Raw genomic sequence first — 286118 nt, forward strand, 5'->3', positions numbered from 1 at the left:
GACATGGTCAGTTCTACGACCACAGTTGCTTGACCAGGCCTACTGCACCATAGCATCTGACTGGATAGGACTCCTAGCACACAGCAGAGACAAAACCAGCTTTAAAAAACCATCAGAAAGCCTAGAGCAAGGTCCTTGTGGGAGCGAACTAGGAAATAACAATGAATTCATTTTCAGCAGCTGTAGCCGCACTTTGAATATTTTTAGCCATACGATTCAACCAGCTTCAAAACTTGCCCATAAGAGCCCTCCACCAGAGTCAGGAATTGTAACTAGCACCCAGACTCCAGCTTGTAATGGAATGTGAGAGCCAGAAAAGCTGTTGCTTGGGCAAGATAAATTAGGAAAAGGAGAAACCGAAGCAGTTTTCAGTGGTGACGTGTAGAATTTAGCCCAGTGGGACAGATACGGTTTTTTTTTTGGAGGGGAGGGGGGTTTGGGTGCAGGTAGGGGCTCCCTGTGAGAGATTCACAACCAAGCACCAAACCTGAAATTGTGTGATAGGGCTCTTGGGAGAAAGAGGTTTCTCCTGCTTTGTTAGCGGAATTATCAGTAGCAGGGAGTTGACTGCTTGCCAATTGACCATTCTTCTAGCCCAGCACCAGAAGTTGTCCATGGTTACCAACGGTTGTGAGCTTTCACTCCTCCATTGCTATGGCTGCATCAAACTCTCTAGGAATTTGAGGCAGCAGCAGAAACCCAGGGGAAGCAGGAGGAAATGAAATGCAGGGTAGAGCTGTCAGGGTACATGGGCAGAAGCTTCCAGAAGAGAAGAGACGTCTGGAGCATTGGAGGGTACTGCTCGAGGGATGAGTTCCAGCGGAAGGGAAGCACAGCCATCAGGAGAGCCCACATTTTGTGGTGCTAAAGAGGAGTGGCACCTAAAATAATCTGCAGGATGACTGGAGAAGTGAGGCAGGGATAACTGATGAAAGCAAGGCCACTGCCACCTACAAGAAAAGAGTGAGCCAGCAGTAGCCACAAATATACCTAATAACATTTCTCAAGGGGAGCTAGAGGCTAGTACACGTCACCAGATATTATTATTTCCAAAGCACATTTAATTCTTCCTGGGAGGGTTTTTTTTTTACCCCGTCCCTCCTCAAATGCATTAATACTTTTTTATTTAAATATATCAGCAACCCAGCATTTCTGAGCATCCTTATAAATGCCAATCCCGTATGCAAGCGCAATGGAAGCGCAAACATTAGGGAAAGGAAATACGCCCATTTCAACATTACAAAGGAGTTATTTAAATTATGAAAATTTCATTTGCACCAATTTTTATATTTGTCGATTCATAAAGTGTTATTCATATTTTACCATATTTCTTTTATTATATGGATTTATGTCAGAACTACTCTTAATTCTGGCTGCAATGAGAAAAATATATGGATGGATATAATTCTATCAGCTTAAGAAAATCCATCTGGATGAAAATGGGTCCATGATTCTATTACCGGGTGCTCTTTAGAATCAAGCTGAAAGTATTCTTTCAGGCACTAAGCAGAAGGAGAAATTGCATGATAAAAGCACTATACTCTGCAAATACGACAGAGTCTGGAGTACACAGTAAAAGCCAGTATTTTTACTTTAGTGAATGCAGGATACAAATATTTTACAACAACTTCTAGCATTTTCTTAACCATTTGATAAAAAGTTCACTAGAATATTTATTGTATAATGAAGAAAAACAACACATTCAGGGAAAAATTGAGATTAACTTATTTTTTTCTTAAAAGATTCGTCTCAAGGATGGCAACAAAGTCCAGCTTGTGCCGCCAAACGGCTTATCATCATTAAACCGTGAACAGCTTCTTGTGTGAACTGTTGACTACAAACATTTACCAAATACATAAATCTCTTTTAAAAAAGCCATTTTAAATATAGCAAAGCAGTGTTCTCTTGCACAGCAAAGTGAAGAAAGTTTCTACTAAGAAGTAACTGTTTACATTTATAAGTCTTTCTTTCACATTCTAATTTAACTTCTTCCCACGATCAACTGCTAGGAGTTATTATGTTCCTTATTTACTATATATTTCTTGTGCGCATAATAATTCAGAAAAGTTTTTGATGCATTAGTGTCCTTTACAATAAAAGGAAATGCTAAAGCATTTTTCTCCAACAAACCCCTGATTTTATATATATATATATATTTAAATACTATTAGTTAGAGCTCAAAGATGATTTGTCATTTTAGCAGGTACAACTCTCGTGAATCAATACCAGCCAAGTAGGTTCACACTAGATTTGATCTATCTGCAACCCTACCTTGAACTGCATTTATTAAATTTACTTAATAAAAAATGCTATATTGATTTTTTAATTGCTGAAATGTTCTCCTGTGCTGTGTCCTTTCTTCTACAAAACACTTTTACATCTCCTAAAAAAAAAAAAAAAAAGTATGTTCCCCTATGATTTTCAAAAACTTACACGATTAGTGTTATTAAAAATCTGAGTTCCCCTATGATTTTCATGGTGTGGAGTTCTTCCACAGATAGACAGGATGTTGTTGCAGAGGCTTATCTACTGGATTCCATTACAGGGCTATGGGCAACCGGTTAACAGTCTGATCCTCAATTCCTAAGAATTGCACAAGTTTTACATTAGTCAGTTGGTGTGATTTAAATACAAACTCCAAACCTTATGTAACATTGTTTTAGAAAACAGTAATAGTACTGCTTACAAACCTGCATAGAAATAAAGACTATTTGACATACAGTCAGCAAAGCCATCTCATAAGGCACACAAGAAAATAGACAGTAAATGTGAATGCAGAACTCCCACTCAAATGTACAGCAAAGTTCATATACGTGCATAAATAACAAAAAAAAAAGCACATAACTTTTCAAAGCATTAAAGGTTCCATGAAACAGTAAGTGAACTAAAATACTTTGGAAATGCAGTTTTCATTTGAAAATTGAAATCCTCTGTAGGCTCTTCTGTTGCAGTGACTACTCTAGTTTCAATTTACTAAATGTAGATTAATTTGAAAGGAAGTCAAAGTTTGCCTCAAATGTTTTAAAAAGTTCTGTAATTTTAAGTTACACTGATAACACAACAGATTTAGTCTTGAAATCCACCTGTAGTACATTTGTTCTTGGATCATTCCGTGTACAAGCAGATGTCAAGGAGATGGCTGTACACACTGGATTTCCATTTCTACCTCATGTTTTTTTTAATTATAGCATCAACTGAGTGACGTTACTAGAAAATTTCCTTAAAAAGTGTTGAATGCCCAAGAGAAAAATGTTTCAATAAATATATAGAATTAACTTCAAAGAGTTTTGTGTGACACATAAAACAACTTCAATTTTTCCCAAAATTAGAGTGGCTAGTAGTTAGATTTATGTTTCTTAAAAGTCTACATTTTATTTTGTTCGTAGTGAGGAGGGATATAATAATATAGCATAATTAGGCATAAGGATGACAAGAGAAGTAGTAGGGATTTGAAAGCACACAGAGTTTTAACTCAAAACATAAGTTAAGCACATACTTACTAAAGCAGAGCGAATTGTGTCAGATTTTTGGCCCCCCATTAGCAACTTACTCTGTACAGATCCAGTTTTAAGTAAATCTTTGCCAAAGTTCAATAGATTAGCAATAGCAATATCAGTTTAAAAGCAGAGATTATGGTACTCCTAACATCCCTGAATGATGGGAGAATTTGCTGCTGTATTGGAGCCAGATCTTGCAAACCCTTACTCTTGCATTAGTGAGCCTCCTTGCATGAGAAAGCTAAAGTTCTGATCCTGCAATTCTACTAACCAGATACATAGCATGTTGGGCATTTGGATTTCTTGCTCAATTTTTTTGAATGTTAGAAGGAGACATGAGAGGATTTATTTCCAAAGCAAATGTTTTGTCCCAAACCACTTACCACTTACAAAACCTTTTGTGCTCATCTGATACGTGTTATCATTTCCCTAACATAAGTAATTAGGTCAAGTTTTTCCACTGAATATTTTCTCACAAGAGGCAGTTTTAAAATAATGCCTTAAAATGTGTTTTAACAGATTTTTAATATTTATGTGGGATGAACTTAACACCGGATTTTTGTTGTTGTTTTTTTTTGCCACTTTGCTATTTATATACATATATATAAAATGTATAATGAAGCTTAACCATACAGCACAGAGATTACATTTTAACGGCACACATTCACCACCAGTGAAGGGGACAACCCCTTTATACATCCTCTGAAAAATCTGGATAATAATATTAATAATAATTAAAATCCAAAGAAAGTACAGTATATTTAACAAAATAGTAAATATTAAACAGTGAATACTCTACTTAATAAGGACCTCGCCTTTTTTCAAGTTGGCGTCAATCCACAAAAATATACTTTTTAATCTGGTGAACGTACAATACGTAGGTACTTACACCAAAGGTGGTATATTTAAGATGCTATATACACAAAGAGTTTGGCTCAAATTTTAATTTACATATAGAATAATAAGTGTTCATGGCTTATTTTTCCCCCAACGTTCTGCCTGCAAGTTTTTTTTTCCCTCTTCTGAAAGCAAAAAACTAGAAAGTCAAAATAACAAGATAAAACTATACTCTACAAAAAGCTACATCATACAGCTTTGGCTTATATAAATAATTCATAGCAGAATGTGTCCAAAAGTACTGTATATAACTTTTATATATAGTCTTCAATTCATACGGGTATTGTTTTCTTTAATATAAAATATACATGAGCTAATCCGTTTCTTTCTATATTTTTCAAAGATAGAACGTAAAAAGAAACTTTTCAAACATATTCCAATTATAACTTAATATATTAATTTTATTTTGTTAATGCTCTATTTTCTAGGCTATTTTCTGAATATTTCATGCGAGTTCTCTCTGTCTTCTCTCTCTCTCACTTTTTTTTTTTTAATTAAGAACCACTTCTTTGACCCAATACATTTTTTTGCACGTGCAAAACAGGTTTTTATACCTTCAGCCCTTCGCCATGCACTCTCTGCAACAGAGACCCATGCCAGGTTGGGTAATATAAAGGACATTTTATGTACAGTATTGCTTTCTTTTTCCTGCTTTTCTACTGCTCTGCTGCTACAAAGCATTGTTTCTTAACTACAAGTAACCATACGGCTTTAATAAAACACATGGGGACATTACTACAGGGGAGCCCTCTTGGTTTCTGCAATCTAGTGTGGCAGGATTATAGATGGGTACAATGTTTCTTTGCAGAACAGGTTATATTATTAGAACAGCATGTCCAGGTAAGTGCCAGACTAGACCAATACCTATAGGATTGTTTTGTTATATTTTTACCATGGGACATCTGCAGCTATACAAAGAGTTTGTAGTAAGTGCCTGATGATTTTGTATATGCTACATACACTCGCACATATATATATACACATGTGAAGATATATATATGCATGTATGTATATACATATAAATATATTTATTTCATGTCCTTATTTATATATTTAGATATGTCAGGACAGTTCACTGTGATAACACAAAACAGAAGTGGCAATGCTGAAAGTTTATGTTGCCCATGTGTCCACCCTCATTCGTTTCACTGATGGGCTCTCTCTATCTTCTGTATTTGGTGGTCTTCCCAACCCAACAGGTGAATGGAAATCATTTCTTGGGTCCTCCCGATCACTGCCATCATAAGAACTGCTGGAACTACTGAGACTGTCAACAGGGGAACGGCCCATTTCCTGCCGGGATTGCTGCTGCTGCTGGGGAGGAAACCCAGATGGAGTCACACGGTCCCGTGGAGGTGAAATTGGTTCGGACTTTATGTTGATGTTTTGGTTGGTATTAATGGATAAATTTGAACCCTGAGATAACTGGCCTCCAGCACTGGGGAAATGAAAAAAAAAATGTTACAATTGATATTTATATTTAAATATTAAGTGTTGTGAAATCTTGTAGCCCATACTCAAACTGAATCCAAGCTAAACACAGACATAAAAAACATTGATTGAATGCTTAGTGTAAGACTCAAAGCTGAAAATTGTGAATTAAAGGTGTCCCAAATCCTGAACTAATTCACAGAGAGCTGGTATTTATTACATACCTTATTGTTCAGGAAGCCCCAGATGAAGCATAACCAATTAGATTAAAGTGTCTTTTAGCAGGAAGAAATGGATAAAATTTTAGATACAATTGTTTCATTAGTGCTGTGCTCTTCCATGGAACTTGAGTGTCCAACTACTCTGTGGTTTGTTCTTACATATTTTACTTGTGTTTAAAGGAATTAAGACAAATAGAAATGTTTAATTTTTTGAAATGTGTGTCAAGCTTTCAGGTAGGTGTTTTCTTGGTAATGTTTGCAGAGTGGTGACGTTTGTCAGCATTATTACTTACACAGAACCAGCACTGTGTTACATACTGAACAGACAAATTGGAAGGCAATGTACCCTCCCCCCCCCCTTTTTTTTTTTTAAATAACTACAGTAATTTCACAACCAGTGAGCTGACTGGCAAACACATGAAGAATGCACATACGTGTGCATTGAGGGAGAAATTGAAGTAGAATCTTATTGAATAGTGTCAAATGCAGAATTATTCATTTGTAATCAAAGTAGCAGATGTTCCCAGTCGGGTGTGGTAAGTTAACATTACAGATCCACTTACACAAGAGAGCTAAGGGCTGCTTGCCCTAGATGGTGCTGTTGCCAGGCAGATACCTGTCCTAAAGACAGCATTCCTGGGGAGTTAAAGCCCTGCAGGGCAGACAGGTCTGCACTAGTCAAGGAGTAATCTGAAAAAGAAGAAAAATAGTTTATACTGTGTTCAGTTGTAAGAACCAATGTTTTAGCTCCCTGTTCAAATCAGCTACAGGCTGATTATGCAAAAGGATCCAAAAGGGCAGACCCTTTCATTTGTGTGGTGTTCCACTGACATCACAAGGGTCTGCTCACACAGATCCCTTTGCAGGATCATGGCCTCAGAATGCTCTCTCTTCTCAACCCTGCTTCCAACTCCTAGTTGCTATTGCTTGATTTGGGTTTATTTACACCAATAAATATGACAATACAAGTATTTCATCCAACAGGTCTTCTCCTAGGCATATCAAAGAAAATGTTCATTACTGTGCTGGTTTTACCGTGTACATTTCTGAATATTTTGCTCTTTCCAGAAACTTCTAAATAAAATACAAAAGTGGGCATTAAGACAGGCCACTAAACCAACTGAAATAATTTAATATAATAAATCTGGCACAAGAGAAAACCTGTCTTGTGTTCAACCCTCGACACAGTGGGAGAGCCAGATTCTTTCCTCCGATCCAGCCCCTCTGCTCTGCTCAGTATATGACCAGCTGAGAATTCCTCCAAGAGAGGCGACATCCCAACTGGTATAACCAGCTCCTGTGCCACACTGCCTTCTGCCACTGGTGTAGGGGGCTTGGCTGGATCACTACTGTGTTCTAGCAATTCTAAACTGGTAAAGTGTCTCATGGAGATCAATGCATGCTAGCATAGGTCAGAGCAGCCTCTAGGCTGCTCTAACCTATACTGGAGCAGGAGTTGTGCAAAGCAGATAATCAGGGAACCTAGTACCATCTTCCTGAGGGCTTCTCCCCTTCTCCTGGGCCAAGTGGATGTTGGCCCAGAAAATAATCAAATCCTGTAATAGCTACTTTACAAAACTGCTATGAAAATGTACCATCTAAGGGAAAAAATGTACTCACCTGCTTTTATCACAGTGATGGTGATAATGTAAAAGCTTTTTTTTAAAAAAGCTAGTTCAGCAAAAAAGCAAAAAAAAAAATCTCAAATCACAACATTCATCTCCTATGGCATAAGGAAATATTTGCAAGACATATCTAAAGCTCTAAAAGCATCGCTGGCAGTCTATAACGGATCAAACTCCTTTTCCACCATAATTCAGTTTCATTCTTATATTCACGTGGTATATAACTGATGACTTCGAGCCTAAAAACTAAATTATTCTTTTTATATATAGCAAGAATGTGTCATGCAGTTGGATACAGTTTTTATATGCTGATTGAGAGGAACACTGTACAGTTTTAATCAACAATTCAATTATTGGCTTTTTTTTTTTTGCCAGGATATAATGCTTAGATAGTTCTCGCTGCTCATTCACACATAGGAAGTTATTTTCAGTTCATCATTATCACTTATGCTTTCCTTTCAGGTTTTAAAAGAGAAAGCTGCAAACACTTCTCTGCTCTTAATCACTTTGCAATACAGTTTCCTTAATATAATTTCTGATCTCTTGTGAATGACACAAAATGTCAGGAAGAAAAAAGTTACTTTGCATTGCCACAAGAGATTAACTAACAATTTACTTAAGCGGCATCTTTCTGGCGACGTACAAAACAGATTTATACATTGACACCTGTCTGAAATGACAGTCAGTTTCTATTTATAGTTCAATTTCTCATGAGATCTTTTCTAGGACTACACAGTCTAGTGTGACTATTTGGAGCTGCTCTGTAATAATTTATGAATACTGTATGTGCTGCTTGCCTGATTGCTGGAAAGCTATTTACTGTATGCATATACTGAATTAATTCAGTAAGCGTCTGTCTACATGCAGACAAGGAGCAGGCCAATAGCCCAGACAACAGCAAACACCAAGGGCTACTGAATTTAGTTGCTACTCCCGATCCCTGCTGAGTCCCCCAACCATTTTCACCAGGCTCAAAAAATTCAAGAGAAAAGGATTTAGGCCTGGAGTTGAACACACTCAGAGAGAGTGAGAATGAAGGAGAACCCATAAATTAGACTTACTGGGGTCCCTCCTCATGAAGATAGTTAGACAGACATGCACGTAGACTTTTTATTGTTTTAAACCCCTTTTCTATTAGGCTTTGTTCCTGCTGTTAAGGGGCACAGTATTCAGTGCTAGTCACAGCTTCTGCAGGTACCTGAACCCAGTCAGACCTGTTGGGGTTAACACCGTGTTACTGTGGGCATCCTGTTGCCCAGGATCTACTCTAAAAGTGGGAGAGCCATGGGACTCCACCCTAGTGAGTTAAAGACACAAGGCCTCATACCTAAGGGGGTGCACTCAGAGAGGCCAGAAACGAGGTCCGAGCAGCAGCCCTGTAACTATGATTTGTAGATCAAGTGGGCTACGGATTTTGACTCTAGAGCCCGCACTAACGGTCTGTCAGTTAAGGACTTGTCCCTTCAGGGTGCAACAGCTGATACACTGTATATGCCTTGGAAGATGTAAATCATACAAGCACTGCACAATCTGTCTCTCTTAAATCCAGGCCTGAGTATCTCTTATACAGTAAAAGTACACCCAAACGTTGTCATCTATAAACACGACCATATTCAGAAAACGCTTAGAAGTAGTACTTTTCTGATTGTAAATTCTAGAGACATTCTGTATTGGATTTATAGCTGTATGTGATTAATACCCAACCGGTGGTGAAAGGGTATGCTTGTCTGTGCAGGTACTTATACCATACCCTTCAATAGGGTATTAGATTGCTATTTGCAGACAGATAAAGGAAAAGGTGGCTGGATTTTATTATTGTGGGTCCTATATTGGACAAAACGAGATACAGATTTAAACATGTAATAGCTATCTTCCACGATACTATTGTTACATTAATGTTCTGTGAAATGTGGAGGTATTCCATGTTGTAGCTTTAAAAATCTCATCTTCTGAGGCAGAGTGAAATTTCAGCTACCATTGCTGCCAAAGTTCCAACTGTATGAGTCTGGACATATTCTCAAGGTATAATACTGCTCAACAAAAGCAACAAGAAATCCAAGTTAGCTAACTAGAAATAGCTCTTTTGCACACAGGTTGATCTCTAAGCTCTTTCTGCACAGGAAGTTAGACTTGATCTGCAGCCATGATCTTAGGGGCTGAATTGTGAAGACACCAATTTGTAAGGATTGTTCAGCTACATAAACTGTGGAACACACTGTGAATATGACCCTCCTTCCCTTTGTCTCTTCAGAGAAAGAAATAGGTTTAACTCCATGCTGTATCTAAAAGGTAAGGAGGAGAGCCATCACCATCTGTCCCATCCATGTCACCAAAGGACATTACAATCTCTTCAGACCTCTGAAACTTCTTTCTCAACAACTTTCTCCTTCACACCCAGAAGCATCACTAAATGCCACGAGATACAAATCTGAAAGCAGCATCTGGATTCTAGAAAAATGTGCACTGACAATCTCCAAGTACTTCCTGATTTAAAAGGATTCACATTTGTATTAATCTTTTGTTAGATTTCCAGTCCGTTGCACTGGAATTGATGCAATTCGTACATGCTCAAAGGTGCTGGTAGGTAAAGAATAACGTGCTACATGAGTCAAGAGCTCCAAATGTCTCACACAGTAGAAATCTTAAACACGGTATGCCCTACATCAGTGTTTCCCAAACTTGGGACGCCGCTTGTGTAGGGAAAGCTCCTGGTGGGGCGGGACGGTTTGTTTACCTACCGCGTCTGCAGGTTCGGCCGATCGCAGCTCCCAGTGGCTGCGGTTCGCTGCTTCAGGCCAATGGGAGCTGCTGGAAGCGGCACGGGCTGAGGGATGTACTGGCCACCACTTCCAGCATCTCCCACTGGCCTGGAGCAGCGATCCGCGGCCAGTGGGAGCTGCAATCAGCCGAACCTGCGGATGCGGCAGGTAAACAAAACGGCCTGGCCTGCCCCCACCAGGTGCTTTTCCTACACAAGCGGCATCCCAAGTTTGGGAAACGCTGCCCTACATTATTGTAGTGAAAGCCTAGTGTTGGTTGGGGAGTTACCAGAGATGCAGGCATACCGACCAACCAAGAGGACACTACGTGAAAGGATCTAAATGCCGCTGATGTGCTTGGAGTGGCGGGGGAGGATACACCACCTCTCAAGATTTTAAGCTGTAGCCTTCTGAGGGGGCATTTCTGCATAGCCCGGACATTGGACCTGGGGTTTTAAGGTCTCAGAAACAGGGCCCTTCTGTTGGCTTACAAAGCAGCATATCCCTAGTTGGATTACATCTTTTAACATCTTTAAAAAGGACATAACCCTAGCCCTGCTGTATAAAAGGAAGTTTGCTCAGGCTGCGAATCACTTCAATGGCAACTCTCAACATGCAGAGCCAGGGAGACTGTTGTGATGAGATCCTTTTATGAGGTACAGGAGAAGGCAGTTTGATAGCCGAACAAACTAAACAGCTATTTGTGCATTTCTTTTCCCTTAATTGCCAGTTTTTCATCACAATGACTCTGCAAAGCACCTCATTAGCACTGAAATCTGTCTGCCTGGATAAGAATGTCAATTTCTGGAGAATTTTTCACACACTGATAAAGCCAGAGTCCTCTTACAAGAGTAAAGAGAATCTCTTCTTTTTGACAGCTTTATTCCTCTTATCCATTGAATTCAATCTCCAGTCAGCAAGATATATTTGCACTCAATAAAACTCAAAGAAGTTAGACCTCTAACAAGCTGGGACTGGAATAAAAGTAAATGTTTGAGATGGGTGTGCTGCTCTGCGTCCATGGATCCCCAGAGGGATTTCTTTAACATCAGAGTCTGGGATGAAAACTTGTAGGAAAATAAACTGAAATTGCAAAGAAACAATATTTATGATAATGCATAGTAACATCTTATGCTTCAGTCATAAGGTGACTGATGACAAGGATCAGGAAAGAACTCTGTTCCCTCCACCATGTATATAACTGCACATTTAGGTAGGTGCACTGTCATTTTATTTACCGTGCCTAAATAGTCAGATATCTGCTACTGCTAAAGGCAGGAAGCCTGGTTTTATAAACCAATGGTCTGATTTGATATGGAAAAGCTATGCTGATACAGAGAATGTTCGTACAATGAAGGAAGTTTTACTATAGAACATGAGGTTCCTTTAAAGCTTAGGTCTTTTTGTAGCAATTGTCACAGAGGGCAAGAATAGAATTGCTGTGTTTGTGAGATGTGTTTGCTCTGTTCAAGCGTGGCTCTGTACCAAGCGTGGCTACTCTAACTGAGCTTCTGAGGAACTGATAGCTTGAGATACCATCCTCATGCAACATCCACATCCAGCAAGATTATACCAGTTTAAGGTTTAAGAACAAAATTTTCCAGTTAGAAATAAGTTACGGATGGTACAAGTACCACATCTATCAATAACCATCTTTTTCTTCCCCTCAGAAATATTATATCCATTTCACATTAAACACTTACATATCCCACACAAGAAAACTAAGGTGAAGTTCAGGTTGTAGGCACATGATATTGGTTTGAATGCATACTACTTTTCAAACACAGGTACATTAAAAACATTACAAAACCAGAAAATTCAGAGTTAAGATTATATTACCACAACAAGCCACAGAACACAAGAGACGTATCAAACAAAGCAGTGCTAATTATTTATCATACTCATTTGACTGTATGTTTCATCCCCATCCTCTATTCTTTGTCTATATCTTCTAACTGTTAAGGCCTTCAGGGTAGGGATTGTCTCTCTCTGTTTGTACAGTGCTTAAAACCTTTAAGGCACTGCCATAATATAAATATGTACTACTACTACTAACAAAAACAGAGTCACTTTCAAGTTACAACTCCTGAGTGAGCCAAAACAGACTAAGCACTTCAAAGCAGGGATTGTTTTGTTGTGTCATCTGTATGAACCCTGAGCATCAACTATATTAACAGAAAAAGGCTGTGGAAAAAAAGACAACAGTTGCATTTATATAGACAGAAGCGGGATACTAATACAACTCAAGGACTGTGCTGAAGTTGTAATTTGCAAACAAGGGGATTTAAAAAACAAAAAAAGGATGGCCAAAACTGTGTCAAAATTTAGCCTTAGTTGGAAGAGTAATAATGAAGGAATGACCTATTCCAACCGTGACACCTTGTGGGACTCATTTAAAACAGGGATTTGGGGAACATGGACTCCTGAGGGTTTCCTTGGGAAAGGCTGAAAGGCCTTTGCTTTGCTCCAGAAGTTCCATCCTTTATTGGTAAACCTCAAGGGAACTCAGAGATCTCCAGACCTCAAACCACTAGTAAGGACACTGGATCATCTATGTATGTTTCCGTATCAGTAACACTTCTCACAAGCTAAAGGCTAATTTTCAGCTAATAAGAAAGAGTCCTCACCTAAAGTAAATATTCAAGTAAGATAAAGGGTCTAAAACATGTAAACCTTCTGAGATTCCGAATCATGAAAGCCTTAGCTGCACCTATCAGGTAAATGGTAAGTTAAAAAGAAAAAAATGACACTTACCAGTGTTGTAGGCGGTAGGCATGGCTGAGTACACCAGTCCCTGAGGAGGCAAGCTTGGAGTTGTCACAGACACCACAGGGGTAGCAAGAGGCTGGGTAGACTGAGAACTGCTTATCCTTTGGGTATTCTGTAAATGATTAAACACAAAAAAACATGTCTTGTGGAAGTCAATTACAACAACGAATAGAATGTGTTAATGTAAAAGTAACATTCAATTACAACGTGTCCCTTTTCACATTATTTTGGGGATGAGAACAGTATCTCCTTTTTTCATGGTTGTGGATTTTCTTCTACAAAACATTTAAAGGGCCAAACCCTAATTTTGTTTTAGACTAATTTAAAGGAGCATAATTAATGCATTAGACTTGCGGGTATATTCTCTTGTTGTGCATGCAGCTTTCATTAATGTCAATCTGAACAATGTGGTAACACTTAGAGGAAAATGCACTCCTTTAGAGTGTACAATTTTCAAAAGCCCCTGTCCGGAGTGATCTAGGAGGATAAGTCCCATTTTCAAAAGAGTCTTACACTTAGTCCCATTGACTTTTGGTTGACTACTAAGTGCCTAAGCCACATCTGAAAATGGGACTTTCAGGCGCTTTTGAAAATTTACCGTAGGGCTCCCACTGTTGCTTGCACAGGTGTGGTTGCACCGGTCCTAAAAGCAACAGTGGGAGAGTTCCCTTAAATCTTCAATGTTGCCAAGACCTTAATGGTAGAATAATATTGTGGTTTCCCTGGTTTTGGGAACTGAAAGTTTACTCATTAGATCGCACATATATTTCAAAACACATGCCTTTCGTGTTAACAAAAAACGGTTGTGCCTTCTGATATGAAAATTAGTTAAGCTCAAAACTGTAGAAGCTCTGACTATCCTGCCATTTGTGAGTGAATAACTCCTATGGCCATCTTAATAATACTCTATATGCCAGTCTTGAGCTAAAATTGGTGACGAACATCTAATTTGGATTAAGCAGTTAAAAACTATTTGCCATACTAAACATTTGATACAAAAGGCTTTACTTAAACATTCTGATGGATGCCTTTTAGAAAACAAGGCCACTCCATCACTGGCATGCCATATTCTTTACCAAGGAAGCCTTAATTTTTTTTTAATTGCCAAGTCAACACAGATTGGATGTGACAAGAACAGGCCATGTTGTTGTTTCTCTTTTTAAAGAAGATTTATTCCTAACTTTTCCTAAGGAATTTTAACACCCTTCTCCTTGCCATCATGTACTCAATTTTAAATGGAATATGTAAGATTAACAGACCTAAGTTTTAGCTTTTTTAAAGAAAAATAAGTAATACTCCCAGACTTAAAAATTATATATATTTATTTGATCCCAGAACAGCAGCTTCACAACTTCTTAGCTGAAGCAACTGCCAACAACAAAACTACCACCCCTTCTTTGTTTTCTTCTGATCAAGGGTGGCATATGGGTATTTCACTATCCCTGATTCTCTGATTTTCTTCTCCGCTCTGTTCTTGAGAGAACACATATTATAGAAATATACATGATTCTTGTTCTCACGAGAATGAAACACAGAGGCAGTGCTGTGTTTATGCAACTCTGCAGATCAAAACCAAGAGGACTGATTTGAGGGCTACCAACCTGGTAATTGTAGCTTGACAGCTTAAAAAGAGTCCAAGACATGCTATAGCTACCATTTAAAAATGTACTATATTCTTCTACTAGCCATTCTTATTACTTTAAACACAGGGAAAGCTTACAGTCCAAGGGCGTTATGTTAATGCTTCAGAATTTACAGTATCTGATCAAACTCTGGGGTTCTTGTGTGATGTTAAAAAGATAAAGAAAAGGTGGCATTCAAAGATGAAATTATACCATTAGTAGTGATGATGGAGACTGAATGTATAGGTTATATAATAGTGGATACTCAATGTATGAAATCATTGCTGGCATAGCATTTTGCCAGCCCAGTAAGAAGGATCAAACTTGTCTCCTGTTCCAAAAACCTTTTCTTCCTCCATTGATTGTAGGAACAACTTTGTTCAAATATGTTTAATTCATGTGCGAGGAATGCCTATTTTGTCTGAATCTTAGAGAGAGCTTGACTAAGAGTCTAGTAACTACTACTCGAGGGATTATGTTGGTGTCTGTGTTAAGCAGGGACATACTGTAGGTTCAGGATGGAATTTTCAAAAGCACTTAAGTGACTTAAGGGCAAAACCCATTTATTTTCACTGAGATTTGTGTTTGTAAGTCACTTAAGTGCTTTTGAAAATCCCACTCTGTTACAGTAAGAAACTGGGTTTTACCTTTTATGAAGATATGTTATTAGACCAGATTTGTGTGTCTGTAGAAAATAGACCTTTTCCCAGAGGTTTCTTGGATAACAACCTGTAAAGTTGGGACTACTACATAATGGAAAAGTTAGAGACATCTACTAGAAAACTATCCAGGTTCCAGGGATATCCCCAGGGAAGTTTTGGGGGGTATTTGGGGCTATTTTCAGAGCAATTTATACCTGGGTATTTGATTTGGGTGTGTGATTTGGAAATATAAGATTGCTGACAAATTTTACTTTTTGTCTGAGTTATGGATTCCAAGCTTTACAGACAGACACTCATAAAATTTTTCAGAACCTTATTTTTGGATGGGGATAATTTGTTAGAGATAATGAAAGGAGAGTGTTATAGTTATATTAGTCTATAAACTAGGGTCTCTAGCCCTTCTGCCTTCCATCTAGTAAATGTGTTCAATTCTGGTAATGTAGAATTTCATGTTTGCTGCTAGGATATGGAACTGTATTTCAGAACACATTATAATCCATATAATGAATAAAGTAGCATTCCCAGGGTCCTTTATTTGCTAATTTAAAGTGTCTTGTTTGAGGAAGATTTTGCTTTTTCCAGTTGGTTGAGTAGGATTATATAGGCATGTCGAATTTTTATAACCACTAGAGGGCAAGCACTTCCTACATTATTCATATTCCAGAATACTACATCTAGATTCCAAACAATTTATATTAGAAGAACATGGCAATTCTAACAGTTAAAGAACATAAACACATCTATAATGAAAGTGAGTAAGACTTACAATCATATATATAAAAAATGACCTGATTAACTATTTTATGGATTAAATTTAATCCCATATTTCTTTGTATTGAAAAACAGATGCTTTCCTACAACATTGAGAAAAAAATGTAACAAATGAAATAGCTGTTAATTAAAACATTTACACTCCTCCTGTAACCACCAAAATTTTTGGATAGCTTCAAGTATTAATTTTCAAAAGTAATTTTTTCCAACTAACTCAAATTTAGGAAAACAATATAGGTAAAGTATCATCCAACAGCATGCATTCACCAACTTAAAATATAAAGAAACTACTGCAATTTTCATGCTTTCATGCAATTAGAGCCTCATATTAGCAACAAGTCCATGTGCAAATAAATCAAAGCATAGGTGTATAAAGATCTTGAAGCTGATCTACAATTGTAATCTGATGCAGAAAATTCTGCAATTATTGTTGTGCTATAACACCTAAAACATTTGCATATTGCTTGGAAAAATAATCTAGAACTCTCATGAGTCAAGTTATTTTTAGTCTTATACTTATTTTCCACAGTGAACACCAAAAGATATCATGTTTTCTGAAAAACAGCAATTTCCTTTCAAAAACAGAACATCTTTTCAGTTGAAAGGGGTAAAATAATTAGTTTGCAATTTCATATTCCTTGTGGTAAACAGGGAACCCTCCTTTGTGGTTTGATCATCTCGTAAAGCATGAAATATATCCAACTCTGTAAAAAGGTGACCTCACCAGCAATGATGTAATCTCCGTGAAAGGAGGAGAAACAACACACAGCGTGTGTTACAATTTGAGGAACTTCAGGAGTGAAGTAATTTTCTAAAAATATTTCAATAATTTTGGGGACTATAAAAGGCATTTAACACTCGACCCCATCAGAACAAGTACCCTGTGAGCATGGACAGTTACTGAGTAAGGCTCTGTTCCAATGTTCCCTCTAAGAAAAACGGTTTCATAAAAACAAATTTATAAATGGAGAATGCTAGACTTTGGCTGTATTTGCACTTTGCAATTTTTGTGGGTTTTTTTATTTGGATAAAACAAGTACATTTCTCTGCCACAAAGGGAACATTGGTATAACTGAGACCACGTAGTATGACTTAAGCTTTCTTCACTCATCAAGCAGGAACCCAAACTCACCAACTCCAATTCATCCTCCTCCGACTGTATTCAGCAAACAAGAGGGATAATACAGTTACTAAGAAAAGCATTGCTTTCAAAAATAAAATAAGTCATGTTTGTGCTTCAGGATTTATTTATTGGTTTGTTAATATTTTGAATTTATTGTGCTATTATGTAAACACTGTTACAAAGTACGTGATTATATACTTACTATACACACTTTGGGTCAATTAATAAAAAGAGTGTTTTGATGCAGGAATAAATACTGTGGCAAAAGTTATGTTCACAACTACAAAAAGTTGTTTACAGATGCTCTGAAAATTAGCATTGGCTGACCTAGCAAGAGCAAGGGCACAAGTATTCACAGACATCATATATGGACACAGGTGCACATCTGTTCTATTATGGTTGAACTGATCAGATGAAAGTCAACTGCATAAGCACGTATTTTTAGTGCACCAATCACCATGACATCTAGGCATCTCTACTCTTTACTTCTCTCCCTTCTCCGAGAGAGAGAGAGAGAGAGAGAATGAATGAATGAATTTAAGGGGAGAACATTAAAATTGCTTTTTAAAATATTTCCCCCGTATTCATTTTTCAAAATAATTTAAAGCACAAGTTTCACATTAAGATTTAGCAACATATTTCTTTATGAATGTGCTCTGTAATTTGTGCATTTTTAGAAAAACCTCAAACATTTTAATAAAGGTGTTAAACTTCTTTAATTAGGACTCTGGCTACTTACATTGATTTTGCGTGATTTAGCTCTACCATCAATAGCAAAAGTAAACACTTGTGGAATCTTAAACATAAATAAGTAAATATGTATAAAGAATGCTTATACTGTTTACATCCTATGCTCCTTTTGGCTACTTCCATATGGGGAGGATTCATAAACTGAATATATGTACCGTATATACTCGTTCATTAGCACGTTCATTTATAAGCCAACCCCAAAATGGATAGGTAAAAATAGCAAAAACTGAATGACCCTTTCATAAGCTGACCCTATATTTCAGGGGTTGGAAAACTTTGGCTCCCGGTCCGTCAGGTAGGCCACTGGCGGGTCAGGACGTTTTGTTTACCTGGGTCGTCTGCAGGCATGAAGCCCCTCAGCTCCCTGTGGCCGCGGTTCGCCGTTCCCAGACAATGGGAGCTGCGGGAAGTGGTGCTCCACAAGGAGCTGAGGGGCTCCATGCCTGCAGACGCTCCAGGTAAACAAAACTACAACGTATTAGATCAGGGATCGGCAACTTTTGGCACGTGGCTCACCAGGGTAAGCACCCTGGCAGGCCGGGCCGGTTTGTTTACCTGCCGCGTCCGCAGGTACGGCCGATCGCGGCACCCACTGGCCGCGGTTCGCTGCTCCAGGCCAATGGGGGCTGCGGGAAGCAGCGCAGGCTGAGGGATGTGCTGGCTGCCGCTTCCCGCTGCTCCCATTGGCCTGCAGCGGCGAACCGCAGCCAGTGGGTGCCACGATCGGCCGTACCTGCGGACGTGGCAGGTAAGCAAACCGGCCCGGCCTGCCAGGGTGCTTACCCTGGCGGGCTGTGTGCCAAAGGTTGCCGATACGTGTATTAGATATTCAATTCAATGATTCCATAGAGTTTAAAACCATCAAATTTTGGTGTAGACCCGTTTATAAGCCGACCCCCGCTCTTTGATGCGTCACTTTTTTACCAAAAATATTCGGCTTATGAACGAGTATATACGGTACTTAAATGATTATGAGTTTGCACATAAAATATAGAGACTGATATCAATGACTTCAGCCACACAAGGTTGAAGTAGAAGCTGGATAAGACTTCCAGAGAGAGCCGTGCCAACCTCAATACCCTCTGCTATATCTAGAGGTAGGTTGAACAAACATTGCTGATGTGCTGAAAGGCATAGTGGCTTTGTGAGATGCACAAACGATGAGACCACCATTCATTCTTGTGTCCTCATTCAAGATTTTAACTCCAAATATGGGGAGTGAATGGCTATTGTACTAACACGGTAAACCAAATGAAGGTTCCTCCCACATAATCATTTTTTCTGAGCCACATGTCACAACTCACCAACACTGCAACCTGGGAGAACCGGACAGAACTCTACATTGAGTTCCCTCAACACAGCTCAGTAATCAGCAAAAGTTGCCATTGCTGAGTGGTACAATAAACTCTTCCCTCAATCCCTAAAAACCAAACCACTAAAACCCTCAGTCCTAGCAACGGAGGCAGATTGCAATCAGGACAAGAAATCAAACCAAAGTCTCCAATATAGCAATGTAAATAACCCAATGTAGGTCAGCTCATTATTCTGTATTTATTAATCCAATGAAAGTAAGAATATCTTCTCCCTCTTTTTTGCGAATACTGTCCAAGATGGCAATCTGCACTTGAGTTGTGTTCTTTTATCAGTCAAGTCTCCTACTACAGGGGTGTTTCTAAGGTGCCATCTCCATAATGCCTGAGATGCCATAGTTTCGCTTTCAGCAGCGCTCCTTTTGCACCCCTTGGGCATACTGTATATTGTATACTATAGAATGAATGGCCCAACTTACCAATGGAGGCATCATGCCCTTGCTGGAAGGCGGGATGACAACACGAAGGTCTGGTTTGCGATTGTTCATTCCAAGATTACCTCCTCCGGGTGGAGGCGGAGACTTTGTAGGCATAACTTTGCCTAATCCATTCCCACCACCAGTGGTTCCTAGCAGGCTTGGTGAAGCTCGAGAGTTAATAAATCCATTTCCTAAAGTAGGAAATATAAAGAAATGCACCTTAAGACTGAGCACAAGCAGTGTAAATCCATAGTGCAAATGTACAAACTCCACCTTATTTTTAGACAAAAGTTTCAGTTGCAAATATTTGACAAGAGTCTAACCCTTTTAGGAATAATTAAGCTACATCCTACATTGTAGAACGGAAAAAGCAAAGTATCTTTCACCAAAAGATCAATATGTAACGCTGGTGTCACCTCAGGGTGTGTTGTGGCAGCTTAAACGCTGAGGAGTGCACTCTGTCAGGAAAGTGTGTTAAAACCATCTGTTCATTAATTTAGCCTTTGAAGTTCCTCTAGGCTGCTGTAGCAACAAAACAGTATCTAACAAATGGTCCTACACACACACACACCCCACCCACACACCCCACAGGCAGAACATGAATTACAGTGTGCTGTTGCTTATAAGGATTTTTAAAAAACAGCCTACAAACTCTTTTGAGATTCTTTCGTAAAAATAAACAAGTGTACCTTAAACTGCATAAAAGACATTTTCAGTATCTCAATTAACAAGCCTTTAAATTGTAACTCTATGTTTTTCCAATTTGCCCGTCACCTTTGAAAATACATTATTTTAGCAGAGAACACTTTCTGGTAAGATGATATGAATCTGATAAGGTACTTTTATACAGCATTTCTCCAACAAGGAAGATGAGGAGAAACTTGAAACAAGTCTATTTCCTTAACATCCACCTCAGCCTACACACACACACACACACACACTCTCTCTCTCTCTCGTCACCACTAGACTATGTATAGGTCATTGCCTATGAGGTGCTGACTGTTCCCACTGAGGTCAATGAGAATGTAGAGTGATCAGTATCACAAAGGATTCAGACCTTCAGTTATATTCAAACAAGTCAGTGAAACAAGTAATACCAAATTTTGAGACAACTAACAGCAGAAGCATTTCTAATTGTTTTCCTTTAACATTCATCAACAAACCAGCCAAGTGCCTATCATGCTAATTGCAATATATTTTTCAGGCAACTTTTTTGAAGATTTCATCAGAACAATTTTGCCAAATTTATAGCAATGGTCCTCAGAAAACACAGATTTTATTCAGCCATTAATGAAAAAATATATTAAGCTGAAAATGAGAGAAATTTACAACAGGGGAAGCGAACTGTGTGGTTCACTCTACAGAACCAGTATATGTATAAATAAATACAATTCATAATAAATTATGTTTATACTAACATTCCAGTTCTGAAAGTGCTCTTTATAGTCACAATTCTGTGGCAGGTCTATTACCCAAAAGTTTACTGTGTGTGAAATTTTCTTTTCATAGCCTGCAGCACCTTACTGGCATGAATATTATACTATCATTATAATTTGAATAGGCCCCTGTGCCCAATTCCATTTTATTACAGTAAGTACATGTTAATTTAAAGGCATTTAAAATAAGAAAATTGATAGTTTCACATTCCTTTCTCTTAAGCAAAACTCCAAATGCCTATGAAGAACAATGAAGTGTATTAACAGGACAGCATGACACAACGTCTAAGTGATTGACAGTGATGCATTATACAGTAAACGTGTACAGTATGCTAGCAATTTTATTTAACAGTGGAAAAACAACAGGCTCTTATATATGAATGGTAATCAAATGTCCTTAAAATTTATATAATCTTAATAAGATACCTTATCGATAACCTTTTTTTTCAAAAGGGTGTGTGAAACTTTATGAAATTATTTTTAAATAAAATAAATACAATATCGCTGGAACTTGGAAATCCAAGCATAGAAACCATACACATCCAGACACGTGCATAAATGGGCAGTGAAGCTACAAAACTGAGTAGCACAAACTGTGGCCCTCTCACCTTTTTGGTGGATTTCTTACTGTGCCAAGAGTCTATGACTGGAACTGTACCAGCCTCTTACATTCCTCATGTATCACAAGCCTACGGAGGGTCCAAAGGACTTCTCTCCCAAAATGGCTATGGGTGTGGCACGAAAAAATAGTTTGTGGGGAAAAAATCGATTTTTCAGCTAAACACTTAAAACAGAAAAGATTTCCACTAAAAAAATTTAAAAAATGGTTTTTGAGGAATAAAATTGAAAAAAAAAAATTGTTTGGCTACAAATGCATTGAAATAAATTTCAAAACCCCCTTTTTTGGCTCAATAATCAAAAGTAATTTAATATAATATTCAGCCATCTTTCCACAAAGGTTGTGGGGGATTGTGAGAAAAGTCTGACTCTCTCTTCCCATGGGATGAACAACCACTATTGTACCGCTTCACCAGGGAGACCAGGGAAGGAAAACAGCCTTTTTTCTCCACTAGGTTAACAAAGACCATTTGTAGGCTTCTCCTGCAAGTGCGGCTGGGGTGATGAAACAGAAATTGTGGAAATTAGGATGGTTTTTGGAGGAGTGGGGCAATATTTTAGGTAAGTCTATGGATTTGTAGTAGATATTGGGTAAAGTTGGTGGAGGGTTTTGTTGGAAGTGAGGAAGGGGTCTAAAACTGGATATGGCTATAGGTTTGGTTGCTTGGGGAAGAATGGAGGCGAGTTTTTTGTAGTTGGACAGGGACGAATTGTTGTGGTTGTTGCAAGGTCTGAGTGAGGTGAATCCAAACACAGTTTGTATGTGAAATTACTATAGGGAGTGGCTGGCTAATGGTCACTTTAACTGGTTAGGGACACTGGAAGGAAGCAGGAAATGGCAGATACTGTGAATGTGAAGGAGACGTGGGATGCAATCCTGGTGCTTAAGTGAGAAGTAATCATGGCTAAGTAAGGGTCCTTAAAGGAAAACAAGAAATGGAGTTGTCATAACTATAAAGGGAAAGGTAACAGCTGTCCTGTGTACAGTACTATAAAATCCCTCCTGGCCAGAGATTCCAAAATCCTTTTCCCTGTAAAGGGTTAAGAAGCTCAGGTAACCTGGCTGGCATCTGACCCAAAGGACCAATAAGGGGACAAGATACTTTCAAATCTTGGCGGGGGGGTGGGGTGTCTTTTTGTTTGTGCTCTTTGTTTGGGAGTCGTTCGCTCTTGGGACTGAGAGGGACCAGACATCAATCCAGGTTCTCCACATCTTTCTCAACAAGTCTCTCCTATTTCAAACTTGTAAGTAAATAGCCAGGCAAGGCGTCTTAGTTTTACTTTGTTTTCTCAACTTGTAAATGTACCTTTTACTAGAGTGTTTATCTTTGTTTGCTGTACTTTGAACCTGAGACTAGAGGGGGGTCCTCTGAGCTCTTTAAGTTTGATTACCCTGTAAGGTTAATTTCCATACTGATTTTACAGAGATGATTTTTACCTTTTTCTTTAATTAAAAGCCTTCTTTTTAAGAACCTGATTGATTTTTCCTTGTTTTAAGATCCAAGGGGTTTGGATCTGTATTCACCAGGGAATTGGTGAAGGTCTCTCAAGGCTACCCAGGGAAGGGAATTAGCTTTGGGATGGTGGCAGCGGACCAGACCTAAGCTGGTAGTTAAGCTTAGAAGTTTTCATGCAGGCCCCCACATTTGTACCCTAAAGTTCAGAGTGGGGATACAGCCTTGACAGGAGTCTTGGTGAAAGTTTTAAGCATGCTTGAAATTAGGAAACATGCAATGTGGTAATGTTAAAACTCACTGACAATACCTGATATTTATGAATCAAAAGACATATATATGAGCATTATAGACATGTAGGTACACACACAAAGCATGCATCTATATTTTATGCTATATACACACACAGTCACATCTCTGAATACACAGGTGATGTAAAACTAATTCACATTTAAAGTAAGTGGGGAAAAGCACTTCAGTTTCCAGAGTAGGACATGAACAGAAATATTATTTAACATTTATATTACAATAGCACTCAAGGTCCCAATCAAAATCAGTGCCCCACTGTGCTAGGTGTTGTACAAGCAAATGAAGACGTGGGCCTTCTCTAAAGTGTTTACAATCCCAGGTCCCAACTCTGCAAATGCTTCAAGCAAGTGTATCTTTGCACCTGCACAGAATCCCAATGACTTCTATGGGGATCTGCCCACACAGAGTGGCTGGCAGGAACTGGGTCTAAGAATACATACAAACAGTGGAGGAACAAGGATACAATCAAGTATGTATAATATTTATACAAATATATACCTCTGCAATCAAAAAATATATTAAGTGTAAACTACCTCTGTGTGCCCCGTCAAACCAGTTGGCTGATTTCTTTCTGCTGTGGCACGAAATCTATGACTACCAGAAAACAGAGTGCCCAATGGGTGAAACTGACGTAGATGAGCGGCAGGTATATCAGGGGACCAATTCCATATATTCTAGCAGAATCTATGCAAACCCAGCATAACCCAACGAAGGAGGGAGGGTGATTAGAGGTGTGGCACGCCGACAGTCAGAACACCAGTGCAGGAATGCAAAGAGGTTGCGGTTCTTGACTCCAGCCAGTGGTTAAAACAGCAACAGCAGAGGAGTCACAGAATTGCTTTGTGTTTTGCCTAGTGGTCAAGGGATGGACTTAGCATAATACAGGGGACTGTGCAAATTTAATCTTTGTGCCATGTGTGCATGAAAGAGAAATTTCACACAGTAATATAAGATTAATTGGGAGTACAATTAAACAGATTTGAAAACAGATTCAATTTTAGTCTTCTAAAGGGTTAATCCTGAAGAAAAATGATTTGACAACAGTGTGATTTTGACATGACAGTACCCTTTTAATGGTACATGGAACTATAAATACGACCTTTGTGTCTCAGGCCATTTTACTTGCAGATAATTATATCAGCATACTACACATTCAAACAGCTCCTTGTTATATTGTAGCTTGTGTTTATTATATATTAACTAGCAGTGTTTTATCACACATTAATATTTTCAATTTAACATTTGATATGGGATGCTTCAAATGTCTGTGATCCTTTTGAATCTCTATTTAGAGTGATCAACACTATCGTTGTAAACAATGGGCTTTTGTATTATTCATCCATTTTCCTTTTCGTGTATAGTATAGTTTAGTCTATTTTATGAGGCCATTTCCTGCACTCAGTTTTCAACTGTTTTGGTAGCTCATGTGTTAAATCTGGACTGTTTCTTCTTCCACACCCAATACAGTCATTTCCTGTAGCCCTTATTACAAGACTCTGCCAGTCCTTTAGAGAAGATTTTAGGCTTCTAATGGTGCTGTCAAAAACAACAAACCCTTTACCACTGCATTCTCTGTGGAGTATCTCACTCAGCAGTGGGGTAGACAGATTCAAAGCACTTTGCCATTTTAAATGCAAAACATAAAAATGTTTAGAAGCGTATTTTGTTTAGGGAGGGGAAAAAGCAACAGAATACCATCACATGTAATACATGCATTGATCTGTCTGTATCAAACAGACTCCACTGATAAATGTTTTGTGTGCTTGTTATAAATAACATGTAAAGAGTGCAAAAGTGACATTAGTTAAAGATCCTGTATCAGAGTTGCGAAAGTATTTTAGAACAGATATTCCTAATTTTTAATTTAGGAAAAACATTCATTTGTTGTTAAGAATCCAACAAGCTGCTCTATTAGATATAGTACAACGTAACCCAAGAAAATCAAATGGTAAGTAAGGAGTGAAAGGGGAGCTAAAAGCAATATTTCTTTGCACAAGATCAGCAGCCAGAAACAGATAATGATTACAGGATGATGTAACTGTCTGGCAGTTTGCCAAACTGAAGCTTTAGTAACCCTATATGTTCCATTTATTATTTTGTATAAGGAAAACTGCATTGTTTCCTTCCCATCCACAAAAGACCTTTTCAAATCCAATAATTTATTTTTTAATGGATGATGAAGTTAAAAATGAAAATGGTGGGGGGGGGAAAAAAAGATTTAGAGCTACAATAGTTTATTTCCACTGGGGCAGTTTTATTAAATTTTCATTTATCTCAACTCAGACTACTATAGTACTTTCAAAATACCGCAAAAGTAACAGACCATTATTACCAGTGCATGTTACCCTGCTTTTTTGGACAGGAAACAGGTTTTAATTTAGAGGTACTTGCTGTACTAACACTAAATGCTCAAAATTCCTATTCAACAACGGTGTACACAAATTCCTTCAGAAACTTAATACAGACTAATCTCATTTATTGTCCTACAAGATCCAAGCATTGTCCAAGATTCATTTAAATCGGTGAGGCTCATATTTCACTACATAAATCACATCAGCTGAAACAATGAACACACGTGGCTGAAAAGTACTCTATGTTCTGATTACTACTCTAAGCATAAATTATAGTCTTTGATGTCATTAATCTTTTATTGTGGTTCGGCTTCAGAGAAATGGACTTGTTGTATATGGCTTGGAGAAGTTAATCACAGGCAATCCGCTAAACAATACAAGATAAGATAATCATATACACATTTTTATACCTCAAACAAATATGACATACCATTGTCCATATCCTAAAAAAAGCAGTCGACATACGTGAATTTAAAAAATATCCACATTAAATCAACTAACCCAAAATAGTGCTGTAGCAAAAAGATATTTCAATATTTTTATACAAGTAATAAATATTCTGGTAGAAAAAGCTTAAGTATCAAAAACAAGAAAATTACTAAAATCAGCACTTGTCAATGTCATCAATGTGGCCATTTCAAATAAAGACAGTTCCAGTAAGGTAATGAAAGTAATTAAAACACACACACACCCCACCACCACTTCTTACCCCCTTGAAGAAAAACATTGCAGGGATGGCAGACAGAAGCTGTAGTCATAGGAGTGGTACAAATTTCAGCTCTCATCAAGAGGGAAATATCTATACTTATATTTCACTGCTTTTAAGAAGTGTATGCTTTCCTCCATTTGTGGAATAGTGGTATTAGGACAACTCAAAGTGGAAATAAATATACTTTGTATTATCACTGACACTTAAATACTGGTGATTAGAGAAAGTATAGCTCTAATCATACCATTAAGACACACCTCTGCCATTAGTGGAAGTGTATGAAAAAATAATTTAGGAAGGACTTACATCTTTAAAGACAAGATTTTCAAAAATAATGATGGGATCTTCAGAAATGCCCAAGTAACTTAAGGAAGTAAGTCCCATTGGCTTTGAAAGTCAAGGGGATTTGTGCTTCTTAGTAAAGTTAAACAAATAAGAGACCTGATTTTCTAGAGCAGGGATTGGCAACCTCTGGCACGCGGCTCACCAGGGTAAGCACCCTGGCGGGCCGGGCCAGTTTATTTACCTGCTGACATGCAGATTCGGCCGATCGCAGCCCCCACTGGCCACAGTTCGCCATCCCAGGCCAATAGGGGCTGCGGGAAGCGGCGCTGGAGAGGAATGTGCTGGCCGTGGCTTCCCCATCGCCCCTATTGGCCTGGGACAGCAAACTGTGGCCAGTGGGGGCCGCGATCGGCCGAACCTGCCGCGTCAGCAGGTAAATAAACTGGCCCGGCCCGCTAGGGTGCTTACCCTGGCGAGCCGTGTGCCAGAGGTTGTCGACCCCTGTTCTAGAGCAGTGGTTCTCAAAGCCAGTCCGCAGCTTGTTCAGGGAAAGCCCCCTGGGGCTGGGGCAGCGAACCGCAGCCAGTGGGAGCCGCGATCGGCCAAACCTGCGGACGCGGCTGGTAAACAAACCGGCCTGGCCCACCAGGGGGCTTTCCTTGAACAAGCGGAGGACCGACTTTGAGAACCACTGTTCTAGAGTGCTGAATACCCAGCAACTCCCATTTTTTAAAATCTTGGTGTTACAGCTGTATGGTAAGATGAGAGGCTGCACTTTCAGAACCATTTTATATTTAAATGAAACTTCTGGGAGAGACAAAAACCCACCATTCAGAAAGCCACAACAATAACAACAACAAAAAACACTTATAACTTTTATTTTTCTGACAGCTTTCAAATCTGAATGCTATCAGCCTAAGAGTGGAGCAGAGAAATTAGAGGCTGAAAACGTCTGTTACATCATCTGTCCAAACCCTTTCAAAGCCTGGCTTTTCACTACAGCAAATTGAAATGCTTTATTTGGTCTCAAGTAGGGCTCCTAGTTTTCCATGTACTTCCTTTATTTTACTGACACACCACTATTAGATTTACATTGGAACCCTATTAAACACAGGACAAGTTCACGGTCATCTCAAACATTTGCCACATTTGCATAGCAAATGTGAACTGCACTTCCTTTTTCTTTTAATTTCTTTTAACCTCACCATGGCATCTGGTGACATTTTGTTCTTTGCCCATGAGAAGTAAAGACTTGCAGTTTCTAGCCATCACAAGCACTGGAATTGGGTCACCAACACATTTTACACTGTTTGAATTAGTTTGCACCTAATGAACACAGTCTGCTAGCTGCCAACTTTTTCTCTGAAACGGAAACTCCACAACAGGAAGAAAAAAAGAAGCCAAACTTAACATACATTTTTAAGCAGCTATAATCTGCCAAATGAAAATGTTTTCACTAAAAGGTACACCAGCAACATGTCTCTGCCAAAATACATTTCTATTACTCTTCAATGTTGAAAATGGCTGAACCATTTTTTCTGAGACTTTTAAAAAAAACTTGCCCCAGCCTGTATTAAATTTTCATATGAAATGCAGAACTTTGACAAAATTCTGAGCGACTGAAAGCAGCCCTCTAAAATGAAAATGCTTGTTCAACCTTACCTACAACTATTACTGTATGCTCCACCTACAATCAGTCTTACAAAATGGTTGTGAAATTTGCCAGCCCAGAAACATCTAATTTGCCAATCCTTACCATGGTGATAGTTTTACTCGCCATTAAAAAAAAAAAGCTGCTGTCCATGCAGGGCCGGCTCCAGGGTTTTTGCTGCCCCAAGAAGGGGAAAAAACAAACAAACAAACAAAAAAAGCCGTGATCGCGATCAGCTCTACCGCCGCCGCTTCAGTCTTCGGCGGCAATTTGGCGGCTGGTCCTTCGCTCTGAGACGGAGCGAGGGACCTGCCGCTGAACTGCCGCCGAAGAGCCGGACGTGCCGCCCCTCTCCGTTGGCCTCCCCAAGTACCTACTTGCTGGGCTGGTGCCTGGAGCCTGCTCTGTGTCCATGGACAAACAGAATATTAGAAAGCTATTGTATATCTGCATCTTTTTTTCTCTGAGGTTGGCAGATTGCTTGTTGAAGCAATCCACATCAACTTCATTGAAGTCACACAGGATGGGAGGGGAAAATGTGTTTGGGATAAATGTGCAGCTCTTTTCTGGATCTTCCTTGCCTTTAGTTGAACTGAGCCCTAAGTGAGCCAGGATAAGGTATCAGCTTTTACCCACAATCACCTTCAAGGGTTTTCATAATTGGATAAGAATATATAAAATGATGGTTTATCTGTAAGGCTTGGCGGGATTCAATTTTTATTTTTTACAATTTTGATGGATATTTATGTTTATTTTTAAGCCTTTTTTCTATTTAAATTTTCACAGTTGTGCAAAACTATTGATTTTAAGGATTTTTTCCTATTTTTATTAGCACCCATCCACTGCTCTTGGTGCCGATCCCATAAATGAAAAGTCACAAAATAAACCAAGGCCTGTCAATAAATCTCTCTCTCTCAGCCCTCCCTATCCCTCAACAGCCTTAAAGAAGGGGGAAAAGGCTAAGCTTTTTGGAAAGCTTTCATCAATAACTGTTTAGAAAAAATATGACCAATAATCATTACAAATTGTTTTAATTAGCTGACATTAACAACTTGTCACAGTTCATACCTTAGTTACAGTGGCCCAAGCTTCAACTGGAAAGTTAGCCAACAGAGTGAACCTGCTTATGCGCTGGCCACTTTGTGTGTTTGTTGCTGGGCTACAATTAAGAGCTCTGGGACAAAGAGGGTTAATTTACGCCAGCCACTCCATTTCAAAAGGTATATAGCAAGTCATAGCAGGGTATTGTGTACTAATGGCTCAGTGATATGGCATCATCTGAATGTTTCTGAAGTTCTGCTGGAGATACATTTTGCAAATCCCCCACCAACACAAGAGTTGTACAGTCATCATTTAGTTTCAACTGTCATTTGAGTGAAAAACTTCTGAGCAATGGGGGGTTATATTCTGGAAAATAAAGATGATGACCACCATAATTTGTTACCATACACCAGCTCCTTAAAATGTTTACTTTAGGATCCAATCAGAAAACACTAAGTCATTAAGAATGTTCATGAAGTTCATGTAGGTATAGGCAATACTTTAACGCAGTATATTGTTTTCACTTAAGGGCAATTTCTAATTCACATCTGTAGTATCTATAACACTCAAGAAGTGGTACCTATAATAGGATATGGCCCTTAGTTTCATAGCTATGCTTCACTGTTTTTTTGCTGAGTGCATGAATGAAGCTTAGAAACTTGAGGCCTAATTTGGGAGAAAAGGACTGAATCTAGTCCTAACAACATAGGACTGTTTATAAGTAGGTCCTTTTCTTAATAAGCTGATCTCTGAAACACAGGAGAAAATCACTATCTGGGATCCCATCATGTCTAATGATAACCTTGCTCTTCATTTCCCCCCTAAATTAAAAGGTTTCTTTCTTAGAATTTTTTTCTTAGAATTAAAAGGTTTTCATAGAATTTCTTGAGCTTCTGGGTGCATGAAGGAAACATTTGTTGCATGTGGCCCAAGGTGGAGGCAGAGGGGAGAGTCAAACCAGCACTTTTACCCTACTAATTTAAGCACTACTCATTTATAAACTTCTTGAGCTCTGATTTTTATCTGGGAAGATCTTTTTTCCCAGTTGCCAGATTATTATTTGGCCATTACTTATGTGAGTATCTCCAGTGGTTTCTCTGATGGATAACTCTTGCTATGTTCTATTTCTGGGGCTGACCAAGTATATTCCCGAATTGGTCCTCAGCCACCAAATCAATATCTTGAGATGGAAGAAACACCAGGGAGCCAGATGATTGGTATTTATGTTGCCTTCCTGTAATATGATAGAATGGAACCTGGATGTCTCCATGCCATTACTGCATAAATCTGAAATCTGTGTTATATTTTATGCAAGTAAGAAACTCTTATGAATGTAAGACATCACTACAGTATTGTTGTTAAAATACTAATTTGGGGCACTCTGGTTTAAAGGAGCTCCACAGTATCATAAAAATGTAGGGATGAAAGGGAATTCAAGAGGTCATCTAGCCTAGCCCATCCCACTGTGCTGAGGCAGAATTAAGTATACCTATATCATCCCTTATAGATGTTTGTCTAATCTGTTCTTAAAAACCTCCAACAACAAGGATTCCACAACCTCCTGTATTTTACTATCCTTATAGTTAGAAAGTTTTTCCTAATATCTAACCTAAATCTTTCTTGCTGCAAAGTTAATCTGATTACTTTTAGTCCCACATTCTGTGGATATGGCGAACAATTGATCACCGTCCTCTTTATAACCACCCTTAACCTATTGAAGATTGTTTTCCTCCTGGGTCTTTTTTTCTCAAGATTCAACATGCCCAGCTTTTTTAAGCTTTCCTCATACGGCAGATTTTTTAAATTCCTAATAATTTTTGTTGTCCTCCTCTGGACTCTCACCCATTTTTTCACATCTTAAAGTATGGTGCCCAAAACTGGACACAGTACTTCAGCTGAGACCTCACCAGAACGAAGTATAGTGGAACAATTACCTCCCAGGTCTTACATACGGCACTCCTGTTAATACATCCCAGAATGACATTTGCCTTTTTTGCAACAGCATCACGCTGTGGATTCATTCAATTTTTGATCCACTATTACCCCATTTTTTTCTGCAGTACCACTACCTAACCAGTTATTCCCTATTTTTTATCTGTGCAAGATATACTGTATATACTCGTTCATTAGCTCGTTCGTTTATAAACCGACGCCCCAAGATGGTTTGGTAAAAATAGCAAAAACTCTATGACCCTTCATAAGCCGACCCTATATTTCAGGGGTTGCAAACTTTGGCTCCCGGCCCGTGAGGGTAAGCCGCTGGTGGGTCGGGACATTTTGTTTACTTGGAGCGTCTGCAGGCATGGAGCCCCTCAGCTCCCAGTGTCTGCGGTTTGCCGTTCCCAGCCAATGGGAGCTGCAGGAAGTGACTGATGCGACAAACACTGACGGCTTTACTGACTTGTATTTGTTGTCTTTCGACATTTGCGGAGCACGCAGACGAATTCCAGTTCTAATGACAATGTACCCATTTTGTCGACATTCAACATTCGACATTCAACAACCCAATTACTGAGATCTTTCTGTAGCTCAGGAAATGAAGCGCACCACAATGGACATTTTTTTCTTGCTTCTTAGCATGTCTTTTAGTCTTTTATTTTTTCGCCATTCTCTTACTTGCTTCTCATTGATACAGAATACACAAGAAGTGGCACAATTATTGTTTGCTTTTACATATTCAACAACTAAGTTTGAATGCTGCATGATAAGACAACCTTTTTCTTTTGATTTCACCATTGTTCATTTTAAATACTAGTATGAAAATAGATTATCGTAGTTATAGATTTTGTAGGACTTTATATAGGAACGTCACTTGCTTTATCACTGTCAAATTATTATTGATCTTTGTTTATTTCAAAGCAGCCCTGTAGATGGCATGTCTGTAGGGATAACAGGCTAATTTCAATTTTATTAAAGATTGCATCGATTCTGCACGTTATATTTTCATATTGGCTCGAGACTTATGTGGTCCATTGGTAGAAATGCACGAAGAGATCAAATTACACAGTAGCGGACTGACACCAGTGCTATGGTACTATCGTTCATTGCATTTTTCTGATTAGTTTGTAAGGCATAGCATTTTGTGAAATGCATGGGTCAAATGTCATGCAGATCTGTGGCACTGCTCTTTTAGTATTCCTTTCAACCCAATCTAGTCCACTAAACAAAACGTTTGCAGCTTTAAAAGGCTGCAGTATTGACATCAATAAATGGGTCAGCAATCTTTGGCTCCCAGCCTGTCAGGATGTTTTGTTTACTTGGAGTGTCTGCAGGCATGGAGCACCTCAGCTCCCTGTGGCCGTGGTTCGCCGTTCCCAGCCAATGGGCGTGCCACTTCCCACAGCTCCCACTGGCTGGGAATGGCGAACTGCAGCCACAGGGGCTCCATGCCTGCAGACGGTCAAGGTAAACAAAACGACAATGTATTAGATATCAATTACAATGATATTCTATAAAGACATGTAAAGTATTACCGTATATACTCGTTCATAAGCCTAATTTTTTGGTAAAAAAGTGACGCATCAAAGAGCGGGGGTTGGCTTATAAACGGGTCTACACCAAAATCTGATGATTTTAATCTCTATGGAATCATTGAATTGAATATCTAATACATTGTCGTTTTGTTTACCTTGACCGTCTGCAGGCATGGAACCACAGCTCCCTGTGGCTGCAGTTTGCCGTTCCCAGCCAATGGGAGCTGTGGGAAGTGGCGCGCCCATTGGCTGGGAACGGCGAACTACGGCCAAAGGGAGCTGGGGGGCTCCATACCTGCAGACGGTCAAGGTAAACAAAATGACAATATCTTAGATTTTAAACTCTATGGAATCATTGAATTGAATATCATAATAGCATAAACTATGACCAACATCAATGGCAGCTTTGTGGCGATTTGAAGGTTGTTGCTCTCTTGCTTGGTCTGCAGACTGGATACACAAAGTACTGCTGTTTTCTCTGCGAATGGGATAGTCGTGCAAGAGATTCCCACTACATCAAGAAAGATTGGCCATTCCGACAATCATTGGAGCCTGGGAGGAAAAGTGTTCAGCATCCACCACTTATTGAATCAAGGAAGATTTTGTTACCACCCTTACACATCAAGCTGGGTCTGATGAAGAACTTTGTCAAGGCCATTGACAAAACACAAGCAGCTTTCAAGTACCTCCGTGGAAAATTTCCAAGGTTAAATGAAGCTAAGATAAAGGAAGGTGTCTTTGTTGGTCCTCAGATTCGTGAACTTCTTCGAGATGATGCATTTGACCATGCACTGCGTGGCAAGGAAAAGACGGCACGGAAAGCCTTCCAGTTAGTGGCAATAAATTTTCTCGGAAACAACAAGGCAGACAACTACAGGTTGTTGGTGGAAAACCTCCTCAAGGCATACAAAAGCCTTCGTTGCAACATGTCGCTAAAGATACATTTTTGCACTCTCATCTAGATTTTTTTCCACGGAACTGCGGAGCAGTGAGCGACGAGCACGGCGAGCGATTTCACCAGGACATTGCAACAATGGAGAAACGCTATCAGGGCAAATGGAGCCCATCAATGCTTGCACACTATTGCTGGACAGTGACAAGAGATGCTCCATTTAATGAATACAAGAGACAAGCCAAGAAGCGCCGAGTAGACACTAAATAGGACTAAACTATGTACATAATAGTTTTTTGCCTTTTGTTTCATAATAAATTTTATTTATATAACCCTTTTGCTGATTTTTAAAGTGTTACATAAACAGGACAGGTGAAATGTTATCATGTAAAGCAACCATAAACACATGAAAAGACCTAGATTTACAATTTATGATTAAAACTCTACTATCTACACAATATACATAGACATAAAATGTAAAAACTTAAATATCTTCGAAACAGTAGCCTATCAGTTGTTTTGTCATATTTGAATTCAGCACATCAAAATACATAATAAATAGCACATTTTATCTCTGAAGCAGACTACGTCTCAAAAATTGTAGACCAGTGTTTTTTAAGATCATTCCGAATTCTAATCCTGTCATTCCAACCCCTTCCAGCTTGGCGTTATCTGAAAATTTTACAGAAGTGTACTCTCTGCTCCATCATCAAAGTCATTAATGAAAATATTTAACAGCACTGGAACTGACCACTGTGGTACCCCACTTGATATGTCCTCCCAGTTTTACAGCAAACCATTGATAACTACTCTGAGCATGTTTCTTCAACCATCATTTGCCCACCTTATATTAATTTCATCTAGATCTAGTTTGCTTATGAGAATGTCATGTGGGACTGTGTCAACAGCCATATTAAAGTCAAGCTATAACCATATCTACTGCTTCCCCCCATCCAATAGGCCAGTTACTGTGTCAAAGAAGGAAATTAAGTTGGTTTGGCATGATTTACTCTTGACAAATCCACGTTGGCTATTACTTATCACCTTACTATCCTCTAAAATCTTACAAATTGATTGTTTAATAATTTGTTCCAATATCTTTCCAGGTACTGAAGCTAGGCTGATGGGTTCCTTAAGTTCCATGAGAATTTATGCTTAGCAAAATATTTATGGTTTCAGTGCGAGATCTTGAAAGGGGTGGGATGAGAGGGAGGAAAGAAACATGAAAGCAAAAGCAGCAAACACTACTGTGAAACTCATGGCCATAAAAATGGAAATACTATTAATTACCTGGAATGGGAAAATAAAGGAAGTTAAACATACAGTTTACAATATAGTAAAGTGAAAAATGCAATTTACAGATTGAAAAGGCTAGTGGTTTTTTTTTTTTTTTAATATATAAAGGAAAGATGACCGATCAATCCATCAGCTTACTTCTGTTCTGATTCAAAGACACTCACTTTTTTTTTTTTTAAACTAGTCCGAATCAGAAATCACTCATAAGTGAATGCACACTCAAGAAACAAAGTTCAAATAAACCATGGTACTCTACTTACCCACTGGACTGGTACCAGCTCCATTTGGCACTGTGAGATCTGCCGTACCCAAAATACCACCTAACAATTAACAAAATCAAAGATAAAGCTGATCAATTTTCATTAGTACATGTACTGTACTAATGTAATGTACTGTATCACATTAAAACATTTCATAACAATAAGCAGCAGCATAAGAGGAGACGGGAGAACTGGCTGCTCCGTGAGGAGGAAACTGGCTGCTGATCACCTCGGTCAGTAGACAGTGCTCCACCCTGGTCCCCTATCCATAGGGATCAAGAACTGGTATGCTGTACTGGCAATAGGAGGTGAAGAGCAGATACCAATGGCTGATGAGGAGCTGCCATTCACCCCAAAGCTAGGAAGCTCACTGCCACTGCACCCGAGGAGATGTACTGTGATGGTGGACAGGGACTCCCTTTGAGGGAATACAGGCATCCATCTGCCGATCTGACATGATGTCCCGGGAGTTGTGCATCTGGAGCCCTCATCTGAGAAGTTACGGAAAGTTGCAGATGCTCATACATCCTTCTGATCACTACCCTATGCAGCTCATCCATGTGGACACTAATGATACTGCCAGGTCTGACCCTGAGCAGATCAGCAGTGACTGCAGGGCTCTAGGAGTGAGGGAGGAGTCAGAGTCAGGGGTGCAGGATGTGTTCTTGTCCATTCTCCTGATTGAGGGTAAGGGCCCAGGCAGAGGGACATCCTGGAGATGAATGCATGGCTATGCAGATGGTGTCTACAAGAGGATTTTGGCTTCTTCAACCACGGGATGCTGTTCCGGGAAGAAGGTCCGCTAGGAAGAAATGGGGTCCACCTGACCAAGAAGGAGAAGAGCATCTTTGTGTATCGACTTGCCAACTTAGTGAAGAGGGCTTTAAATGAGGGCAAGTGACAAAAGCCCACAGGTAAGAATAAAAACAGATGACCTTAACGGGGGAGAGGGAGGCATGGACAATTACAATAGGGTCAAAGGAGCAACAAAAGGAAATCAGTGGGGGAAATCTGATCAACATTTTAGATGTCTGTGCACAAATACAAGGAGTATGGGGAATAAACAGGAAGAACTGGAAGTATTAGTACATAAGCTAAATTCTGATTTAACTGGCATCACAGAGACTTTGGGGGATAAATTTCATGACTGGAATTTTTTTTTTACAGAGGTATAGCTTGTTCAGAAAAGACATTTGGGAAAAAAGGGAGGATGGGTTGCATTGTACATAAAAGATGTATACAGCTGTTCTGAGGTCCAGAAGGAGGTTGGAGACAGACCAGTTGAGAGTCTCTTGGTAAAAATAAAAAATTTAAAAATAGAGGTGATGTCATGGTGGGGGGTCTGCTGTAGACCACCAAACCAGGAAGAGGAGATGGATTGGACATTTCTAAAACAATTAATAGAAATATCCAAAACAAAAGATGTTGTAGTAATGGGGGACTTTAGCTATCCAGCCATCTGTTGGGAAAATAATTCAGCAAAAGACAAAATTTCCAAAAAGTTTTTGGAATGTACTGGGGACAAAAAAAAAACACCCGTTACTCACCTTCTCATAACTGTTGTTCTTCAAGATGTGTTATTCATGTATATTCCAATCAGGTGTGCATGCCGCATGCACAGTCGTCGGAAAATTTTCCCTTACCAGCTCCCTTCAGGTTGGCTGTGAGCCCGCTGGAGTGGCGCCTTCATAGCGCTCAATATACGACCCTGCCGACCCGACCCCCCTTCAGTTCCTTCTTGCCATCTACTCTGACAGAGGGGAAGGAGGGTGGGTATTGGAATGGACGTGAACAAGACATCTCGAAGAACAACAGTTATGAGAAGGTAAGTAACTGTTTTTAATTCTTCGAATGCTTGTTCATGACGATTCCAATCAGGTGACTCCCAAGCTCTACCCCAGAGATAGGGTCGGAGTTAAGGAATGCCGAATGCTGCATCATCTCTGGCGTGTTGGGTGATAGCACAGCAAGAGGTAAAAGTATGCACTGATGACCAAGTTGCAGCCCTGTAGATCTCTGGTATTGGGACCTGGGCCAGCAACACAGCTGACCAAGCTTGTGCCCTTGTGGAATGTGCTGTAAGAGTTGCAGCTGGGACCTTGGCTATTTGTAACGTGTGCGGATGCAGGATGTGATCCAGGAAGATATTCTTTGAGATGAGACTGGGAGTCCTTTCATCCCGTCTGCTACTGCCATGAACAGTTGGTTCGACTTCCTGAACGGTTTCATGCGCTTGATGTAGAATGCTAGTGCTCTCCGAACATCCAGTGAGTGCAGCCTCTGCTCTTGGGTATTGGTGTGAGGCTTAGGATAGAAGACGGGTAGAAAAATGTCTTGACCAGTGTGGAATTGTGACACTACTTTGGGAAGGAAGGCTGGGTGAGGCCTGAGCTGCACCTTGTCCTTGTGAAAGACCGTATAGGGTGGGCTGGAGGTCAGCCCCTTTAATTTGGACACCCGTCCAGCTGATGTGATGGCGACCATGAAGGATACCTTCCACGACAAATAGAGCAGGGAGCAAGTTGCCAGCGGTTCAAGGGGGGCCCCTGTGAGCTTGCAGAGGATGAGGTTAAGGTCCCATGAGGGAACCGGTTGTCTAATCTGTGGGTATATGCTTTTCAAGCCCTTGAGGAAATGTCCTACCATGGGGTTAGCGAACACAGAGTGTCCAGATGCTCCCAGATGGAAGGCTGAGATAGCATCAAGGTGCACCTTGACGGATGATGTTGCTAGGCCCTGCTGTTTGAGATGCAGAAGCTACTCCAGGATGAGTGGTATAGATGCCTGGAGTGGAGTATCATTGTTGACAGGGCCACGCTGGGGCCAGCAGAATCACCTCTGCTTTGTCCCTGCAGATCTTGAGCAGCACCTTGTGTATGAGTGGGACCAGTGGGAAGACATACATGAGGCAGTCTCCCCAGAGTAGCAGAAATGCATCCGTGATTGAACCCGGGCTGCATTTCTGGAAGGAGTAGAACACTAGGCATTTCCTATTGCTCTGGGTGGCGAATAGGTCGACCTGGAGAAATCCCCACCTTTGGAAGATGGGATGAAGAACATCTGGACAGAGGGACCATTTGTGGTTGCAGAATGATCTGCTAGCTTGTGCTGCGCTCCTGGGAGATCATTCACCTGAAGGCGTCCTGAGTGGGCTATGCAGAACTCCCCTAGTTGGAGGAATAGGACATAGGGGGGAGGAATGGGCTCCACCCTGATTGCTGATGTAAAATGTAGCAGTGGTGTTGTCCATCATCACTGCCACACTTTGACCTTGCAGCCGGGACTGGAAAGTCTGGCATGCCAGTCGCACTGCTCTGAGCTCCCCGATATTGATATGAAGGTGGAGTTCGTCCTGCGACCACAGGCCCCGTGTTCGGAGATCTCCCAGATGTGACACGTCCATTAGTAGAGACAAGGAAGGCAGTAGGCTGTTGAAGGTGACACCTTCGCATACCATCTGAGGGTTGAGCCACCAATGTAGAAACTCTAGTGTGTGTCCTGGAACCGTCACTACTGAGTTCAGCCTGTCGCGCCACGGGCGGTATATCTGGGCGAGCCACACTTGAAGGGGTCTGAGCGTCATTCTGGCATACCTGACTACTTAAGTGCAGGCTGCCATGTGTCCAAGGAGACTCAGGCATCCCCTGGTGGTAGTGGTCAGGTACTGCCTGAGGCTTTGAATAACGTCTGGAAATGGGTCTCTAGCAGGGATGTCCTTGCCTGTACTGAGTCCAGCACCGCTCCAATTAATTCTATTCTTTGGGACAGTGATAAGGTTGACTTGTTCACTTCGAGGAGTCCCCCCAATCTCTCGAACTTGGACCTGACCAATCATACGTGAGACTTTATCTGCTCCCTGGTACGGCCCCTGAGCAGCCGGTAGTCCAGGTATGGGTATACCTGCACTTGCCTCCTCCGGAGGAAGGATGCTATGACCGATATGCAGTTGGTGAATACTTGGGGGGCTGTAGACAGACCAAATGGGAAGACCGTGAACTGATAGTGTTTGTGGTTGACCACAAACTGGAGAAAACGTCTGTGCACAGGCCAAATGGCTATGTGAAAGTACGCATCTTTCACATACGCGTACCAGTCTCCTGGATCCAGGAAAGGGATAATAGTGCTCAGGGAGGCCATGCAGAACTTCAACTTCATCATGAACTTGTTGAGTTCTCGCAGGGCAAAGATGGGTCTGAGGCCCCTCTTTGTCTTGGGGATTAGGAAATAGCGGGAGAAGAATCCCTTCCCTTTAGATCCTGAGGAACCTCCTCCGCTGCTCCCATGGCGAGGAGTGCCTGCACCTCCTGGATAAAGAGTTGCTCATGAGAAGGGTCCCTGAAGAGGGATGGGGAAGGAGGGTGGGAGGTAGGGAAGGAGCAGAATTGGAGAGAATATCCCATTTCTACTGTGCGAAGGACACAGCAGTCTGATGTTATTTGGGACCATGCACGGTAAAAGTGGGACAGACGATTCAGAAAGCATGTCTATCTAGTGGATAGACATGTGCGCTGTCCTCGGGCGTCCCTTCAAAAGGCCTGTTTAGATCCTAATGAAGGTCTGGACTGGCCTTGGGCTTTCCCCGAGGTGGGGTTGGAAGGTTTGCATCTGCCGTTCCTGCCCCTTCGCCTATAGAAATCCTGCCTCGGCCAAGGAGGATATGGGCGCTATTGTTGCAGTTGGGGCTTGAAGTGCTTGCGTTGGGTTGCTGGCGTGTGCATTCCCAACAATTTCATTGTCGCCCTGGAATCTTCCAAGCTATGCAGCTTGGAGTCTGTCTGTTCGGAGAACAGCCCCGCGCCCTCAAAGGGGAGGTCCTGCAGGGTTTATTGTAACTCCGGGGGTAGTCTGGACACCTAAAGCCATGATGTCTTCTTTATGGCTATGCCTGAGAAGGTATGGGCATCTGAGTCCACAGAGTCTAGGGATGCCTGCAGCAAAGTCCGTGCCACCGCCTTCCCTTCCTCGACAGTGGGGAGAACTCAGACCTAGAGTCTGGAGGAATTAGCTCTTTTACTAGAGAGCATGCCCCAAGTGCAAAAACAGATATTTGCAGCCTGTGGAAGGGACCAAGTATTTTCGTTCCACATCCCTGGCGGTCGGTGGAATCGAGGCCGGTGTCTGCCACAGATTCCTGATGTTGGTCTGAATGGTCTTGATCAATGGCAGAGCTACCCGCGATGGACCTTCGGGAGTAAGAATGTCCATCGTGAGGTCCTCAGCCTCGATCACCTCCTCTGCTTGCAACCCCATGTTGCGGGCAATCCGCCTCAGAAGGCCCTGATGTGCCCTATGGTCAGTCATTGGAGGGCCCGAAGCTGAAGCTCTTGCCACTTCCTCGTCAGGGGATGAGGATGAGGTGGCTGGAGGAGGTAATGGGTCCTCCTGTACCTTCGGCTCCCTGACCTCCTCTTGGACAACGTCTGCCCCTGTGGCGGCCATAGCTGAGACGACTGTAGTCTGAGCCTGTGGCTGGTCCTGTGCTGGAGTAGCCTCGGCAGTGGCCTGAGGCTGAGGGGGCAGCTGGGACTAGGTGGCCTCGGATCCCCAAGGTGTAGGCCTGTCCCTGGCAGAGTAGGGCGGTTGGTGTGCCGACGCAGCTGACCATGAAGCCCCTGAAAGGGAGCCCTGGGGCTGATGGTAAGCCCAGGGAGTCAAAAGAACCATTGTGCAGGGGGCTGCCAGTGCAGCTGCCAGAGTGGCTGTGCCTCCCTATGTCACCTGTGCGACCTATGCTGACTATGCCTGGATATTATGAGTCACCGTCAGAGTCCAAGGAAGTGGACCCTGAACGTGATAACCAAGGTGGAGCTGAGGAGCCCTGCACAGGAAACTGGTGCCGAGCCGAAGAGGCAGGAGACCGGTGCCGTAGATCGGCGAGTATCCGGTGCTGGCAATCAAGGACACAATGTTGGTGCTGACTTGGTGCCGGTGATCGGTGCCAGTCCACCCTTGGTGCCGGAGAGGGGGAGCGTCTCGGCGGTGATGGAGATGCTCTGACTGAGCACGGTGCCGGACAGCGGTGCCACGGCGATTGCGACTGTAAGAGGTGCCGCGGATGGTGTTGAGCCAGGGACTGTGAGCGCCGCATCATGGCCGGTTTACCTCTAGATGGTACCGTACGTATCAGTACAGGAGGTTTGTCCCTCAGAGCTGGGGGCTGTGAAGCCATCAGTTCAATAAGGTCTCTGGCAGCTTCAAAAGCGTCCAGGGTGGAAGGTGGCTCAAACTCCTTCACCCAGCACTGCCCTTGCGGCAAGACACAGTGTGCTGGACTCAACAGTCCCTTCCGGGAAGCCGAAGTTAACGGCAGAGACTTGTGTTGTTTAGGCATCAATTCCGTTCTGAAGTGCGCCTGTGCATCTCCTGACAGTCCCATGGCTTTCCTAGCCAGTGAGCACTCTCTATCAGCCTTCTTATGGCACTTGTGCGGCACCAGCAAGGTGGAGCAGTGCCGGGGCACTGTCCCTGGCTGCGGTGCCGGGGAGCACCAGTGCCAAGGGTCTCTTAAACTAGAGTAATTACTCGGCACCGTGTCGCACACCGATGCCGGAGCGCTCCATACTGATGCACTCAGTGCCAAGTCCTGGCGGTCCGCAAGTGAGAACTGTTCCAATGGCCATTACGGACGGTAAGAAGGAACTGAAGGGGAGTCGGGTCGGCAGGATTATATATTAAGCACCATGCCACTCCAGGGGGCTCCACAGCCGACCCGACGGGAGCTGCTAAGGGAAAACTTTCCAACGACCATGCACGTGGCATGCGCACACCTGATTGGAATTGACGTGAACAAGCACTCAAAGAAGAATTTTTGTTCCAGAAAGTAGAGGAAATAACGAGGTGGACAACAATTTTAAACTTGATTCTGACCAACAGGTAGGAATTGGTAGCGAATCTGAAGATGAAAGGCAATTTGGGTGACAGTGATCATGAAACAGTTTGGAATGATATGATGAAATAATATATTTCATGATTCTATGGAAAGGAAGGAGTGAGAGCAGCAGAATAAGGACAATGGACTTCAAAAAAGCAGACTTTAACAAACTCAAAGAATTGGTAGGTAAGGTCCCTTGGGAAGAAAATCTAAAAAAAGTTCAGGAGAGCTGGCAGTTCCTCAAAGAGACTATAATACAGACAACTGCCAAACTATTCTGATGGAAAGATGGGGAAAATAGGAAAAGGCCAATATAGCTATAATATCAGTTCTTTAATGACCTGAAAATCAAAAAGGAATCTGGTAAATATGGAAATATGGACAAATTGATAAGGAGTACAAAAGACCAACAGAAGTACGGGACAAAATTTTTAGGCACCTGGAGGATAATAAGGTTATAAGGAATAGTCAGCATGGATTTGTCAAGAACAAATCATGCCAAACCAACTTAACTGTGATAGCATTACTCATGTACTGGATAAGGGGGAAGCAGTAGACGTGATGTACCTTGATTTTCGTAAGGCTTTTGACACAATCCCGCATGACATTTTCATAAGCAAATTAGGGAAATGTGGTCTAGATGAAATTACTATAAGGTGGCTGCACAACTGGTTGAAATACTATACTCAAAGAGTAGTTCTCAATGGTTTGCTGTCAAATTGTGAGGGCACATCAAGTGGGATCCCACAGGGGTCAGTCCTGGGTCTGATACTATTCAGTATTTTCATTGATGACTTGGATAATGGAGTAGAGAATATGCTTATAAAATTGGCAGATGACACCAACCTGGAAAGGGTTGCAAGCACCGTGGAGGACAGGTTTAAAAATCAAGATGATCTTGACAAATTGGAGAATTGGCCTGAACTCAACAGAACAAAATCCAATAAAGACAAGTGCAAAGTACACTGCACATAGGAAGGAAAAATAAAGTGCACAACTACAAAATGGGGAATAATTGTCTAGGTGGTAGTACTGTTGAAAAGGATCTGGAGGTTATATTGGACCACAAACTGAATGAGAGCAGTCATTGAGATTCAGCTACAAAAAGGCTGAAATGATTCTGGGGTGTATTAACAGTATGTAAGCCACAGGAGGTAATTGTCCCTCTCTACTTGGCACTAGTGGGGCCCCAGCTGGAGTACTGTGTCCCATTATGGGAACTACAATTTAGGAAAGATATGGACAAACTGGAAAGAGTCCAGAGGAGAGCAACAAAAATGTTAAAAACTTTAGAAAACCTGATTTAAGAGGAAAAGTTTAAAAAAAAAGGGGGCATATTTAGTCTTGAGAAAAGAAGACGGGGGAGAGGGGGGCCTAAAAACAGTCTTCCAATACACTAAGGGCTGTTATAAAGAGGATAGTGATCAATTGTTCTCCATGTCCACTGAAGATAGGACAAGAAGTAATGGGCTTAATCTTCAGCAAGGGTGATTTAGGTTAGGCATTAAGAAAACCTTTCTAACTCGAAGGGTAGTTAAGCTCTGGAATAGGCTTCCAAGGGAGGTCACAGAATCCTCATCATTGGAAGCTTTTACAAACAAGTTGGATAAACACCTGTCAGGGATAGTCTACATTTACTTGGTCCTGCCACAGTGCAGGGGGCCGGACTTGATGACTTCTCGAGGTCCTTCCAGTCCTACATTTTTATGATTTTATCCATTCAAGAAATCACAATTACAGCATACAGTTTTGCTAGTTTTTCATAATGTAAGCTTTATGGGAATTGAAGGGGAATAAAGAAGAAATGTAGCACTACTGAAGTCTTACCTGCATTGCCAGTACTTGGCGGTCTCTGAGGGGCTCCGGGTGATACATTTCGATGTAACGTGGCCTGAGGTGGGGAGAGCATGGTCGTGTCTGTTAATGATGAACTGGCTGCCAGTGATGGGGATACAAGGGAACTCCCTGGGTTACTGTAGGTTAAAGTATTGGGGTTGGACACTGGAACCGTAACAGACATTGAAAAGTTCTGGGGAGGCAAGCCAGGCTGAAAACAAAAACAAGAACATATTAATATTGCACAGTAATGTTTGTCAAGGCTATAATATTGAGATAAAGTCAGATTAATTATGTTAGTTTAGTAATTTTGTATCACGGTAAAAATGCACACTTATAAAACATCCACTCTGAAGAGACTGTTATTGTGATCTACAGTACTTTAGTTAAAGATACATTTCAATAAGGTCATTTATCAATGTCAGGTATATTAAGAGCTACAGTTTGTAAACATTAGACTGGAGATATTTTATTGATATTCATCCATTAACTTTAATCAGAAGTATGCCATTATTTAACATTTGATTCCCGATACCAGAAAGCCAGTTGATAAGCTATACATTTTAATAATCAATGAATCTGCTGCATCCTCAAAATGTAAGAATACATAAACATGCACAGTATAAAACAAAACTGAGTCAGTCATGAGACAAAAGAAAAAAGTTAGTAATGGTATATTTTTTCTGATAATATTGACATTGAAATTAAAGTATTACTATTGTTATCTATCTATAAAAACCCACAAATACTTTTTACAGACTAGAAAATTAAGAAGTGAAGTAGGTTTATTCCAAAATTGATTAGCTGATTTTTCATCTGTGTATGGGTATCAGAGTAATACATTCTATAGTATACAGAACTATTTACCTGAATACTAATGAATTTCTGTAAATTAGTTATATGTTAGAGTGCTAATTATTTGAATATAGAAATTTTGATTGAATCTTTATTTCTTAGTTACATACATACTCAATATGAAAACATTTAATACCCAATAAGCTTTAGAAAATACAAGGATTATAACCAAATTTTTTGAAATCATAATTTTATATAATTAAGAATTATAATGATCTGTTAAGAAGGCACTCTCCATATGTAAACATCCATCCAATAAGCTGCATTATTGATATTTTATTTTTACATGCAGGCCACTTCAAAGAACTTTTTAATATCTGACAAATTATTTATTTTTGCACTAAATTTTTAAACATACACTACAAATTTTTAAGCAGCACAAGGCAACACCTTCAACAATTCCAAAAATGTAACAAAGGCAATGAATAGTAATATCCTTGTACGTGTTTCTTTCTACGTAGAACAGGGTTTCTCAAACAAGGGTCGCCGCTTGTGTAGGGAAAGCCCCTGGCGGGCTGGGCCGGTTTGTTTACCTGCCCTGTCCACAGGTCCAGTCGATCGCGGCTCCCACTGGCCGCAGATCGCTGCTCTGGGCCAATGGGGGCTTTCCAGCAGCCCCCACTGGCCTGGAGCAGCGATCTGTGGGAGCCTCAATCAGCTGGACCTGCAGACGGGGCAGGTAAACAAACTGGCCTGGCCCGCCAGGGGCTTTCCTTACACAAGTGGCAACCCTTGTTTGAGAAATCCTGACGTAGAAGCACCCAGTGATAGCAATTTTATTGCTACAATGAAAACCCACATTTCACGCTGCCAGCCCATTTAGTGGGCAGGCTTTTAGATATGACCAACTACTCCATGCTATCTGTCTTTCCTCTCCTTTGACAGCAGTCAGCACAAAGTCTTTCATAAAGGCTAGGGGACTATTTTTTGTTATATGATCCACGGGTATGGAAATAAAACCATAACAGTTATAAATTAACCATATGTAAATAAACGTAGGGAGCTCTAAAGTTTACAATTTTAATCAGTCATTCTAATTATGGGAACTTTTTCAGACTGGAATTCATGGCACACAGTAGAGCCAGAGAAATTGACCTGAAAAGCTAATGTTTCTATAAGAGGCGGCAGCTTAGAGACTATACTGGAAGACTGTGACTACTTGTGAGAACTCAGACCTAGAGAAGATGCCCTGACACACCACTTCTCGATATCTAAAGTTTCAAGTTGATTTAAAGAACTACCATTAGGATTCTGGTTCAAAGACACAACAATGGCCACTGATGTAAACCCTAGAGAGGATTCTTCAAACTGGCAATGAGGGACAAAAGATATTGCCTGTGTACAAATATAGAGAGCCTAATGAAAGAACTAATGCTGAGTATCAAAGACTGACAGTACACAGTTAACCCAGAGTGATGTGGATTAACAAAGGAATTATTTCCATTACTGGAGAGTTGGTTGGGGACTATAGTCAGCTCTTGTATATTAAATCACTCAGTTTCCATGTAGATTTTAAGAGGAACCTAACCAGTCCACTTTTTAATTGCCACAAGAAATCCAATGATGTACAACTCAAAAGATATAGCAGAGCTTCAAAATTACTTTCATTAGGAGGCAATATTTTTCTTTGGCATATTCTTCAATTTCTGATTTATTCTATAAAGCAAAATTAATTTACTTTTAAAAAGGAATTAATATGACCCCCAACCCACCAAACACACCAATAAATTACAACAGTGGCACCTAAACGTCTTGAACCATGAGACCCCCTAATTCCTCTCCAAGACCGATGCTCCAGTAAACCAGTCCATGACCCCTAGAACAATCGTATTTCTATGTATACAAAATTGTGAAGCGCAGTAGGCAGTCTGGTTGGTGCTAATGTGAGGACTCAGGCCCCGGCCAGGTTTGCTTTTGGATTTGATAGCTGTAAAATGGCATGTGGGAGGTCTTCTGACCCTACAAGATATTGGGTAAAAATTTCAAGAAGTGGCTATGTGGTTTAGGTGCCTAAGTCTATTATCAAAAGTGACTTAGGCACTTGAGGATGAGATTTTCAGAAGGTATTTAGGTGCCTAAAGATGTAGATGGGCAGCTAATGAGATTTTAATGGGGGTCAGGTGCCTTACTGCTTAGGTACTTTTCAAAATCCCACTAGGCACCTATTACTTCTTTAATCACCTAAATACCTTTGGGGAAAAAAAATCACACCTTTAGGAGCCTATGTGCTTACATCACTTTTGAAAACAGGACTTCGTCTTTTAAGTCAGATGCTTTTGAAGATATTACCAATTGACTAATTTACTACAGGGAGAACAAATTCTCTGTATAAGGGCATCTTCCCAGGAAATATTTTTAAGCTGTTTGTCATTTGTTGTAACCTTGTTCCATTGCAGAGGGTTAAAAAAATAAAAATCTCTCTATATAAGTTATCTTACATCTCAGGATAAGAGTCCATCCTAGCTTTACAAAAAAAAGAAAAATGTTTTAGGCAGCATCTAGAAAGGGGGGTGGGTTCCTGAGAGTCATAAACAGGTATGAAACTTCAGGAGCACAGGAGGGGAGCTACAGACCCCCTGGGAAGTTTAAGAACTCCTAGTTTACATGATAGTTTCACATAACTTTCAGAATTTCTCTCACATACACGCATATGCATACATAATGAATAGTTATTTCTGCTTCATAAACAATTAAACCATCTTATCTTTACTGTGCTATTCAATGGTAAGCAAAACATTGTGAAAGTTCTCATGCACATGATAAAAACACAAGCCGTTCTTTAGTACTCACTGCGACTTTATGATTCCGCATCATATTATCAAACTCTTCATTAATTTTTTTATATTTTTCTTCTGTATGTGGCGTGAGCACATATGAAGTGTCAGGGTCCGGGCTGTCACACCCTCTGTGTTCCTTCTTGTTCAGAGCCTAAATAATGAAGTTAATAAAAAGAATCAACAAATAAAAAGTAGAGGTAAAATAAAAGTACTTACAGGGCCTCGCTTGAAAATAAAATCACTATCTTCATTTAGTTTGCTGTATCTGTCCTCCGATAGTGGACTGTGCTCAAAGTAATCGTCAGCATCAGGGCTCTCACAACCATTAAGGCCTTTTTTTCTTAAAGTCTGAAATACAATTGGAAAATTCACACACAAATAATACTAACTTGCCAAGACTTTTTGTAAGCTGAATCATATTCAGAGCCACTGAAACTATATAAAACTGTCAGAAACGCACCTCACTTTAAGAGACAAGCTAGGCCTTTCAAAATAAGTAGCTCCACAGGGCACCACGATGGAAGGTGCATTTTGAGGCATAGCCTCTCCCAGCTCCGATCTCATGGGTAACTATAACCCAGGGATTGGCAATCTTTGGCCAATCGCAGCTCCCACTGGCCGCGGTTCGCCGTCCCAGGCCAATGGGGGCTGCGGGAAGCGGCGGCCAACACATCCCTCGGCCTGTGCAGCTTCCCGCAGCCCCCATTGGCCTGGAGCGGTGAACCACGGCCAGCGGGAGCCACGATTGGCCGAACCTGCGGATGCGGCAGGTAAACAAACCAGCCCGGACCGCCAGGGTGCTTACCCTGGCGGACTGCATGCCAAAGGTTGCCAATCGCTGCTATAACCTAGCATTACTTTGGCCCCCAGGAATTCCATGACCAGCATTTCTTTTAGCTATCTGCTGATGTAATCAAGCAGTTTGACATATACAACTAACATTGAAGGCTACAGCAAGAGGTTAGAATTGTTAGTGGTAATAAAAAAATGTACTTCCCATATTAGCATAAGAATTCAGTGCAGCGGCTTTCTTCCTTTCTTTTTTTAAATAGTGTACTCTGTAAGGAGGATGTTATGCCAAAATAAATTACTGGCCTTGTATTAATAAAACATCAATGTTGGCTTCCCAAATTTTCTATTCTCACTAGAAAACAGTAAAATTAACTGTGTAGAATATAGTGAGTAAAATTTCCAAATGAATGCATTATTGAATGGTTTTAACAACATATGTAACAATTTGCCTGATTAGTTAAGGCACATACTTTCCTGGACTTCAGTCACTTAGCATACAACATGAAAAAAAGGACTGCATAGAACATGACAATCCAAGAAGAACAATGCTCAAAATGCAACTGTTTTTATTTTGCAAACCCTTTCTAAGACACTGCAGTTTTCCAAATGTAAGCTTTTTTCACGTGCATATCTTCTGCGGTGACTTAATTTTAATGCGATTGCTTTGTTGGGACTTTTCCTGTTTACTAAATATGGACCTGCTTCAACATCCCCTTAATGTACACGTCTCCCCACTACACAGCTATGAAATCAGCTACCAAAAGACAGGTTTTTGAACTTCAGGTCTCTTGCCTTTAAGATCTTGAAAAGTATATTCATATTCTTTAATGCTTATTTTTCCTTGGTATTATAAGTTCAGAAAATCCACATAGCAAGCAAGCTCATGTTTTTGTTTGTTTTAAATAGAATCTCAAAGTTCTCCACCTCTAGGAAGAGCTTATTGTTAAAAGAAAATTTGTCAGTGAAATGTAATCATAAACATTTAAATGTCAGAAGTGTGAGAGAGAACAGTGGTGCAGAGAGAATCTTCATTTGGACAGACAACGTATCTTTATCCAACTTGTCTTGGTCTTAAAAATAAAAACCCAACCCCACAGAATTAAAATCAGAGCTACCTGTCATTTCATGTACCATAGAGGAATTGCATTCTCAAGGCTTCCTAAGCAACCTGAAAGGTATTTGGTTCTGTCACCGTTTGAATTTCCATTTAACAATTGACAGTGAATCTACTTTTAGAAGAAGAATCTCAGTACAATTATTTGTTAGTTTTTTTTTAAATGTTATCTTTTTTCTGATTAATAAAAGTATATATCAATTCTTGATCAAACAGAATAAGGTGCCCAGATCTAATGGTGATAGGATCTACATTAGCAGCTTGGTAAGCAGACAAACTGTACAATTATCTGCAATCGAATTTCTTCAGAGAAATGTTCAGCTTATGCTATCAATAAAGCTAGAAAATTGTGTACCGATTGCATGTCCACTAAAAATAAACAATTTTACTTAGTATTTTGTTAGTAAGCAACCGATTGCTTAATTTCACTTCCTAATGGTAAGGCAATACTTTACAAAATTCAATTATGCAATATGAGATTCTCAAAGATCACAGGTCATCATTGGCGAGATATAATTCCTTCTCAAATTACTTGGCATGTGCTGTGTATCCCACACACACTGTCTGGAACTCCCACAAAAATTTAATCACTAAATCAGCATATGGGGGGAAACAGGTGTAGCTTTTTCTAACACCTGTCACAGCATTGATCTCTGCTGGTCTAACCAATCAGGTGGACACTTACATGGACTTAGCCATACAAGGACCTGCTGTTTAGGACTCTGAAGGTCGGAGACTGTTATCCCTCCCAACCCTTCTCAACAAGTTCAGGCTGTCAGTCCTCTACACTTTGGTATCAGCAGGGAAAATGTTAACACTGTATAATCTGGATTACATTTAACCTTTATAATCTATAAATAGAATTTGAATAGGTTACGTCTGTACATGGATCCGAATATACAAACTGTGCCCAGTCACTCCTTTAGGAGCAGCAGTAAAACATGTTATAGTGAAGCAGTATTAAATATGTAAGTAAATTAGAAAAAGACAGCCTGCAAGAAATGTACAGTGGATATCTGTGTGAACTCCAGCCTACATTTTATACTCTATATTATTTAAATATTGTGAGAGTTTTGATTTTTATAATATTTAAAATTGTTTTGCCAAATGTTTTATAGTAATTACACTTAAAATCTAGGAATCTCATAAGTGTCTCTCTCAGAATGCCCAAATAATCAGTACAGCTTAAGTGGAAACTTCAAAATTTAACTCTCAAAATGCATACCCACCAGTGCTGTCCACCAACACTGAAGTTTAGAAATTAAACAAACTATTAACGTAAAGTGTACATATATTTAGCCTAATATAAGAATGTATTCACCCTTTTTTCAATCGTCACTTTTTATTCTGATAGTAATGGGGTTAACCCTGCCTTGACTCATGAGGAAGTAAAATGCCTCAGTATCTCCACTTTAAGATTCTGGAAACCTTCACTCCAGATGGTGTTCCTGTCATTGTTAGAGAACTTAAAGTTATGGTTCACTATTACAGATAAATCCAAGTCTGTGTTTGATATCCAAAGCTCTGTTTCTTTATCACCAAAACATGAACTGTCACTTTGAGGACCTAACTGACATAAAAAGACTGTCTACTTTATCACTATCCAGTAGCATAATAGTAAAAAAAGTTTCTCCTGTATGGCTGGTACTAACAAGTGGAATGCTGTAATCTGTTAACAAGGCCAGGCGAGGCCTGTGGGAGACAGGCCAGCCTCAGTTTTCTCACAGGCTACAAAGTTAGACATGATAACAGGCTCTCGCTCAATAAAAAACACAAAGGTCATGACTACTGGGAATCAAGCTGTGTGTATGCAGGAAAGAAAAATTCCATAAACAAGTGCTGGCTCCACCCTCCATATTTTCTATGCTACAAGTTATTACTTCGACACTGAATGTAAGTAAGTGATCCTCCCAAAATTCTTTCCCAGATACGATCGCGAAGACTGAGAAATGTGTAGATCCCTGAAAATAAAGCATGTTAAGAAAAAAAATCAAAGAAGACCAAATAATCTTTAGGTAGCATATAGAGATGGGGTCACACACAGAATGTGTGTATGATACTAAACATAAAATCTTAAAGTTTTTGCAGTTCACGATAACTAGAACAAAAGAGTACTACTTATACTGGTATTTTTGTACACACAATTAAAAATTCTTATTAGAGGGAAAGGAAACATTTCATTTCATGTTCTGTAATGGAATGTTTAAGCATCATAAGGAAAGAATACTAACTCCTATTTTCTGGATTATTTCAGGAGTATATCTGGTCCTTGCAATAAATCTGTAGTATTTTCATTTTCTTTGTTGGTTCCCAGACAAAGATTTCTGAAAACCTTTTCTGATGGTTGTTTCCTAATCCACTATGTTGAGCTCCAATAAATATGTGTTTGTAGCTTGGATGTTACTCTGGATCATTTATTAGTTGATTAGATCAGAGAACTACAAGATTCTTGTCATAAGAAATTCACCATGTGTATTTAGAAGAAACCATAGCAGGTGTGGAACCTGTATATACATTAAAATTTAGTGAAAACAATAGCTTAATTGTGTTACAAATAAAGACATTGTACAAATGCCCCAGCAAGCTGTGATAAATGCTGATAACAGAGTGACTCACAAGTTTTAAAATGGCTTTGTTCCACCATGTAAAAATAAAATATGTAACTAAATGACTGATGGTTTTGTGTTGATTTTCGTGTAATGACTGGTATGAGGAAACACCATATGAGGATGTTAATGATGGATTAACCATAAAAGGTTCAAAAGTTATGTTTAGACAGCAGTACAAATGTTCCAATATTTTGCTGAACCTTTCTCCAACATTTTACTGTAAGCAAAATGCTTTTGATACTTGCTAGATAGAACACCTTGGTCAATTCCCCTACCAGAAATACACAACACGGATAGCATCAGTGCTCACTCCATGCCTTGCAACTTGCCAAAACTCTAATCTGGAGGGTTTCTAACCGTTATAAAAATGTAATTGTGTTCTGGAACTACTGACCTGATTTCAATCGGTAACATACATGCAGAGGCTGTGGGTTTGTAATTCCTAGAATCTAGTCCCTAGAACCATCAATTCCCTCCAACCTGAGCTCTGGGATCATCTCCTTCCATCTCCCATTCAGACCTTTCCACCATCCCTTTAAACTCTATCCTCACAAACCCTTGCCCCAACTCCAGGCCTCCTCCTCTTCCAAAGATGTGTGACATCCTCACTGTTACTACCCATCACAGTTGCTGGCAGATTTATAACATCTGCAGTGTCCACAACCTCTTTTTAAATCTTGCACTCTGAAGCTTTTCCAGATACACAAAAATTCACTTGTGCTGTTTCCAAAGCAAAATCTCTGAAGTTCACAAAATGAGAAAAGCAACGACTAGTCCCCACAATTAGAGGATGCAAGCCCAATAATGAATCAAATGAGTGGCGAGGAGAGGAACACTGGGACCCTGTCAAATCGCAGAGGCACACATTTTTAGTGCTTTGTCCAGTCCATTTTTAATGTTTCATTTGATGAGACTTTCCCTACTTTCCCTGTGAGATTTATTTTTACATATGGACAGCTATGATAAAAGAAAGTTAAGGTGCAGAGTCAATCATCCAGAAGTTAAGAATTCCAGGATTAAGGTTGCCTGCACATACCTCATCACTGCCTTGCCCTACATCACATCCTATTTTCTAGATTACTTTAGGACTATATCTAGTCCTTACAATAAATCTGTACTATTTTTATTTTCATTTTTCTTCTAAGTTTCCAGCCAAAAGATTGAGGCTCCAAGTGCATGGTCAAATAAGAGAGATAGAAATTAATTCCTCTTGGCTCAGTAACATGATGCTTCTGTCTGCACAACTCAAAATTACATTGGCATTCCTGCAACCATATTGCATTGCATATCTATTTTACTGTCTACTATCACTAACACTTTCTGTACTACAATGTCACATTTCTCTCATTGAATGAGTGTACTTCAAAATTATTTTTGATTTTATTGTATAGCTCCATTTTTCTTGATTAACCTCATTATGTTACTTTCCACAGTTTTGTGCTTTTTAATAGCTCTATGTCTGATAATATTTCTTCTCTGTCCACAGTGGTGCTCATGACTCCTCCAGCTACAGGATTAATTGCATTTGTCATTAAAAAAAAACCTGTTTACCGCACCTTTGAGATAATTATGATGTTAATCAGGACCAACCCTAATAACAATACCTGTTTAATATACTAACCAGGCAACATTACCCCCATAACTCAATGAAAGAAAATCTTTTTTCTACGTTAGTAATCAAAAATGTTACATTCTGGCCTAAGCAAAAAATGTGTGTTTTAAATAGAACTAAAAGCAGGCCACAAATGCTTGTAAACCTACAGGACAATGAATGATGCATTTAATTTTGCAACTTCTGTATGACTGCCAAGACTAGAAGCTTCACTGAAATATATAAACAGTGTTTATACAAAAAATTAAATTAGAACACAATAAAATAAACTAGATAAGTAACCAAAGTACTGCTTTCACAACAGTTACGTACCACCCTTGCAATTGAAGACCTTGACTTCTCAAAAGATGAGGTCTGTGATCCCTTAGTCAACCAACATCTAAAAATAAACATGCTTTCCCCCAACCAGACAGACAAGAACATATACCAGTGGTCGACAACGTTTGGTAAGCACCTTGAGGGATGTGCTGGCCGCCGCTTCTCGCCGCCCCCATTGGCCCGGGATGGCGAACCGCAGCCAGTGGGGGCTGCAATCGGCCGAACCTGCCGCGTCAGCAGGTAAATAAAACTGGCCCGACCCGCCAGGGTGCCGAACGTTGCCAACCCGACATATACTAAACAAGTCCTGAATACTCAACTCAGTATTCTAAAATAAAAGATGTATTTTCCACATTTTAATTTTTTCTCAATTTCTAGCAGTACTGTAATAGTAAAAAAAAAGTTTAGTATGTAAATTATTTACCATATATTGTCCAGAATATCAAGGTATCAAATAATTCTAGGTAAAGTGATGAAATACAAAGAAGTTTGGTAATGATTACATTCTTTGATCCAATATTACAGTATGTGGAAGAAAAGTTCTCTCTAGGATTAACTAACGGATACAGTGTTTTATAAAGAAATTAACAGGTCCAAAATAATAATACCAGGATTGGCCATTTGTACAATGATCCTTTATATTCCACTGTAGATAGAGCTATTCATCAATCTTAGATGCAGGAAGGTATACTGCTTGAAAGCTTATCATTACCCCTGCTGTATGCCACTGTCTAGCAAAAGAGTTTCATGTTCTAAAAGCTGGAACATTTCCAATATCTGGCAAATTTTAACCTGTATCTCTGGCTTTCCAAGGATTAACGCTAGCTGTCAAATTCCACTGAGATACAATAAAGACTGCACTCAGGATTCAAACCTCTGTTTCTAAAAGTAAAGCATACTGACAGTTTTATAGTAGATACTGTATGCAACTTAACTATTAGCTTGAAGCACTTTTGTTATGAAACATACATCAATGTAAGAGAGATCCACAAACAACTGGCCGCGGTTCGCCATTCCAGGCCAATGGGGGCTGTGGGAAGCAGCACGGGCCGAGGGATGTGTAATACAGTAGTATTATAATATGATGTACTGCTTTTACATACTTGTTATAGATTAGCGGCTTCTCTTAGATAACTGACCTCTTCCCAATTGTACAGGAGAAAAGGGCATTTTTCATCTCCAATATAGCAAATGCATTAAACGTGAAGAGTACAACAGGTAATTTGTTAGGTGTTGTAATTTGATGTTACCCAGTCTAACACTAACTAAATGCTGCAATGCCCAGAAGATTAAAAAGGGGCACCATTTTTTTCTTTTTAGAAGCAGAGATCTAGACAGTTACTATCAAGAAGAAAATGTATAAATATTGACACTAATACATCCCTGTTAAGTAGCTGCTCCACACGTATTATTGTTATTAAAGTTAATGGGAAAACCAAAGATGGAGCATCTACAGAGAGGTTGTTTATGAAATAGTTCATTTTAACTGACATGTATCAGAAATTGAATGATGGTTTAAATGCATAGGGTAAGTTCAACTCCCAGCTCAGTCACAGACTTGCTGTGTGACTTCAAGTAAGTCCCTGAAATCTACTGTGTGCCCCAGTTCAGAGTTAAACTAAGAAATGCTCTCATACTAAATGTGAGATTGAAATTGTAGAGAGGAAAGCTGTTCCAGTGGTTAGAGCTATGGCCTACACTCAGGAGACCCAGATTTAATTAACCACTCTGCCATAGATTTTCTGAGTGACGCTGGGAAAGGCACGGCTCAGTTTCCTATATGTGACATGGGGAACATAAGAATGGTCATACTGGGTCAGACCAATGGCCCATCTAGCCCAGTATCTTGTCTTCTGACAATGGCCATTGCCAGGTGCTTCAGAGGGAATGAATAGAACAGGTAATCATCGAGTGATCCAGCCTGTTGTCCACTTCCAGCTTCTGGCAAGAAGAGTCCATGGACACCCACAGCATAGGGCTGCATCCCTCACCATCTGGCTAATAGCCATTGACGGACCTATCCTCCAGGAAGTTATCTAATTCTTTTTTGAACCCGGTTATAGTTTTGGCCTTCACAACATCCCTGACAACAAGTTTCACAGGTCAACTGTGCGTTGTGTGAAGAAGTACTTCCTTTTGTTTGTTTTAAACCTGCTACCCGTTAATTTCATTGGGTGACCCCTGGTTTTTGTGTTATGTAAATAACACTTCCTTATTCACTTTCTCCACACCAGTTATGATTTTATAGACCTCTATCATATCCCTTTTTACTCCTCTTTTCCAAGCTGAAAAATCCCAGTGTTTTTCTCTCTCTCCATATGGAAGCTGTTCCATAGCCTTAAGTCATTTTGTTATCCTTTTCTGTACCTTTTCCAATTCTAAAATATTGCAGTATTCAAGCTGTGAGTGTACCATGGATTTATATAGTGGCATTATGATATTTTCTGTCTTAGTATGTATTCCTTTTCCGAACAGTTAGCTTTTTTGACAGCCAGTACATATTGATCAGATGTTTTCAGAGAAATAACAATGACTAAGATCTCTTTCTTGAGTGGTAACAGCTAATTTAGACTCATCATTTTGTATGCATGGTTGGTATTATGTTTTCCAATGTTCTTTACTTTGCATTTATCAACACTGAATTTTATCTGTCATTTTGTTGCCCAGTCATGCAGTTTTGTGAAATCCCTTTAACTCTTCGCAGTCAGCTTTGGACTTAACTATCTTGAGTAATTTTGTATAATCTGCAAATTTTGCCCACCTCATTGTTCACCCCTTTTTCCAGATCATTCATGAATATGTTGAACAGCACTGGTCCCAGTACAGATCCCTGGACAACACCATTATTTACCTCTCCTCATTTTGAAAATTGACTATTTATTCCTATTTTTTGTTTTCTTTTAACCAGCTACTGATCCCGAGAGGATCTTCCCTCTTACCCCATGACTGCTTACTTTGCTTAAGAGCCTTTGGAGAGGGACCTTGTCAAAGGCTTTCTGAAAATCCAAGTACACTATATCTACCGGATCACCCCTGTCCACGTTTGCTGACCCCCTCAAAGAATTCTAATAGATTGGTGAGGCATGAATTCTCTTTAAAAAGCCATATTGACTCTTCTCCAGCAAATCATGTACATTTATATGTCTGATAATTCTGTGCTTTACTACACCTCTACCCAGATATAACGCGATCCGATATAATACGGTAAAGCAGTGCTCGGGGGGGTGGGGGGGGAGTGGGCTGTGCCCTGGTGGATCAAAGCAAGTTCGATATAACGCAGTTTCACCTATAACGCTGTAAGATTTTTTGGCTCCCAAGGACAGCGTTATATAGAGGTATAGGTGTATAATTTAAACCAATTTGCCTGGTACTGAAGCTAGACTTACCCAGCCTATAATTGCCAGGATCACCTCTGGAGCCTTTTTTAAAATTGGTGTCACATTACCTATCCTCTAGTCATCTGGTACAGAAGTTAGTACATACCACAGTTAGTAGCTCTGCAATTTCACATTGGAGTTACTTCAGAACTCTTGAGTGAATCCCATTTGGTCCTGATTTATTATTTTTTAATGTAGCTATCTGTTCCAAAACTGTCACCTCAATCTGGGACTGTTCCTCTGATTTGTCACCTAAAAAGAATGGCTCAGGTTTAAGAATGTCCCTCACATCCTCTGCAGTGAAGACTGATGCAAAGAATTCATTTAGCGTCTCCGCAACAGCCTTAACTTCCTTGAGTGCTTCTTGAGCACCTCGATCCAATGGCCCCACTGATCGTTTGGCAGACTTCCTGCTTCTGATACACTTAATTTTTTTCCTGTTAGTTTTTGAGTCTTTGGCTAGTTGTTCTTTAGATTTTTTTTTTTGACTACTTTTCACTTCACTTGCCAGAGTTTATGTTCCTTTCTATTTTCCTCAGTAGGAGGTAACTTCCAATTTTTAAAGGATGGCTTTTTGCCTCTACCTGCTTCTTTTACTTGGCTGTTTAGGCCCGGTGACACTTTTTTGGTCCTCTTATTGTGTTTTTAATTTGGGATTACATTTTATTTGATCCCAATACTTTCTTACCTCACAGGGGCGTTATGTGGATAAATACATTGAAGATTGTGCAGCACTCAGATGCTAAGGTGATAGGGGCCAGACTTGCAGAGAGAAATACCTGCCACTCAAACTGTCTAGTTTCTCTCGTTTGGCCTTCATTGATTAAAGTAAATTTTCTTCACAAAAAATGGTTTAGTCTTTTATGAGGTCTATGGTCTTCCATAAGAGAAGTAATCAGAAAAAGAGGTTTATCGTATCAAACATGACTTATCCGGGTTGCCATGAATTAGACACCCAAAGAGGTCCTTACAGACGTTTCAGTACTAAGTGCCTATCTTGTAATTTCTAGATAGCTGTGCAAATCTGCTCCTTGCATAAACTTCTGATTCTTTGCTCAGTGACCAGTCTAAAATAATAATATAGGATAACTTTCCAGCCAGGCTGAAGGCCTGGCCTCCATTTTCCCCACAGCAGGCACAATTTCTTTCTGCAAAATGTGCAGGCATATTTTGCATCCTCAAATGAATTCTGTATGAAACTCCAAGTTACTTGCCCTTTTACATACCTTATTGTGAATGTAAGCGTGTCTACACAGCAAAGACAACCTGCGGCTGGCCTGTGCCGGCCGACTTGGGTTTGCAGGGTTCGGGCTGTTTCATTGCTGTGTTGACTTCTGGGTTCAGGTTGGAGCCCTACCACCTTGCAGGATCCCAGAGCCTGTACTCCAGCCCGAGCCCTAAGTCTATACAGCAATGAAACCACCCCACAGCCCTAACCCCAGGAGCCCACGTTGACTGGCATGAGCCAGCTACGGGTGTCTAGTTGATGTGTAGACATACCCTAACAGTACACTTATCATTCAATCCAACAAAATACGTAACACAGAAATTCACAGGGACTGAATGTAATGGCCACAAAACAGGAGACTCCAAGTTAACAGGTGAAAAAACGCAGTTAATTCAGTATAGGACATTTCTTGAGCATCAGTGGATCTCATCAGCACTCCATGCCATCAATTCACCCGCATGTTTTTTCATCCCCAGGATAGCCTTATACCTAAACCATTCTGCATCAAATCTTAGAATCCAAGGACAGGAAGGGACCTTGAGAAGTCAGCTAGTCTAGTCCCCTGCACTCATGGCAGGGGTAAGTATTATGTAGACCATCCCTGACAGGTGTTTGTCTAACCTGCTCTTAAAAATCTGCAATGATGGAGATTCCAACCCCTCCCTGGGCAATTTATTCCAGTGCTTAACCACCTTGACAGTTAGTAAGTTTTTCCTAATGTCCAATTTAAACTGTCCTTGCTGCAATGTAAGCCCTTTGCTTCTTGTCCTGTCATCAGAGGTTGCTTCTTGTCCTATTCTCCTCCTTGTAACAACTTTTATGTTCTTGAAAACTTATGTCCCCACTCAGACTTCTCTTCTCCAGTCTAAACAAACCCAACTTTTTCAATCTTCCCTTATAGGTCATGTTTTCTAGACCTTTAAATCCTTTTTATTGCTCTTCTCTGGACTTTCTCCAATTTGTCCAATTAAAGTCAAGATATACCACATCTACCACTTCCCGAAGGCTTATTACCCTGTCAAAGAAAGCTATTATGTTGGTCTGACACGATTTGTTCTTGACAAATCCATGCTGACTGTTACTTATCACCTTATTATCTTCTAAGTGTTTGCAAATTGATTAATTATTTGCTCCATTATTTTTCTGGGTACTGAAGTTAAGTTGACTGATCTGTAATTCCCCGGGTTGTCCTTATTTCCCTTTTTATAGATGGATACTATATTTACCCTTTTCCAGTCCTCTGGAATCTCTCCTGTCTTCCATGACTTTTTGAAAATAATCGCTAATGGCTCAGATACTTCTTCAGTCAGCTCCTTGAGTATTCTAGGATTTATTTCATCAGGCCCAGATGACTTGAAGACATCTAGCTTGTCTAAGCAATTTTTATCTTGTTCTTCCCCTATTTTAGCCTCTGATCCTACCTCATTTTCACTGGCATTCACTACATTAGACGTCCAATAGCTACTAATCAATTGCTACTTATAAAGAAGTGCAATTCACTAAAAAGATCTGAAAGAAGAGAGTCTCATTAAAACTCAGGGTTGCGGGGTTGGGTTTTTTTGTTTTTGTTTTTAGCGATACACACAAGTCTCAGATTACCAGAAAAAAATCTCAATACAAAGTTTCCTTTCATAGCCAAATCCTATTCCCAATTTGGCCACTGACTCATTAGCCATAGGAACAAGTTAACAACCTCAACTTTCCTGTCAATAAAATGGAGATAATACTGAGCTTCGTAAAGCACTTTGAGATTTCCCAGATGAAAACTATTACAAAGAGGCAATAGCACAAACTTTTCAGAAACTAATTTGGGAAACACGATTTGTCTAAACAATTTGAGTCTTTTCTAAGTAAAGCCCCCTTGTGCATAGATTTTAAATAAAGTTCGATCTACAATGCAGACACTTCGGTTTTTCCACTAGGTTTCACAATACCATGTTAAGCCAATGATTAACAAGTTAGTTTATTTATCTTGCTATTCTTCTAATAAGGCTGAACCAATGTCTATCAATGAAATAGCCACAATTCAAACAAGTTTCTTTTAGCAGCAACCAAGTAACAGGCAGGTTTGGCTCAACTCTCATTGAAATTCATTAAACAAGGTGCTGTACGTTCTAATATCTGACAAGTGCACTATTTCAATGCCTGAAATAGATCTTCTGCAATTAACACTTTGAATAATGAGCTTTTCAATGATGCACTACTGGATATAAACTTAGCTACAAGGTCATATTTGCCAAGATTTGAACTGTAAATAATCAAGACAACAAGAGCAGAACCTTTTAAACTCCATAAAAATATCATTAACTTTAGTGGGGTAGAGAAAATAAAAAACTAAAAATAGGAAATTTTCCTCCTAAACTAAAATTTCTTACTTCCTATTAGAGATAAATTGGTAAATATGACAATGTTGGTTAAATGTTAATTTTTAAATTGAAATTTATCAATAGTTTTGGATGATAAATGTAACTGATAATTCATATATTAACAGCCTGTCATTATGAATAAATTCAAACTCCCATATACAGTAATTACATTATTGGATTCTGCAAGAATGGCAGGGCAGGAAAAAAGATCTGATTTAATATAGCTACAAGAAAAATGACACCTGCATCGGACTTTTGACCACTGGAATGTATCTATTCTACTTCTTAGATATTATTCGCAATGATTTAAAGATGACATCGCAAGCGAATAGTGCAACCAGTTATTCTGGGGATTAATGGCACAATCTCCACCTGCCAAAAAAGTATGAAGGGTGGCATATAAAACTGAGAATGTTTCAAATTGCATTCGGAAATTCAATAGCATTGCCTATATTAGAACCAAATGACATCTAAACAAGGAATGCTAAGCAAGGAATATTTAAAGATGATCCTTTTCTTCCTTTAAGTAAACATTAATAGGATTAATGGTGCATCTATACAAGGCTTTTTGATGATTAAGTGGAAGCTTTCACCTTATCTCAAAGTGTGCATAAAAAAAGGGATGCCAATGCACACTTCATGCACGCTGAAAATTCTTTTACAAAGGTCAGTATTATGAACTCGGCTCAGATCACAATAGAAAGAGGACTGTTGGTAAGCAGACTGTTGGTGGATAGAAACAGTTTTCCATATCACAATAATTACCACCACAATTGGCCCCTTTTGTGTAAGTCTATGCATGGAAACTGAACTACACTTCTACCTCCAGAAATGGACCCTGGAGGAAAGAAAGAAAAAAAAAAAAAAAAAAAAAAGTTGAGGCATGTTTCAGGATGGTGCCTAGAAGCTTGCACCACCATTGCTCGGTCTCTAACCACTCAATGGGTAGAAGAATTACTGAATCATAGAAACTAGTGATTAGGATGACCAGACAGCAAATGTGAAAAATCGGGACAGGGGGTGAGGGGTAATAGGAGCCTATATAAGAAAAAGACCCAAAAATTGGGACTGTCCCTATAAAATTGGGACATCTGATCACCCTACCAGTGATGGAAAAAAGACATACCAGACATGTAGCTAATTCAAGACTGTTTTCTAATTGTAAATATATTAGTGCAGATTTACAACCCCGGTTTGTCATTCAATTAGTAATATTAGTTCTTTTTTCCTCCCTTCATAAGTTAAGCTATGCAACCCTTTAACCGTTTTAGTAACTCTTTTCTGAACATTCACCAGTTTTCTAATCTCTGATAATGACATGGCTGCAACTGACAGAAACGTTCCAACTGTGGTTGCACCAAAGCCCTAACAGAGGGGGACTATTAACTCCCTGTTTTGGATGGTAAATTTCTGAGTAGGAGGTCAAAAACTGCATTGATATCTTTTGCAGCTATACAACATTCCACAATTTGTCAATATGGCAACTTGCACTGCTCTAGAGCCATTCAGTTTTTTTTGTATAAAATTAGATGTATAGCTTTTATTGAAAATAACTAATACATTATCTGAAAATACTTTGGGGTCTCAATTGTGGTGAAACTGGGTGTGAATATTGAGAATGGGCCCTGAGAGAGTTGAGTTAACAGCACATCTTGAGTACATAGTGAGGCCAAAGGCTCCCTAAAAAGGTCAGTAGAAAAAAAGACAGCTACTGTGATTCTTCAAGATGTACTATTCATATGGATTCCATGTCCCACTCTCCCTTCCCACTACTACAAAGTCCTGCTTATCTGGAATTCTGTATTGATGAAAGAACTGAGGAATGGTTGGGCTCACTTTGCCATTTCTACCCCTCAGGGTTATGGAAGGGACAAAACATTCAGGATGCAAATGTGACCCCTCAAATGACACCACTGGCCAAAAGAATCCAATCTTGGATGCATGTGCAGCAAGAGCGGAATCCACATAGACAATCATTCAAAGTAGCCCTGGTTATTCTTTATTTATGAATGATAAAAAAAATGTCTGGGTTGAATGGGTCAGTTTAAAAGCATGTTTCAATTCAGCATTTTTGAGAAATACCAGATAAATAGGATACTATGGTCTACTTATTTTTAATATATATCATTTGCTTTTAAACACAAGTGGATTCCACTCGTCAGCTACAATAGCCATGGACAAGGATCATGAGTTCCACACTAAACCATGCATTATATGACTGTTTATAGGCCATCATCTAAGTAAAGTCTGGGCTAAAAATATTAAACCCTCATTTGAGAAGTTGCAGAAATAAATCTTCCTTTAAGATGTCCAGTCATACATCTAATAAGCCAGGTGACATCCTAGCACATAAAATGTAAAAGAAAATTAATGTAATTCAATTCAATTATTTCATTACAGAAAAAAAAAAACTAGTTTTATCCTGGTAATGTTTCATTTTCAACCTAAATGATGATTAAAATGTACATGTTTAAGCAACTGGGTGTTATTCCAAATGATTTATGCATCCTGAAAGGAACTGTACATAACTCACTTGTCATACTCCTTAATCAAGAGTATGACGAGTACATGACAAAACAATGTAGCCAATCCTGTACACTATACTATTTTGTAATCTGAAATGTTAAACAATAACTTGGTTGGATCAGTAAAAAAAAATCTGGTACAATGCCAGTTTTAATTTAACCTTTTCCTCAAATACTGCAGTTTGTGATTTGTTTTCCATCTACTCAGGACTAAGTGATTAACAGACTTAAAAAGATTATTCAAATTTGGACCTAAAAGCAAGTAATATCAAGTAGACTTTTCATACTGGAACGTTAAATTATGATGAAATTATATAAAATTTAATTCATAGCACGATAGCAGGAATTTTCTGTAGTCAAATATGCAAGTGGTAAGAGTATTCATGACACAAACATCGTCTTAAAAATAAAATCCTCTAGCAGTAATGGAAACAGATTTTGCTCTGGCTGTTATGAATGTTCAATATTTTGCATTATTCCAATTAAGATTACTTCTAGTACATTGTAAAGGAGAGCACAATACAGTGAAAATGAAGGGTGTTTAAATGGTTTTGTAATTAGATTTTAAAACATTCTTCAGATTTAAGAGGTATAAATAGCTCACACCTTTACTAGCTAATAACGGTTATATGTTTAATGTGATCTTCATGAAAATGCTACGTCAGCTACAAGGATAGCATGAGCCAATAATTTGAAACCATAATAATTAAAAGTAATTTAAAATTAACTAATAATTGCAGAACGTTCCTTGCAGTTAGCGATTCCCCTTATGGAGTAAACTACCCCTTAGTGTTCCATTTAACAGGGACTTGCCCCACACCAGCATGGAATTTGGTATACTTTAAAAAATGGTGTCTGTTAAGGTCTCAAATATTCAAAATTTTAAGATCTGGACCAGATCTCTGGAAATTTGCCAAGTATACATCAAGCAATAAATACTTAAGGTAGGGATGGGAACCAAAACCAGATATTCAGCAAATTATTTGAGAAAAAAAGAGTATCATTTGTATTCAGAAAAATGTGCAGAAAGATTGGTCCTGTGACATTGATCACAAGGGTCAAAAAACAGTGTTAACCAAGGTCTAGGGTTTTGTACATAGAGACCTCAGCCTGCTTAGTACCATGGCAAACACACCATTAAAAATCCTTTCCCCCTTTTATTAAAGATAAAGAAAAGAAGGAAAACAGTTAAATATTTGAAATGTAAAGTATTAAATAAAGTTTTCATTTTAACATCCCTTGTTCCCCTTCTCCATAGCTAGAGAGAATTTTTAGAAGGAAAACCCCTTTGTTTGACAGTCTCTTAGCTAGTATTGAAGATGGCAATAACTGTCTTTTTTGGGAAAAGAGAAGAAGTTAGTTGAAATGGGTTGCAGCTGCTGTTGTTGCTGCTATTAAAATCTGATTCCATTTTATCCCAGGTGGTGTTTAGGATTCAGCTGGACCTGGTAGAGATGGTGATGTTATCTGGGTCCCCCTCTCTCTGGCCTGGTCTGGTCAGAATATTTTGCAACAAAAGTTCAGGATCCCAGGAGATGGTGGGGGTGGCAGCGATGACGGCGAAGCTTGCTTAAGTAGCCTCCATCTGTTATTTCCCCCCCCTCCCAAGTTTCTTTCTTTAAGGACCCCAAAAAGGGTATAGTGGGTAGAACAGCCCCTCCCCTCATTTTGGCCACCAACTAGGCCTAGTTTCTGACACACCAATTTGATTCATTAATTTCCAGACCCACATTTTCTTGTTTACCAAGCATGATCTCAAAACAGTCCTTGAGTTATATCAGTACGCCTTTTTGTTTGGACTAATTCCTTTTTTTTTTTTTTTTCAGTTTATAGCACTCTTCATTAAAAATAACTTGACCTACTTTTCGTGGTTAATTCATAAACAGCCAAAAGTTATAGGTAAGGCTATGATTTAGACATGGGTATTTTTAATAAAAGAGTCACGGACAGGTCACAGGCAATAAACAAAAATTGCCGGCATAGGCACCGGCTTCCTCCACGCCCGGGAGACGCTCAACACCGTCCCTTGGCCCGCGCCGCTTCCAGCAGCTCCCATTGGCCTGGAGCAGCGAACCGCGGACAGTGGGAGCCGCGATCGGCCGGACCTGCGGACGGGGCAGGTAAACAAACCAGCCCGGCCCGCCAGGGGCTTTTCCTACACAAGTGGCGACCCAAGTTTGGGAAACACTGATTTAGAGGAACAGAACTTATCCTATTCTAAATGACGTAGCAGCAGATGTTGTTAATTCATTCTCCAGCAGTCATTCTTCCCTCTGAAAGTTTGTTTCTGCTTCCAGTAACAAGTTCGAGTAACAAGCTAAGGAAGCTGAAGATAAGGTGCAAATCAATGTAATCCCAACTACTATATAAAATATTCCACATCCTGCAGAGCAGGATACAATTCAAAGACAAACTTGACATTTTTGCTTTTAAATTAGAAATAGTATTTTAAACCAGAGGGGTGGAATGAATATCTATCTAGGCACACAGATGTGCCCTCAAAAGCAGTCAAAATGTGCATGAACTATAAGAAAAAGCAGCTTCATTCCTTTAAAATCAAGTAAATGTGAAAATTCTGTTTTCTTTAAATTGAAGACAAAAATACAAACATTAGCTTCATGTCAAAGGTGCAGTTACTCTATCTTTGTTATCTCTACAAAACATTAGTCCAGATGCTGGTTAGGACAAGCAGAAACTGTAGCTTCAGATTATCTGGAGGCAAATAAATTAAAATGTGATTTGTCCAAACATGAAACAACAACATGAAAAGAGAATGCTGTATTTTTCATCAGCCTAGAGCTGTTTTTTTAAAATCTATTCTACTTTTGGCAATTCTCCATATATCAGACATCAGGTAATACAAAATGACATTATCTAACTGGCAACAAAGAAACTTTTTTCTAACGGTGTCAGCTTTCCTAAAATCACGAATGATCTGTGTCATTTTTAAAAAACATGTCAACGTTACTTAGTCATCACAATGCCAAAAGAAACAATTTGCGCAATGCCAACACAAAATGAAGATGCTATCTGCATGTTTTACTTTTAAAGTGGATAAATACAACAACATGATTTTATGGGAAGATCTGAAAGTTAATAAAAGACCTTAGTTCATATTTAAGAACATCATGAATGAACTGTCTTTCAGGCTCTGGATATTTGTAAATGTAAGACAACCTATTCACAAACACAAAAGAGATGTAATTTCTCTTTTTCCAAAATATTTTTAAGTTTTGTCATTATGAAAATATTTTCACCTTTCTTGGAAACTATTTCCCCTCCTCTAACCTCATATGGGAAAAAATGTTTCGTGATCTGGGATTTTATTGCAATAGACATCATTGGAAAAAAATAAAAATTAAACAAAACAAAAACAGGAGAGTATTGAATCTACAAGCTACTTCCCACTGAATTATGTTCTAAAGTCCTCTTTGATTTGGTCTAGTTTTGTCTCATTCCAGGTAAACATCTCTTGGCATACCGATTACGGACAGCTGGTCCATAATCGCCAACATATATTGCAAATATTTGCACCAAAGTGGATCTGTTCAATCTCAAAAAAAAAATTTTTTTTAATCTTGCACACAACTACTTTTGCATAATTCTTTAGTGAATTGAGACAGATTGGGCTTCTCTCCAAGTTAATCAGAAAGCCTTCATGCTTCCAGGGCAACATACCCATAGATTCACTAAGTGTTTGTCACTTCATTCTTGCTTCTGATAACTATTGACACTATACTTTCTCAAAAGGGTGCTAAAAAGTAAGAATTATGATTGTATCAACATTAATTAATATTTTATTCTCAGTTATGTAATTATGTTTTCTACAATTTGATGCAAAAGTTTTTGCAAAGCTTCCTTCTCAACATTTTCACCTTTTTCTTTCTTTCTTTCATACATAGAATCATAGAATATCAGGGTTGGAAGGGATCTCAGGAGGTGATCTAGTCCAACCCCCTGCTCAAAGCAGGACCAATTCTCAACTAAATCATCCCACCCAGGGCTTTGTCAAGCCTGACCTTAAAAACCTCTAAGGAAGGAGGTTCCACCACCTCCCTAGGTAACACATTCCAGTGCTTCACCACCCTCCTAGTGAAAAAGTTTTTCCTAATATCCAACCTAAACCTCCCCCACTGCAAATTGAGACCATTGCTCCTCGTTCTGTCATCTGGTACCACTTAGAACAGTCTAGATCCATCCTCTTTGGAACCCCCTTTCAAGTAGTTGAAAGCAGCTATCAAATCCCCCCCCATTCTTCTCTTCTGCAGACTAAACAATCCCAGTTCCCTCAGCCTCTCCTCATAAGTCATGTGCTCCAGACCCCTAATCATTTTTGTTGCCCTCCGCTGGACTCTTTCCAATATTTCCACATCCTTCTTGTAGTGTGGGGCCCAAAACTGGACACAGTACTCCAGATGCGGCCTCACCAATGTCAAATAGAGGGGAATGATCACGTCCCTCGATCTGCTGGCAATGCCCCTACTTATACAGCCCAAAATGCCGTTAGCCTTCTTGGCAACAAGGGCACACTGTTGACTCATATCCAGCTTCTCGTCCACTGTAACCCGTAGGTCCTTTTCTGCAGAACTGCTTCCTAGCCATTCGGTCCCTAGTCTGTAACAGTGAATGGGATTCTTCCGTCCTAAGTGCAGGACAACCCCAAATTGTATCGAATTTTGTAATTTTTCCTTTGGATTATTCTTCAGCAGTTATTCACTTAAAAGACAGTAGTCTTCTTAACATTAAAAAAGGTAACAAACCAATATATGATTATTATACACCTCTTAAAAATTACTTTTATATTCTGCAAAAATAATTTGATGTAGTCGTTTTTCCCCCCAATATTATCCATACATCCAATATTACCAAGTAGTTCCGTTTAGGACAACCTATAACTGAGTGTAAGGTGTAGCTATATCAGCGGGAGAGGCTCTCCCACCAACACAGAACTGTCTACACCAGCGATTAGGTTAGTATAACTACGTCACTTAGGGGTGTGGATTTTTCACACCACTGAGCGATGTAGTTATACCAGGGGTCGGCAACCTCTGGCACACGGCTCGCCAGGTTAAGGACCCTGGCAGGCCGGGCCAGTTTGTTTACCTGCCGCATCGGCAGGTTCGGCCAATCGCGGCTCCCGCTAGCCGCGGTTTGGCCGTCCCAGGCCAACCGGGGCTACGGGAACCAGCGCAGGTGAGGGATGTGCTGGCCACGGCTTCCCGCCGCCCCCATTGGCCTGGGACGGCGAACCGCGGCCAGTGGGAGCCATGATCAGCCGAACCTGCCGACATGGCAGTTAAACAAACTGGCCCGGCCGGCCAGGGTAAGCACCCTGGCGAGCCGGGTGCCAGATGTTGCCGACCCCTGAGTTATACCAATGGGTCTGTAGTGTAGACCTACACTATAAATCTTTTGAATATTAATTTGCTAAATAAATTGCAATAGTTCAGTGTTCTAAACTCTACAGCTATATAACTGTTTGCAATGTTGTTGTAGCCATGTTGGTCCCAGGATATTAAAAAAGAGATCGTATTTCTTATTGTTAGTATTACCTCACCCACTTTGTCTCAGCTATACTATAGACTAACTTACATGATCAGATTTACTGGTATAACCAATGAGAAAAGTGTTAAAAAAGGAAACAAATGTAAGGCCCCAGATTGCAAGCTGTTTCTTACCATTATTTTAAAGACTCAAAACTATTCTTGATCAACTTCTGTGCCAAACAGATACATTAGTTCAGAGGTTCTCAAACTTCATTGCACTGCGACCCCCTTTTGACAACAAAAGTTACATGACCCCAGGAGGGGCGGGGGGGGAAGCTATGGGCCTGGGGGGGAGAAGCTGAAGCCCAAGGGCTTCAGCCCCAGGAAGGGGGCCTGTAACCTGAACCCCGCAACCCAGGGCTGAAGCCCTCGGGCTTCAGCCCTGGACCCCAGCAAGTCTAAGCCAGCCTTGGTGACCCCATTAAAATGGGTCCCGACCCACTTTGGGTCCTGACCCACAGTTTGAGAACCGCTGCATTAGTCAAATATAATTTCTACAACATTACACATAATATTCTATGTTTTATTTGCCTGGTGTTCTCCAAAACACTGTGTCAGGTCAACATGGAGATTTTGCTTGATAGTGCAAAACAAAAACAAAAACAAAAACAAAAACAAAAACAAACAACAAAAGAGTCTGCAACTGTAGAAATGTAACCTGAAATATTTACATACTGTATTTCAGGAATTTTTTCAGTGGCACAGTGTTCCAGCAATGACAAAAAATAGGGGTCAACAACATAGTTCTGGTATCTATAGACAGGTGATGTGGACTTCCCCATTGCTGCTGCCACCTCTTGGTACCCGCATTTTTTTCCCCAGAAGAGAAAAGTGCTTCTTGACTATGATTTACAAAAAGGGAATGTTTCTGTAACATCTATTTTTCTCCCCTTTACTTATATTACTTCCTCCCTACTTGTGATTTTTTTCTCCCTTTCTCTTCCTCCCTGGCTGCTCAGCCTCCTGTCACTCCCATTCTTCAGCCCTTCTGTTTTATGCTAGTGTTTTTAAGAATTAATATGTCAGAGCTTGGTGGAATAACAATATTTGATAGGTCTACATGACGTGCTCAAGGGAGATACACATCATAATACTAAAAGGAATCTGGATTGAGTACCCATGGTGCAATCCCAGAGTAGAAAGCACTTAGAATCATAGGATTGGAAGGTGCCCTCTAGTCCAGCCTCCTGCATTCAAGGAAGGACTAAGTATTATCTAGACCATCCCTGACAGGTCATTGTCTAACCTGCTGTTAAAAATCTCAGATGATGAAGATTCCACAAGCAGCATAGGCAATTTATTCTAGTGCTTAACACCTTGACAGTTAGGAAGTTTTTCCTTATGTCCAGACTAAACCTCCCTTGCTTCAATTTAAGGCCATTGCTTCTTATCCTATCCTCAGGGGTTAATGAGAACAATTTTTTCCCCTCCTCCTTGTAACGTGTGCATAAGCTATACAGCATAAATCAGCCGTCAAAAAAGGAAGCTACTGATATATTCCTTATAGCTCTAAATTATAAACAATAGTCTTTTATATAACAAAATATGCTTTAAGTACAAAGCCAAGAACTCCCCACCTACATAAATATGCACCTACTGTGCAAAACATTTCATTGCAGAGATACCAACTACGTTAGTGAAGTAAAAAAATGACACTCTCAGCTTGTAAAGCTATTTAAAAATACACTCTTGTCCAACTTTGGCAGCACGCACGAAGATCTACTTTCAGAGAAAAATAAATTTCAACAGATAAAATTAGTCAACACCACTGAATTTATTAGTTTTATGGCTATTTAACAACTATGAGTAAATCATGAGGATAACAGAAAATGTGAACTGACTCCCAATCCACAGAATCTCAGTGAAATCAAGGGGCTATAAATCAAAGAATTTGGCCACTATGTACAACGAAGATGCTACAAATTACCGCATGACATGAATTCCATTCTGAGTATATATATGTAGGAATTCATCACAGCTACAGTGCACCCTGGAAGAAACTTGCAACTAAAGAAAGGTGTTTACAAATATGAAGAATATGAAAAGAACTTTTAGAGGGCTCCCCTTTCAGGCATTAGTTTTCTTTCCATTTCTGATTGAAGCTGCATTTTCATACTATTAAAAAAAAAAAAAAAACTAAAAATTGACTCTTAGGCCTTCTTTTTGAAATACTGTGAGGCTTCTCTTCTGAAACATTTCACTGGCTGGTTCAAGCCTTATCACCTTTTATGCAGATTTCATTAGTTGACATGAGCTATCACTCGTTCTCTGACTCCTTGTTTCATTTACCTCTCACCTCACGTAGCATCTCTGAATAGATATGATGGAAAACCTATTGCTTGGCACACACAAAACAAGACTGGACATAACCAGTAAGTATTCAAAAGAGGGAACAATCCAACACTGGAAGGGAAACAGGACTAGCGTACTCAAGGTCTTTTCCATTTTCTGATTTATTTATTTTTTTTGGCAGAGATTACATTATTTTTGAAAATGTAGGGTTTTTAAATATTTGTCTACACAAATATTTAGTTTACGGCAAGCAGAGGAGTGAATTTACCCCACACTAGCCTGCGGCAGACTAACTCTCCCCATAGATCCTGATGACACATTAATGGATCATTAATGCACTTGTGTCTACTCCTGTTTCAAAGAGGACTAGACCAAAGTGCATTAACAAACTATTAATGCACTTCAGAGCTTGGTCCACAGAGTCAGTCCACAGCAGGCTGGGTGGGGCAGATTTACATCCTAGCTTGCCATGAACTAACTGTTCAGAGTTTTTTCCATCAACTTCACCCAAATGCAAAAAGACTATGGAGTTATTTCAAGTACCCTCAAAATATGGCAAAAACATACTATCATTACATAAAAAGGTAAAGAACTTAATTTCAGTGAGTGTGTTGGTTACCTGTATCCAGGGACAAAAATCATAACAAAACAAAACAAAAAGAGGCTGGTAAAAACAGGAACACTACACCTAGCTTTTTCCCTAGCTTTCGGCTTGTAACCTTAGTGTTTCCACACCAACTCCTCTGTTCTCTACAGTGTTACACTTGTCCTCAGGCACACTTCATCTAGCTGTGGAGGTACATCTGCTTGTTTATGCTGCAGGCTTTGCATGTGCAGATGAGATCTGCATACTGCACTCAAAAGCCATGACCTTACAAACAAGTCTTTTAGTGCACATGCTGTTTTTCATCGTAAGAGAATAAATACTCGTAGTTCTTGATAATCGAAGCATGACCCAACGTAAAATGTATACTTCTCTTTCTACACACAGTGACAAAGTTCCTCCTCTATCTTGGTGGGTCCTGCACTTATTGGCGGATTTTCTTGCCTCAGAGATTCACCATGTGGGTTGGGAACAGCCCAGAGACCTTCCCCTCTGGAAGAACCCACAGTCCAAGTCAATTGGGAGGTTTGGGGGGAACCCGGGCCCGCCCTCTACTCCAGGTTCCAGCCCAGGGCCCTGTGGACTGCAACTGTCTATAGTGCCTCCTGTAACAGCTGCATGACAGCTACAACTCCCTGGGCTACTTCCCCATGGCCTCCTCCAAACACCTTCCTTATTCTCACCACAGGACCTTCCTCCTGGTGTCTGATAACGCTTGTGCTCCTCAGTCCTCCAGCAGCACACCCTCTCACTCTCAGCTCCTTGCGTCTCTTGCTCCCAGCTCCTCACACTCGCACCACAAACTGAAGTGAGCTCCTTTTAAAACCCAGGTGCCCTGATTAGCCTGCCTTACTTGATTCTAGCAGCTTCTTCTTAATTGGCTCCAGGTGTCCTAATTAGCGTGCCTGCCTTAACTGGTTCTAGCAGGTTCCTGATTACTCTAGTGCAGCCCCTGCTCTGGTCACTCAGGGAACAGAAAACTACTCATCCAGTGACCAGTATATTTGCCCTCTACCAGACTCCTGTACCCCACTGGTCTGGGTCCATCACAATACTAAATATTAGATTCAGAGCAGTGGCTTGTTTGCACTGTTTTAGGAAATTGCATACATATGCACATCAGCTTGCTTCCAGTTAGCATAACAGTAAAATATATCTATTTTTCTCCCTTCAGCAACAGCAATGGAAATCCACAAGATAGAAATAATACATGGACGCAAACCTACTATCAAAAAAATCATTAATGCCATGCAAAATCATCACAGGAAAAGCATTTCCCATTACATAAGAGCTAAGATAATTTACACAAACATCAAGATCACCTTGATTTATTTCAAACCAGGAAACAATGGTCCTGTGATCATTATTCTAGTATAGCAACATTGTATAAATTAAACCAGGGGTCGACAACCTTTGGCCCGTGGCTCGCCAGGGTAAGCACACTGGGGGGCCGGAATGGTTTGTTTACCTGCTGCGTCCGCAGGTTTGGCCGATCGCGGCTCCCATTGGCCGTGGTTCGCCGCTCCAGGCCAATGGGGGCGGCGAGAAGCAGCGGCCAGCACATCCCTCAGCCCGCGCCGCTTCCTGCCGCCCCCATTGGCCTGGGACAGCGAACCACGGCCAGCGGGAGACGTGATCGGACAAACCTGCGGACGCAGCAGGTAAATAAACCATCCTGGCCCCCCAGCGTGCTTACCCTGGCGAGCCACGTGCCAAAGGTTGTCGACCCCTGAATTAAACTATATCAATTAATGTAGATATACATTTTTGTGATAGAGATTATTGTACTTTTTCCACAGTTATTAAACATCCATGCAGAATGTCCAAGATAAACAGATCTACTGTGTACTTCAGAGTAAAGAAGAAGAAAACAAGGAAACACGACATGGGACCAATTAAGCACTGAAGATGGAGCAAAGATTAAAGATTAACTAGACATGTCCCAAAACCTAAACCAGGGGTCGGCAACCTACGGCACGCGAGCCGATTTTGAGTGGCACGCTGCCTGCCCACTGAGAGGAGGAGGAGGAGGAGGAGGGGCCGGAAAGCACCACGCTGGGTGAAGAAGCGGGGGAGGAGGGAAGCTTGGCTGCCGCAGGACCAAGCTTCTGCCTCCTGCCCCTGCCAGGGAAAGCGGTGGGGGGGGGGGGTTCCGGCCCCCCGCCCCACTCAGCCCCCCCACCCACTGCTCTCCCCTGCGAGGGCAGGAGGCAGAAGCTTGGTCCTGTGGCAGCCACGCTCCCCGCCCCCGTTTCTTCCCACAGCGTGGTGCATTCCGGCCCCTCCTCCTCCCCCCTCTCCCTGCCGGCGACGGAGCAGCGCAGAGAAAGCCAAGCGGCAGCGTGCTCACTGCTCCATAGAGGAGGCAGAGAGAGGTAGGGATGGGCTTGGGGGAAGAGGGTGGAACAGGGCATATCCCTCCCAGCCCCCTGCCATGAGCCGCTCAGGGCAGGGGGCTGGGAGCACCCCCACGAGCCGAGCACCCCAGCCTTCTGCCCTGCACCTCCCCACCCCAACACATCCCTCTGCCCTGCACCCCCACAGCCCCAGCCCTCTGCCCTGACCTCGAGTTGCCCCAACACCCAGCCTTCTGCCCTGCATCTCCACACACACCCCAGCCCTCTGCCCTGAACCCCCCCACACACCCAGCCTTGTGCCCTGCACCTCCACATACACCTCAGCCCTCTGCCCTGAACCCCCCCACACACCCAGCCTTGGGCCCTGCACCTCCACACACACCCCAGCCCTCTGCCCTGCACCCCCCCACACACCCCCAGCCCTGTGCCCTGCACCCCCCCACACCCCCAGTCCTCTGCCCTGCACCTCCCGCAACACCCAGCCCTCTGCCCTGCACCTCCACACACCCAACCTTGTGCTCTACACCTCCACACACATCCCAGCCCTCTGCCCTGATCCTCCCCACACACACACCCAGCCTTCTGCCCTGCACCCCCACACACCCCCAGCCCTCTGCCCTGACCTCCCCCCAACACCCAGCCCTCTGCCCTGACCTCGAGTCGCCCCGCTCAGCCCACTGCCGGCCTAGGTGAACAGAACCCCAGGCTGGAAGTGGGCTGAGCAGGCTGGCGGCATAAGATCAGCATTTTAATTTAATTTTAAAGGAAGCTTCTTAAACATTTTGAAAACATTGTTTACTTTACATACAATAGTTTAGTTATATAATATAGACTTATAGAGAGAGACCTTCTAAAAAACGTTAACATGTATTACCGGCACGGGAAACCTTAAATTAAAGTGAATATATGAAGACTCGGCACACCACTTCTGAAAGGTTGCCTATCCCTGACCTAAAGAAATACTATACCTTAGTTTTTAATTAGGCTAATGAAGAGCTTAGCCATAAGGGAAACTGTATGAAAAAAAGAATTTGTGGGATTTCACAGAAGATATTCCATTTTTTTTATGAGACTAGAAAACAATATTATCATATGCTTTTATATAAAGATTTTTTTTCCTTTAGGTGAAGCCATAAGTATTCCAAGGCTGGAGATTGGATAAAGAAACAAAGCTTACTTTCCCTTTTCCCATATGTGGCAGTGGCAAAAGCCACCCATAAATTAATAGAAGTTTTACAACTCAGTTGTAATACCATTCAAGTGAGACCGCTGAGCACAAGAATAATTTTTAGTGCAAGTCAGTGGTTTCACCCTGGGCAGCTTCAGCATGAAACAGCTCCAGGTGGTTGGAGGTATGGTGGTTGCAGCTACAGGTGATCACCAGTGTCATTCCATTTGCAACACTAGGAGCAAACCAACAACTAATAATGGGAAACTATGTTCCCAGAACTCTTCTTTTCCTTAGCCAGTCAATGATTGGCTCCCATGAAACAGGAAACTGCTATATGAAAATCACTACAGAGGCAGAACTCCATAGTCCTGAGCAGAGAGAAGTCAGTGACTACTTTCAAGCCTCCTATGTTCTATTCTTATTCTCTCTCTAAGCTGTTGCCCAGTGAGTGTCTGTTGTCACAGTCTAGACACACCAGTTAATCTGTTCCTATCAGTAGAACTCCACTGGGCAGGGAAGGGAAAGGGCAAAGAGAGACTCAAAGGGAGGGGGAAGATAAATGGGGAGAGAAGGCCATGGGAAAGAGCTAGTAGAGAAGTCAAGAATTTGGGGATAAGCACATTGTTAGAGACTAAGGAGGAGGAGGGAAGTGAAAAGAAAAACTAATGAGAGAAGAGAAAGATGAAGAAAAAAGGGTAGATGAAAATACAGAGGGAGAAAGGACAAAAACAGGTGAGCCATGGCAATTTGCCATGAGTACGGCTATGTTTTAGTCACAGAGGTCGCGGAAGTCACGGAATCCATGACTTTCAGTGACCTCCAAGACTTCAGTCTGCGGTGGTCGGAAGCTGCAGGGTCCCCTGCCACCCACAGGGGCAGGAGCTGCAGGGTACCTCACCTCTGAAGGCCCCTGGAGCTCCAAGCCACCACGGGCAGCAGGGGAACCCCCAAAGCTGCTGCAAGCAACAGAGAACCCCACAGCTCCCGGCAGGGGTGGGGGAGAGGAACCCGCCCAGCTCCCAGCCACCGCGGACAGGGAGACCCCCCCAGCTCCACGGGTAGTGGAGGATCCCCGGAGCTGCAGGCAGCAGGGATATCCCGCAGCCCTCAGCTGCTGCCCGCAACTCCTAGCCCCTGCACAGCTGCCCCGGTTCAAGTGGTGTGGGGACCCACAGATCCCCATTTTGTCAGGGATATTTTTAGTAAAAGTCATGGACAGGTCATGGCATCCGTGTATTTTTCTTTTTTGCCCGTGACCTGTCCATGACTTTTACTAAAAATATCCATGATAAAATGTTAGCCTTAGCCATGAGCACTAGGGAATGGCATAGGGATCTATGCCCAGCTATTAAACAAAAATTCCTAGTTCTCAGTTCAGAAATCAATGTTCTTCTTCCAATTATTTTATGTATAACCTTCCGGCAGTGCAAGAAGATGCTCTCTGCTTAATTTTAGTTTGTTCTGGGTAACAGTTCTTCCAAGTCCTGAACTCAGGTGTTTGCAACTGTAAGAGGAGAAGAAAGTGCCTGTTTTTAATCTATTTTAGGCAAATCATTCAACAGGTCACTAGACAGAAGATTTTCTTACTGGTTCTGAGTACATACAAGGCTGAAAAGCAAGTTGGTGTTGGACTGGTTGGCTCCCTCCCCCAGTACTGAGACTGAACTGCATTACCAACAATGCAAGGGGATAAGGCTGATCCCGAGGTCATTCTAAGCCACAGCAAATATAATTCATGATTCCTTACGCACCAAACTCAAGTAGGCAACTGAATTTGTCAAGTGTTAACTTAATTATATATTAATATATAAATAAAACTGCAGAACATGTAATTGTGTATATGCAATTATAATTTAATATGTATAAAACAGAACTGATTTATATGAAATTATATTCTTTTATATTAAACTCATTATGAAATGTTTCCCAGTTCTTCTTAAATAACCATCTCAGTATCCAGTTTGAGCGAGATTTTTGGTTACAACTCTGCTTCTGGTGAAGGGACAGTTAGGAGAACCACACTATTCATTTCATGTCTTTCTTTGAAATGACTGTACATCACCTCAAAATGCTTGAAAGTCAACATAATTTCATCTCTTTCGTGACACTACAGTATAAACAAATGGTGATAAGCCTTGTAGGATATAAGGGCAGTTTCACCTCTTGAATGTGGAGGAGCACGAAGAACTAGAGTTTGCCATTTGGTACTAAAGCAGACGTATGAACTAACCACTTAGACACTGCATTTCAAAAAGATCAAATTTCAGATCAGTAGCCTGTAAGATACCTAACAGAGCACTGGTACCCTTTGGCCTTGAAAAATGTTAATACAGTGACTTCAAAGCAATGAATTACTCATACCACATTCCACAACAGGTTAGGTCAATTACTGTAGAATTTTCAAAAGCACACAACTGATGTAGGAGCCTAAGCTCCAATTTCAAAAGTGACAATCCTTAGGTGCGTTTCTGTTGTAGCCGTGTTGGTCTCATGATATTAGAGACACGGGAATGAGGTAATATCTTTTACTGGACCAACTTCTGTTGGTGAGAGAGACACTTCTGAGCTTACACAGAACTTGGTCCAATAAAAAAAATATTACCTCACCCACCTAGTCTCTAACTCTTAGGAGCCAAAGTCCATGGGACTTAGCCTCCTAAGCATCTATGTCACTTTTGAAATTGGGACATAAAGCTTGTCTACAAAGTGAGATAATGCACTCTACCAGGATTAGATTTCTAAAGTGTACTAACGTGCTACATATTACTTAGTCAGTGTAGACCCTGCTGGCGTGTGCTAAAGGTTCTCTACTGCAGTGGTTCTCAAAGCCGGTCCGCCGCTTGTTCAGGGAAAGCCCTTGGCAGGCCGGGCTGGTTTATTTACCTGCCGCGTCCGCAGGTGCGGCCGATCGCGGCTCCCACAGGCTGCAATTTGCCGCTCCAGGCCAACGGGGGCTGCGGGAAGGGTGGCCAGCACATCCCTTGGCCCGCCCCACTTCCCGCAGCCCCCATTGGTCTGGAGCGGCAAACCGCGGCCAGTGGGAGCCGCGATCGGCAGGTAAACAGATCAGCCCAGCCTGCCAGGGGCTTTCCCTGAACAAGCAGCGAACCAGCTTTGAGAACCGCTGCTCTACTGCACAGAACTAGAGTAAAGTGCGCTATGGAACTTTTAGTGCACACCAGCAGGATCTACACTGACCAAGTAATGAGCAGCACGTTAGTGTGCTTCAGAAACGACACCCAAGAAGAATGCATTACTGCACTGTGTAGACATTCCCTTAGAGGCTTTTGAAAAAACATTGCCTGAATCACTAGATCTTATCTCCAAAAAACACTACTTTTTTTTTGTAAACTGTCTTTTATACAAAAATCCATCATAGCCAATAACAAATTTCTAGGCATCAAATACTGAAAAATCACCTTAAAAAAAGATATTCAGAGGTTATTTGCCAACATCACAGAGTAGCCAGACGGGTGACAATTGTTCTCTTTTCACCTGTTTTACTTGGGAGAGAAACAGCTTTCAGATCCATTGGACTAAAGCAGTGTTTCCCAAACTTGGGACGCTGCTTGTGTAGGGAAAGCCCTTGGTGGGCCGGGCCGGTTTGTTTACGTGCCACGGACGCAGGTCCAGCCGATTGCAGCTCCCAGTGGCCGCGGCTCACTGCTCCAGGCCAATGGGAGCTGCTGGAAGAGGTGGCCAGTACATCCCTCGGCCCGCGCCGCTTCCAGCAGCTCCTATTGGCCTGGAGCAGCGAACCGCAGCCAGTGGGAGCCGCGATCGGCTGGACCTGCGGACGGGGCTGGTAAACAAACCGGCCCGGCCCGCCAGGGGCTTTCCATACACAAGCGGCGTCCCAAGTTTGGGAAACACTGGACTAAAGGATTTTGGATACTTTGGTAGCTAACCAGATTCCTGACGGCAGTTCACCTCTCCTTTGTTAAACTGAATTAGCAAACATTTCATCTTCAGTTCGAACACTAATTTAATACTGTGATAACAGAGTTTCAATTGTTTGTAGAAAATTAAATTAAAGATAAATTACAGTGACAAAGTGGCAGATTTAAGATATGAAAATTCAAAATTAAGGCTTTCACTTTGTCTCTTGCAATAACAAAAAACAGTATTGTAGGTAAGGAACTATATACTTTTACTTCAGTTGTGCAAGTTATTGCAGAACATATGACTTACAGATAGCGAAGGTTTAACTATGAAATTCTTGGCTTTTGTCTTTTTCAATCAGGCCAGCAACATCAAAAATAAAACAATGGCATTTGTGAGTATTTTTATTTTTTTTGGACAGGATAGAAGAGAACAAATAATTTTCACTATGGTCCATATATAGTCTGGTAATCTTCCTGATCAGACAAAATGCAAACAGTAATATGATTCTTTCACAGACATAATAGAGGTTTCTTAAAAAGTGCTTAGACCATTGTTTTCATAATGAAAATGAACATAACCATATTTAGAAGCATAATATACCATTTCGGTGACAAGTTCAAGAGCTGCCTTCAAACTTCAGCTCCTCAAGGATAGGTTTGGTTTCTGATTAAAAGGATGTACTATTTACCGTTCCTTTGCACTCAACAGTGGCTGGTTACCAAGTTGCCCTACAAAAGATCAGTTGGGCAATCCTAATAACTCTCACACTACAAGAACAACGTGACACCCAATTAAATTTAAAGGCAACAAATATAAAGCTGAAAAAAATGTTTTTTAAAAAAACACACACTATATGCAGGATTAAACCATGGAACTCATTACCACAAGATTACTGCACAATAGCAGGGGCAGCTATGAATGAGGTGGAATAAAGGTCATTTAGGAATGGGAGATGTTGGTGAAAGATTGAACTCTTGGGGCATGGACTGTCTTTTTGTGTGTGTTTCTACAGTGCCTAACATAACAGGATCCTGGTCCATGGTGCTACGGTAATACAGTAATAAATAATAATTCCCCAGGATCTCTCACTTGGAGCTGCTAATATCTGAACTGCCTTGGAATGGCTAACAACCTTTTGTGAAATATATTCTGTATTTTTTAGGGGGAAAAGAAGATGAAGCACTAAGTTAATGGCATAAGAAAAAAAACTGTTAGAATACCAAGATGCATCTGAAAATCATAAACATAAAAAGGCGTTTAAGATTATATGAACTTTCCCTCAATTAAGCATTTTATACATTAAAGTTAAGAGAAAAGAGGCTCATCCTTTTATTTAAAGTTTAACCTTGTGGATTTAGACCACAGTTACATGTCCCCAGAGCTCCCACTCAATTCCAGGAGAATTTACTCAAACATTATGTTAGTGAGCATGGTATAAATAGCTAGATACAGTAACTGGAATACAAAAAGGGACCTCTGAAATAGAACAAGCAGGATATTTATTTCTGTATATCCTGAGTATTTTTTACAGCCTTCCAGGAACAAATCTCATCCAAATCAAGGCTGAAGTTGAGCAATTATTTGTATGTTGGCAGGCAAAACTATCCCACCCTTCCCTCACCTGAAAAAATTTCTGTTAATTGTCTAAGTAGCAACACCCAAGAGAGGTGCACTGTAATTTTAGGGGATGAATTCAATGCGTCTCAGATCCCATGTTAAGAATGCAGCACTAGCTGATTTTAAAAAGCCAGGCATTCCCCCCTCCTGCCCCCCCCCGCCACCAATGTTTTCCCTGTGAACGGAGCATGAAATTCTACACTGTCCTGAGAGACTTTTCATAACAGAACTGAATATTAAACTACATAATATAACTTTTTTAATCTATTTTTTAATCAGGAATGGATCTCTAGGGAAAGAGGTCAGCCTACCTTACCTACCTCTGATGATCTTGATAATCCATCAATATGGATAATATCAGTTTTACTGGCCAGACGGGAGGAAGCAATTACGAGATATTTGTGTGAGCAACAGGAAACAGAGATGGATATAACTGCATAGGGATGCATGCAGTCCTAGGGGTGAAAAACTCTTGAAAGGATATACATTTGCAAGAGGACCCCTCAACTCGGTTTCTTTTAATTTTGCTAAAAGTGCGTCCAGGAAGGGTTCAGAAGATATCCTTTTAGAGAGATTCAGAGTCCAGAGGGGCTGATCTAAAGAGGCTGAGGGCTGTGTTTCGTGTAGGGTAGTGTTGTGTATAGAGGACAAGGAAAAGTTCCTAAAAAATTAACTAATCTAGCTCTGATAATCTAAGAACTACATAAAAGACACTAATGGTCTGTAGCACAGACGCAGACACAATAAGAGGCTCCTTGTATGTTTTCTGCAACAATAAAACTAAGGATTACATTTTCTTACCCCCTGCTTGTAATTATATCGACTGTGTGCATACTTTATTTGTGTTAACCCAAAGATGTAATAACTGTTTCCTCAAACCTATCCAATAAGGTTTGTATTGTCAGTATCAATGAATTATAAAGATCATCATACAAGTCTGGTAGATTGACATCTTTCCCTTGCTGACCAACTGAGATATAAGACTGACTCCTGAAATTTTTCAAATTTTTCTTAAAAGAAAATATGAAGAGCTTGTTTACTACCTAATTTTTTGCTACAATGAATTCTGTTTGGAGATGGATCATAAACAGGACTAACTTCTTAATAATCTTGTGGGTTTACAACAGAGTCCATCAATGGAGCCAAATTATCTATATTAATCAGCATTCCAAAACTGTCTCCAATAGGCGAATAATGCGTAAATTTTGGCTAGAACACTGGCGCTTCAAATTTCAAATGAAGCGCAGACCAAATCTCATCAGGTCTGCTGGTAGCTAATGGCCACTGTGCAGCAGTGTTTGGGATCCTCACTCTTCCTTTTTTAAAAGCTTGAACCTCTTATAACAGACCCCTTAAGGGATTGAATCCAGCACCTCTGACTCTAAAAGCATGAGCCTCTAGCGCTTGACCTAATGGACTGAGTCCATTAGCTTGGAGGCAGCAGCCAAATCAAGTCTCCATATATGGTCTAGCCACTAGAGGGGGACAGAGAGAAATGCTGTTCGCATGTGTTACAAGACAACACTATTAAACTTCACTTACAAATTTATTATACACATTTAACCATTACTTCCTCAATGAATGAGACCCAATTTTATTTAAATTGTAACATTTATGTTTGTCAATATATTGTTTCCAAGGACACTGGATTCAATTTTTTTACCTAACTTGTTCTCATTGTTTGAGGATCTTTCTTTCTCATTAGACATTTTAAATATATAATCCTATTTTAAAAGATTAACGCTATAGAAAGTTTGCAGGGAAAAATAATAAAAATGACAGTTATTTAAAATGTAAGAAAAATGTCTTTAAAGGTACAGTAATACTAAGACTACTATAAACCTACAGGAGTGGAATGCGGAGAACCTTTATATTTTTCACATTGTGAACAAACAAGGGGACCAGGTTCCTCAACATTCTGATTGTTTTTATCCTCTCTTTTGGAACATAACAGGAAAAATACTGAAAGACTAAAAAAGTACAAAAATAGTTTTAATACAAATTAAATAATTTATCAGTACATTTTGCCATAAAAATAGATTTAAGGCACTTCAATAATAAAACACATAGTTGTGTAACAGATAAGACAACAGACCAAATTCTGCTCAGTTACACTTGTGCAATCTTTTGAAAGTAGTGCAGTTACAAGTGAAGCTATGCAGAACTTAGCCCATTAATATCAAGGAAAGATTTGCTAGCTTTTATAAGAATTCAGCCACGCTATGGAAAGGCTACAATTGAAAGGAGAATCCATAGTTTCTATTACTATTTAGTTTAGACATTCAACCAGAAAGTGGGAATTGATGAGTTCTCATAGTAGTTGTACTTTAACTATTAACACAGAAGCAAACAAATATTTGTTAGTAAATATTCACATTATTGCATTACTGTGGAAACGGTCATTCTTTTCACCACCAAATGGGACATTAGCTAGAACTGAGAAATATAGAATAATTGAAAAATAGCAAATCATATTTTACGACCACTGTTTTTAAAATGCTTAGTCAAAAATATTTTACTTAACATACTTTAAACAGCCCTCTACTGCTTTACACTTTGCCAAAACAAATATTAGGAAGTTAAGAAAATTGATCGTCTTTTCAAATTGTTACCTCAACGATATCCGAGTTGGTTCTGCTCTCATGGGGTTCATTGTATTCTGTGTATTTGAGTAGAACTTTGTCCATATCAGTGCTGGCATACTGAAAGAGTTTGTTAGAGCTGTTAAAAATGATGAGTGCTATTTCACAGTCACAGAGCACACTAAGTTCGTATGCCTTCTTCATTAATCCAAATTTCCTCTTCGTAAAGGTCACCTACACAAGAAAGAAGAGTGGAGGTTTTTCAAATAACAGAACAAAATTTTGAATGACTATAATTAACACACAAAAATGGAGTGTCAATTGAGAGCTGGCACTTTAAACTACCAGTAACAAGACAAGACATCTACTATAACATGCAGGCAAGTTTAATGTTCACTGTGAATTCTCATTTCTCCTACTCAAATACACAGTCACGACATTAACACAGTGTTATACAAGTGAAACAGAAGTTGGTGGGAACAGTATCTTCTACAAAAAAATATAACTATCAAGAGCCAAACTCTATGAATTGTAATAAATAACATTAGTTAGAACTGCTAAATGGATCTGTCCCCAGAAACAGTGGAGCCGAGATATATTGAGAGGGTCATATTTGGTGAGCTCTTTATAACTGATCCATGCAGTGACATTATCCACTTACCCTTCATTGTCACTGAAAATTAAGATTTTAATTAGGGCTATCGATTAATTGCACGATTAACTCAAAAAAATTAACTGCGATTAAAATGAAAAGTAATTCTTTTTACCAGCTGCTTTTTTGTTTTGTTTTATTTTTTAATCCTGAGTAGCAAGTGTCATCTGTCTCATCCTCTTTTTAACTCTTGGTAGAGTTAAACAGACTGATAACTTTAAGGCTAGAAACATGAAAAAAAAAAAAGATGACAAATTTCACCACTAAAATCTTAATGCGTGTCATACAAGACTATTTAGGAAATATTAAAAACTGTCAAACATAGGTTTCCACATGTTTTTGATTTGGATACATTTTCTAGGACAATTTTCAGTGAAGTATCTCTGAACATCTCTAAGCATCATTTTTAGTGGATGAGAACAAGTAAAAATTCTCCTCCAACCATGCTGAAAATGTATACCAGCAAAATAAAAAAAACAAACATATTTAAACAATGAGGCATACATTCTCAAAGTTGTGTTCTGAGATTTAGTTGCATGATCCCTATTGACTTCAGCTTTGGGTAGGTATATAGATGCCTGATTCCTGCTGAAGGGAAGGGGAGTACAGAAAACAAAAGAAACATTAAAGTAACATAACACCTTTCTCTCCTTAAAGCTGAACCTTGTTAACCAAAATACCTAGCTTTCTTTATTTTCAGTTTTAGGCTACTTGAAGAATATATTTTTCATCAGTGGAAATTCATTGCTCACTTTCTCTTATGGTTTACCGAAAAAATTGAAGGAAATGTGTTAAAAAAAGCAAGATTTACCAAGTCTACCAAGTGCTCTGAAGAAATACTCCCACACTATATCATATTCCTCAGTACATAACATAAGACCAGCCATCCTGGGTCAGACCACTGGTCCACCTACCCCAGTATCCTGTCTCTGACAGTGGCCAATGCCATATGCTTCAGAGGGAATGAACAGAACAGTGCAATTTTGAGTAATCCATTCTCGATTAGGGTACCTCACAGCTATAGCCTGCACTAGTTGATGGTTATCAATTATCATATACTTTTGCCATGTTAAGAGTTTACAGACTCCACTTTGTACCTATAAATTGCTAAGTTTCAACTAGCAGTCTGTCACAGGGTAGCTGGCTGGAAGGTCAAAAACATGAAACACTATCCAATACTTTTGGTTTGCCAATGTTAATTGAAGCCTCAATCCTAGATTAATACAAATTCAGCTTGCCAACCCATACTCATTCTCCCTAAATCAGTTCCCACATTCTGAACATTGTAATGGACTTGCCCTCAGACCACCACTTGAAGATGAAGCAGTTACACCAAGGTAGATTTTTTTTTTTTAAACCTAATGGACAGATCTGCCAAAAGTAATTTAACTCAGTGTAGAGTATTTTACCAAATGAAATGTTATCATGTACCATTTATTACTCAGGCACCTGAAATTTTAGCTAAAATTCAGAAACAACAAACAGAACTTCTGGCCTTCCAAATGATAGCATGATCAAGTACTCCACACAAACAATTGCTGGAGAATGAAGCTACTCTCCAAATAATTTTGTAATTTAAAATAAAATGTATTTCATTCAAATTAGATCACTCAAAGAATACAAGATTAAGTATTTCAAACAGCAGTTGGCTTCATGTGAATTTACTTCAGAAAGACATTTTTCTTTTCGGATGTTCCAGAAGAAATTAGGCACAATTATAAAATCTTTGCTTATATATTTTACACAAGCTTGCCCTTCGCTTTTAAAGTGAGGCAATTCTGCTCTTGAGAAGTCTGGTCATTTCCCTCCCCCACAATCTCAGTGAAAAATAAAAGTATGTTCAAATCCCCAAACACATGAACAAGAAAGAAGGACACCTAAACATCTCACTTATTACAAGCCAATAAGGAAGCTAAGAATGCTGGGTAAAATTTTCAAAAGTGCCTAAAGCCCGTTTAAAAAAAAGTAACGTAAGAATTTTAGGGTTTTAGGATATTAAGTGCCTCAATCACTTCTGATAATGGGCTTTAGAAACTTTTACCCTCTCAACACTGCAGCCCCTTATTGCAATACCGGTATACTAAGCCAATTTTGGGAATTACTTCATATTCCTGAACCAAAGACACAAATTGTGAAAATGCAATAGGCATTTTTACAAAAGTGAAACAACTAATTTATAGATTATGCATACTCAACTACCAATATGATGACATACATCAGAAAAAAAAATCTTACTTACATATTACATATCAGAGATGCTGCTGAATTGTGATTTGAATGAGTGACTGCAGAGTTGTAATGATTTTACTCTGAAATGGCCTCCCTTTTGCAGTGGCCCAAAAGCCTTGGTCAAGTCATCTAGCTGCTCTTCCACCTTATTTTCCCTCATCTGTAACAGAGATAACTGACTACCTTACACGAGTGTTGTGATTCATAGATTTTAAGGTCAGAAAGGACCACTGGGCTCATCTAGTTTGTTCTGTGGAACACAGACCAGAGGACTTCTCTGAATTAATTCCTGTTTGAACTAGAGCAGACCTTTTAGAAAAACAATCAGTATTATACATACATACACATTGTCAGACAAAAAACTATGGTTACCATGTGACACCATGCAATAACCAAGAGTATGATTAATGTGATTTAGTATTAGTGGTCTATTAAATTAAATTTTTTAAACAAACATTTAATTTTTTCTTCTTACTCACCACCCCAATGGTGTCACTACCAGGAAAAATTAATGTCGTCATGGTGTTCAACTATGCATTCCGAAATCTTAATATGTTTGGCTTTCTTTTTGAAGTTTGACCATAATACCAAATTTCCTGGGTTTATAATGTCTGGTTTCAGAATAACTACAACTTACCTTTAGCTTTTTACCCCATATTACTACTTTCAATTTAACTGCATCAAAATATGGTGTGCCTGTAAATTTTTCAATAAGGTAACATTTCAGAAGTGAACACTAAAAAAAACCCATGAGGATATTATCAGATGATCTTTCCAATTATATGAAGTTATGAAGTATGAACTGTGACAAAGTTCCTCCTCTATCTTGGTGGGTCCTGCGCTTATTGGTGGATTTTCTTGCCTCAGAGATTCACCATGTGGGTTGGGGAACAGCCTAGAGACCTTCCCCTCTGGAAGAACCCACAGTCAGGTCAATTGGGAGGTTTGGGGGGGAACCCGGCCTGCCCTCTACTCCGGGTTCCAGCCCAGGGCCCTGTGGACTGCAACTGTCTATAGTGCCTCCTGTAACAGCTGCATGACAGCTACAACTCCCTGGGCTACTTCCCCATGGCCCCCTCAAACACCTTCCTTATTCTCACCACAGGACCTTCCTCCTGGTGTCTGATAACGCTTGTGCTCCTCAGTCCTCCAGCACCACACCCTCTCACTCTCAGCTCCTTGCGTCTCTTGCTCCCAGCTCCTCACACTCGCACCACAAACTGAAGTGAGCGCCTTTTTAAAACCCAGGTGCCCTGATTAGCCTGTCTTAATTGATTCTAGAAGCTCCTTCTAAATTGGCTCCAGGTGTCCTAATTAGCCTGCCTGTCTTAACTGGTTCTAGCAGGTTCCTGATTACTCTAGTGCAGCCCCTGCTCTGGTCACTCAGGGAACAGAAAACTACTCATCCAGTAACCAGTATATTTGCCCTCTACCAGACTCCTGTACCCCACTGGTCTGGGTCCGTCACAGAACTTTAAATCATTTGTACTTGAATTTTTATGGCCAAATTCATTTGTATGCTCTGGCAGCTTTATGCCACTCTGGAGCAGCACAACACATCCAGAGCATACTGTCCAGTTAAGCTGCTTTCATAGCAACTTTGCTTCTTCAAAGCGGTCAGACTGTATGGAACAATTTTCCCCTCCCCCATGTCCTCCCAATTCCCACTGCCTCTTGTATCTTCCTGCATTCCTCTGAACACACCCCAGAATCCATCTCCCTTCTACACGCCACACTTCTCCATCAATTGTGACCCCATGTGCTGTCTGGAGACAGAGAGGAACACTAGGAAGATGTGAAATACACCAGTCATTTTAACCAAGGGGAAGCTGTGGCCTCAGTCACACTGTGATCAATGGGAGATGGCAGCATTTTGAAAGAGTCCATAGAATTCTCTGAGGTATTATACTATTCTTCAGCATTTGCTGAAGGAGAAACTTTCAGTTATGAATAATGGGGGGAAATTACCATGAATTCCAACTAAGCATTTTAACAATGTAGCCTAGGCACAAGACTTCAGAGAGTTAACTATAAAGGGAAATTTGAAGAGTTTATTTTACAATCTCTGGGGATAAAAACAAGTCTGACACCAAGTACTACATATCTTAAAGGACCCATTTTTTAGTTAATTTTAACAAACTAACAAATTTACTTTTAAATCCTCAAGAAATTCATTCTACACGCAGAGTAAGTATTTTGAGGAGGACAATGTGCTGTACATTTCATACATAGCAACAGTTTCAATTCTTGCTTTAAGTACAAAACTCAACTCAACTTTAATTACGGAGTTGCACTGGCATTGCCATTTTACAAATTCATAAGCCACTACACCTTATGTTTAACAGCTGTCAGAATATAAATATTGACATGTTAAAAATAAAAACATGTTTTCCTTGGCTCCTAGGGTTGGTTTGTTTTTAAATTATTGGTATCTACATTTCATATTGAGCAAGCCTGTGTAAAACAAATTATTTGGAGTGACAAATTTGAGTTTTCGGTGGAAGCTGAGTGAAGAAATTGTATCAACACACCCTCTACATCAAGATATTTTTCCATGAGTAAAGCTCTGTTAGTGCTGCCCCTTTGCTGCCAACTACACTGTAAAATACATTCCGTACTCTCGATATCTCCTGGTGGGAGGTAACATTAAAGGAAACAGACAGACATCAGATCTACACAGAACACTGCCAATAGCCATTTTATTAAAACAATATATATACACTTCATTAAAATGGCTGTTGGCAACATAACCCAGTGTCTACAGTTTCCTATAAAGCTATGAAATAAAGTGTTCATGTCCATCTGAAAATCCATTGCAACATATGTCAAATAAAGTCTCTGCAGAGGGCTTATGAATTTTGGAAAGCTATTCTTATTGTAGCTGCAGATGTTAGCAAGCTACGTGAAATGGAATATACAAGTCAATGAACTTACTGTGGCTGACTTATATATTCAAACAGACAATGATAAAAGCAGGGCTTTGGAGCTGTGCTCCGGCTCCGCTCCAGCTCCAGGCAAAAACCTGCAGTTCCACTGCTCCGAGCTGCTCTGCGCTCCAGGCTCCGCTCCAAAGCCCTGGATAAAAGCTGGAATTATTACTCATTGTACCTGCATGTTTTTTCTAGATGAAAGATGTAGCAGCCTAACATTTGTTAAGACTACTAAAGTACTGTCTGTGAGGTAAGAGTTCTAACCAACTAGAGTCTTCCTTCCATTTCACCATGTTATTGCAGCATGTCTAATGATTAGAACACAAGCCTTTGGGTCAGACTTCCCTGGAACCCAATTTTTGCTTTTCCAATGAATTGAACTTGTTCCCCAGTTTTCCTCATCTGAAAGATGGGTGCAACTCCAGCCCCAGAAGGCAAGGGTAACATTGAAGTTTAAATGTTTGAGAATGTTTGGCTATCATTAGATTAAGGGAATATATACAAAAATAGTATTCCACTGGTTTTATTTAATTGCACCTCCTTGTATAGACATAATAATGCACCAAGCCTGATTTGGAACCTCAAAACAGCTGCTTAATTATTCTTTAAAATGAAGCAATAGAAGGAAATGAACAAGGGAGGTGGAAAGAAATAGATACACAACAGAAAGTGAAACAAAATGAAAGGAAGGAAAGGGTAGTGACAACAACACATGTTTCTGAATGATTCTGTATAAGAATTACTTTTGGAAAGCTTTAGAATAACAAAATTACAGGAAACTACTTACATTAGTAAACAATTTTCACTATTTTAAATAGAGAACAATTTTAACACTCAAATGCGTTGTACCGGATAATACCTTGTCTTTATTCCCCTCTTCCCAAAATGAAGTTTTTGATGCATTTGGATATTTTTTGGGGGGGAGGGGTTGTTTTTTGTTTTGTTTTTTTAAAGGTCATGCAAGATACACCTTGCAAAACAGTAATAGCCTGCAAATTAGGTAAGCATCAATTAGAAGTTATGACCTAGTCATTCTTCCTAGATCACTAAATTTAATGTGATCCAGATAACATAATTTACAATTAGGAGAATAATTATAATGGCACCAGGCAGGACTGCTATAGGTTGAGAGTGAATTGTTTTTCCCATTAGAACCCCTGATTTTTCTAGGCTCATCTTAGTTTTAAATTGCATCATGATGAAATTTCACAAACTATTAGATAAATTATATTTTTAAAACTGAAAATTGGTTCAAGTTCTTCAAATATGTGTGTCATACAATAGTAATTAAATATTAATGGCGGCACTTATCATAAAAACCAAGCAGCTTTATGGGTGGTGCAGCTCCATTTTGTATACAGTAAGATTAATGTAAATTAAGGTTGTCATAATAGGTTTTTTCCATCTATTACAAATTTTGTTTTGTTTTAAATGCTGTGCATACTGTACTTTTTCTAACTATCATAATGATGGCAATTGTTCCCAATAGGACACAGATGACAACCAATGAGCTCATGAAAATAGTACTACTTTAACACAACAGTGAGTAACCTTGATCTAGATTTTCACTATTTCAAGATGATACTAAGAGTTATTTCTAATACAGAATGTCTTGAAGTGATTTAAAATACTAACATGAGCACAGAGACCACATTTAAAACAATGTCAACAAAATGGCAAAAGAACGTTCCATTTAAATGTATGAAAATGAAGATAAAATATCAGAATAAAATTAGTCCATTCAAACTTAAATATTGTGACATGGTCAAATTTTTAGTAGGGCTCTAGAAATATATCCTTGTTCATAGGCAAATCCTGCATTCAACAAGAACTTGCAAATGGCCAGTTAGACACACAATCACCCAATTTTTGCACTGCAAAGTTTCCTAGTATCCAGATATTAATATACACATCTGTTTCTGTATAAAACACTTTAATGTTCTTAACATATTTGGGGTAATTTCTTTGGATTTTAAAGGCCCAGGAAGCCAGAAGTATTTTCTAATCAGATTCAGCCTCGCTGTGGAAAGGTTACATTGGAGAAATGTTTAGTTCACTAATGTCTATGCCAGGGGTCAGCAATGTTTGGCACATGGCTCACCAGGGTAAGCACCCTGGCAGGCCAGGCCAGTTTATTTACCTGCTGACGCGGCAGGTTCGGCCGATCGCGGCCCCCACTGGCCACGGTTCGCCGTCCCGGGCCAACGGAGGTGGCGGGAAGCCGCGGCCGGCACATCCCTCGCCCACGCCGCTTCCCACCACCCCCGTTGGCCCGGGACGGCGAACCGCGGCCAGTGGGGGCCGCGATCGGCCGAACCTGCCGCGTCAGCAGGTAAATAAACTGGCCCGGCCCGCCAGGTGCTTACCCTGGCGAGCCACGTGCTGAACGTTGCCGACCCCTGCCTTAACCGATAGTTTTCCTTTGCTATTTGATGTCTCAAGGTTAGAAATCTATTAAAAGGCTGTTAAGTTTAATTTTCTTTTTATGCATTTTTTAGATGGAATAAAACTTAAAGCTACACTAAGATAAATATAATGCATGTGATCTTAATTCTACTAATCCAATGTTTAATTTTTACACATACTTATTTGAATGTGTATTTCCAAATCACACACATTTAGATGAACAATTATTTGAAAGGTGTTTAGTATAAGCAAACAGGGTGGGGGTAAAATCAGACTTATCCAAAAAGATATACTGTGTGGAGAATTAGACAAAATAGTTTTAAGATCTGTTTTACAAGATTTATGCCTAGCTACAGAAAAATAGAATACTGAGCACCACCCATAAATCTATCCTATTGAAGCACTAGACAGTTTCAGTGTCATTCCCAGGAAATGCTACTTATCCAGCCAGGATCTCTTTAGTCTGGGGGGAAAAAATAAAAAAATTGCCCTGAAAAAAACAGAACAAGTTTTAGACAGAGCTCAAGGGCTTCCTGCTTCTAGATCAGGGCAAAAATACTCCAAGAACAGTCTTCTGGTATTCCAGCACCTCCACTTTCAGCCAGAACAAAGCTGTTCTTGGAATAGGGGAGGAAGAGGCGAGGGAGTAGAGAATGCCACATTAAACTTCCCAAAAGCGGTATGGCAGAGTCTTGAAGGGAAGGAGGCAGGGATACTTCCATGCACATAGGCCCGCTCTTGACATGCAAAAAGAGTGAGCTTTTCAATTGTGTTAACTCAACTGAGTTACAGGCAGTCCTCAGACTTACAACACAATTGGGGCCTTAAAATTGCGTCATAAGTCGGAACGTCGGAACTCCGAACCGCAATCTACTCCACTGTGGGATCAAGCATCATAAACTCGAAACCTATAGTCATAAGTCGAATCAGGATGTCATTGTAGAAGCATCGTAAGTGCCATTCATCGTAATTCGAATGTCATAAAGTCGAGGACTGCCTGTATTTTAACTCAACTGATGAAAAGCCTTGGTAAAATACAGCATAACAACACTGGAAGCTGTTTTACCTGACTGTGTTGTAGTAGAGGTTCCCCCCAGTTCTAAAGTCTAATTAAATTGTCAGATGGTTCTCCTCTATCCAGTAATTTATTGACATATTCAAAGATTTCTAGTAGATGAGACAGGATGTTTCTCTACAAAAACCATGCTAGTTGGATTCTTATCACATCATGATTTTCCAACTGTTTTATTATTGTATTTTTAAATAATCATTTCAACCCATGTACCAGGTACAGATGTAAGACTTATTGGTCTGTAATTCTTCAGATTACCCTACAGCCTTTTTTAATATAGGCATAACTTTTGCTACCTCCCAGTTCTCCAATACAGTAGCTGTTTTTAATAAGATATTGTACAGTTTTGCTAGGAGTTCAACTACTTCATAATTAAGCTCTTCCAGAATGATGGAATTTACAGTTCCTGGCCCAGTGACACTACTTTTTTTAAAAGTATCATTTGTTCCAGTACCTCCTCTTCTGACACTGCAAAGATGATTACCAGGAAAACAGCAGGTCTGTATCTTTCTGCTGTTACTCTTTGTCAGACAGCAGACAAGCTCAACAGGGTTTGGGAATATTTGCATTGCCTTGAGAGGCTATGTGGCTCGGTAGATAAATTCCCACATGTCACCTTGGGCAAGTCACTTCACCTTTGTTTATCTTCTCACACACTACCTTCTCAACTTAAATTATCAACTCTTCAAGGTAAACACCATTTCTTACTATGTGCTGGTACAATGCCTAGCACTCTAGGCCAGGATTTCTCAAACTGGGGTCGCCGCTTGTGTAGCGAAAGCCCCTGGCGGCCCAGGCCGGTTTGTTTACCTGCCCCGTCCGCAGATCCGGCTGATCGCGGCTCCCACTGGCTGCAGTTCGCTGCTCCCAGGGCAAAGGGGGCTGCTGGAAGCAGCGCGGGCCAAGGGACATACTGGCCACTGCTTCCAGCAGCCCCCATTGGCCCGGAGCAGCGATCTGTGGCCAGTGGGAGCCGCGATCGGCCGGACCTGCGGACGGGTCAGGTAAACAAACTGGCCCGGCCCGCCAGGGGCTTTCCCTACACAAGCGGCGACCCCAGTTTGAGAAACCCTACTCTAGGCACTGTTGTCATGCAAATAATAGGTAAAGATTCAACTTGTAATAACAAATCTGAAATGCCAGAATACTAATTCCTTACTTTTAAGTGTCCTTTTAAAAAAGTGATCTGTTTTTCTGATGTTTACAAACCATAAATATTCCACAAAACATGTTCATACTTTCTTAACGCAGGAAGGTTAACAGGTTCTTCAAAGTGATTCCAGTATTGATTAGTGAAGAGGTTTGATAACAAAAGTAACGTTTAGTTTGATATCTAATTTACTGCACTTTATTCTCTTCAGCTTAATGAATATAAATGCCTTATCTGCTTACACGAGCTAGAAGACTTCTTAATCACTACAATGAGCATCTCATGTTAATTATAATCCCCCAGAGTAATAGTTAGTTTGTATATTCTGTTTTGAGCTCAGTTATAAACCTATATAAAAAGAAACACTTCTGAAGAGACAAAGGATTTTCTCCTCTGTGAAGTTATAAAACCAGGCCAGGTAAGTAAAGCACTACTATGCTCTATTCATGTTTCTAATGCATTAAACAGCTACATCAGAATTTAATATGCATGTTCATGAATGATTTGCTAGCTAGTTATGATAGAGAAAGAACACAAACATGGCAGTTAACTACTGCACTACACTCTCAGGTTACAGCAAAATGAGTCCTACATTCCTTCATTATTTAGGTCAAAGAAATAGCTTACTCAGAACCCACATTCATATATACCGTATATTCTATGTTTCATATGGCACACTGATATGAGATGGAATTCGATGTAGGTGAACTGAGTTGCCTGACTACAAGAGTTACTTTAGCATGGAGCATGTGGAAAAAGGAGAAATCAAGTCAGAGTCTAGCCTTGCACCAAAGCCTAAGACATTTTCCTAGTCACTAGAACAAATAGCATTAGAGCCAACTGAAGAGGCCAGCCAAAAGATCAGCCAAGAAATTAGTCCGAGAGTCAGAGCTTAGCCATCTATATTTAGCATCAACAAAGGCAAACATACAAGTGGCTAATGTTTGGAACATAAGCAATACAAGAAAGCAGGAGCCAACTAGTCTCCCATGTAACAATAAATCTTAGATTGCATTGCTTTTGAGGTAAAGAATCTAGAAAAGCATTAGGACTGAGAGTATGGTTTATTCATGGTTATATAAGAAGCAAGGTTGGTTGGCACAAATTTGATAGCAAGAACTGAGACATAAGTTAACTTAAAACTCCTCTAGGATTTCAAAGTTGAACAAAATGAAAATGAACAACCAGAAGTACTTTAATATGTGTACTTAAGTGATTTATCTACATCTAAACATACAATAGTTGTGTGATTGCAGCTAATCAAACACAACCTTTGGCTTTTGTTCAAGTTCAGATGGTACCTTCCTTGCTATTTATGGTCAGTGTAATTTATTCGTAACATTTACGTCTAGGACTATCCAAAAAAGTTTACAAGAATCCTAGATGAACCCCCCAAAAATTAGAATAGTTAAAAAAAAAAACGCTAGTGTAACTGTGAATGAGCGTGTGTGTTCTCCCCACTTACCACCCACCCATTAGACAGAACTCCATTTGGGTTGGGGAAAATACCACACGTGGTAGGAGTACCACAATAGAGAACCTAAACTGAAGTGTTTAACTGGAACACACTATGCAACAAGTTGTACCAATCATAGTATGAACAAGAATTTTCAGCTTCAGTTTTATAGTGTTGTATCTGTAGTAGTGTTAGGCTGATTTATGAAACTGCAATTTCTTAAGGATCTCCAGGGTAGTGACAGGGTGAGGAGGGGACTAGAGTTGAAACCGGATATCACCTTAGGGCTCATCTACATGAGAATTTTTGTTCCATTATACCAGTATAATTATACCATTATAGCTAAGTCATTATAGTTATATTGGTAAAAAAATCTCTGTGTGGACAATCTTATTCCAAAATAAATGTGGCTTTTTCAGTTTAGCTTAAAGCACCTGCAGAAAGTGACAAAATTAACCGGGAAAAGTCCCTTTCATACCAGACTAAGAATGTCCATGTGGGAGTTACACCTGTAAAATTACAGCAGTTAAAATTCACAACTTACATTATACGAGTATAAGTTTCCCATGCAGGCACACTGTAAGGGTTGCCTAACAGGCCTACTCACTCTTCCCCAGGTTCAGAACCTACTGCCTACCTAGAAGTCTATCATACTGGTTCAGACCAGTGATCCATCTAATACAGTATTCAAAAGAGGTGCCAGAAATCCTGCAGGCATATAGCTATGGTAATTCTGGATATTCCTGTTATTCATACAAATGTCTAATCCCCTTTTGAATCCCACTTTTCCTCAATGACATGCTGTGGCAATTAATTCCACAGGCTAACTGTACATGGAAAAAGAATTCTTTATCAATCTTCTATTTGCCACTTTTTCAATTTCACTGAATGCTTCCATGTTCTTTTATTATACAAAAGTGTGAATCGAAGTAACTAATCTATTTTCACTATACCATTCTCAGAATGAAAGCACACACAGTTCAACATACTTTTACTTGTAGTCATGCCTTTTTCACCCTTCAATTTTTGAGGAAATTATCCCCTGTGGAGTTGTTTACTTCAGAGACACAACTTGCAATCATATGCATGTAAGCAGGGATCAGCACAATATCTAAAATCATAGTTGATGATTGGATACATTTGTTTCACCTACAGGCAGCATATCCTTTCTGAATTCGTGTAATAAGGAGACAATTAACTGTAGCTACAAGATAACTAACTACAAGGGTTGCTCTTTCAACAAAATAGCAGTAGCATAAAGAAAACAGATTTTTCCAAACATCTTCAAACCAGTCTATCAGCATACGAGTCTCAGTGTATCATTTTAGGAAGACTGTTAGTTATACAGCAATTGTAAAACAAATTGACAACTATTTCTTGCCAAATAAATATTGCAATTATCTAAAGTCAAACATTAATATTAATTTGTATTCTGGTAATGCCTTCTATGTGCTTTCCACAGACACAGAAAGACAATGCCCACGGTCCAGAAAAAAAACTTATATTACTTGGGTGAAAACCCATGTGCAACTTTTCCACTCCCATTTTTAAAAGAATTTATCATGAACTTGTTCATGTGGAAGCTTTGTTTCTCACCTGTCTGTTCCGTTCGTCCATTATTCTTGTGATTTGTATTTTCTTCCTCCCCATTTTCACTCTCTCCTTTTCTTTCCCTTTTTACAATCCAAAAACACACTAAATCCAAGAATTCTCACTCTTCAATATATTAACACATGGTACACGGTTCTTTTCCACTGTTTCGTCTTCCACCCGATGAAAAGGTTGCTGCTTCTTGTTACAAAAACCTAAAATAAAAAGAAATACTGAAATAATTTTGTGCCTTCTATATTTTCAAAGTTACAGACAATTTCACATCAAAAACTGTGTTTGCACATTCAAAGCAATTCTTGTAAAGATGAACCAACTCATCTTTCTCTTATCAGACATCCTGTCCATTACTATCATACCAAGCAAAAGCAAGTGATGACTGTAAATTAAGCATTTGAGCTGTTTCACAGAACCTATGGCCAAGAGTCAAGTGATCAGTGATTCTGGGTCCTCCACTTAGACATGTTTAAAAAAGGACTGACTTTCAGAGGGTGCTCAACACTCTCTGAAAAAAAATGAGCCCCTTTTTCAAGGTGTCTCCAGTTGAGCAGTCAAAAACTGGGGCACCCAAAAAATTCACTTCTGAGAATCATCATCTAGGGTTTGGGGAAATTTAACTTTTTTTATTTTTAAAGGTATCTTTTTCAAATATTTGGCCACAAACATGATAACCCTTTAAGTTATGCTCTTTGTAAAATTTATATAACCATAGTGCAGAGATCGGCAATCTTTGGCACACAGCCCGCCAGGGTAAGCACCCTGGCTGGCCGGGCCGGTTTGTTTACCTGCCGCATCCGCAGGTTCGGCTGATCACAGCTCCCACTGGCTGCAGTTCGCAGCTCAGGCCAATGGGGGCTGCGGGAAGCGGCGTGGGCTGAGGGAACATGCTGGCTACCGCTTCCCACAGCCCCCATTGGCCTAGAATGGCGAACCGTGGCCAGTGGGAGCCGCGATCGGCCAAACCCGTGGACACAGCAGGTAAACGAACGGGCCCAGCCCGCCTGGGTGCTCACTCTGGCAGACTGCGTGCCAAAGATTGCCAATCCCTGGCATAGTGTCTTGCTTAAGGTTGTTTGGTGTTATTTCACCTTTTGAACAAGCAGTCAATCTGAAAAATAAATTTTCCATCATTATTCAAGCTCTGACTGTTGGAAACAAAATGTAAGGTTACTTTTTTAGCCTCAATTAATTTCAAAATTCAAATCATGTCTCTTGCAACATTATTGTTTAGAGCTCCTCAGCATACATAAACACAGGCTCTGCATTTCAAAGAGCTTATATTTGAACCACAACTAATAATATATAGAATCAAAATACATAGGCAAGAAATCATATCCAACTTGCTGGTAAGGTGGTCAGCTAGGGAAGGATTAAGAATAGGTACTCTGCTGCAGAAATTATTTTGCCAAAATATGTTGTCAAATATAGGGAAAGATTAAAACAATTAGGTAAGAATTGGAGCGATAGATTAAAATACTCAGATACTACAAGGATGAGTATACCTAAAGAAAAAATTTAAAAAGATAAAATGCAGTAATAAAAATATAAAATGAAAAAAGGCTTAAAAATAAAAATTGAAATAGAAGGACTAAGATTGATATTAAACTACTAAGGCAAATAGCTAAGGACTAAAGCCACTTGTTTTTATTTAGATTGTTACTTCTTCGGGACGGGGCTATTGTATGCCTTTGAAGCACTATCATGCTTTGAGTGCCATATAAAAATAAATCATTTTTGGTATCTTCATCCACCAATACAATTTAATTTCCCCAAAGGATTATTTCACAAGTTTGGAGATGCTGATGAATAGGTGAGAAAATCTCAAGGTTATGTTCACTACAGTAACTTGCAACTTTTCACACATCTACTAACAAGCCAATTACCAACAACAAATCCTCATGTTTAGAAAGATTTGCAGTGGATGCACACAAAACTGAAAGGGCGACAAAGTCAGACACTTAAATATTTTACTATCACACATGAACAAATGATTTATTTTTTAAGGACCAAAGCATTACAAATAGACAATTACCTAAGTCTTGGAAAACCATGCATTAATACTGTAAACTTTGGAAGATGCTTCTCCCCCAACCCTCCCATTATCAACTAAACTGTAGGATAATATAAGACAAAGTAACAGGAGACCAGTGGAAAACAGATTTAACTTCTCCAATATTAATTGTGTACTACAATGTATTACCCAACTTGTTGTTTGCAGTGTCTTTGTAATCATGTTGGCCCTAGGATATCAGAGACACAAGATGGATGAGGTAATATCTTTTATTGGACCATCTTCTGTCGGTGAAAGAGACAAGCTTTCAAGCTACACAGATCTGAAGAAGAGCTCTGCGTCTCTTTCACCAGCAGAAAGTGGTCCAATAAAAGATATTACCTTACTCACCTTGTCTCTCCGATACCCAGCTTGTGTAATTCAGAACAAAAAACTTGAACTTGGGTACAACTCATATTCTGAAGACCTGGATACGTATGACAAAGAAAGGGGTCAAAATAGTCGTAGTATTGGGTTTGTAACCTTCTCCAACCTTCCAATCCAAAATACCTTTTGAAATTGACTCCTACATATATTTTAAGAGGACTGTCACAAATACCCTATTCTTTTAGCCACGTGTAGAAAATGGTGCAACCATGCCACAAACCATCTCACAGTTAATAAGTAGTGACAGAAAGAGGCGATTAGTCACAGACTGCACTTCACTATGTATTCACCCTGTGCAGAGTATAGAATCATGACATTCTGATGCTGACACAGCTTAAATAGGGGATGGGGGAATATCACAAGAGCACAAGATGTCATTTTATATTTATTTGACATCAATGACGTCTCCCTTGTTAGAATATCACTGAATGCCCAAAAGACATGGAAGACAATTTATAATTAGCACAAAGAGACACAAAGACCATGTTGGCCCATTGCTTAAGAGGATAAAACAGAATCTCCCTGTATGCTATGGGTTAATTATATTTCAAATAATCAAACTGTGGAATATCTATAAATTTGCATCACTGTCACATATTCTGTACTGCACTTTAAGAAAACAGTATTTTCTTCCAAAGAACTGCTGCTGAAGACAACTCACTAAAATCACAGTTGTGACCATAAAGTCACTTTGGTATATTCCTGTATCGTGAAAAGCTTCTCCCTCCCATGCCATGAACAAAAATTTGGCCCAAGTAATAATACTGAAGTTAAGTTAGCAGACACATTTCCATAATGTGGAAATTAAGGGTGCGGGAGGTGCTGCAGCACCCCAAGGTTTTATGCGGGGTCCCGGCAGCCAGCTCCAGCCTTGGCCCCCTTACCCCTGTCCCGGCCCCTCCCCCACATTCCAGAGACACAGCCCTACTCCTGGCCCCAGTTGGGGGGCAAACAGGGGTAAGAGGGCTGGCTTTCAGCACCCCCACTATTAAAAATGTTCCAGCACCACTGCACATATCTATGGTCAGAGAGCACATTATATTTCAAACAGAGTAAAAATGAAATTAACATCAAAATCCCAGGAATTTCAAAGTTAAGGTTGCATTGCCACAAGTCATAGAACCACACCCTAGCAACTACTACTACCTCGCCTCTGTAGAAAGGCAACACAAGTGAAATTTCACACTGACATGAATATCAAGCATTCCATAAAATAAAATGGTCAGTGTAAGCAAAGAAGAAAAACTGCAGTATTTTCTGCTTCAACAAGAGAATATTACGTTTGCAACTCTAGTGGGACAAAATTAATATTAGAATAGTTTTTTGAGTATGATCTCATGTGAAACTGATCTTAATTCTGAGTCTCCTAGCTTTCTACTTTTCTTGTTTTAATTTAACATTTTTAAAAACAATGTACACTAAAAACACTAATATCTTCACTTGACGACCAACACAACTGGTTGCTAAGCAGTCTTAAAATATAGTGTGCCATAGGCAAAAAATCTCTGTAAGTCACATGTTCTCACTAATTTTGCAATTGTTTTCTAAATGCTGGAGAGATGTATCACTCTAAAACTAACTAATGAAATCTGTGCTATTTAGAAAGAGGATTTTAATGATTCAGCAAAATCAAACTACGCCCATACTGCTGCCTATTTAAACAAAAAACTGTGAAGACCGAGGTCAAAATTAGATAAGTTTAACAAAATTCTTATTTCAAAATTATTGTCCTTGTTTTTCTTGTATTTCTTCCTTTCCGTTTTCTCTGAACCTGTACCATCATGATTCCAGATTATACTTGTCAATGTACAACTCCAATATCCCAGTTTACTATAATGTACCACATTACACACAAAGAACAAATAAGACAACTTCAGATGATTTGCACAACTCAAGGTTCATAAAAACAGTCATTTATGTGGAAATGATCTTATGGAAAAAAGTGTTTTAAGAATCTCAAAAATGAACTAATTTTGTAGTTTAAAATATACTTGCACACTACAAAATATTAAATATTCTTAAAGCAAAAAGGTAGAAGAGGCAAAATATAAGATGCATTTTTGTTTTAGAAAGTTAAGAGAAAGTAAAGAAAATTATGTAGTGAATGTTCTCTACTATTCAAGCATGGGGAAGGGAAGCCAAAACTTTTGAGTTCTATTCCAAATTCCTCAAAGCATTTCCTGTGTGACTCTTAAGCAAATGACCGCCTTTCTGCACCTCAGTAAAACAGGAAGCTACCTCACAAGTATGTAGAAGCTTAATATTTATTAAAAAATGTTGAAATCTTTCAGTGAAAGGTAATATAAAAGTTATCAGTTTGTACGGACTGTCCCGGTTAATAGAGAGTTTAATGAAGTAATGCACCGTGATAATGGTCAGCACTTTAGTAAAGCCTGAAGCTATAAAATACCCAATATTGTACCTCTGTGGCACAATGTATGTCTACACTATGAAGACTACACGAGCATAGCCCCATAGTAAAGACTCAGCCTACACCAACCAGAAGGAGTTTTTCTGTCAGTGTAGGAACGTCACCTTCCTGAATGAAGCTATGTCAATGGAAGCCCTTTTCTGTCGACAAACCTATGTCTACATTGGGGTTTTTTTCACTGTATCTACATTGGTCAGGGGTGTGAGGTTTACTTCAAACCCCAGATTGATGTAGTTATGCCAATATAACCTTTCAGTTTAGATCAGCCACAGTCTCCCTCAAAAGACTTCCTTTATGTGCTAAGACTGTAATTCAAAAATTTTAAGTGTCAAGTCAAAAAGTGGTTTGAACAGGGTGTAACTAAAAAAAAGTTACGATTTTGCTCAAGTACAAAAAATTCACTTTTGGACTGAGACCACGTATGAAACATTTGAATCTGAAAGGATATTTTTTTAAACACAGACACATTTATACATATTACTTGGCCACGTAGTTCCAAAAATGGAAAAAAACTGAGGTAATTTGTTATTTAATTTGCTGGCAAACTCACCATTGATGGTGACAGGTTTCAGTTTCTGAATTGATGTGTTACACAATGATTATTAAATGTAATTACCTAACATGTTAAAAAATGTGATATGTTCCTATGTAGGTACTCCTGTAAGGACCAGATCAGCACTATATTAACTTATTTTCACTTTAAGGCAATTATGGAGGAGAAAATGAAAATGGTCAAGAGTTAAGATATTTTAGTTTTTAAAAAATCATTTTTAGAAGTATTTTCTAAATTCAGGTCATTTTTATTAGTTAAACATATTTTCAGAATTTTCTATATTATATAAAAACAATAATTCTCCTTATAGTAATGTGCAATTAAGGGAAATCTCTTTCGGGTAATGTTAGAAAAGAATAATGGAATGAATGTTTTTCTACCAGTGTACACAAGACAATTATATTGAGAAGACTAAGCCTAGTGCCCAGGCATCCAAAGCCAATTGGATCCATGCTGGAATGGAACTCTGGAGTGCTCACAAAGTCCCGTATTTCAGATTCTTCAGTGCAGGCTGAAATTTGGCTACACTTTCCCCACTGCTTTACAGAAGATCTTTCAAGTAAGCCAGAGCTAGTGAAGGAGATTTGCTTCAAAAATGTTTTAGTGAATGCTGACTAGAGCCTTGCGTGGGATTATTTTTTAATCCAGCTCCCGCTATTATGGCAACGGGTCCTGCAGGAGCTGTGGGATCCCAGTCCTGCACTATATTAGTCCTGTGAAGGGCTCTACTATGAGCAAATAAGATACAAGGTCATACTGCAGCCTAGTCAGGCACACACTGCTATTCCAAGAATAAAGAGCCAATATTGGAGAAATCCATATAGAGAATGTAAATAAAGTGTATTTTCATCTCTATAGCATGTTTTTTCCATTACTAGAATTTATCTTTAAATGTTTTATGCTTCATTTTGGCCCCACTTATGGCAATAAATTCAGCTTTTGATGATATTTAAACAAGTCTCAACAGGTTTTATGTGAAGTTGTATTCTCTCTAGCCTATAATTTACAGTCCATCTCAGAAAACCTGTTTAGGAAATGAATGGAGTCAGTAAGTTGAGAAAGTAGACCAAGGAAAAAATGAACCAATTACAGATGTTGGGCCAGATTCTAATCTTAGATTGGGATAAACCCTCAGTCCCACTGCTGTCATCAGTTCTGCCAAAACACTTGCACCATGTGATAAGAATAAGAGAGCAACAAGAATGATAGGTTTCAGAGTAGCAGCCGTGTTAGTCTGTATCTGCAAAAGGAACAGGAGTACTTGTGGCACCTTAGAGACTAACAAATTTATTTGAACATAAGCTTTCGTGGGCTATAGCCCATGTCATCAGATGCATAGAATGGAACATATAGTAAGAAATATATATACACATACAGAGAACATGAAAAGGTGGATTCCAGTTCAGGTGACATGATCACATGTCACTGTAAGACTTCATTACCCACTTGCCAGCACACACGTATACAGGAAGACTTACAGGCAAAACAGAGCCATGTGCAGTCAATTCAAGAATGATAAAAGGTCTGAAAAATGTGTCTTACACTGAAAGACTATAGAAGCTCATTCTATTTAATTTATTCCAGAACTGGTTAAGAACTGGCTTTATCATAGTCTACATGGGAGAAGAGATTTCTGAGAGTAGACAGCTCTTTAATCTAGCAGAAAAAGGAATAGTGAAATCCAATGGCTGGAAGCTGAAGTCAGACAAATTCAGACAAGAATTAAGGTGCAAATATTTAAGTGAGGGTAATTTAGCCATTGGGACAACAGGATGCAGTGGATTTGCCATTACTTCAAGACTGGATACCTTAAAAAAAATTATATATATATATATTTTCATTCTATAGCGAAAAACAGAAGTTATGGGCTTCATGCACTATTACTGGGGAGGTTCTTTAGTCTGTGTTATGCAGGATGTCAGACTAAATAACTAGAATAACCCCTTCTGGCCTTAAAATCTATGAACACCTATGTGGCCTTTTGGCACAAAGACTCTTATGAGATCCTAACCTTTTCTACTTGTTCTGTGGTTGTTTTTTGGCTCATAACTGTTTGGTACAAATTAAGTTTCAATTAAATAAGTTTATACTTTGGTTAAATGAGAGTCAGCCATGAGAGATGATCACCACCACCTGAGATTATCACTGTCCTGAAAAAGTACAGTTCTTCCAACCAGAAGGACCAGCACCTAAAGAAAAAATTAGTTTCCTTTAAAGGGATCTAGCAAAGCAGCCTGTTAATTTTTATTCAGTTCTGAATATTCTTAGAAACAATGGGCACTTAAGAGACATGGGGTTAAAATTTGGGCAAGACACATGCATATATACTTAAGGTTTTGGCAAAAACACATGTAGTTTTACTGAGGAAGCAAAATGATCATGCAAAACAGAAGTTGAAACCTTGCAACCCACACTGAAGGATTCTTCTTTCTGTGGTCACATTTAATGCATGCAAAACAGATTAAGCTACGTACAAGTGTTCCTCCAAACAATTTTTTTTATCCCCATAATTGTTTATTTGCACCCATGATTAACACATCTGGGCACATTACAGAAATTGTAGAAGTGAACAACCTGCCAATAATTGGAGAAAAAAAAATCAAACCCATCCAGACCCCAAGACTACAACCTAGTGACAGGATTGGCTCTGGAACCAAATTGAGGGGAAAAACAAAGTGAACAAATGGCTTTTGCAACAGGACTTAAAACCCCTATCAGATTCAGACTATCGTTGAACTGTAGGGGGCAAATTATGCAGTTGAGTTTCCCGCATTTGGGGAAATGGCAGGGGTCAGCACACCCGCAGTGCAATGGATGAGCCTCACCCTGGAAAAACCACCTTCATGGGAGATCATGTAGTCTTCCCCTGCCAGGTAAGTATAACTCTTGTAGTTACAAAAACTTGCTCTGAATGTGCCCCAAGGCAGTGCTATTGTCTGAAGTCTATAGACAGCTTCAATACCTCTAGAGAGATTATTTGTTGCTTAAGACCTACATTCTGGACCCAGGCATAACCCAGCTAACTGGGCTCCACACTAGATGTTCCTCAGAGTCTGGGAGCAAGAAATCCTTCCTTTAGACCACTGCATATCAGCAGAGACACTCTATGGGTTCTACTTATGCTGTACGGGTCAAGTCGCCTCCCCATCATTTTCTCTACCACTATGCGGTGAAGAATGTCCCAAGATCCGCATGCCCCGTCACCAAATCCCTTCTATACAGCAGAGCAGGGAACCATCACAAAGTGAGCTGTACAGATGATGTGAGCATGCTTGCATAATCTGCCCCAATTGTGCTCCACTTCATCCACCAGAAAAACACTGGTTCTACTACAAGAGAACAGTTACAGAGAATGGAACAGAACTAATCCAAGACTGGTGTGAACTGCCTATACTCACCTCAGTGGAAATTAAAACTATGCTACTCATTTACCATAATCTCTCAATAATTTCCAGAGGTTTTGATTGGCCCATCTCAAAACAAACCTCCATACACTTAAGAGCACTGGCAAGTGAACAAAAGAAAAAAATTCTGGCTCTTGACATTCTGGATGATGAGTCAACAATTCATTGATGGTATTTTCCTCTATCTTAAAAGGGTAGAATATTCTTAGTAAACATCCAAAAAAGACTATTTTCAAGTAATTATCCTTTTCTGAAATTATTCTGAAGTAGTCCAATATTTTCAGGCTCATTGAGACACTGTGGTTTGATGGCATATAAAATACCTTCGATGTTATCTGATTAAAACAGCACTAAGCAAATGGATCACTTGGAATTCTCCTCTTTCAGTGGTCTTCATATTTCAATACAGTCACTTCAGTGAAGCACTGGCTTTAATTACTACTAACCTGGATCTCAGCATTTTTCCATCTTAACTTCTTGTGTTTATTATGCATATTTTTCTACCCTGTCCCCTTCATCTTTTGGGTAAAAACTTGCATGTAGAAAGGGACCAACACTCAGTATCTGACTATACTGTATATCAGGTCAAAAAAGCATTGTACACTAAAATTACAATACCTATTTTGTGCCAAATTCTCAAATGATGTAATCAGAATAGCTCCACAGACATATATGGAACTGAGTCAGATACCACAAGCTGAGGATCTTTAATCACACAAAAAATGGGACATTCAAAATTAAAAGCTTACACAGCAACTAACTCTGCCCCCTTCCATATATGATTTATATATCTATTTAGATAGCCCAATGTATAACACTATATTTAGCTGGATATATGTGCAATTCACATTAGAAAGGATGTGGACCTTACTTATATATTTTGCCAGATAGCAATTCGCTTCCAAGGGTTGTGTGATCAAGGAACAAAAACCCTCTTGCAATGAATATGCACACGGAGCAAAATTAAAGTTTCTATAAAAACTTTAACAATGCATTTCCCCAGTTTTCTGGATTAAGTTCTCAGCCTGAATATTCCACTGACAATTTGTTCTCATATAACATTTCCGGGAGGGGAGGGATGGGAAGGGGGAGAATATGACAGAGGAATGAAGGAGGAAAGATGGAAAACAGGATTTAGTTGCAGGCTAGCATGAAAAGTTCACAAGGAGCAAGCAAATCCATGTTTAGATTTGTGTTTGCTAGTATAATTTCAGATGCTGGTATGCAATACCTCAGTAGTCAGAAAAGTGTGTATAACCAAAAGGATAATGTTATTCTTTCTTCCCCCTTGCATGGTAATACATATATAGAGCAAAAGACTAAATTCTAACTGTACTGCAAATCCTAAGCAAAGTTCATTTAGGTTAAGTTGCTGTATTTAACAAACGCAAAATACACATGCTACCTCGTTAGAACATTATCCCTGAGATGATCCAGTTGTGTTTAGCATAGCCAAGAGGTGTCTCTCAAGAAGGCTGTTACATTATAATGAATTAATGAAACTGGGAGCCAAAGTGCCATCTGTAGCCTATTAATGTTGCAAGAGAGCCTTCTACAGATGGACTACACTACACTTAAAAAGGTACATAAAACCACAAATCTAACAAGTTAACAATGAGCGTAATTAAAAGAACAACCAACATTCTTGGCATAAGGATTAAAGCTTGTGGAAAAGATCAAGTCTCTCTTTTAAAATGTTGTTGTTTTTAGTTTTATTGATTGTGCTTCAGCTCCACTGTAGTACGTACCACATAACCAATTCTCCAATTACGGCAAGCACACAGTGTTTCAGTTATTCCAAAATGAATACAGAGCATGACTGGCAAATTGGGCACAAAAACTATGGAGATATGAGCTCTAGACATAGATATATACATCAAAGGTATTTGAGTATGGGTAACTATCTGCATCTGTTGATTTTGTTCAAGTTACAAGGAAACTGTAGTGGTGAAAAAATAAGCAACAGGGACAGAATCTTTAAGGAAAATTAGCAAGTTAAAATAAAAGCACAGGAAATTGTATTAGCATACCGCCTCAGTAAGCTAACTTTTTCTGGTACACAGGTGCAGGACTTCCTAAGAACAAGTGGAGATGTGAAATTTTTGTCAGGTGACTTATTGCCAGCAGTTAACCGGAAGTTCAAACAACAAGAGTAAAACCACCCATTCGGTATTGTCTAAATTATGCATACTGTTGAGATTGTGTATTGCAGTTTACCAAGGTTAATACACTCATGAATTGACGCTCTTGTAATCATAAAAGTTCAAAGTAGATTTCAAGGGCTACATATTTTGGGGGCAAAAAAACTACTCCTTAAAAAAACCACCAACCACAGTAATCCAAACAGCTTACTTGAAAATGTATTCAGAGCCTGGTTAAATGACAACAAGACAGTCATACTATTTAGATGTGAATTCTATAAACCAACAGACAAAACAACATAATGCTGAAACAGTCTTCACGCCACAGTGAGACATTTAGCAAACCATGAAGACGCCTACAGGTTCCTAACAAAAGATTAGTGGTAAGATTTTTCTTCTGTGGCTACGTTAACCACTGTACCAAACTCAATTTCTTCTTTTAAAATCTAGATGCTCATGCCGGAGCTCAAACCTCAAAACAATGAATGGAAAAACAAAAAATGTCACGACATTGAAAAGTCTAGACTTAATAGAAAATAAGACAAAAATGTGACTAGAGGAATGGAGATTTAATTCCAACTGCTTTTTTTCTTGTCTTTTACATTTTTAGTCATTTAATAGCTAAGTAAAATGCATACCATTTCTGCTATATTTATACATTTTTATTGTTTTGTATCTACTATGTACAAACTCATGGACATTGTCTGCTCATAGAACCTTATAATCTACAGCTAGATAGACAAGTAGATTAGAAGTGGAACAACTACGGACAATTTACATATAAGTCAACTAAACTCAGCCTGAACAATATAGCAGGAGTAAGTTTTGAGAGGGACTTAATATGGCAAGAATGGGGGGTCATGTTGATGAGTTTAGGGAGTTACTTCTATGCAGAGCAGTTCAAAAAGCTTCTAAATGTATTTATACTAACGCTGTTGCATTGCCAAGAGTTATTTCTTAAATAACTCAAAAGCATTAAACAATATTTCTAATTAAAATTACAGTTAAAAAAAGATGGTTAATACTTAAAATAATCTGGGCAAAAGCTGTGTCTTCCTTGGTGTCTTATATAGCAACAACCACACCCACGCGTCTGACGAAGTGGGTATTCACCCACGAAAGCTTATGCTCCAATACATCTGTTAGTCTATAAGGTGCCACAGGACTTTTTGTTGCTTTTAACCACACCCTAAGTGCTCTACTTAAAATGACACTGACATTCAGGCCGTCATTAGCACTTCACTTGCAAGATCTAGAATGAATTTCCAGCTCCCATTTATTCTTTCATCTGGACTTGGTCAGTGATCTATTGCAGCACTCCAATCTTTCCTTCAAAGTTGAACATAAAACGTTAGCGTCCTTTTCTGCCTTAGCATGTTTGAACGAAATTTTTAGAAAGTAAAATAACATTCTCAACTTTTTATTTCAACTTTTTTCCTCACTTTGAAGTTGTATGAGAAAAGTCTCTCTGAGCAAGTCATGTAAATGAAATGCAGGAGGAACATGCAAATTATATATCCATTTTACAAACTTTAGCTTTAATACAAATGGAAAAACCACTGTATAATCTTTTATATGGGAAAACCTTGACTGATAGGATTCAATTATTTGTTTTAAAATTACTACATTTATCACATATGAGATCACTTTGACCCAGAGTTCAATCTACTTAAAAACAAAGATATAAATTACTACAATTTACTAAAAGTACTAAACGCTAGAAACAGTTTGACAAATAGCAACTTTATTTAACCTAACAAGGTAATGTGAATTAAAAATAAGTTGTGTGTTTGTCATTTACAAATAAAGGGTTTGTTTCAATATCAAACATTTTCATAGCATGGTATTATTTAATACACAAATGGATTAAATACACCCACCACTCATGATTTTTAAAAGCAATTTTCTAAAACAGAGGAGCAATCAACATGCTCCAATCAGGTCAAACCAATAAGTAATGGAATTATCTTATTACTTAAAACCTATACATCTGAAAGATGACTAAAAGACTAATAAACGGATTAGAAACCATGTAGCATAGAGTGATGAAAGGCTGGTTGGAGTGACCACAGGCCAGCATCTGCAAGACCTGGCAGAGGGAAAACAAGACGCCACAGGCTAGCAGCATTTCTAAGACCATTGTTTTTGATGATTTAACTGACTTGTTTATGACAGGTTTCAGAGTAGCAGTAACATGACTTGTTTATGTTACTAAATGACATTTGGGTGTTGCAACATGGTGTAAAACTTTTCAGTTTGCTTGTATTATGCAGAAACCAATTTTGACAGTTCGTATAGATCTGATATATTTTATGTATACAAACAAACATCAGAAAGAAAACGGATTGAATAACCTCTGTTAAAAATCAGAGGGGTAGCCGTGTTAGTCTGAATCTGTAAAAAGCAACAGAGGGTCCTTTGGCACCTTTAAGACTAACAGAAGTATTGGAGCATAAGCTTTCGTGGGTGAATGCCCACTTCATCAGACGCAAGATGCCCACTTCATCAGACTTCTGTTAGTCTTAAAGGTGCCACAGGACCCTCTGTTGCTCTGTTAAAAAGAAAGTCTCCATTTCTGTCTAAAGTGTAAGTACTTAGTTACATTTAGAAACCTGGCCTCAGTTAAGCAATGTATTACAATTTTTTCCCCTAAAATTTATGGGGGGAAAGTTTCTGATCTGTCTAGCTCAATATACTGAAATTTATACACAATTGAAAGTTTTACTCAGTAAGATATTATTTTAAAGTAAGTTTTTAATTCCAAATACAATATGCTTGCATGTTTCTAAAGATTGGAGGCAGGCCTCTGATTAAACTCAAAACTGCTTTTAACCACCTTTAGAATGAACTGCGTAGCAGGAGCATAACCAATTTGATTTTAATGAGAATGAATTAAAATACACAATGATTTGTAACGTGAATATGTTTATAGCCAGAACGTAACTATATATGATATACTTTTTCCTTTCTTAAAGGATGCATTCTATAAATGTGTCTCTTTCAAACAATTACGTTTTATAGTAACAGGCATCAATTTAATATTGTTGTGGGTTTTGTGTCTACAAAAATAATTTTATTCAAACTTCATGTAGAAGTTAATAAAAATTCTGAATAAAAGATAGGTGAATATGATATTCCCTTTTAAAGTGGACTCTTCTTCCCAGAAAATGTAATTAAGTATCTCGGAACATCTCAACTTCCAACAAACATTTTTTCTCTTCATGACAAGTGGATGTCCGATCGTTAGAGCACAGGTCTGGAAACCAGAACTCTTCGATATATCTTACAACTCCAATTTCCCATGTGCCATTAAGCAAGTCATTTCAACCCATCCATAAAAATGGGGATACCTAAATTGCAGTAGACTTGTAATGTGTTTTGAGATCTTCATATAAAAACTGCTCTGAAAGTGCAAACTATGGGCTCAATCATACAAATACTTACATATGCTTAACTATACTACTGTGAACAGTCTCACTGATTTCAATAGTATTATTTATGGTAGTAAACTTAAGTACATGCATATTTACAGAATGGGGGCCTATGAGATTACCCATTATTGAACTGATTTCTGTAACATCAGTTTAAATATCCATCTTTGCATCGATAACTAGGGATATTCCTATTAACAATACTGCAAGAGATGCTTCTAATTTCCGTCTGTTTAATTTCATCATTTAGAAGCAATATTATTCTTATGAACTTATTTGAGATGCAACTCTTAACTAGCCTCTTTTATTGCACCCACTAGGGTATACCGTATACAGTGACATATTTTATTTAAAATATTTGTTTTGCTATGGACAACCTCAATTTTAAAATGATTTAAACAATAATTTATTTCACTATAACAGAAAGAAACAAAGTAACTTCAACTCTCGTTTTGCTAAATATAGTTACAGGTGAATATCTGAAATTCTTCTGTACTCTTGATTGTAACCTCTAATACACCCCCGCAAAGTTAAGGGAAAGGAGAAAAAACATGGGGAATACATATTAACAGTTTAAAACAGCTAGCTGAAGAAGAGAAAAATAGACAAGCATCTTATTTTTCTGAAAAAAAAAATCTCTAAAGGTTTATTTTAAAATTTTGCAAATTAAAGAAGTTCTTAGACCCTAAGGGGGGAAAAAAAAGGGGTGACTTGTTTTTGCACGGAAATTCAGAAAAAAAAATCCAAGGATAGTTAGCCATTATCACTTTTTACATTATTAACAAAACTTCACCATCATTAAAGAGTTCTTACAAAATTCTTTCTGCTAAAAGTCTACACATCTTGGCATTCAAGAACATTACAATTAACTTTCATAAACTTTCTCTTGATTACATGAAACAAATGAATCTTCCAGATGATAGTTCTAATGAGAGAAGAGCACTTTATTTTTGGTCTAATAAGTCCATCAAAGAAACTGAGCATAGAGTATGATTCCATACCAGCTTTAATCTCCATTTTAAGGAGACCTGTCACATTATTTTAAATTATATTTCAGGCCCAAGAGAACAGTCTGTATAACTACTACGCTAATCTTAAGTGTATATTATGTGGAAAAAGAATAGCTACTTACCCTACAGTAACTGGGTTTTTGAGACAATGTGGAGAAGATGTAGATGTACACTGTAGATGTGTATGTACTTCAGGTGAGAGAGTTCAGATTTTTTTTGAATAGCAAAATCCATCAGAACTGTGCATGCACTCAGTGTCTCCTCCTGCTCCCTACTGAGAGCATGGGAATGGCTGTGAACCTTCCTCAATTCCCTCACCATTTGAAGCCCATGGTAGTTGAGACCTCTTGAAAGCAGGGATAGAGAATGGGTTGGCGTGGGATCCACAGGGATAACATTTCAAAGAACTACAGTTACTGTTTGTTCTTTGAGTATGTGTCAGTGTGGATCCCACTGTAGATGAGTAAACAGCATCCCCTCAGGATGATGAGAATGAGGAATTTCAGCTGCATCAACTGAACAGAAGTTGAAGTACTGTTCTTCCAAATTTGGCATCTGCTCTTGCCACTAAATCCAACACAATGCTTGACAAAAGTGAGCAAATTACACCACATTCTCACCTTGAAGATCTTGGAAACTGGCACATTTCTGAAACAGGCTGACTATATCACTTGAATTCTGGTGGAGTGAACCTTGATGTTTGGTGTGACAGATACACTAGCCAACTGACTGCAAAGCAAAATACAGAGGATATTGAAATGGCTAACACAATGTAAGAAGATGCCTTGAACTTGGATATAGCAATAAATATATGGGGCAATAGGCTGAACAATTACGTAATAAAGCAAAGTCCTGGATACATGTAATTTCTTTCCTCCTTGTGCAGAGTGTGGCTGTAGGAAGACAACAGGCAGCTTGACTGACTGGTTCAGGTGAAATTCTGAGACCACCTTAGGAACCTTAACGCACCGTAGGAATAAAACTCGGGTGAGGTTGCAACAGTCTTGTTCCTATGGAATGTTGTCAATCATAGGCACCTGAAGCACACTCACTCTTCAGGCCGCTGTAATAACCACTAGGAACACTGTATTCGGAGGGAGGTGGTACAGGGGGCAGTTTGACAGAGGTTTGAATGGAAGCTCCAAAGGTCTCAGAAGAAATAGATTGAGGTCCCAGGCAGGGACCTCTGACTAGTGGGTGTATAACAGCTCTTTAAGCAACTTTGATACTATAAGGTGAGAGAAGACCAAACATAATTGTACAGGTGGATGGCAAGTTGAAATCACCGTGAAGTGGACCTTAATAGAGCTGAATAAGAGGCCAGCCTGTTTTAAATGCAATATGTAGACAAGGATCTGTAGCAATGAGGCCTGGACCAGTCCAGACCATGATGGGCTGTCCGTATCAAGAACTTCTCCATTCAGATGAATATGTTAGTCTGATACAGAGCAGAAAAGCATCTATCAGAATTTTCTGGACCTGCAGGAAGCAATCTCCATCTGTGGCACTCAACCAGCCAACAACCATGCCATCAGGTTCACTGACTTCAAGTCTGGATGGAGTATCTGGCTGGCCATGGTGTTGTGAGATCAGGTCTGGACACTGTAGGGAGAAGTAGTAGTTCCATTGGCCAAAAGGTGCCTTGGCCAGTATGGAGCTACGAGAACGATCAAAGACTTGTCACATGATTTTGGAAATCATCTTGGGGAATCAGTGGAAAGGCATACGAGAGGCCTTGAGACCACTGCAAGGAAGGTGTCCAGTAATGAGCCCAGACTTACACCATCTCTGGAACAAGAGTTCAAGCCCTTGGCATTGACACTGGAGGCAAACATGTCTATTACTGGGGTCCCCCAAAGTAGGAATATCAGCTTTATGATGGATTTCCACAATGACCATTCCTGAGAAGTAACTGACTACTTAGGAAATCCACCAGGTTTTTGCTGACATCCAAGAGGTGAAGAGCCATCAGAGGTCATCCTGTGTTGGTGACACCATGTCCAGAGCCTGATGGCTCCCAGACAGAGGAGAGAGAAATAAGCAAGAAGGTGCACACTTATGTAGATGACATCTCTGTGATGCACATAAGACTCCGCACTATAGTTTTGAAGAACAGGTAGGAATACTATGCCAGGTGGCCTGAGAGCTCTGAGCTCCACAACATTGATGTGGAGCCCTATGTCCTCTTACATTTGTAGATAGTCCAAGTGGGGTCCCCAACCTGAACCTGATCCACCCATAATTAAAATTCTTTATCAGGGATGGAGTAGAGAATGGAACCCCTCCACACACATTTCCAAAATTCTTCCAGCAGCTAAATTGTGTGGCAACACGTGGTAGGATCATTACCTTCTTGTTCACCTGCTTCATTGCTGGGGAACAGATTGAACTGAGTCAGAGTTGGAGTGGTTGTAGGTGAAGTCTGGCAAGTGGTGTCACATATACACACACCAACATATGGACAAGGAACTCCAGAAACATCCATACAGTCTTACTCTGATTTGATTCTATCCTGCAAACCAATGACTGCCGTAAGAACCTGTTTTCAGGGAGGTATGCTCTTGCCAAACCAGATTTGATCAGGACTCCCATAAACTCTATTGCTGTAATGGGATTAGAGTATTTTTTGTAGTTCACTAATAGACCCAGATGAAAGAACAGGAAGAAGGCAAATTTCAGGTGTACTGCAGCCTCCTGTTGGGAATTGCCCTTAATCAGACAATCACTGGTGCAATGGTAAACATGAATGCCTTTTTCTTCTGAGGTGTGTTGCTACCACTGCTAGGCATTTTGTGAAGACTCACTGTGCTGTGGAGAGTTCATATGGCAGTACCTTGTATTGGTAATGGTTGGGTCCCACTGTGAATCTTAGGTACTCCTTATAGGTCAGATAGAAGGATATAGGGAAGTACGCATCTTGCAAGTAGTGAGACACAAATTAATCTTCAGCCTGGAAAGATGGAATGACAGAGGTTAAGTATTACCATCCTGAATCTGAAGCAAAATATGTATTTGTTCAGTCTCCTCAGGTCTAGGATATGACCAAGACCCCCTTTCCTTTTCTGGAGAAAGTAGTAAGGAGTAGAAGGCTCTTCCTCTATTCTTCATTCCCACAGTATCTCTTCTACAGCTCTCAGATAAAGCAATGAGGTCACTTCCATTTATTTTACAGGCTCTTGTGAGACGAGTCCCTGAAAAGGGATGGGAAAGAAGGGCAGGTAGGTGGAATGGAAGTCTAAAGGGTAGCCATGGATAATGATATCTAATGCTCCTTTGCTGGTTGTGATAGCAACCCAGGCCTGATGGAATGAAGCAAGGTGATTCCTGAAGAATGGGCTTTAGATGGGCTCTGCTGTGGCACTTGATACTCTATCAAATCTGCTGCCTCTGAGAAGGAGCTGGGTGAACCAAGGACGCAGAAGAGGGTGTATCCTGGAGTACCTAGCAGTCTTCTGCTGCTGATAGTCTGGCTTTAGGTCTGGGAATAAGGTATCTTCTGCTCTAGCTGGGGTTGATAGAAGACGTTCAGCAGGGAAATAGCACGTAAATCCCAAAGGACCTTAACATGGCCCTTGAATTCTTGAAGGATTGGAGCACTTCTTTTGTACTCTGGCTGAAGAGCTCCATTCCCTGAAAAATCAAGTCCTTTATTGTGGCCTCTACTTCATGTGATATGCCAGATGCCTGCAGCCACAAGGCTTGTCATGGCAATGGCCATCAACTTTGCAGCCGGATCACAGCACCCATGCCACCTGCAGTGATGTTTTCATGACAGCTGCCCCCTTCCCTGATGATGTTTTTCATTTCATCCCTGCCATCCTGCTGAACTTTTGCAAGTGGGTTACTCTCTCTCACAAGAAGTAACTGTACTTGGTAGTTCACCACCCAAAGCTACAAAGAGTCTTTTGAACACACAAGTCTAACTTCTTTGGGTCTCTTGTCCTTAGAAGTCAGAGTCCAATAAGGGCACTCCTCTTGTGCTACAGAGACAATGTAGAACTCTGGGCTTGGGTGGGAATACAAGTTTTCAAAAGCTTTCAGCAGCACCCAATGCCTTTTCTCTAATTATTTGGAGGAGGAAGGAAATAGTGGCTGGGGTTTGCAGTAGCCCTTCGGTTTGGTTCTAGGATCCCTTCATTAATCGGGAGAGTGATTCTGACTGATGACATTGAACTCAGAATATCAAATGAGACTTATCCTGTACAAAAGGAGTCTCAATGTTCAGGGTCTCCGCAATTCAGGACATGATGTCCTGGAAGGCTTTAAAGCAGAGGTCCCCAAACTGTGGGGCACGCTCCCCTAGGGGGGCATGGAGGAACATTCTGGGGGGTGCCGCTGCGGCCCGGGCCAATCCTCCCAGAGGGGCAGGAAGGGAGCACCACCCAGCCCTGTACTAGGGGACCCCAACCTTGGCCCCACCCCCAGCCATGGCCCCAGTCTTGGCCCCCTTACCCCGGTCCAGGTCCCCCCCTCCTGGGGCTGCGGCCCTGCTCCCGGCCCCAGCTCTGGGGAGTGGGGAGGTGAGCACAGGGGGGGCATAAGGTAAAAAGTTTGGAGACCACTATTTTAAAGTCATCTCTTGATGGCTGGAGGGTGGGTGCTGGTGATGCTGCTTTGCCTTGTGATAAGGAGTATTTCTTAGGGAAGATGGGGGGGGGATCATTGTCCCTCTATTATCTCCTGTTCTGCTGTGGCTAGTCTAGCCAACAAAGCGACCAGGAAGTGTGATTGTTTCTTTTTTCTGGCCATGTGGGAAGGTGATCTGCTCCTTGACACATGGAAGTACTGTCCCCAGTAAGGCCAGTATGGACAAGTTGGTATATTGTATGGGTATTGGCCAGGTTGTGGCTAGCTGCCCTAGTGCCATTCATTGCTCCATGCTCATTGGGTTGACACTCTGAAGTGGGGCTCCCTGACAACCTCATTGGGTTCTTTATTCAATGGCAAGGGAGAGGGTTCCCCCCTTGACGCCAGAGAGGAGGGAAGGAGGAATACATCTTTCTGAAGCGCAGCATCAAGGGATTGTACAGAATTCATAACAGGTCCATGCTGGCTGCTTCTGTGATACTGGGGGTGATATGGATGCCTCTTAGACATGGGCATCAGTATCAAATTCAGTGTCTGGCTTCTTGTTATGCCTGATTTCTTAGCTGCTTTGTCCTTATAGTGCTGCCCAGTCTCTCTCTCTCTCTCTCTGGGAGTTCCCCTTGGTCTCAAAGGTACACTTATACTCACAATGGCTACAAGAATCAGTATCCCATTTACAGACAGGCACAGGTGCCAGCTTTAGTGCCTGAGTTGGGGCAATCAGGAGAGGAGCTGGCATGGTCAGAGCCAGAACTACCAGCACCAAAGCTGTGTCTAGGCACTGGAGACTTTGCAGATATTGAAATGGTCAGTATAATCAGTGCTGACTCTGGCAATGTCATCTTTGTGTTCTTTCCACTGCCCAATCCTGGAGTGTGAAGAGTGCTCAAAGAAGCGCTGATTGATGCTAGCTTACCTGGCCTCACTCTGGTTGTAACCAATGACTGAGTCTGAAGTGACCCACATGGACTGCTCAAGTAGATGTAAATTGAACTGCATGTCCCTGAACTTGTGGGTCCTAGCAGTGAAGGACCTGCACACAGACAACTTACCTGGGAATGTGGCTCTCTCTTAGGCAGAAGAGGCTTCTGCTGTGTCCATCCCTGAGGGAGGTGATCAGTCCATTGCAGGACAGGCATGGTTTGAACCCTGAGGGTTTGGACTTCATCAGAAGGTGGGACAGTTGACGCAAAGTGCTTCACCCCACTATACCAGAAGGGGTGGAGGGCGCAGAGTGGGAATGTCAACTGATTTTTTTCTTCCTTCTTTGGAACTTCCCTTAGAGAAAGAGTGTGAAGACAGAAATCACCAAACGTGAAACAACCAATCTAAGATCTTTGATGTTTTCGCTGGGCCTCATCTTGTTGCAACAGGTGGTAAGAAAGAACTAAGGAACGGTCACAGACGTTCCACCTTTTAAGCTTTCACATGGGAGGCACAGGGCACATCAACAACCCCAAAGGACACTGCAATTCAAAAAAAGTCGGATATCTGATAAGTTTTGTTTTAAATTTCCTAAATTACCATAGTCTACTTTAGTAATAAGTGCCATTTGAGTCAACCTGAAAAAACAAATTGGATGATAATTTAGCAGAAGTGAAGATACCACATGGCATTACAGGCACACAAAGTGTAAGAAAAAAATTATATTTACGCACATGCATGCAGGAAAAGTGATTTCTATACACTAAAATCCAGACTTCAATTGTATTTTACAGTGTATTTTATCTACTCCATCCATATCTTTAAACCCCAAGCTTTCTGATAACATATGAACATGTAGCTAGAAGATGAATCACAGCGAATTACAAAATACAGAGTTTCTATACAAACACACAGTAAGAATCTTCTCAGAGCTATCTCCCCCCTTATGTCCTCTGGCCTGCAATAAAGCTCAACTGTTGTGAATATGTTTTGAAATAAAGAATGAGACACTGCGGACTGCTCCTGGCCTGGAGGAGACTGCACTCCCTTCTCTCTTCTACATGCTGGTTTGAAGAACTATAGCAGCTGAAGCAATGAATGATGACGGGTAGCCGGCAACAGCTGAGATACCAATGCCCCAGTCTTCAATTTCACCTGCATCAGCAAAGACAGAGCCTAGAAGGGACAGTATGACTAGGGCATGACATGTTCAGCTGCTTTATTACTGCTGTCACTATTTTTTGGTATTAAAAAAAAAAAGTTTCCCTCTCCCTCCACAAAATATGCAGATCCTTTGAATATACTGTATTTACTTTGAAATATTGGGCTAACCCTCTTCAATTATCTACAGTTAAAATGCAGGCATTGCCATTCAGCACAGACGCATAACAAAATTTAACTCCAGCTACATAACTTAGTGCAAGAAACTGTTCTTATCCATCCCATCCCTTCCCTTTATAGTGTTACGTAGCTCTGCCCACTCTCCCCATTACCTTAGAAGTTTTGTATTACTGGACTAAGCTAACACAATTTAGATGCATCATACAAAGCCTACTACTGGGAAACACTCATACAGAATGGAGCTAAATCAGGTTCCTCTGCACATTGCTCACCCATGCCAGAATGGCTTTGGTAAAATATTAATTGTTGCAGCAGGTGTTCTAGATGAAGCTTCCCAGAGCTTCCTAACTCGCATGTCCTACTTCAGGGATATCTTTCTTTACATACATACACTTTAGGAAGGATGATTTTTTTTAAAGTTTTTTTTTTTTTTTTACTGCAATCAGCTATGGCCAAGTACACCATAAGAGTACTTGCACACATTCAGTCAATGTAGCATTCCAAAATGTTGTTCATACTTTTATTGTGAAGAATCTTTCATGTCAAATTAATTGAGACAAATGCTATGATTTGGCTATATTAATTGGAAAAAATAAATCTAAACCTCATCCTAAATACTTTGATAACAACCATGCTCCTCAGGATTAAAGTGTGCCTGGGACTCGTGGGATACATCTTGCAGTGATGTTCCAAAAGAACAGGATGTGTAAAATTTCTGAGGACCTAAAGAAAAGGGACAATATATTCAGTTCTATTTTGGTAGGTGGAAGAAGATGAAAAGAGACCATGAGAACCCCTGAAAGAAGACTTCTAAGAATTGCTGTTAAACAAGGACCCAAAGAACTATTCAATCTGTACTTGTCTTTAAGAGATCCGAATAGAAAGCAACTGTCTGCGTAAGGTTACTTAGAACCAGGAATGCTTACTTATGGAGGAGGAGGGAGAAAAACCTACTGGCCTTGCAACCTTCTAGAAAAGTTGAGAGGCTCTAACACAGCTGAAGAATTTGATGAAGACAGGATCCTTTCTGAAGGTAGAAGAAACTTAATGGAGCTTATTATTGACTTATAAATGCAGCATTTGCATCCTTCAACTCATTACAAACCAATGCCATGAAAAATGCAGGCAGAAAACTCAATGGCTTACCATGGAACTGGGAGGGATATAGGCAGTGGAGCTACAAAATAACATGGAGCACCAAAATCTGACAACTCTGACTTGCAAATAGTTCAGTGGGAAAATCCCCCACCCAATCTCAATGGAAAAGGAGGGGCAGAGAAAGAGAAAGTTATGTTGGTCAGAGTGGCAGGGGAATGAAGAGCCCAAAAGAGAGGGGGAGAGCACATGCCTGAAAATGTCAGGGCTGGGCCCTAACTCCTCCTTGGGCACTCCACTTCCCATTGGTAAAGTGTGGGGGGAACAGGAGAGTTGGTTGGCCAGCGTGCCTCCCTCCCCCGCATCAATCTAAACCCTTCCCAGGCTTGGTTCTTTGGTTGCTCACAATTTGCTGCCAGTTTCCACTGCAGATATAGGCTAAAAAGGCCAGCTCCCAGCAGTAAATGAGACCCAGGATTTCACTGATCTTTGAGACTGTAGCAAAAAGGACCTTCAGCTAGAGGTCCCTTTTCTGGAAACCTTTACCTCCCCTCTTGCAAGAACAGAGGATTCATTAGAGCTGAGTTCAAGGGGCAGACTAAGGAGAGTCTACCATGAGTTGTATGGTGGAAGCCTTGTAACCTTGACTACACCTAGTTAAATGCCTGGTATGAGACACACAAGGCCAGGGGGGGGAAGGGGAGTTGGAGGAGGGCATATAGCACTCCTCCCAAGTGTTAATAAAGTTGCAGTTTGATACTTAAATCCATCCCTGTGTCTCTCTTCATTAATCTGCATGTTGTGATCAAATACAAGTAGAACCCTGCTACTGTACGCCAAATGGTGTGATCACAGGAGAGTGCTGATATAATCATCAGGTTTTTAAACCTGTTACCGATTGACAAAACTTTTTCCACAGCACAAGTGATTTAAAAACCACAGATAAAATATGATGTCACTTCTGACCAGGGGCGCCGGAACAAGAGAAGGCCAGGGTCCTCCCACTTTTTACTGTCTGTAAGGGCATGCAACTGGGAGAAGGGGTGGAGAGAAGTGAGCAGGGGGTAGACTCGGGGGGAAGAGGCAGTGTGGGAGAAGAGTCTCAGGGCAAGGGGCAGCACAGGGGACCACAGTTCAGGCGCCTATGGCCCCCCTACTCACTCTTAGAGCACTTCTGCCACTCCTGATTCTCACTATTACTCAGTAAACTGGTTAACACTTGTAAATTGGTCAGTACGGTATTCACAGTGGAGTTTTGGTAAATTTGAGATATATAAACCTTTAATCTTATTACATTTCTTTGAAAGCAGAAAATGTACATAACATTTCTCTCTGCAGAGTATCAAATAAAATTGTGATTAGTTAGAACTGCAGGAGACATGTAATTGGCACTTACAAAAAATTTAAAGTGTAAAAGAAAAAGAAACACTGGCAACTATGGCTGTCAATCTCAGTTACCTCAAGCAATTAATTCAAAACAATTAATTGCAGTTTTAATCACATTGTTAATAATAGAATAACAATTTAAATGTATTATAAATATTTTGGGTGTATTTGAAAATGTAGAAAAACACAATACAAAGCATACAGTGCTAATTTTATATTATTTTTATTACAAATATTTGCACTGTAAAAAAGATAAACAAAAGAAATAGGATTTTTCAATTTGCCTCATACAAGTACTGTAGTGCAATCTCTATTGTGAAAGTGCAATTTACAAATGTAGATTTTGCACTCAAAAACAAAACAATGTAAAACTTTAGAGCTTACAAGTCCAATGTTTAGCACAGGGATCAGCAACCTTTGGCACGCGGCCCGTCAGGGTAAGCCCCTGGCAGGCCAAGAGAGTTTGTTTACCTGCAGCATCCACGGGTTTGGCCGATCGCAGCTCCCACTGGCCGCAGTTTGCTGTCCCAGGCTAATGGGGGCTGTGGGAAGCGGCACGGGCTGAGGGATGTGCTGGCCACCGCTTCCCGCAGCCCCCATTGGCCTGGCATGGCGAACCGCGGCCAGTGGGAGCTGCGATCGACCAAACCTGCGGACGCTGCAGGTAAACAAACCGGCCCGGCCAGCCAGTGGCTTTCCCTGACGAGCCACGTGCCAAAGGTTGCCGATTCCTGGTTTAGCATATCTGGCACATAAATGCCTTGCAACGCCAGTTACAATAGTGCCATGTGAACACCAGCACTCACTTTCAGGTGACATTATAAATAAGAAGCAGGCAGCATTTATATCCTGTATATGTAAACAAACTTGTTGTCTTAGCGATTGGCTGAACAAGAATTAGGACTGAGTGGGCTTGTAGGCGCTAAAGTTTTACACTTTTATTTTTGAGTGCAGTTATGTAAAAAAAATTCTACATCTGTAAATTGCACTTTCAGGATTAAGAGATTGCACTATAGTACTTGTATGAGGAACTGAAAAATACTATTTCTTTTGTTTATCTTTTTTACAGTGCAAATATTTGTAATAAAAAATAATAAAGGGAGCACTGTACACTTTTATTCTGTGTTGTACCTGAAATCAATATATTTGAAAATGTAGAAACATCCAAAAATATTTAAATAAATGGTATTCTATTATTTTTAACAGGGAGACAAAAACTGATATTTTTAAATCTCACAATTAATTTTTTTAATAATTTGACAACTCTATTGGCAACACAAAAGTCTAGCCACTCATCACAACTGTATCAAGAGTCTCATGATATTTGTAGCTTTTCTTAAATATCCAGATGCTAGAATGGTGTTGAGATTCTCAGGTTTCATTTAAAAAAAATGAAAAAAAGTTTTTAGCCCCGATGCCTGGGGGCAGGGGGCATGTAATTTGAGGGCATGTCACACTAGTATGTCACACCCACATGGACCCTCCTGGCATGCACTAAAATGTTTCATAGTGCACATTAATGTAGCATTGTGAAAGGGGACTACATTAATGCATGCTAGGAAACATTTTAGTGTTTGCCAGGAGGGTTCATGTGGGCCAATTAGGGTGTGACATATTACTGCTAACTAAAATTTAGAACCCTCTGGTACAGACTACAGCACTGTGTATGTAGATAAGCCCGAAGAGGAAAGTCTATCTAATTTAGCTTTTAGTGAAGTGTAAGATTAGATTAGACTAAATAGGCACATCACCTGTTTGTTATTTTACAGTCCCTTCTTCTCTAATGCTTTGTGCCAATTAAATAACATATTTAAGTAAGGTTTTGGTCAATATCACCGGTCACATAAGGTATGTGCCTGAAACCCCACTCAGTTCTGTGGGTGATAAGTGGATTGTACACACAACACCGTGTACTTGGGTCCTCGTCTAGGAATGGAGGAATTGCAAGATTTCACCCTCAAGTCAGGTGAGAACAAGAGGCCCAACTCCTGTTTTGCGTGCCTTGAGACAGACCAGAAAGGTGGGAGAGGTGCAGATGGGCCCGCAACTATTGCACTTATAGAATATACTCCCAATTAGTTCACTGAGAAGCTGTCAAATTATTCCTTAATCATTCTGCAGTGATGAATACTAGTTTGGTGTTATCTAAGAACCCAATGTCCCTTGAACCAAGATGTACAGCAGGGGTCGGCAACGTTTGGCACACGGCTCGCCAGGGTAAGCACCCTGGCGGGCTGGGCCACTTTATTTACCTGCTGACGTGGCAGGTTCAGCCGATCGCGGCTCCCACTGGCCGCGGTTCGCCGTCCCGGGCCAATGGGGCGGCGAGAAGCGGCGCGGGCAAGGGATGTGCTGGCTGCGGCTTCCCGATGCCCCCATTGGCCCAGGACGGCAAACCGCGGCCAGTGGGGGCTGCGATTGGCCGAACCTGCCACGTCAGCAGGTAAATAAACTGGCCCAGCCCGCCAGGGTGCTTACCCTGGGGAGCCGCATACCAAACGTTGCCGACCCCTGATGTACAGTATCTCACCTTTACCTTACAAAATGAAGAAAACTAATTCTATGTTCTAATTCTAGCAATTTTATTTTAGTAATTATGTTTGTTACCTAATTTTTTCTTTATTTAAAACCTACATTCCTGGATATGCTGACTACAACTTTTTTTACCTCTAAAACTAAGTATTCACATCAACATTACAACTTCTCTTCTTCATAAGAATTTAGTTGCAGAGAAAAACCTTAATACAAATAGAATACAATTTTCTCACAAATAATCCTTTGCAGAGATTATGCAGTGCCCCTGCACCCACCAAAAAAAAAAAAAATGCATAGATTTTCCATCAGAGTGAAACATTTGTCAGTAATTACTACATAAACAGAAGCAGAATGTGTGCCTGTGTATAGCATTTCTTGTCACTTCCTCACAGAATGATGACACTATTAGACCAGATAAGGTATCTTATTTGCCAAGTATTAACACAGAAGGGGAAGTCTTTGCTGGTAAGTGGTGGGGAAACTATGAATATAACTCGTATATTACACCAAAGAAAGTCAGTGCTTAAAGAGGTCTAAAAAGTGGGAGGGTCTATAACTCCCATATCTGCCTATTCCCCTGCCCAGCAAATTAATTCTGTCCCTGAAGCCTCAAACCAATCCTATCCCCCCAAACAATTTCACCCCCTCCAGCCTTATTGTTACTCCTAATGTTCTTCACATCTGTCTCCCAGGTCTGGGGAGGCTGCAACAGGGTCCCCTGTCCCTTTTCCCAGGCCAGGTGCAGCAGGATGGAAGAGGGGGCAGATAAGCAGCAGAGGAGACATTTTGTCATTCACCGGCTGGAAGGGGGAATATAGCCAGCCTGAACTGCTGGGATTTTTCTGCAGCCACCCCCCAGCAACCTGGCTCATTTTTTAATAGTTCTATTACCCAGGTCCACAATTCAGCACACTTTAAGCACTGAAGAGAGTGGAGTAGTGTTGTGACTGACTTTTAATTCAATAAAGAACATGGATTGTAACATGAATGCTGCAGTGCTTTGAGAATAAATTTATAGGAAAACCATAAAGATGCTTACTATTTTTATTATTTTAGGATGCTTAATAACTTGATTTAGTTTAAAAGTTGTGGATTTTTTAAGCCAAACAGTCAGGGAGCAATCAAATAGTATCATCCTATTATTATTAATTTGATGAGGTTTTAAAAATAAATGTTATGGCGTCATAAACCTAGGTCATATTTGTACTTGCAGATACATATGTAGCCTGTGCTCAAGATTTTTTTGCTGCTGTTCTTACTGGTGGTTGGTTGTTTCTGGCACAAGAACACAGGAACCAGGCCTTTTAAAAAAAACAACCAAAGATTTCCCCACCCTATTTCAAGAACTGAGATTCAACTCTGCACGTCTCTATACAACATAACTGTCACAAATGCAGAGCACCCAACTGAACAATAATTTGTTCCATATTTTGTCCGGAACAACCTGACCAGTTACAAGCTGAATAATCACTATTTGTTGAGCAATAAAACTTTTATGTTAGTATTTTGATCATTTCAAAACTTATCCATCTTGACAAACGCTGTGAGGAAAGTCTTAGATTTTGATCTGCTATAAACTGCATTAAAATACAGAAAACAATGCATCAGAAGATTGCAATGCATGGCACTCAACCCCATCCAAAACCTTATTGTCACTTTAAAAGGCAAATAATTTTATAAACCAATGGATTCTTCTTTTTGCAAAGGGAAAATACTGTCAATAGTTGGCAAGGAAGCTAGTCTGATCCAAAGTAACTGAAGCAGTACAGTGACTTTGAGGGGTAAAAAGCTTTCAATGCACAGCATGCTAGGTTTTTCAAGATAAAATTCAAGTGTGCCAAACAACTGATATCGCCTCGGTAGAAATGCCAGATTTTTCATGCCATCTGATCCAATACAAATTTAAATAGTTCACTCCAGTAAAATTTAGCTTCGACATTGTCAATATTTAACATTAACTAAAATGAAAAATTATGCAAATGGACAAAGCACATTACCACCATTAAATGCCAACTGATAAAAATTTAAATATTTCCAGCAGTCATTTGTAACATTTCTGGATGATTAAAAAGGAAATGCTTGATAACTCTAGATGTTATGAATGGTTTTTCAATAGCCATCAACTTTGACACTTGCCATTAGACTTTATCAACAATACTTATTTTAGACTGTGTGTGAAAATTTAACACCTGTACAACCCTAACAGAACTGAGACTTAGATTAAATAAGAATTACATAGATGTAACTGCACCTAGATGCTTGATTTTATATATTATATCTACATATATAGTAAGAGCAGATGGTGTGATAAAAATAGTGTTTTCCAGCAGTTTTGGAAGTCTGAATATGTGTCAAATTTTGGAATATACACTTTCAGTACACAATATGCCCAGTGTAGTAGTAAGGAGAAATGATAAAATTCAGTTCTGTAGCCAGTTCAGGATGCAAAAATCTGTAGTTTTATCTGTGCTTGCTTTATTGTTCTTGTCATAACTATAAACGGAAGGGTAACAGCTGTCCTGTGTACAGTACTATAAAATCCCTCCTGGCCAGAGACCCCAAAATCCTTTTCCCTGTAAAGGGTTAAGAAGCTCAGGTAACCTGGCTGGCATCTGACCTAAAGGACCAATAAGGGGACAAGATACTTTCAAATCTTGGGGGGGGGGGAGGGGGGGGAAGGCTTTTGTTTGTGTTCTTTGTTTGGGAGAGTGTTCGTTCTCGGGACTGAGAGGGACCAGACATCAATCCAGGTTCTCCACATCTTTCTAAACAAGTCTCTCCTATTTCAAACTTAGCCAGACAAGGCGTCTTAGTTTTCCTTTGTTTTCTCAACTTGTAAATGTACCTTTTACTAAAGTGTTTATCTTTGTTTGCTGTACTTTGAACCTAAGACTAGAGGGGAGTCCTCTGAGCTCTTTAAGTTTGATTACCCTGTAAGGTTAATTTCCATACTGATTTTACAGAGATGATTTTTACCTTTTTCTTTAATTAAAAGTCTTCTTTTTAAGAACCTGATTGATTTTTCCTTGTTTTAAGAACCAAGGGGTTTGGATCTTGATTCACCAGGAGTTGGTGAGAGGAAGGAGGGGAATGGTTAATTTCTCCTTGTTTTAGATCCAAGGGGGTTGGATCTGTATTCACCAGGAGTTGGTGGGAGGAAGGAGGGGAATGGTTAATTTTCCCTTGTTTTAGATCCAAGGGGATTGGATCTGTATTCACCAGGAGTTGGTGGGAGGAAGGAGGGGGGATGGTTAATTTCTCCTTGTTTTAGATCCAAGGGGTTTGGATCTGTATTCACCAGGGAATTGGTGAAGGTTTTTCAAGGCTTCCCAGAGAGGGAATCCATTGAAATGGTGGCAGCGGAACCAGAGCTAAGCTGGTAGTTAAGCTTAGGAGTTTTCATGCAGGCCCCTACATTTGTACCCTAAAGTTCAAAGTGGGGATACAGCCTTGACAGTTCTCATGAATAAAGTGCAAATGAAGCAATTTAAAACAGGTTAAGTATACACACACAGTGCCTTTTTCAAGCTCAGTTGACAAGACTTTCCAGCTCCCTCTTCCTTTAAGGATAACTCTAAAACCCCGAGAGGCAGTTCTGTTACAAAACTCCAGCATCAACATGAGAGAAGGGCAACTAAGTGGATCATCATCCATTTTGAATCCCAAATTAATGCAGCCAGAAATATTTACGTAGCAAACAAAGTAGGGAAAGGAAAACAGCCGAGGCGAAAATAAAGCGTGCACTCTGTTCAGCCTGCTAGTCTTTCAAAGTAGTAGCAATATAATATAAAAAGTCCTCAATTTTCTGGGGCATGGGGCATTTTAGGCCTCTCTGTCACAAGCTATATGGGAAAATAAATAGAGTTATTACAGAAACAAGGTGTATAAGGCAATATCTTTTATTGGACCAACTTCTGTTGGAGAGAGAAACAGGCTTTTGAGCCACACAGAGCTCTCTTTCTGCTTGTCTTTCACCAACAAAAGTTGGTCCAATAAAAGATATTGCCTCACCCACCTTCTCTCTCTAATATCCTATGACCAATATGGCTACAACATCACTGTAATAGGATTACTACAAAGTAGGTCTTTTTACATGTAACTTGAACACTATTCCAGAAGTAGTCAATGAAACATTTTATTGATTCTTAATGAACATTTGCATATCACATTCCATTTTTCCCCTACCAGACCACTGCCTCATTCAGTATGCAAACTGGTTGTTAATGAGTCAGGGTTGTGTACTGAAATGAGGCTTAGGTGAAGAGGAATACCATATTTACTGTAGAATCTGGATGGTGTTTTATAGTGAGGCAGTATAAAGAATTGCAGTGGTATAATATATGGGGCCAAACACTGAAGGATAAATACTAAAAAGTTGCCTCCATCAGAACATCACACAAACTACATGTTGAGTGAGGCGGCAGACTGGCAAAAAAACCCAAAACACAACCCCAAACCTTACATGAAGGGACTATTATTGTTCACTGTTATCTGAATCTTTGACTGTTGCCTACGTTGTCCCATCTCTGGAAAGGATTCCGCCTCCCGCTCCAGCAGCATATGGGAGTCATAATCAGCCTTCAAGAAACAGGGAAGAATCGCCCGTTTCACTACATGCATTCTGACCTGAATATATAGTCAGCACTAGGGAGGCTACTGCAACTTACAGCTGCTGTTCTAAGTTACATCAGGGACTGTTTTGGTCTCTGGGACAGCCCAGAAGAGTCTTAAAGCAAACTTGAGATACCCTCCATCACACTGGGCCGTACCTTCTGTAATGTCCTTCCAGGGTGTGCACTGCACTACCAACCAAATCTGAAAATGATTACAGTAGGCTTGTATACACAAAATGTTCCAATGGACAATATTTTCTTTATATATAGAATGGAAGTATAATAAGGAAAGCGACTTTTGGAATGTCCCCACCTCGTAACAGGTAGACTGCCACTTTATTTTTTTTATATAGACACACACACACACACACACACACACAGCACAAGACGTTCAATCCTAGGCTGCTACTCACAGACAAGAAGGCTGCATGCTGATTCCCATGTTGGGGTACATTAAAAGCAACTAAATATCAAGGCCCTAAAACTGAAACACACCTCAAATCGCAACACAGAAAAATTCCTAATGAAGATTTTTTTATAATGATTCACAAACAAAACTGGACTTTGAATGAAAAAGGCATTTGTAAACCCATGTTTAAAGAAGATAAGAAATGTTGACATTAAAGACTCGTGTTTTCCATAACTCCCCCCCACAAATAGATTAAGTGGGAGGATAATATACATTGAATAAGATACTGAAATATAAAAAAAGGATTGATACATGATAAGATTAAAAGCTTTGTTAGTTATATTTTAATGATCTATGATTATGGATAATGGAGTATACACAAAGTGGCACTTAGGCCAAGGCCTTGCCTAACCTGAGTGTGTTTTTGCCAATTTGTCTTGTATATAAAATTGCCAAATTGTTTAAAATAACACTATTGCTGGCAAAACAGGTTATACGTCGTGTTGGAAGATGTAAGTAAGAGGTACACAAACATGTAATAATATATAAAAAACAAAAATCTTTTTTGGGAAGGCTCAGGAACAGGGTGACACAGAATAACATGACCCAAAAGCTGCAAAACCAGCAGGAAAAATGCAAAAGTTGGGTAACTGAAACTTGCACATGCGTAATATATGTATTACCTGACACCAAAAGGATTGATGTGTTAAAAGCCAATTGGATAAAGATTAAGTAATTTGTAGTATGACTTTTATATATTTCTATAAGTGAACAGAGCCCAAATCAGAGACACCAAACCAGAAACTGAAGTACAAGACTGAAGGATCAGACCAGGAGATCAACAGACCATGAAGAAGTATACGAAAATTTCCCAGGGCCCCAGAATGTGGTAACTTGGGTCCCTATCAATTGCATCTTGTCTGTTATTTGTCTGGCATAAATATATGTTCAGACACGATAACTGAAATAAAGGCAAAAATTGATTAAGCCTAAAATGGTGGATTTGTGATCCAGTTCCCCAATTTTAACCCAACACCCATCTACTCAGTATTATCAGAAGACTACCAAGGTTATTTCTGGAAGAGCTAATAGGGCCAGGTTTTGGAACTGAAATTATTATATGGAGTATAAATCAAATGGAAGTGGAGGTGTTGAACTAAATTTTAGGCAACGAATAACAAATTAAATATGCAAAGAAAAGTTGGAATTTGTTTACTTTTTAGGTTTACTGGCTATTGTTAAATTTGTGATCATCTAAATATAAAGAGTTGTCATGGTTACTTTTCACCTGTTTTATAATCATGCATTTTAAAGCAGAAAATTGTTGTAAGTAATACATAAGATACCTACAATATGCTTAAACAAAGGAACATAGTTAAAAAAGTGCTAGGTGCAGAGTGGGCTGTAGATTATCATTTCTTTTACAGGAATACCTCAAATAGTTTTTCAGTACTCTTCTGATGAAGATAAGAACAAAAGCTAAAACAGGAATTCACAACTTTAAACCACACGAGAGCATGTGATCAGACATACCCTCCTAAAGATGCAGGTGCACTGCCAGCTACATAGGTCTCGCTATTGAATTTAAAGTCATAACTAAAGTAGCTTACGTGTTATGCTTGCAAGTTTTTTGAGGAACTGAGCTAAGACAGATGGCTTTGATAACATTTATTAAGAGTTACTATCCATTAAAAAGAAAGAATTGTGTCTCATTTAGCTACTATAATTAAGCAAGGTGTGTTTCCTAACCACCCATGAAACTTAAAATTGGACAAAACCCAAAAGGTGCTTTGTCCACATGGATCCCACTAATAGCACACATGGTTCTACGTACGTATGTTTGAAGTCTTTTAGCCAGCAGTGTGTGTTGGGGCTGCACATGTGTTCCACATGTCCTTGCGCCCTTTCATCTCAGACCCTAAGAGGAAGTGCAGGCCCATCCACTATTCAGGATCTCTCACAAATTCAGGAACCCCATATGTATTGGAGGACTCTGAAGTAGCAGAGAAAGAGTAATGGTCATGGGATCCACACAAAGCATCTCCAAGTCTGGTGTTGTTTGGGGTTTTGGTTTTTGTTTGCGTTTTTTGTACTGTATTGACTACATGCATCTGAAAAAGTGGGTTTCTTACCCACGAACGCGTTTGCCCAAATAAATCCATTAGTATTTAAGTTGCCACCAGACTCCTCATTGTTTTTGTGGATACAGACTAACACGGTTACCCCTCCAATACTTTTGTATTGTCCATGTGTAGCCCACTGGTGGTGACCAGCAAGCAATTCCCAGACCTGAAAGGAGGAGGGTCTGAGAAGTCCTAGCTAAATATATTGTCTAGCCACTCATGAACTTGGCATCTAACCTAGATTCCAGGTCCAGTAAGTAATGTTTTGAAAATGTACCAACAGAGCTCCTTATAATAGCTCAGCAGGTTTCTTGAATAAAGTGTTCTTAAAATAAGTGGATGAAGCCACTTCACATATAGTAGAATGGGCTTCACTACCCACAAGAGGGGAAGTCACTAGTCTGCAACAATATGATCCATCTGGTGCAGGGACTTGGGGTTCGGGTGTCCTTGGCTGGGAGAGAGAAGGTCTGGGATGATCAGGAGAAGGATCCAAAAAGTGTCTCAGACTGGCATAACCCGTCTATGAACCAGAAATGTCTCACCCAAGAGGGCACTATGAGGATAACTGTGGCTGCATCTCATCTGATCTTCATTATCATTACTCTGGGGATCAGAGGAACTAGACAGAAGGCATACAATAGGTCTCATGATACCCCCAAGGGGCAGGAGAGGAAGGGAGAACACACACACACACACACACACAAGGGAGTTGGGGTCCATAATCAGGGATTTGTGTGGAACTCTTGACCCATCCGTCAAATCTGCTGCTTATTGGTGGGTATGCAGAGTAAACAGAAGAGAAGCTTTTTCTATAGGAAAACTAGGGTTTTTTAACAGGTTCAGTAGAGCAATATGGTCTCTGCTGTGGCTTTTGGCACGACTGGCCTTGGGACCTGAAGAGTGTTCATCTGGTAGCTGAAGTGCAAAGCCCTAAGGAACAAAATGTAACCCTAGAGAGCGATGGGCATCATCTGTCTTCATGCTGAAGCTTTCTGGCCCCTCCCATGGTAGGTCCTCTATTGTGGCTCGCAGCTCCTTTGAAGTGCCTGAAGAGTACAGCCAGGAAAAGCATTTCATTGTCACAGCTAAAGCAACCGATCCAGCTGTTATATCTGAGGCACCACTTCTGCCTGAAGAGAGTGAATGGCTTTGAACTATCCCTCCGTCATGATTTCCTTCAGTTCTACTCTGTAGTCCGGAGAGAGTTCGTTAAGGAGGATAGACAGTCCCAAATGAGGAAGACTGGTACCTGTAAATCACTCTTGGAACAATACTCCTGCCTGTCTCAAAGCAACAACTGAAGGGGGCTGACTTAGTTTCAGACACTGTGCTCAACTATGAAGGAACTCCCCACGGAGGCAGAGGTCCTCACACCGGTGCTGGATGTTGGGATTCAGGGGCTGAGTCGCAAATTGCTGATGCACTTTGGAACTTAAGTGATACGGTGGAGGTACAGATATGTTGCAAAGACTCCAGATTTTCAGCCTAGTTCAGCAGCTCTAAGAGTGGCATCAAGTGGACTGGATGTTTCTTGTAGCCCTCCAACAGGAGGATATGTAATTGCAATATAGCTTTGTGGAAGAGTGTTAGAGACTTTTTATACAGACAACAACTAGGCAAACAGCTTGGTATCACCCATTTAACCAGGACTAGTGTTTTAACCAAGCTACCAAGTTGTGTTACAACTCTGTAATGAAATGCTAACTGAACTCCAAACAAGCACAGAGATAAGATACATGGGAAAGACACAAGAAAAGACGCTTCCAAATCCAGCAATTAAAGCTCTAAGCACAGTGGGAACAGAACTACAAGCACAATTTAACATTTGTTTCTAGGAAGGTTCTAGCACAGTTTCCTGACCAGCATGAACAGAGACCCTATGACTAATAAGTATATTATAAAAAAAAAACTACCTTGAAGAGGAAGGAAGCCGACAGCCTGGTTTGGTTAGCACATTTTTAAGAAAAATCTCCGCACTGCTCAAGGCAAGCATGTTAGAACATTGCTATCTATACTGTACAAAGTAGGCCTTTTCTACAGCACACACATTGTCATAACTTTCTCCCTGTCACTAACACCAGTGCAACACTGCTAGCTGCTATAAATGGAAGAGTGCTAGCATAAAAGGTGGTGCTGGCAACCGATGGCATTTTAAACCACTATCATCTGAATGGAGCATAGGGTATAGTAGTAAGAATACCAGTGTGTAATCTACACTATTCCAGTGTTACCATTATACCATTGCTGTTGCAATCGTGAGACAATTTCACAAAAATCTCAGAGTAAGCACTGTCCATGGAGTAAGGAAAAGGAAGTTTAAATTGAGGGTTAAACTGTTATAAAGATATGCACTGACTTCAGATGAAAGTTCGGCCTCATCTAAACTGGTCTTACAATAGAAGTTAGCCATTAGGCTTTAAACTGCAACTGAATCAGGTTCCAGAACTAGATGAAGCAGTATGATTTAGCAATTTTTTCAAGTTCCATTCCGTGAGGCCTGGTGAACATCTGAGTAAATTTTTGAGAAATTTCTCACTGTTGTCATCACCAGTTCAGCATCACCAACATTAGCAATGTTGAAAACCCTATGGAGGCTGGATTCTGGCCACCAGTATTTTAAGTTTCATGTTATCTAAACCAGTGCTTCTCAAAGCCGGTCCACCACTTATCCAGGGAAAGCCCCTGGCAGTCCGGGCCCGTTTGTTTACCTGCCCCGTGCGCAGGTTCGGCTGATCGCGACTCCCACTGGCCGCGGTTTGCCGCTCCCGGCCAATGGGGGCTGCGGGAAGGGCGGCCAGCACATCCCTCGGCCAGCGCCACTTCCCGCAGCCCCCATTGGCCTGGAGCGGCGAACCGCAGCCAGTGGGAGCCGCGATCGGCAGGTAAACAAACCGGCCCGGACTGCCAGGGGTTTTCCCTGAACAAGCGGCGGACCGGCTTTGAGAAGCAATGATCTAAACCCACTCAGAAGTAGTTTAGTTGATACTAGGGCTTTGTCTACACTAGAAAGGATTCCCAGTATAGATAAACTATACAGATTTTAAATAAGTCCATTGCCAGTATAGTTTATACCAGTTCTGGGAACAAAATAAGCTACACAGGCAAAAGTACTTGGCCAGTGCAACTAGGGTTTTCACCAGCATAGCTGAATTGGTTAGGAATGTAATTGTTTTCATACTCCTAACGGACATAGCTATGTCAAAACTTTGATGTACAAACCAGGCCCAGGGCTCCAACTGTCATTGGTTACTGTGATTAAATATTTAGAGTCTCCCTAGTGTAGGCAAGAGCTTAGAAGAAGATTTCACATGAATAGCGTTTAAACACTGTTCCTTACTACTCACTTTCCAGAGCAGAAGAGGATACACAATAGCTATTCTTGACAAGTGAGCAGAAGTTTATAAAGTGTCACAAAACAGTACAGAAGCCGGGGAAGGGATTATTTTAAATGGTGATTTAAAAATCTAAAATTATAATTTGATGCCTGGATGCTTTTCTATAGGCAACGCAAAGCCCTACATATATAAATACTGCATTTTAATCTCTTTTGAAGCATCACATTTGTAAATGCTACACAACTACCAAAAGAAATAACTACACCTCTACCCCAATATAACGCTGTCCTTGGGAGCCAAAAAATCTTACCGCGTTATAGGTGAAACCGCGTTATATCGAACCTGCTTTGATCCGCCGGAGTGCGCAGGCCGCCCCCCCCCCCCCCCGCCCCCCCGGAGCACTGCTTTACCGCGCTATATCCGAATTCGTGTTATATCGGGGTAGAGGTGTATTACAAATTTCCATTTTATTCCATAATGGAAAGCTGTACTCTAACTTGATTTCAGAAGATTCAGTATTTATTATTGATTTCTTAATTTCATATTTTCTGCAAATGAAGCTTTGAATCACTTGAAAATAACGCCAAATACAATGGATAGGTACAAATAAACCCCTTCTAACACATTGATGTTGGCAAGTAACCTCTAATTTTTTCTGTGAAGTAAAATAAGCAAACTATTTTTGTCTAGATTCTTTTAACTGACAGAAAAAGCAGCAATGCAAATACAGTTGCTTACAAACTGAGCCTGACGTATAAAATGCATTGTTGTCTAATGCAGTGATTTTCAAACTTTTTTTCTGGCAACCCAGTTGAAGAAAATTGTCGATGCCCGTGACCCAACGGAGTTGGGGATGAGGGGTTTGGGGTGTGGGAGAGGGCTCAGGAATGGGGCAGAGGGTTGGGGTGGGGGGGGGGGGGGAGGGCTGCAGGCTGGGGCCAGGAATGAGGGATTCAGGGTGTGGGAGGGGACTCTGGGCTGGGGCAGGGGTGCGGAAGGGGATTGGGGTCTGGGAGAGGGTCAGTACTCTGGGCTGGGGGTGCAGACTCTGGGGTGGGGCCAGGGAAGAAGGGGTTGGGATGCAAGAAGGGCCTCTGGGTTTGGGGTAGTCTCAGGGCTGGGCAGGGGATTGGGACGCAGGGTTGGGGTGCAGACTTACCTCTGGCAGCTCCCGGTCAGCAGCGCAGAGGCAGGCTTCCCACCTGTCCAGTCACCGTGGACCGTGCTGCGCCCTGGAAGTGGCCAGCAGCAGGTCCGGCTCCTAGGCGGAGGTATGCAAGCAGCTCCACGCCTCTCACCCGCAGGCACCAACCTCCCCTCCCAACTACCATTGGCCAGGAACCAGCCAATGGGAGTGCAGAGTCGGTGCTCGGGCAGCGCGCAGAGCACCATGGCTCCCCTGGCTATGAGCCGGACCTGCTGCTGGCCGCTCCCGGGGCACAACGTGGTGTCATAACAGGTAGGGACTACTAGTTTTTACTGGCCGGCCGCCAGAGTCCCTTGGTGCTGAGTAAGGCAACTCAGTGCCTTGCATTCCGCGACACGCACTGGGTCATGACCTAAACTTTGAAGGACCACTAGACCAGTGGTTCAAGTACAGGACTAGAAACACGAGCTCACAAGTTTAGCTGTGACTGCTATTTACTCATGCAATCTTGGTCTAGACATTAATTTTGTGTCAGCTTCAAAGTCCAAGTTATGAAATAATACTTTCCTAGGTTCAATGACTGCTGTAAGGATTAGGGGTTGTAACGTTTTATCTTCAAATACTTTCGGGTTTTGTTTGTTTTGAATTAAAACCCTACTATTTAGTGCAGAAATAGTATATCATTTATCTTATGTTTACTACAAACAACAGAAAGACAATCAAGTCAGTATTTTGATTGCAATGTCTGCAAAGAAGCAAATGGAGAGAGTCAACTGCCAATTCCTTCTTCTACCTAAAAGACTTCAAAGCTTTGTAAATGCTTTTGGAAGCTTCTTCCTGATTGTCTTGCCAAAATGCATACTGGCAAATCAGCTAGACATGTTACAGTTTCCTCTGTGTGAAACAGGCTTTTAGGAGTCATATGTCCTCCACTTGACATACGTAAGCCATTCTAAAAGCCATTTTGAACCTCTCTACTACTCAAAAAGTAGCTGCTGTATGTTACAAAGACACAGTTCATAATTAATTTAAGAGATTCTAGTGGCATCCTTAAGCTTTAAGAGAACAAATTCATCTATTTCTTAATGTGCAATGCAGATTTAAGACAACTTATTTGAATTAAAAACACAGCATTAATAGCTATATAACATCATTAGATTTTAAAGTACATCAGTAACACTATATACACAAACGTAAAGAAATCGATTAGTATGAGAGAGAGAAATAGTTGTAAGATTGAGGCAGAACTTCTCAACACAATAATAAAGAACTCTCTTGGCAGCCAACCAATTTCCAAAGACAAGCTACAGGAGGAATTTACGAGAGAAAGCTGCAGCTATGGAAAGATGTTAAGTAGAGTTATTCATCTTCATCTTCAAAGATTTAATTCCTAGAAAGTTATAGATCAGTAAAAAAAAAAAAAAAAAAATCCTGAGTTTTCCTGGATGTTATTTTTCAAACAACAAAAATAAGCCCCAGAAGACTATAAGGATACACATACCTCTGTACAATTTATCACATAGTTTCTATCTATCCTCCATCCTAACATTATTCTGTAGGAAAATTGAGCTCAGAAGTAAGATTGAGCAATATAATGTTTTTTTCTGAACAGTAAATGCATTTGAGATTTCCTCATCTCTTTCTAAAAGATAACTTCACATAAATAAACACTAGTTTATTACTAAAAATGTGAGGGGAGATTAACTTCTTCCCAAAATTCCAACCAATTAATACTTCCTGAACTATAACTAGCATTTTTATTTGTTGAGGTACTACAATGGACAGCACCTTCTCTCGGAGAACAGTAGCAGCCTATGACCGTAGATCCAATGTATAATGTCTACTGAACATGTAAACATTTGACCAAGTGGCTGCTTGCTTCATACAAAGAGATTATAGAGACTCTTTCACCAAAGAATGTGTATGCCAATCTGGTGACGTATACTCTAATTCTCTCTGGAAATTAGAAAGTCCTTTTTCCTGTAGGTTTCTATGATGTATGATAAACTATTGGGCAAGAAAGTTGCTTTTCGTACCACTCAAAAGGAAAAGGATGAATAAAAATGTATGTTACATTTAATAAAGTAGTATCTTGAGTCTAGTTTATAGCATCTTCTCTCTTTCGCCCTTATATTTTAGCAAGGTATAACAGGAGAATATTGCCTTGAATGCTGTAAAATACAGAAAGAATTATTCTTGTAATTAAATGCTTGATATGTTCAGAGTATTCTTTGTATGAAACACAGAATTTCTCTTCTAGAGGTAATGCTCCAATATCTACTAACAGATCAGATTAAGATAATAGTTTAAGAGACTTCACTGGCATAATTGGTTTAAGATCAAGCAGAAGAGACCATTAAGAATTAAAAACAGTGGAGTAAGGACAAGAGAGAAATGTGACCTCAACTTCCCAAAAAGGCCACTGAGATCATAAATTTAGAAGATTCTTCAACTGGTAGCAAGATAGTTTTATAGTTCAGACAGCGACTCCAGAATTACAGAACTAGGAAAAACTGAATAGCCTACAAAACCAATCAAGAAGAAAGTATTGAGGAGAACCTATTCATTAACAGCTTTGCTTCCTCAAAAATCACTAAGAAAATTAGTCATTCAAACCTTGGTATTAATAAGACAATGCATCAAGAGCCACTGTAAGTCTTCAAGGATTGGCTACTGGATGTTATCTTCATGAATGCAATACTGGAGACCATAAAAGGAGACACAGGAAGTCTTCAGGGAAATGCAGATGCAAAGATTATTCCTTAGTCCGCAAAAGTCAATTTGCTGTGCAAAATGTGTTCTTGTAGTTTATACGATAATCTTCTCAGAGAGACAGATGAAGAAAAGCAAGTTAAAATTGCTAAAAAAGCATCACATGAGAACAAGCCAGCATCTGCAGGCACACTGAAGTGTTTCCATAGAAAAATACGTAGTAACCAATATATACAAGTAATCAAAAGGCAAGGAGATAACATTTTAAAGTTTGAACTGGCCAATAAATTATGAGAAGCAGCTACAGAAAGTTGAATAATAAACTAAGGGCGAAAACAAAAAACCTGAAGAAAATGGATATGAATCTTACTGATTTTGCTGGGGAAAGTTTAAAACCTTAAGATTTTGGGGACATACTATTAATAGCAATAGCTGTTTCTCAGGATTTAAGAAGATCCTGCATGGCTAGACAGATATCAGGCATTTTGGCTGTTTGATACAAAGAATAATTTTATTCCTTTTTGCAAGTGCATAAAATAAAATCCCTGCTCCCAGCTCCAAAACTACATATTACAGTGATAAACTTGGCATTCTGATGTGGGGAACGTAGCAGGTTGTAGGAAGCAGCCATTATAAGCCACTGAACTACTACGGTGCAAGAACTACATAGGTGAGGGGAAATTCTCAATATGGACACTGCAGACTGTAGCAGGGTGGCCTTCCACAATTGCTCCTTATGGGCCACCATCTCTCCCCAGCAACCCTAAGCAGGGCACTGATAATGAATTCAAACTATAGTCCCAAAGGAAACATAAAATGGAAGGGTCTTTTGCCCTACTTAGGCTACCCTTCCACCCTACTCTCTTGTAGAGTGCCTGACCCTCCAGACTTTCTCCCTGGAGGCCACACTCCAACCCAAGCACTGACCCTGAGGGGTTCCTCTCTGGATTCTTTCCCCCTTCCCGCCGTACAGGCTGGATTCTTCTTCCCAGTCTACCTCCAGGCCATCTGCCTGGGGTTTGGTCCTGTCCAGGATTTACCACAGGAGCCTCCTTCTCTCCTGCCATCCTTTTCCTTCAGGGAGAATCACAGAAGGCAACACCCCTCACCAACTGAGCACTACCAGTCCTTTACGGAAGTCACCTGACTTCTTCCCAAGTGGGTCTGATAACTGACCTAAGTAATTTGATCCCTAGATAACGAAAGTCAACTGGGGAGGGTACCTGATCCATTATAGGCCAGGCTGAGCCTGATTCTCCTTAAAGGAACTGCCAGCCTGTGACAGAGACATAACACCGGGCACAAAAACTGCTAACAGATTCTCTCCTGGGGGAAGCATGTATATTTAATGTAATTAAATACATCTACTATTTAATTCACTTTGAACACATTCTCATAAATAAATAGATATGTTGTGCACAACAAAAAGCTGCCAATACACAACCAATTTAAACACTTTTGCCAGCACTTCCAGTTATGACATTTAAACCTAACCAATACAAACACACCAAAAACAAGCTCAATTAACACTGAACTGGCTGTAATAGGAGTATGAATCCAGTCACCCTATATTTGTGATTTTACTTCATGATTTTTCACCATTTTGATCCAATTAACTGTGACACCTTTCTTCACAAGAAGATTTAAGAGTAGAAATCTGGCTCCTCAATTTTAAATGCTACAAGAGAAGGAGCAAATTCAACATGTTCAACCAATCACCTTTGAACTTTTTGTTCCTATTTATTATGCACTTAGCCTTTGACATTTGCATTTTGGACTAGGCACATTAACTAAGTAAAGGAAGAGCACTATAGTGTCTCCAAACCACTATTCAATACTGGACTTGTATGGTTAATTATATCAAGCCAGATTTTTTTCTGGTGTCTGACAGCGGTCAGCTACTTGTAATGTGCTGAATCCCTTTGATTCCTCCTTCAATTGCTCTTGTAAGTTTAATGCCTCTTTGTAGTGTCCCTGGCTAAACAAAACCTATGCCAGTTGTGAGCAATTTTGTGTTCTGTGCAGATTTCAAACTATTATGGCAGTTGGACCTAAAACATAGAAACACAGTCTAAGGTATAGCACAACATTAATGCAAACTACGCACCTTTTAAAGCATATCAGCAGGGTCTATATGGGGCAAAGCTCACCATGTTAGAGCACTTTACAATTCACACCCCTCTTGAGCACTATGCCACACTGTGTAGACAAGCTCTACAAGTTCCATCAAGCATCACTGGGAAGCTGGAGCATTTTTCAATCGGCTAACCTTGAAGCTGATGATAGCTCTGGAAGAATTTTTGTACTTCCAGAGTGTGCTTTATTCCATTTCCTTAGCAAGCGTCATACTTCATTGTCATACTTTACACTTAGACAGGAAATAAAGTTTTCAAAAGCACTAGACGTCCCATTCTCAAACGAAACAGCAACACTTGGGAGCCTAAATCACTTAGGTGCTTTTGAAAACTATATCCAGCATCTTCAATCACTTAAACACAATATTTTAATACATATATAATCAACAGCATTAAGTAAGAGCTATATGCTTATGGAAATCATTGGGTCATTTCCCATTTTTGACCAACCAAAACGGATTTTAGTTCAAGATAATTCTTTTCGTTTGTCCTTTAATCTTCCTCCTTTTTATTCATTTGCAGCATATAATAACACAGACCTGCACCTTTAGGTCTTGAGGAGTATATCCATGGCAAAGTGATTCAATGATTTCCCATTTGCAGGATCACACTCAATGTAGTATTCTTTCAATACAATAGTTTCAGTTGATGGAAAATCTGATCTTGAAGAATCCAAATACATTGATTTATGCACATCTGAGCTGAGCACAAATGCTTTCTATTGCTACTTAACTTTTGACAATATTTACATTCTAACGTAAGAGGATTACTTTATCATTACTTCAGTTGTAAGTAATGGAACCATTTCCCACCACTTCTTTCATCTTCTGGCATACTGAGTCAGATAAATAAATACACTGAAATTTGGTCATCACTACATACTAATCCTCCATTTGTAATTTCACTGCTGCTATTCAGATCAATAGCTTTCACATTTACTAGTTAGAATGAGAACCAACCTCTCAAGACTGAAAATTATGATTTAATAGCAACCTTTTAAATTATATGCCTTGCACACTATCCAGAAGCTTTAGATTCTAATAAATCAAGCCCCCAAAACAGTTTGCAACTACATCCATACCCCTTCTCCACATCCAGTGACAGCTGATTTCACCTACAAGCCATACCCCACTCAGAGATTTCACCCATTCTCCTTCCCCTCTAAGCATATATGCCAGGGGTCGGCAACGTTCGGCACGCGGCTCGCCAGGGTAAGCACCCTGGCGGGTCGGGCCAGTTTTATTTACCTGCTGACGCGGCAGGTTCGGCCGATCGCAGCCCCCACTGGCCGTGGTTCGCCGTCCCGGGCCAATGGGGGCGGCGAGAAGCCGCGACCAGCACATCGCTCACCCGCACCGCTTCTCACCGCCCCCATTGGCCCGGGACGGCGAACCGTGGCCAGTGGGGGCCGCGATCAGCCAAACCTGCCGCGTCAGCAGGTAAATAAAACTGGCCCGGCCCGCCAGGGGAGCCGCGTGCCGAACGTTGCCGACCCCTATGCCAGTCATTTGGTACAGAGGTTGATTCAAGTGATAGATTACATACCAGTTATTAGTTCTGCAGTTTCATATTTGAGTTCCTTCAGAACTCTTGAGTGAATCCCATTTGATCCTTATTACTGATTTAGTAGTTCATTACTGTTTAATTTACTTGAATTTAATTTATAACCCTCTGTTGACATCTCAATTTGGGACAGTTCCTCAGATTTTTTTTGTCCCCTAAAAAGAATGGCTCAGATGTGGGAGACTCCTTCAGCTCCTCAGCAGTGTAGACCAATGCAAAGAATTCATTTAGATTTTCTGCAATGCCCTTTTCTTCCTTGAGTGCTCCTTTAGCACTTTGATTGTCCTGTGGCCCCACTAATTTTTTGGCAGGTTTTCTGCTTCTGAAGTTCTTAATTTTTTTTTATATTTGTTTTTGGTAGCAGCTCTTCAAATTCTTTTTTGGCCTGCCTAATTATACTTTTACAATTGAATAGGCTAGCTAAAATGCTGCTGAGGTATACTTAAACTGAAATGGTGCTTAAAATATTTCCCATATTTATGCAGAATGTATTAAGCCTCCAAAAGTGTCAATCCCTTCTGTGGTATAGCTGAAACCACCTACTCATATTTTAGACTTTTTCCCTTAAGTTTTTTTTTTAAATTTGGTCTTTGATGTTTTTTGGAACTTGCTTGATTTTTTAACAATACACTCTTTTTCCAAAGTTAATTCTCTAACTTCCTGAACTGTCTTACTTATTGCCAGTGTTATTTGGGGAAAGCAACCTAAGTGTATTTTAAGTGGCTGTTCAGATATAACTGTATAACAAACTCCTAGTGTGTAGTGTAGCAATCTTATTCCTCCAGTTACTATGTATTCTGTAGAAAATAAAGTAATGTATAACTCCCATTTTTTATGAGCGTGAGCTACTGGTTGGTCCCCTTGCAATGGTTTTTGAGAAAAATAATTGCTCCTATCTTGAATTTTTCCAGTTAAGCCAGAGACGACATCTCTTCTTTTAACACGCATTCTTTCATGTTGCTTCTTAGGTGAGTTGAATGGAAGATATTTCTTGCGTCCTAAGGAACTTCTCAATAACACATTGATGCTTTTGTGTTCAAGAACATAAGTCTCTAAAAATACCTATTTTGTTCATGTGTATTTGTTAAAGGTTGATAATATAGTAGGAAAACCTAAGTACTGTAGAGCAGCATGCTTTCATTTTCAATTCAAACTTAAAGGCACTTGAAACTTTGTTAGAGAAATATTCTAGGTTCTGAAGAATTACGTACGGGAAAGTGTATTCTTGGTTTTGACCAGTTGAACTGTTCACATTTTTTTTTTTTAAATTTGAAACTGCATTGGCAAGTTTGACATAAGAGGCTTATTAGTTGTGCTTTTCCCAGGGTACAGGTCTGTCTCATCTTACGCTGGGGTTACGTTCCACAGTCAGCGCCTAAAGCGAAAATCGCGTATAGTCAAAATTACATTGAGTGTAATGGCGGGCGGAATCACCCACACTACAGAAACAGTATTTAAATTGTTATTTTTCTCTTTTTGTTTTTGCCGACTGCGTAAAGCTGAAATCGCAAATGTTAAATGCGCCTAAGATGCGACAGACCTGTACATACAACTAACAGCCATCTTATATCTTCACCAAAACTTTATTAACACACTCCTGTTCATATGGTTCTGATCTACAGTGAAACTGACCAGAGTCTTACTAATTGCAGTATTCTCTTTGGGAAACCTATGAATAGCTTTGCTGCTGCTGTTTGTTTGCAAAGTGGAGAGGACAGCAATGAACTGGTGTTCTATTTGGTTAATGGCTCAGAAGTTATCTTTGCTTTCATATGGGGTAGAAAGTTTATATTACAGCCTAAATTCTGCAGAAACTGATACCCATATTTGTCAGCAAATGCCTCTGGTGAGATGGGAGAATATCTCTCACAGCACAATGGAACCCCCCACCACCACCACCACCACCACAGGTGGTTTTAACTGTGTAGTGGGACCTGGAATACATAGTTGGTGTTGTTTTTTTCTTTTGAAGTTAGACACACTAAATTCTGATTTTTTTCACACTACCCTCCTCCCCCACATGGATAGCCCCACCTAGTAGGCTGTCAGTTTTTGAACTTCTATTTCACTGGAATATTTACAAGTTTTTGAACAGAGAAACATGAGACTCATTTAAATAGGAAGACTTCAACTATTTTAACAAATTGAAAGGGAAGTGATGGAAAACTTCAATATTTTTGTTATGCCTATTAGAGAGCAATCAAGTAGTAGAACTGCATAGATCAGGGGTCGGCAACGTTCGGCACCCTGGCGGGCCGGGCCAGTTATATTTACCTGCTGACGCGGCAGGTTCGGCCGATCGCGGCCCCCACTGGCCGCGGTTCGCCGTCCCGGGCCAATGGGGGCGGCGAGAAGCTGCGCGGGCGAGCGATGTGCTGGCCGCGGCTTCTCGCCGCCCCCATTGGCCCGGGACGGCGAACCGCGGCCAGTGGGGGCCGCGATCGGCCGAACCTGCCGCGTCAGCAGGTAAATAAAACTGGCCCGGCCCGCCAGGGTGCTTACCCTGGCGAGCCGCGTGCCGAACGTTGCCGACCCCTGGACTGGCAGATAGCTAATATGATGCTGATTTTTAAAAAAAATGCTCCAGAGGTGATCTTGGCAATTACAGGCCAGTAAGTCTAACTTCACTACCAGGCAAACTGGTTGAAACTATAGTAAAGAACAGAATTATCAGACACATAGATGAACATGATATGTTGGGGAAGAGTCAACACAGCTTTTGTAAAGGGAAATTATGCCTCTCCAATCTATTAAAGATTCTTTGAGGGGGTAAAAAAAATCTGAGCAAGTATGATCCAGTGGATATAGAGTACCTAGACTTTCAGAAATCCTCTGACAAGGTCCCTCACCAAAGGCTTTAAGCAAAATAAGCAGTCATGTGATAAGAGGGAAGGCCCTTGCACGAATAAGTAAAAAGATAGGAAACAACCGACAGGATAAAATGGTCAGTTTTCATAGTGGAGAGAGAGGTAAATAGCAGGATCTCCCAAGGATATATACTGGGACCACTGGTGTTAAACGTATTAATAAACGATCTGGGGAAGGGGCAAACAGTGAGATGGCAAAGTTTCCAGATGATAGAAAAATTACTCAAGATAGTTAAGCTCAAAGCAGACTGTGAAGAGTTAAAAAGGGATCTTACAAAACTGGGTGACTGGGCAACAAAATGATGGATGAACTTGAATGTTGATAAAAGCAAACATAATCCCAACTATACATAACAAAATAATGGAGTCTAAATGAGCTGTTACCACTCAAGAAAGATCTTGGAGTCACTGTGGATAGTTCTTTCAAAACATCCACTCAATGTGCAGCAGAAAAGCAAACAATGTTAGGCACCATTTGGAAAGGGATAGATAAGACAGAAAATATCATAATGTCACTATATAAATCCATGGTACAACCACACTTTGAATACTGAATGCAGTTCTGGTTGCCCCATCTCAAAAAAGATATATTAGAATTGGAAAAAGTACAGAGTTAGGCAACAAAAATGATTAAGGCAATAGAACAGCTTCCATCTGAGGAGAGATTAAAAAGTCTGGGACTGGTCAGCTTGGAAAAGAGACAACTAAGGAGGGATATGATAGAGGTCTATAAAATCACGAATGATGCGAATAAGGAAATGTTATTTATCCCTTCACATAACACAAGAACCAGAGGTCACCTAATGAAATTAATAGGCAGCAGGTTTAAAACAAACAAAAGGAAGTACTTTTTCACATAACGCACAGTCAACCTGTGGAACTCATTGCCAGGGGATGTTGTAAAAGGCAAAAGTATAACAGGGTTCAAAATATATATATATATAAGTTCCTGGAGGATAAGTTAATTGATGGCTATTAGCCAAGATGGTCAGGGATGCAAACTCATGCTCTGGATGTCCCTAAACATCTCACTGCTAGAAGCTGGTTCTGGATGACAGGGTATGGATCACTGAATACATTTCCCTGTTCTCTCTCTCTGGAGCATTTGGCACCAGTCACCATCAGAAGACGGGGTATTGGGCTAGATGGACCATTGGTTTGACCCTGAATGGCTATTTTTATGTTCTTAAATTAGTAATTCCATTAGCCCCTTCAGTACCATTTAACATATACTATAAAACCGGAAAGGAAAGAAGATGGAGAAGAACCTTGTGTACTTTTTCTGATTATTTGACCAAAGCCAAACTAACCACTGAATGTACCTAATCTGAACAGCATGCAGCAAAATTCCCACTACTCAGCATGAGTGTAGATTCTAATATACTTTGTTCTATCTCTTGATTTGTTTCATTCAGAAAAAAACAACTAATAAATATATGTAGGAACAAAAGGTCAACAATTTGTTTTGTAAAGATCATTCAACTGTATCTGTACACGTGCATTCGTACATCCACTTCCCCAAACAAAACAAAGTACAGAGCATTAACCTGAACTTTGAATACTCTTGCTTTTGTCACTGTCACAACCTACATATTAAAAACTTTATTTAAATGTGCTGGTTGTATATTTTGCCTATTTGTTCGTATGCAATATGGCTGTCATTCTACGTAAGTCACACCAGAAGTGCTTTTTCCTCCCCCCAGGAACAGCTATAGTTTCACTGTAACCTCAACACAAAGAAGCTGCATTTCCTCCCTCTGCCACCACCACCGCTGCACAAAAGAGTGAGAAGGAAATTTGAGCATTGTGCCCCCTCTTCAAGGAATGCTCCTGAGGAAACTCAGAACCACCATTTATTAAACACAGTTGATAACTGGTTCTTTAAAGAGCTTTAACATATTGGAACTATTCTGTAGCACCCAAAACGAGATAGGTGCTTTCCAAACAAAAAACAACAAAACCATAGATGACTTGTCAACTACTAGCAAAAGTTGTTGTTTTTTTTAAAGTCTTACATTGTACAGTTTCTGTAAGAAATTAAAATATTCTCAAAAAAACAAAAACAAAAAACCAAGTTTGTTTTCCTGATAAAATGGACACATACTATGTACAGTTTTTCAGTTTTAATGAAGGTGCATGTTTAGCACCCAGGTGAAACACACAAGCTATACTGCACAGCACACACATGACCATTATGGGCTGGCGCTGTCTACAGAAGCAAAAAGATTAACTGTATTCCAGACTAGTTTAAGTTAATATGGTTATGCAACAAACAGTATTACACTAAACTATTCTTACAATAGTTAGCGCATTCCCCAGCCCCTCCAGATGTGTTTTATAATGTATGGCGTGACTGGGACAAGGCAAGGTAGTATGGCATGATTCCTGACACTGTTTACACTGATTTACATGGCATTATTGGTTTGGAATCTCCACTTAAGTTGTTAGCATCACCCTGTGTGTAGTGGGACTACTCTATGTGTTGTGGGACTACCCGGGAATCCTGACTAACACTGTGGTACATTTAAGACTAACAGAAGTATTGGGAGCATAAGCTTTCGTGGGTAAGAACCTCACTTCTTCAGATGCAAGGCTCTGTTGCTTTTTACAGATTCTGACTAACACGGCTACCCCTCTGATACTGTGGTACAGTAAACCTGTAAAAGCGCTGAGGTTGTCACTAACTGGTTTAAGTTAAATCCTATGGAAAGACTAAGGATATGTCTGCATTTGAGCGGAAAGGTGATATTCCCAGCTCGGGTAGATGTAAGGTGCTAGCTCAGCTTGAGCGAACACCTAAAAATAGCAGTATATCCAGAGTGGCATGGCCACTAGCCGCCCAAGTATATACCCAGCGGGCCAGGCAGGATTGTACTTGGGGCTGCTAACCTAAGTGATCACCCATGCCCGAGCACACACAATGCTATTTTTAGGTGCTAGCTTGAGCAGATCAAGCGCAGATACATCTATACAAGCCGGGAATCACATCTAGCTCAAAACATAGATGCAACCTAAGCCTGCACCATCATTCAAATAAGGTTTCTAAACAAGTTCTAAGACTTGTGCTGTCACAAACTGATTTGGCGACTTCTAATATAACAAACATTATTTTCTTCAAAACTATTAGTTGCAAAATGGCCAACGCCCTAGTACTGCCATGTCAATCCTATGAAACATTTCACCTAAAGCCTTCATTAGCATCACAGAATCATCGAAAAGTAGGGCTGGAAGGGACCTTGATAGGTCATATAGTGCAGTCCCCTACTGTATTACTAGACCATCCCCGACGGCTCTTTGTCTAACCTGTTCTTAAAAACCTCCAATGATGGAGATTCCACAACCTCCCTACATAATTTGCTCCAGTGTTTAAACTTCCTGACTATAAGGACATTTTAATGTCTAACCTAAATCATAATGAATCAATTTATTTCACCCTTTCCTTTCTAGGCATAGGAAATGGTATTGTGTGATTATAGAGCTGTGAGGTTTAATATTTGTATGCACTTTAAGACTCTTGGATGAAAGATTATATATAAACAGGTGGCTAAATATTCATGAAGATTTAAATACACATTTAAAGCATCCAGAGAAATAAAGCTAAAGCATGATTATATTAAAGACTTCTATGCTTCTATTGTAATTATACAGTTAGTGAATACTCTCGTCAGAAATGGAATAACAGAAGTCAGAAATGACCTGGATAATCTATTTTATCTCCCTGCCAGTGCAGGACTGTTCTCTATATTAAATTTTCCCTCTATTTTTGCCTTGTTATGTCCAATTCCATCCCATCCTCATACTAAACTATTCTTCTCCATTGTTGGACTTATGCCTTTTCACCTCACCTTCATCTCCATTTAATCAAGTGCATATTTGTCTCTTTTATTCTTTCCATAAGTCACTTCCTTCTATCCCTCTGATCAGCATGCTGCTTTCCTCTTAAATCCTAACTTATAAATCTTTCCAGTAACCCTGACCTGAATACAAGACACTTATTTCTCCAACTGTATAAAATTAATATAATCCCTAAATATCAATAATGTTTTGTTTTCTTACACTATCAGTTTCCCTATTTAGGGTTCAGTAATTTTGACAAATATTTTAATATTCAGCATTTTTAAAATATTTATCCCACCAGATATTGTGCAATTTAGTAACTAAAGAAATTCTGAAGTCGTGCATTACAAAAAGAAACACCTATAATATTTCTCAATTGGTACATTGTCTAGACAGTATAATTCTGCACGTGTTATAGTGACTAAATAAAACTAGCAGAATTTTAACTGGGAAAATATCCACATTTCTCAGCCAGACACAGAAGAAACAGGATTTTGTTGTTGGGTTTTGGGGGCTTTGTTTATTTGATCTTTGATTTTTGGACAAGTCGCTGATCAATAATAAGTTTTCCAATCTTGCATATCCTATTTAAAATCAGACTTATTAAAAGACATATCACAGACTGTTTTCAAGATCATTGCTCTGCCACCTTCTGTAAAAGTTAAGTATCTGCCAAAACTTCATCAATGAAAAAATACACACACTTAGATGACAAAACACTATACCTAGATTCTAGAAGTGCTCATATATAATAATACCCTACTGAAGGGTTTCGGAAGCTTACAGATCACTTGTACTATTACAAAATAATACTAAAATAAAATATAAATGTTATGCTACAAAATATACATAATACCTGTTTTCATGCCAAAACCAGATTTCTGTTTCTGATACTATTTCTCTCCCATTGTCTCAGAATTACTCCTCTGCTACCACTATCTACTTCCTCACACCCTTTACTTCCCATCTCATATCTTTCTTAAACAATGAGAAGATATGACCACTTATTTTGGCAAGATAGATCCCCAAGGATTGTGGGATTCACTGGTTTTGCCATTAGCCGCAAAAGCAGCCTCCCTTCTAACTTCTCCCTTTCTGAAGACAATTTCAATTTATACCATTTGCACACCTTCACTGCCATATGTTCTCAACAGCACCCTTTCCTTCACCACCTTCCTCGCCAGCAGGCACATCTCAAAAGCAGATAAAATGTATTGGAAAGTTTAGTTTCATAAACTAACCCCAGAAAAAACTTAGGGGACTTGCTGTTACTCATTCAGAAAGAGTATGGTCTCCTTCCTACCTTTTTTCATCACTTCTGGACAAAACTGATTAATACAATGCTGTTTGCACAGACAACTGTACTCACATCTCTTCTTTCTCGGAGCTAACACACACATGAACAAAAACGAGATCCGCCCCTCTTAAAAAAAAATATCAAAACATTGGCCTTCTTTCACCGTAGAACTGTCTGAACAACTCCTCTTTCAACCCCCGCTTCCAGAAAATCCTCACTTCTCTGACAGCATCTGATACACTCTTCTTCTGGACAAAAACCCTCTCCCACCTTTGTGCGGTGCTGTTGACCCAGTGAGGCTTCTACCCTTCCAGGTAACAAACGAGCCGGTCAAAAGGTGTCGTGCCCGACTCCCCCCACCCCACACGGGGAAGTTCGCCACTAGAGAAATACAATTCGACCGCAGAGCTCCCTGCCTGCCATCATGTCCCCGCACCCACGCCCCTCCTCCCCTCTCTGACACCCAGCCCCCGAACGGGCTGCACCGGCCTGCTCCATCTTCTCCGCAGGGCAGCAGGGACAGGAAGTTCCCGAGAGGCCCATCAGTGAGAACAACTCGCCCACCCGGGCGACCCCCCCTCTCTCTCTCTCACACCCGCACACTTTGGATCCCCGCTCCTTACTCGCCACCCACCCCCCGGGCTCCTGCCCCTCTTCGCCCCCGCCCCTCCCCGGAGCAGCCTCCCTCTCCCGCAGGGTGTCTCCCGCACACTGAGCCCATGACAGCTGCCCCCCGCCGCGGGGCGGGCTGTCAGCGCGGGGTCCCTTCCTCTCGCCCGCCCCGGCCCCGGGGCAACCTGCGTAACCCCGCGCCTCTGCCCTCAGCCTCTCCCGCGACCCCGCTTCCTCACTGCCCCGCCCCGGCCCGGCAGCCGCCCCCTGCCCGCCAGCTTGGCCGCCCGCTCACTCACCCGTCCGTCCGCCGCCCCCCTGCACCCCGCTTCTGCCGCTGCCTCCTCCTCGCTCAGGCTTCTCGGGAGACACTGACACCGGCGCACGGATACCCGCTGGGCGCTATTTTGGGGAAACAAGGCACAGGCGGAGCCGGAACTAGTTTTTCTGTCACTCTCTTCTCAGCCTCCACGGAACGACCTGTGGTATCCTTCCGCGCCCCTGTCCTGACGGCTACCGCTGGGATACAGCCGGCCGCTCAGCAGGCAGGGAGGTGGGGTACTGGGGAAGTCCTATAATCTATCTCAGGCAGAGGGGACTGACCGGGCCCTAGCGACACAGGTAGCAACAGAGGATTATTTTGTATGGGCACAGGGAGCGGCGGGGTGTATGATCTTTACACCCGACCCAATCCGAACAGAACCGGAAGCTGATAGGCAGCGGGACAGAGTGACTGGAAGAACAGTCCAATCAGAGAGAGGAAGGGGGTCGGGAAGAGTAAAGTGCCAGTCAACCGGAGAGCAGCTGGTGCGTGGGGAAGTTATGGAACGCGGAGTTCTTGAATGACAGGAATAAACACCCAATCAAAGACAGAGAACGGGACGCACCAACCAATCAAAACTGAGTACTGTGCAGCTGGCTTGGAAGGAGGCCTTGGCGGTGGCTAAAGCCCTTATAGAGAAGCGCATGCGCACAAAGGACCCTTCGTCTTCTCTGTCGCTCTTACTTTAAAGCAAGTGACGCATGTACGTGCGGTCCGTCTCCCATGCAACAAGAGGCGCATGCGCAAGCAGCCCCCTCAGGGCTGGGTTTGTTCCCTTGTTTGCTTGCCCCTTTAGGCGCTAGCTGTGTGGGGAGCCGGCCACGCCTCCTTCCCCTCAGCCCAGCACCCACACAGCCCGTCTCCAATCACACTGCCCCTGGTGTACCCCCGCATCTGGTCACGCCCCTCACCCAACTCTGTCCAACCTGAGCCCTCCCTCATCTGACCACGCCCCCTCTAGGGCTGCCAACTGTCTACGGGCACACAAACCAGCACCCTTGCCCCGCCCCCTGCCCCGCCCCACTCCATCCTCCCCTCTGTCGCTCGCTCTCCCCACCCTCGCTCACTTAGGGCCAGGGGCTGGGCGGGGCAGGGAGTGAGGGCTCGGGCTGGGGCCGCAGGCTCTGGGGGGGGGGGGGGCTGGGGATTTGGGGTGCAGGAGGGTGCTCTAGGGTAGGATTGAGAGGTTCGGAGGGCAAGGAGTTGGGGCAGCAAGGGGCTCCGGGCAGCACTTACCTCAAGCAGCTCATGGACGCAGCAGCACGTCCTCCCTCCAGCTCCTAGGTGGAGGTGCAGCCAGGCGGCTCTGCGCACTGCCCTGTCCCAGGTGCTGCCCCCACAACTTCCAGTGGCTGCTGTTCCCGGCCAATGGGAGCTGCAGGGGCAGTGATTGGGGCAGGGGGAGCATGTGGAGCCCCCTGGCTGCCCCTATGCGTAGGAGGCGGAGGGGGAACATGCCAGGTGCTTCATGGGAGCTCTGGTGCACGGCAGCTAGCAGGAAGCCTGCCAGGCCCGTTGTGTGGCGCCGCCAACTGGACAGTCTGCTGACCAGAGCCGCCAGGATCCCTTTGTGACCGGTGTTCCAGTCAAAAACTAGACACCTGGTCACCCTAACCTCCACCCTCACACAGCCCTCAACCAGTCAGACTGGCCCCATGCACTTCCTCAGCTGCCCACGCCCCTCAACTCACCCTCCCACAGCTCCAGTCCAATCATACCCCCATCCAACCACACCCCTCATCACACTGCCCCTTTTGTGCCCCCATCTGATCACACCCCACACCCAGGTCTGTCCAGTCACACTGCCTCCTGTGCATCCCCTTATTAGGGTAAACAGAGGTCCCGTTTTGGCCACAACAGTCCCTTTTTTAAGCCCTATCCCGCCTGTCCCAACTTTTTTCGCAGAAGTGGGCATTTATCCCATTTGCTCTTGCCAACTTAATCAGGTGGAAAGAGCAAATGGCCACTTTTCTCCAAAAAAGTGGGGTGCAGAGGAATGTGGGGGGGCAAGTGTCAGTGCAAGACCCACCCTGCGTGAGAGACAGGGCTAAAGGGAGCAGTGATGCCAGCGTCAGTCTCACGTGAAGGGAAGGCAGGAGTAGGGCGAGCGGCTTGGGCCAGCCCTACAAGGGGTCCTTAAGCGAGCAGCTCAGTCCAGCCCTGCAGGGAGATGAGTGGCTCGGACCAGCCCCATGCCGGTGGAGGGAGCTCAGGCGAGGGACTCAGACCAGCCCCACATGGTGTCCCTCCCGTCTTCCCTTTCAGAAATATGGTCACCCCACCCCTTATCCAATCACACCCCTGACCCTCACACAGCCCCTGTCCAATCACACTGGCCCCTGCACACTCCTATCCGTACCTAGGATCGATTTTGTCGAGGCCTGCTGACTTGAATATAACTAAATTATCTAAATATTGTTTAAACCTCCTCTTTCCCTGTGCTGGGTCATGAAAAAATTAATTAAACAAACCACAGAGGTCATCATAGATCAATATGACTAATACCACTAAGTAGACAGGCAGCATCATTCTGCACTAGCTATAAATTTCCAAGAGGACTTCCACAGTTGTCCCATGAAGACAAATATATTGGGATAATCCAGTCTGAAAGGCATAAAGCTGTGGATGACTAAGGTGAAATCCACATCACAGAGTAAAAAGATTGCTACCTTGTAAGCCAAATGCAAATGGTAAAAAGGAACTTCTGGCCACTGCTTCCACTTAAGAATTCAAGAGTAGATAGGGACTCTAAGATCTGAACTTTGCTTTGTTCGATAAAGGGTAGGTAAACCAACCACAAAACAATCAGCCAGCATCTCCTCCACACACACACCTGAAGATACTTCATCCTACCACCAATGTCTCCTCATCTATTCTGCACTGAGTCTGAACCAGCTCCTGTTTAATTTATGTCCCAGTGCCAGTCAGGAAAATAGGAGAAATTTCACCAAATAGGGCAGCCCCAATTCTTTCACTATCTTCATAGGAGGAGTAATGGAACAAAAACTCACAGAACATCACATGAGAGTGCTCATAGGGCAAGTGAGTAATTATCCAACAGTACTCCTTCTGGGGTGACTCTTGAGAGGTAAGGAGAGAATCATCAAGATGCAATTCTATCTACCCAACATAGGATTTACAGGCAAGACAGAAAACTCATGGTCAGTGGATCAAAGACTACTGCTAGATCAGGGGTTGGCAATCTCTGGCACGCGGCTCGCCAGGGTAAGCACCTTGGCGGGCCGGGCCAGTTTATTTACCTGCTGACGCGGCAGGTTCAGCCGATCGCGGCCCCCACTGGCCGTGGTTCGCCGTCCCAGGCCAATAGCGGCGACGGGAAGCGGCGCAGGGGGGGGATGTGCTGGCCGCAGCTTCCCACCGCCCCTATTGGCCTGGGACGGCGAACCACAGCCAGTGGGGGCCGCGATCGGCCGAACCTGCCGCGTCAGCAGGTAAATAAACTGGCCCGGCCCGCCAGGGTGCTTACCCTGGCGAGCCCCGTGCCAGAGGTTGCCGACCCCTGTGCTAGATCAAGAACCACCAGCGAAACAAAAAACCTCCCTTTTTTGACCAAGGTAACTAGTGCAGTTTCTGTGCTATTTATACAAATATGAACAAAGGAATGGAAATTACACAAGAAAACTATGAAAAGAGATATCTATTTGCTGTGAATTTGTCCTAATTGTAAATAGAGAACCTCACAGGTTATTGGTTGTGGATCTCAGTTAACATTGTTTTTCAGCAGTTATAATGCCAATAGAGCTTTCCCACCACTCTCTACTCCAATGCATTTCCACTCAATCAGAACTCTTCAGGACTTCAGGGTCTGTAAGTCATCTTCCCTGATTTATTTGCCAACAGACTCTTATCTCATATTGTAGAACCATCAACCCAAAAGTAAACATTCTAGCCTGGGAATTACCTTTACAACACCTTATGTCACCTCTAGAGCATATGTGATGTTTTAAACAGCTGCTTTTTCACACTGTGTTTCACACAAAAACTCCCAGTCTCTGGCTCTTAATTAATATACCTAATGGCATTTGTTTTATTTATTTTTTTAAATAAAACAAACAGGAATTGTAAAGTCACAAATAAATTAGATGGTGTGTAGCTTTATAGGTATTTGTCAAATAATAAAAAAAGTTCTAGAAGAAGTTAAAAACAACATGTGTTCTACAATCCACAGGCCAAATTTAATAAACTTAAATAAAGTTAATGGAGATATTTACAAAAAGAAGACCACATTATCCCACTCAGGTACATAAGACCGCTTGTATAGGAATGCTGTAATGTGGGTGTATGGTACGTCTGTCAGACTGGAGTTACGGGTAAAAGTTCTCTTTCAAACATGTCCAACTGTGGAATCAGAGATATGTTCTTTTGAGTCAGCTGCTCTGTTTGACCTCCTAACATCAGGTATTAAATGTCAGAAATATTTGTATTGCCTACCTCACGCATTGCGTTACCAACCCACATCCCAGGAAAGCTTGTGATATTTAATACGTTCTCAAAATGACAGAATATTGGTTTCTCTGGGATACTCACACTTCTGCTGGGGCTTCTGCACCATTTTGCATGTTAACATGAATCAACAGCTGGGTTTAAGAGAGATGATATAAATAGCAGCATCATGCTGAAAGCAAGCTTCTTGGAAAGAACAGAAAAAAATATATTATTTAATCCACCCTGACATTTGCTTTTCCTCCCCTTATTGCTAAGCTGTATTTCTGTACACACCCCTAACAACAATTGCAAAGAAGTTAACTTCTTCACATCAACATAACAAATGGTGCCTGAGCCTAAGAGAAGATGATATCCAGAGCAGTTTACCTCCCTTTAGCCGCACAGCTGGCAAACTGTACACAGTAGGACAAGGAGTAATAATGTAGATGGAAATTTCAGCTTCCAACAGGATTTCAGATCTACAACCTTTGGAATTTTATTTTCATGGTTGCTCTATGTAGTTTCAGAAACTTCCTGCTTTTGCAATATCTTTCCATTCATTAAACTGCTGCTTGTAATTAAACATTCTGACATAACATAGCTGAGATTCCTTGGCAACAACTTTAACCAAAGGTTTTCAAGAGTTTCCTTCAGACGGCTTTAAATTTTCATATCCTCATGAATGCTCGCCACCTTCTTTTAATAACTTGAAAAAATAAGCCTCTCTTAAGGAAGTTCATTGTTCCTATATTTTCCCAGCACACATGTCCTGTTTTTAGAAATGTGGGATGCACATGTATATTTATAGAGACAGATGTGTACACATGCATATTATAACTTTACATCTTACACAGAACACTAGGTAGGCTAAGTAGATCCAAAGAAAAACGGTTATTACAGTTTAATATTTTATCCACTAAACTATTTTCCTTCCATAATATTTGATCATTTCTATATTTTTAAAAAATTCATATTTATTGCATCATTCAGACACTGCAGCTTTTCATCTAATATTATATACTGGTTAAAATATGTGTACTGCTGCAAAAATAAATGCAACAGTAAACTGTCTGTTTTTTAAATTAATTAATATTTTTAAGAGGTACCAGCAGCAGGAGCTTGTCCTTCCTCCAAACTAGTAGAAATTTCATTTGAATTTTTAAGATGCTTAGATACAATTTACCATTTAGAAACCTACATAAATGCATTTTACAGTTATCTCTAATTTGAATTTTAAATAAACTAAGCAAGGATTCTCTATGCTAAAACTGAACTCTGAGTCGCTTAATCTGAAATAAACTCTTAAAGGGACACTGTCAGTTTAAGAATTGTGCTTCTGTCTAGATTATAAAATTACTAGATTTGAGAGATTAGAGAAAGAATGTCCTTTTTGTCAGTGTGTTTAACTTCTATATTTGACAGCACTGTGTGTATATAGTCAGTTTCACTGGTTCCCCTGTATAGGCCATTTTCCCTGTTTGGAAACAATAGGAAAATGTGGTTTCAAAGTCACAAAAATACACAGAAGGATGCACTGTACCTGAAACGTCTTTTAAGCCATTTTTAAAAAAGTACTCCTGTTCTTCTTTTTAAAAAACTGACTATAGAGTTCAAGTTGATGGTGTCCCTTTAAGCCGCATGCCAAAGATTGCCGACCCCTGTTGTATAGCTTGTACAAACACAGAACAAGAAGACTGTTCCTGCCCCAAACAGCTTACAGTCCAAAGTCTGTGGGAAAAAATAATCTAGTGGTCCCTCTCCCATCCCACTCCCCAAATGCCCTGCGGTGCCAACCTGTTCTGAATCTGAACACACAAGGAGCTTACCTTGGCAGCATGGAGGAAATACAGCTGCCTCCCTGTGCTCTCCTGTCCATCTTCAGGGCTCACGGGTACAACAGATATTCTGTGGCATGGAGGGCTTTTTAAGTGCCCTCTGCCAGAGGATGAATTTTACGCACTCTGATTTTCTGTATCTGAACAGGATTCTATGCAATACTGTATAATTCATCATCCACAAGGGGCCACACACGTGGAGTACTAGAAGTGTGTTATCAGGATGGTTGAGTGTAGGAGGGAAAGCTGCTTGCAGTGCTAACTCCCGATTACAATATCATCAGCGTCATTATCTGGAAAATATTTGCAGTGATGTGTTTGTGCATCTCAGGCTGGAATCCGGCCCATGGCATTTGCAGAAGCATTAGTGATTTCTTTAATGACCCTTGCAAGCCCTCTGCCTAGTCAAAAGCGAAACATTAATATGTGAGGGCTTACCGCTAAATAGGCACTGCTGCAATCGATGTAGTGGTGTCGATTTAATGGGTCTGGTGAAGACAAGCTAAGTCGATGGCAGAGCGCTCTCCCGTTGATGTCTGCACTCCAGCTCCCCGAGAGGTGGAAGGTAAGTTAGCGGGAGAGCGTCTCCCATCAAAATAGAGGGGTGTAGACACTGCTGTAAATCAACCTAAATTCAGTTATGTAATTTACATACATACGTAATTTACATAATTGAAGTAGCGTAACTAAGATCGACTTCCAGCTTTAGTGTAGACCAGCCCAAAGAGAGAGAAACCTTGAAAACAGCAAAGAAAGAGGTGCTCTGTCTGGATCGAGTGATTTCTGCAAATACATGAGACTAGACTAGAGCTGCCAATCATCAAGGCTGCCTCTCTGTGACAACAAACATCTGAAGTATTGGAACTTGAAGTTAATCAGAAGTTATTTATTTTATCATAAAGAACTAAACTGGAGGCCACTGCTCTTGGAAATATGTTTTTCAACTACCCCTTAACTCGACGATATTTGCGCTCTTTAAAGCAAAATAAATGTTATGTATTTAGCCTTACTGTTAACCTTAACACTCTGCTATTACAGTCAATGTTTGTACAGCCTCTGGTACTGAATTACTCATATAAGCCAAATCCTTTTCAGGAATTTTTGAGGTAAGATGATCTAAACCACATCTTTTGTTAATTCAAGATCAAACGGCGTATGCTTTACACATATTGTGTAGTCAGCAAGAGCATGTGGATTTCAGAAAACATTTTAAAATCAGGTTTTTCAAGTCACAGTTGAATGAACCAAGTGATTCCTTGAAAGGGTTATCATTTAAAGAAGTAAAGGACCAAGCTCAATACTAGTGTAAGTTACAAATAAGGTAGGAGTAGGAGTAATGTGCACGTCAGAAGGGCCAGAGAGAGGACGACTGTATCAGGAAAAGCAACTAGCAATAGTATGTAAACCAAAACAGATTCCCCACCTACTTTTCCTTATATCCTACCATTAGTTGCCTTCCATGCTACACTGCTTTTCTTCTCCCTCAGGTTAATATGATATACTAGTGTTACCCATCTAGGGCCAGATCCTGATCTGTTACCCTGGTGTAAGTTTGGAGTGACTCCACTGCCTGGTGAAACAGAGTAGAATCTGGTTGTCCCTGATTGCCAAGTGAATACAAGTTACATTGTTTTAACATCCACCTATTTATCACCCAGGTATGCCAGACCTGTAATTCATATCACTCTCTCAGTTGTGGTGCATGAAGCTAAGTACCAGTTCTTACTCTGTTTCTGTGTACTGCAGCTTTAAATGTGTGGAGGAGTGTCTGTTTCTCTGGTGTGTTATGAGGCCGTTCCAAAATGAGACACACACGCTCGCTCATGTAGATTTTGTTCGTTCTTCTGTTGTTTTCCTTTTATCTTGAGGCTGAGAGTACATGCTGCCCTTTGTGCATGGAAGAAATAAGCAATGACATGGCTGAGTCTGTCCCAGAGATTTCCACAGGACCTGCACCCATTTTCAGCAGGTCTGAATATATGGCCCATTGATCCACTAGTGTCTTTATAAGAACTAAAAGTGATTCCCTTCATTCCTCACTCTCTTGGTTCATTAATTGCTTCTCATTACTAGCACGAACAGCACATTTCAAAATGCATTTCTCTCCTGGGCTCTGTTTACTTGTTATTGTAGTTAAGTGTCATTTGAAATGCTGGGTGATAGCTTACTGTGCCCTAGATAGTGGCATTCTCAAATATGATTGATCAGATCTGAAGGAAAGTACACTTACATCTGTAGTAAAATGAAGAAAAGTCATGGGGGGGGGAGGGAGTTGAAACAGTTCTGGCTATAAGGGGGATTGTGGAATTTGACATTTAGGTTCCTGTGCAAGATGTAATTTCCAGTTGAACAGTTCAGACACTTATGCAGCTTTCACTTTGGCCCCAACTGTGTGCTAAGTGTAAACAACATCTCTCTGGAAAGCGAATGACAATCTGACTTGATGTGGCTGTTTTGTTTTTAGCAAAAAGGAAAAAAACAAAAGTGAAGAAGAGGATTGTTCCCATGAACTGTGTTTGAATATTCTGCACAGGCCACTCAGAAGTAAACACAAGTAGCAGAGACTGCCACACGTGGTTCTGACAGCTTGCAAATAAAATGTGTGTGTGTAATATTGCCACGTTTGAGGTGATGTTTGTAGTGTCTTGTACTGGATTATTCACACAATCTAAATCCTTTTCAGTAATTTGAGGTAGGTCAATAGCACAGCTTTTGTCAGTTTAAGATCAAACATACCATTTAAAGATATCACACAGTAAGCAGCAGCATGTGGATTTTAGCAATTGTTTTTAAATCAACATGCTTTCTGATCACTAGTTGAATTAATCAAACATTTCCTTTAGAAAGGGATTCATTATTTCTAGCAGCTAAAAGTCAACAGTGGGTGGAGTCTCGCCATTGACTTCAGATGGGCCAGGATTTCCCCCCAGGTATCCAAGCTCTATTTAACCAAAACTCGCTCCTGTTCAGACTGCAATTGTGTCCTCCATACATGAGGCACATTCTCAGGCACTCTCACAGTGAGCTAGAACGTTTAAAAACCAGGGATCTAGGTAGGAGAGCTTGCATTCCGTGCACAGCATCTCTCAGGGACATAAATATAAAGCTCCTGCTTCATTTTGGAAAGATTTAACGTTAAAGAATAGTACACAAGAGAAGCTTTTCAGGTGAAGCAATCTGGAAAATTAAGAGCATCAAAAATGTTAGGAGCAAAAACGGACTGAGTTTTTCTCACATACCTATATCTTCTGACCTCAGAGTCCAATGGTAGCAATGCAGAGTCATCTCCCACTCCCACAGAACTTCATAGTGACAGCCAAGTTGGAACTCAAATTCTTCTGCTCCAAGCCACAGGGTCTCTGCCACCCACAATAAATGAGAATCTCAGTTAGCTCTTGGTGTCATAGGCCATGTCACCCAGAGTTGAGCAGTTTTGAATCCATCCATAGACAGCTAAAGTAGTGCACATACACATTAGCTAGCTCACTGCAATCTCTGAATGTCTTTTCTAATGTCTATGGACCTTTCATTCTGTTCAGTGTTGCAAAGTATGGCAAGTTAGGCCTAAAGGTCAGCTATGTGTGTCTTTGGATGCGCTATAAGCCACTATGCCATACACGCATGAACACCTTAGACTTCTCTACAGGAAGACCATCATCTTGCACCCCTCACAGATGACTACCTTCTGTTATTGGTTCCCAAATGCTCAGACTCACAGTCCTCTTTCAACTCTATCGCCATATAAAGTTATAAAGAGAAAGAAACCTGGCAGCAATAACTTGCAGTCACTGGACTCCCACTTTCTGATCATACAGTCAGGAGCAGAGATACTCTGTAGTTAGTGTGTGCTACCAAGGTTCACCTACAGAGTATACTCAGGACTGTTTTAAGAATGGTTAGAACTCATCACAACGCTCATTAGGGCTCCTTAAGTTTAGCTGATCACGAATTGTTCAGCCCACAAGAATCCAAACACAAACTAGAGGACAGATACACTTTTCTTAGACCTTCTCCCCATGCCACAAACAAGAAAAAATCACAAAACTACAAAGTCTAAATTTCACTGCTCAGGAACATGTCTTTCCATCCCCAATGACTGTGCTTGCTAGTTGTGTCGCTAGATTGCACACTCCTCAAGGTGAGGACTTTGACCTCACATCTGTCTGTAGAGCATCTTTCACACAGTTGGGGCTGTTACCAAAAAGAGTAAGGGAAGACTTATCAGCAACTTCCTGCTCTAATACATTTGTTCTGGGCCACAAATTAGATCCCAATGTGCTTCAGATTTTTCTGCAGCTGAAATTTCTCATGGGGTCTATCTGTTCAGGAGCCATCTTCACTAAATAGTTTTAGAGGTAAATTAAGAAAAAGTAGTAACTGCTAATTAAGCCCCAAGAAGAATAAATGAGCCAATGTCAGAAACCAAGGAACAGAATTTGTTTTCCAGTCAATTCTAGTGGAATAGCGTTTTCTCTGCTCCCTGACTTTTACAGAGGCTCAGTTATTCTTATGCCACTCCATTGCCCTATTTTTCCTTCCCAGAAATGAAGTGCTGACTGGTATGGATGGCACCAGGAGGCAGTCACAGTTGAGGCGAGGAAAGCCTGGATTTTATGTCCCAGAAAGCTGAAGTAGCCATGATGCAGAAGTGGTGACAGGAGAATGTACTGTTACAGCAGCCGGGAGGAGGGGACCTAGATTTTATTTACCACTGGGACCTTGAGGCAGCATTTGGATGGGATTTTTAAAAAAAAATATGACTGTGTGTGTTAGTGCTCACAGCACAGAAATCTGTGTTATAGCTCCCAGGTTCAAACCCAAGCCAGGTTGCAGTTAGCCATCTGACATCTGTCGGTGGATTTGCATTAGAGGATGAGGGGGAGGTTCAGCTAAGAGACCCAGGCTTGGGTGTGGGGGGCATGGATCACGACTTCCCTCTTTGAGGCAGGGTCTTTAATATACGAGTGTGTCCAGCACCTAGCAGAATGGGGCCCCGAACTCTGATTGTAGCTTCTAGGTGCTTCCACGGTACAAATACTCATCATCCCACCCATACCGCCACGTGTATCTGTGGAGGGTGAAGAGAGAAGCTCAGTTTCCATTGCACTCAGAAGCGTGGCACATTTCCCAAGCCCTAGATTTGTGTGGCCATCATTCAAAACAAAAGGCAGAGTCCATCAGGCACCAGCTACTATCGCAGATGGTACCTCACCTTCAAAGCTAATCGACAGGAAACAGCTAGTAAGACAAAACAGAACGTGGTCTGTGCTGCTTTGCGATGGGGTGTGAACTGTATCATTAATGCCAGACCCAGCCCAGGTTGTAGGCCAACATCTGCTAGCGAAGACTACGGTCAAGGCCCTGGTGACAGAAAGCCCACTGACCAAAAGCCATAAGGGGCTCAGAAGTGGACAGAGAGGGGGCTGGCCATGGCAGCCAGTGGATACATTGACTCAGAGGATCACCTCCACCACCTTCTGCTAGCTGGTCTCCTCTGCACTGCAAACAGGACTGAAAGTTGTCCCCAACCACTGGAAACCCTAGTGTGAGGGCAAGGAGCTGCAACACTGCTGGCTGCTCCGTCAGTGAAACACTCCTCCCTTGGGCAGCGTGGGATTAACTGCTACAAAGCAATTTCTGCTATCCCTCCCTGCAGCAGCTTGAATGGTCAGTCCTTGCAGCAGCGGCTGCTTCTCCCACTGTCTTAAGTTGTACAGCACCAGGCACACTGAAATAAAACAAAGGAACAATAAGAGTGCAGTAATAAAACGAGTAATGCAATTTAAAACACAGGCTCCTTTCCAGGGGAACAGCGCAAAGCCAATGTTTGGAAGCCACTTTCCCTTTGAAATAACTTCTCTCTTGTTAACATCAGCCAAGCCTTCTGCTCATACATAATGCATTTGGCCTCTTTTCTCTCGATTACACGGTAGTGTCAGATTCCACGTGCTGCCTCCACAAGGCTGAGTTTCTGGCTCTCTCAGAGAGAGCAAGGCCAGCATGGATGCTTGCAATAGCCACTATTCTCATTAGGTTCAACAAGGGTGGCTGTCTATTGTACATTATTTAAAGGGGTCAGACTCCTGACTTTTCCCCCCAGAGTTTTGATCGTATAGCTCAATACACATAAATACTGCGAACACGCAGTAACTGTAAATCTGGTTTGCTTTAGCTTGTCATGTCCACTCCAGATTTCTAAATAGATGCACGAATTAGACAAATCTAGTGCTGAATATATCATGAGTTAATGTGCATACAAAGCAGTTATATGCAGAGGGCACGTGATTAAGAGCAAACCTCTAGCTCCCTACAAAGCCAACAAGGACACTGTAAGGAATTCAGTTTGTCAGTAGAAACCAAGAGGTGAAAAAAAAAGCGTCTTTGGTTATTTTAAATTAAACTTAACATGTTGAGATGTGAAAGCAAGACTGTTGCTTTGCTGTTAACCACCTGCTCTCTACACATGGCAACTGACTACAGAAAAACTGAGAGCTTTATGCCTCAAACTAGAAGACCAGGAATTGTTAAACTATAAACTATCATATTTTAGAGATTAACAAAGTTTAAACATAGATGGCCAAGCTACTAATACAATTTCCATACTCATTTCCATGACTCTCTCCATTTCTCCCCCACAGCATTCTGTCTTATTCAACAAGACCAAGAACCTGTCTGAGGTGCCAGAAGTTATTCCTTTAACCCTGTTTGGCTTGGCATTGGTTGTATGGAAAAGGGCAAATATAGTGCCAATCTATAAAAAGGGGAATAAGGACAACCCAGAGAATTACAGACCAATCAGCTGACCTTCAGTACCCAGAAAGATAATGGAGCAAATAATTAAGCAATCGATTTGCAAACACCTAGACGATAATAAGGTGATTAACAACAGTCAGCATGGATATGTCAAGAACAAACCATGTCAAACAAACCTAATAGCTTTCTTTGACAGGGGAGCAAGTCTTCGGATAGAGAGGAAGTGGTAGACGTGGTATATCTTGACTGTAGTAAGGCTTTTGATACTGTCTCACATGACCGTTTCATAAACAAAAACGAGGGAAATACAACCTACATGGAGCTAGAACAAGGTGGGTGTAGAACTGGTTGGAAAACCAATCCCAGAGAGTAGTTATCAGTGGTTCACAGTCAAGCTGGAAGGGCATAATGAGTGGGGGTCCTGCAGGGATCAGTTCTGGGTCCAGTTCTGTTCAATACCTTCATCAATTATTTAGATAATGGCATAGAGAGTACACTTATAAAGTTTGCAGATGATAGCAAACTGGGAGGGGTTGCAAGAGCTTTGGCAGATAGGATTAAAATTCAAAATGATATGGACAAACTGGAGAAATGATCTGAAGTAAACGGGATGAAATTCAATAAGGGCAAATGCAAAGTACCCCACTTAGGAAGGACTGCCTAGAAAGGAGCACTGCAGAAAGGGATCTTGGGGTTAGAGTGGATCACAGGCCAAATTGAGTCAACAGTGTAACTACTATTGCAAAAAAAGCAAACATCATTCTGGGATGTATTAGCAGGGGTATTTTAAGCAAAACATGATAAGTAATTTTCCGTTCTACTCCACGCTGATTAGGCCTCAGCTGGAGTATTGTGTCCAGTTCTGGGCGCCACATTTCAGGAAAGATGTGGACAAATTAGAGAAAGTCCAGAGAAGAGCAACAAAAATGATTAAGGATCTAAAACATGACCTATGAGGGAAGACTGAAAAAAATGGGTTTATTTAGTCTGGAGAAGAGAAGACTGAGACGGGACATGAAAACAGTTGTCAAGTACATAAAAGGTTGTTACAAGAAGGAGGGAGAAAAATTGTTCTTGTTATCCTCCGAGGACAAGATAAGAAGCAATGGGCTTAAATTGCAGCAAGGGAGGTTTAGGTTGGACATTAGGAAAAACTGCCTAACTATCAGGATAGTTAAGCACTGGAATAAATTGCCTAGGGGGGTTGTGGAATCTCAGTAACTGGAGATTTTTAAGAGCAGGTTAGACAAACACCTGTCAGGGATGGGCTAGATAATACTTAGTCTTGCCATGAGTGCAGGGGCCTGGACTAGATGACCTCTTGAGGTCCCTTTCAGTCCTATGATTCTATGCACTGTTACCCGTAGGAGCAGGAGTTTACAGAAATATGTTTCATATTTCCCAACTGTGCATCTTTCCTTCTCTGCATATATATACACACATGGTCTATTAGCTGTTTACAGCTTTGCCCATCTAGTAGGCAAGTTGCCTGCTCACAAGCTGTTCCAACTGTTGCCCTGGGGCATATGCCAAGGCCAACTCCCTCTTCCAGGAGTGCTTCTTTTGTGCTAGCACTAAAGCTTTAGGACTGCATGACTTCTCCCCACATACTGCTGACAATAATCTGCTATAAAGGAGTACATGGACACCAGGGAAGCAGACGGAAATGAGTTCCTCCTGGGTACTTACCATGGCTAATACTCACCAGGTTGTATTGCCACAGCCACTTTGGAGGTGTCAGAAAGTGCATCACAAAGGCAGCGTGTGACAAGAGCGTAAGATCCATAGTAACTCTGGGTAAAGACAGTCCCATGAATGACAATGGAGAATAAACTGAGCCACAGAAACAGAAGGAGAGGACATAGCTGGACCTACTGAAGGAGTGAGTGTAAGTCCAAGTGGGATATCCAAGGACTCTTTCACATAAGGAAAATAATTTTACCTGTCTGTTCTGCTTGCGAATCAGTCCTGATTGCATGTGTGAAACCTGGCGCTAACAATGCCTCAAACACATTTTCAACCTCCTGTCCACGTTCAGCATGAAGATAGGAGCATTATCAGTGAAGCAAAGACAGCCATCATTATAGCCCTGCTTAAAATAAGCGAATGTTTATGTTAGTAAAGAGTGACAGCTAACAGTTTCCTCATTACAGGGAGATCTAACCAAAATGCAGTGTAGTATGCCAAACATTTCACTGCGTAACAGCATGTAAGCAGGCTCTGCACTGCTCCCAAGGTAACTTACATTGCCCATGTAAACTCCTCTTTGGGTGGAGATTGACACTTACAACTGATACAAGCAAGAAAGAGAACCTTATTCTATCACAATAGCCCTCCATTAATCCCTGAACAGGTACATTTGATCCCCAGGGGACATCAAGCATTTCGATTCTCCTCTCACTGGTGTAAATTAGAGTAATTCTGTTCACTTCAGTTGAGTTACTCCCAATTTACAATCACGTAAATGAAAGGAGATGTAGGCCCAAAGTATGTGTTCTCCAAAAGTGCAGTGACTATACCTAAATCAAGGTTCCTCCCCATGGCGCTGTCCATTGGAAAAAAAAAAAAAAAAAAAAAAAAAACACTGAGACCTTTAAACCTTTCTTGGCTCTCAACATTCAACAGCCTCCCAGTCAGCTCCCAGCTCCTCTTCTGTAAATATTTGTGGTTTCCATTATTATTTGCTAACTAGATTATGACGTGTTCTGCACTGAAGTCTGCGGCTTCGGGGCCTTTCTGAGGCTTCCCTCCTCTAGGAATTTCACCGATTAATTACTGCTGCTTCCAAGTCACCATGCCAGCTGATTCTGTGTTATTTTTATAGTATATGCATGTCCTATTTAGCCTGAAATATAAAGCTAATCTTGTTTCAAGTCCTCAAAGAAACTGCATACTTCACAAAGTTTCCTCTAGTGATCCTCTATTTGGTGCAGAGACATGAGTCAGGACACCTGGGTTCTATCACCCACCCACCCCCCCTGCAACTGATGCACTGTGCAGCCTTGAGCAAGTCGCTTGAAATCTCTCTTTGCGTTTCCTCATCTATAATACTTACCAGTGTCACACAGCTCTTGCGAGGCTGAAATTTATTAGTATTCCTGAGGTGCTTTGAGAGCCTCACATGGACGGTGCCACAGAAAAGCGAGGCATTACTTTTACTGCAGTAATGTCCAGCTTTACTGGGTTTGAGGCCCAGTTTTTCCTCCTTTGATTTTACTTCATCTCCTCCCCATCTTGCATCTTTTTTCCTGCCACGGGAACAATGAGCCATTATGCCCAGTGCAGCAGGTTCCCTGCCGAGACACTGCTGGTGACAAGACAGTCGAAGTTCCTGAGAGTTCCAAGAGCCCCTTGCGCTCTCAGAGCCACAGCCAAGTGGATCCGTGGCACAACATGCTGCAGGAAGAGCTTCTCTTTCCACGTGATCTATGGAAGATTGGTCCAGTTTTTCTTAGCGGAAACCACAGAAAATGGCTTTAGTTCGGTGATTACATCATTCAAATGCTCCCACCAATGAAAGAAGCAGATGCTGCTCATTTTTCTTACTTGCCTGTATCAGTGAAATAAGTGGTCCAGCTCAGAATATACCCCAAGGGTCTGACACTTTTCACCACATATCCAGATGAAGGGGAGCTGGAGTGGGATGAGTGAGGGTGGTGAACACAGAAGAGGGGACAGATTTTGTGGCATGCCCCACCTGCCCTGGGGACCCCCCACTTTGCCCAAAGAAGGAGGATGCCAGGCAAAGCAGAAGTGGCTGTAAGTGGCACAAGTCCCTTTGGCACCCCTCAGATAAGAACACCAGTTACCATCTGGGTGTCTGGCACACGTGGTGTGGGTACACAGGGCCATCCTTTGAGGTGGCTCCACTACTGGCTGCGATTTAAGAAAATGCTTCGATGCTGTGTAGCCAAATAAGGAGGTGAATGGGCAGCAACAGCAAAACTTTACAGGCCTGTCCCCCCCAGTGAAAGCTTTTAGCCTTTGGAAGAAACAGTCCAGCCTGTTTTCTTAGCCCTGTAGTACTGAGTGTGGGGGAGACTTCTTACTCTAAGGTTACCCCCATTACGTATCTACTCCTAATTTCCTTCTGGGGAATCTGATCAGCCTGTGGGCTCCAAATCAGACTCGGCTCAATCCTGTAGCCACGCAGGGCGTGGGGGGAGTTCACCCCTTGCATGGCAGGTAGGGCCACTGAACCTTTGTTCAAGCTTTAAACAAGTCTCCTAATATTGAGCAGAGATTCCTTGGTTTCCCAGAGCTGCGTATTTGAATCACATTTTCCAAGTTGCAGTTCAGTTTGGAGCCCTGTTCTATTGAACCTCTCTCCTTGCCCCATCCTCTGGAGTTCATTTTCTGGGTTTCTTTTGTGTCCCATATTGTTTCCTTTGCTCTTGCGATGGGTGTGGCACTTGCGATCATTGTTGTTATCGCTTTCATTCTGTGTCAGAAGGTGCCATCCAAATACTTGGACGATGCACTGTTGATCCGCAGTCTCCTTACCTCCAGGTTACTGCAACTCCAGCCACCTGGGAGTGAATGCAAGTGCCACATAGAGATGCTACAGCTTGTCCTGCACATGGCAACCCCCTCTAACTCAGCAAAGGCTGATATGAACATATTGCATTAGTGTTCTGGGCACTCCACTGGCTTCTTATTAATTTCCAGACCAAATTCAAAGCTGAATCTCATTTGACAAGGGCCTGCGGAGGTTAGGACCTGGTTATTTCAGAGACTGCCTTGCCAGCCACCAAGACAGCTTTTCTCTACAGGGAAGATGCAAGTAGAGAAGACCAGAATCGGGCTTTAGGGAGCAGGGGACAGAACATTCGCAATAGCAGATCCCTAGCTTTGGAACACCTCCAATTGCACGTGACCTTGAACATATTCAATGCTTAGCACGTTATTGCTAAAGGCATCACTCAGCAACGCACTGCCACCCTCCTAGGGCCACCATCAAGTTAGGAGTGTGAGAGGTAAGAAGGAGGAGGAAGAAAGGGGGGGGGGGAGAAGAAAGAATTAGAATTAGAGCTGCGTGGGATTTTTCTATCAAAATGTTTTTTCAAAGGGAAAATGCAGTTTCTGCAAAAAAATCAAAATTGTCTCGGGAAAATTTTAATTTTCCCCACATTTTTAAATTTTTCATCACAAAAATTGAAATGAAATATTTTGTTTCAGGTTGGGTCAACCCAAATCAAAATATTTTTGGTTTGTTGAACCAAATGGAAACCTTTAGTTTTGGGGTCAGTTCAACATTAACCTGTTTGTTTTAGCTGCCATGATGCCCCATCCTCCTCTATGGGCCAGACTCCCTGGCTGGACTACATCTCCCATGATTCACCATTAGAGAACCCTGGATTCTAGATTTAGAATACAACCCAGAACTTTTTGATAACTGAGTTCTTTCAGCCCTGGGGGTGGGGAAAGTGCATTCTGGGCTGCTACATTATTTATTATCCCACCACATAGGACAAATGCCCTTTAAGACAAAAATACATGTAAATTTCCCTGGACAAAGTAATTTTTAAAAAAGCCCTTTATAATTTTATTGCTTTAAAAATCATGCTTTTCATTCTGTGATTCAGAATGTTTTCTTTTATTCAATTTAAATATTTTACAATAGAGAACTATATGAAAAAATGAAATAAAATTAGCTATAATTATTACTTTATATAAAGTAATACATGGGAAACAAAGTGACACAGAGGTGAAAATTCTTATACAACATCTGGGTTAAATAGTAAGCACCACACTGGCTTCTAGCAAGTTAGTATCTGTGAGGTAAACAGTGATCAAGGCAAAGTCACAACCAGTGTTTTGAGCCCAGAAGTCAATACCTGCCTATATTCCGAATGTTGTTAAACATTTCTGAAAATCTCTCCACCAGAGCCATACATGAAAGAGATTCTCCTTTGAAACTAAGGAGAAGAATTCCATAGCTTAGAATTTACTTCTTATAATCCAATAAGGAAGCAGAATTGTGTCCATTGAGGTAAAATATCTTTTTCTCTGGACTCACCTCAAGTCTCTCTGGTTGCCCTCATTAGCAAAGAGGAATTGCTACTACTACTAACAAAGCTTTCTGCTAGGGACCACAATATGCAAGGGGCGCTCTATACAAGCACATGGGAGGGCTCAGGCGCTGTCCCAAATGAGAGCACATTACTGGGGGTTACGAGGGTCTACAACAGGCTCAGTGGTAATTTTGAGCAAGACACTGCATTGCTCTGTCCTGTTTCCCTGTCACAAAGTGTTCTACATCCGCTAATGATAGCTGTTTTATATCAAACCAAGTTATCGTTATCTTTATTATTATTCAAGCAGATGGGTTAACGTTGTTCCTGACTTTGGTGCCATTTACCCCTGAAGGGATAAGCAACAGGAAAGAACCCCCAAAACGGATGACTTGCACACATGCACCATCTCAGCCATTTTCAAGGCAGGATTTTCTCATAGAGGTAACAATAAATCTTATAATTGAATGCTGTCAATTATCAGGTGATAAAAACAAGTTATGCTAAAAATAGGCCCAAATTTGAATTGCTTGGAAAGGAACTATTGGGAAAGATGTTCAAAGATCTAGATGGCTTTAAGTCACACATGCTGTTCTTTCCAATGTAACTCAGCCACTCATTTTAAAATTCTTTTCCTATTAATATTTTCATACAGTTAAGAAGCATAAAGGATCCCGTATTTCTTCAGAATAGCCCATCCTTTCCTGACATTTGTAAGGTACCTTCTCATACATTGCTGCTACTGGACAAGAATAATGTCTATTCTGCAACAAATGACTGGGTCTCACTTTTAAGTGTCCCTGATATGATATTTTAGGTCTTTATTAATGCTATTTTAATCCACATTTTATTTGCAAAGGAAGCAAATGGTAGTCCTTTGATGTCACTTAATAAAGAGAGGTCCAGGGGAAAAGCTGTCACTCATCCTTATTGCTCACAATTCATTTCTAAGAGGTGTTGTAGACTTCCAGGGAAAAGTTCTCTCTTTATAATGAGAACGGTATTGAAAATGCTGGTGCCACATTATTTGTGCCAAGCTCAGAACTAGAGATCTAAGTAATATTCTAGGGCTTGCAACTGTACAATAAAATCAATGCTCGTACCAAATGAATAGACCACAGGATGAGGGGCACGCACATCTGAAAACCTGACATGCAAGAGATAGAGTGCGGCGGGGGAGGGGGGAGGGAGAAGAAATATAGGGACAAAATTGCCTGCTCACCACCAGTTACCTGTTGTACTTTGCCAAGCTTTATTACTGTTACGTTATTATTTGTGGCGTGCCAGCATCATGCGAGGTACTTTACAGACGTGCACAAAGAAAACTTCCCCACCCTAAGGAGCTTATGCGCTGGAGAGACAATGTGCAAATGCAGGAGAGGGGATGGGAGGAAACAAAATTGGTCAGATGGAGCAGAGAAGCACTTTCTTGGTAACTCCATTCTTGGTGGATGGGGTAGTGGAGGAGAGGAAAGGTTATACGACTTCTTTGGAGAAATGAGCGGGAAGGAGGGAACTGAAGGGAGGAGACAATGTAAGCATGGCAGACTGGGTCAGGAAAAGGGTCAAGTAATATAGAGCCTGGCAAGAAAAGACAAGAGGGTGAGAGTGCATGACAAGCACTCACTTGTTCTGTGTTTGTACAGCACAAGGAGCCCAGATTTTGCTTGGAGCCAATAGGCGCTACTGGAATACAAACAATAAAGACTAATAATAAGGGGTGTGGCTTGTGCAAAGCAAAGGGAGTGAGGAGGAGCAGGAGGAGGAGGAGAGCACAGAGAGGGGAGCCAGGCAGTGCTAGGCCCTGAACGTGAGGGTGAGGGGAAGCCACTGAAGAGATCTGAGGACAAATGCTTGGACGTGGCCAGCCAGGTAGATGATTTTGGCAGCACCATTTTGGACAGGCTGGAGGAAAGCCAGGTGAGAGTCAGAGGCTGGGAAAAAGAGGCTGCGATAGCCAAGGTCAAACCCAATTGGGGCAAGCTCCAGGGGTTTCATTGTGGGAACGGATTTGTCTTGCAGTTAATTCAAGGTCAAGCTGTGGGACTTGTTAGGGCTACATTAGAAGGTTAATACAACAAACCACCACCACCAAGCCTCTATAGACCAGTGGTTCCCAAACTAGGGGCACGGCTTGTTCAGGGTAAGCCCCTGGTGGGCAGGGCCGGTTTGTTTACCTGCCGCATCTGCAGGTTTGGCCGATCGTAGCTCCCAGTGGCCGCGATTCGCCGTTCTTGGCCAATGGGAGCTGCAGGAAGTGGCGTGGGCCGAGGGACGTGCTGGCCGCCGCTTCCTGTAGCCCCATTGGCCTGGAGCAGCGAACCACGGCCAGTGGGAGCTGCGATCAGCCGAACCTGCAGACGCGGCAGGTAAACAAACCGTCCTGTCCTGTCCCGCCAGGGGCTTGCCCTGAACAAGCCGTGCCCCTAGTTTGGGAACCACTGCTATTGACGGACTGTATCACCAACTATTGTCTGAGTCCTCAAGGCTGCCACAGAAAGGGCCATTTATCATAGTCTGAGAGAGGCCTGTTCAGTACTGATAGGAGTCCAGGGCCGTCCCTACCCATATGCAAAGTATGCAGTTGCATAGGGCACCAGGAAATTTGGGGCAGAGCAGGGGCTGCTCCAGTCCCTGCTCTGCCTCTTCCCCATGGTCCCGCCCTTGCTCCGCCCCCCCTCTTCCCACCCCTGCTCTGCTCCAGCCCCCTTCATCCCTTCCCCAAAGCCACCCCTGCTCCACCCCCGCTCCACCCCCCACCTCTTCCCGCCCCTGCTGCGCCCCAACCCTGCCCCCATTTCACCCCTTCCCCTGAGCGCACTCATCAGGTGGCGGTAAGTGGAGCAATGCGGCCCCAGCCCATGCCGTCGGCTCCCGGCTGTGGCTCTGGTGAGTGCTGAGGGGCAGTTCCCTCTGCCCCCCAAGTCCCAAGGCTGGGAGCCAGGGGAGCAGAGCGGGCTGGGGTTGGTCACTCCACTTCCCGCCGCCCCGTGAGTGCAGGGTCGGGCCTGCCCTGCACTCACCGGGCAGCAGGAAGTGGAGCGACCTGGCCCCAACCCACTCCGCTCCACTGGCTTATGCTGAGGGGCAGTTTTCCCCCTGCCCCCCAAACCTGTTCCTGCCCCCCTGTGGAGGGCTGGGGCCACACACACACACACCCCACGGGGGGGCTGCATAGGGCAGCAAAATGGCCAGGGACGGCCCTGTGTGGGTCCAAAATTATCCTGGTAAGTGATTTTCCATTTTCCAGCTTCATATGAAGTGAGCATTAGCAATCAGACTCCCCCCAGCATTACACAGCTACAAGGGCCTACATCCGACTCTCCTTGGATGCATACATCTTGTTTAACGGGACCTGCAAACTCGCATCCAGGGAAGAACAGACAACAAGACAATATAAACTAATTCAATGTTCTTATTATGCATCAAGGTGTAGTTGAGGTCCCATTAGTAAAAGGAACCGCATCGTGTGCTGTAGCTCAGTAGAAAGAACCAAATTAACTGCTGAAGGTTGTTTCCCCTCTGCTGTTTATTCATTAACTGGGTGTGGGAATTTTGAAAGCCAAACACATTGCTGATGAGAGAGGTGGCCAGGGCCTTCACACAGCTGTCCGAATGCCTGCAAGAGAACAAGTCCCGAGTGAAGAGCAGCTGGCTCAAACAGCCTGTGCTACTCCTGGGGGCATTCCGCACCAAAAAATCCAAAATTCCCCAAATCTTATTTGTCAAAATACTACTACATAATCATGCCAGTTTCCATTATTTGGGTAATTTATTTCAGAATACCTGTCAGCAAGTATATCTGTAACAATAGAGACAAAAAAAATTCCCCCAGGAGTAAAGAGTTAAAGAAACCCCTATGACAACCCAGTTCCTGTTTCTCTGTCCCCTTTCCCTCCCCACAGCCCAGCTTGGTGGCCAGACACCCACAACCCCTCCCTCCCAGAGCCCAGCCACGGGGCCCCCCCGGCCCAAACAGAATTCCCCACCCCCCACAGAGCCCAGGGATCCAGAGGGAGAAACAACCTGATGTTCGGTCCCAAACTTGCACAGACTTTCCTGTGCACCACCCTCTCCTTCCCTCAGGCCATGCTAGGAACTGCAGCTGCCAGGAACCTTCTAGCTCCCCTCCTCGCCTTCCCCGCACAGTGTCCTCTATGGGCAAGCTGGGCTCTCTTGGTTCCAGCGGCCCCGAGTTGCGATTAGGAGCACTGAGGCCCATTTCTGTGGGGGAAAGGAAATTCAGCGTGCACGTTACTTTCTGCAAAATTCTGCACTGCGCAGAATTCCCCAGGAGTATTGCAGAAAACCGAAGAGATGCTGGCGGGAAGGGGAAATGCCAGAACGCAGATCTCTCCTTCCATCCAAGAAGTCTGCCCTCCATTTTTTCAGCGTAGAACAAAGCTTCAGGGTTCTGCTGGGATGCTCCAAGTAGCAACAGTAGTGAGAAAAGCTTTCTTCCACCTCCCACTCTCTAGAACCTATTCTTACTCCCAGACAAAGATGTGGCCAAACTCAACCGACCTCTGGCAGCGGAGAACCCAGTCTACGCACATTCAGATTTGTCCTTTCACCCAGTTCTTGCCTGGAGCTCCATTCCTTGTAAGGCAGCAAAAGACTCCTTCCCTTCCTGCCAAGGCTGAGAACTGTTAAACCAACCAGGCCTCTCCCCCCAAAATTGCATCTCAGACGAGCCCTGGCTTTAGCATTCTAGACAAGACGAGTCAAAGGGGGAGCAATGCACGAGTGTATGAGGCTGGAAGCCTTTGCCCACATCTATGTACATTAAAAGCCTCTTCCAGTTCAGTGCTCTGAGAAAAGCGACCCAATAAACTGCCTGGCAGACCGGTCACCCTTCCACTCTTAAAGCAAGGATACATGACATCGGGCTAATGATAATTCTGTAGCACATCTGACCAGCGGTCATTGTATTGGCAGCGTTTCAGCCTCCAAAGACTGCAATCCAGCTCCCTGCTTGGTAACTGGCTTGTAGCGGAGAGAGACGTGCCCTTTGCAGAACTGCCAGTTCCTTCGCCTTCCACCTGTCATTGAAGAGAAAGGAGGGTTCTTCGTTTGTTATGCTTGAAGCACCGCAGTTATAGGCTGGACACTGGGCTTACCATAGATTCATTCGGAGAACAGGTGACCCCTGCCCACGTGACAGTGCAATCCAAAGCTTTAGACATACCGCAGCTATGCAGTAGGTTCTAAAAGCTGCGCACCGGTTTCAGAACCACGTACTAACTGAATGGTTGACACTGCACAAACAGGAAGGATGATCCAGCGGTTAAGGCGCTAGCATGGGCCTAAGGAGACCCAGGTTCAGTTCCCTGCCCTGTATCAGACTGCCTGTGTGACCATATTAAAGACTGTGAGGGGCTCAGATACCATGGTAACGAAGGGCCATATAAGTTAGATAGAAAGAACATTATCAGCTTGGCTATGTAGTTGGCATTCTGAAACAAACCCTGACAAGGCATAGACTTGAGACTGGGAGTCTCTGGCTCTCCCCATCTGTTACAGGCTATCTAGCATTCCTACCTACCCATTCCACAACCAGATTTCCATCAGTTGTGATGTACCAGTTTTCCATGTATCAATATTGCCACCCGACCTACAGTTCAAAGTACACCAGACTCCTTGCTAATAGGTGGATCTAGTCAAATCACGTTGCCCACAGGGATCAATTTAATTTTCCATCATCTGCAGCTCCCCATACAACAGCAAACAATGACAATGGCTAATTGCAGCTGCTGGCAGCTTCCAGCAAGGAGTGAAATGTCTCTCTTCATCCCAGTTAATTTTAGTACTTAATCTAGTACTGGTCTCTTTGAAGCAACTGAGAGACCTCCCCCCCTTGGATTCCAATGGGGCTGGGATTTGGACTGCAGGCATTAGTTTTGATGTCACGGATAGCTGCCAAATTATTGCTTTTTCACCATCTCCATGTTTATACCACTGTGCTGGGAGAACAAATGCGGCAGGTTCACTCCATATGAATATTTCCTTTGGCATCATCCGCATGGAATTGACTCTCCTCCCTTGGGTCCTGTGTTTTACTGAGAGTTTCACATTCAAACAACTGCCAAATCACAAAGCAAAACTCTGGTGTATAGGAATAAGGTAATATTCCTTTAAGTAGTTTACGAGTCCTCTCAGTAGCACTCACCTGTGGTCTGTGTTTTAGAAGCCACCAGAAACCAGTCAGAGCAGCAGTATGTGTGCCGCTTAGCCTGGAGTGTTTGTGTATATTTAGTACACACGGTTGTTTCGGGCCTGGCTGTGCCCCGTTTTGGTTTCTTCATGTTGTTACTGATGCAGCAAAAGACACAACACTCCCTGAAAACAGGTGAGGGTTCACCTGGAGAACATGCAAAGCTACACATTTCACACAGCTAACATGGGTGGGGCCATGTTTGCTCAAGGCTGAGCCCCGGATCTCTCTAAAGATTCACGCGCCTCAGTGAGGTTTCTGACAGATCTGGTCTGTTTTGTGTAAGTAACACAACAGGAAGCCAGGGGAGTTTCAGGTCTGTTATGAATATTTCTCACACTTCTGTTACCAATACTGACTGTAATAATTTGGCTAATGTATATTTCACGCCCTACCCCGTGCTGGACAGATCACAACCGCCCTACCGTGCGTCATAGGCTCTATACTACTAATAGCTAATTGAGATTCTCCTATAGAATGCAGTGTTCTTGCAGCCATGTCAATCCCAGGACATTAGACAGACGATGTGGCTGAGGCAATATCTTGTATTGGACCAGTTTCTGTTGGCGAGAGACACAAGCTTTCGAGTTCTTCTTCTGCTTGTCTCTCTCACCAACAGACGTTTGTCCAAGATATTACCTCACCCACCTTGTCTCTCTAGTTCTCTTGTAGCTCAGGCAACAAGGCCCGTGTTTATGGAGCTGAAGGATTCCTTGTAAGCTCTTTGGGGCAAGGTTTGAGTCTTTACAGCTCCTGGTCCATGATTAGGGCTTCCGAGCGCTATGGTAACACAAATGATAATATCATCCAAGTTGTTGCCCGTTCTCTGTGATTGCAGTGCACAGCAAAGTGAGAATCATGAATTCCCAGGTGGCCATAAAGTTGTTCCAATATATATCATTTTACTACACATGCACCACTCGTATCACAAATCCAACAGATAATAAGTTAAACAACAGGGCCCCAGGCAGATTTCCTATTTCTCAAGCACCCATCACCGCATTATCTAAACGCTTGTGGTATAAAGTCTCTGATAAGCCTTGGAGGCGGCTCACAGTGCATGCAGCCCTATCACCAATGTGCTATGAAAGGAATGTCATGGCAAAGTGTTGCTGAATCACAAGACAGAAGCGACCCTCATGTTTACAGCAATGTAGGAAATACCGCTTGACAATAAAAGCACGACAGGGGAAGGGAGCAGACCTTGAGAAAACTTATTTAGGCTCCTGGTCCTATGCCATCGAATGGGTCATTTATAGCAAAGGTTTGCTTTGAGTGGATGGTTTTGGGAAGGTTTCTCTCATTCCTCAGCAGGCAGAGCTGACAGCCGTAAAATGGCAAAGGATGCTTGCCAAGTGCCAAACTGAGTAAACAGAGTAACTGCAACCCCCAGCATCAAACAGTGAACTATCAACTCACAGTGGCATGTGTCATTTTCACATTCAAGTTGCTACCACACAGTAGGAGAGAAGCTCAAATTGTTTTGAATGTACGTGTCAAGTCAATCACATTGACGGGCAATATTGGAGTGAAGTAAAATCTTGGCAGAAACCCCCACGCCGCCCACGCTGTAACATTTAACTCTACATTGACAGAACAACTCCAGAACTTCATGGTGCACTGCAGAGAATTTAGCCTGGCAGCATCCCTGCAGAGTGGGTAACAAGATCATTATGATTTCCACTTTAAATATGAATTGAGGCAGATATATGTTTATTGTTATTTCATAGAATCATAGAATATCAGGGTTGGACGGGACCTCAGGAGGTCATCTAGTCCAACCCCCTGCTCAAAGCAGGACCAATCCCCAACTAAATCATCCCAGCCAGGGCTTGGTCGAGCCTGACCTTAAAAACCTCTAAGAAAGGAGATTCTACCACCTAGGTAACCCATTCCAGTGCTTCACCACCCTCCTAGTGAAAAAGTTTTTCCTAATATCCAACCTAGACCTCCCCCACTGCGACTTGGAGACCATTACTCCTTGTTTTGTCATCTGCTACCACTGCGAACAGTCTAGATCCATCATCTTTGGAACCCCCTTTCAGGTAGTTGAAAGCAGCTATCAAATCCCCTCTCATTCTTCTCTTCTGCAGACTAAACAATCCCAGTCCCCTCAGCCTCTCCTCATAAGACATGTGCTCCAGCCCCCTAATCATTTTTGTTGCCCTCCGCTGGACTCTTTCCAATTTTTCCACATCCTTCTTGTAGTGTGGGGCCCAAAACAGGACATAGTACTCCAGATGAGGTGTAATACAATTTGCATTACAGTAGCACCTAGATGACCCAACCAAGATCAGAGCCCCATTGTGCTAGGCGCTGTATGTATCCTTAGAAAGAGACTTAGCTCCTACCCTGAGCAGTTTCAGTCTATAAACAGCCATAGGGTAGAGGAAAGGAAATCTTATTCCATGTTACAGATAGAGAAACTGAGGCACAGAGTTTAAGTGACTTGTCCAGGATGTCTGGGGCAGAGCTAGAAATTCAACCCAGATCACCTGAGCCCAATCAACTGCCTTAAACCAAAAGTCTCCGATTTAAGTGACTTGCACAGCCAGAGAGAGAGGCAACATCAGAGCTGGGATGAGAAGTCAGGATCTCTCAACACCCAGCCTTGCCCTCAGACCTCCAGCGCATTTATTTTGCTTCTCGACAGTCTATGATCCTTCCTCCATATGTATTTAAGCTATAGCATTTCATCATGTAACACATTGACACATCTGGATGAATAGCGTATCATCGGATTTTCCCACCTGTCATTAACAATCATAAAGCTGCCCTAAGCCTGGTCCTCTTCCCTGGCAGCTGTACAGCAGTGAAGAGGAAACAGACTAGGGGAAAAGGTGGAGTGGTTTGATGGGCTGAAGGAAGGGGGGATGGAGAAGTGTGGCACTCTTTGCTGAAAGAATCCAGGAATGATTATATTCAAGTCATTTAGGCCTAAGCAAGATCAGGGAGAGCAAGGGCTACGGAGAACTGAAATCTAGGTCACATCCGATCACAGCAGCACAGTTGCTATGTTCTCAGCAGCAATGTCAAGCAAGGGCTGGCTGCAGCAGGGACCCTACACCCCCTTAGCTGAATCATTTTCAAATGCATTTTTGTAATCTCCCTTCATTAGGGTACATTTTGAAGCAAGACCGTGGGGACACGTGGTCCTCAACCAGGATGTATAATTCAGCTATAAATCCAAAAGATGATTCAGTAAATGGAATTTCTATGGGGTAATTGAAATGGTTTATAGGCTGGCAGGCAGAATTTTAACCTTTTAACAGTTCCCTTCTCGTTCCTTTGAGTTTTAGATATTTCTCAGCAAATTTTGTTTCACGTCCACTGTTGAAAGATACAAGCTGCTCCCTATAGAAAATGGAAGCATGGAGTCTGCTGCTATTTTAATGTCAACACACCAGTGAAAATTTCTTTAACATCTATCACTTTAACTGACCTTTCTTTTAGTTAAGATACGCAGACCAGCCTCCCCCCAGAAGATGGTAAAAGTGGTGGGGGAGGGAGGAAGTAGGACAATGCACCCAAAATCCACTCCCTTCCCTTTTGTATTTAAACAGATCCTCTGTCACATTCCTCTTGCTGCCTTTCCTCTACCAGAACAAAACAAAAAAGGGAAAGGGGAAAAACAGAAGCCAAATAGTCAACGATCCTACATTTCTGAAGATCAAAGTAGAAGGACAAATGTTCATAGACCGTTGAAGGGCGTCATTCACTCTATGATGCTCTGCTTGAAAGACCTTCATGAGGTAGCTCTGACAGGTCTGCCAGACATCACAGATCCTCTCCCAGTGACAGCTGGAACAGTAACAGCTGTGCAGCCCCAGGGAGGGTCAGAAGAGAGGCCCAGCACAGCTGCAGAACATAACGCATGTGGGAGAATTTTGGTGGAGGCGGGGATATTGGTAAAGACTTACTCCCCCCAAAACAAGTGGCCCGCCTAGCAGCATGCTCAGAAATGGACTGTTAATAGAGAGGGCCATCTGAACGGAGGTCTGGTCCTTAAAGTCTGCGGGCATTTGGAGCCAGGGTTTTGATCAGGCCCATGTTACAGGTCCAGTGGCAAAGTTTGGATGTGGATCCCGCACACCTGGAGGCCTGGTTTGAGCCCATCTCCGCTAGTTACATGGGCGAGTTAGTTTTAAAAAGGAATAGAGGTTTATATGAACGCCAGCTGCCGCAGCAAGGATAAAATTGCAAGAGCTTTCCTCAGTCTTCACACCTCAGGTAATAGGACTATTGCCAGGTGACAACAGAAGAAGATTCCTCACAATGGCCTTGCAAAATTAGGGAAAACATTCTTCCTGGCCTAATGGCTTTGAACAAATGCCCTGCATGCTAGTGTCAAGTATCAGGGGGTCGCCGTGTTTGTCTGTATCCACAAACAACAAGGAGTCCGGTGGCACCTTAAAGACTAGCAGATTTATTTGGGCATAAGCTTTCGTGGGTAAAAAAACACTTCTTCAGATGCCTGGAGTGAACATTGAAAATTTTCACTCCAGGCATCTGAAGAAGTGGTTCAGTTTTCACTCCAGGCATCTGAAGAAGTGGTTTTTTACCCACGAAAGCTTATGCCCAAATAAATGTTAGTCTTTAAGGTGCCACCAGATTCCTTGTTGTTTTTGTCTGCCTGCAAGTGTCACCCTTTAGCACAAGCCCTCGTCCGCAAGTGAATTTCACCCTATGAGTATCATGGGAGATTTCAACCTTCCCTTGAAGTATATATTGGCCACTGTCAGAGACAGGGAATAAGGAAATGGACCATTAGTCTGTCCCATGGCAATTCTTATGTTCATGTTTCTCAAAGACATTGGTCCAGAGATGCAGGGGAGAGGAGCAGGGGGAAGGCAAGGGAGTGTTATGCTTGCGTTAGCTAGTTTGAATTTGGAATTCTAATCAGATGAACTAAGTAACTTTCAGTCTAATTAGGAGAACAGTAGGGTTTGTTCTTAATCCACAACCATTTAATCTTCCGTCTCATTAATCGTGCAAACGGCTTTATGAATATGTAGATCTGGCAGGAAAAAGATTATTTGACCTTGATGACAATGATAATGCACATATAAACTAGGTGTGCATTTGCTTTTCATCATGTTCACTTTATTATGTAGATTCAACAATTTCGATGGCTCTAAATCAGGTTACTGTGAGTTACAGGCAATCTGATAACCAATTAGAACTGAGAATTCTGATGAGCCATGGAATAAATTGTAATAAATTAGCATGGCATTTACAGGGAAACTTCCTCCTGTCGATTTGCATGCAAGTAAAAATGTATTTGGCAAAAGACTGGAGCGTGCAATATAATGTCAAAAATTTGGGGATGGAGAGGAGAGGAAATATGTTTGAGGAACAAAGGGTTAATTCCGAAGTAGGATTTAGCTAAAAAAAAATTTAGGCAGTCGTATATTCACCTTCTATCCATCAGATTCAACAATTATGGGACCACGGGTTATTGAATAAAAATAATTTGAATTAACTGATTTTGTCATTAGAGGATTCCATTAAAAAAATGCACAGATGTTGGTCAGTTATTGTGATAGAGGAATGATGTGCAGGGGCAAGGAGCATTTCCTCTTGACTTTATTAAATTTTATCACTTGCACTAAAAGAAAATATTGATATGGCCAAGTTCTCCGATTTGTCTGATGAGATTTTATTAGCATTCTCTCTGCTTGCGTCAAGCATCTTTGCCCCATCGTATTGCTAATCCACTGAAGGAGTAAGTGTAAAACAGCACACAAGAGCAACAGCTGCACTGCTTAAAGATCCTACTGTCTCCCAGACATCTGGTTTAATGTGTGTCTGAATTGTGTTGTCTGTTAAGGGTGTTCAGCACATGACAGGAGACAGTTCCCTGCAAGAGTGGGGCTTAAAGGCTCGATCCTATTCCCATTGAAATCAATGGAAATCTTTCCCTGGCCTGCAGTGGGAGTTGGATTGAGTGTGCAGGGACCAGGTCTTCCTCCCTGGGAGTATTCTTGCTCCCGTAGTAGTTAATAGCAAACCCCCCCTTACATTACCCTCTCTATGTAAGTGCAAGCACGCTGCTGATGCCGATGACACTAATATCATGCTTGCGTATAAGTAACGTGCATTGCAAAGTTTTGTTTTGTTTTAAAGACAAACTTAAAGGGTTAAAGTCCTGTCAGTTCCAGGCCAAAGACAATAGTTTATATTTTATTAACAGTTTCTCTACTTTGAAAGCTTTTTTTAAATAACTAAACGCTCTAAGTGCACATTCAGATTCCGATCCATATGCAAAATAGACCCTTCGTTCTACCCTGCCACCCAGAATTTGGATCCGAACACACTGACTTCAACTGGACTGCTGTTTAGCTAGAGGCCAACGTTTCCAAATTTGGAAGCCTAACGCTAGGCACTGAAATCCAGATGTGGAGGCCTAAAGAAGCAGCTTGATTTTCAGAGGTGCTAGGAACCTGCAACTCCCGGGGCAGGCACAGAAGTGGCAGTGCTCAGCATGCCTGGAAGTCAGGCACTTATGGAGTCAAAGACGCTTATGTTTGCTAGGCACAAACATTGTGAATTGGGCCAAGGGTCATTTGCAAAATTTGGATGTAGGTTCCAGTTACAAACAGCCCCCAAGTTTTCAAGGTAAGGGCGGTTTGGGTCGGGGCTTTGGTAAGGGTCACTGTTCTCTTTAGCTGCTATGGTCAAAGCACCCCCACAAAAAGCCCAGAGCAAAAACGCCCTATTAGAATTAAGCGTAAAAGCCCACAAGGCTGCAACTTGGCGAAAAAACCCACAAGGCTTAAAAAAAAAAAAAAAAAGTTAAAATTCACTCCCCCTCTCCCCTCCCCGCTTTGGCATCTTGATGTGCTTCTCCTGCCCAGGGGAGGAGTAATAGCCAGTAGTTCTACATAGTCACAGATCCACATGTTAAGCCTCAACTGATATTAACAGCAAGGTGGAAGAAGCCCCCACACAGCACAGCTCTGCGGCCCATTGGAGAACTGTACACGCATGTGGGATTTCAGTATCAGTTCTCCCCGCTGGGGCAGAGCCACATGAGTCCTGGCACTTTCAAGACTTGCCCGTCTAGCAGTCTCCAAGCACTCCGGCTGCTGTGGAAGGGATGGCCACAGGGAGACCCAACCACCACCTAGTTCCAAGGCGCCACTTGTATTTGGAATCAAACAAAGCAAGCCCATTTGCTGTATTTCTTTTCATTCCTGGAGCGAGTTCGGGCTCAAGCGTTTTAACTGCGAGTCAGTTGTTTTCTGCTGACATAGTTTACATTCCTCTCTCGTCTCAAACAACATTTGGAGCGCCTTGCCAGAAACTTGCAATTTAATGTGTCTTGAACAGGGAAGAAAAAAATATTCTGGCTAATATTTTTCCATTACCAATCAAAACAATCCAATCTACATTTTAATCTACAATAAAGACAATGATTTCTGAAAGTTGGGTTATTGGGTCATGACCAAACACTTGTACCTTAAACCTTTCTTCACAAATATATTTTTGAATGGATGTTGACAAAACGATCATTCAATATTTTCAGATACAGCTTTTGAAACTGTTCAACTTCTAAGACCTAGAGTTTTGGTCTTCCTGCACAACTGATTATGGGCCAATAATGCACATTTAGAATCTTTCAAGTACCATAGAATCATAATGCAAAAATCCTTATTCAGTCCTGCTTACATTTTCCATTCCTGGTATCTCCACTGTATGTCAGGGGAACATCTGCCTCTTGCTTTATGCAAGTTACAGTGGTTGCCACCAAAAAGCAACCAGTATTTATCACACTGTGGTTTTTCCTATATTAAGGGTAGTAAATGCCACAAACACCATGATCATGTCAAAATCCAGGGCCCCTCCAAATGCCATGTGAAATACCAAAGCAAGAGTTTATTTCTTGTGTTTAAAAGTCAATTCTCATTGTACTCATTGTCCATATCCAACTCAACAGCACTGCCGTTGATAGAAATAATTTCCTAAGATTTGCTTGTTTTTATCTCCACTACTGCAGAGGTGCCATCAGAATCTCTCAGCATTCTAAATAAGAGTGAGGGAAAAATTAGTTCAGAAGAGAACCATAAGCTTCCCCTGGGCCCCCCAAAATTCTCTCTTCCTATTTCTAATATTGGATTGTGAGCAAACTTTAAGGTGCTGGAATGTTTGGCTTTACATTTCTGGGTACCTGACTGGACCAGAGGGGCTGAAATACCCTGAGAAAGTCTATTCTTGTGCGATTTCTGGTGGGTACTGGAACTGAAAATGATGGAAATCTCACAAGAGAGTCAATTCCTGAGTGACCTGTTATTAAGTAGTAGCACAAATAGACTGTCGTAAAAGCGTAACACATGCCATGTTTATTATTATTTATTACTTGTACTGTAGTAATGTCTGGGAGCCAGTTGTGGACCGGGACACCATAAGTAAATCTACCGTTGTATAGTAGTGCCAGCTACTGAGTTCTGGACAATTACTGCAGAATCTCTCTGTAAGGGATGCCAACATTTGGATGCTTAAAGTGAAGCTTTCGACATATCCCCTATCACTATTAGTACCTCTATCACGACAGACAGGACTTACATATCTCAGTGGTACCTTAGAGAGATTAGATGAAACAGACTATTTTTGGGTTCCCTTCAATACTCAGTAGTTGGACGAGATGATGGGAAAGAAGCTAGCGGGCAGAATTTGGCTCAGTTACTTCCTAAATAAAAGCACTTTATCTAGCAACATAGGGATTGTGCAGGGCTCATTTTCCAATAAGACTCAGGCAGGTTAGATTACCCTAGAACAAGATAATCTCTCAGTAGATCTCCTTACAAAGTTCCCTGTCTCTGCCCTTCACTGGAAGCAGAGCATAAAACGTGGGAATGAATCACTGCTGATCTTGGCAAAGTACCAGCGCTCCCTCCCTTTTCTCCACTTTGGAATAATCCCAATTTTCCAAAAGGTTTCAATGACTCCAGGATTTAAGTTTGGCTATAGAAAAAATAAAGCAAACCCATAAATCTCAGGATTTAGAGCAGCAGGCACTTTGATGCATTTAAAACAATTACAGGGAGTGTATGATCTTTCTAAAAATAACTTTTTTTTTAATTTAAGTGATTACCACGGGCAAAGCTACTGTCAGAACGTAGGATGTGTGCCCTCCAGCATATCATCATATCATACCTCTCAAGACAGACATGTGGGACTAAATTCAGTTCTCAGTTACATTAGTCCTAGCTCCATTAGAATCAACAGATTAACTCCAGGTTCACACCAGCAAAGCAGAGAAAGGCCAATCTGACTCTGCCATTTGTATGATCATTAACACACTAGCTGCAGCTAGGCAGAGCTAATCTAGAAGTGGGTGAACAAAGAACAGTTAATGAAAGGATGAGGATAAAATATCCTTTTGTCCCAGGACACTTACATTTGTATGATGTAGCTTATACACCTTACACCCAGGAGTCCCTAACGACCATTTGATCTAAAGTAAGACCAAGAACAAAAGATCAGGAAAGAATACAAAACATATGTTTGCTTAAGCCAATCAGAAAGCACCAAGTCACAGCAAACAGCTGATGCTTCATGGCACAAAGTGTCCATTGGATAAAATTTATAGAATGACAAGAGAGTCAAGGAAGCATCCTTTCTCTCGGATGCCAACAGTGTTGTTTGTGATGAAGAAGAACCAGTACGTACCATATATCAAAGGGGTTTTCTTTTGCGATCCTGCAGCCCAGGTAACAGTGCCCTGGTGCAGTAGCATTGTGCAAGAAACGCAGAGGTGGACAGACCGGGTTGTCTCAAGTGTCAACGCATGAGAGCATCTAAAAAAAAGGTTGTTTGGTGGGGGGTATGTCTACACTGCACACCCCTGGCAGCGGCCTTTAGGGTACGTGTAGCTACACACTGCAGTGAAAAGCAGGCTGTGTCCACACCGCAGCGTATAGCTGTGTGTGGCAGTGAAAGGCTCCAGCATTGGGGAGTTGCCAGAGCCCTTCTCTGCTGGCTCCCCCAGCCAGGGCTGCTCTTCACCGCAGGAGCCTTTCCCCACACCGCCTCACCCCTGCCCCTGTGGTGAAGGCTTCAGCAATGGTGAGGCAATGGGACACTGCATTGCTAACAACAGCAGTGTGGCTGGCGGGAGGCATTGCTGAGGCATGTAGAGAGGCATGTAGAGTCCAGGCGTATCTGTACTCACCTAACCAGCGCCTCACCATCTACCCTGCTACTTATAGCCATGCTAGGAGGCGTGCAGTGTGTGGACTCGACACGCTGCCATAAACAGCATCAAAATACTCTGCTTGGTGGGGCAGGTTTTGCGAAGTCCATTTAATGGCGCCACGCCAGCGGTATGCTGCAGAGGGCAGGTCGTCAGGTACTCCCAGTGCAGAGGGCTGCTTTGAGGGGAGGAGGGAGAGGGTCTGTGGACCCTCATACACATAGACCCACCAGGATATTGGTGTAAAACCTACCACCTCTCTGATGCTGCAACAGGGGCCAGAGAGCCACTCCCCAGCCTGGGAGGAAGATTCTGTCCACACCACCCCCAGTACATTGAGACAGGAAGGGGAGCTTTTCCTATGCTCACAGCACCAAGGCAGGGAGAGGGGAGGGGGCTGTTCTGGTTTAAGCAGAGGAAAGTTAGTTGCCCTCTTCCCCTAGTCCCTGTACTCTATCAGAGACCCGCTACAACTCATCAGCACCCCTAGTCTATTTCTTATTTATTTAAAATCCCCTCTGTATTAATTTTCAAGTCAATATCATGATTTTGGGGTCCCTAGTTGTGAATTTTGTATGCTAAGGGTCAGCAATACCACATCACGTTCACCGGACTCACATCCCAGATGCTTCAGGACACACACACGATGGTCATTTCAGCGAGAAGCCACCACGGATAAGCACGCAGTTGGGTTATAGGATGTACTGTGTGGAAATCATGAAAATTAGATGCTTAGTTCAAAGTCCAAACTGAACTATCTATTCCAGACAATCAGGATGATTGTTATTGGTGCAATTGTTCAAGACAAAGCCGGAGAATGACTCAGTCACGGCAACATTATGAGGGAAGATGTCTTGATTTAAGAGCATAAGCCTCACTAGATAGTGAGGGGGAAATAGAAGTCTCTTACTGTTCTGGTGTATCAAAAGGACACTAATGAACCATCAGTTCATAGAATGACCCTGTTCTTCATTTCAGAGTCAGGCTGGCCTTTTGTGTTAAGGACACATAATGACAAGAGAAAGAACAAACAGAAAGAACCACTTCCTCCTGTCCAAAGTAAATTGTAAAATGAAATCATTTAAAAAACTACAATATTCTGCCCTACTTTAAGCTCCACATATGAACAGATAAAAAGTTTTTTTTTCCATTGGCAAAACTGAAACAAGGTTTTGATCCTCAAAGATCTCTTAATAATCGCTTTTCACTTCAGTTCTTTTCATTATTTCAAACATTCTTGGAGACAGCTAAAGTTTTTTTTTTTTTAAACCTTTTAAACTTTTCCATGTTTAGGCCATTTCTTTGCCAACTGTAGCAATATTATGGACAAGCCATCAATCCTTCACTCATATATATACATAAAATCTGCATTAACAAACTCTGGGAAAGTAATTGTCATTTGACACCTTACATCGAAGGTAGCAAGCTCACAGTATCAGCCTTTTCTTATCTTTTCCAATGCATTACAGTTTCACAGCTGATTACATATTTTTTCTTTAAAACAAAAATACTTTGCTAAGAAACTGCCCTGCCTCAAAATTCTAGATCTGAACCACCTCAACATTTGCAAAAAATTGGATCTGAATCCAAATTTCAAGTTTGGCCCATCTCTATATGGCCTTGGAGCAGAACTTTTGAAACAAAGCTGGCACAGAAAAGAGTGATCTTGCAATATTCCCAGCCCTGCTAATGTTACTAATATACTTCTGCCAAACTGACTCAAGATAGTTGATAAAGGTTAGCTCAGCATCTGAACTGTTGGATGCTTAAATGAACTCAGACATAGAACCTCTTGAGATTTGTCCAGCAATAGAAATACACCCTTACTATAGTTCATTTTCTACTAAGTGCCCATTCCTGGTTTTAGGCACTTTAACTCTGAGGCAGGGACTATTTTTCTAATCTGAGTTTATATAGCATCTAGCACAATGGGGTTCTGGTCCAGAACTGGGGTTCCCAGGTGCTATGGTAATACAAATAAATAATATTTTTAAAAGGCACAATGTAACACAACACATGCGACGAACTGCACACACACAGTATTGAAATAACACTCCCCCATCAATGGCCCCACATCTAACCCCCTCACTTCTCTCCAATCATCTCCACCTCCACTGCCCAAGGAGAAGGGAAGAGCTTTGCAACATGTACAGTAGGTGAACAAGTCTGAGGCTTACTAGACCCAGGCAAAGGGAGTTGAGGAGCCTTCAGAGAACATGACACTGCTAACAATTCTTTCCAGTTTGAGCACCTCTGCAGATCACCAGGGTGGTAAGATTACAGGGGATGAGAGACAGACTCTGAGGTGGTCAGCTCACAAACCCATTTAGGGTTTGATTGGTTATAACCTACACCTTAAAACTCCACCAGGGAAGATACACACAGTCAATGCAGATTCATGCATTCCATGCCTGAGGCACCACTTAGCAAGTGGGCAGCTCCATTCTGCACTAGCTCCACCGGCCCCATGAAGAGTACCTTAAAGCATTCTTGGTCACGCTGGTAACTGAGAATCCAAAGATTTTACAAGGTTCTTAAGGCAGGTGCACTTTCCCAATCAGGCATGCTCGTATAATCCTCACTAGTTCTTTCAGCTGCTTCTTCATACCGCCAACGTTGTCTCTGTCTTGGCTGAGCTAAACTTCAGCCAATCTCATCCAAGTCTCATTTTCATGGTCTTGTGGGTTTGACACTCGGAGTCAGGAGATCTAGTTTCAGTTCCAGACTCCACCACAGATTCCCAGTGAGACCTTGGTCAAGTCACTTAGTCTCTCCATGCCTTAGTTCCCCATCTTTAAAAATAACATTTCCTGTCTCCTCCTCTCAGCTTGTCTATTTAGAACATAAATTCTTCAGGGCAAGGACTGTTGGTTGCAATATGTCCGTGCAATGCCTAGCGCATTGGGGCCCAGGTCAATGTCTATGCTACCATAGTACAAACCAGCATTTAGACACTGCGTCATCTTCACTGTATTAGATAGCGAAAGACACAGAGCTGAGTGTCACCAGCATACGGAGAACACAACACCCAGTGATGCTTTACAAACCTTCACCTCAGACACTGAACAGAGTAACAAGATAACCCCCCCCTCAGCAATTGCCCTAAACTACTGTGACCTCTGGGATCTCACACACAAAAAGCAGAGCCACTCAATAGTGATGCCATCCAGCCCTGCTAGAAACTGCAGCTGTGTCTGCAATGCCCGTAAGGTCAGCAATCCCAAAGAGATGATAGGATTCAGCTGATCCATTGCATCTTTCTCCTTCTTCATTGCTACACATTCATTGACCAACGCCACCAGTGCAGGGTCTGTCCCTCACCAATGCCTGGAATTTGACTGAAAGGAGTGAAGGGAAACTGAGGACTCCAGGTAGCACCAGAGCTGCCATCTTCACAACCAGATTTCCCAAGAAGGGAAGGCTGGAAGTGGGTCATGATATTTAGCTAGCGAGTCCATGATGGTTCCTTGCTATATCTTCCTTAAAGGCAGCCCCTTTATTTCTCCCCACATTCACATGAATTACTCATTACAGATAGCTGCCCTTTTAAAGCGTAACACCCCCTTGCACTTAATCCTATAGCTGACACAGCCTGCAGTTAGGTTCCTACCCTTTAACTGGGTTGCTATTGTACCGGTGTCTTTACTTCTTGCAAGCTAATTACCAGTTTTGCCCTTCACGGTGCACGTTGTAACATTAAACCTTGTTTTGCTTGGCTGGCAGAGCTGGCTTTTAGAGCAGCTGTGAGAAAAGGACCCCTCAGCCGATGCAAACAAACATGGCTTTATTTTTAATTTGTGAACTAAAACAAACACGTTATGTTCCCGGCTGCAGAGTGCACGTCAATCCCCATAAAACCCGGCACCGAGAAAGGAGACTTTGTGGCCCCTCTCTGGGTCAATTGAGAGAGGACGCTGGTTTTACTTCTAATACCGCACATTGATTAGGACAGGAGAACCTTTAAACTGCCTGCATTTGAAGCAGCCAGAAGTCTCTCTGACTCCTCTTGATTGAGCCCTGGGAAATCGGAGGCTAGCTCTGGCGACTGCTGTATCCATTTAAATAAAACAAATAGCCTAACAGGATACAAGAACTCTACTTAGATCCAGCGGTGGCAGGCAGTGGATATACAGTGTAGATTAGACAGCTAGAACTGACCGACTGGAGCAGACCAATGGTCTGTCTTGACTAGGATCCCATCTCTGACGAGAGTTGTATCAGATCCTTCAGAGGAAGGTTTAAGCCCCTTCTCATGGGCATCTGTACAAAGGACAGCCTGGGGAGAAGTTTCTTCCTAACCCTAAGCAGTTAGTGGTCAGCCTACGCCCTGGAGTGTAAATTGTCAGAGTCCTGCTCAATTTTTGTCCTAGCTAACGTAATTGTGGATGACATCCATCGTCGTCATATAAATCAAACTGATAAACCGACAGCCATGGAATGAAAACGCAAATGTATTACCTCATCCCCGTGTGGGTTACTGGCCTTACGCCAGCCCTGATAGATGGGCTGATGACATGCCAACTCGACTGGCGTCACAGAGGCCTCACTTCAGACACAGCCGCAATAATAGGAGAAGCCGCAGCGGACTGAGCGTGATGTGCGACAGTCAAAAACGTCAGTCCTCGCTCAGGAGATGTACGGTTCTAGTGATGGATGTCAGCAGTTGGGGGGGTTCTTGGGACAGCAGTTCTGGGAACCACGGAAAACGGATGAGAAGCAAAGCCTGGGGTGAACTGCAGCTCCAGCTCTCATGTTGCTCCTGGCTCGGCAGTATGCTTCAAAGCTTTGTTATTTTATAGCGTAACCAGGTTTAAATCAAATGTTTGACTGGTGAGTGCTTCAAACTGCATCGGCAACCTGGGACCACTGTTTCAGAAGGGGTGGCCAGGAACTTGTATCCTATAGTGCCTAGCTAGCTACAGGTCTCTACTAAGGGGGAAATCTCAACAGGTAAATATATTAGCATTTGCCAGGCTGCAGCACCATATATATATATATACACACACATACACATACACATACACACACACACACACACACCCCAAGAGCAAGAAGTCACCTGAAAGTAAAGCAGGAGTTAAAATGAAAAAACGTCCTGTGGTAAAAGCACTGGGCTGGGACTCAGGAGACGTGGGTTGAGTTCAAGGCTCTGACAGAGATTTCCTGTGTCACTTCGGGGAAATCATTTACATCTCTCTCTGTCTCAGTCCTCTCATATGTAAAATGGGGATAATACTTCCTTGTTCTTCCTTGGTTCTTTGGGGGAAGGGCAGGGATAGCTTGAGGTTTGCGCGTTGGCCTGCTAAACTCAGAGTTGTGAGTTCAATCCTTGAGGGGGCCATTTATGGATCTGGGCCAAAAGTCTGTCAGGGACAGTACTTGGTCCTGCTGTGAAGAAGGCAGGGGACTGGACTCCACTCAATGACTTTTCAAGGTCCCTACACTTCTATGATTGTTTCTGACTATGTGTAATGTGCATGTACAGTACTGTATAGCATCTTGTGGCCCTAATCTCATCTCAGGCCTCTTACACACTACTGCAATACAAATAATAATGGGCATTGGTAAGAGTGAAGCAGACATGGACCACAATTGCTAAGAAGAATCACAGTGAACCAATGATTTTTGGTTATATTGTAGTGGTAGAGCAACACTACAGCCTTACTGCAGACCAGGTTGCATACCAACTCCTTGACCATGGCAGTAGACTGACAAAACAACCCAAGATAGGGCTTAAATGGCAAGACCAGGAGATTTATAATTCTGGGCCCAGTATTCAATGACTGAATTAACCTCCGGAATTAATGCCCTGAGGAATGGCAAAGCCATTCTAGATGGCCTGTGTACTGAACAAATCACTTCTGGCCAGAAATAAAGACCTGGCTACCCAATTTTTTTAAGAACATGCTCAACCACATACATAAGCCTCAAGATCTGGCAATGAGCATGTGTTGTGGCACTCCTGAAGCCAGGGAAGGATGAAACAGAGCCAAAGAACTTCAGGTCTATGTCACCCACTACACACTGTATGAGCGTCTCATCCTAAATCACCTACCACCACTTGTTGAACAGCATCTAATCCCAGAGCAAGCTGGATTCTGCCCAGGCAAGTCGTGCACCTGTGAAATCCTGAACATCACTCAGTACATCGAAGATAGCTTTGAAAAGGGCATAATAACAAGCGCTGTGTTTGTCGACCTATCAGCAACATGCAACCCAGTAAATCACTGAAAGCTCTTCACTAAAATACACAGCATGATGGAAGATCACCACCTCATAAAAACGGATACAATGTCGACTTGAGAACCGAAATTTTTATGTCGAACTGTGGGAAGCAGAGCCGATGGTGGCAACAGAAATGTCCTGCCACGAGGCAGCATACTCTCGCCAACACTCAACATCTACAATAATGATCAACGAATCCATCTCGGCACAAGTAGTATTATCTATGCCAACGACCTACATGTCTCTGCCCAAGCCGAGGACTCACCGAGATTGAAGCTACATTAACCTCGGCACTGGCTGGGCTCTCAGTCTATTACAATAAAACAATGGTGCACCAACCCATCCAAAATGCAAGTGAGTCTCTTCCATCTTCGTCATTGCGAGGCCAATAGACAACTTAACATGGTCTGGAATAGGGTATCACTTGCTCACTTCAGGATACCTACCTTGGAATGATGCTAGACTGCACTCTCTCCTTCAAGGTACACGTGGAGATAATGAAAGGCAAAGTTAGTGCCCAGAACAACATACTTAGGAACCTGGCAAATTCAAAATGGGGAACCAACCCAGCAACACTGAGAGCCACTGCACTTGCATATTGATGGCCAAATACACATGTCCGGTGTGGGGAAGACTGGTTCATGCAAAGTAGCTGGTCCCTGCACTGAAGGATAGTTGTTGCTACATCACAAGATGTCTAAAACCAGCAAATGTGAACAACTTTTATGTGCTCCACCAGATGTTAGGAGAGCAGTCACCAGCAAAATGGAACAACAACAGCTTGAAGATACTGGACACCCGCTACATGGCCTCACTGCAGCAGTTTGCCACTTGAAATCATGGAAAAGCTTCCAAGCCACAACAAAACTGCTTTAAAAAAAATCAGACTACTGTACAACTGCAAATGTGACACAGGTGACTCCAAATACTCGATGACATTCCTGCATGCTTTGCTGAAGATGCGGAGAAGGTTTGGTCGACCTGGAGATGTTTAAAATTGCCTCCAAACTAGAGTTGGCAGGTCAAAAGTCAATGTGTGGACGTGGGGATATTCCAATGACCCAGAGACATGTGACCGTGGTGAAACACAAACCATGCCACATCTCTTGGTCTGCTGGCTCCTGGAGGAACCATGCACCATGGAAGACCTTGCCAGGACTACAGACTGGGCTGTAGCATATGTCTAACACTGGAAAAACCTATGATTGTGGTGGAAGGACACATGCAGACACTGACTTTTTAGGAAAATGCCCAGTGATCATGTTGAGCTCGGAAAATGACCTTTGCAACAGAGAAAGGGCTAGAAAGTTTACTTGTGAAAGGGGAGGAGGGGCACTGAGCCTGGATTCTTCACCAGTCCCTTCTGTGGAAGTTTCACAATATCTGGAGATCATTTCTAACAGGTCCTGTGTGCTGCTCCATATGGAAACTCACACATGAAGCCAAGCCAAGGTTCTTACATTGTTTAGTGTACAAGTAACTCAAAGCTGACTCAAAGTCAAGAACCGTTTTCAAAAACTGCTTTTCCGAAGTCCTTTCCTCTCTCTCAAAAAAGGCAGCTTTTCCAATGGAGCTCAGGTTTAAAAAAAAAAAAAAAATCCTACATAACTTGCGAGATGAAATAATCCTCCAGCACTGTTCGAAACTATTCAACAAACCAAAACTATCCAAACTCCAGGTTTTGGGGGCAGGCGTAGAAAAAAAAATTGCTGCCATCAGGTTGAAGTAAAGAGAAAATTAAAAGCACAGAAAAGGCTTGCTTGTGTTAGCAGAGAGAGAGACAGAATTAAAGATACAACACAGTTACTATATAAAGCATGTGTTTCCTCCTTCCTCTTCTGCAGCAGTAAGTGCCACTGGAAGATGATTAAGGTACTCAGGGGAGGATTAAGACAAGATCCTCAGGACTGTACATGGTTTGGGGCATGCACCGTGTTTGTACTGCACTTCACACTGTCCCTGTGTATTCCAGAGGCAATATAAATAATTAGCAGTAATCCTTTGAGCCCCTGGTTTATTTGTGCTGTGGGATAAAAGGCCCTGCAGACATATAAATTATCCTAACAGCCGTTCTTCTAGCTAAGGTGGTGGATGTACCACTAAGTCCCGGTTAGCTATTATTGATGTTGTGCAGCTTGTGAGGTGTAACAGCTGAACGAGCTTTACAATATCAATGGGCTGTGGGGAGCATGATCTTGTGCACAGTGGTGCTGGAACAATTTTTAGAGTGGGGGTGCTGAAGGCAAGAACCCTGTCTTTGGGTTATTATTACGACTTTAAGCCAGGGGGTGCGGCAGCCAGGGCCGGCTCCAGGCACCAGCCGAGCAAGCTGGTGCTTGGGGCGGCAGCTTGTAGGAGGCGGCATTCTGCCCAATCCTAGGGCCGCACGGCCGCTTTTTTTTGTTATTGTTCCACTCCAGTCGCCCTGTAGGGGGGGCAGCGGCGCAGAGGACAGGAGTGCCCTGCAGCAAGCCCGGCAGGGCAGCCCGCGTCCTTCCTTCCCAGCCAACTGGAGCGGTGCAGAGCCCTCCCAGCAGGGGGCACAGCGGGAGGGACCGCGTGGCAGCGCCCCACTGAAGCCCTGGCCGCCCCACTTCTCTCTCTCCCCCCACTCCTTTCCCCTCCCCCCGCTAGCAGGGGGACATCTGCAGGGCAGGGAGTCCCCCTGCACCCTGGCTTCGGCCGCGCCGCAAATTTTGTTTTTGCTTTGCTGTTCTGGCTGCCGCCGTTTTTTTTTTTTTTTTTTTTTTTTTTTGGCTTGGGGTGGCCAGAAAGCCAGAGCCAGCCCTGGCGGCAGCACCCCCAGCATCTGTGCTTGTGCATGGCCTTTACAGTGGATAATTCCACCCCAAAGTGCAGCAGTGACTTTAGGAAGAAGGCTGTCTGCCTGCTAAAGAAATGATCCCTTTCACAAGCCCCTAAGAGGTTAATCTGACATCAGCTCTGTCTGTGTAGACGTCCCCCACTGCTGCACCACAACCTTGGGCTGGAAAGCTGGCGAGGACATGTTAGTACTGCACCAGGAGGTTCTGTGAATTTCATTAAGTTTTCCATCTGCCCGACATGTCTCCAGAAAGCCATCTACGCAAGAGAACAGAGTTAGCTTGTTGCTGCGCAACCTATTGGAGTCTCTCCTTTCACACTGACTGCCAAAGCACAACTCCCAGATTGCTGATTCTGATCTCACTTGCACCAGCAAACTGGCGAGTCAGAAAAAAGTAAGTCAGGCTAAATCCAGCCCTTAGACTCTTGGGGCAGCTCCTGGAAACCAGTGGCTGGCAGGGTCAAGGCCCCAGCTCCAACAGCACTGAGCCTGCTTTCTCCCTTGTCTCGAACTAAAGTCAAAAATAGACATTCCCACTGCCTTCCCATAAAGCAGCATAGCTCGCTTTCTCCCTCTGAGGCTGGGCAGTGTCTCTCTTACATGACTAGGTTTGCTGGCTGCAGCCTGGAGAAGCTATTCCTGGACTGGCTCTCTGAGTTGGCACTTTCAGCTGGTGCTGTGGCGTGGCCTTAGCGTGTGTGTCAGAGATTCTTGGTTTGGGCTTTGAGGGAAGCTGCAGAACAGATGTGATAGCGCGCCAGGGACATAATCAGCAGCACTGGAGTTAGTTTGGAACAGGGCATAAAAATATGACTATACTGAGTTCACTCATCTTGCTGTTAATCAGACTTTGTAAGGCTATCCTGATTCCCTACTGAAAGCAAACATTCAGAGGTTTATACCGACACTTCGGAACGGCAGTTTTCATTCAGAGAGAGTTTGCAAAGTTCTCTTAGCAAAGCACATTCATTAAATCTTACAACTTCCCAGTGAGGGGGGTAAATTGTCAGACCCATTTTTAGAGGACTAAGCTGAGGTCTGGAGGAGTTCTGACGTGCCCACAGTGACAGACAGAAACAGAACCCTGGAGTCCTGACGCCAACATCCGACCTGTGCTCTAACCACTGGCAGTCAACCCCTCTCACTGTATAGAACTCATTGCTGAATGGGGGGATGTCTGTCACCTCGTTAACAGTGTTTCAAGCTTGGGAAAAAGAAAAAACAAAAGTCAAAATGTTGAAACAGCTCTCCCTGCAGCTCCCTTTGACCACGCAAACATACATCTAGATAGGATACAATCCTGCCCTCTTTCCTTATTTGTCTCCTGGACCCACAATGGCACTATACAGATGAATAAAGCAATCAGAATTTGGTGCAAAAAACTTGGTCTTAGAGAGATTCAATGTTTAGAAGAAGCGGTTATAATGAACTTTAATACAGACGGCAAGCAGAGCACTGTTGCTGTATCAAGGGCCAGTTGCCACATAAGCAGAGGTGGCACTGTACAACTATCTACTCCAACTTAAAATTGCACATTGGTTTAAAGTCATATTTTCCTTTGATGTTTTTCTCACCCCGCCCAGGGACAAAAATAGCCAAAGTGAGAAAACAGCCCTCTGTTGCCAACTGTAAACCACACTACCCAGCAGCAGTCTCTGCTCTACAGAATTCTAGCACTGGGCTTTGAGAACTTTTTATGCTGCATAAAAAAACCACAGAACAGAATAGAATAGCCTATTAAAGCCTTCAGGCAGCTCAGGCCGAAATCACCACATGTCTGTGTGCTCCTTTGGCTGCAGACAATTCATCTCTCTATCACTGCTCATTAGGGGAGGAAAGTGATGGTACATGTGGCAAGGCAATGTGAGATGCGAATGAGACTGCAGCGTGGCTAGTCAGGGAAATAAGAGTGGCAGGACCAGTCCCTTTTTCATGCTATTGAATGGGGCCAACTCTTTTCAGGACTCATGTGTTCTCATGTCTTTAGACGCTGAACCAACTTTGCAAATGACTCCTTGCTTCCGCTAAAATAACCAAGCTTTTAATTGAGGCTATTGCATTTACTTCACGATGAAATATCCAGCCCAAGCACTTCACAGACCAACATGAGCCCCGCTGGCAAAGTTCCAGTGGGAGCCAGATCAGGCCAAGAGTGCACGCATGAACATGAAACATCAAGAGCAGTGCGGACAAGCCAAGGTAAATGGATGATGTGAACAGCATGAAATGCAAAGTCTCTGTTTCTAACCCAAGATAGGCAGAGCCCTCTTATCAGACTGAGGCACATCTGTAGCTCTTTATCCTTAGACATCTATCCAATTTAGGTGCTTAAAGTCCTTGGTGTTAAAGGACCTGGCCTCTGTGAGTTTTACCAATGACTTCTCAATCTGTATTAGACCTCCTTGCCAAACATACCAAGCCCCAGAATGGCCCCAGCCTCAATGGGCCATGAGCTGTCCAAGTTTGCCAACTGCACTGGACTCCTGCAGCATGACAAAACTTAAAGCCAGACTCCGGGATGCGGAGAGGAAGTTGACCCCTCACCCCATGGGGAAAAATGCCTTCCTAACCCCCAAAAGTGATTAGCCAAAGCCCTCAGCATTCCAGGGCATCCAGCCAACACACCAGATGTGGGAAAGGGCAGGGAGCGGTGAGTCAGCAACAAGCATCTGGTAGTTGCTGGCCTGGGAGAAGCACCTTGACCTCATCAGCAGGGGGGAAAGGCCAGTCAGGATCCTCTCACCAAGCAATAAAGGCCTTTGGGGAGAGGGGGGAAGAGGTGTCCAGGGAGCCACCTGAACCCAAGCCCTCACAGCTCCATGAGGAACTTGAAGGAAAGGGAAGGAGCTTCCCTTGCTCTTCCCGGACACACTGGGAGGAGGAGGAGAAGCAGAAGCTGTCTCAGTCTTACCCCACATGGCCAGGTGAAACCCTGCCCAGTGGCCTGACTGCTTCCCCAAAGGTTTGAGTACGTGGTGAGCCAGCATTGAATTGTCTAACAGGTAAGGGTGATAGTGATATGCCAAGCTCTAGTAGATCTTTTGGTGTCATTCCAATGGTGTTAGGTATTCACACCCGGTGATGGCTCTCGTTATAACCTCAATCATTAAACTCTGACCACCTGCTTGTCAAACAATGACAAACTTCCAAACAATCGCTCCACATACAACGCTGGTCCAGGGACTCTGCCTAAGAGAAAAATGGGGTGAGGGTGGGAGTGGGGTGGCAGAATACAGATCAGGTGGCCTAGTTGGGTCTTTACTGTGGCCTTAAACTGTCTGAAGGACACAGTCCTGGATCATTTTAACTCATTAAGCTGCTTATGCCTTTCCTTACACTTCAAGATGGCATTAAGCTATAAAGAGCTTAGTAATACATCTCCAGAAAGCTCTCCTATGTGCTTACACCGTACACGGCACATATGCTGCGCTGGTTGAGTGCATTTCCTTCCTCCATCAACAAGCAGACCTGAATGTGAAATCCCACAGGCAGCAGAAGCTAGCCTTTCTGCAGGAGAATACAGCGCTTCACCTGATACTGTCACACTGGGGGCAGGCCAGCAGACAAGGAGACTGGTATGAAGGGAGCCTGATGCCTCTATGGACTGCAGCAGGGTGCTCCATGACAGACAGCTCAAAATGAAACCGCTCGGCATGAAGCGACATTTCAGTTAGAAATGGTGATGTTTTTCACTGCCATGTTCCCATGTCGACATTTTCCAGAACTTTTCATTCTGTGAAAAAGTTCAACATTTCAACTGGTTGACTAGATACTGGAATTTCCCTGAACAAAAGTTCCATTTTCCAACCAGCTCTAGGCAGGATGCTCGGATTGAGATACTTACTTTAAATAATCAAGATCTCCTTGCATGAAATGTAAGGGTAGCCCAAAGCTAGTGTCCCAGGGCTGCTGTCTGAATTAACATTGCCTGTGACAGTGTTTCATTTACATTCTCCCTGTTGTTGCTTCTCTCAGTACAAGAGCCGGGGGGAAGTCTGAGTTCTGTAGCACCGTAAATGTGCATAGGTTAGTAAGTGGTAAATGACACTCACTGCTTGTTCAATAGCATCTCATGCTAATAGCTAGGTAGAATGAGAGAACCAATACTTCTGATCCGATCTTTGCAGCTTGGACCCATCTCTGCCAAGGAAAGCAGCAACCTGGAACACAGCAGCTGGTCAAGAGCCACCAACGCTGCAGGATAGGAAGGCCGTTGGTTCTGTATGGACTTGGAAGATGACTGCCAGCTAATGAATGAGCACCATCACTTCCTAAAGTATCTGTATTGTCTTTGGGGAGATGGGGTTTCTGATTCCTGACACTTATGCTGCTGGCACCAGTACATAATGTCCCCGACTGTGAATAGGTATGGACGGAACTTTGATTGTGCCTCTAACCAGACTTCTCACAAGTCCTATAATGTAACATAGTGCTCAGAGTCACTGCATATATTGCACTCAATCTCCTCCCTAGCGATTGCCTCTCTGATGCAGGAGTGCCACTTAGCATCTATTTAAGTGGTGCACTACTGTTTCTTAAAAACAGCTGCTCAGATACAAAGGCCTGTTAAAGTCAGAAAGTCAGGATCTGGGGCCAAACTTCTCCCAAATGTGAGATTTGTTTGAACCTGGTCACTACTTCAAATTATTGAACGCCCAGAAGTTCTCATCACTAGAGAGAGCACATGCAAAGTGAAGAGCATGAACAAGTCCCTTGCATTTTGTGTTCTGACACCTACTGGGTGTTATGGAAAGGGCAGTTTGCTGGGATTCTTAACACCTAACAGCTAACAGATAGCATGAGGATGGTTCATATATGGCAAGGAGAAGTGGGGGGCGGAGCTCCTTCTTGCACAGCTCATAGACACACCTGAGAATAAAAGTGTTGAGTTTGAGAAGATATATCTTTGATCACAGTCAGGCTAACCTAAAACTGGAAATACTGTGCCCATCTTATTGGGAAGAGAGTTTACCCTACACTAACCAGGAGATACTGGGCATGTATGCAAAAACCACCTGTGTGGGTGTGATGGGGTATATACTTCCTCAGAGGAACAAATGCATTAAAGTGACCTGAAGCCACCTCACCTAGTGGGCTGCACCTAGAGGGGTGTCAGTCATAAATGGTGGTCAAGCCCAGCTAGGGAAGGGGTGGGTCCTTCATGAAGGAAGAAGCAAAGAGCTGCCGGAGGAAGGGCCAGAGAGCAGAGGCAGGTGAGAGACAAATGGGAGTTTTCTTTTTTGGACTGGGGGAAGCCTGGGAGATTGAATGCTGAGCTGGAAACATGACTGGAGACAAGAGCTGACCAGAGACTGCAGCCTCTTTGAAACCCTGGTATATGGAGAGAGTGACAGTCCCTCGGAAGTGGGAGTCAAGTCCAGGAACTTGGATTGATGCTAGGATGGTTTGAAGCTGGGGTGAGCCTGCAAAGTAGGCAGTGACCAACTGAGCCCAGCTAGGCTGAAGATTCAGTTGTTTTGCTGTGTCCGGTTGGACTTTAAGTAAAGGACTCGCACCTGGTTTGGCTACAGGGCCAGATCACATTATCAGCTGAAACAGGCCAAAGATGGTATAGAGAAAACTGAGAGACAGTTTTTGCAACTCCATATCTGACCACCAGAGGACATGTTGTGGGGGCAATTTTGCCACAGTGGGATTTAATTATGTATTTGTTTTTTGATAATAAACTTCAATTTGGTGCCATTTACAGATTCCATGAGGAAATAGGGGAGTTTACAGTACTTCCATAAATCTAGCCAGATAAAGCTAGCAAAATATTGGATTTTCCATTGCAAGAAAGCGGTCTATATTTTTTCAAGACAGCAGTCATATAACTTGAAAAAATATTAATTTATGTAACCTGACAAAGTCCACTGAAATGACAGTGAAACATTTTCAATATTCTGCCCATAACCCAATGTATGGTGTTTGTGTGTGTTTGTTTGTTTTAAACTAAAAGGAAGTAGTACTGCTTTGTAAACAGAGCCAGAATATTGAGGTGAATGGAACTGAGGGACAAAACATGACATTAACGTCATCTCTAAGCAGCCACGCACTACAAAGGCCGTACTGCAACACGTGACTATATTTGTGTGACAGTAAAGAGGAATCCTAGAAAAGAATGACATGAAATTTTCAAGTATGCAGCAGGCAGACCAGTTTATCTGAAATAAGAACCAGCTCAAACGCCCACTCAAACTTCAAACTGAACCTTTAAAGGCAATGACTGTTGCTTAATAGAGCATGGGACCAGCTGGATTTTATGGCCAGATCTGCCATTGACCTGCTGACTATCCTTGACCAAGGCACTGAGGACCAACTTTGAAAAGGTCTTTAGGCACCTATCTATGCATATAGGTGCCTAGTAGGATTTTCAAATCACCTAGGTGCCTAACTCCCACTTCATCCCACCTGTAAAAGGAATAATATCAATGGGTTATGAGGCTTCATTGTGAAAAAGCTGGACCTGGCCGTTGTGCTCACAAGACAACCACGTGGGAGGGTTCAGCTATGGAATTCGCGTCCCCAGTTGGTCCAACAAGGCCCTTATTGGCTGATATTAATTGCACTTTGCACAGTCTATCTGTGACAGCATCCAGGTTATTTGCACTTCTGCCCCCTCTGTGGTTTGCACAAGAGCATCTCTTTAGGTCTCAGGCCTCCCATCATTACCTCTCTTCATCCCTCTCCTTCCGGATTGGGGATTTAGACCTGCAATCTCCCTGCAATTCATTGTAACTGTCCCAGCAGGTCTGACCATAGTCCAGCACCTGCCATTCGGCTCTCTCCCAGGGGCTATGCCAGCATTTACCAGCAACCACCCAGCTTTCACAAAGCACAGAACATTTATTTTAGGACAAAAGCATTACACAGGAAACATAGCATAAAACAGCCTTCACTTTTCAATGCTTACCAAGGGTCTGCCATCTCCCAAGTGGAGACCCTGGCAGATGCAGTCCTTCAAACCCTTCCAGCAGGGTTTTGCCCTCCTGGTTAATCTCATCAGTTTTCGGATCAAAACGGGGGATGCTAAGTCAGCTCAGGCTGACCCTTTATACCAAACCCCCATCCTTCATCTCCTGCGCCACTTCAACCTTGTCTGACTCATCTATGCAATTCCCCTGCCTCCGCGGGTGGTGCTTCTCTGGAGTTATCTATCCCAGGATTTGCAGTAATTATGCCCCCATTGATTTTAGTGCCTGGAGGAAGATAACACTCCTCCTTCTCCCCCGAATACCATCCCTACCTCACAAAGATACATATAACACTGATAGATAGAAGTTTATGAATAATCTCTGTGCCTATAGCATCCGGCACATCTCAGTAGAATAGCCTTTTGACATTTCCACGCTTCTGAAGTCTCACATCTGTCACATTATCTGTTCACCCGTTGCTTGATTTTTCAAAGGTGCTGATCACCTGTAACTTCCATTGACTTCAACAGAATTTTGTGAATGCTCCGTGCATCTGAAAATCAACGGTGGCTTGAGTTTCTGTTGTGATTTGGGGAAGCTATTTTTAGATAATGTATTTTTTTTAAATGGCACTTTCTTAGATAGCTGCATCTTACAAATATGGAGTGTGTGTGTTAACCATATAGTACTGCATTTAAAGATGTCTGTGAGTCAAGCTCACCCTTCATTACTTCAAGCATCACTTTTGTTTCACTCTTACGGAACAGTCTGCCTTTTGCTCAAACTGTCATATTAAATCACATTGGGGGAATGCATCAAAAGGGTCATTTTGCTGAAAGCTCCAATATGACATTTGCTAGAATATTTTTTCTATCTTCTGTCCAAGATGTTTCACCTTTTGCTCTCCTCACAATGCTCTCCACATGCTCTGTATGGGAGGCCCTTAGCAGCAGCCACTCATTCAGTCAGATGGATAGGCAGCCAGCCATGATTGACAGGGGACCTTGCAGCAAGAGTCTGTCAATATTGACATTCCTCATTACCATGCAAAATAGCGTCAGGGTGCTTGAGATGGTGCCAGTCCCCTACAGCTACCTAGGAGGCACCCTCAGAAAGTCAATCACTTTGGTGGTATACGGAGACCAAGGAGTTCCTTTTAGTTTGTGACTCAAGCAATGTCTTGCAAAAACTCAGGTCTGTGACTAGGTGGGAGATGTCTACACCAAGCAACAGCTGCCCGACGAGCATGTTTCAAGGCTTCACTTTTAGATATTCAATGCTTTAAATAACACAGCACCTGTCCTACTCGGTGGGAGGCTTGTTGCTGTCTCCCTTGTTGTGGCAGCTGAGAGTGACAGAACTGACACAGTTGACCGTTCCCAGGAAGAATCATGAGAAGATAAATAGGTCTCATGCAGAGGGAAGAGACAGGACTCCATACAATATAGAAGGGATTCATTGAGGCTGGGGGTATAGACACTCTGGTTGTCTGTGGCTCTCTAGCTTCCAGAATCACTACACAGGATCCCCCTAAATACTGACAAACACAACAGTCATGCTCTAGTCTAGCCAGTGCCTTTCCAGGTGAGGGCTTGAGAGTCTCCCCGCAGCACAGGCTAGCTCATTCAGCCACAGTATACATGTTGTTTCAACTTAAAATGTCTATTTATGCCAAGTGTTTTCATTGCAAGGGTTGGGATATTTGGTTCTCTCATTTTGTTCCATTCCAATTTATTTGGGACACGTCCCATGGCAAATTATGGTTTTAAGGGTTTTTGTTGATTTGTTAAGGGACTCAGAGACCATCAGGCTTTGGGCACACTACTCTGTAAATTTACCTACATCGCAGGGCTGCAGTGAGAAATAGTTATCTATCCGAGAAATAGATCGTTATCTATCCAAATCTCTAAATCAAACTTATTACCCAGTAGACATTAATATAATTTGAGTGGATCATACCGTAGTCCCTCTAAGACACTGATTAAAGATAATTTAAGAGTAAGCAGTCACCTCCACTATGTAGGTTTCATTTTCACAGCAAATGTGCTAGTATTGACATAACGCACAGTGCAATAATTCAGTCAATATTCAACTTTAATAACTTCATAAAAGATTTGGAGACAGCTTCACATACAGAAACAAAACTCTGCACAGCACAGTAAAGAGTGAAGCAACTGGAATTATAGACGCTTAACATCCGCTTGTCTTCAGCACCTTCATCCTTATTCAGTGGCACGGAAAGTTGCTGCACGTTGTTTGGAAAGCAATATGAACCAGAGGAAATATATCCATGGCCAGGCTGTGATGACCCATAATGAAGACCTATGAAAAGTTACTTTTCTTCAGCTAACTTGTAAAACATTTCAAATTAGCATCTTACTGCATGGACTTAATTTTGGCACTTGAACTGCAGATGTGATTGTATGACAGAAACCATGTTATCTGCTGAGTCAAGGGGTTAACTGAAAAGGTGTTTCTGACTTATTAAAAATATTTTTCAAGTGTTTCCCCCCATAAGCCTGGGGGTTGGAGACTTTTTAGCTAAGTACTATGCAAATGAACTAGAGTATAATTATTTTCACATTCTGTTCTAATATAACAGTTACAGCAACAGAAGTTGTTAGTTTTAGTAAACTGTGATACTATCAAAAATATAATTTATTAACCAACATGTACAATAAATTTCACCACTGACTTTAATTTAAACATCTAGCAAAACTCATTTTCCCACAAGCTGACATTTGGTTAAGACAGGGCAGAAGCTATACATTATACTCTAAAAACGTACACGGAACAAGCTCAGCTGTTGTCCAAACCTTCGTAGCAGTTTGAGACTCAACAAAAGATGGGTACAAGTGCAGCAGAAAAAAATGGAAGCCTCATAGGAATCTTGCCATTTCCTTCCAAAAAACCCTTTGAACTCACAGGTTTGTAATACAAAGTAGTAAAACTCCTGTGTTCAAGTTACTCAGCAGTTTCAAACACAAATCAATTATAACTTTATATTTTGCAATGACTTGAGTGGTGATATCCTTTATCAGTATTAAGATGAGGGAAAGAGGAAAATATAAGCCCTAACTCTCACAAGCAATATAATGATGGGTAAAACAGTCTTCTCTCTCTAGTCAATTAAGGCTTGACACAGCTCCCACTGACATCAGGGGAAAGGTTCCTATTCACTTCAATGGGATCTAGATCAAGTCCTTTGCTGCAATTATTTATCGTGCCAGTTTGTTTCCTAGACAACTATCAAACCAACTAACTGATATTGAAGTGCCAGTAAAACCTGAACATGCTGCTACTACAGTGGGGAAAAAAATCACAAGTTTTCCTCTACCCCTCTGTAATACCAGACAACGAGATTCAGCAGAGTTAGATATGCAAGATCTGAAACCAGTTTGGTAACAAAAGAGCAGGTCTTCTCTGTTAAGGCCTGATATTGCTCACATTGAAGTTTGAATTTAATGACAAAATTTCCACTAAGAGATCAGTATCAGACTCGTAATGAGTCATGTTCAACACTTGCTTGATATTCGTATTTATTCCTTTTTTTCTCCATAAAGGAGATTTATTTATATTCTGATCCTCTATGGCAGAGGTGATCAGGTGTGCAAGGCCCAGTGTAAAGGATTGCAAGCACACACCTCACCCAGTATGAAACTGCCCACATGGCGCAGGCATACTGTACTGCAAAGAGGTAACTGGAATGCTTTATTAAAAGCAGTGGATCCCCCACTTGCTCAGTGATTGAACAAAAAGCTGGCTTTATTAAAAGACCAGCAGCCAGCATCTGCAGGCTTGCAAGATTAACAGTGGCACTTCACGTGAGCTAAGCTAGATGTGATCTTTGTTTATATTCTGATACTCCCCATGTTAACTTCATGTGTTCTAAATTTTTCATCAGAAACTACCACTTTTAAAGTAATATTAGCTGAAAAAATATTCTTCCCCACTTTTTTGAAGTATTAACATATTTGACTAGTCATCCTGACAGACAAAAAACACACAGAAAAGGGAAAATCCTACAAAATACAACGAAGCAAAAATGATTTTGTTCCTTGGACGAGGAGATGAGGTCTTATTTTTATTTTAAGACACCACTCACACATCCTTAAAAACAGTAATAAAGGAACTATATTGGGGACAACTAGTGAGAGAACCAAGCTGCATAAAGATCAAGGGGTGGGTAACCTCCGCACAACCCGATCTAGACTGGAAACACCAAGCAACTGAAGCTGAGCTAGAAAACCCATGGCATTCGAGAGAGATCCCACAAAAGTGGGAATCTCTATTGTAAAATTGGTGGCCTACCATCCAACCAGCAATATAACTGTGCTCTCTGAGTTTGCACAGTTTGTTCTTCACATTGGCCAGTTTGAAACAACACTGAAAACAGATACCAAAATCTGAAAAAAATTGGACAAAGCAGGGGGGTTAAATTATTTTAAACTATGGACTCGCCACCCAAATGTAGCTGAATATAAAAAGAGGCTGTATCAGTAGTGATCAGATAAACATGAATTTAAGCTATTTTTCCTGTCCATAATTGTGACTTTCTTTCAGTATCACTAATAAAAGAAAAAACTTACACTGTCACATTTTGGCTACACAAAATAAATATATTTTATTCACTGAAGACTGGAATCATTGTAGTATTACTTTATAATATATTAGGTGAAGCTTCAGCTTCTTACAGAGTATGCTTGTATTATGCTGGACTGCACTTGCTAACAATAAAGAGACTGATGAACTGAATAAAACACTTTGTAATTCACACCTTTCAGTAAGTTATGGAAACAATAAGCTCTCTTATCATGTGATCTACACGAAACCAGAACAATGCTATCTTTTAGCTAAACTTTCCTATAGGTTGATCTTTGCTTAAAATAAAAAGGTACTTCCAAGTCTATGTGCTTTTAACATTGAGAAGAGAAAAATCAACCAGTTAACTCAATATAAAATCTGCAGTATAAAGGAAAATGTAAAAAATGAAAATTAATCATTTATTTTCCTGATCTATTAAAGCATGGAAACAATAATAATAATTTCCAATTCCACAGTGGTTGTACTGTCAAAACATTTTTCAGTGTTGTCTTTCAGTCCACTAGTACTTTAGGGAAAGCAAGTGCCTGGGAACCAGTTGTTCTGAATTTCAAATGAGCATGTTGCAGGCATTCTCTTACACAAAGGATTTTTTTTTATGCCTGGGTTGATACATTCTAGATCTATTTTAAAGCTATATAATACCTCACACACCATTGTGTGGCAAATTAAATAGTGCAAAGTGCCAGCCATTAAACACAGGAATCTGTGCCACTCTTCTGAATTTTCAATCTTCTGATTTAGGGATACTCTGAACTTGGGCAACTTACAACTCAAACTTGTCCTGTCCTGCAGAATGGAAGAGAAGCTCAACCCCACTTTGCTGCCTTTATCCTGATCCCCAATGACTGAGACAACATATCTGAAATCCCAGAATTGGGATTTACAAGACAAACTAATGAAAGGACAGAGGAGAAGAAATCCAACAGCACAGAGGATGTTTGGACATGGGCTCATTTCCCACTTGAACGTGGATCTGTCAAAAGGGCTTTATTATAGAAGGTTCCATTTATCAGGAACTGCAGGTGATATTTGCACTCCTTAAAGCATAAATCTTCCGATGTGTGGCAGCAACTTCAACTCCATAAAACCAGCTGAAGAGAACCCGTGCACCTTGTTATAAGTAACGGGTACAACCTACCTAAGAATCCTGCTCTCAAAAACTGCCCTTCTAGTGACGTTTGAAATACTTAGGATGCTCCATTTATTTGAACAGTTCACAGCAAACCTGCAGTAGAAACAGATGCTTGTTTTGGCAACTGCGAAGCATTTTAAAATGCGACTCTTTCGAGGTATACATTTTCCTCACCACTGCGTATATTAATACGTTACCAAGTAAGTCTCTTTATCTTGCCATTTTTATATCATCAAATTGTTCCATTCAGATCTATTTCAGCATGTAACTACTTACGACGAAGAACATTGTGTTCAGTCCCCAAGTAAGTTATGGTTAAAAACTAAACTAATCATGAACACAATGTATTAATAAAAATATATTGCAGAACAGACCAAAAGGCCTACATTTTTAGTTTAAAATTAAAAATATAAATCACAGACATCTTGGGCCTGCTTCTGCCCTTTGTACTGTAGTTGTAATGAAAATATTCCAACAACAAATGACCCCCCACCAAGATAGTAATAAATAGGGTTTTGAGTTACATTTGCCACAAACATGCTAAAAAGCACGTTACAGACCTTTTGTAAAGATATTTGAGAATGCGTGTATGTTTTTCTCATACTCCTCTAATGTTAAGATACGTGACAAGCTGTTTTGGAAATCAGTCAAACCTTGAACCCAGAGATACAGGGGCCAGCTCTCAGCAAGATTACAGGACTCACTGTTCACCTCTCAAACTACTCCAGGTTTTTCGTCAGCAGACAGAAAATAAATATGGAAAATATGTGGGTATCTCTCTGATTTTTTCATGCAAGATGGCAGTTATTTCAAAAATAAATCAGTGTGACAAACAAAGATACTGATCTCCTAGAACCTGAGAGAGCAGCTCCATGCAGGCCTTCACTTCAAAAGCAGGCTGAGTTCTCCCTGCTCACCCCCCACTCCTCCAGCAGAGGCTGTGTCTTGCAGTGATGTCCGGAAGGAAGGTACTGCTTTTAGTAGGTGGATTTGAACACATCAGTCAGATGCAAAGGCTCAATCTACTGCCGTAAGAGCTCTTTGATGGGGAAACTATTGAGGGGAGTGGGGGCAGGGAACAGAAAATGGCACACAAATGTAACTGGGATCCTTAAATTGCTGCCATCCTTGCATGCCTGTATACCCCTAATCCTGGTGATAGTGGGAGAAAATTACAAGTAACAAGTGAAAACTGGACTGCCATGCGGGAGATATATTTTTTAAATTATGTGTCCATTTAACACTGTTCAAGAACTAAAACATCTTTAAATGACATGAAATATCAACCTAAGTAGCTCCACATGTGAAAAACACTAACAAAAAATACTGGAGACTGAGCCCCTTGAATTAGTTTGATTTATACGTTGTCCTGGAGGAGAGCAAGGGTGTTAATACTTGTAAAAGCTTGATCGTTACATTTCCAAAAAGTTTTTGCAGCTCATCCAAAATTGATAGGGCAGGATTTAAGTGCCTCTTAGTGTCCTGACTGAGCATTTCTGCTATTTTGGAGTATGCACACATGTACACAAACATACAATATTCCAGTACCAACGAGATACACAGTCTAATGCAGCTTTAAGCTGGCAACGCTCCTGAGTAGCTTTAAGTGTTTATCAACTCAGTAGGTCAAAAGTCTGCAGACACTGGGTGGAGCAGCAGTATGCCACAAAACTAACAGTTCGCCGCCTGGAAAAAAAAAAAAAAAAAGAGGATAGAAAAAACAGTTGTCAGTTCAGGATTAAAGTAACTGGCCACCTTTCACAGCAGACAATTTTTTGGACTGTAAAAATGAAGGATAAGCCCTGGCCAACTATCTAAACAGAAGATTTTTAATTTTGGTTTGTGAAAACAGCACGAGGTTTTTCTTTTTGCACAGTGTTTTGCTGAGTGTTACTGCCAGTAGGTTTAATGGCTAAGAGGAGAGAACCCTTTGATTCCATTTCTCTCATGTGTTTAAATTACTGCTTGCAAGCATGAAATAACTGAATTCTGACAGCCAAACAGTAGGTTTGAGTGAGTCTACAAGAAACCAAAAAGAAAAAAAGTGGAGATCAGAACTCCAGAGAGGATGATCAATGGGCTTTGCTGTTATGTTGGGCTAAGTGCCGTACAAATCCACATGAAGGGGCAATTTCACTTCCTTCAACTGAAACTCTCTCCCCCTATAACCTCACTAATGACCTGTCCTCCTGCTTAGGTAACGCTGAAGTTGATTTTTAATCCACAAAACCAAGACTGACACTTTGCCCATGTTATTGTAGGGAAACAGATTTACACAGCCTCTTAAATTGGAAACCCAGTCCACCTTTTCTCAGCACTCTCTTCCACAACCCCCGGCCCCAATACATTTTATCATAGAGGCAAATAAATGCTAGTCTTCCCAGCAGAGGAAAATTATATAGACAAACAAAAATTGATGTGCTAACTGTTCAAACACCCAGCTTCCCCACCCTATGTTTCTATGTTGTACATGGACATGGTAAACTCTTTAGGATAAGGATCTTGTCTTCCAATCTCTCTCTAAAGCACCTAACCACAGTATTGGCATTACATAAATAATAATATTATCATGCCAAGCATGTGTGCTGCAAAGATAAGAACACCAGAGCATCCTTAAGTCTGAATTTCTGTGGATTCGCATCACAATTCTACAGCAGCTGAAAGTTCTGTGGCTGGATACTCTATGACAATCCATTCTGGACCAGGAAGGTGATGGGTGTTCAATGTAAGTGCATATGCTAAAATACTTGGGAGATTTTAGCTAAAAAGTGAAAAATGGGCAGTAATGTATATTTTAAATGAAACAGGTATTTTAGAGTCTCAGCATAGTACACTGAATCATAACAAAACTTAATTTGGTGGAAAAATATGGTATTGTTTTTAACATTTGCAACAATAATTTCTTCCTGGAATAGAGTCTGCCTGGCAAGTTTCAGCACAGTAAGAATTTTAATAATCCCTGGAAAATAAGGGTTTGTGTTGGAGGTGTTCATTGACTCTTAACCATAGTTTTGTAGCAACCATAAAAATTAGGTCTCTTCCATCTCTTTAGGAATCTAGCCATCTCCTGCCACTGTAGGATCATTACATACAATATAAAGCACAGCGGTTTGTCCACTCTAGTTTTGGATGTCCCAAGAAAAGAAATGTCCATCATTTGCTTAGGAAACTATACAAAACACACTAATCCATTTTGCTGCCTGGAAAAAATTTCCTGACAGCTTGAATATTTTTTTCTTAATTTCATCCCATTATGTCTTGTTATAACCTCTTGTGCTGGTGGAGTTTAAACATCTGACAGTCAGAATTGCAACAGAACAGCAAGTTGAAGAGCACTGTCTTTACAATCAGAAGAGCTTTCTAAGAAAGGAGATGGCTTTTCTAAAATAGCAGTTATGGTGCTTCCTGGCTGCTGTCCAAATTTAAGATGCACAAGTTGTTTTCATTTCATAAAGCTGTATTGCTCATAAATCAGAGCAGCATTATGCTACAAACTCTCAGCACAAGAGGCTGCCATATAACTTGAGAAAAATTATACCATCTGCTTGAATCAGCAATCCGATTTTTTTATTTTCTTCTTTAAAGTTTTCCTACTGACAAAACTTTTTTTTCTTTTGCTGCTACAGAAGAATTACTGGCAAATTAAAAAATTTTCAACAGAGCAAGAACTGAGTTTAGTATTACTGGTATGTACGGGGCTAAAATATCATTCTCAGTAAAGACATCTATTAATGCCTATCTTTTCTTTTCCATGTTTAAGAAGAGGCTGTCTAAGGAATTGTTTAACAACTTTTCTAAGGAGAACCTAGCTCTCAGGTTTGTTTGTCCAAGAAAATATGACTTCATTTCTTGTTAGCAAACTAGATTTCTGAAAATACTGAACTGCATTGTGAGTAGTTCTCATTCTTGTTATGTATGTGCCTATGTCCTCATGGTTCAGCTATTAGCCCTGTTTCATGGAGAAAGATTTCTACACATTTCTCCACACTGCCCCTATATACATGGCATTGTCGCATGGGCAAGGGACATTCCCACCTGAGAGGGGAGGGATAGAGCACCCACATGCTTATTCTCTCTGCTTTATCACTAACCAGGTGCACAGCCACAGGGTGTTTTCTGTGATGGAACCTCCTCTCAGACACAAAGAAGGGAAGAAACTCAAGTCAAAACAAACTATGGAGAAGGCTCAAGAGAGGTCCAAGCTAGGATGTTGTTGCTGATTCTCCTCACTGACTGAAAACACCCCTTGACACCAGGCAGAAGGCAGGCTCCTAGGTATGATGTTGCTATACCTCCCTTCTTGGCAAGATACTAAACTTCTGTCTGGTTGATAATTATGGGTGCATTAATTGACCAGCATGACTAACTTAAGTCTGAAAATGAACAAACTCCCCACCTGCCTCAGTTTCCTCATAAAGCCTCAGTGAAACAGAATTACCTTTCTCTGTACAACTCAAATTTTAAACAAAGTTAGGTCTGTGAGGACAGAGGGTTTCACTCACCTCTCACTAAAACCTGTATCCCACCTGCCCATGTATTAGGCACCTACCCCAGCTCAGGCTAGTAGGTGGTGCTGGAAAAGCACTACAAAATGACCAGTGTTCAGCATTAAGTTACTCTGCATTTCTACCTGCCTGAGGAACATTACTCCCTAGTTTTAATCTCTTGTTCGATTATGCTACCAAGCAAGTGAACACAACTGTGTAGGTTTGGCTGCTTCACTACACAGCCTTGCATGCATGTTCACATTTGCTGTGACCATAGAAACTGAACTGTTTGTAAATCACATTTCACTAGCAACCATCATCTTCAGCACAGCACCCTTCCACTGCACACCCCTTATTTGCTCATATTGAAGAGCATTTTAGTTGCAGATTATTTGAAATACACTCTGATAATGGCTGCAATGCCCCCACCACAGGCTTTCATTTTTGCCTTTAGCAAAAGAAACCAATATGCCTTATGGCATTTTATTTGGTGGTTGCATTTGCCTCAGGTACAGGGGTGAAGGCACCAGGCGAAGGATTACTGTTTGGTAATAGTTCCTGCCTGACTCACAGAAAACCCTCCCCATGGATTTCCTGATCACCCACGTGCTGTTCTATCAGGAATAGTTGAGTCCCACAACATCAGAGCCAATAGTCATTGTCACCTCAAGGCTGTTCCAGATTTATGGAAATTAACCTATTGTAAATAAATGCGTAAATAAGGTAACTTTAGATTAAGAACAATCTATACTGGGTGAGACTGATGCTTGCTGGGAGGTACCAAGAGTTGTGAGGCACCTCAAACTACCTGCCCTCTGCATGAGAAACCCTTGTCTGTGCCTCCTGGGGGTCAGCTCCCCAACTCCACTGGCCATAAGCTACACAAGCACTGCTCTCAAGACCTTGCAGGCTCTGCTGTCAATCTATGGGTTAGCAACTGGCACACCCCAGCCCACAAGCCCTCTGCATGTCGCCTTGGAGTATCCAGCTGCTGATCCACTGGACACTCACAGCATTCACAGATTCACTGCTTCCAAAAAACCAAAACACCACAGCTTAATGATTTCACCTCAGATCACTGCTCCACATAACACACAGCACTTAGATACGTTTATAGTGAAATCAAGTATAAATTTATTTAACACAAACATTCAAGTAGTACACGTAGAAGTATTGGAAACAAATGATTTGTTTAGAGATTCAATGGGGCCCTAAAAATCTAAGCTGAGAGTGTCTGAAACAAGAGGACAAGTGACTGGGATGTAAGGTTAGCCTGCTATTTGCTTAGCAGGAGGTGCCCCAAGAGTCCATAGGGTTTGCCGCATCTGTATGGGAGACAGATCAGAGGTCCCCTGGATCGCCTTAGAGATTCCTGGGAGGGTGGCACTGAGGCAACAGGGGAACTAGTGGCTGAACATGTGCAGAGGTTCAGGAAGGATTTAAAATCCCTGATGGGGATTAGTGAGGTTTTACTGCTCTAAGGCCAGGCAGCTCAGAAAGTATGGTATGATCTCAATACCTGTGATCGATCATTTGATGTGGGTGATTTGGTTCTGGTGTTACTTCCTATAAATAAACACAAAATGAACAATTCATTTGAAGAGGCTTCTGAGGTGGTAGAAAGAGTTACCAATGTTACCTGCAATATACTAAGGCCCCACAGTGGGGTTACACCTCCAACTGTGCAAATCAACAGGTTAAAAGTACGCCACAATTGTGAAGCCATTGTAAACAAGATTTGCTGTGCAGATGAGGACTGTGAGACAGCCCCTCTTATTGATTTGGTGACTGAATGCCACAGTGATACCGGACTAGAGGGCACAGGGAGGGGAGGGATAGCTCAGTGGTTTGAGCATTGGCTTGCTAAATCTAGGGTTGTGAGTTCAATCCTTGAGGGGGCCATTTAGGGATCTGGGGCAAAATCAGTACTTGGTCCTACTAGTAAAGGCAGGGGGCTGGACTCGATGACCTTTCAAGGTCCCTTCCAGTTCTAGGAGATAAATTAATGGAGATATCCTATTTATTTATTTACTGATTTATATGAAGGGTTAAACCTAACTGAAAAGGCAAATATGGTCATGCTGCAAAATCACCGACAGGTATTTTCCAGCAGGCCAGGCCTAACTCACAAAATGGTCCATAAGATTAACACTGACGGACCACAGCCAGTGTCCAGCAGAGCATACCAGACAACTGGCAAAATGCAGGAGAAAATTTGAGAGGAGGAAGCAAGCATGCTAGACATGGGAATAGTTACAGAGTCAAACAACAATCCCTGGGCTTCTCCAGTTGTTATGGTCCCCAAAAAAGCTTAATGCTGTCACAAGTTCCTGGGGCCTACCCTATGCCCAGAATCAATGACATGCTGGACATTTTAGGCAGGGCAAAATTACCAGGGACTCTGGATTTTAAAAAAGGCAAATCCCCTTAGACAGTGAAGCACAGAAAAAAAAAATTCACCTTCATAACCAATTCAGAACTTTGTGAGTTTGAAGTGTTACCTTTTAAGTTAATTAATGTAGAAGCCACATTTCAGAGGCTCGTTAATCAAGTGTTGGCCAGGTTACAGGGCTTTGCTCATGCCTCCATAAACGATACTGTAATATTCAGCCATTACTGGCAAGATCATAAGGATGATGTGGGAACTGTGCTGAAGAGATGCAAAGATGCTGGTCTTGAAGTAAAAGTGACAAAATGTAAGATGGGGAGGCCAAAAGTCCCTTATTTAGGCTACTGGGTAGAAGAGGGATAGATTTGTTCAAATCCTTTAAAAGCGGAGTCCATTGTTAACTGGCCCTACCTTGAACCAAAAAGCAAGCTCAGTCTTTTATAGGTTTGGCAAATTATTAATGCTGGCTTGGGGAAGGTTTCAGCGACATTATGTCTGCAAGTACAGACCTCTGCAAAAACAGACAGCCTGACAAGGCGGTTTGGACTGCAGCCTGTCAAGGAGGCTTTGATAAAGTGAAAAGAATTTCATTAGAGAAACTGGTTCAAGCCAGTCCTAGCTTTGATAAGATGGCTGAACTCTGCACAGACACATCCAATACAGGTTTGGGAGCTGTATTAATGCAAGTGGGCCAAGGCAATAAAAAGCATCCTATAGCTCAGGTAAAAGAAATGATCCCCTTCCTCACACTGAGGAAAATTTTCTGTCACAGAAAGATAATGTTATGCAATTGTGTGGGCAGTCAGGCAGCTAAGGCCTTACCTATTCCACAGGAAGTCCAGAGTCCTAGCAGAGCACAGTCCATTGGCATGGTTTCACAGAACAAAAGGTACCAACTCCAGGCTGCTACGTTGGAGAGTGCTCCAAGAATGTGATATGGAAATTGTACATATGAAGGGAAGGAAAATGTAGTGGCACATACACTGACCAGGCAACTGGACAGGAGCCAACTGGGCAGGAGCTAACCCTACGGCACCAACGTAAGGGAGAAGGTATGACCCAGGGACGCCTGGGTGCTAACTGGCAGATGGCACAGGGTTTCACATGGATCCATTAGGTCAGATAATTGCATAATAGTTCACCAGAGGTGACATACCTCAGACGTGTTCCTTTCAGGCAGAAGGTAACAGACACCCATCTCCCTGTCTGGCCATTTGTGCATTGGGATGCCTCATAGTGGAGGTCTATTTGTATACTGAGCCACAAGCAAAAGAAGAGATTTCAAAATCTACAACAGAGGAATCTACAGGAATAAGAAAAAAGGTGTGTGTGTGTGGGGGGAAGAGTGTCCTGTGTATGGATAAACAAAAAATTGCTCTGGTATATCTTGGAGTACAAAGTGACATGCTGGGTCCTTCAGCAAAAAGGCCAGCTGACAGCATTCTTGTCTCATGAAAAGAGGGTCACAGCCAGCCAGCTGAAAAATGATGCAAGGATTTGGGGAGAGCAATATTGGTTAGACATGAGAGTATCTTGTTAATCAAGTCTAGGCTCTAGAATGTATGATTTTATTTTATACGTAATCATTTTTTGCCAATACTTCTACTTGCTACTACTTGAATATTATGCTTTATTAAATATGTTTATAGTAAAGTCAAGTATAAGTTTATCTAAGTGCTAGATATCTAAGTGCTGTATGTTAAGCGGAGAAGTGATCTGAGGTGGAACTGGGGTGTACTGTTTCTTCAGAAGCAACAAATCTGTGAATATCACCAGCGTCCACTGGAACAGACTGGACACACGGGCTGCGGTGCGCCAACTGCTAACGTAATGTGACAGCAGGGCCTGTAAAGCCTAGAGGCAAGTGCTTGTGTTGCCCGTGGAGTTGGGAAGCTGACACATGGCAGGCACAGACAAGGCTTCATCATGCTAAGGGCACGCAATAGCAAGGTGCCTCACAACCCTGAGTACCATCAGCAAGTATCATGGTGACTACTGTTTCCCTTGTTAGTAAACGCACAATCAAATGCTGGTCCATGCCTGGGAAATGACAGAAATAAATATGACGTGTCCCCTTTGATATGAGATCTTAGGGAAAAAAAAAAAAAAAAAAAAAAAGACTTTAGCCCATTAAGGCCGCCAAGCTAAAAAAATTCCTCAAACTCCATAAAGATGTTTTTCTTCCCAAAAGCAGCCCCTGTGGAAGGTCTGAAACCCCAGTCTAATTTTCTGTAATTACCCCTGGTGCAGGCCTGCCATTGGAGTCTCCCTCAAGGGAAAGAGCTTTGGGTAGACAATGGTAAACATGGGCTGGCTGCAACGGTGACAGTGTCCCAGAGGGCATTGCAGTAATTCCAAGAGACTTTTAGGTAATGAGATTGGAGTCAGGAAGCTGAAATCTAGGGAAGAAAAGAAACATAAGTTAAGATCCTGGATTGTAACAAAACAAATTCATGATAAGGTTCAACATAGTAAACATGTTCCATGACCCTTTGGTGTACGAAATATCTCACTAATCCTCTCGGTAACATCTGGCCATGTCAAAGAAGTCGTAAACTAAAGCCAATTATTTGCAAATAAGATGAAGCCCATAATGGTACTTGCAATGTAAATAAGCAAGGGAAGTTAACAGAAAACTGCAGGCATAGGATTAATCAGACCCAAACAGCTAGATGAAGGTGCTGTTGCTCAAGGAAATACAAAAAACACCCTCAAAAACAGCAAATGCTACAAGCAGTAAAACATTTCTAAACAGAGGCATTGGCTGACTCAAGCAAAACTTAGAATTAAAATGTGGAGGATTTAGTTAAGTGTGAGTCATTAAATTAGATCTATTAACCAAAGTGAGGTTCCCTGTCCTAATCAGTGGCTATTCAATATTCAACAATACAAGATTCTAGGAAGGAAGTCAGTATCAATTTCTTTACATAATTCAATAAATAACCACCCCACAGCACAGAACAGTTATACGAACCCCAAACAATTAATCATCCAGCAATTCAAAATTGCCAACTATAATCAAAGCCATACCCACAGCCATCTCCGAAAGACGCAGCAAATACACAGCCTTATTAGTATGCCCCACAGGTCAACAGATCTCGCTCTTCTATACCCAAGAGGTTCCAGCGCCCCCATGTGCTACAGCTGTGGGAAGTGTGATTTCTCAGTTGGGCAGGCCCCAGGCCACTTAGGACTTTCACAAGTCAAAGCCAACATCTGAAACTCCAACAGAAAACAAAGAGGCAGCCAGTGCTGCACACTAGTATAGGTGTTAACGGATCAAGATGAGGGGCAGAATTTAATAAAAATAGACTTCTAGAATTTGCACCGTACTCAGTTTCCAAATAAATGTAAAGTGTAACCCCATGTACAGTGCAATCCAGGAGGCTAATTTTGAGGTGACAAAGGCCTGGATAACAGAAGATGGTCTGCATCTAACAAAAGAGGTCACAACTTGCTGACCAGGCAAAGATCGAGGAAAGCCAGCCTGGTCACTGTGGTAATACGATTTTGTAACACTAGCTGAGGATCTAACACCACCCTTGAAATTGCAAACACGAGCAACCAATAGTGGACTAAAGAGGGTGATATTACCTCTGCCACATCCTCCATCTCCTTCCCACCACACATTTCATCCCTGTCTGGATTGACCTTTACTAGTTTGCCCTTGACGATGCCCCAGTCTCAACCAGATTTTGACTGTCACCCAAGGTGTTGCCCATTGCCTTTAATAATGGTTACTATAACCAGACTAGAAAGATACAAAATTAACTGTAGTGCAGAAATTTGAGGATAGGGAAGATACTTAAAATCGGTGACTCCTAATCGCTCAAGCACTGGCCAAAGCCATAATGCTTGTTCAAGCAACCTTACACAAGTTTTCCTGCACCCTGCCAACACACTTCATATTGATTGTGCAACACTACCCTGCCTTTCTAAACTAAAACCTTGCTTGTGACAGTCTTGCCACACTGTGTGGTGGTTGTGACATGGATAAATCTTTATGAGAAAAGAGATAAGATTACAATCATCTCTGATTTAAAGATCTGAATTCTGCTTTCCAGAGGAGAGAAGTTAATAATCCCTTTTGCCCCAAATCCCCAGCCTGTCTTCCAAAAGAGATTAGAATTTCACCCATGCACGCGTGTACACAGAAAATTGCACCCTGTGCTGTATGATCACTGTACTGTTATAATCTTGGTATTTGAACAACTCCCTGTTTTTTCCCCTAAGTAAAAGAAATCAGAAACACACAACCTCTAACAGGTCATTAATTCATCCCCCCAGCACTGCAGAATTGTTTCCTCCAATATAGTTTCCTGTGTTTGGCCCACTCTTAACATGTGGCTTCCATCACTGGCCTAAATAAATAAAAATGTTTGGGGCAGAAAGAAGTCCAAGCAGCAGACTGTCAGCTCTTCACTGTACAGTTTTTCTTGGCAAAAGGAACTACTTCAATGGTAATGATTCACGACAATAATTCCAGTCCAAGCTTTTCTCTGATTAGCCTTTTTACATACATCTCCTTCCATGGTTCACAAATTCCCAAAGCACTGAATATGGCAGATCCACAACATTCCCAAAGCTAACAGAGCCTGAACCCCCAAATTACTCTTAAATATTGGTATCGCATGTGGGAGTATGATGTATAACCAGGGGAGCCAGGGGCCAGTTTTCAACAAAGAGTGTGAACTGGAGCAGAACTAAAGCAACTCAGCTGTCATGCTGTACTGAAATGGCCAACGGCTGCTAACATTTCTTCTGCCTTCTGTATAACAAGTCTGCCAGTTTAGGAACATGCTGCCTGGCAAGGAGTTGCATTGTTGGACAATGCATCTAATCTTGCCTCGGGAATAATGATTTCTCCCTCTTCTATCCCATTAAAGTCAGTTTCTTCTCCACTGCAGACTGTGAAAAGCCTGCATCCGTTTACATTGTTCTCTCCCCTCCCCCCACTCCAAATTCTAACCACCACTTTACCTTTGGAGCCCAGCGTTTAGCAATGTCTTTTGGGCCAAAACCTTTTTGTTGATCACTTAAATCTAATTTGCTGAAATAGACATTTTAAAACACTGATGTTTGCAAAGCACTTTGAAGAGCTCTATAAATGCTACTGTCACCTCTGAAGAGACCATGCATTTGCTGGGTCTTGTCAAACTCTGAAGGATGTGAATAGACAATTAAAGTACCTTTTAAAAACCTGTAGTAGGTGTTATAGAGTGTCCTCATGGCTAGCTCTTGCAAAGGCAGCACGTGATCGGTCTCTGTCCCTATAGACTTCACCTCTGCTGGGAGGAACACAGTTAACTGTCCCGATGAAAAGGAGAGCAGCTTCACCTCTGAAACCTGAATAGGGGAGCCACAGCTGGAAGAATACAAACCGTTCAGAATGCAGTTAGCCAGAACAAAAGTAACCAATGGGGAAACAATATGCAATCAGCTCAAAGTGCACTTTACACTGTTCTACAGAACACTGCCTTCCTAGAATAAGAGCTCACTCTTATACACAGTGTGTGTTTCAGATTGAAATGAATTTAGTACGCAGTCTCATTGCCTGTAACAGGCTAGATGTGGCCCATTTGGAGATCTTTACTAATCAGGTAATACCCGATACCTAGAAAAAATGAGAACAGAACCACAAGGTGAACCAAGGACATTGACTAACAAAGTCTAGTGTCCCTAGCTTTGCCTCAGAGTCCCTCTTGTTTAGCCAGACACTAAATGATCTGTACAAATTGTTTTTTACTATTACAAAATATTTTACTAATGGGTCAATGTCTTACCTGACAATTGGGTTTCTGTGCTTTGAACCAACCAACTCAGAATGATAATGGATTTCCCACTCACAACCCGTCAGGCAAAATATAGCCATAAGGCATTTAGTGCTTTAAGTGCCACTGAATGCTGCTTTCCCCCTCCCAGAGTTCCCCTGAAAAGACGTTGGTGAAAATAAGAAGATAACCCAGCAAAATCAGCAAACTCTGCCCTTTCCAGCCCAAGTTCAGAAGAAGGGGAGTTCTCAGGATCAGTGGATCCAAACAGAGCAGTTTAGTTTGTTGGTAAAAAAAAAAAAAAAATCCCTACTTGATTCCTGCTGCAGTCTATCCAGACTATTAAAAAGCCAGGAACGACACAAAAATTGGTATTGTTTATAACAGCTAAAAAATTGGAAGCAAAAGAGCCTTGTTAAGGTCAGATCTAACTCTATTTGAGCACCCTGGCGGGCTGGGTTATGGTTGTTTAATGCTGTATCTTACCCTGGCGGGCTGCGTGCCAAAGGTTGCCTATCCCTGCTATAGAGTTTGGAGAGGTGCCTTTTATTAGTATGTACAAATCCATACTAATTAGTATGTAGCTATCCCTTGGGGGAGGGATAGCTCAGTGGTTTGAGCATTGGCCTGCTAAACCCAGGGTTGTGAGTTCAATCCTTGAGAGAGCCACTTAGGGATCTGGGGCAAAATCAGTACTTGGTCCTGTTAGTGAAGGCAGGGGGCTGGACTTGATGATCTTTCAGGGTCCCTTCCAGTTCTATGAGATAAGTATATCCTATTTTGCTTACTAAAAAAAGAGTACCAGTAGATTCTGTCATAAAAAGATTACCTTTCACATAAGGAATCTGAAAAAATGTGCAGTTCCTGTTAATTTAGCATCTTTTTAGAAATAACCCTGGAAGTGCAGCAATAGTTTTGTTCTTAATTTGCAAATATAAATGCTATCTTTGTTTTGGCGGAAGGGACAGAAATTTATTCACAAAGATGAAATATGGCTAAGTGGCAGGGGGAAGCATTTTATCAAGTCAAATTGCTTGGACTGACCACTTCTGTTATGACCGATATTGGGGAGACCAGAAGATCAGCTGTACCCAAATGCAGCCCATATAGTGCTAAAATGTGGTCTGTGGCTGCCCTCTTTCTGTAATGGTGAGGACAAAGCTGATCAGCTGCATCGGTTTTTGTTGCTGGTAATAATTTTAAAAAGTTGTTATATTTTTATTCATGTATTAAAGAAAGTACAAGTACTCCCACACACCACGATGTGGCTTTGTTTCCCCACATGCCTTACTGGAGCGCTATGAGGGTTAGTTAGTTAATGTCTATGCAATGCTCTGAACGTGTACAGCTTTGTCTACAAGACGTAGGACATTTTCCGTTGTAGCCACTACTGGTGTGGCGGCACCAGTGGAAGTGTAGTCAAGGAACTATTGGATACTGCCATTTTAGCCATCTCATCTAGACCTGCTGTATTCAATTGTGCTTAGAATGCCAACGGCTAACATAAAATCTGATTAGGATATGAAAATGAAGATATAGTAAATGAGGAGGAACACTAGCAGACATCTTTTAAAAGGGACTAAGTCAAATGAAAATCTGGTTTATTCAGACAGTTGTAAAATAAGATGACGGGCCATGCCACTGAAAAAATTAGCATAAGGTTAGTTTTAGATTCAAACGGAGAATTAAAGATACAGTGAAAGGCAAAGATGGGGTTCAAAATGACTGAAAATAAACAGATCTGTTTGATCAAACCTGTTAGCACACTTTTAGGCATTACCATTTGTATTTTCCCCAAAAAAACAAACAAACAAAAAAACCCCAATATAATTGTTTTTCTTAACTTTTAATTCACTCTAACATCTTGTTTACAATTTATTCAGATTTATGACAAAGCAAAACAAACATTAAAGTAGATATACCAGCACTTCATTTATTGAAGGATAAAGGTCAGTAAAATTTATGATCAGCACAGAGTGACCCCACCTGGCAATAGTAAATTGTGATACAACTCCCAAACACTTATACATCACAGGAATAAACAGGAATATGAGCACTGGCTATCAGGAAAAAGTTAAAAATTCTCAGATGTGTAATAGTTAACATACTTAAACAAGGCATGGGTTATAAATGTGGAGTTTATAATTAATAGTTGAGAGGAATAGCATAGTGATTTTATAATGAGAAGATACTGGGGCATGTATTCCTCTCACCTCTTTTGCACCAGCATAACTACATTAATTTCAGTGGAGCTACTCCTGATTTAAGCTAGTATAAGTCAGAGAAGAAACAGGCAAGTGTCCTGGAAAGCACACTTTCTCCTCACATCAAACTCACAAACATAAGATAGCTTAGGGTATTTTTAAATATACAAAAGTTGGATTGCAATTTGTAGAAAATTATTTACTCACTTACTGAGTGCCAAGCACTATAAATAGTTGCTACAGGGATGTTATGAGAATACGAATAAGAGGAAAGCCCTCGTGAAATTCTATTCAGATATGGTCCATTCTAGGCAAAGGTCTGAGAACCCACTGACTTGTCCAGTGCTGCAATGTATGGGATGCAAACACTGTAAGAGATGTTTACTCATTAAAGATCATTGAAACATATTTAAAAAACACAGAATATACCTATTGGTCTTGATTTTGGAAAAGCATGTTTCAATGAAGCCTACATTTTGGGCCAAATTTAAACACTATCTTCAGCTTCATGCCCTACATTATCAGTAAATGTTTCCTACAAATATCTACAAATACTCTGGCTGTTGTGGCTTAGAATGAAATATTAAATGTTCAGCAAATTAATGCAGAAGATTACAAAAGTAATATAGAACAGGCAGCCAAAGTAATGCCTTCAAAGTAACATTAGTCCTGAATGAATAACCCAAAATATAGTTCAGTTGTATCACACCGGCATGTATTTATGGAGAGCGTTAGGAGATAAAGGTATGCAAAACATTAAGTTAATTCATGCTTACCCGCTGCAACCAATGACTTTATTATACAGATAAGAAGGGAGCCCTTTCAGGTGAATATTGTTATCCACATAAACATATTGCAGTTCTCGAGAACGACCTAAATCTGGGTTTTAGAAAACAAAAAGAGAAAGGAGAAAAATGAAGTAATGACAATTCCCAGCAGAAATAATTAAAATCAAAGTGAGTTGATTGGACTCTCTGTAAGTGAACATGAAATATTACTCTAGGTCAGTTTAATTTGACTAAATAAAATTTGTGGAGAAAGTATTTTTAAAAAGAACCCGGTACACACCAAAGTTACTCTAAAAATACCCAACCCCTTTCTAACATTTCTGTAAATCCCATTATGAAGGGAATGTCACTGTGAGAATGAATTTACTAATTCTGTCAATTTGAAAAGGCAAAATGATTCTTGGCTCACATCTATAGGTGACCTTTTAAAAACAGCAGGCCAAGTCCCCTGGTAGCATCAAGTGATGTAACTCCATTGAAGTCAGAGCGCTATCACTGTACAGAAACAGAATGTAGCCTACATGGGACAGTTCAAGATAATATAATTTAATGAAATTCATTATAAGTAATGCAAACTAGTGGCCACCTTTGACTTTTCAGGTGTTTACTGACATAAGGTGTAGGGCAGCTAACAGAACAGGAATTGTGTAGTTCTATACACATTGGGTTAAATTCAGTGCTGACTTACTATACACCCAGACAACCACATTGACATCACTAAAATTGCATGAGATGTAAGACAGGGCAGATTTTGCATGAATGAAGCAGAGTTTTGGCCACAGAAACAAAGTGGTTTGCATATTACACTAAAATTACAAAACAAAAAATTCAGATATTGACAACTGATTATTATACTATAGAAAGTGTACATACAGGTTTCCAACTAAGAAAAAGCAAAACAACATTTCCTATGGCTATTAGTAAGCTGTCAATCCACTTCAAGAATTGACTGTTACATCTTTTCATAAAAATAGTCGGGAGGCTGGCGGGATTGGCTGCTGAGGGATGTTTAGAAGAGCCAAATAAGTAGAGCATGGCTAAGCAATAAGTAACAGGAGAGAGATACGCTAAGAACCTACAAGTATTTAAGAGTATGAACACCAAGCATAGATAGGTTCGATTTAGTTTGGAACATCAGAGTCCAAGAAAGAGGAAGTTAAAGGGAAAATTCAGGTTTCCAGGAAATAAAAAAATCCTGTCAGCAAGACATAGTCACTTGAGGAACAATCTGTTAAGGGAAAGTAGCGACTCATTAACCTGAAAAAAGAACAGGAGTACTTGTGGCACCTTAGAGACTAACAAATTTATTAGAGCATAAGCTTTCGTGGACTACAGCCCACTTCTTCGGATGCATATAGAATGGAACATATATTGAGGAGATATATATACACACATACAGAGAGCATGAACAGGTGGGAGTTGTCTTACCAACTCTGAGAGGCCAATTAAGTAAGAGAAAAAAAAACTTCTGAAGTGATAATCAAGCTAGCCCAGTACAGACAGGTTGATAAGAAGTGTGAGAATACTTACAAGGGGAGATAGATTCAATGTTTGTAATGGCTCAGCCATTCACAGTCCTTATTCAATCCTTTGTTGATTGTGTCTAGTTTGCATATCAATTCCAGCTCAGCAGTCTCTCGTTGGAGTCTGTTTTTGAAGTTTTTCTGTTGTAATATAGCCACCCGCAGGTCTGTCACTGAATGACCAAACAGGATAAAGTGTTCTCCCACTGGTTTTTGAGTATTATGATTCCTGATGTCAGATTTGTGTCCATTAATTCTTTTGCGTAGAGACTGTCCGGTTTGGCCAATGTACATGGCAGAGGGGCATTGCTGGCACACGATGGCATATATCACATGGGTAGATGTGCAGGTGAACGAGCCCCTGATGGTATGGCTGATGTGATTAGGTCCTATGATGATGTCACTTGAATAGATATGTGGACAGAGTTGGCATCGGGGTTTGTTACAAGGATAGGTTCCTGGGTTAGTGGTTTTGTTCAGTACTGGGCTAGCTTGATTATCACTTCAAAAGCCTTTTTTTCTCTTACTTAATTGGCCTCTCAGAGTTGGTAAGACAACTCCCACCTGTTCATGCTCTCTGTATGTGTGTATATATATCTCCTCAATATATGTTCCATTCTATATGCATCCGAAGAAGTGGGCTGTAGTCCATGAAAGCTTATGCTCTAATAAATTTGTTAGTCTCTAAGGTGCCACAAGTACTCCTGTTCTTTTTGCGGATACAGACTAACACGGCTGCTACTCTGAAACCTGTCATTAACCTGAGACACTTAAATCCAAACTGAACAAAACACTAAAAAAAAATGTAGTCTAAGAAACAGTCCTGAACTGGTTGAGAGACTGATTACTTTAGATGATCTAAGTGGTCTAGCCCTTCTCTAACTGTGATGACTTTCCAAATATTAAGGGTATATTCAACTGTAAATTCAATTAAAAGCACAATCAGTTATTTTAGAAAGTTTAAGAAGTAAAAATATTTTTTTTTAAAACAAGCAACAGAAGGCTCCTATCTGAAGGCCTAACCACCTGCAAAAGCATTTCTGCAGAAAAGGCTGAAATGCATTACTAAACTGAATATGCCTGTATGCCTCCAACATATTAATTATGGGTTTAAGCAGTACAGATTTAGAAATTAAGGAAGGTAAAGAAGCATTTGGATGAAAATGCATTGAATGAGCCAACGGAAAGCTACACTATCCTAGACTAATTCTGACTTCCCATCTTCACCAACCAGCAATTATTTTGATTGGCATGAAAATATCAAAAGGAAACCTCAGAGACTATGTTCTTCTGCCCATTTCATGAACACCACTAAAACACCGATACCAGAATACAAAGTGCAAACATTCTCTATTATGTCTCATTCTGTTAGATAGGGTAGGAGCAATAAATTGTCTAAGATTTTTTGCCAGCCACTACAGTCAGGATGTTATATACACGTGTAATGTTTTATTTATGCATAGGTCTCTGGCCATCATTCAACTCTGATGAATCACAAGCTAACATTTTACTTGTTTCTACTACAGCTTTCCTGATCACACGAAGTGTTGAGTGTCTCAGCTCCCATTGACTTTAAAGAGAATCAAAGACACTAGAAACCTTGCAGGACTGCACCCCAAAAGGTATGCGCAGAGAAGATCAACCTACTACAGACACAATCAAACACCATGGGAAAAAAAGATGGGATGGGGGAAAAAGGTGTCCTAAAATTCAACAAGCAAACGAGGATACAGTTTAATCTAAAAACTGTAATCTCACTGTATGCAGTTATGAATCAAGTATTATGAGAGAGAATAGTGTTAAGGTTTCTACAACTTTAAAAAAATCCTCTCACTTTGTAAGAATCAATTTGATTGTTCCTGAGTGGTATTTTTAAAAAACTGCTTAGAAGAAAGTAGTTATCCTTCAAGTAACAGTACATTCAAATATATAAAATATGGGCTAGGTAGTGGTCTAGCGATAGCACAGTACTGTTGAGATTGGGCTGCCCCTTTGCAGGCCATCTGCAAATGAAATCACCGCAAGGAACGCACAAACCTCTGAAATACAGATAGAGGGGGGAAAAAATGGTAAGGGAGCATCTCAAACTGCCAAAGTAGCCCCACTAAATGACAGTGTTGAAGGGCTCCAAGTGGTGTCATGTTATGTCTTTCTCACCAAGGAATTTTGAAGGCTGAACCATTAGTGCTGGTGCTAGAAGGAAACCTATCAGATTCCCTTTGTGGAGTAAAAATGTCAGAGTGATTTGATTTAATACATTACTTTTACAAAGGGCCTGATCCTGCACCATTCTACACTATGGGAATTTTGCCTTAGGCCAGGGGCTGGCAACGTTCGGCATGCGGCTCGCCAGGGTAAGCACCCTGGCGGGCCGGGCCAGTTTTATTTACCTGCTGACGCGGTAGGTTCGGCCGATCGCAGCCCCCACTGGCCGCGTTTTGCCGTCCCGGGGCAATGGGGGCAGCGAGAAGCCGCAGCCAGCACATCGCTCGCCCGCGCCGCTTCTCGCCGCCCCCATTGGCCTGGGATGGCAAACCGCGGCCAGTGGGGGCCGCGATCGGCCGAACCTGCCGCGTCAGCAGGTAAATAAAACTGGCCCGGCCCGCCAGGGTGCTTACCCTGGCGAGCCGCGTGCCGAACGTTGCTGACCCCTGCCTTAGACTTAAGTTCGACCATAATAGAGCTCCCAATACGCTTCGTTTGAAATGAAGTACTTGACTATCACAGGGCCCCTTCTGTCCTGAAGAAATTCCTGCTTGGAAAGTTATGAGACACACACACAAATCCCTCTGCAGAATACAACCATCTTCACTTCCTGTCCTGAAATGCTGCATGGTGCGAAAGAGCCACACCTCAAATGGCTGTTGGCATTGGTTCAGCGTAGGTTGGCTACATATACTTTGTTAAACGTTTTAGGATCCTTAAATATAGGGTAAAGGTAAAATATTGTAGCACTAGAACAGAGGCATCCAATAAAATATAAGCATACAGCACTCACTGCAGCACATCGAAAAGCTGAAAAAAATGTCGTCTCATGTTGTACAATCCCGTTATACCAATGAGCATAGAAAACTGTGGGCTGCTGGGTGACTTGAATGTGTTACTGTTTATCCTACTGGTCTCGGGGAGAAGGGAAGAAAATGCAAAAGGTTCTTGTTTTTAAACTTATTTATATATAGACATATATGGAATGAAAACCAGGTTATGGTCTTTTAAAAAATACATTCTCCAGAGCTGCTGTTTTAAGCAACAAGCCTAAAAAGGAGCTGTGTTTCATTTCTCCCCTCTGTTTGGATGTTGCTATTTAGACTGTAAGCTCTTCGAGACAGGGACTGGGACTTCCCAAAGGACTACAGTACTTCTGGGTGCTACATAAACGTCTCCATCTCAGTTTGGGCAAAACTCCTTAACTTTAAGATCTCAAATCCCACAACAGTGCATGAGTTTACATATTTCATGTTCTAATGAAACATATTACATTAATAACCATGCATCTCCTTCCAACCTCCAAAGATTAAAAAAAGTGTCAAACACCACCACAAACAAGTTTTTAATTTTAGTAGTTACCTACCAGTTTAAGAAGCTCATTCTACACCATACCCACTCGTTTTTATGTATTATCCCAGGCAATAAATATCGTTAAAAGCTTTTTGATAAACACACTTCTTTTGAACTCTATAAAATAAAGAAGCTGTCCGTCTATGGAAAGGCTAAAGCTATAAAGAAAGTTTTCATGTGGCTTTTGCAAGCACTACACTGTGTCTAAAACATTTCCACTTTCCTCCTTCCAGACTCTCAGATCAAAGACCTTTCTTCTAGAAGTGACCAAATACTACAAGTCCTGAACAAACCCCAATTCTATTTTTATTTATTTATTTATTTATTTAGCCAGCCTCAAGGCCCTGGCATATGCATTCCACATGGCTGAAGACCAAACAAAAGCTCGTGTGTCTGCACTGATGCTCTTTTAACCATATTGTGAAAGCAAGCATACAGTAAAAGCATCTACTGTGGTAGAGGACCTTTGTTGAGTATACACTGATAATTACTAGACCCATTTGCTTAAAGAAAAAGCACATATAAACCCTGAAAAAAAGTGATACAACACTGAGATTTTACTGTCATAATATCCAGCCACTGTCACCAAACTCTAGATCAGGGGTCGGCAACGTTCGGCACGCGGCTCGCCAGGGTAAGCACCCTGGCGGGTCGGGCCAGTTTTATTTACCTGCTGATGCGGCAGGTTCGGTCGATCGCGGCCCCCACTGGCTGCGGTTCGCCGTCCCGGGCCAATGGGGGCGGCGAGAAGCCGCGGCCAGCACATCGCTCGCCCGCGCCGCTTCTCACTGCCCCCATTGGCCCAGGACGGCGAACCACGGCCAGTGGGGGCCGCGATTGGCCGAACCTGCCGCGTCAGCGGATAAATAAAACTGGCCCGACCCGCCAGGGTGCTTACCCTGGCAAGCCGCGTGCTGAACGTTGCCGACCCCTGCTCTAGATATAATGGTCCATAATTACTTTATTTAAATCATTTTATGAATCATGACAAATTGTTTTAATTGTAAACAACAAAAAGCCAGACTCCAGTTTCTTGCAATGGAATTTTTGTTTTCAGAAGTTGTAGGATTTGCATTCGATACTTGGAGAATTTTTAAGTCTTGTTCACCTTCTTCAAACACAGAGTAATATATAGCTCAGTAGTTTCATCTTCAATTCTAGAACACAATTCCTAAAACCATTTACTGGAACAGAATGGAAAATCACCTGATCTACAAAGACAAGCAAAAGGAAGGTGCAGAGCTTGGTCAGGATATATAGGGCTACACAGAACTACATTTCAGAAATACATTTCAGCATATTTTTAGAAAATTGTCAAGGGTGCCCAGAGCACTGGATGGGTACTCTTTTATTGCTTAGTATAAATTTAAATAGTGTCAGTACTGAGAAAACCGAACAATTTAAGAGTTATATTGGCATATGCAGGTATTTAAGTCTCCTTTGCAAGACCAAGTAAGTAATCCTGTTTTTGTTCAACTATCTGTTCAGGCATCTGCTTGAAAAGGGGGGAGTGGCATGGTATATTTACATTATATTTGGTCAATCTATTTAGCAAATCATATACTAATTCTGCATGGACACAAACTTAAGAAAGGTGAATTTTAAAACCAAAAGAGAAAATACACAACAGCACTTGCTTATAGAGTATATCTACCCTGCATTACAACACAAGCACAGGACTATTACTGGGGTACATCTGGGAATGTCAGCCTATGAGTAGGTAGGTGCAGGTTTTCCTCAGACCAAACGGGGGTTTTGCAAGCAGTCACATTGGACATATCTACACTAGGAAAGGTTGACAACACCTGCACTGTCTACATTAATTGCATATCATTAGTTAAAATGTGGTAACATTTTAAAAACACAATCAATTCTCTCAGACATGCCTAGTAAAAAAGCCCTCATCTGAGAATGAACAACTTGCCTCCTTCTCTAGTCAGTAGAGATCAGCCAGTAGTCAGAAAGTAGCACATTAAACCTTGAAATTACAAGTTCTAGAAAATGTTAGGGAATCAAACCACAGTTGGTTGAGTAGAGAAGATGAGGAGTTATCTGTAAACTGACAAATGAAAAGCCACATTCTAAGAACATAATTTGTTGGGGAAAAGTCAACAGGGTTTTTGTAAAGGGAAATCATGCCTCACGAATCTACTAGAATTCTTTGAGGGGGTCAACAAGCATGAGGACAAGAGGGATCCAGTGGATATAGTGTACTTCAGATTTTCAGAAAGCCTTTAATAAGGTCCTTCATCAAAAGGTCTTAAGCAAAGTAAGCTGTCATGGGATAAGAGGGAAGGTCCTCTCAGGGATTGGTAACTAATTAAAAGATAGGAAACAAAGGGTAGGAATAAATGATCAGTTTACAGAATGGAGAGAAGTAAATAGTGGTGTCCCCCAAGGGTCTATACTGGGACCAGTCCTATTCAATATATTCATAAATGATCTGGATAAAGGGGTAAACAGTGAGGTGGCAAAATTTGCAGATGATACAAAACTATTCATCAATGATTTAGATCAGTGTTTCCCGAACTTGGGATGCCGCTTGTGTAGGGAAAGCCGCTGGCAGGCGGTTTGTTTACCTGTCCTGTTCGCAGGTCAGGCTGATCGCGGCTCCCACTGGCCACAGTTCGCCGCTCCAGGCCAATGGGAGCTGCTGGAAGCGGCGCAGGCCGAGGGATGTATTGGCCGCCGCTTCCAGCAGCTCCCATTGGCCTGGAGCGGCGAACCGCGGCCAGTGGGAGCCGCAGTCGGCCGGACCTGCGGACGGGACAGGTAAACAAACCGCCTGCCAGCGGCTTTCCCTACACAAGCGGCGTCCCAAGTTTGGGAAACGCTGATTTAGATAATGGTATAGAGTGTACACTTATAAAGTATGCAGAAGATACCAAGCTGGGAGAGGTTGCAAGTGCTTTGGATGACAGGATTAAAATTCAATATGGTCTGAACAAACAGGAGAAATGGTCTGAAGTAAATAGGCTGCAATTCAATAAGGACAAATGCAAAGTGCTTCATTTAGGAAGGAATAATCAGTTGCACACATACAAAATGGGAAATGACTGCCTAGGAAGAGTGCTTAGGAAAGGGATCTGGGGGTCATAGTGGACCATAAGCTAAATATGAGTCAACAGTGTAACACTGTGGCAAAGAAAGCAAACATCCTTCTGGGATGTATTAGCAGGAGTGTTGTACGCAAGTCACGATAAGTAATTTTTCCGCTCTACTCCACGCTGATTAGGCCTCAACTGGAGTACTGTGTCCAGTTCTGGGCGCCACATTTCAGGAAAGGTATGGACAAATTGGAGAAAGTCCAGAGAAGAGCAACAAAAATGATTAAAGGTCTAGAAAACATGACCTATGAGGAAAGATTGAAAAAATTGAGTTTGTTTAGTTTAGAGATGAGAAGACTGAGGGGGGGACATAACAGGTTTCAAGTACATAAAAGGTTGCTACAAGGAGGAGGGAGAAAAATTGTTCTTAATCTCCGAGGATAGAACAAGAAGCAATGGGCGTAAATTCCAGAAAGGGAGGTTTAGGTTGGACATTAGGAAAAACTTCCTAACTGTCAAGGTGGGTTAAGCACTGGAATAAATGTGGAATCTCCATCATTGGAGATTTTAACAACAGGTTAGACAAACACCTGTCAGGAATGGTTTAGATAATACTTAGTCCTGCCATGAGCGGAGGGGACTGGGCTAGATGACCTCATGAGGTCCCTTCCAGTCCTATGATTCTACTCAAGATAGTCCAGTCCCAAGCAGACTACAAAGAGCTACAAAAGGATCTCACAAAACTGGGTGACTGGGCAACAAAATGGCAGATGAAATTCAACGTTAATAAATGCAAAGTAATACACACTGGAAAACATAATCCCAACTAAACATATAAAATGATGGGGTCTAAATTAGCTGTTACCACTCAAGAAAGAGTAGTCATTGTGAATAGTTATCTGAAAACATCTACTCAACGTGCAGCTGCAGTCAAAAAAGCTAACAGAAAGTTGGGAATCATTAGAAAAGGGACAGATAATAAGACAGAAAACATCATATTGCCTCTATATAAATCCATGGTATGCCCACATCTGGAATACTACATGCAGATGTGGTCACCCCATTTCAAAAAAGATATATTGGAATTGGAAAAGGTTCAGAAAAGGGCAACAAAAATGATTATTGATATGGAACGGCTGCCATATGAGGAGAGATTAATAAGACTGGGACTTTTCAGCTTGGAATAGAGACGACTAAGGGTGGATATGATAGAGGTCTATAAAATCATGCCTGGTGTGGAGAAAGTAAATAAGGAAGGGTTATTTACTCCTTCTCATAACACAAGAACTAGGGGTCACCAAATGAAATTAATAGGCAGCAGATTTAAAACAAACAAAAAAGTATTTTTTTCCACACAACGCATGGTCAACCTGTGGAACTCCTTGCCAGAGGATGTTGTGAAGGCCAAGACTATAACAGGGTTCAAAAAAGAACTAGATAAGTTTATGGAGGATAGGTCCATCAATGGCTATTAGTCAGGATGGGCAGGGATGGTTTCCCCTAGCCTCTGTTTGCCAGAAGCTGGGAATGGATCATTTGATAATTACCTGTTCTGTTCATTCCCTCTGGGGCACCTGGCATTGGCCCCTGTCAGAAGACAGGATACTGGGCTATGTGGGCCTTTGGTATGATCCAGTATGGCCGTTCTTATGTTCCAAGAATCAAATCGAGTATCACTGATCACAACTAACTCCACATGCTGAGATTATCACCATGCCTTTACATGCTGTCTGCTGTGCGGTGTTCCAACAAAAACAAAAAGGACAGATGGTTCAAGTAATCTAAACTAAGCAGGTCAAAGATGACAGCGAAAATAAATGTTATTTCTATAATTTAAGTTGCTTATACTCCTCAGTTTTAATTTATTAAATCTTAAAATTGGGTATTTTTAAAACATTCATATAAAACGATGCTTAGTAACACCCACTATATATTGTCCAGCTGTGAAATGATTAAAGATGCAGATTTTATGCTGAATCCAAATTTTTAAGAGTATATAATTTAAAACATCTTTGGGTTATCCAGCACTGGCTACCTTATATAAAAATGCATAAATAAAGGGTTTAAGGAAAGAGAATTACGGGCCTTTATTCATTATTTCAAGTTGTGCAAGCAATTCATGCTAAGTCAAACTCTGAGGAGTCTGGGTATTCACACCATGAAATGCCCATGCTGGTCAACAGTCACCATTCAGATTTCCATACAAATGTTATGTTGAAGACCTTATTTTTTAAATGTATTAATCATTCCCTTTCGCTTTCATGTATTTCTGAGGCACTTATCAAACACCCTGTTAGATAAGCACCATGTTCGATGTCATAAAATGTGCAACTGAAGTGGGCTGCAAGGCTACACACAGAACATAGCCATCAGATATGAGAGCTGTAAAAAAACAACAAAAACAAAAACACACCACCAAAATTGTGCCTGTAAACTTTAAATATTTCAACAAGCATCTAATATATTGACACACAAATGGAAGTCTTTCCTAAAATGGCAGAAATCGTTTTTTTTGTTTTCAGTGATGCAATCCTCTTTTCCACTGTATTTCACCACATCTTCACCATTCGCAAATCTTCTGATTCTTTAGGATGGAATTAAACATTTCTATTTATTCTGTGATGCTTTTTCCCTTAACTCCAGGATTTATTATTCAATTCCACATGCACAGATAGCAAATTATCTCCAAATGTTCCACAGTGAGTTCCTATTGTTAAGAATTACTGAGCAAGGTCAATTGACAGTCTTTGATGTTTCCCATTATTTTAAAGGTTCCTTTTAAAACAGACTATGTTTTGAATTTGAGTCTAAAAATAAAGCAAAAGTGAGGTGTATCATTTTCCAAGGGGTTTAATTCCTTCTTTTTAACTAAAATAAACATTTTAACAGATCTGTGGCTGATCCAAGGTATTGCATTCTCACAGATAAGGTATTAAACAAATAAGGAAAACATCTGAATTAAAAAGGTACACAATTTGGCCCAATCAGGGTTTCACATTTCAATTTAAACTGTATTTTGTTTCTCCAAAGCTTAAACAAACAAAACAAAACAAAAAAATCTCATCTCTCTCTTTTCTGAAGAGGTTCCTATAGAAGGAGGAATATTTGGTTGGTGGAAGAGTTATTTTGCTTGTTACTTAGCACAGTGGGATTTGGCTCATGTATCATGGGGTTTATTTTCTTTGACTCCTAATGCCATGTGGTCGACAGGGCATTTCTATACCATTCCTATGACATCTCTATTTCAGGAGGTGGTGTCCCTGAATATAATACTTATCAAGCTGTAATGCTGAAAATAGCTCATTGAAACTCCAAGAATACATACTTTTTCATAACTAAATAGTCAGTGTCATGTATCTTCAACTAAATCTGTATCATGTAATTCATTGAGAAACAAACAAATTACTTTTAGCAACCTTAATTTTTATTTATTTTTTAGTGTGGGTTAATGTAACTGTATTCACATGCAGTGGACCAAATCTGATTGCTTTTTTCTTGTTTCCAGAGACCAAACTTGAAGCACATGAAAAAGCAGCATTAATATGTGCCCATATTCTAGCTGAGATGGGCCTTGCAGAGCCCACTAAGAGTAAAAAGAATCTACACAGGGGAGAATGAGACTGTCCGCAGAGACCTTTGTCAGGCACCATGCATGCATGAACACGTAGACCACTTCCCATAACACGAGGCCACACCCCTGTAGTTTCGCCTCCATGGCTCCTGCAGCTATCATAGTGGGTCCCCATGTACAACATCAAAATAGATGCTACACTGAGGACTCATTACAAATTAGGATATGTAGATACGGAATACTGACATTTCTTGATATGTAGATATGCAATACTGACATTTCTAGTGCTATAAAGCTTTTACAGTTACTGGGTTTTCATGGCAAGTTTAAACCCAGGGCCAGCTCCAGGGTTTTGGCCGCCCCAAGCAGCCAAAACAAAACAAAACAAAAAACAAAACAAAAGCAGCAATTGCGATCTGCAGCGGCAATTCGGCGGGAGGTCCTTTGCTCCCAGGCGGAGTGAGGGACCGTCCGCCGAATTGCCGCCAAATACCTGGCCGTGCCGCCCCTCTCCAGAGCCGCCGCCCCAAGCACCTGCTTGAGAAGCTGGTGCCTGGAGCCGGCCCTGTTTAAACCGCTAAATGAGGATTCAGTGGTAATTTTCCAGATCTGGCTATTAGAGATAAGTCATTACAAAAAGCAATGGAATTCAGATTGTCCCACACTACATTTATGCATGAGACTAGTTTAGTCTATAAAAGGTTCTTCTGCTTTGTAAGTCAGCTAAAATATAGCAAACTGACTTGCTCTGTCCTAACATTTTGAACAAGCATGAAACCAAAATCTTAAAACAGTTAATTTGTTTTTCATTTACTAACAAGTTTCCCAAGAATTAGATCACTGTGTTATCTCCCCTAATTCAGAGGCTGTGCATAAAACATCGTGGATAAAAAGCACTACTTGTTAGAATGAGGCTTTTACGATGCTTGTTTTCTTGTCTATTTTTTCCCTGCTGTCTAAGGAAGGCAGTCACTCACCAAGTGGCAGAAATGCAAGACAGTTTCCAGCCATGGACAGCTCATTGAGGCTAGGGAGTTGGCAGAGGTGGCGGGGGACACACCATAGATAATTCCCGTCAGCACTCAGGTACTGCAGGGAAAGGCACATATGCAGCCTTTCAGGTAAAGCTATCAAACGATTGGTTGAAATGTCCAAGGTCTGCAGCTCCCTCAGGTCTCCAACTTCTACAATCAAAACATCAGATATTCAGACATGGCATTAATCACTGTATTTCTGCAACAAGACGACAAAAAATACAAAATGAAATACAGCTCACAGAAAAACTTTAGATATTTACATGACCGTGGCAGCCTCTACTTCATTTGTTAGCCAACTCCATCCTTTTGCCAGGCCAGCCTCCCTCCATCTTCCCAAAACTAGCACAAGTCTCCCATATGCTTCCTCCCATTACACTTCCCCTCCTTATCACTGCTTGGCTTCTTCACCAATACCAGAATTTGACAACTAACATTTAATACACATTACCTCCAAAATGTATTTGTAACATCCTAATAATAGATCATTAACATTTGTTTAAATATTAAAGGTATCATCACATTTTATGTTTGCACAAGATAAGGATAAGGAAAACTGGAGTCATCTAAACCTATTAAGAAAAAACAGCCCTCCAAACCACTTAATTTGTAACTGAAGTTCTACAGACCTCTCTGGATATCATATTAAAAATATGGTCCAAGCTACACAGTTTTAAGTAATTAAATTTCACTGACTTGTAATTTACATTTAAAAAGACAAAAATACAAAGGTTCAGCAAAGTTTTGGAGATCAACTTTGATGTTATTATGAATGCTAAATTCTGGGAGAATAGTTTTTCTATTATTTGAAGTGTATTCAGATCTGCTGCATTCACATAGTTCCCTTTTTCTTACCAAAATAAAAGTGTGGAAACCAATTAAAAACAAATGAAGCAGGTTGAAGCTCATCAGTAGTCATGTTGTTCTGGAACTGCCAAGAGCACCATGCTACATATCTGTGCATTATGATGTAAGAACTTTGGCTCAGAACTAATCACTTCATTTCTTTTGCTTTGAAATGCCCTGGTTACCATTTTCCCCTCAAATCCTTATCTTGGGAAGCAGGTATCAGCTGAGCAACATGTGTAAATATATGAGGGGGAAAAAGTTTGTCTAAGGTAAATTTAAATAAGTATAAGAAAAATATCAAATTTCATAGATCTGGTTAAATATGGTAATCAATGTGAAAAAACTGCAGCCACCAGACATCAAACACTTCATATTTACACACAAAAAACTGTCCATTACTTTCATCATTATGTGCTTGAAAGTAAAACTCAATTAATGTAGTTATCTGTAGGTTTGCATGCATACACATACAAAATGATTCTGATCCCATTTTCTGACTTTTCATGCTGAGTTATTAATTTTTTAAAAATGTGTATTATTTCTGTTTTCCCCATACATTTTATGCATCAGTATCTACGAAACCTATGGCCATAGGCACATAATGCATTTTATGTTGTTTTTTACTACTAATATAGCAACTGTAGTTTGTGTAAGTACCACTGAAAAAATACAGCAGAATTTTATTATATGAATACTTATACTAGTATGCAGTCATCTGTATTTTCTTGTGGAACTGCCTTTATTACTATAAATATGGGTATAAACAAATGACTGGACCAAAACCAAAATCAAAAACTTGCACTGGTGCAGTTTACCTCATATAAACCCCATAATACACCTGTGCAGCCCACATACACTGAGGCTCTGCATTGGTTTGAATATCACCCAAATAGACCAGTGCTCTTACAAAAAAAAAAAAAAAAAAAAAACTAAGACAAATATAACAAGCTGATGTGGGAACTGGTGGTTGCTTGGCTACAGCTAGCTAGTCAACTAGCCCATCCTTGATTAAGTTTCAGGTGCTGCAAACTGGTAAATCACCAAGAACCCGAGACAGGAAAAAAGGAAAGGAGCAGGAACCCTCAGGAGAAAGTGAGGCTGGCCCATGATGCTTTGGAGTGAGGACCTTAAGCCACATCTGATCAGTAAGCCTCATAGCACTTCTGGGCCAAATATTTATGCTAATTTTGTTGCTATTCTTTTGTCCCCATATTGGGGAAGGTTAATTTTATTTGTTTATTACCTTGTTTGGTCTGGAGCACCTTTTCCTTTAAAAACAAAAACCTCTGCTTCTTGGTCCCTGTGACAAATAGCATCATGCTAGGATCCCCCAAATTACTTTAGACTTCCAATTATTCCAAGCAAAGACCCATCTATTATGACCGTAATAGCTCACGCTGCATCCAGATCAGAGCAGAAAGATTTATTTTTTCCTTTTCTCTAGATTATTTGAAGAAAAGTACAAAATGCAACCCACTAACACCATACATCGTAACAGTTGGCTTTTCACTTTTAAAGAAAGAAAACTATGCTCCTGGTCAAGCAAGGTTACGCCCATGCATGTTGCTATTGGATATGCAAAGAGTGGCAGATTTTCACACTTCCTTGGAGGAAGAATGTTGCCTCCACATCAAATCTCAACCATGAGGCTCGTGGAGTGGCAATTCAAAAAACACTCTTTAGCTCAGAAGCAGAGTGTAATACTAGTGGGGTCACCAGGCTGGTTTTAAAATACTGTTAGAGGAAAGGTTTCAGAGTAGCAGCCGCGTTAGTCTGTATCCGCAAAAAGAACAGGAGTCCTTGTGGCACCTTAGAGACTAACAAATTTATTTGAGCATAAGCTTTCGTGGGGCTACAGCCCACTTCATTGGATGCATGCTTATGCTCAAATAAGTTTGTTAGTCTCTAAGATGCCACAAATACTCCTGTTCTTTTTGTTAGAGGACACTTTCTTTTCATAACTAGGATTCTAAAACAACACACAAAGTGAAAACTGAACTCTTCTCTTGTGGCACCTTCTCCTTAGCTCTCGGTAAGCACCACGGTAACTTCGGATACAAGATTTGGCTAAAGAAAATATTCCTTGTGAACAAACAGCAGTAAAGCTGCAGAGCTTCCTAAGCGAGTATTTGAAATGAAGATGACAGGGCCTGATTTTTGGAGGGGCAGAGAGCAATCACAACTCTTGTTGAAATCAACGGGAGCTGCTGCTGCTCAGCATCTCTGAGAATTAGGCCAGAAAGTCTTTCTGTTTTACTAGGAATTGTCCCCTTTTCAGTCATTTGGAATTACATTCCTCCAAGCACATAAATGGGTAGTCATAGTCCACAAAACTCACACATTAAAGGTACAAAATACAATTACTACCTGGAATACACTGTTTAAACATGCTGTGTGTTAATGATTCTAAGTAAGGATTGTTAATTTAATGCAGACATGGACTACTTTTAATGACCATAGCCCTTAATGTTAACTATTGCTGCAATAAAATAAAGAAACATGAACACAGGTATCAAACACCACGTTTGTGATGCATGCAAAGAAGAAAGTCACCACTTAATGCCTATAGTTTTACGCATTTGTTTTGAAGGGTTTTTCACTTAGTTTTAGTGGCATGAAACGCTTATTTTGCTTTAATTCACTTAACAGATTAGTTGAAAAAGGATGCCAATAATTCAGCAATTAAAAAAAAAAATCCTCTCAGCAATACATGTAACTGAAAAAGTCAAAGTTCTTTTGCATTAAGATCACCAACTTTGGGGTGAGTGTTATGATTTCTACATTTCTTGAATTTATTCGGGTTCTACAGGTTGAATAACTTTGTTTTTCAAGTTTCCTGAGTAATTATGACCTACTGGTAAATTTCATTTGCCAAACGCACACACAAAAAGCAACCACCCATTGGTCAAGCTAATCATCCTAACTTATGGCAAGCTTGCAAGAAACAACTGAAAAGACCCAAGTGGCTTCATGGATCAGTTTTATTTTTTGAGACTAAAGGGCTCTATAAATCAGCTCATATCATTCAGCTCTTAAGAAATACAGCACTATGAAATAACATGACAAAAAACTAGGGCTCCAGGCTTGATCTTCATTCAAGCATATAAGCCACACGTGGGAGCACAGGTCACTTGTCTACACTGGGGGGAGGAGGGGGGGGAAAATCGATCTAAGATACGCAACTTCAGCTACGAGAATAGCGTAGCTGAAGTCGACGCATCTTAGATCGACTTAGAATCACTTAGTTCGTGGGATCGATAGCCGCCGCTCCCCCATCGACTCCGCTTCCCCCTCTCGCCGTGGTGGAGTTCCGGAGTCGACAGCAGAGCAATCGGGGATATTGTTAAGAGCAAAGGCGTATTATTTTTCCTTCCAAAAATGGTGGCCAAACAATTTCTAGAGATTAACTAGCGATCATTTAATTTTCGCTAGGAGATAGAAAGTTTGCAACCATATATTAAGGCCAGATCTACAGTACAAAATTTTGCTGGTGTAGTTATCTTGGTCAGGGGTATGATCTGTGACTGACGTAGCAGTGTCAGCAAAAGCCCCTAGTATAGATGCAGTTGTAATTTTGCAAGTATAGCTTTTTTTGCTTGGGGGGAGTTGAATAAGCTATGCAGGCAAAAGCGCAGTTTTGCCAGTATAAGCTGCCTCCGTACTAGGAGTGCTTTACAAGTGCAATATGTTGGTATACCTCTACTGTCAAAGCATTCCTATTGTAGATCTGTCCTTGGCAAAGTAGTTTCTCCTCCAGTTTCATACACTTACAACTTTACAAAATAATCATTTTTTACTCTGAAATTTTTCATGCTTCGTCTCTGTTCAAAGGTGAGGTTCTCTGAAAGTTTAGAAAATCAATTCAACTTATTCTGTGCAAAAAAACCCAACCAAAACAAAAAAACCACACCACCTTGCTCTAAATATATATAAATAGTGACCACCATCCCCCCATCCTAACAAACACAATTTAAATAAAAACAAAACACTGACTTCAAGCATGGGCCTCAATTCTGCAAACACAAACAAAAACTGAAATTTACACATACAGACAGTCCCAGGCACATTTGCAAGATTGGGGTCTTGGCATCTAAGGAGGTCCCTCTAAAGAGCTCAGCTTTGTCCAATTTTGGGGAGGGGGGGGGAGGTTACTTAACAGTTTTAAGGGACTGAAAAGTCATTTCATAACATTGTGAAGAGCATTTGCTATGAAATCCCCCCCCGAAAATATTAAGATGGGCCATTCTCCATCACCACTGATTTGTCACACACATGGATTGTTTTAGATTGCTGACAGATCAAGTAGCATGAAGGAGACAGTTAATGTCACAGTGCCACACAATTAATAGCCTTACCCTGTATGTACTCCCTCCCGCAAAAACAAATCCAGAACACATCCCTCTCCCCCAAAAGAAAAACTGCTCAAACATCAAAAAGTCACAGGCATTAAATGTCAGTCTCCAAAATTTCTGCTACATTTTAAAATTCGCATATTTTAAATGTTAATTCAAAAAAGGTACATTTCTTTCTTTTTCCTGTACCAAGATAATGGTATCACAATATAAACAATTGTGCAAATGCCAGTTACACCCGACACAGAACTAGCAACTGTGAGCCCTTCATTTGTCACCTCTAGATTGGCCTACTGCAATGCGTTCACCTAGTTGCCAATCTTAAAGGCCACCCAGATGGCAGAGCATGCAGTGGCCCACCTAAGCAGGGCCAACAAATACAACCACATTACACTAGTACTCTACACTCTATATTAATTTAAAGTCAAATTCCAGGTCCATTTCTAGGTCTCCTTGTTCTTCTCTTCAAAGCCCTGAAAAGAATAAAGGCTCAGCTATCTTAGTGAGCATTTCCCGCTCTGTGCTCTCCTACGTGCCCTAGCTCAGCAGGGATGTTTCTATTGCTGGTTCCTTCTATAGGTTTGATCTTGCATGCACCACCAAGTAACATTCTTTCTAAGATCGGGCTTAAATGGAATCTCATCACCATCAGAGGGCACTGCGAGACAAACCTATTTAAACTTTTATTTAACATTGCTTTTTGCAAACAATGTATTTCATCTAACTAGCCTCTCTCAGTTGTTTCTTGTAAGCCTGGCCTAAAATAAAGTTACCTTGTCGATGGACTACTGGTGTAAACACATATATGAAATACACCAAAATGTTTGGAACCAGACAATCAGACTCTGACTTTTACTTTCACCAAAGGCGTTATTTTGTGTTGGTAGACAACCTATCTGCTGACGTGTTAAAATCCAGTTATTCTCCAGAAGCTACTGGAAAAGGTAACCTTATATCAGGCACCATTGGATTAGAGGTTAGAAAGCATATCCCCACATCAATAACTTAGTTTTGTAAGACCTAGTGTTCAAATGGAAAGGCAAAACAGCAAACTCCTCCCTTCATAAAACTAAGGTGTGTGTGTAAAGCTGTATATGTGTGTGTGTGCGCGCACGCAAATATGGAGAAACTGCCTTGTTATAGCCCCTAGGTATGTTACTCAGAACTTGGCTGTTGCCAGCCACCACTTGCAAGAATGTGGGCATCAGCTCCAAAGAGGAGTGTTTTCTGTGCTCCCAGGAGGAGAAAAAGACTCAAGAGATAAAAGCAGAACTACAGTAGCTTAGTAAATATTACATACAAAACCCAAGAACATTCAAGTTGCAAAATCTCAGAAGTTATTTTTATTTATTTAGATTTATAATAATAGATACCTATTCAAGGCTCTAGGCCTTCTAATATAATTAACTATACAGCAAATACAATTAAATTAAATCTCAGCAGCATTAAAATCAGTTCCACAGCAACTCGATCACCCAGCCAGCAACCTACTTGTATATCATATTGGAAGTATACCCTCAGCACGCCACAAACATCTCAGTATGTGGACTATTTTGGACATGGATGGGAGAGCACGTTCCAGAACTTCAGAGTCCTCACAGAGAATGCCATATAACAAGAAGCATCCATCTTGAGGGCCTCTGCTGTGGCAGTAGGGCATGAGGGGAGAGACAATCTTTCAGAAAGTTCAGAAGTGCCAGGTTTAATTTTACCTGTACAACCTTAATTCAGCTTCCATGTGCCAACTTTCTAATAGCACAAAACTGAACACCGTTGTCCCCCTCTTCCCTGAGGCCCAGTCCCTTTTCTGATGCCCTGCCCCCGTTCACTCCATCCCCCTCCCTCTGTCGCTTGCTCTCCCACCACCCTCACTCATTTTCACTGGGCTGGGGCAGGGGTTGGGGTGCGGGAGGGGGATGAGGGCTCCAGCTGGGGATGCAGGCTCTGGGGTGGGGCCAGAAATGTGGGGTTCAGGGTGCAGGAGGGGACTCCAGGCTGAGGCAAGCGGTTAGGGTGCAGGAGGGGGCTCAGGGCTGGGGCTTAAGGTGTGGGGTGCAGGCTCCTGGAGGAAATTTGGGTATGGGATGGGGCTCAGGGCTGGGGGCTCGGGTGGGGGAGGGGTGCGGCTCCAGAAGGGAGTTTGGGTGCGGGAGGGGGCTCAGTGCTGGGGCAAGGGGTTGGGGTGCAGGAGGGGTTGAGAGCTCTGGGGTGTGGGGTGCAGGCTCCAGGATGGGGCCAGAAATGAGGGGTTCAGTGTGCGGAAGACAGCTCTGGGCTGGGGCAGGGGGTTAGGGTGCAGGGAGGGTCAGGGCTCTGGGCTAGGGCTGGGGATGAGGGGTTCGGCATGTGGGAGGGGGTTCCGAGCTGGGGCAGGGGGTTGGGCAAAGGAGGGAATTTGGGATGCAGACTCCAGGAGGGAGCTCAGGGCTGGGGCAGGGGGTTGTGGTGTGCAAGGGGATTTGGGGTGTGGGCTCCAGGAGGAAGTTTGGGTGCAGGAGTGGGCTCAAGGCTGGAGCAGGGGGTTGGGGTGTAGGAGGGGGTACGGGGCACAGGCTCCTGGAGAGAATTTGAGTGCAGGAGGGGGCTCAGGGCTGGGGATTGGGCTGCAGGAGGGGGTTCAGGGTGCGGTTTCTGGGCACACAGGAGGCTCAGAGAGGCCTGGGAACACGCCCAGTGCATTTTCTATGCAAGTAATTCTATGGGTCCAGGCATGCTCAGCAGAAATGTGTGAAAGTTCATTCACTGCTAGCACACCTCCTTATGGCCAGGCATGGTATAGCGTCTCTCTCACTGTCTGGAACTTCCTGCCAATGGCTGTTTGGTCCTTTGATGGTTTGCCTCTTCCCATGACTCGGCCTTCTGACCAAATCATAATTTAATCCACCCTTTCTGGGGTAACAAATTCCTACAAATAGACAGTTCAATACCCTTATAACAAGGCCTCACGCTCTATTCTCAGGCCTCTCTGTCATCCTGGTCCCCTTCTCTGGACTCATGCCCCCTTGGCAGTGGCTAGTAGGGGAACCTGGACCCTCCCACTACATAGGGTTCCAGCACAGAGACCCTATAATCAACAGCCAAGACCTGCTCCTTCGGACTACTTGCTGCTGCTTCCCTGGGCTTCTTTCTACCGGGGCCTTTCTGAGTACATCTGCACTGCAGCGGGGAGTGAGAGACTCACATTAGCGGGGCGTGCTAACATGGACATTGTGGCTGTGATGGCAGCTGGGACTCTCAAGGTCACCTGACCCTCCTGGCTCTGAGATCAAATGGCTATCCCAAGTCTCCAACATCCACATGCCTAATTTTAGCATGCTAGCTTGAGCCCAGTTCGCGTGAGTCTACCTACCTGAGCTGGAAGGCTCACTTCCAGCTGCAGGGGTAGACACACCCTGAGAGTCCTGGCCCTAAGAGAAGGGTGAGCCTAGAGAGGCTGTGGGGGAAAAGGCCAGAAAGGACATGTCTACGTTGCAATAAAAGAGCTGCAGCATGGCCACGGCTGGCCTGGGTCAGTTGACTCAGGCTCATGGGGCTCGGGTGCAGGGCTATAAAACTGCAGTGCAAATATTTGAGATTGGTCTGGAGCCCGGGTTCTGAGACCACACGAGGCAGAAGGGCTTCAGAGCCTAGGCTCCAGCCCAAGACCGAATGTCTACACTGTAATTTTATAACCCTGCACCAGTACCCTGCGAGCTCGAATCTGCGGAACTGAGCTCTGAGACTCAGCGTTTTTACTGTAGTGTAGACATATCTTCAAGGCCCTGCCCTGGAATCACCTAACAAACATCCCAAGGTGGAAGTATATAAACACAAACCAATGTCCAAATCCTGCCCTTCTATCAAGGTTTACCACTGAAACCTGCTCCACTCTCAGTGACTGCTCAGTCTCTCTTGGCAGCTTGCCAGCCTTCTCTACTCAACCAAGGACCCCAGTACTAACTCTCCCTCTGCCCCAGGTTTTCTTCTCACAGCCTCTCTTTTCTCAGAGAGTGACTGCAGACTCTCCTGCTCTCAACTTCCCCTGTTTGTAGTCTCAGCTAAACTTGGTTCTCCCTCCAGGTGCAGCCTAGTGTGTGACCTGGCTTCTCAGGCCCATGTTAGCCCTTTCAAGGCCAGTGTGGGATACACACCCTATCACACAGTGGAACGTTCAATGATTTTAGCAGCAATCTCTACAGAGCATGATCAAATGCTGGTTTTTAGAGGCTTATAACTCAGTCAAAATTCAATGCATTTTCATAGCGATAATACAAGGTATCTCACTGGTATGAGGGCTACCCCCTTGCCAAATTTTAAGTTCTATCTCCAAACATGGAAGTGTTAAGAATTTTTAAAGAAATGAGTGGAAAACGCTTATATTGGCAAAAATGGCTCTTCTCCCCTAACTTTTTCTGAAACTTTCCAAAAAACTTCAGCCTGAGACAGAGTTGAAGCACGAAAATGTGCAGACCAACTAATTATAGTTTGGCAAAATTATAAGCAACTGAAAATAGGGGCTTATAATGGAAAGTGTTAGGCTACCTTAACTATAGACATCACTACCAGCTCCACCAAGAATGTCAAAAAACCTGTTACCATCACAACTATATTTAGTAATAAAATCATCTGAAACAATTTATAAACGGTTACCTTCTCTTTTCTCACAACACACCTGGAAATTAAAGAACCTAAGCAAACAAACTGTGGTAACTTTGATTTGAAAATCTATGTAGAATTATACAAATAAATCCCCACCACAACTGCTAAAACAAAGCAAAACCAGAATAAATTAAAATACTAGTTATGTAGTTTTTAAATTCTTGGTTATCTGCTTTTCTAGCTCACACATTTCCAGCTGGACAGGAAGGAGAGTGACCAAAAAAATTTAAGGAAACTTTTGCTTGATGTGACCAACACACAGACACAAAGCGTTCTCATTGGTAAAAACAAAAGCTAAGGGAGCAATTACAGTTTTCAATTCAAATACACCTTCTGGCACCACTGATAGTTATATTTCTGTCTTTGACACAGTTATAAGCAAGTACTTCCCATGACTTTCAAAAGCAAATTCACAATATTCTATGATCAGTATGTGAAACAACCCCATTTGAGCTTCATTATTTAGGTCTGTGTGCCAAATCTCATCAGTTCTCACTAGCAGAATCAGTTTTTTTTAAAAACAGTCTGTGTAGAAATACATTTTTCAAAACAAAAGAAACAGTGCATTGTTTTGATGGCACGGCCTGGAGCTCTTTATCTGATTGTTATCAAAGTATGCTCTAGAATTGATCAAAGCAGCAATGACAACTTAATGTTCTTTAAAGTTATGTATCACTGCATAACTAACTTCCCACTCTTGTCTTGTGGCCTCTGGCTCAATGTGTCATTGGGAGTATTCTCAAAGGTCAGGAGATTTCTAGAAACCCTCCATTACACAGTGGCAGCTGTAAAGATGGGAAAGGCAGAAGTGTGGAGACAGAGTAGCTTAAGTCTATCAGCCTTACCTCCCACATGCCACAGGAAAAGTCACTCTTACCACTTTTCCCTTCAGGTGCAAGGTTTCTCTCAAAGGTATTATATGTACTACTATTCTATAAGTAGTTCTTTAGAATGTGGTAGTAGCTGATGCACATTTAAGAATGGATCTTGCTTCCCATTATAAATCTGATAAAGAGTCCTTGGCACTCTTCCTATTTTAAAATACTGAATTTAAAACGCTCATACAGTTTTGAATTTGCTTCTGCTGTCTGTGGCTGGCAGATAGCTGTTTTTTTAAAATCATGTGTGAGGTTATTCAGACATGCCATTTTATGGATATGGGATACAGAAAAAAGGTGTTCAGCACATTCTGAAAATTCTTCCTTTTTGCCATATCTTTGCTACATAAACCGCTTGTCTGAAAGGCCCCAAACGATGTTTACTGGAAAAATCTTGGTGAGATCCATTGCACAAAACCCATTTTGAGATGCTGAAGAGCAATGTATTTCAATGCTAAATTAAATTAATTTAAATTAATGTTCTCCATGTTAAAAACACATCAGCATCCAGCAAACCTACTCCACGCCATCCTGGTGAGCTCTGAAATCCTCAGATTAACATCTCAGTTACAGTGTCCCAATATGTCTGCAAAACACTCTCCACAGACAAGGGGAAAAACTTGCTCCACAGGAGCAAGACTCCGGGGCATTGGAGAGCTGAGGCCTGCAGTGACCCAACAGGTCAAAGATAACAGAACCAAAAAGGGAGGCAGGAAGCAAAATGTGGCCCTGCATTACTCTCAACAGTAAGTAGAGGGAGCCTAGTTCCTTAAGGCCTTGGTTAGTCCGCATCTGAGGAAGCCTTTTGCCTTGTTGAGAGCTAAGCTTTTCCAAAGCAGGGGCTCTACTCCAAAAGGACATAACAGCTCCAACAGGGTAAGCCACCTCCTCAGGCAAGACTCCATACTCAAGCATGTGTACTTTACATTACAAAGAATAATATACACCAGGGATCGGCAACCTTTGTCACGTGGCTCGCCAGGGTACGCACCCTGGCGGGCTGGGCCGGTTTGTTTACCTGCCGCATCCGCAGATTTGGCTGATTGCAGCTCCCACTGGCCGCGGTTCGCTGCTCCAGGCCAATGAGGGCTGCGGGAAGCAGCGCGTGCCAAGGGATGTGCTGGCCGCCACTTCCCGTCGCCCCCATTGGCCTGGAGCGACGAACCGCAGCCGGTGGGAGCCGCAATTGGCCGAACCTGCAGACGCGTCAGGTAAACAAACCGGCCCAGCCCGCCAGGGTGCTTACCCTGGCGTGCTGCGTGCCAAAGGTTGCCAATCCCTGATATACACTTTCCAAAAATCACCTTGAAAGGTTCACATCAGTGGAACAGTAGGGATCCAGGGGAATGCAGGGAGGAGGAAAAATGAGTAAGTCTCAGGTGGAATGCCCAATAGGAAAGAAAGGGGAACAGAAGAATGTAAAAGGCAGAGAAAAAACAGCAAGTGATTTTGTTGGATGCCTAGAAACTATGGAGATGGATTTGGTATAATAACCTAGTTAGAATAGAATTTGTAATACAAAGACCTTATGAAGCCCTTCTCCCAGTAAAGCAGCACTCCCCCCCGCCCCCCCACCCAGTATTTTAAAAAGACTGAAGAAGAACGCAAACTTCCTCATCCTGGCATGATGCCCTGGCCTACTGGGGATTCACTTCGAGGATATTAACAGTCACACAGGTGGAGAGATCCTGGCCCAGAGGAACATGCACAGCTCAGAAAGTCTGCACACTCCTGTGAAGTTTAACATCCACAAGTGGAGTCCTGCAAAGCCAGGAGCATGCAATGCTTAACAGCTCCACAGATGTTAACTGGGTGGCTCTTCTCCTCCCCCTCCCAGCCTCAGTTCCATGTGCTGAGTTTAGGTGTTCCCAGTGTTCTTGCCAACTTCACCCCAGTCTAAGGATATATCTACACTAGAAAGGTAAGTCAACCTATATTCGGTCGACTTATAGCAGTAATTATTGCAGTGGTACATGTCCACACTACCCTCCTTGGGTCAATGGTGTACATCCTCACCAGGAGCGCTTCGACTGACCTACGAGGGGGAGTATGAGGAGCTGAGAGCCCGGTTTCTCAGCTCTGCTGGCAGCTCCCTTTGGATCCTGGCTGCTCCACAGGCTCCCAGTGGGTTGCCCTCCCGCTCTGTTCTCCGCTGAGAGCAAGGAAGCCACCTGGGGCTTCTTGGCCTCCTTGCCTGCTCCCCTCTGGGAGCCCGGAAGCATAGTCAATTTCATGGCTGCAAGCTGTGAAATTGACAAGACATCCCGGCTCCTGGTGGGGAGCAGGCAAGGGGGCCAAGAAGCCCCTGGTGGTTTCCCCCTGGCTCCCACCCGGGAGCTGCAGGGAAGCCACCCAGGGCTTCTTTTCCCCACCCCCAGAACGGGGCCCCTCAGGCGTCTCATCCTGGCTCCCAGCTGTGAGCCGGCTCTTGCCCAGCTCTCCAGGGGAGCCTGGGGGTTTCTTGTCAATTTCTCCTGCCCTGAAATTGACAAGAAAGTCAATGTAAGGGACACAGTGTCTACATGTTGACGTAATTACACTGGCATAAGCCTTACACCTCTCACTGAGGTGGAGTTATTATGTCGGTGTAGTAGGGCACTTACATCAGCAAGAGAAAGGCTGTAGTGTAGACACTGACATAATTAGGTCGACATAAGCTGCCTTATGTCACTCTAACTGTGTAGTGTAGACCAGCCCTAAAGGAAGGGGAGAGAAGAAAGTCTACAGAAGTCCTACACACGGCAGGATTGCTCGAGCAGCTGAGGTCAGAGGAGTCTGGAGTACTTAGGCACCATGAGTCAGTCACTGAGTAGGTACATGAGACTGCCTGGAACAAATAAGGGCAGAAGAAAAGAGTTGTGGCGCAAATGGGCATGGCTCAGTATAGCCAATAAATTTCAAGATATACCTCTACCCCGCTATAACGCGACCCGATATAACACGGGTTCGCATATAGCACGGTAGCAGCGGGGCTCTGGCGGCGCTTTAAAGGGTCCAGGGCTCTGGCTGCTGCGGGGAGCCCCAGGCCCTTTAAATCACCGCCAGAGCCCTGCCGCTGCCACTCCAGGGCTGCGGCAGCGGGGCTCAGCTGGCGATTTAAAGGGCCTGGGCTCCCCGCAGCGGCCGGAGCTCTTTAAATCACCGCTGGAGCCCTGCTGCTGCTACCCCGGGGCTGTGGCAGTGGGGCTCCACCAGCGATTTAAAGGGCCTGGGGCTCTCCACGGCCGGAGCCCAGGCTCTTTAAATCACCGCTCGAGCCCTGCCACCGCTACCCCGATATAATGGCGTTTCACCTATATCGCGGTAGGGATTTCTGGCTCCCCACGACCGCGTTATATCGGGGTAGAGGTGTACAAGGAGCACAAACATGTCCACAGGGAACTATAGTCCTGAGTAAAATGTTGGGCAATGGACAATAATGATTCAAGAAGGATGCTGATAAATTGGAGAGGGTTCAGAAGAGAGTCAGAAAAATGATTACAGGTTTGGAAGCCATGCCTTGTAACGACTGAGTTGCTTGAACCTGTCTATTTAGCTTAACAAAGACAATGTTAAGGGGTGACCTGATTGCAGTCTACAAGTACCTACACAGTGAACAAATATTTAATAATGAGCTCTTCAATCTAGCAGAAAAAACTATAACATGATCAAATGACTGGAAGTTGAATTCTAGACAAATTCAGACTGGAAATAATATATGCTCTAGGAATATGGGGGAAGTTTCATAGCCTGTATTATACAGGAGATCAGACCAAATGATCACAATGGTTCCTTCTGGCCTTTGAATCTATGAATCTATAATTCCATCTTATCACTGAGAAATTCCTAATCAAAGGTTTTTAAAAAACTAAGTCAATTACCAAAGAAAAACATTGTTAAGCTGGAAATAATCTATTAGTAACTAAGGGTAAAAATCTTTATAAAAAACAGTTATCAGAAAGAGTATTACTGAAAGATCAGACAATTGAGAGTTAAGGTTGAACTTAAGACATATTATAAAGTATGAAAATGCAGTATATTAATAGATTTTAAGGACAGGAGGAACAATTATGATCATCTAGTTATCGACACCCACAATTCAGAAGTGCAGATCTACTCTGAAAACTGGCTCTGGTGGAAAAAAAACTTTTTACTTGTAAACAGAACACAATGCCATTTATTTTTCAAACTTCCAGCCCTGCAAACTCAACATGGGATCTGAAAGTAAAGCTGGGTTCTTTCCTCCTGTGCATCATCCCCAAAATTAATAGCCACATTTTGTCTTCAGTAAATTCTGTAAAACTCCATTTTTCTCAGTAGACCTATACATTTGCATTTAACTGTTCATGTTACTAACATTTTGGAATAAATTCTGCTGATAAAGCACAATGAGCAGACTCCAGTTCAGACACTGTTCATCTTGATTCTGCAGAATTAACAGGCTTAAGAAGCAATAAAACTTATTGTAGTCTACAGAAGATATGATTGACTACATAAAGTAAAACATATTTATAGGACAAAAGAAGAAGAAAAACCAGAGATTCAGATTTGTCCTTTACAGAGAGGTTCATTTAATTAGCAACCACAAAAGCTAGCAGGCTGTATACCTAACTGTACCATGACTGTTCTAACTCTGGCCTTCTTTATGACAATAAGGAAGACCATGAAAAAAATCATTTAAAAAATTCCTGATTAGACAAAACACCATATTGAAGTTGGTCATTCCCCAGCCTTCATTAAGATTCTCTGGTCAACAGTTTTATAAGTATTATTAGATACTGGCCAAGTATATCTATATATACACAAAACTCCGAGGCCTAAACCATTAAAATTATAGCACTTGCATGAAAAGAGCAATGTTTAGAATGAAGTACTATTACTTAGTATCAGAGACATCTCTGAAATCAGTTATAAAACAGATGAAAATGTGAGTCACATTTTTGATACAGTACCTACATGCTGAACAAGGGCAGAAGTTTTTCCAGTTTTAACACGTCAGCATACCTAGGCTGTGTACTACTTAAAGCTCTCAGCAAAGTGCTTGATCCAAAAATAATATTTTATGAAGAAAGTACAATAGAAACAGAGAAGGGAAGATTGGAGGTTAATGTCATTTATGGGGCAGAGTTAAGGTTATTTAGGTGACAATGCATTTTTCATATTTCAATTTAGTCTTGACTCAATTTCCTGGGTTTCCAGATTATAGTTAAAAAGTTAACTATAATGTTCTCGCAAGATTTTTAGCCTGTAAGTTACTGATACATACCTGCAAATTTAATTGCAGCTCAAATTTGTACAGGAACAGCTTTCTAGATAGATCTTAAAGTAGTCTTCACTGGCAGATTAAATTACTGCTATGCCCCGTTTGTAAAGCCAAGTGACATTTGGAATGAGATGTACTGTAGAAATCTAAGTATATTACACTTTGTTGGCTACACTAGTACAATGTGTTCTCCAACCCTTATTTATATAGTTTTAAAATTTTGAATTACTAGTTACTTAAAAGCTAAGTGCTTTTTGTTTAAATACTATTGGAACAGCAAATTCTATCAAGATTTTTTAAAACTGGACACAAAACTATTTCAAACGTGTTAAAATTATGATTTTAAAATTATGATAGCTTTTTCTAATTGCTTTAGCTATTTTCTTTATTCATTGATTTCAGGTTTACTGAATTACAACAGAAAACAAAAACATTTAACAGATGGATTTTTGCAAATCTGCTATGCAGCCTCATAGTAATTAACCTGAAAACTAGGAATCTCAAAAGAGAGAGAGACAGGTTTGGGTTTTATATATTCTCTGTTATACATGTTGGTAATGATGTTTTAGCTCCATTAAGCCCTACAGAAACCTGTCTGAGAAAATTGTTGGAATAAAAATGTACACTCTAGATAAACATTTTAATTTAGAAAAAATATCGCTAAATCACTGCAGATTATATCCTAGTATTACTATTTTTGTTATCAGTGTACAGTGGCATTATGAACCTTTTGTTGTGCACGAAGAAATACTCTATGCCACTAACAAAGAGGCTTTCAAAAGCTCCTCAACAGGCAGGAAGTGGCACAGAACTGTGGAAAGAAAATAACCATAAAAAGCAGTAAGCAGACAGAGAATAGTGCACTTCTCTGTACACAGAGATGACTCATTTTGACACACTGTACAGGTCAGAGTCTACACAGAAAGGCTTTAGTTTCAAGTTAAATTTCCAGGAATTTACTGGCACTTATTTGTCTTCTTTGTCTTCACTTCCCTATCCATCATTTAAATTCACAGTTTGTCAGAAGTGTTAGTAGTTTTATTAAGAGTTTAACTCAAACAGAAAATCCATGAGAAAAATAGATTACTGCAAAAATTTATACAGCTTCTCAGTATTAATTTATAAAATACTTGTCACGACTGTTGGGCTTTACACAAAAGCTCACTGGTACAAACTATTGCTTTCTGCTTTGTTTAGTTCTGTAAGACAAAATTCTTCCCATAGTAAGCACCCACCTGCCATTTTGCATTTCAAGTATAACTCCTTTTAAGAGATGGTTCTCCTTTTGGATTTCTTAAGATGGAAAAAAAAAACACAACACATCTCATTCCTGCTTGATGTCAGAGATAAAATTTATACAAGGAGACATGTAAGAAGTTGTTCTTTTTTCTTCCAACAAACCCAAAACCAAAAGTATCTCTTTAAAATAGGATCCTTTTAACATATGTCCTTCTTGTACGTATCTTGGAGTCAAGTATGCCTTGTAGTTTATGAAACCTTAGGTTTTAACAATGCATCATAAAATAACAACAGCTATATATAAGAGTGGATGAGTATTATATTAGAGAAGCTAGAAAAATAGAAGTGTGGTTATTGACCTTAATTACTTCCTAAATTTCAGCATTTGAGGAAAGTGTTAAACTAAAACAGAGCAACCTTAATTTTTTTCCTTTGTAATTCTTACGCTTTTCAGGCGGAATTACTTGGAGAAAAGTCATTTAAGAATGAGGTTTTCAAAATAATGGGTTGAATTAGATTAGTGAACTTTTTGCATTATAAGAGATTTTTCAAAGACACAAAGAGCAGGTGCCAAACTCCCACTGACATTAATATCAGAGTCCTAAAAATTTCAGCTGTATCCCCCCCAATTTTTATGGAAGCAAAAACTAAGTGAACAAAGTGGCAGCACAGCTGTTTGAGTTTTTTCAAAGTAGTGTTTAAGAGGCCCCTTGAAAAGATCACCATCCTGACAATCACTACTGAGTCCAGATTCTAAAGCTTTGAAGGCAATAGGTATATATAATTGATTGCCCAAAATCTGTGCCACAACCATTTAAGCTTTTCCTTGCATTCATAGAAATTAGTGGAATTGTCAGTAACTCTTCATATACATTTCATGGATAACTTTAAATATCAAATGAAGGTTCCATTTCTGCAGGAAAGAGCCTACAGGGGAAAAAAATATAAAACCCTGTTGGGTTGACTTTCAGTTTTATATGGTAAATATAGTTTGGCTGGAAATTAAACTTACTAAACAGAACAAGCATTTTACAGACATTGTGTTAACTGAGGAGAACACAAATATAAAATTAAATGCTAATCTACTTTAATAGAAACAATATATTTTGTGTTAAAAAAACAATTATGCCTGACTTTATTTAGGGGACAGTGCTCCTTTAAATAGTTATGTACTTGCAAAGTGCAATGCTTGAGCAACCTAACCTATGTTTTCCTCAAATGCCCACAAGTTCCGTTACTAAGGGCTGGTCCACACTAACCCCCCACTTCGAACTAAGATACGCAACTTTGAAGTATCTTAGTTTGAACTTACCGCGGGTCCACACGCGGCAGGCAGGCTCCCCCGTCGACTCCGCGTACTCCTCTCGCGGAGCAGGAGTACTGGCGTCGACGGCGAGCACTTCCGGGATCGATCTGGGATCAATTTATCACGTCTAAACAAGACGCGATAAATCGATCCCAGAAGATCGATTGCTTACCACCGGACCCAGAGGTAAGTATAGACGTACCCTTACAAACACCACACTGCTGGATGACATACCAAACCTGCCCCCTCGTGCATATTTTTATATGTTACTAAAATTAGGAAACCAGAGTGGACTAAGTCTATGCCAACTCTGAAACAGAAAAGGGTCCAGTTTGTGCTTTGCATTTAAAGCCAGGATCATTATAAGATATTTAATCTTTAATAAGAGGCACCAAAGTAATTCAACCTAATAAGAAGCAGCACTGAAGAATAGTGAAAATAAGGAGAAAACTTCAAGATTTATAACACAGATTCTTCCTTGCAAGTCTAAATCAAGATACTGAAAATTAATTCAAAAAATTAGGCAGATTGTATATTTTAATTCCAAGTTCTAGAATGAGAATAGAATGTTGGCATGTCATACTCTTCTAAGCAGTGAAAAACTATTTCTTTTGCAGAGAGGAAAGGAAAAGAAGCTATTTAAGCACTACTCCTTCATGGAGATTTATTGAAATACCTAATGTTGAGCTCTGCTCAGAAATACTAAGTAGGGCATTCAAGACTTCTTGAGTAGAAAAATACTGAGAAGTATTTCAGAATATGTCATCTGTATGAATTCTAAATACATATATTATACATATGGCAACTTACAAAATGAGAAAAAAGGGACAAATATGTAATTTTCCAGTCTTAAAACTTCACTTAAATTGCTAAGCAAAACAGACTTGGTGGTAATCAAGTGGTAACATTCCTAGGATTATTTTATAAATGCACAGTGGTGATCAAAAGTTACACCTTGATTTATATTTTTAATGGTGGAAGGGGGGTGGGTGAACTTTTCTGATCTGTTACCACAGGAGTCTGTCTATATGGGGTGAGGTCCTCAGATGTTTATCTGTACATTGTTGTTTTGAAATTAATCTTCACCCCCCTATTTAGCCTTCTGCAAAAGTGAGTAGTTTCAGCTGAAAAACATTTTATTCATCTTATTGCTATACTGAGGCTTCCCACTACTCATTTCACATTTTTAAACCAAATTATACACTTTATTCCAGAAAAGTTAGCATATACATATATCAGGGTGACATGCAAAAAAATATTTTACATACAAACCATCAGTTAAGCACCTGAACCTACATATTGCACTTTCAATACAGAGAAGACAGACATCTCTTCCAATATTTAATACAATAAACTTCAAAAAGGTGTATTCGAAGCAGAGGGACTGGGAGCCAGGAACACCCAAGTTCTAATCCTGGCTCTAACACTGATCATCTCTGTAGCCTACAGCAAATCACTTACATTAAATTCTGCTTCTCCAGCAGTAAAATGAGGTTAACACACTCCCTTATCGACTTCACACAGATGATCTTAGGATCAATTCATCTTTGTAAAGTACTCTGAAGAAGAAAAAGTTTTACATCTATATAATTATATTTTAAATGTTTAAATTGACTTTATTTTACTTCTAAAATAATTTGCCTTGAAAATATCAAGGGGGCGGGGAAAACAATGGGTGAATTTCAGAATCCAGCCTGGATCCAATACATGGTACCAAGGCAGTTAAATTTTATGGCAGTATGTACTTCAGAAATGCCAGAGGCAGATAAATACCATTTCCTTTTGGTTTAACAGAGAGGAAGTAAAATGGCAGCAAGGGGACAAGAGAGGCAGAAGTCTCTAAAGACAGCAAAGAAATATCAATTTGAGATGGAAACCACATGATATTGCCTTATATAGAAAAGGAAGGGCATCTGCAAAACCTGCATTTGACTATTGCAAAGAGTTCTGCACCTTTCTTCAACCACATCATGTGTTGCTAAACCATCATCAAGCCACAATTTCTCTTTATGAATCAGATGAAGAAACTGCTATCTGTATCATTCATTTGGGTAAAAAAAGTTATATTACCAGACCACATACTTTTTCCCCTGACTAAGGACCCAACTCTTATTGTTAATCAAAGTATGAAAAGCTAAATATGACCAGGGAAACTTGATTTGCTCCAACCAAAGGTACAGAATTTGCTAATTTGTTCTTAAATGTTTTTTAAAAAGCAATGCACACATTTATTGAGAGGGAACTTTGCCAAAACATGGGTTGGGAGCATAAACCATGCACAACTCTTTGTTTAATTACTTCACTTTCCTTCAAAACTTGGCAAAACATTAAGCTTTTCATTTACTAAATCTATAATTAACTATAACGTTTGCTGAATAAACATAACCTTATTTTTAATTAAGTCAGAGCAAGATGCTACAACTTGCATCTAACAAGCAACATGTATCTCAAGTAACATGCAATAAAAACACCTGTCTTGTCATACATGAAGCCTTAACTGTAACTACAGTGAGCCAATTAACACACCCTCATTTTAACAACATCTAGTGCCAAAACCTGGATTCATTGATTTCAGTGCAACCAAAATTTAACCCCGAAAAATGGAAACATCACTTTATCCTCAAAACCTTATGATTTGAAATCAAGCTGAATTATAACAGTAGCCCTGTCTACAGCAATGGATCACACATCAAAAATACCCTTGACCTAAATTTAAGTCTGGACAAAATATCTATTCAACAGTTTGCAAAGGAATTCACGTGGAACAAGTGATATGATGCAATACTTCTTATGTGGAAAAGGCCACTAAAAACAGTAGATATTAAGCTTAAAATTAAAAAAAAAGCGTTAAAGAATCCTGTACGTAATTGTGAATGAGAAACTGAAGCTAAGCCTTATTACAAACTAAGTAACTGTTTAGAACTAGAAGATCTGCACAGACAAATTATAGTATAATTGCAACAGGCACTAATAGTGGAAAATCTACAGCTAAGAGAAACAATTCTGAACTAGAACTTGCAAAACAAAACTTTGAAATGAGAATAAGAAATCTCTAAACAGAGTACAAGTTAGGCTATGCACAATAGCAAGCATTAGGGTATGCAAAAATCAGTGTATAAACTCACTTCCAAAGCTACTTTAGAGCAGTGGTTTCCAAACTTGTTCCGCCGCTTGTGCAGGGAAAGCCCCTGGCGGGCCGGGCCAGTTTGTTTACCTGCCGCGTCCGCAGGTTCGACCGATCACGGCTCCGACTGGCCGCGGTTCGCTGCTCCAGGCCAATGGGAGCTGCTGGAAGCGGCGGCCAATACATCCCTCGGCCCGCGTCGCTTCCAGCAGCTCCCATTGGCCTGGAGCAGTGAACCACGGCCACTGGGAGCCGCAATCGGCCGGACCTGCAGAGGCGGCAAGTAAACAAACCGGCCCGGCCCACCAGGGGCTTTCCCTGCACAAGCGGCAGAACAAGTTTGGGAACCACTGCTTTAGAGGAGTGGTCCCCAACGTGGTGCCCACGGGCGCGATGGCGCCCGCCGGAGCATCTATGAGCGCCCACGTACTGGCCGGTGGAGAAGCATGCACCAAAATGCCGCCGAAAAGCGGCAACATCAAGAAGCGTTGCCGCCAAAATGCCGCCGAGAAGCAGCGTCATCAAGAGGATATGATTTTCTTAGCTATATGAAGAATCAGCACTGCCCATCAAAAGATAATCCATTTTGGGAGTCAGTTTTACCCCCCACAACCCTCAAGAATTTAGGAGATAAACTGGTACAGTTAATTGTAAGTATCAGAGATATGTACTTGATATTTAATAATATTGTGTACAAATACCAAGCAAGACAGGTTATTAAACCTTAAAACTTCATAATTTAAACTTCATTAAATAAAATGGATTTGAACATGCATCAGAAAAGAGCTCCAAGAACTTAGCAAACCTTATGCCTCACAATACATTTATTTCTTATTGCTTATCAGCATCAGTGATTCTTTGAAGCAGTGCTGCCTTTGTCAAGATGGCTGTGGTGGAAGTAGGATCCAGATACTGATGGCTGCCATTTCACGTGCAGATGCCCATCTAGTCACTAACCCTAACAGCAGTACATTCAAAAACTTACTTGAAGAGGCTTTTATAAAACATTTCCCTTCTAACCAATTTTATTGCAAGATATTATGAAGGTTTGTATGTTTATTCTGGACAATTTCCCACCCCCCCTCCCCCGTCAAAACTGAGCACTTTTGTTATTTATATGTTGGGTATATTTTGTCATCAGCCCTACCACTTCATTTGTGGGGTAAATAAGGTTTTATAACATTTTAAAGAAGAATAAAAGGAGGTCACACTGATTTAATGGCTGAGTCTGAATTTAACCAAGGTGCCTTGAGGCCAAACCAAATCATCTTATCACTGGATGACACTGACTCTGTCATCTTTAATAAGCATCAAAGGAAGATTATGTATATTATGGTAATGCCAAAATGGGCTAGATGCTTTCCAAATACGAGGAACACAGTCCATGCCCCCATAAAGCTCATCTTTTCCCTGAAAGTTTTTTTTAAATAAAGCTATTTTTGTGTTTTCTAAGACAAGTCTAAAGCTAACTTCTAGTGTTTGATGAGGGCATCACTGGGAAAGCAGTATTTAAAAACGATAGTGACCCAACTGTTTATTGTGATTTGGATTAATCTTAATGTTTGCTACACCTCCTAATCAGCTACAAGCAAGGAAGAGGACATAGTTCAGCTCAAAAACATTAAGTGTGCTGGAATATTCCTGTAAATGTTTGATCAACCACATGTTATTGCAGACATACTGTCTTGAAGTCACAATTAAAACTGTCTGAATATCATCAAGTTCATTAAGAATATTACTGAGCATAGGACTCCATTCCACTAGGTGCTCACAACTTTATTAGGTGTTGAGGGCACTTAGTACTTGGAAGGTCAGGCCAAAAGTTCTTAAATACACTTTTTTTCATGTAGAGACATTATGCTATAGGTTAGCCTGTCCGGTTACAGAATGGCTGATCACTGCTTGCTGACTTATTTGGATCTTCCATTGTGACCTACAATGCTTTTTGCTATTCCAGTCATAGTCTTTACTACAGTGGCGCTTGTGTGATATGTTCAAATGGCAAGCAAATCCATTTTACTTGGGACTAAGCCAGGAGTTTAAAAAAAAAAAGGGGGGGGGGCACCAGGGCTGATAGGTGACTAACAATTTACCGTCTCATGCACTTGCAAGCCATTTCGTTTTTTCTAACAAGCTGTATTTTAAGTCACAGATTTTTCAGTTCTACCAAGTAGGTAATTTGGATGGTTATTCTGTAACACCCTCTGATTACCAAAAGGAGGGAAGAAGCAGCTGTCCTTGCCTAGCAGCAGTGTACAATCCAGATAAAGAGAGGTAGTTGGCACAAAATATTAAAACAAGAAAAACATTTTATGCTACCATGAAGTTAGACCTCAGTTTCATCCATTTTATTAAATCTGCTAGCTTTCCAGCATGCATACTGTACAACAGCTCACAATGAGGTTCACATGGTACCTGTACCCCAACGTAACTAAAAGAGACTAGACCAGGGGTCGGCAACGTTTGGCACGCGGCTCGCCAGGATAAGCACCCTGGCGGGCCGGGCCACTTTGTTTACCTGCTGACGCGGCAGGTTCAGCCGATCGCGGCCCCCACTGGCTGCGGTTCGCTGTCCCGGGCCAATGGGGGCGGCAGGAAGCGGCGTGGGTGAGGGATGTGCTGGCCACGGCTTCTCGCTGCCCCCATTGGCCCAGGACGGCGAACCGCGGCCAGTGGGGCCCGCGATCGGCCGAACCTGCCACGTCAGCAGGTAAATAAACTGGCCTGGCCCGCCAGGGTGCTTACAGTGGCGAGCCGCGTACCAAACGTTGCCGACCCCTGGACTAGATCATTTCAAGCTATTTATCAAAACTTCATTATGTCAATCTCCCTTAGAATCCTTAACTTATTTCCTCCAGGTTTTAAAAATCCAACATTTCATTAATTAATCCTCCTTGGAGAGTTCTGTGAATAAAAATGTTCACAATCTTTTGTACTGACAAGACAAAAGCTATTCAAATGTACTTATGAAGTCCCCCTCCAGGAAGCATTATGGGCAGGAAACATTCAATACAATAGAGTAGCAGAGCTAACACTTGACAGAAATGAAAGATTCATTTTGCTCAGACTGATGATGCACAAGCTGCATAACGTTCAGCCATACAGACAGCATTTTGAAAAGGAAGTGGTTAGGAAGAGTAGCAATAAGCTGTTTATATACATAGACCCTACATCAGCACCACAACACCTAAATGCTGCTGGATCCTCTAGCATACAAACAGGCTACTGTGCATCTGAAATTTTCATGCACCCAAGGCTTTGTGTGCACAAAATAAGGAAGCTTAACATCCAAAATTTCATATAATTCACAAGGCAATAAATGCAGCTTGCCTACACAGTAACGCTAGTTCCTAATCAAACGTGGTAGACACAATCAACCCTTCAGTAATGTAAATTATCCTTTTCAAAGTCTCCTTTTTTGGAACCTTTTTAAGTTTGTGTGTGAAGTTTTGCAGGAAATGTGTCAGTTTTTCTTTGAACAAATCTTTCTTTCATGGTATGACACCACAAGGTAAGTTATCTATAAGGAACACAAGCATACTCATGCAAACTCAAAAGAAAGAAGCATCTATCTGAAAGCTGATGAAAATTTTACTTGCTTTGTGTCATAATGTTTACAGGTTTATGTAATTTCATTACATACAGAGTTGTGTACATTTATAATTTCTAATTACCACCACTTTTTGCATTAGTCTGTAAAGCTTACCTTATTACAGTTGAAAAAACAGAGGCAAAAGAACAGCTCAATTTCTGTGCTCAAAGCTTTAAGAAACAGTTATAGCATCTTCCTAAAGAATGCAAAATTTGTGTTTTGCAAACATATGAAGGACATGTTCAAAATTTAGTTAAAATTCCAGCCAAAAGCTAATCCTGTTAGATTAAGTAAAGCATTTTTTGAAATGCTGACCTTAGACGCTATCTTCTGCACAGATCAAAACACAGTAAAAAACGAAGCAAGGTTTTAAAAAACAACCTGACAAGAAAACAGCTTCATTTTGGGGAAAGTTACTTTTAAATGCTTTGATAAGCAAGAAACAAAATAAAGCCATTGAAAAACCGCCAAGGGTCAATCTTTTTTTAATGGTGTGTCAGATTTCTTTTGGACAATACTTGCTTTTTTTAATTAAGTAGTTAGACCAAAATTTGTCATCTATTGCCACAGTGAGGTAAATAAACTACAGGCAAAGCTACAGGAGTAGTGTCTCTTTAGGGACCATAGACATGGGAGAGTTGCAACATAAGAGTAAGAGAAGAATTGAATCCTTTAAATTCTGTAAAACAGGAATTAAGGTCATTTTGTCAATGTGAAGTTTGTTGTTGGCGTTTTATGTCTCCTTCAAGAAGCTTGAAATATTATTGATACAATAGCAAAGAACATCATAGAAGATCCATATGAAAAAAGAATCCTTCAGACATTTTTCTATCCAAAGTCCACCATCAGAAATAGCATGCTACTGGGAAAATTACCACTTTTTATTTGTTAAACACAGAGTATGTTTGGCACTATATAAAACTGAGGATAACAGTTCCCCTGCCCATTCTGCTCTAAAATTTACTTGCATCAGCCTTTTTTTCAAATCGCAGAATCGAAGTGCACATTGTAAATACATGCACAAATTTAGTTTTAAGCCAGATCCATTTGTCACTGCTCTGAACCCCTCACCTGCAGGTAAGTATTTCAGATGGTTGTTGGCCAATCGAAGATGACGTAAAGACCTCAGGCGGCCGATCTCAGGGCACACAATTTCAAGAGCATTGTCACTCAGGTCCAGAAACTGCAATTTAACCAAGGAGCCAATAGCTAGTGAGAGAATAGAGACAACAAAATGAATGTGACCCAGGAGTAATGTTAAAACCTTAATAGGACTATGAGATGATAGAAGGCCTCAATATCTAATTCCTATATCTGAGCAGACTGTGAGGTATTAAAACCATTGGTCTCATAACTGAATGTCATGGGAGTTAAGTATTTGTAAGCGCTTCTATTGATAACAAGCAGTATTGGGGGTATAGAAATATGAAAAAAAATAAATGACACATAAGAGACCATAGATCAGGGGTTGGCAACCTATGGCACGCGTGCCAAACACGGCACGCAAGCCGATTCTGAGTGGCAGGCTGCTGCCCACTGAGAGGAGGGAGGAGGAGGGGCGGAGGGACCAGAATGCACCACGCTGTGGGAAGAAACGGGGGAGGGGGAAGCTTGGCTGCCGCAGGATCAAGCTTCTGCCTCCTGCCCCTGCAGGGGAGAGCGGTGGGGAGGGAGTCCCGGCCCCCCGCCCACCGCTCTCCCCTGCGGGGGCAGGAGACAGAAGCTTGGTCCTGCGGCAGCCAAGCTTCCCTCCTCCCCCGCTTCTTCGCACAACGTGGTGCATTCTGGCCCCTCCTCCTCCCCCCCCCCAGAGGAGCAGAGCCGAGCAGCAGCGTGCACGCTGCTCCGTAGAGCAGGCAAAGAGAGGTAGGGGGAAGAGGGTGGAACAGGTCATATCCCTCCCAGCCCCCTGCCATGAGCCGCTCAAGGCAGGGGGCTGGGAGCACCCCCATAAGCCGAGCACCCCAGCCTTCTGCCCTGCACCTCCCGACCCCAACACATCCCTCTGCCCTGCACCCCCACAGCCCCAGCCCTCTGCCCTGCACCCCCCACACACACCCCAGCCCTCTGCCGTGACCTCAAGTTGCCCCAACACCCAGCCTTCTGCCCTGCACCCCCACACACCCAGTCTTGTGCCCTGCACCTCCACACCCCAAGTCCTCTGCCCTGACCTCGAGTCCCCGCCAACACCCAGCCCTCTGCCCTGAACCCCCCCCACACCCAGCCTTCTGCCCTGACCTCGAGTCGTCCCCCCCGTCCCCCCCCCCCCCCCCAACACCCAGCCCTCTGCCCTGAACCCCCCACCCAGCGGGCTGAGCAGGCTGGCGGCGTAAGATCAGCATTTTAATTTAATTTTAAATGAAGCTTCTTAAACATTTTGAAAACCTTGTTTACTTTACATACAACGATAGTTTAGTTATATAATATACACTTAGAGAGAGACCCCTTCTAAAAAAACATTAAAATGTATTACCGGCACGCGAAACCTTAAATTAAAGTGAATAAATGAAGACTCGGCACACCACTTCTGAAAGGTTGCCTACCCCTGCCATAGATTTTGATATTATTCCAACCATGATTCTTCTCCCATGAGATTACTTTTTACTTTTCTTTGCCATCACCTTTATCTGATTTACTCACCCCAGACTGGGAATTTAAAGTTTTCTTTTCTGAAGGTAGGACATGTTTGCGCCACAATAAAATGAAAGGAATAGAGAGATCAATGCAATTATTGATGCTTTAGGTTTAAACCTACCAATCATGACCAAGCAAAATGAAAGTATTTTATGTAATAATTGGCTTAGCGAGCAGGAATGATCCTGGAGAGTTGTTTTATTGATAAGTGTCATTTAGTCTTTTCACTTCCTGTAATTGGAACTAGAGCGAACAACATGTAGATGCATCTGAAAGTTTAATAAAATAGTTTAACATAGTACAAGCAAGGATATCAACATTCTAAGGACTACAGAGGTGTATTTCTGTGGATATCTTTAGAATTTCATGGGAACACAAGGAAAACAGGCCTTTTTACTGAATAAAATAAAATATTTGATAGTTTCTGCCACTTATTTTGAAGCTAGTAGGGCACTTACCTTCAGGTACAACAACTATGTTATTTGAATGAAGGTACCTGGGGGGAAAAAGCACAAACAACGACACCTGTTACCCTCAAGGACTTTCGTTAGATAATCAGTTGGCAAAATGTTCAATCTGAAATTGGAAGAGAAAAAAACCTTCACAGACATTTCTCTTTCTGAGCATGACAGTAAATTGTACAACACTAATTAACATTTCTAAGGTTTCACTTATAACCTATTTAAATCATGAACAGAAATTAAGGTCAAGAATGTCTTAGCTGATGATTATTACAATACTCAAATGTGATGCACATGATCATTGTACTCGCAACTGTTTTATTTCAAGCTGTTGTATGCAATATTTCTTCATAACAACAAAATATTCAGGTAGAAAAAATAAATCAGGAGTCACCAGATTGCACTAAATTCTGCCATAGGTCCTCTCCTGCTGTGTACAGGAAAAAACCAAACAAATAAATCAACTATGTACACTTACACAAGCATGCAGAAGCTCCTGGTCATGATAATGAGATTTTTTTTTAAATGTAAAGTATTAAATTAAATGTTACAAAAGCAATTTCCAACCAGTAAATACAGTGACAAGTCCAGACAAGTTTCAGTAGCTATTTTAAAGTGCATTTAGGGCTCCCTGGTGGTGAACACCTAAAATTACTACAATTTGAGAAGAGCTTAATCCATATCTTTTAAAACTATAAAGTTCTGCTTGAAAACAGAAAGACTATATAAACTTTGTAGGCAAGCAATCAATACCTGAAAATAGAGTTACCTTGTCTATTCTCAAAAGATAATGAGTACTCTGATGATTTAAGCATGTGTGTAAAAGATTTGAACAAGCAATTTTTCCATTATACTGTGAAACAATGTTTCCCAAAAGCAGGGTTGTGTCCCTCTGGGAAGATGGGAAGATCTAACTGGTGAAGTGAGGATACAGACTTTTCAATTGTTCTGCAGAGTCTCAGTTTTCTGTTTTTTAAAAGTATGTCCTTCGTGCTTGTGAAGAATACTTTCACAATGGAAACCATGTGTAACTTATGCAGAGATGTCTGCCTGTGTTTGAAGACAGCCTTAAACAATAGCTCCAAAGTGTGAACTCTCCCACTCATTTCAGTGGATGGTAAATATGATCATTAATGTTGACACTGAAAGTATTTCACTGCTCAAAGCACATAAGCAAGCAGAAGTATCATTACAAAGCTCTACACCAAAAAAAAGTTTCTCTGTGTGAGGGGTGCACCCCCGGTGGGAAGCATAGAAAGTAATTACACTAAGATGAGTAGATCTTTAAAAACACATGGTGATATTGCAAGGGGGATATATTCCATTTCATTTTCCTGAAGGGGAGCTCAGCTTTCAAGAGTATAGGAAACACTGCTCTAAAGTAAAGGAGGTACATTTACAGTAACAAATCAGCATTTTAAATATGAACCTATTGGCAAATTATTTTTTAAAATAAAATCTGTATATTTTATTGTTTCTTTTTACTTCATTTTCTGCTCTAGCCCCAAAGCAATTATTATCTCAGCTAACAATTTAAATTGTGTTACTTGAACTATAGAAGCGGCAGAACAATTGCAATCACCTACATACCAAATACATGGGATAATGGTAGCACAACAAAGCTTGGTGGTCGTGAGATAACTAAATCAAGTAAATATATATTAATAGACTTTTTTTGCTTATTTGCTGCTTCTTAAATTAACCTCCTCCAAGCAATTTTAGGCTTGCTCTTCTAAAGGCATTATCAGATAATACTAAAAGTTCTTGATGCCTTGTGGCAAAATGTCAAACACTCTTAAATATATCAAATACAAGAAAGTTGTTCCAGTGTATGTGAACCAAAAATATAGGGCAAGATGAGGCAAGATTGTCTCTTCAGCAAGCTGGAGACCGCAATGACCTACAAAACAATTAAACTATGTTGTGGACACGAGTCCTAGAAAGGTGCGGTTTTAACAGCCAAATTGAGAAGACAAGCTCAGGCAGATAACTTATAGTGTTCAAACACCCCATGCTTCCTTTAAGTTTGAATTTACAGTATGTACTTCAAAAACACATTGCACTACCAAACCATCCATTAAGATCAGGTCATAGCTGTCATAAAGCAGTATGGGAGGTAAGGAAAGAAAGCATATTTAAAGTTCAGTTCTATTGCATGATGGTTGTTTGGTGAACTACATCAAATGTAGGGCTCAAAGAATGTATTATACATCTACTACCCAAATGGGCTATACCGAATTGAAAAGGACAATACAACAAATCCCCCAGCTGGATCAAGGTGCACAGCCCTGGTATGAAGACCAGTACACACCCCTTTCTTACCGCATGGGGTGGAGGAAATCAACATTCCCTCCTAACACAATCTGAACAAGAAATTATGACACAGAAAGGAATTCAGCATGGGCCTGACTGTAGCTAGTAGTCAAAGTACCTCATTTTATTACCCAGGAGGAAAAATCACATTATACTGAAAAGGAAAAATGTATACAAACACAGCATTCTTTTTTTTTTTTTTTTTTTTTATAATTTGACACTGATTAGCATAATAAAGTTGGTCAAAACTCCAACACTCACAATTCCACGAGGTTTGGAAGCTTCTGTGCAAGGTTTTCTGGCTGAAAAAGAAAAAAGTTAGAGATCTATTATTTTAAAAACGAACATGCGTCCTACTCATTTTAATAACCACGCCAACAAGATACATCACAAGTGTGTTTCAGTAAAACTGTGTTCAGTAGAACAAAATCAGCCACACTCAGCCCTGGGTATGGGAGGATGGGAAAATGGAGCACCTCGTGCCATTCTTTCATAGTCTAGAAGTGACACTGATGGGATCTAGAGTAAATTGCATCCAGCCATCCAAGGTTTGAAGAATGGATTATCAATACTCATCTTTTGAAAGGGAATTAAAGCTAAGGAGGTGGAGATGAGATAGAGGGGTTTCCTAAGCAGCCGCTGGAAAGAAAACGTTCACTGATTTACAGCAGTAGTAAAAAGCAGGAAGCATGCCAGACCACCTCCTAAACAACATATATTTTCTTTGTAATACTGCTGAGTAGCAGGACAAGATTCATAGATTCTAGGACTGGAAGGGACCTCGAGAGATCATCGAGTCCAGTCCCCTGCCTGCATGGCAGGACCAAATACTGTCTAGACCATCCCTGATAGACATTTATCTAACCTACTCTTAAATATCTCCAGAGATGGAGATTCCACAACCTCCCTAGGCAATTTATTCCAGTGTTTAACCACCCTGACAGTTAGGAACTTTTTCCTAATGTCCAACCTAGACCTCCCTTGCTGCAGTTTAAACCCATTGCTTCTGGTTCTATCCTTAGAGGCTAAGGTGAACAAGTTTTCTCCCTCCTCCTTATGACATCCTTTTAAATACCTGAAAACTGCTATCATGTCCCCTCTCAGTCTTCTCTTTTCCAAACTAAACAAACCCAATTATTTCAGCCTTCCTTCATAGGTCATGTTCACAAGACCTTTAATCATTCTTGTTGCTCTTCTCTGGACCCTTTCCAATTTCTCCACATCTTTTTTAAAATGTGGTGCCCAGAACTGGACACAATACTCCAGCTGAGGCCTAACCAGAGCAGAGTAGAGCGGAAGAATGACTTCTTGTGTCTTGCTCACAACACACCTGTTAATACATCCCAGAATCAGACCTGAATCCTCTACAGTTTATTCAACACCGCTGTACCAAAAATATCAAACCCATCCGATTTCTTTATGCATGTCGAGACGCACGTCCTTTCCTGTATTCTGACTCACCCCTGGGTGCGCATGCCTGTTTCTGGATAGTCTTTTTAAGTGTCAACAAACATTATGGCAGTCAACACACTGGGATCAATACGGCTATTTTAATAATTTTAAGACACAGCAGGTTAGATTTTCTCCTGCATCTGAGCTCCATTCAGTGCAAGAGAGCAAAGGTAGCGAGGGATATGGCAACAACTCTCTGATTTTGAGCTAGTCTGACTAGAAGTTGCTTGAATTCATACATGTGGTTTATTGCCCTCGGGTTGCATGTGGTCCCTTTTCCTCCCCAATACATTCTCTATACCCCAGAGGGAAGGGAAATTGGTGTGGGAGCTAACCGATGGTTTTATGCCATATGAAAGCTTCCCATAACAGGGAAACCATCAGCTGGCCAGTGTGGCCAGAAATTGGCTGTTTTGAATTGCTTGAGTTGTGCAAATGAGCCGAGTCAGACATCAGAATTGTGTTTGAAGCTGTGTTAATTGGGTGTATTTTAGCCTAGTAGAGAAACGTGTTAGCCTGAAGCGTAATGGGGTTTTTCAGTCATGTTTAGCTAACTCAACTGAGCTAACATGGTTGAAAAACGTGGCCTTTTTTATCAATCAAGGTAGGTCCCTAGGTTTTCTTGGAAAGTGCAACTAGCAGGAATTTTAGGAGAGGATGGAATATGTTATGCTGGAAGCCATATTGAAAACCCTTATTCAAGGTTGTGACGATTTTATTCCTTAGGAAATCTACTTTAAATGCAGTGACTGCATTTTGATTTTAAAATTCTAGTTTTAATTATATGGAATGCAGAGTTTAGACATGCAGAACTGGAAATAAGTTTTAATGAAGAACATTTAACAGCACACAGTATGACAGCACAATCACTTACAGAGTTTGGCAGTTTTCATGTTCATTCTTCATCTAAATTTAAACAATATTCCTTCTTAAAATACACTTTTTAGTTAACATATTTCTCCACAATTTGAAAATTGTATAACATAGGCAAGATATGCATATTTCTCATACATAACAATGATGTTGAACATCCCTGATTAAAGTGCAAACCTCAACTCAGCTTTAACCATGAAGCAGCAACCACCAACTCCATAACTGAATCAATTTTCTATATGAAAGTGTCACTCAAGCCACAGAAGAAACGAGAAGATAGCTAAGCAGTGGTTGCCACCTGCTGGAAAGTTTGTATTACAATACATTAATTTTCCACATAATATACACGCAGTTCCCTAATATAGCATAGAAAGGTTTTTGCATGATGTTCTTTTCCTTGTACATTTTTCTCTTCCTTGTATATTTTTCTCGGTGTTAACCAAATAAATGCAGAAACTAGCTTGACCCTTAAAAACCCAGCAAACTTTTTTTGCTTTAAGTTCTAATGGAAAAAAGTTTCAATCTAACCTAACTCTAGATCAATGTTAATGAATTCTTGCCCTAAACTATTTATTAGTCCAACAGATACTTCTGGTGTGTCTATTTTCATGTAGTATTTTCTCTTCAACCCCCACTCGTGTCCCCCCTCCCCCTAAAAAATTTATTTGTTGGCTTTCCTTTGCAAAGTGAAACAGTGTTTCAAGGGTTTGGAGCGTTTGATCCTCAAAGAAATCGCTCTAGAGCTGGACGATGTCTTGGAGATTAAAACAGGCAGGATTCAGGAAAGGACAAACAGCTGTGATCAAATCTTGGCCTTGACCATCTTTCTCTAAAATCATTTTTAACAAAATCTAAAGATAGGAGCAGTCTTCCTGGAATTGACTGCCGCTTATGACACGGTTTGGCACAGAGGCCTCCTGTGTAAACTCTCACGAGTTGCCCCGCATTGGGTGGTCAAAGTAGTAGATCTCTTCCTCCAAAACAGGTGGTTCAGAGTACACCTAGGCAACCACTGCAGTTCCTGGAAGTGTCAGATTAATGGTCTTTCTCAAGGTTCAGTTCCTTCACCAATACTATTTAACGTGTACATCAATGACTTGCCAGCAACACTCTCACGCAAGTTTATCTTTGCTGATGATATCTGCTGCAGTTACCAAGCTCAGGTCTTCTCAGAAATTGACAACATCCTGAATGATATGAAGCTCATGGCAGACTACCGTAGTCAATGCAGCCGAGCTTTTCCAAGACAGTTTCTAGCATATTTCCTCTGCACAATGCAAGCGCAAGCCACGAGTTAAAAACCATCTGCCCAGAAGGTTTTGACCTGCCAAGGCACTTGTGGTCATCCCTGAACTGGTTTAGAACAGGACAGGGCAATTGTGCGGTCAATCTCTTCAAATGGGATTTCTCTAACGACCTGCGATGTAGATGCAGTCAACTTCAGACCGTGTTGCATATCCTTGATGAGTGCCCACTGAGTAGTTATCAGTGGTTCACAGGCAAGCTGGAAGGGCATATTGAGTGGGGTCCCACAGGGATCAGTTCTGGATCCTAAATCATCAATGAAGATATTGAACAGTTCAGGGCGGGCATACTACGGCCCACAGGCCGGATCCGGCCCCTCAGGGCTTTGGATCCGGCCCGCAGAATTGCCCCCTGTGGTGCCGCGGGCCCCACACCAGTCTCAGAAGCGGCTGGCACCACTTCCCTACAGCCCCCAGGCAGGGGGGCAGAGGGCTCCGTGCGTTGCCCTTGCCTCCAGGCACCACGCCCCGCAGCTCCCACTGGCCAGGAACAGGGAATCGCGGCCAATGGGAGTTTCGGGGGAGGTACCTGGAAGCACGGCAAGAGCAGCACACGCGGAGCCCCCAGCCCCCCTCCAGGGGCCGCTGCGCTTTCTGAAGCAGCACGGCGTGCGGCCAGGGCAGGCATGCAGGGAACCTGCCCTGGCCCCGGTACGCGCTGCTGCCACCCCGGAGGCACTTTAGGTAAGCGGTGCCTGGCCAGAGCCCAAACCCCGCCTGCACCCCACCCCCCAACTCCCTGCCCACACCTCGCACCCCTCCTGCACCCCAACTCCCTGCCCTGATCCCCCACCACACCCGTGCCCCTCCTGAACCCCAACCCCCTGCCCGCAGTCCGCACCCCTCCTGCACCCCTACCCTGAGCCCTCTCCTGCACTCAACCCCCTTCCCTGAACTCCATCATACACCCCGTACCCCTCCTGGGCCCCAATCCCTTGCCCTGAGCCCCTTCCTGTACACCGCACCCCCTCCCATACCCCGCATTCCCTCACACACCCCAACCCCCTGCCCTGGCCCTGCCTACAATTTCCCTACCCAGGTGTGCCCCTCGGCCCAAAAAGTTTGCCCACCCCTGATTTAGATAATGGAATAGAGACTACGCTTATAAAGTTTGCGGACGATACCCAGCTAGGAGGGGTTGCAAATGCTTTGGAGGACAGGATTAAAATTCAGAATGTCTGGACAAACTGGAGAAATGCTCTGAGGTAAACAGGATGAAATTCCAGAAGGACAAATGCAAAGTACTCCACTTAGGAAAGACCAATCAGTTGCACACATACAAAATGGGAAATGACTGCCTAGGAAGGAGTACTACAGAAAGGGAACTGGGGGTCATAGTGGATCACAAGATAAATATGAGTGAAGATGTAACACTGCTGCAAAAAAAGCAAACATCATTCTGGGATGCACTAGCAAGAGTGTTGTAGGCAAGACACGAGAAGTACCATATATACTCGTTCATAAGCTGAATTTTTTTTTAGTACAAAAGGGAAGCACCAGAGAAGGGGGCTGGCTTATGAATGGGTATAGAGAGCGAGAGGTGGGACACAGCCCCTCCCCGCAGCAGAGGGAGCAAAAAGAGGCAGCACAGCCAGAAGGGAAGAGGTGGGGCCAGAGTCTCTCCACTTCTGGCCATGCTGCTCTCCCCCGAGCCTCCGAAGCAGCTGCAGCTCCGGGGCACGGCAGCCTGCAGCCGTGCCACTCGGCCCCGCCCCCCCAAAGCAGGCTGCAGCCGCGCCACCAGGCCCAGCCCGCTGGAACATGCTACGACCGCGCCGCCCGGTCTGGCCTGCTGGAACAGGTTGCACCCGTGCTGCCCAGCCTGCCGGAGCAGCTCCAGCCAGATCAGAGACATCCTCCCCTGGCCCTCCCTAGATAAGGTGGGAAGGGATAGGATGGGCAGCCCGCGCCGCTTCTCACCGCCCCCATTGGCCCGGGACGGCGAACCGCGGCCAGTGGGGGCCGTGATCGGCCGAACCTGCTGCATCAGCAGGTAAATAAAACTGGCCCGGCCCGCCAGGGTGCTTACCTTGGCAAGCCACGTGCCGAACGTTGCCGACCCCTGTTATAGACTAACAGATGTATTGGAGCATAAGCTTTCGTGGGTGAATACCCAAAATTGTTCTTCTTAACTTCTGAGGATAGCAGCAATGGGCTTAAATTGCAGCAAGAGAGGCTTAGGATGGACATTAGGAAAAACTGCCTGTCAAGGTGGTTAAGCACTGGCATAAATTACGTAGGCAGGTTGTGGAATCTCCATCACTGGAGATTTTTAAGAGCAGGTAAGATAAACACCTATCAAACAGCTATCAAATGGCTAAGCACACTGTGCATATGCTGAGAGACCTGAAGCCCACCAAAAATCTTATCCACTGGATATTTGCATTTCCAACATATATAACAGAATGTGGTGTTTAAATCTTCTCAATGGAGCCAGGTCCTGAGTGGTGTTTAGCACCATTCAGGATCAGCCTTTCTGAAAGACCAGTAGCAGGCTACAAAAATGCACTTCATCACTCTTTTCAAATCAGAATTTATCAAACTACTATAAACATACAGACAATAAGAAGTATTACAACTTATCATACCAGGGTGGTCAAGGAGTTTCTTTTCATATAGAGTCTCTCCAGGTACTGCAGACCCTCATCTTTCAATAATTCCAAAGGAAAATTATGCAGATTTCGGTAATTTAAGAACAAGTTCTTGTGCCTTTCCAGCTTTGCCTCAGAGATCGTTTTACAAAGTTCTGATGCCATTGTTGACTTTGTCCCAGGGTTCACATTAGAGCTCTACATCTTCTGAATGCACACCCATTTCTAAAGAGAAAGCAAGAAAAGGAAAACATTGTAGCAATGAGATACTCAATACAACTAACGTTAACAACATGGAGTACGGAACACAAGCCAAAATAGGGGAAGAACAGGCTGAAGACTATTTAAATAAGTTAGATATATTCAAGTTGGCAGGGCCTGATGAAATTCTTCCTACAGTACTTAAGGAACTACCTGAAGCAATCTCAGAATCATTAGCACTTATTGTCAAGAACTCATGGAGGTTGGGTGAGGTCCCAGAGGACTGGAGAAGGGCAAACAAACATACCTAATTTTAAAAAGGGGAACAAAGAGCACCTGGGGAATTATAGACCTGTAAGCCTAACTTTGAGACCTGGAAAGATATTGAAACAAATTATTAAAGAATCAATTTGAAAGCAGCGAGGGGATAACAGAGTTAAAGTGAATAGCCAGCATAGATTTCTCAAGAACAAATCATGTCAATCCAACCCAATTTTCATTGACAGGGTTACTGCCTAGTGAATGTGGGGAAGAAATAGATGTGATATAATTGGATTTTAGTAAGACTTTTGACACAGGGTACGTCTACCCAGCAACTAGACACCGCCGATTGGCCCATGCCAGCCAACTGGGGCTTGTGGGGCTGTTCCATTACTGTGTAGGAGCCTGTGAGGTGGGAAGGTCCCTGAGTCCAGACTCCACACCGAGCCCAAGTCTACACTGGAATGAAACAGCCCTGCAGCCCAGGCCCCATGAGCCCGAGTTGGCCGGCATGGGCTAGCCACAGGATTTTCTTTGCTGTGTAGACATACCCACAGTCCCACATGACATTCTCATAAGCAAACTAAGGACATGTGGTTTAGATTAAATAATTATAAAGTAGATGTAAAACTGGTTGAAAGACTGTACTCAAAGAGTAATTATCAATGGTTTCTATCAAGTCGGCAGGGCATAGCTAGTGGGGTTCCGCAGGGGTCAGTTTTGAGTGTGGTACTAGTCAATATTTTCATTAATGATTTAGGATAATGGAGTAGAGCAGTGGTTCTCAAACTAGGGCCGCCGCTTGTTCAGGGAAAGCCCCTGGCGGGCCGGGCCAGTTTGTTTACCTGCCGCGTCCGCAGGTTCGGCCGATCGCAGCTCCCACTGTCCGCGGTTCGCCGCTCCAGGCCGATCGGAGCTGCGGGAAGCAGCGGCCAGTAAGTCCCTCGGCCCGTGCCGTTTCCCGCAGCTCCCATTGGCCTGGAGCAGCAAACCGCGGCCACTGGGAGCTGCGATCGGATGAACCTGCGGACGCGGCAGGTAAACAAACCGGTCCGGCCTGCCAGGGGATTTCCCTGAACAAGCGGCGGCCCCAGTTTGAGAACCACTGGAGTAGAGCGTATGCTTACAAAATTTGTGGATGGGGATGAATGAATGTATGGGGGATGGGAGGTGCTATATGGCCAGGTGGAGAGGATGAATGGGTCGGGGGGGGGGGGGAGGTGCTGCTTGGCCAGGTGGGAGGGGCAGGAGGTGCTGCATGTCTGGGGGGGGGGAGATGAATGGGAGTAGGAAAGCAAAGTTCTTCAGTTAGGAAGGGGACATCAAATGCACAACTACAAAATGGGAAGTAACTGGGTAGATGTTAGTACTGCTGAAAAGGGTCAGAGGGTTATAGTACACACAAATTGAATATGAGTCAACAACATGATGCACTTGCAAAAAAGGCTAACATTCTGATATGTATTAGCAGGAGTGTTGTACGTAAGGCACAGAAGAGAACTGTCCCACTCTACTCAGCACTGGTGAGGTCTCAGCTGGAGTACTGTGTCCAATTCTGGGTGCCATATTTTAGGAAAGATGTAAAGAAATCGGAGAGTCCAGAGGAGAGCAACAAAAATGATAAAAGGTTTAAAAAACTTGACCTATGAGGAAAGGTTAAAAAAAAAAACACACTTCAGGTTTGAAAAAAAAAAAAAAACAACAACAACTAGAAAATGAAGAGTGCTAAGGTAACAAAACTAAAAATCAATCTAAGCCTGAACTCCCACAGACTTCATTTTACTTCTGCTGTACAGTGTTAACAAACAGAATTCTGTTTATGCTTCCGCCTACAGAGGGATACTACCTTGACTAGCACTGCTATAAATAAGAATTTGTTTAACAAAAAAACAGGTATCAAGAGTATTGATTAGGAGCCTAGCACAGGAAGTCAATTCAACTGTCTATTTTGTCAATGTGCCAGGGACTTAGGCAGACAAGTTTACATCCATAATTAAAGAACAGACCAGGGAGCTAACAGCTCCTGTCTACCAACAATATTTTCTGTTTGCTCTCTTAACTTTTTCTCGATGGAGGCATTTTTAACCACGAGTAGTCCTGGAAGATGACCAGCTACCCAAAAATCAATGTGAACCTTATCTATTGAACAGCAATTGTTGTAAATACAACCTTGTATCTCAGATAAGACTAAGACTCATTGTATCAGTTTCAGTAATGCTCTTGAGCTCCAGAACAAGCTTTTACAAACAGTCCATATTCTTCTGTAGAGTTAGATAACTATCTTCTTTGTAGGCCATTCAGAAATGCTAACCACAGCTCAGACATAACATCCCTCATACACTTCATTGCCCTTCACCTCCAAATCAGCAGACTGAGTTACGGTCAGGTCAGTTCCGAAAGAGTCATAACCTGTGTTCCCTGTAAGTTGCGTGCTTGCGTGGCTGCCCAGGAAACATTCAAATGCCGCCCAGCTGATAAGCAGAGCATGCACAGCCAGCAGCAGTGTTCAGGTGCCCCACCCACCACGTTGCTCTGTCATGCAGCTGCTCCTGGGACCCTATTGCTGGCTGGGGAGGGGGGGGGGTGTACTGAGGTCAGGATGTCTCCCTACCCACCCCCCCACCCCCAGAACAGGAGACCAGGGACACAGTCTGACTCAGGACTGGAGCTGCCGCGGTGAAGATTGAGTGAGTGCTCTTCTTAAAGGGAAAGTGCACTGTTTCTGAGATTTCCCCAACAGCCAGCTCACAGTCTCGGTCTCTCTCACTAACACCCACACAGTCTGTGTATCTCACTAACACACACACTGTCTCTTTCACACTCACCTCCCAACACATACTTGTATTATTATTGTTGTTGTTTTTGTTACTTCTTGGTACTTCCTGCAATGCACATATATTCTCTGTAATTTTATTCTTTCCAAGTGTGTTATTTTAGTGTTTTGACTGGTCTATGCATTTCATAATTTTTATTTCTCTTACACTTAAATTTAATTCTTTGAGTAGTGAATTCTAAAATGCCTAACCTGTCCTGGCTGGAGTAATTATCGCTATGGTAACTTTTGTAAAAATATTTATTATAATCTAGGTTTTTTGTTTCTACTGGTGGTGCACATCTGCACATATTTTGGTGCACACAACAAAATTTATTCTGCACATGGATGGAAAAAATTAGAGGGAACATTGGTCATAACTATTTTATGGCTGTTCAGTTACCTGTAAGTAAGACAGCATCAGTACAATTCTAAGTGAGCCAGCATCCACATCAGAAACAGCATTACTATAATTGACAGTTCATCGTGGGCAGTCTTAGGTAACGTTTACACTGGAAGAGTTACAGCCCCAGGCGTTACAGCGCCGCTCAGAGCGTTGAAGGGAAACCACTGTTGTGTGTTCACACTGTCAACTGCCTGCGCAATAGTGTGCTCACACTTGCGGCACTTGTAGTGGTATTCGGAGCGGTGCACACTGGCCAGCTATCCCTCTGCTGCTAAGAGTTGTGGGAAGGCGGAGGGGGTCGCAGGGCATCCTGGGTCCTGCCCCAATGCCCCGTGCTGCACTGCTTTGCCTGCCAGCAATCCCTGTGCTTCCGTCCGCATTTGGCGCCATCTTTCAATGGTTTGTGTACGACGCACCCTGCCCCTTCGGGCTGCAGGAATGGATCCTGAACTGTTGACCAGTATGCTGCTCGCTATGACCAACACGTCATGAGTGGCAGTGAAGTTATTCCTTACACTGCAAAGGCAAGAGGAGTGTGATTTTGATCTCGCCACACGTAGTAGCTATGACACGAGATTGCTTGTGGTATTCATGGACGTGCTGAGCACAGTGGAACATCGCTTTTGGGCTCAGGAAACAAGCACTGAGTGGTGGGATCACATCATGATGCACATCTGGGACGACGAGCAGTGGCTGCAGAACTTTCGGACGAGGAAAGCCACATTCATGGGATTGTGTGATGAACTCACCCCAGCACTGCAGCACAAGGACTCAATAATGAGAGTGGCTCTGTCGTTGGAAAAGTGCGTGGCGATTGCACTGTGGAAGCTGGCTACTCCACATTGCTACCGATCAGTCGCTAACCAGTTCGGACTAAGAAAGCTAACTGTTGGACTCATGTTGACGGAAGTCTGCAGGGCCATTAATCGCATCCTGCTCCAAAAAACTGTGACTCTGGGTAACGTACGTAACATTGTAGATGGCTTTGCACAAATGGGCTTCCCTAACTGCGGAGGGGCGATAGATGGCACGCATATTCCAATTCTGGCACCAGACCACCTAGCCACTGAGTACATTAATCGCAAGGGGTATTTCTCAATGGTTCTCCAGGTGCTTGTGGATCACCGTGGGCATTTCACAGACATTAATGCAGGCTGGTCTGGAAAAGTGCATGACGCATGCATCTTTCAGAACACTGGCTTGTTCAGGAAGCTGCAAGCAGGGACTTTCTTCCCGGACCAGAAGATCACTGTAGGGGAAGTCAAAATGCCCATTGTGATCCTGGGAGACCCTGCCTATCCCTTAATGCCGTGGCTTATGAAGCCATACACAGGGCAACTTGACAGCAGCAAGGAACAATTCAATAACAGGCTGAGCAAGTGCAGAATGTCTGTTGAGTGTGCTTTTGATCATTCAAAAGCCCGCTAGCACTGCCTCTATGGGAAGCTGAACCTGGCCGATGACAGTATTCCTATGCTTATAGCCACATGCTGTATGCTCCATAATATTTGTGAAGGGAAGGGTGAAAACTTCACTCAGGGCTGGACTCAGCACCTGGAGGCTGAACTTGAACAGCCAGAGACCAGGGCTATTAGAGGGGCGCAGTGTGGGGCCATAAGGATCAGGGATGCCTTGAGGCAGCAATTTTAAGCTGAAAGCCACTAATATTTGTTGCTATGCGCGGGAGTGCAGTGCTTGTAATGCTAGGAGGTGACTGGTGCAGACAATGCAATATGTGGGTTTAACATAATTGTATGTTGCTTTGCAGGGCTCTTTTTGCTTTCAATTAATAGAATAAAGATGGCTTACAAACCAACACAATTCTTTTATTAAAAAACAACAACCGGAGGAGAGAGTCAAACCAAAAAAACCATCAGTCGTGAGGGGAATGGGGGAAGGGAAGGTCCCAGGGGGAGGCGGGGTCCCGGGATGGCTAAAGATTTGTATATGTCCAGGGATCATATCCAACCTCCTTTGGAGTACAATGCAGTGGGTATTGTACTTCAGCAGGGCCAAACTGCAGAGGGATGGGTGTTGAGTGCAGGGGGTAGTGGGAGTCCGCAGTGCTGGATTGTGAGGGGGAAGGAGTAGAATGCCGCGGGTATAGATTGGAGCCAGGAGGCTGATAAGAGTGTGTTGGCGGTGTCTGGGGGGAGCATGGGAAAGAGTTTTGCAACAGCGGCTGTGGGGGAGGGTGGGCGCGGAGCTGCTCAGTTTGCAGAGCGAGTATCGCCTGGAGCGTGTCTGCTTGGCGCTCCATAACCTTTAAGAGCCGCTCCATGGCTTCATTCTGGCGTGCCGCGTTCTCCTTTCGGTCCCTCTTCTCACTGTCCCGCCACTCCTTCAATTCCTGTTTCTCACTGGCGGAGTACATCATAACATCACACAGAAGGTCCTCCTTAGTTCTTCTTGGCCGCTTTCTAATTCTGCGCAGCCATTCGGCTGCCAATAACAAAGAGGGAGGCTGGGCTCCCAAGGTCATCTCTGTGAAGTTTAAACGCAACATTTTACAGAAGCAGTATTGTTTGCAACGCAAAGAACACTGATTCAGTGACTTAAAACACAGCCAGTACTCGCACACCTGCCACTAACTGGCTGACCCCAGGCAAGCACACATGAGCCACAAGATCCCCAAAATGGTGAGCAGCCGCAGGGGCAGGGTAAATCACTCTTTCCGGACCCTGCTATACACTGGGCACATGGCTCTTAGGGAGAGCCAGCACTGTGGGGGGGGGGGGCCTGATAATCGTTCCTGTCCCCACATTTTCCAGAGAATGTGATCATTATGGAAGATATCTCGCTGCTGAGGGTGAGCAGGGAATCAAGGGACAGTCTTCTCCAAGACTGTGGCTTCCACCCTGGCCCCTATGCAGCTCACCTGTGTGCAGCAATGGGCCGTCCCCACCCCCACCCCGGGACAGCACAGTAGCGCGGGAAAGTTACCATTAATGGGGCAAGAAACAAAGCAGCTCTGTCAAAGAACCTGCGGCAGCGGATTGCCCAGTATCTCCACGAGAGTTCCTGGAGATCTCGGAGGGAGATTCCCATGAAGTGAGAGAGTCAATCAACAGCCTATTCTGCTGCTCAGACTAGGCATGCGGTGAGAGACAAGCCTGCTTTCTACAACCCTCCTGCCCCCAACAACTCGCTTCAGCGATTGCCAAAATCCAATCCACTTACCAGGGGCCCCCCTCTCCTGTTTGCACTTCGCCAACATCCGATAGCAGAGACTGATTAGCCTCCTCTGGGGTAGAAAAGAACTCCTGGCTGCATGCATCTCTGACCTCAGAGTCATCCTCTTCCTCTGGGTCCCCCTCCTCATCCAAGATTTCCTCCTCCTGGCTCGGTCCACTTTCGACCACTGAAGTATCCACAGTGGTCTTCGCAGTAGAGGTGGAGTTGCCGCCGAGTATCGCGTCCAGCTCTTTGTAGAACCGGCACAGCACCGGAGCAGCAGTTTGCATCTCACACCTTGTAATAGGCATTCTGCAGGTTCTTCACTTTGACCATGAACTGCAATGTGTCCCGGTCATGGCCCCTTTCTGTCATGCATTGTGAAATCTGTCTGTAGATATCATAATTCCTATGGCTGGAGCGCAGCTGGGACTGGACAGCCGCCTCTTCCCAAATGCTGATGAGGTCCAGCAGCTCGGCATTGCTCCAAGCAGGGGATCAGGCTATTACGTGGAGCAGGCATAGCCACCTGGAAAGATGTGCTGAGACCACTGCACGCATCACTGAGCAAACAGGAAGGGGACTTTCAAAATTCCAAAGGAATTTACGGGATGGGGATGACAGTTGGTCACCTGAGGACAGGGCAGTAGAGTTCAAACCGATGACCAGAGGCGAGAACAGTCATTGTGGGGCACCTCCCAGAGGCCAATCGCAGCACTGTAATCGACCACAGTGTCTACACTGGCACCGCAGCGCCGTAGCCCCGGTGCAGAAAGCTGTACGCCTCTCATTGGGGTGGTTTTTTTTAAAAGCGCTGCAACTGCACAGCTTCTGCGTACTAAGTGGCTTGGCAGTGTGTACACCTCAGGAGTTACAGTGCAGAAATCTGCTTTACTGTGCAGAAACTTGCCAGGGTAGACAGCGCCTTAGACAAATGAAAACAGACACAATTGCCCTGACCCCTAGAGATGGTCAGCAAGGCAACATATAAGGGAAGCTTACATTTCTAGTGCCCAGGCTTTCCCAGTTCAGTGGACAGATGGCTTCATTCTCCAGGACTCTAAACCAAGCATGTCTCATCAACATACATTTTTTTTCCTCTTAAAAAAGCATAAAAAAAACTCAGGTGATGTAGTGAGAGAATATTTATGAGTATTATTATAACACGTTCCCTGTTACAAGACACAAACATTGAATGCTCACTATCAAAAGCAGCCATGACTGATGGAGAACAAAAAGGTTAATACACGTCTTAAATATCTCAGATTGTAGATTCCACTTTTCTACTATATTATGTACATTTCTGAAACATGAATTGGCTTGTAATGTGGATTTCTTACTTACAAGCAACAAAGACACAAAAGCGTCAAAAATCTTTTGCAACATGCCATCCAGATGTTCTTTACTGAAAGCTGAAATTATGGAAAACTACACAACTCAGACTCCACATCCCCAATGGACGAAATGTAAACCTGGCATAAGCAGGCACAATGACTAGTGAATTCAATGGGAGTTTTGTGTACTTATGCCAGAGACGAGTTTGACCCACTGTTTGGGTTCCCACTTCCAAGGTCAACTACATACACTTTCCCACTCCCAGCAGCCAAATGGTTCATCACTAAATACCCCCTTTTCAAAGCACTGAGACTGAGTTCAGTAACTGATGGCATGAGAGCGCAGGCCACAGAGAAAGGGGTGGCTATTCCAGTCATACATGGAGGTTACGAGTGGGGTTCTGGAAAACCAGGAGCTGCTATATCACTGGAGAAAGGGGAGAATGAATGGGATAATGGGGAACTGGGGGCTGCTGTTTCACAGGGTGGGGGGAGTGGGTGTATGGATGTACTATGAGGGGAACCAACCAGGAACAGCTGTATCACTAGGGGGGTGGGAAAATGAATAGATGGAGTGCGGGGAGTGGGAGGTGTACTCTTGGGTGAGGGCATGAATAGATCTATGGTGGAGGGAGGGAGAGATGTTGAATGGCTGGGTGGGGGAATGGGACATACTATATGGCTGGGTAGGGGGATGAATCGGTGTGTGATGGGGGGATTGACAAATGCCATATGGGGAAAATGAAGGAGTGTATGATGGGGGTCTGGGAGGGGAGTATAGCTGGGTGAGGGGATGAATGGATGCATGGGGGGTGGGAGGTGCTGTGTGGAGAGATGAGATGGGTACATGAGGAGGTGATGGGTGAGGGGATAGAACATGCTGTATGATTGGGTGGGGGATGAATGGGTGTATGAAGGGGTATGTGGTGCTACATGGCAAGGTGAGGGATGGAAGGGGCTATATAGCTGGGTGGGAGATGAATGGCTGTAGAAGGGTGGGAAGTGCTGTATGGCCGGGGAGGGGGGGGGGGGAAACAGGGTCTATGGGGGAAGATGCTGAATGGCGGGGGAGGAACAAGGTCTATGGGGGGGGAAGATACTGTATGGCGGGGGGGGAGAACAGGTTCTAGGGGGAAGGTGCTGAATGGCTGGGGGGGGTGAACAGAGTCTATGGGGGGAGGTGCTGTATGGCTGGGGGGGTGAACAGGGTCTATGGGGGGAGGTGCTGCATGATGGGGCGGAACAGGGTCTATAGGGAGAAGGTGCTGTATGGCTGGGGGGTGAACAGGGTCTCTGGGGGGAGATGCTGTATGGCAGGGGGGGTGAACAGGGTCTCTGGGGGGGAGGTGCTGTATGGCGGGGGGGGTGAACAGGGTCTCTGGGGGGAGATGCTGTATGGCTGGGGGGGGTGAACAGGGTCTCTGGGGGGAGATGCTGTATGGCTGGGGGGGGTGAACAGGGTCTCTGGGGGGAGATGCTGTATGGCTGGGGGGGGTGAACAGGGTCTCTGGGGGGAGATGCTGTATGGCTGGGGGGGGTGAACAGGGTCTCTGGGGGGAGATGCTGTATGGCTGGGGGGAGTGAACAGGGTCTCTGGGGGGAGGTGCTGTATGGCGGGGGGGGTTAACAGGGTCTCTGGGGGGAGGTGCTGTATGGCGGGGGGGGTTAACAGGGTCTCTGGGGGGAGGTGCTGTATGGCGGGGGGGGTGAACAGGGTCTCTGGGGGGAGGTGCTGTATGGCGGGGGGGGTGAACAGGGTCTCTGGGGGGAGGTGCTGTATGGCGGGGGGGTGAACAGGGTCTCTGGGGGGAGGTGCTGTATGGCGGGGGGGTGAACAGGGTCTCTGGGGGGAGGTGCTGTATGGCGGGGGGGGTGAACAGGGTCTCTGGGGGGAGGTGCTGTATGGCGGGGGGGGTGAACAGGGTCTCTGGGGGGAGGTGCTGTATGGCGGGGGGGGTGAACAGGGTCTCTGGGGGGAGGTGCTGTATGGCGGGGGGGATGAACAGGGTCTCTGGGGGGAGGTGCTGTATGGCGGGGGGGGATGAACAGGGTCTATGGGGGGGAGGTGCTGTATGGCGGGGGGGGGGATGAACAGGGTCTATGGGGGGGAGGTGCTGTATGGCGGGGGGGATGAACAGGGTCTATGGGGGAGGTGCTGTATGGCTGGGGGGGATGAACAGGGTCTATGGGGGGAGGTGCTGCATGGCTGGGGGGGGAACAGGGTCTATGGGGGGAGGTGCTGTATGGCTGGGGGGGTGAACAGGGTCTATGGGGGTGGATGAACAGGGTCTAGGGGGGGAGATGCTGTATGGCTGGGGGGGGTGAACAGGGTCTATGGGGGGAGGTGCTGTATGGCTGGGGGAGGTGAACAGGGTCTATGGGGGGAGGTGCTGTATGGCTGGGGGAGGTGAACAGGGTCTATGGGGGGAGGTGCTGTATGGCGGGGGGAGAACAGGGTCTCTGGGGGGAGGTGCTGTATGGCGGGGGGTGAACAGGGTCTATGGGGGGAGGTGCTGTATGGATGGGGGGGGATGAACAGGGTCTATGAGGGAGGTGCTGTATGGCGGGGGGGTGAACAGGGTCTCTGGGGGGAGGTGCTGTATGGCGGGGGGGGTGAACAGGGTCTCTGGGGGGAGGTGCTGTATGGCGGGGGGGGTGAACAGGGTCTCTGGGGGGGAGGTGCTGTATGGCGGGGGGGGTGAACAGGGTCTCTGGGGGGAGATGCTGTATGGCGGGGGGGGTGAACAGGGTCTCTGGGGGGAGATGCTGTATGGCGGGGGGTGAACAGGGTCTCTGGGGGGAGGTGCTGTATGGCGGGGGGATGAACAGGGTCTATGGGGGGAGGTGCTGTATGGCGGGGGGTGAACAGGGTCTCTGGGGGGAGGTGCTGTATGGCGGGGGGGGTGAACAGGGTCTCTGGGGGAAGGTGCTGTATGGCGGGGGGGGGGAGGGGGATGTTGTCCGTTACGCCTCGGCACCGCGACGAGTCCCAGCACTTCAGTAGCGACGGGGGCGGCTGAGCAGAGGGGCCCGGGTGAGCCGTGTCGGGAGCTGCCGCAGGGGAAGGCGGGGAGGGATCCCAGCCAGCAGCGGGCGAGGAGCTGGATATGGGGCGGGGGGCTCAGGCCACTCGGCCCCGCGGAGCGGGGGCGGGTCACTCACCTGCGCTCCCTCACGGGCGGGGCGGGCCTGCGGCCTCGGCTCTCAGCACCGTCGCCGGGGGACAGGAACCCCGCGAGCGCGCCCTCCGGCCAGATATCGCGAGAGCTTGGACGCTTCCGAGTTCTGACTCCTCCTAGGCCCGCCCTCGGGGGCTTGGCTCACAGGCGCTTGGCGGGCGGGGTTTACGCTTCTTGCGTATCCTGCCGTGTGCTGGGGGCTTGGAGGCAGCGCCGCCCCGATCGTCGCCCCCCGCTCCGTCCAGATCCCCACTCGCCCCTGTCACAGGGCCTGAGATTTGTTCCCGCCATCGCCAGGCTGGACGCCTCTCGCCCCGGTCACAGGGTCCAAGACCTGCCCCCCACCCCGGGGCTGAGCTCCCCTCACTCACACGGTTCCCCCCCCCCCCCGTCATTTTAATCCGTGACTAGTCGAGTTGTCAGTGTGGCTCACCCTTCTCCAGTAACAGTGCCAGCCTTGATGCCCCATTGATGTATGTGCCTCTCACAGTCATGTGTGTCCCATAGCCCTAGAGCAGGGGTAGGCAACCTATGGCACGCAGGCCAAAGGCAGCACACGAGCTGATTTTCAGTGGCACTCACACTGCCCGGGTCCT

General features: G+C 41.9%; 2 protein-coding genes, 1 long non-coding RNA gene and 1 pseudogene across 32 annotated transcripts; all 4 read right to left on the minus strand.

Moving 5' to 3' along the window:
- Window positions 1-1566: 1566 nt before the first annotated feature.
- On the minus strand, window positions 1567-161412 carry MEF2A (myocyte enhancer factor 2A). Of its 21 annotated transcripts, none has more exons than XM_042856607.2 (12): window positions 151756-151902; window positions 97517-97725; window positions 84793-84900; window positions 84056-84259; window positions 48044-48181; window positions 44390-44609; window positions 35692-35751; window positions 19917-20107; window positions 17387-17410; window positions 13185-13311; window positions 6610-6736; window positions 1567-5832 (listed from the first exon to the last, which is right to left on the minus strand). In XM_042856607.2, the coding sequence occupies exons 4-12, from the start codon at window positions 84227-84229 to the stop codon at window positions 5508-5510; spliced, it is 1386 nt and encodes a 461-aa protein (XP_042712541.2). In that variant the 5' UTR covers window positions 84230-84259; window positions 84793-84900; window positions 97517-97725; window positions 151756-151902; the 3' UTR covers window positions 1567-5507. The 21 variants fall into 21 exon arrangements, with proteins under 21 accessions (XP_042712541.2, XP_065415281.1, XP_008163682.2 ...); XM_065559209.1 differs by lacking the exon at window positions 84793-84900 and adding an exon at window positions 118575-118800 and having other exon boundaries at window positions 151756-151858; XM_008165460.4 differs by lacking the exons at window positions 84793-84900; window positions 151756-151902 and adding an exon at window positions 161299-161412.
- Window positions 105694-105830, minus strand: LOC112059176 (U1 spliceosomal RNA; annotated as a pseudogene).
- Window positions 161413-175684: 14272 nt separating the features above from the next.
- Window positions 175685-285646, minus strand: LRRC28 (leucine rich repeat containing 28). Of its 10 annotated transcripts, none has more exons than XM_065558135.1 (11): window positions 285506-285611; window positions 274153-274380; window positions 268197-268237; window positions 265620-265657; window positions 265283-265430; window positions 263599-263736; window positions 237251-237457; window positions 224563-224665; window positions 221001-221176; window positions 218051-218210; window positions 175705-175868 (listed from the first exon to the last, which is right to left on the minus strand). In XM_065558135.1, exons 5-11 carry the CDS (start codon window positions 265374-265376, stop codon window positions 175769-175771), a joined length of 978 nt encoding a protein of 325 aa, XP_065414207.1. In that variant the 5' UTR covers window positions 265377-265430; window positions 265620-265657; window positions 268197-268237; window positions 274153-274380; window positions 285506-285611; the 3' UTR covers window positions 175705-175768. The 10 variants fall into 10 exon arrangements, with proteins under 10 accessions (XP_065414211.1, XP_065414205.1, XP_065414207.1 ...); XM_065558136.1 differs by having other exon boundaries at window positions 265620-265737; window positions 285506-285593; XM_065558133.1 differs by lacking the exons at window positions 265283-265430; window positions 265620-265657 and adding an exon at window positions 265658-265737 and having other exon boundaries at window positions 175701-175868; window positions 285506-285646.
- On the minus strand, window positions 227540-228859 carry LOC135973726 (uncharacterized). The gene is made up of 2 exons (XR_010590706.1): window positions 228582-228859; window positions 227540-228421 (listed from the first exon to the last, which is right to left on the minus strand). It is a non-coding gene; the product is annotated as an uncharacterized LOC135973726 (long non-coding RNA).
- Window positions 285647-286118: the final 472 nt, after the last annotated feature.

This window comes from Chrysemys picta, chromosome 10 (assembly GCF_011386835.1).
Source record: "Chrysemys picta bellii isolate R12L10 chromosome 10, ASM1138683v2, whole genome shotgun sequence".
NCBI lineage: Eukaryota > Metazoa > Chordata > Testudines > Emydidae > Chrysemys > Chrysemys picta.

What these genes read in the sequence shown, in the direction of transcription:
- LRRC28 (XM_065558133.1), bottom strand. Translation starts at nt 274,320, where the DNA reads ATGGCATCAGAACTTTGTAAAACGATCTCTGAGGCAAAGCTGGAAAGG. An exon ending in TCTTGCATTTCTGCCACTTG is followed by an intron (nt 224,666 to 237,250) that starts GTGAGTGACTGC and finishes TCTAAAACCCAG; the next exon opens with ATTTAGGTCGTTCTCGAGAA. An exon ending in ATGGCAGGCCTGCACCAGGG is followed by an intron (nt 175,869 to 218,050) that starts GTAATTACAGAA and finishes CTTCAATGACAG; the next exon opens with GTGGAAGGCGAAGGAACTGG.
- MEF2A (XM_065559220.1), bottom strand. Translation starts at nt 97,570, where the DNA reads ATGGGGAGGAAGAAAATACAAATCACAAGAATAATGGACGAACGGAAC. An exon ending in CCAACTCGGATATCGTTGAG is followed by an intron (nt 48,379 to 84,055) that starts GTAACAATTTGA and finishes ATTGTATTTCAG; the next exon opens with ACTTTAAGAAAAAAAGGCCT. An exon ending in GCAGCCCTTAGCTCTCTTGT is followed by an intron (nt 5,833 to 6,609) that starts GTAAGTGGATCT and finishes TCATTTCCCCAG; the next exon opens with TGCTGGAGGCCAGTTATCTC.